General features: G+C 45.1%; 3 protein-coding genes across 6 annotated transcripts; 2 read left to right on the top strand and 1 right to left on the bottom strand.

The window, feature by feature from the left end:
• The first annotated feature begins 48098 nt into the window (after positions 1-48098).
• On the top strand, positions 48099-151971 carry APBB1IP (amyloid beta precursor protein binding family B member 1 interacting protein). 2 transcript variants are annotated; one of them, XM_083189233.1, is made up of 14 exons: positions 48099-48199; positions 85445-85516; positions 93679-93766; positions 94955-95232; positions 98340-98411; positions 101262-101421; positions 103103-103224; positions 122446-122520; positions 129686-129829; positions 136537-136647; positions 140412-140510; positions 142601-142703; positions 143798-143889; positions 149227-151971. In XM_083189233.1, exons 2-14 carry the CDS (start codon positions 85445-85447, stop codon positions 149770-149772), a joined length of 1962 nt encoding a protein of 653 aa, XP_083045359.1. In that variant the 5' UTR covers positions 48099-48199; the 3' UTR covers positions 149773-151971. The 2 variants fall into 2 exon arrangements, with proteins under 2 accessions (XP_083045359.1, XP_083045360.1); XM_083189234.1 differs by lacking the exons at positions 48099-48199; positions 85445-85516; positions 93679-93766 and having other exon boundaries at positions 94983-95037; positions 95141-95232.
• Positions 151972-154582: 2611 nt separating this feature from the next.
• Positions 154583-221676, bottom strand: LOC146081180 (protein nucleotidyltransferase YdiU-like). Of its 2 annotated transcripts, none has more exons than XM_083189228.1 (20): positions 221611-221676; positions 212297-212574; positions 210665-210783; positions 209628-209756; positions 208819-208883; positions 206228-206284; positions 205683-205781; positions 205034-205101; positions 202588-202675; positions 201600-201669; positions 200983-201055; positions 176713-176796; positions 173844-173973; positions 167598-167642; positions 167432-167513; positions 167254-167346; positions 165691-165770; positions 158828-158871; positions 156694-156773; positions 154583-155581 (listed from the first exon to the last, which is right to left on the bottom strand). In XM_083189228.1, the coding sequence occupies exons 2-20, from the start codon at positions 212502-212504 to the stop codon at positions 155459-155461; spliced, it is 1737 nt and encodes a 578-aa protein (XP_083045354.1). In that variant the 5' UTR covers positions 212505-212574; positions 221611-221676; the 3' UTR covers positions 154583-155458. The 2 variants fall into 2 exon arrangements, with proteins under 2 accessions (XP_083045354.1, XP_083045355.1); XM_083189229.1 differs by lacking the exon at positions 221611-221676 and adding an exon at positions 214154-214260.
• On the top strand, positions 221465-249667 carry PDSS1 (decaprenyl diphosphate synthase subunit 1). 2 transcript variants are annotated; one of them, XM_083189230.1, is made up of 11 exons: positions 221465-221874; positions 225540-225595; positions 225743-225878; positions 231770-231900; positions 232989-233130; positions 235274-235385; positions 235788-235897; positions 244345-244425; positions 244952-245065; positions 245995-246075; positions 246471-249667. In XM_083189230.1, exons 1-11 carry the CDS (start codon positions 221737-221739, stop codon positions 246609-246611), a joined length of 1242 nt encoding a protein of 413 aa, XP_083045356.1. In that variant the 5' UTR covers positions 221465-221736; the 3' UTR covers positions 246612-249667. The 2 variants fall into 2 exon arrangements, with proteins under 2 accessions (XP_083045356.1, XP_083045357.1); XM_083189231.1 differs by lacking the exons at positions 221465-221874; positions 225540-225595 and having other exon boundaries at positions 225747-225878; positions 231765-231900.
• The last annotated feature ends 2394 nt before the right edge of the window (positions 249668-252061 follow it).

Raw genomic sequence — 252061 nt, 5'->3', positions numbered from 1 at the left:
TGTCCTGACTGGTAATTATCACAGATAATGGATAAGGGAGGTGAACGGCTTCTTAGTTGTACAGTATTGTATGTGCGTCATGATGTGGAGCTAAAGGGGGCAAGTGCAGAGGAAGTGGCAACGCGTTTTATGTCATCACTCAGTGTAGGCGTGCCATTGGGACGTGATTGGCACTAGATCTTCTAATCAACGCTGAACTCGCCCACTTTGCAAGAACATCGGATGGGGTCCGGGACAGGGGCGTAACTAGATATTCGTAGGCCCCATAACAAAAGTTTTTAAGGGCCCCCTATTTAGCAACTGATGGTGATAAATGTATGTAAAACATATTACTTAGACAGTAAAGATGGGCCCCCTTCAGCTCTGGGCCCCATAGCAGCTGCACCCCTTGCACCTATGGTAGTTATGCCCTTGGTTTGGTATCATCTGCGAGATCCAGGAGTCCCTAGGACATTCCAGAGGAGCAAGCGAATATGCCCTTACAATACCCCCACCGCATACTGTATATATGCTGTCTTCTGATGAGAGCAGCCAGACCGTAAATCAACAGGACTACAGTGGGATGAGATCAGCAATGTTCTGCAGTACAGATGCAGCAAAGATTAATTGTATATATTGCCTTTGTATATTGCTAGCAGCATACGTAGTCTGCGGTACTTCTCAATTGGGAACAAACTCAATAAAAATAACAAGGAAGATTACTAACAGACAGAGAAGTGGTAGGAAGGCCCTGCTCAGAGGTCATCATAACGCAATAGACATGCTGTTTATGAATGAATTGTAGCATTTTAATGACACACTTGCATTACTTTGCTGAGGTTTCTTGTAGTGGGTTTTTTTTTTTGCATGAAAACACCCTTTTTCACATTATTTTTGTAAAAATAATAATTTTGTAAAACATTTTACGAAATATACCCCTTAGCATACCTCCCGCGGGTCACAGTGTACTGCAGGTGGGGGGACATTTGTGGGAAGCGGAGATAGCTGCTGCTCAGCTTGCAACCATGGTTCTTTTACTGAGATATCCCATGTAAGCCCCTCAGAGTGATCGGATGGAAATATGCTGCTCGCATTCAGCCTTGCGTTTTCAGCCACCATTGGGGCGCATTCAAATGATTATGCGCCTGCAGCCACTAGAGGCCGGCCAATAAAGATATTAAACTTGAGCTCCATTCAGGCGCATATGGCTGACGGCACTGTCATTTCAGCTCACACACCACTCTGGTGGCAAGTTGAAATACACGAAAACGTCATGGCACAATGAAACCTTTGAATCCATCCCTTTGAATCAGGCAGAATTTGTCAGTAAGTAAAAAAATCTATGGTTTCCCTCAGCTCACTGAATGGTATTAGTAACCAGTCTAGAACCAGGGGCGGGCTGGGCCAGGGGGCAGGGTGCCATGTGCCCCCCGTGCCGCTTACCTAGTTACTGGCTACGGGCCGCGCTGTATTGTCCACCTCCTCCGCTGGCCGCGGCTTCCAGAACACGGCCGCGGCTACAGGAAAGTGGCCGCCGGCCCCCTGCACTGAGGACATGTCCTCAGTGCAGGGGGCCGGCGGCCACTTTCCTGTAGCTGCAGCCGTGTTCTGGAAGCCGCGGCCAGCAAAGGAGGGCTGTCGGTAGCAGGGATGTGTTGGGTGACTGGCTCCAGTGCAGGAACCATGCATGGAGGACATGTCGCTAAATCCATCTACCCCTGTCTGACTTGTGGGGATTACTCGGGCGGGCAGAGGAAGGGCAGAGATAAGCAGGAGCGGCAGCAGCACAGACCCGGAGGAGAGGTGACACTCATTATCTAAATGATCTAATTATCTAAATTAACAAATATATAATATTTCTGCCATTTACAGCCTGTGGTGTCCTCCTGTTAATATGCAGGGGGAGCAGCTTGTAGTGTCCTCCTGTTTTTATAAATGGGGAGCAGCCTGTGGTGTCCTGTTCTTTTTATACAGGGGAGCAGCCTGTGTTGTCCTCCTGTTATTATGCAGGATGAGCAGCCTGTGGTGTCCTGTTATTATGCAGGATGAGCAGCCTGTGGTGTCCTGTTACTATGCAGGGGGAGTAGCCTGTGGTGTCCTGGTATTATGCAGGGGGAGTAGCCTGTGGTGTCCTGGTATTATGCAGGAGCACCCTGTGGTGTCCTATTATCATAATTATTTTTATAAAGGGGGTACAGGGAGTTTTCCCAGCCCTTAGCAGCCCCCGCCCCTCTCACCTCTGATTGAGAAATGTTTAAATTTTTTTTTAGTCTGATCATGCATATCGTAGCTCCACCCTCGCCCTCTTACTGGATTATTCTCTGCCCACTTGCGGCAGTATTTTATTTTTTCGGGGGGGGGGGGGGGGAGATTTTATGGGCCAGTGCTCTGGACTTGCACCCTAGGCTAAAAGTTGCCAGCCAGCCCCTGTCTAGAACACTACATGATAATAGAATTCAGAGATATTGGGTACTAAATTTGCGCAAATTTATGTGTAAGCCCCCAAGCCATTGTCAAGGCTTCTCTGTATATTGGGGTCCCTAGCACTAACAGCATAAGCTAGAAAGCCCAGAGCGGCACACCAGTGAAAATACTAATAAATATTAGCGAAAGGAAGCCGAAGCGGTATATACTGGATAGTACAGTAGAAAGTGAGAGAGAATTTGTCAGCAGTCTAATGCTGTGTACACACGGGGGCGATAGGGGCTGAAATCGCTGGGAATATGGTCGCTGAGCGACCATATTGCCAGTGATTGGAGTGTGCACCAGCGATAAATCGCTGGGTGCGCGCTCTCCCTTTTTCAGCCCCTGAATGGTCGCTGGTCGGAGGAACATGCTCCTCCGACCAGCGACATCCCCTGCCTCTTCACCCAGCAGTGTGTAAATTTTCATCTGTGACCATCTCTGGTCGCAGATGAAAACGGGACACGGGGCAATATGATTGCTGAGCAATATATTGCTAGCGATCATATTGCCCCGTGTGTACGCACCTTAAGCTACAGCTCTTCAACGTCGCCCTCAGGTACCCAGCATGCTTTTCAGTGAAACTCTGCACGGTGGATTATTTTCAACTTGTTCAGTTTTTAACAAAATAATTATTTCCGGATTGCTCATTTTAGAGGAGACAATGAACAGACGGGATCATTTCTTTATTTACAGTAATTACAGCAGATCCCATGGGAATATTTGCTGAGATGCAATTCCGAGAGATAATTCATTCTATATTTATCAACCAATCCCCTATATGAAACGATATGCTATTGATCCCCAGATCTGGTTTAGATTCATAACCTTTATTTGATTGTTAATGTTGATAAATTTTATGATGAAGACAAGCGTACAAATTTGCCTGCAGTTCAGTATGCATTCCATAGTACAAGGTTACATGTAGAGGCATACCAGCTGTGCAACATTCATAGGGCCCAATTCAGAACTGCTCACTGAGCTGCATGCGTTCGGAGCCCAGCGAGCAGGTTAACCCCCCCCCCGCTGAACAAGCCCATGGGCTGCGAACAGATGTGTATGCGTACACATCTATTTGCATGCAGCAGAGGAGAAATCATTACATTACTTACCATCAATAGTATTTCTCCTCCCCTGCTTAGCGCTCGCTGACCTAGGAGTCACTCTCGCAAGGGGACCGTGTACATGCACAGTTTATCAATGTTTGAATAACGGGTCTGAATTAGGCCTATAAGTCCCTGGTTCCTGAACAGGCTTTCTAAAAGATATCTTTCACCTAATCTTCTAGTGTGTATGGGCAGGGTCGCCTACTTTTAAAGTCTCCTCTCCTGGAGAAGCCGGTAGAGAAGACTGTCAGCAGCACTTCAGGGGGGGGCATGGTCTGATGTAGAGGACATCAAGCTCTGCCCCCAGTATGACAAATCCCCAATTTGCGGGTCTTCGAGGAGGGGTGGGGCTAAATAGCACGATTTGCATCTATCGCCCTGCCCCTTCCCCCCGAAAAGCTGCGAATTGTGGGGCCTGCCAGTATCCAGGAGGGTTGCCCATCTTTCTGCGAACCGGGAGGGGGACACGATTTTCGGGAGCCTCCTGGCCAGTTCGGGAGGGGGGGGGGGGATAGGCAACCCTGTGTATGATGCTTTACTTGTTTTGTAGCTATCAGGATTGTGATCTGCTTTGTATACTAGAAATCAAGATGAGAATATGTTGTGTAGGATAACCACCAGGATTAGGGCTGACATATGATAAAATCCCAATAGTGACCTGTTAGGTATATAGAGGCTCATCATTTAATATAGCGTGAATATTTGCCTTAGAACTGCTTTTTTTTTTTCATTTCAAATTTCATTCATGCGTCTTATTTGTGTGTCGGCAAATGTTGTGTCATCATAAAATTCCCTGAGCAGGTGGTTATTTCCTAAATGAACAGGTCTGCTGTATTGCTCTGGGATTAATAGTTGAGTAGCCAGTGTGGTGATGACAAGTAACACAATAGCAAGGCATACAAAGAGAGGGAGAGGAAGAAATGAGAGGCTGTTATATTAACTTTTACTCTGTCATTAACCATATCATTAGCCCAAAGCGGGAGGAATAAAGCATCATAGACTGGCAAAACATCAAAACATAAGAAAAACAGTCATTCAGTACAGTATCTCTCTTCATTTATTTGACCTTGCATTAAGGAATCTCTTCTCTTTGTGGGTCAGATGCACCAAGGCCCTTATTCTGGTTCCCTCGCAAAGGCAAATTCCTTCTCAAATGGGCAAAACCATGTGCACTGCAGGTGGGGCAGATGTAACATGTGCAGAGAGCGTTAGATTTGGGTGAGGTGTGTTCAAACGGAAATCTAAATTGCAGTGTAAAAATTATGCAGCCAGTATTTACCCTGCACAGAAACAAAATAAGTCACCCATAATCTAACTCTTTCTGCACATGTTACATCTGCCCCACCGGCAGTGCACATGGTTTTGCCCATTTTGAGATCAAATTTGTACTGCGGTCAGATCTGAATAAGGGCCTATGCTTCAAAGGTGATAAAATGGAGAGTGATAATCAGCCAGCCAATCAGTTCCTACCTGCCATGTTACAGACTATAATTGAAATATGACATTTTGGAGCTGATTGGTTGGTTTTTTATCACTCTCCATTTTATCACTTTTGAAGCTTAGTACACCTGGTCCTATATGTTTTACAGTTGAGCAGGATTCTTCATATAGTTATATACTATACTGTGCCTGCTGTATAAAGGTGGAATTCATACCTGTATACTGATGTCTCCCACTACACCTATGGCATACTTCCCTCCCTCCTGCATTCTGCAGGAGACTCCCTGAAAAAGCAGCAATCTCCCTGACTCCCTGAAGTAACTACAAATCTCCCTCATGGCACCTTACTCGCATTATGCTGCAGCTGTAACATTTTTGAGGGGAAAAAAAAGAAATCAAACATATATACTGTATATTCAAATGGAATCATCTGTGCCATTTCCCTGACTAAAAGGCACAATGATCCCTATGGCTACATGCATTTTAAAGTTAAGGTTTCCTGTGGTCACTTAGATGAAACCACTTGTAAACCACAATGGGGGGAATGTACTAAGATGGGAGTTCTGTTTCACATGGGATGTTGCTATGGGCAACCAATCAGAATTTACTAGTATCTGATTGGTTGCCCATAGCAACATCCAGGGGCTGGCTGGCAACTTTTAGCCTGGGGGGCAAGTCCAGAGCACTGGCCCATAACAGCGTATTGTTAAATGGGGAATGGTATAACACACTGACAGTCGGGATTCCGACAGTCATTAGTCCGACATCGGGAATCCCGACTGTGGGGATTCAGACAGCGTGGGGAGCGCAATGAAGCCCCTTGCGGGCACAGTATTTTATTCTCCCTCTATGGGGGTCGTGGACCCCCACGAGGGAGAATATCCGCTGCCCATGTGTTGGGCTTTTAGCAGTCGGGATTCCGACATCTGGGTAATGACTGTCGGAATCCCAACTGCCAGTGAGTCCTCTGGCACCCGTTAAAGGCCCTTATTCTGGTTGGTGCGGTCAGAGCCGCACACGGGGCTCCGACCGCACAAACCAAGGGCCGCCCACCAGACGGATCGCCACGGCCGTCCATACACGGACGGCTGGCGATCCGCTCAAAAATGGTGGAGGCTACGCCTCCACCATGGTGGGAGCTGCCCCCTGCCTTCGATGGTCGACGACCATCGAAGGCAGGCCCGCACGCCGCGGCAGCTCCCGCAAGCTAAGACCACACGGACAATCGTCCGTGTGGTAGCTTGTATGGGGGCTGAAAGCTGACATCCGGCGACGTCAGCTTTCCGCCCCCATGTCATGGTAATGAGGGCGTCATGCCCTCATTACCATGCATACGCCCCGCGTTTGCATGGGAACGCCCATGAAACGCGGGGCGTACACATAGGGAAATGAGGGCATGATGCCTCTCACGCCCCTATCCGCCCCCTTTGCGGCGGACGAAATCCGTCTGCGGCGAAGGGGGCTGCACATGCGCAGATTGACCTCTGCGCATGTGCAGTGCAAAAACATCGGCGGTACGGCCGCACGCGGGCCGTACCGCACGATCTAGAATAAGGGCCATAGTGAGGTTTTTTGTTTAAAAAATATTAATAAAAAAAAAAATTAGGCCTGGAGTTGATTATACCATAGATACTTTATTATTAGAACTTTGCTAAACCCTGAAACCCTGCTCCCCCAGTATTATAATAATAATAACAGAAGGACACCACAGGCTGCTTCACCTCTATAATAATAATACCAGGACGCCACATTCTGCTCCACTTGCATAACAACAGGAGGATGCCACAGGCTGCTCCGCTTGCATAACAACAGGAGGACACCACAGGCTGCTCCCCCTGCATAACAGGAGGATGCCACAGGCTGCTCCCCCTGCATAACAGGAGGATGCCACAAGCTGCTCCCCCTGCATAACAGGAGGATGCCACAGGCTGCTCCCCCTGCATAACAGGAGGACACCAACGGCTGCTCCTCCTGCATAACAGAAGGATGCCACAGGCTGCTCCCCCTGCATAACAGGAGGACACCAACGGCTGCTCCTCCTGCATAACAGGAGGATGCCACAGGCTGCTCCCCCTGCATAACAGGGGGACACCAACGGCTGCTCCTCCTGCATAACAGGAGGATGCCACAGGCTGCTCCCCCTGCATAACAGGAGGACGCCACAGGCTGCTCCCCCTGCATAACAGGAGGATGCCACAGGCTGCTCCCCCTGCATAACAGGAGGATGCCACAGGCTGCTCCCCCTGCATAACAACAGGAGGATGCCACAGGCTGCTCCCCCTGCATAACAGGAGGATGCCACAGGCTGCTCCCCCTGCATAACAGGAGGACACCAACGGCTGCTCCTCCTGCATAACAACAGGAGGACACCAACGGCTGCTCCTCCTGCATAACAACAGGAGGACACCAACGGCTGCTCCTCCTGCTTAACAATGGGAGGACACCGCAGGCTCCTCCTCCTGCATTACAATAGGACACCACGGGCTGCTCCCCCTGCATTACAACAGGAGGACACCACAGGCTGCTCCCCCTGCATTACAACAGGAGGACACCGCATGCTGCTCCTCCTGCATTACAACAGGAGGACACCGCAGGCTGCTCCTCCTGCATTACAACAGGAGGACATCACAGGCTGCTTCCAATTCATAAAAACAAAAGTACACTGCTGGTTGCTCCTCCTGCATAACATCAGGACACCACAGGCTGCTCCTAATGCATAAAAACGGGTGGAGCTTAACATCAGGACACCACAGGCTGCTCCCCCTGCATAACATCCCAACACCGAAGGCTGCACCCCTTGCATAATAACAGGACTGAGGAGTCAAGACTCCTCAGTCCGGTTCTCCCCCTGTGAAAAATACTGTGTACCTGAGGTAGTGAGGCTGCTCTCGCCGCCGCTTTGCCGCAGCCGGATGACCACAGAGGCTGGGGGAAGTACACAGCAGATGCACAGGCCGGCCGCCGGAAGAAGGGTTCCTTGTGACGATCGGCAGAGGCAGGATTCCTGATGTCTGCTCTGGCCTCTCGTCCCGCCTAGATCCATCCCACAGCCCTGCCCAGTGCCCTTTTGTAGCTGCCTCCTGCACTGTCCGTACATGTCCTCAGTGCAGGAGGATGTCGGCCATGTTCTTAGAGCTGCGGCCAGCACTGCTGAGTGCTCACAGTAGAAGCCTGGCGGCCCGGGGGGCATATGGCACCCTGCCCCCCGGCCCAGCCCGCCTCTGGCAACATCCCATGTGAAATAGAACTCCCATCTTAGTAAATTTCCCCCAATACAGTATACGAACAAGCCTTGACATGTATCAGTGTCTTCTTTAACAAGTAGATCTTACTAACCTCTTTGGGGCTCATCTACACGGATGCAAGTAGGAGCTGACAATTAAAACCACTGGGAAGGTCCCCAGTGGGCCGTTGCATCTGGGGTCAGGAGAGGGTGACAGACTGGTGATGTGTGTGTGTGTGTGTGTGTGTGTGTGTGTGTGTGTGTGTGTGTGTGTGTGTGTTAAGGGGAAGAGGGTGGCATGGTAGTGTGGCTGTGTTCTGGGGTTGAAGGTGGCAGGCTGGAGATGTGCACATTTAAGGGGGCTATTTTATGGAAAATTTTAAAGGGCCACTTTAAATTCCCCCTCTGGCAATAACATCAGGTAAGGGCATTGTAGTGGAAATAGCATAAAGTTGCAGGCACAACTGCAGGAAAAGATACAGGGATGTTTTCTTTTCACCAGTTTTTGGTGCATTACTAGTTATTAGGGACGTTCCAGACCAGTTCGGATGGGCTGTGAATTCATGCTCAGACAGGAGTTACATGCTCGCTGCCAGGGGTTTCATGTTTATTGACATGAGTTACATGCTTGTTGCTAGGGGTTTCAGAATCTGTAACTTCCAGGTAGTGAGATACACTACCCAGTTACTGTAGAACCTTTAGCATCTGTCCAGTAGGACGTCTAGCAACTGTCTCTTCCAAGGTGGAGGCCATATTTGGAGGGGCATTTTTGACAGATTCCATAAGTATGGCCAAGCCCATTGGAATCTGTAAAGACCATGCACCCCCACAGAGCCGGCTCCCCCGAACCACGGCTTGGGCTGCAGTGCAATTGTTACACCACTGGGCATTCAAACAGTACCAACCTACTGTTACCTTTTTTCAGATTGCAATTGTAGCCCCCATAGGTTCCTATCTAAGCATTCTGGAGCTTGGCACTGTTGGCTAACATCATCTGAAGATGGCATTATCCAGCTACATGTCACATCATTTCCCAGGAGAGGGATTGTTCCCAGTGGAACTATTGTATCGGAAGTATAGTGAGAATCAGAGACACCTCAATACAGTTTAACAATTATTTATTTACAAAATCATTAACAAACAAGAAATTATACTTATACCACGTTCCTCAAAGGCAGTTACAAGAGATAGCCAGTCCAAACAAGAGAGTCCAAACGGTGTATTTCCAGGGAGCCTCCTCTCACTGTGTAGTCCTGGATCTGTGGTCAGTCACAAGCACCCTGTCCTCAATCTTAGGTCCAATGGAAGCTCAAAATCAGTCTGTAGTGACCCTGTATTTAAACTTAATCCTGGGTGGTTGTCAAGGGATCATATCCACATATACATTAACTTGGATCCCTAGATTAGTGAATGCATATTGACAAACCCATTGTTGTATAGAATTTTAATTCAGGTCAACTATCCTGTGTACTTAGAATTGTAGTGAATCTTGTCAAATGCTTTGGTATATAAAGCATTTGACAAGATTCTACAGTACTTGAGCTTTGTAAACCTATATATGTTTACATCAAATAACGGTATTGTCTGGCTTCTCCTGTAACACAATGTGGCAGTCTAAATTCTGATTAACACACTATAGCTACTAGTCTATGTATGAACAATGGCCCCTACAAAGATAAAGATACATTCTTATAACACAGATATAGAGCTATCTAACACACATATACATAGAAGACAAACAGTTTACACTAGGCTAAAAGTCAACACGGTTACAATCCACCCTTGGCTTCTATGTATTATTGGGGGTTATTATCATATTGCCCCGTGAGTGGCAAATCTTCTTTGCATTATATAGCCTTACAATATTTACACAATAGACATACTAATGTAATCACAACATAAACAATAATTAGAACAAAAATTATTTTGATGTCACATTTTAGGGAAATTGCCATCCTCCTTTCCATTGGATCAATTTCTTCCCAGCTATGGAAAAGTCTTTGATGAACTTGGGGAGGGAATGCAAATCAAACATTCTGTTTCTCCCACTCTGGATCCAGTTCTTGTTATTATCTAATGGATCTAGTTAAAATTACTTCCAAAGTCACTGTTTGGCCCGTTCTGTGTTGCTGAAGCATAATCCAAAAGATTAATCGACTATCATAAATGGTGTGCCTTTCACACAGCATCATACACCTTGGCATGGTGGGATCCCATCAGGCCAGAATACATCTTGGCTCAACCTCCTGGGAAAAATAAACAAGTGTTAATTTGTATCAGCACTCTCTGGGGTATAAATCATTGGCATTAAAATACACTGAATAAGCATCACCATCAACCAAAACATAGTAGATTCCCCACCCTAATGCTAATATTTGTCCCTTCTTTTTCCCAACCTGGTTGCCACTTGGCTAAATCCACACCCTCCCACCAGGGAGCTGGTACGCAAAGTGTGACACAGTGGGGTGGTCTTGGTGGCAGGGACTCTGACAATCTCTGAAAAAGGTAATGGATCCAGAAAGCTCCTTTCATTCAAACAGCATAGTACCTCCTGTAGGACACTGTTCCAACCCTTCACATGGGTGTTCTCTTGCATATGTGTTGCTTAAGGAGGCCATTCATTCTATTAAACCAGATGCAATTAAATAACAGGATATGTGAAACACCCAATACACAGGGTACTCCTTTGCCCAGTCATATACCCCTTGATTGTCACATTGTTCATGTGCTCACTGTCCCAGATTGTATGAGAAATATTTAGATTCCTCCGCTGGAGATTCAGCGGCTGATTTAATTTTATATGCCATCAGCTGTATCATTCGTTGCAAAATCTGTGTGCGCATTTACATGTCCAATGGAGATAGACCTGGATGAGCTGTGGTTCCAGTTTTGATTCCATATTTCAGGTCCACACCATGTAGGCTTGGAATGGATTTTCCAATCTTACTTCTTCCATGAGGGCATCCAAATAGTCAGACCTTTGTACACGGCCCAACTGTCAGCGTAGATTAGCAAACGACCCCCTGGCTCTTGCGTCAGCATCAGTACAGCTTGCAGTTCGGCATGTTGGCTGGATCCTCCTTCTCCATTTCAATATATACTGTAATTTTCTTCCATTACAGGCTGAAATGCTGCAGCAGCCCAAGTCCTGCCCCTCTGTGTCAGGGTAGAGGAGACATCTGTAAACAAATCAATTATCTACTCCTCATCTGATAAATACCACTTTTATATAGAGTAGGCTTTTTTAATACAGCAGAATATAATTCAAGTCCTTCTCGCCTCACCCATCCTGCAATAAGGGAGGTCAGTGCGTATGGTGACTGGTTGCTGCTTGGTTGTGCTCTCCACATGCTGGAGAGAAGTATATGTGGTTAGGAAAGTCCTTTCAATGTAAGAGAGGTGCCTTGGTTTCATCTGGGATAATGTCTCTAGATGTGGTTAAGTTATAATGTGTTGGGGGCCACTCCACTTCATAGCCAGACATGTTACAGTCTCTGTGGGGCACTACATCTTGTCCATGTTCACTGCCCACCCCCTCTCTGTCATTGGGCCTGTGACAGTGGCCAGAGAGGATTCCAAGTGTTCCAATCCCCTTGGGTCACATCCCTTAGCATTTCTTGTGCCTCTGCATAAGGGCTTTTGGCTGTGTCGGCAAAGGGTTGTGTAAACTGTACCAGATCTCCCTCCCCCATTTCCTTATTTTGTCTAATAGCTGGTTCGATTTTAGGCTTAGACTGAATCTTTTCCCACATTTCAAACATAGCATCATTCGCAATACCATCAATCTTATATTTTGGTACCCCAGCATTCAACAGATCAGAAAACATTTGACTACGTTTACTTCTGTATCTATTGGGGGGTCTACCATGCAGCATCTTACTTTTGTACTGACTAGAAGGTGTGGCCAATGCCCTAGCTTGGAATACTTTGTCTGGGGCTATTCCCTTAGAGTGCAACAAACTCATCTGCTCTAGTACAGTAATTGTTTCAAAGACAGAAATCTGCTTAGTTGTGGCAGGGAAAAGAGTGAACAAAGGCATTCTCAAATTCAATGGGGCTGCTTGCAGAAAGAGAGTAATCATACGCTGTGTGACAGGAGTCATATCAGGACCTTCCCAATCCACTTCAACCTGATTCCTTTCCCCAATTTTCTGAAAAGCAGTCATACATGCCAGCACTCTCAACCGTTCAATCCCTGCACACAAATCTGGCCAATGGTCATTAGGAATGAGGTCAGAGGGATGGTCATACACAGAAGCTATTGCCTCTCTCACCCTATACAACAAAGAACGGACATGTAATCCAACTTTGGGACTTTGTAATTGCCGTCTGACTCGTGGGTCTGCACAGATAGAACCCAACCCCAATGCCTCAGTGGTGTTCAGCATTATGGAGTCTCCTCCATTATCCCATATTTGTAGAACCCATTGTAAAAGTCCCTGTCCCTTTTGCTGCCTGTATTTTGCAACTATCTCAGTTATTTCACTAGGGGAATAATTGCGGGTCTCTGTGGTGGTGTTATCGCCCTCTTCTGATTCCTCACCCTCACTCTCTGCTGGATCTGCACTGGTGGAAGCAGTATTACCTGACACATTTTCCTTTTTATCATTTTTATGCTTCTTACGGGAAATCACTTTGGAGGTGGTCACGGGGCGTAACTGTAAACCATTCTCAAACTCATTACCATCATGTGTGAACTCCTCTGGGTCTATTCTACACAAACCATCCCAATTGTTTCCTTCTACAACAGTTCTAATAAGTAAAGGATCAACTGCTTGCCTTCCTCTGCTCAATTGTTTGTGGTTCAATACATTTACAACATATTGTGTGGCATTATTTTTTACAGTTTCAATCTCTGTCCCCTGATCTCTAACACAAGTACGTAAGACCGCTAGTTGTTCTTTCAATGCAGTATTCTCATCAGTTAACTGTACCACTTCTTCCTCTGTTGCAAACAAAGCCTGTGCACACATAGATAACACATGGGCACATTGTACTTGTTCAGATTTTTTCATTTTGCTTAAATCAATATTTACAACAGCATTTCTGGGGTCTGCTAAACGGACCAAAGTTATATATTTACATGCTTCACGCATACATGGGATCCAGTGACCATATCTTGACACCCATGATGGTAAATTTACAGCCTTAACTTTTTCAATTTTAGCCTTAAACCAAGACATCATTTTTGATGATTGTTACAAGGAACAATATTCAAATAAGGCACACCTAGACACGGTGATCCAACAACTGATCACTCCTACAATATGATCCAGCAACTGATCAATGATATACTGTGAATTTTCCACTAAATCACAAAACCTTACTCATATCAATGAGTCACAGGGCAACAATGACAGACAAACATACACTATGATTTTTCAAATAACTCACATAAGCCTCTCTCATATAGCAATGAGTCAGAGGGCACTGTATTAAACTGTATTGGGTCTACTGAACACTATAAATCTTCCGATCCCACTTCTGACACCAAATTTTGTTCCCAGTGGAACTATTGTATCGGAAGTATAGTGAGAATCAGAGACACCTCAATACAGTTTAACAATTATTTATTTACAAAATCATTAACAAACAAGAAATTATACTTATACCACGTTCCTCAAAGGCAGTTACAAGAGATAGCCAGTCCAAACAAGAGAGTCCAAACGGTGTATTTCCAGGGAGCCTCCTCTCACTGTGTAGTCCTGGATCTGTGGTCAGTCACAAGCACCCTGTCCTCAATCTTAGGTCCAATGGAAGCTCAAAATCAGTCTGTAGTGACCCTGTATTTAAACTAAATCCTGGGTGGTTGTCAAGGGATCATATCCACATATACATTAACTTGGATCCCTAGATTAGTGAATGCATATTGACAAACCCATTGTTGTATAGAATTTTAATTCAGGTCAACTATCCTGTGTACTTAGAATTGTAGTGAATCTTGTCAAATGCTTTGGTATATAAAGCATTTGACAAGATTCTACAGTACTTGAGCTTTGTAAACCTATATATGTTTACATCAAATAACGGTATTGTCTGGCTTCTCCTGTAACACAATGTGGCAGTCTAAATTCTGATTAACACACTATAGCTACTAGTCTATGTATGAACAATGGCCCCTACAAAGATAAAGATACATTCTTATAACACAGATATAGAGCTATCTAACACACATATACATAGAAGACAAACAGTTTACACTAGGCTAAAAGTCAACACGGTTACAGGGATCCTCTGATAATAGCTCCTGCACAGTATATTGATCGCCCCACACTTTTGAATACTGTAAATTGTAGCTTTGCACAGTGTGGGAATAGCCATGATGGCGTAGTTATGGCACCTTGCCTATGCATATGCCACATAGCTGCCACCTTCTGACAGTAAGTATAATGCTATTCCATTACTTTTCCACACATATCACTAAACTCTCTAATGTGATTTTCACTGTGTCCCCCTATAGCAATGCTTATCATGGGTCGGTGTATCATAGCTCATGCCCCGGGTTACAGAGTCATGGAGCATATACCTGGCAAACCTCCCAAATATTTGCAAACATCTGGATAGTGCTCATAAATTGTCAGTTGTGGATCAGTCCCCTCAGTGCTTATTATTCATTTTATGGGGCTGATCTGCTTGCAAGCTTGAAGACTGCTGGTTCTACAGCTGACTGTTGGTTCTACAGCTGACTGCTGGTTCTACAGCTGACTGCTGGTTCTACAGCTGACTGCTAGTTTATTTATTTATTAACAGTCTCTTATATAGACATATTCCGCAGAACTTTACAGAGAGAATATTTGAACATTCACATCAGTCCCTGCCCCAGTGGAGCTTACAATCTATATTCCCTACTACATACAGTATACACACACACACACACATCCATTCATCCATCCACTCATCCATCCGTTCAAGGCTGCGAAATTCGCAGCCTTGCGAGTTAAGCAAAATAAGGTCCTGAGTGCATATATTGCAATGAGCAAGTGTTTTACTGTCTGATATGATTTATTGTTCTTATTTCTTTACCCACGGGAGGTGTATTTATCTTTTATTTTTTTATACATAAGTTTTTCATTTATTCTTTTAGTGTTTATGCATATATGTTGTTAATAATAAATTGTTTGTTATAATTTTATCGCTTCACTTAATTGTTTCTACTGTACTAATCAGCGCCCCTCGTCCTTTCATATCTCTTAATGATTTTTTTGATCTATTTTAAATTAATCCCGACCGAACCAAATTGTAACCAAAATATTTGAGGATGGTTTTGCCGAAACCAAAACACAATCATAAATAACTATAGAACCGAAACTAAAACACTGTATAACATGGCCATCTCATTGCTTTTGTTAGCTGCTCCAACTGTAGCTCCAACTGTTGACATAAAGTATACCGAGTATGGGGGAGATTCTCTAAGCGAAAAATGCGGTAAAAACCCGTTATCGGGGGTTTTACCGCATTTTGGGATGCTATAAGCATCCCCCGCCGGGTTACCGCGGCGGGGGGCATCGCCAGAAAAATCTGGCGATGCCCCATAGAAGCCAATGGGCTTCTACCGTAACCCTCCGCCGCCCCGCGCTGACCCGCATCGCCCCCTCACCTGTGTCCGGCCAGCACAGAGCTGTGCTGCCCAGACCTGTGACCTCCTCCCTGCACTGATCCTCTTCCGGGTGCAGGGAGGAGGAGAGCCCGGCGCAGCAGCAGCAGCGCCGGGTGTGGGAGGGAGGGGGAGCCGCCGGGACCTGCTGGGACTCGGCGACTCTCACCGCAAAGGACAGCTCTTAACGCAAGAGCTGTCCTTTGCCTTAATTATCGCATATGTTACAACAAGCTGCAGTCTCTGTCGTTGATGGGCTTGGTTTGTTAAACTGTGCATGTCCTTTTTAATAACCAAGATAAGGGAGGGTGTGAGGGCTCAAGGACAATCTTGCACCACCTTTCATTTATCCCACTGCTGAGTGGCAATGTTTCATAGATATGTATTAAACTGCATGTGTTGTGCTGTCGCGCACACTACAGACTTTGGCCGAAAGTGGATGGAAACTATTTTCTGAAAATTACTGGAAATGTATGTTATTAATTTCAATAATACTCTAGGGGCCAAAAATTATGTAATTTTAGATTTTTTTTAAATACATTTTTGATATTTATTTTTTTAAATCCAAAGCAAGTCATGGAAAGTTGCAAACCCCAAACTCAAATCCAAAGCCGGCCAACGAATCAGTACCAGATCCAACAAAAATGGTCTAGGCACAAATACAATTATAAGTACACAACACTAGCCCTTTATGGCATGAATCCAGAGCCTTTCTACAATATATTTTTTTTTATTTGAGAACTTTATTCATGTAATGTTTACATAGCGCTGTGCATTGTGAAACCTTTAAGACTTTATGTGTTTTATGTACATTTTAATAAATGTGTAATCTTAATGAAAGCATAAAGGGGGTTATTCTAGTTCATTCTTTCTGACAAAATCCTTCTTAGATGGACAAAACCATGTGCACTGCAGGTGGGGCAGATGTTAAATGTGCAGAGAGAATTAGATTTGGGTGGGGTTTTTCTTCAAAGTGAGATCTATATTGCAGTGTAAAATAAAGCAGTCAGTATTTACCCTGCACAGAAACAAAATAACTCAACCAAATCTAATTCTATCTACACATGTTACATCTGCCCCCCTGCAGTGCACATGGTTTTGTCCATCTAAGAAGGATTTTGTCAGAAAGAATGAACTAGATTAACCCCCAAAGTGTGGATATTTAAAGATAACACAAAATTGGAGGTTTCATCTATCAGGATTGTGTGATTCCACCCCATTCTTTTGCACAGATCATCCATGAGTCAGTCTAGTCTCCTACCAAGGGCCCACTAGGATCTGGGGGGCCCAGATCAACCTAATGCATTTTAATATTTTATGATTTTTTTTGTTTTATTTACAAAGCAGCATGTTGTCTACAGTCCCATGGAGCCTAAGGTGTTAATTTACTAAAGCTTCTAAAAATTAAAAAAGGTGATATTGCCCCTAGCAATCAATCAGATTCTGGGGGGTATGCAATGTGCCGCCGCTATTTCCGACGTGGGAAATAGCGGCGGCTCCCTATTTAATGCTGTCATTAACGACAGCATTGATGCGAGATCACGGCAGAACGGGCCCAACTTCAGAAGCTGTCGGGCCCGTTCTGCCGATAACGGCCGTGGATTGTCGTGATCCAGGCCGCAGTTCGACAATCCACGGCCGTTTTCGTGGCAACGACCCCTTTGCGCTCATCGGCAGGCGGGACATTGAATCCTGTCTGTCATTATGCTGTCGATCTGACCGCAAACGGGCCAGGATCACGGCTGTTGGTGGGGATCGTCAGCCGTGATCCCAGATTGCATACCCCCCTCTGTCTATCATTTTCTAGGACGCAAAAGAGAAATGATAGAAAAAATTTGATTGGGTGATATGGACAATATCAAGATTAGACGATTTAGGGCCTAAATCAAACTCATCGGAAGGGGCTGAATTCAGCCCCATTCCGATGGTGGGGGGGGGGGGTCTGAGCATGCGCATGCGCGATTAACCCCCGAACAGCTTTGGTGAGTTTCACATAGCGCAGAGCCGTTCCCTTCAGAGTGGGGCGGACGGGGGCAGACACCATGCTGGAGCAGGGGAATGCCCAGCATTTATGGGCATGCCCATTAAAACGCTGGGTGTTCCCCTGGGATCACAGGCGGGTTGATGCCTGCTCGGAGCCGACGGCTGACATCACATCAGCACCCACCCCGTATTCGGACATCTCCAGCTGAAATATCTTTGGTGACCATCTAATTATTTCTGTCTACTTTGGCAGCACGTGAGGGGGGGGCACATGCCCTTACATGTTACCTAGGGGATGCGGGCGGCACCGGTCGTCGGGGGGATGTTATTCGGCGGGGTAGTGCTCACCTGCTCGCTAGGCAGTGAATATACGGCCTAGCAAGCAGATCTGACTTAGACCCTTAGTAAATAGACCCCATAATCTTCTCTTATTTGATAACAGGTTCTATAGCGCACACACACTCCGCAGCGCTGTACAGAGAAAAGTTATCTGGCTGAAAGTACTGTCATAACAGAAATCACATTTTTTCCCCACTTTCCCTTGTGATTACCTGCAGCATACTAACTGTGACTAACATAACAACAGCATCCAAATTGCTCTCCCTACTTAAGCAGGCCACCCTTTAATTAGAAATAACCCTTTGATGTTCAGTATACTTGTCTATATTGCTCAGGTCTGGCAATTGTGGAAAATGTGTCATGTTTTTTCCTATTGATACATACGTCAAGGCACTGTGCGGGCATGTCTTAAAGGTCACTAAAATGACTTTTGGAATATTTCCTGCTGACTAGGGTGACTATCAGTTACGTTACTACGTTATAAAGCATTTCTGGTTTTCTTTCCCATTGCTTTCACTACAGAACATTCTGAGAACAAAATGAGAAAGTCACAATGATAAATAACTGAATTTTAGACTTTGGATTTATATTACAGGCACAACAATACAGTAATAAATTGGTAAAGATATACACACAGAGCCCAATATGGAGATAAGCCTAGGACACTCCATAAGAGAATAAGAGTAATTGATCATTCACGCAATTGCATTCGTTTTATGCTCATCTTAATAACATCTTAGTATAACTGCAAAGATTTGCAGACGGATTATGTAGGTACAAAATGTACGTTTCTTAAGATATTTCCAGACGACAAAATAATAGTCTGGCCAATCGCACTGTAGAGCACTTGAATGTTCCTGATCCGCGTTTCCAAGCTCTAGGGGCTGAAAATAAAAGGTGAGTGCAGATGGAAATATATCAAGCTTATTCACAGTACATCAATTTGGCCCCAGGGCTCATCATTATTATATCCCACATACGCACTTATATCCAATGGTAATTCTGGCTGTAGGGAAAAAGCTGTGGTAACATTATGTTTTTTGAGACATAACCAATGAGAACTTGATTTGATGTAAGTATTTTGGATGTAAGGTCTCTGTTTCAGGAATTGAACATTTCACACTTTTTTTTGCTGTTTACTGCATGTAATACCCTCTTGCAGGGTTTCTCAAACTTGAAACTCAGGACTCCACACAGTTCATGTTTTCCAGGTCACAGGTGCGTTATAAAACTCCACAGGCGGAGCTAATTACTTCACTTGTGATTCTGTGAGGAGACCTGCAAAACATGTACTGTGTGTGGCCCTGATTCTAATCAGTTCGCAGATGCAGAAGATCAGCACATGCATATAAGCGTATATGCTCATTTACAGGTCTTCTACTCAGCGGGTGTCCTTGGAGATTTGCATAGTCTGGTGGCTACCTTGCTTCTGTGGGCAGGCAGTTGACATCACAGTCAGCCCTATTTACAGAGCATGGCGCCGCTAATCTAAGTCCCCAGGGAGTGGCTTCGATTAGCCAGTGCTTCTGAAATCATTTGTGAAATCATTTGTGTTCGGGCGCACAGTGGGCATTACTACAAAGCTCGCAAAACAGTGAAATCACACTGCTCTGTGAGTCAACCAGAATGAGGGCCTGTGCTGGAGTCCTGCAGCCCATAGGTAAAATCCACTAGTGTGTACCCAGCTTTAGACAGGAGACTTAAGTGCTGCACTCTCCCACACACCCCTCCTCCGCTTCTAATGAATCTTGTCATAGACTATAACTGAGCAGTAAAACATCTCCCCAGTAATAGCCAATTCCGGTTATGGGGCTAGCTGACGTCATTCACTCAGTACATCTAACCTCACTTTATCTCAATAGCCTGCAGAATTAGGACAGATTTGTATACATTTTTACTACCATCATCAGACAAAACTGATAACCAGCTGTGAGCAGGCAGACATTTCTGGCGGAACTTGTTATAACACAGCTGTTCATATAGAACCAGCCACACATACAGCTATTATTAATGGAGGTACTACAATAAACTGTCCACAGGGAACCAGCCACACATACAGCTATAATTAATTGAGGTACTACAATAAACTGTCCACAGGGAACCAGCCACACATACAGCTATAATGAATGAGGTACCTCAATAAACTGTCCGTAAGGAGCCAGCTGCACATACAGCTATAATGAATGAGGTACCTCAATAAACTGTCCGTAAGGAACCAGCCACACATACAGCTATAATGAATGAGGTACCTCAATAAACTGTCCTTAAGGAACTAGCCACACATACAGCTAAAATTAATTGAGGTACCTCAATAAACTGTCCGTAAGGAGCCAGCTGCACATACAGCTATTGATAATTGAGGTACTGTAATAAACTGGCCGCAGGGAACCAGCCATATATACAACTATTATTAATTGAGGTACTGCAGTAAGTCGACCGCAGGGAACCCGCCGCACATAAAGTATGATATTTAAGGTGCTGCAATAAACTGTCCACAAGGAACCAGGCTATACATAATGTACATCTACTGTTAATTTAGGTAAAGCACAGTATTGTCCATAGGATGCCAGCCCTTACTCAATTTTTAACCCCTAACAGGGTTGACCTGGGCCATAGGGGTACAAAGGAACTCTGTTGTGGGCCCCAGCACTTGGAGCCCCGCCCAGAGGCGTTAATACGGTTGGTGTCACTCAGTGTAGTGACTCATGGTGTCACCCCCTCTCTATTGCAATTAGTAATGGCACAATGGGTGGCAGGTGTACCATGCTTGGTACATTCTGCCTACAAAGAGAGAGCAAGAGAAAATATGTTTTCTGCCCAGAAAACATGCTGCAAGGCTGTACAGTGTCATGATGATAGAGGCCACGCTGCTCAGCCACGCACCTGCCTGCAACCTCTGCAAGTGGCGTAGCTAGGACTCCACAGCCCTAGCAGTGGCGAGGGGGAGCCGGCCACATGGGGGCACTGAGTCGCGGTGCAGTGACCTGTGGGAGCCAGAGGCAGCAGGATGAATGTGGGGGGCTGTGGCTGCTCTCCGGCCGATCTTACAATGCTGTGCTCTGCTCCCCCCTGTACAGGCAGCCGCTGACAGCCGAGTGTCAGTACAGAGCTGGTGCTATGTGTCGGGAGACCTAACACTGAGACTGTGGAGACCAGGCTCTTTATTTGCAAGAGACTCGCGCTGTCCCCCAGGAGACCTGGCTCTGCATGTGCAGGAGAGACGCGACGCTGTGTGCAGAAGAATGCGCCGCTTCTCAAGGTAGTTGTACTGAATGGGAACTGGGGAGGGGGCGGAGCAAGGTTATTCAGTGCCACTTCTACTAGTACAAGGGCTATGCGATTAAGAAGTACAAAGTGATGCCTGTCAGGCAGTCACAACCCTATCAAACCCCTTGCTCTCCTTCCTCTCTCTCTCACCCTCCTTCCTCTGTCCCTTTCTTCCTGTCAGTGATGCCTGTCATGCTTTCATATCCATTTCAAACCCCTGCCCCCTCTCTCTCCCCCCAACCCTCTCTCCTCCTTTCTCTCTCTCCCCTACTCTCTCCCCCATCTCTCTCCTCACTCCTCTCTTTCTCTCCCCCTCTCTTCTTTTTCCTCTTGCCCTCTTTCTCTCAAACCTCTCTATCAATCCTCTCCATCTCTCAGTCACCCCTAGTCTCTCTTTTTCTCTCAGTGCGTACAGTGCCTGAAACCTATGGCAACGAGCATAGAAACCCCCGGCAAGGAGCATGTAGGGAAAAAATTGAATTAATGTATGGGGGGGCGCCAGAAACTTTTTTGGCAGGGGGTTGCAAAATTTCTATTTACGCCACTGCCCTCTGCTACATCCACTGGTCCTTTTCTCCCAGTCCCCACAAGGCTGTACATCCTCTCCACCACCTTCAGCCCCCTGCAACCTTGTCCCCCAGCCCCCGCACACCCTTGCCCAATGCATGTCTCCCACATCTTCATGCCCTCTCTGCCACCTCCCGCCTACTCCGCCGTCAGAAGGCCAATCCCGGGATCGACAGTTTTTCAATTCTGAATCACCCTAGTCTGGAATCCTAGAATTCCTGTGTTACATTTATATGATGATTTATATTTTAAAACTTTTCATTGGATGAAGACAAAGTTTTGCATTCTCAGCATCAGAGAGACCATAAGTCTGATCCAGTGCTGCAAATATGGGCGAAACATTTTTTAATAAATTGTTATCACCACCATCCACATGGGCTATAATTTACAATAGTAACGTTGCCCGGTGCGTGGTGAGCGAAGCAAGCTCACAAGGGGACACGTTTATACTAATGCCCTGTCAACCTTTTGAACCTGTCAACCTTTTAAACTGTCTCACATTTTCATGTCATCATTTTGACGCTGTCGACCTTGTGCATGTTAGGGGTCAACCTATTGACTGTCAATCTTTTTACTGTATATCTATTGAGAGACACCCGCGGGTCAGGAGCAGACCTTATATGTGTAGCAGGAAAAAATTAAAATGAATATATAAAGCACCCAGGAAAGAGGAAGAGTTCTAAGTACAGTACCTTAAAGGAGAACCGATTTAGATTATTTCTGATATGTTTTTCCAACACTAATTGACATTTTAAATTCCAACCACTAGGTGGCATATGCTTCAGCATAGGGAAATGTTCTTCATGGGGGAAATGTAATAGAGCGATTCAGAAAGTGAGAGATTTGGTAAGAAATCTCCAGTTTTTTTTAAAAGCAGCAATCACTTACACTGCAAAACCAGTGTGATTTTGCAGTGTAAATGATTGCCTCTATCAAAAAAAATTGTGATTTTTTTTTTACTAAATCTCTCACTTTGTGAATCTCTCATCCTATTACATTTCACCTCATGTATGAATGCAGGAAATGCGCCATCTAGTGTCTGTCAATCCCTTGGTACAAATATACATACAAATATAGCCTTGCTCATCTTCGCCGCGCCCCAGCTGCTCATAAAGATGGAGCAGGGCTTGTCTTTGTCCAGCGCTCGGACAAAGAGACTGGGACGCGCGTGCATCTCACACGCACGCGTGTCCCAGTATCGCGACGGCTGGGCAGCGTCTCCCTGCCCGTCTCCACTTTGGGGAGACGCTGCCCAGTTCGGGGGGGGGGGTCGGGGCGGCGAGGGGGACCGGTGGAGACGGCGGGGGAGGCATCGGTTGGTAGGTGCACATCGGATGTGAGTATAGTGGATGTGAGCAACAAGACGTTAAGTCCATACATTGATTCCAAACCAGAGTAGGTTTTATTAAATGTAAAAGGATAAATGCGATAGAAGACAAACAGCAGTCAATACAAAAAGATGTCCAAATTAGTGTAAAAGAATAAACAAAGCTGTGTTTCCTCCACCGGCAAACTGTAAAGGCTAAATACTAAACCTCCCTGTGAGGGATGGATGCCTCCTCTTCTCCGCCTCTTTAGACTATAGGGGGGAGGGGTCGAAGGACAAAGGTATATTCATCTAAGAGAGGACATAGGTGTATTCCGCTAAGAATAACTCCAAGGGGATACCGTGGTTATGGTCCCTTCACCAACAGTTAGAGAGGTAGTACCGTACATCCCTTTGTATGGTATCAACATCTCCTCTTCTCCGCCTCTCAAATTAGAAATTCATTGGTGTGATCATAGCAATGATATTCAGACGATATTTTTAATTCCAAATAACGGTGTTATCCATACATAAAATGCAAAAGAATAAACAGGAAATAGTGTAATACTATTTCATAAGATAAAATGACATTAAATAACTATGTACAAAATAGCCAGGTTCCAGATAAGGAGGGCGTAGTCCTGCAGCAGATAAGCACCATCACCGCTTAACCCGGTGATGTGTCTGCTGCTAGGCAGATGGCACCCGATAAGCAGCATCATGACAGTGGCGCCCCCACAGAAACGCCAGCGCTGGCTCCACCAAGCCATGGCGGGGTCTGCGGGACCATAGTTATGCCACTGTTTCAGAACAAGGGATAGAATGAAAAGTGTCCATTTTGCATGTCATTTTCCTCCGACTCCAATCTGAGGCACGTTCCCATGCTGCTCAGAGTGGAGTCGCAGATCGTCATGGCTGCCAGAAGGGTTTGTTGGATCCTGCAGCTATGACTGGGATCGCATATGATACATCGTGTGCAAAATGACCGCCTACGGTGTATTGTATGCAATACTGCCGCCCTGGAGCTGCACCTACTGTATTATAGACACGCTTTATCAAATACCACCCTTGTTATAACACCTAATTCCATCTGTGTTCTATTTTGCTATTATAAAAGTCTAATTCCCATTATTGTCACCATGTCAGCCACTGACCAGTTCACATATTCTAGCACTGAATTCTTCCACCATCCACTAGGTTCTTCACACAACAAATGTGAGCTGGTATTTTAATTATTTTCTAAAGAATGTCATAAAGAACACAAGGGAATCCGCTGGGCCCTTTGGGTTCACCAACCCAAAATAGCCTCATCAATATCCAGAAAAGACACAAAACCGAACTCTTTGTCCTAAGAAAACATCGTCTCCTATGGCTTTAAAATCAAGTAATGGAGCTTGACATGTTTGAGATGCCATTTATAATCTCCTGTTTGTTGGCTGACCTCAATCAGTTTGAAGCTTTCCTAACAAACATAAGCTTTGTCTGTGGGAAGTGTAAACGCCCAGTTTGTGTAACAGATTGTGTACACAAGACATTATAACATCACATAACCTAAGGTCGAGTTTCTGAATGCATACTGGTAAATATATATTCCGTTACACTCTGGTTTTAATTGTATTGAAAAAAAACAATAATATTTACATTTTTTGTTTTGCTCATGTATTGTTAGGCGCTGCGGAACCCTTGTGGCGCCATATATATAAAATATCACAATAATAAAATATCAAAATTTATATTACTGAGGATGTTTGTGTTTATAAAACATATTGGATTTTATTCTGGTCCGTTTGCTCCCCATGCGAACGGGCACGGCAAAATGGAAGTTCACTGTCCTATTCGCACCCAACAGTGTAGGCGTAGGGTGGCAGCGGATGGACGCGCCCATGGGAACGGTGTTTATGCAGCCCTGTGGACGAATTTGCAGCGCTGCGTGTGAACCAGAATAACCTCCATTATTTGTATTTAACACACACACACATACACGCGCACAGACACACACATACACGCGCGCACACACACACACTTGTCAGGATTCAACGTAGTTATTTTATCTTTGTTTACATTTACATAGTTACATAGTAGGTGAGGCTGAATAAATACTTGCGTCCATCTAGTTCAACCTATGTTTATACTACAGTAGCTTATCCCTTGTTGTACAGTATGTTATTATATTTTAAAGATAGATTATGTTACTTATTCGTACCCATGGATGTTTTTAACCAATAAATGTTTATCCATCCTTATTTTAAACGTATTTATAGTGTCTGCCTACACCACATCTCCAGGAAGAATTTTTTTCTTCTAGATGAACAAAATCTTTTTTCTTCTAATCTAAATTTGTGCCCTCGCGTCCTCGATTCCTGTCTAGCAGAAAAAAGGGTGTTTGACAGTTCCTTATATTGGCCCCTAATGTATTTATACATAGTGAGCATGTCCCCCCCTTAAACGTCTCTTCTCTAGTGTGAATAGTCCCAGATTGCTTAATCTTTCCTCGTAGCTTAAATTCTCCATTCCCCTAATAAGCTTTGTTGGATTTTTTCTAATTCTGGCCCTTATTCTGATCGGATCGGTACGGCCCGCGTGCGGCCGTACCGCCGATGTTTTTGTTCTGCACATGCGCAGAGGTCATTCTGCGCATGTGCAGCCCCCTTCGCCGCAGACGTCTTTCGTCCGCCGCAAAGGGGGCGTATAGGGGCGTGAGAGGCATCATGCCCTCATTTCCCTATGTGTACGCCCCGCGTTTCATGGGCGTTCCCATGCAAACGCGGGGCGTATGCATGGTAATGAGGGCATGACGCCACTCATGGGGGCGGAAAGCTGACGTCGCCGGATGTCAGCTTTCAGCCCCCATACAAGCTACCACACGGACAATCGTCCGTGTGGTCTCAGCTTGCGGGAGCTGCCGCGGCGTGCGGACCTGCCTTCGATGGTCGACGACCATCGAATGCAGGGGGCAGCTCCCAGCATGGTGGAGGCGTACGCCTCCACCATTTTTATGCGGATCGCCAGCCGTCCGTGTACGGACGGCCGTGGCGATCCGTAGGGTGGGCGGGGATTGGTTTGTGCGGTCAGAGCCCCGTGTGCGGCTCTGACCGCACCAACCAGAATAAGGGCCTTTATGATGTCCTTTTTATGGTGCGGGGCCCAGAATTGTACTCCGTATTCGAGGTGCGGTCTAACCAATGATTTGTACAGAGGCATAGGGGGAAATTTACTAAAGGAAATTTGTAAAAAAAATAGGTGTATTTTTATCCAGAAATACACTTATTTTTTACATTTACTATGTGCTATCAATACGAGTATGAATTGCCATATTTTCGGGTTAGTAAATGTCAAAAATAAGTGTGTTTCTGGATACAAATACACCTATTTTTTACAAATTTCCTTTAGTAAATTTCCCCCTTAATTACTTTTGAGTCCCTAGTTTCCATGCCCCTTTTAATACATGCTAGAGTTTTGTAGGCCTTTTTTGTTGCTATATTAAATTGAGCACTACACCCTAGTTCGTAGTCTATTTGGACTCCTAGATCCTTTTCGAGTACTGATTTACCCAATTCATCCACGCTTAGGTTATAACTAGCACACTGGTTATGTCTCCCAAGGTGCATGACCTTCCATTTGTCCACACTGAACCTCATCTTCCACTTTTTTGCAAACTCATCTAGATTGTGAAGATCATTTTGAAGCGTGGTGACATCTTCTGATGATTTTAAGGGGGTGGAGAAAAAGAAATCAGTTTGATTAGGACGCACTCCTCATCCACATAGTCTTTTTTTAAAGGTTTTTTCTTAAAAACATACCTACAATTAGGTGTATACTTTATTTATAACTCTATTAACTAGCAGGTCATAGTAGTGTTAACATCTCTGTTAAATTTTATTAATTATTTATGACCTCTTAGTGAAAGATTCCCTGTGCCAGGGATTGCACGTAGCGAAATTATTTAAAAACAAGCTTGTTTTTAAATAATTTCGCTACGTGCAATCCCTGGCACAGGGAATCTTTCACTAAGAGGTCATAAATAATTAATAAAATTTAACAGAGATATTAACACTACTATGACCTGCTAGTTAATAGAGTTATAAATAAAGTATACACCTAATTGTAGGTATGTTTTTAAGAAAAAAACTTTTAAAAAAGACTATGTGGATGAGGAGTGCGTCCTAATCAAACTGATTTCTTTTTCTCCACCCCTTATTGTACAAACCACAAATCAGGGGACAGCACCCCAACCAGCCAGGAAATATATTTGTATAAGATTCCTGTCAGGTGGAATTACATCCATCCACAGATATAGATCATTTGCATTTGATTTATGGTGCTGGTCTCCCAATCCCTTTCTTTCTTCTGATGATTTAATAACTCTGCTAACATGGATACATTGCTAAGTAACCCCATCCCAATATCGTTAATAAAATTTTTAAATAAAATGGGCCCTAGAACCGTACCCTGTCGCACTCCACTTAGTACTGGTATCATATTGAAATGGCATTGTTCACAACCACTCTTTGTTCTCTATTACACAGCCAGTTCCCTACCCATCTACAGATATTTGCCCCTAATCCCAGGTCCTCCATTTTATTAATCAACCTCTTGTGTGGTACTGTGTCAAAGGCTTTAGCAAAATCTAGAAAAATCACATCTACAGCGTTTCCATTATCAAGGTTTTTGCTAACCTCTTCATAGAAACCAAGTAGATTAGTTAGGCATGAACGATTTTTCTCAAACCCATTCTGGTTATTGCTAGTAAACTGTGAAGGTCTAAATATTCCTGGATACCATCTCTTAAAAATCCTTCAAATAGTTTACCCACTATTGATGTTAAACTAACAGGTCTGTAATTAGCGGGATCCTCCTTTTTTCCTTTTTTGAATAATGGCACTACCTCTGCTAATCTCCAGTCTTTTGGTACCTTTCCTGATGATAGTGAATTATCAAAGATATAGTGTAGAGGGGAAGCTAATTCGTCCCTTAATTCCATTAGTACCCTAGGATGAATCCCGTCTGGCCCAGGTGATTTATTTGTTTTGATTTTGCTGAGCCTCAATATTATTTCCTCAGTAGAGAAATCAATATTGAGGTTCAGCTTGTTCATAACATTTGTGGTATGTGTGCGTTCCACAGTCTGCTCTCCCTTAGTAAACACTGATGAGAACAACCCATTTTACAGTTCTGCTTTTCCCTTATCCTCCGTAAAACTTTTTCCAGTGATATCGGTTAGTGGGCCTATGTTGTCCTTAATTATACATTTACTATTTATGTATTTGAAAAACTTCTTGGGGTTAGTTTTGCTTTCAGTGGCTATGCGCTCTTCATAATCTCTTTTAGCTACTTTGATTGCCCCTTTGCAAATTTTGTTTGATTCTTTGTATTTGGTGAACGCCTCCTCATTTAAGTTATTTTTATAGAATTTAAATGATCTTGTTTTATTGTTGATTGCTGACCTAGCTGTTTTGTCCAACCATGGTGGCTTTTTTTTATTGAATTTACCCTTATTTACTTTAGGAATGTATTTATAGTTAATGACTTGAGTAAATTTTTTAGAGTATCCCACATTTCCTCAGCATTTTTCCCCCCAAAAACACAGTTCTTTTTAGTGCTTCTCTGAATAATTTGAAGTTCGCTTTTCTGAAGTTTAGCATTTATGCTGATCCTTTATGATTTACTGATTTAGTTGATTTAGTTGATTTCCAGTGAAACCAAATTGTGGTCACTGTTCCCTAGATGTTCAATTACTTATGTGTTTGAAACTAGATCTATGTTATTTGTTAATACCAAATCCAATAATGCCTTATTACGAGTTGGGGCTTCTACCGTTTGTGTGATAAACTGGTCTTTAAGTAAGCTTAGGAACCCACTGCTTCTTGCTGTTTTACATGTTTCGTTTTTCCATTCAATATCAGGTAAATTAAAATCCCCCATAATTAATATCTGACCCTGATCTGATGATTGTTTGATTTGCTTTAAAAGAGGAGACTTGTCCCTTTTGTTTATGTTCCGTGGTCTATAGCATACCCCTATTAAAATTTTATTAGGTTTTTTGTTATTGTCGGTTATCTCTGTCCACACGGCCTCCGTGTAATCTTCCGCTGTACCTGTGCCAGGGCCAGATTAAGGTATGTGGGTGCCCTGGACAACAAATTTGTGGGGGGCCCCGTCCGTGGGCGGTGGACACCTGCTTGATATGGTAAAATCACACAAAAAACATTGCTTTTTACAGATGAACTACAAGTCCCATCAGGCCTCCCCCGTATGCTGAGACTTGGCGAACCACAATTCCCAGCATGCAGGGCATTAATGGGCCCGCTGGGACTTGTAGTCCACCTGTAAAAAGAATGTTAAAAAAACACAGACACTGAGAACAGTACAAGTTTAATACACACACACACACATTAATTTTACACTTATACTTACACCACCAGGCTCCAGCACTGACTCCGTCCTCCACTGCAGGCTCACCTCGCACTGACAGCGGAGTGAGCCAGCTTCTCTGTCCCTGCTGACAGCTTCTATAGAAGCTCTGTGTGTGTGTGTGTGTGTGTGTGTGTGTGTGTGTGTGTGTGTGTGTGTGTGTGTTCTTACCAAATCTCTCACTTTCTGAATCTCTCATCCTATTAAATTTCACCCTTTGTCTCTTGTTACTGTATCTCACTCCAAGCCTTGATACATCTCCCCAAACAACATTTTTATTGAGCTAGTTGGAGAATGTGACTATTTTTAATGGGTTCTCTCTCTCTCTCTGATGTGTCTTATTATCCCTTTTTATCGCTAAAAATTCTGCCCTTTAAAGACTTTTTGCTATTTCGTTGCCATCACCTTTGTTCAAAACAGATTGAATTATCTGCTATTATTCAGCCTGCTAATACATAATGTCACTGTCTGTCTGTTCTGCTGAACTCTCTTATCACTGGAAGAGGATTATGTACCTTTCACTAAGGCCCTACAAGAGAGGAATACCAATGGGTTGGTAACAGCTGCTGGTGACAGAGCTATCGGGACTCCTGTGACTCCGCTGGATATTTGGCTTCAACTGCTGGACCCAAATTGTTATGTAAATGTTCAGATGTCATTGTAGAAAAGAGCACTGTAGTGACTAATCATTCTCATTATACTGGGCACCTATTAACATATATTGTTCATCTGTAACTTCTGACCAATGCACAAGAGGCCTCATGCAGATGTGGGCTGAGCTGCGGCTCCTGCTGTAATCCACACACATTCTGTGCTTTGTGCATGCGACGGACCAGTAATGCAAAGAGGAAAGTAAATCCGTTGCAGACATCCAGTGATTGACAGTCTGCTGATGTTTGGGGGTAGAGAGAGGGCGGTGAGAGTCGCCTTTTATCAAAACAGAGGTGCCAGTAGAAGACAGATTTCCTGGCCCTTTTTGTTGGCTCTGTAGTGGCAGGCTTGTGGGACCCCATGGGTCGTGCAGTTGACCAATGGTGTGGCCTGTGGGCTAGCACTGCATCAGCGGACACAGCAAGGGTCGCTATTACAAGACGTAGGCATCCAAATGTATCAGACACCCTCAGTCGGCGCCAGCCGGCCAGCATCTAACCCGGCGCAATACACTGACGTCACTGTGGAGTACCACGACACACATCACTACTCTGATCTAAAAACCATAGCAACACAAACATCACAGGTATTAGTATACACAGAACATCTTATATACAGACTCTATGTACAAAAAGGTATAAGAGGGAGTAATATACAAAGGACTACAAAGAACGACTAATTCACAGAGACACACTGTAGCGGAACAGAGCACACCAAAAGTTATTACTGTCCAAAATTAGAACTTGTAGAGAGATAAAGGGGGAGATTCTCTAAACTAAAAATGCGGTAAAAACCCCGTTATCTGGGTTTTTACCGCATTCGGGTTACCGCGGCAGGCAGCATCGCCAGAAAACTCTGCCGATGCCCCAAAGAAGCCTGTGGGCTTCTAATGCGACCCCTTGCCGTCCCGCACCGACCCCCCCTCACCTGTGTCCGGGCAGCACAGTGCTGTGCTGCCCGGACCTGAGAGCTCCTCCTCCCTGCACTGTACATCCTCTTCCGGGTGCGAGAAGGAGTAGAGCCAGCTCCCCCCCCCCCCCTGCAGCAGCAGCTCCAGGCCGGGTAAGAGAGGGAGGAGACAGCCGCCGGGACCCGCCGCTCATCGCCGGGTCAACGCAAAAGACAGCTCCTAACGCAAGAGCTGTCTTTTGTGATAATTATCGCATATGTTAGATCATATGCGATAATTATGTTTGCGGTAGCCGGCGATGGCCGGCGGTAAGGGGGCGCAGATCTAAGAGCATCCCCCCCAAAGTCTCATTTAGCCCTTTTGGTGTGATAACCTCAAGTCCGCTCAGCCTCACGCTAAAAAAGTAGCAAACCCTGATCACCAACCCGCGACAATGGTGGAATATGATCGATCATTCTATATTTTAAATTAGCCATAGAATGCTTAGGTTTTCCCTATGTAACTTTATCCGCAAGGAAATATAATTTGATCAATTACACATGGGTTGTCGCAAGTTAAATGGTGTTTAATTCTATATTTGTGTCCGGAATAAGGATGTTTAAAGGTGTCTCCAGCAATCATATAATTACATGTCGCGTAAGCACATTTAAAGCAACGAATTTTGTTGTGTTTTAGAACATTTCAGTCTGGTTCAATACCGAAACCAGAAATATCAGTCTTTACCAGTACGTTTTTCAAATTTCCTGCCCATGAATAGCAAGTCCTAATTGTGGTACCGGTAAGATTCAAATCCTTATCGGATTGGATAATGGGCCATCACTTCTTGGTGCTACCATTAACGGCATGTGAAGAGGTATTAAATTGGGTAACTCAAGGAAAAATTCTTTATTTTTTATTATTATTATAGTTGTTTTTATATAATAATGTTTTGCTGTCTATTTTCAATACTCTGTCCTTAGTCTCTAGTAATAAATGTGCATCATATCCTTAGTCAGATCATCAATCTGAATGGATGCCATAGTTCTATCACTGTTAATCCTATAAATCCGTAACTGCGGCCCCGTCCATAGGAGCAACAGGTCGTCTATGTACTTCGTGAAAATTTTAACGTGTCTGGCAATATCCGGTTTCTTGAAAATACCTGTGATGTTTGTGTGTTGCTATGGTTTTTAGATCACTGTAGTGACGTGCATCGTGGTTCTCCACGGTGACGTCATTGTATAGTCCCGGGTTGGATGCTGGCCGGCTGGCGCCGACTGAAGGTGCACGTGGTTGTGTGTGGGGCTATAAGGTAAGGACACATTTAATATTATGTTTGAATCCTGATGAAAATTCTAACGAAATTGAAACATTGAATTATATATAAAGAGAGAGAGAACAGCAGGAAGAAGCCGATCTCTGGGTCTTGTGATAGGCAAAACAGGTGCTTTAATGTAGTCAACTGCATTAAAGCACCTTTTGCATATCACAAGTCCCAGAGAGACATTTCTTCCTCCTGCTCTGCACTTGAGGACTTCACCCTCCCTTAAGCTGGCACTAGGGCAGGTACTCCTGACTTTATACATAGTGGAGTGCCAGACTTTTTCTTGGACATATATATATGTGTGGGGGGGGAGGTATATACACCTCTCAGTCCCTCCTTCCCTGCACTTCTCCATCACCTGGCATCCCTGCAACACTCACTACCTCCATCCCTCCACCCCCCTGTCACTCCTGCACTGCTCACTTCCCCCTTCCCTGCATATCTCCATTCCGATCACCTCTCACTACCTATTTTTCTGCACTTCTCTGTCCCCCATCACCCCTCCTCCCCTCCACTTTTCCATACCCCTGCACCTCTTAATTCTCCCTTCTCTGTACCTCTTCATCCCCCCTGCACCTCTCCATCCCTGTCCTCTCAATCCCTCCTTCCCCCCACTTATCCACACTCCATCACCCCTGCACCTATCTCCACTGCACTTCTCAATCCATTTCACCTTTCAGTCGCTCTTTATTTTTACCTCTCTGTCCCCCTGTCACCACTGCATCTCTCACTTCTCCCTTCCCTGCACCTCTCCTTCCCCTGTGCACCTTTCTGCCCCCTGCATCTGTTCATTCCAATGTCCCTCATGCACCTCTCTGTCCCTCTGTACCTCTACGTCTCCCTTGCACCTCTCCAACCCCCTGTCAGTCCTGCATCTCACCATCCCCCCTGCACCTCTCTGGGTGCAGGGGAATGGAGAGGTGCAGGGGAACATAGAGGTGCAGGGGGCACATCCCTCTGCACCTCTGTATTGTACTCAAATGAAATATACATACAGATAGAGCGGCTCCCAGCCAGCGCCCTCACTGGCGGAGAGGCACTCCATCTTACTGGGACACGCGAGCATTTCACACGCAGGTCCCAGGTTTCAGGCGTCAGGGGATGGGAACCCTGCCTGTCTCCACTTCAGGGAGACAGGAAGGGTTAGGGGAGGAGGCGGTGAAGACCATCCGACAGCGACGGGAAGGCGGCGGGGAACAACGGTGAGCTCTGTCAGGAAGGGGACACACAAGAGTCTCGTGCGCGTGCCCCCTTCCGGCATCTGGCGGTTGGCGATCCGACCACCAGACCCCCGCTGAATGTCTGTCTGCCACCTAGAGGTTTGAAAAGTGGTAGCATTTTTCTATGTGTTATACAGATGGAGCCCTTCTGTATAACACATAGAAAAATGCTACCACTTTTCAAACCTCTAGGTGGCAGACAGACAGCAGACTGGCGATGCGACAGGCAGTAGGTAGCAGGCAAGTGACAGGCAGCAGACAGATAGTAGGGTGGGTAGACGATGGACGTGAAGTCCTGCACCAGCAGCTGTGACCTGATCCCATCTCATTCATTGCAATCTGTGCATCAGACACTCCCGCACAGGCTGTTGCTTCAGAGTCAGCTGTCGCAGACCAGCAGGGCACTGCCACTGTGGGGAGCAGTTCCACGGCTGCTGGCGGGGAACTTTACCTCCGTCGATCTGATCTGTGGTGGCTGGCAGGTAGCACTTTCAGAGAGGGTAACCCAGGGGTACTGACCCCCAGAGCCCTCCCGACCATATAATGCAAGGGGGAATGCTACCATGTATGTAATATATAGGGAGGGGGGGTTACCCCTCAGACCAGTTGAGAGGGTGATTTTGGTTGGTTTGCAAAAGCAAACTCCTTCTTTAATGGACAAAAGAGAGTTACATTTGGGTTACATAGTTACATAGTAGATAAGGCTGAATAAAGACCTGCGTTCATCTAGTTCAACCTAGGTTTTTTTTTTGTTTGTTTGTTTGTTTGTTTGTTTTTTTATAGTTAATCCCTTGGTGTATAGTATGTTCTGAAAAATGTAAAGAACGATTTTGATTCTTATTTGTACCCATGGATGTTTTTAACCAATAAATGTTTATCCAACCTTATTTTAAACATAGTTATTGTGTCCGCCGACACCACTTCTCCAGGAAGAGAGTTCCAAAGTTTGACTGCTCTGACAGTAAATAATTTTTTTCTTCTAAGGGAACTAAAACTTTTTTCTTCTAATCTAAACTTGTGCCCTTGTGTCCTCGATTCCTTTCTAGCAGTAAAAAGGGTGTTTGACAGTTCCTTATAATGTTGAACATGTCCCCCCTTTAAAAGTCTCTTCTCTAGTGTAAATAGTCCCAAAATTGCTCAATCTCTCCTTGTAACTTAGATTCTCCTTACCCCTAATTAACTTCTTTGGATTTTTTCTAATTCTATGATGTCCTTTTTATAGTGCGGGGCCCAGTACTGCACTCCATATTCAAGGTGTGGTCTAACCAAAGCTTTGTACAGTGGCATAATTACTTTTGAGTCCCTAGTTTCCATGCCCCTTTTAATACATGCCAGAATTCTGTTGGCCTTTTTTGTTGCTATGTGACTTTGAGCACTACACCCTAGTTTGTCATCTATTTGGACTCCCAGATCCTTTTCCAGCACTGAATTATCCAATGTCTCCCCGCTTAGTTTATAACTAGCACACTGGTTATGTCTCCCAAGGTGCATAACCTTGCATTTATCCACATTGAACATCATTTTCCACATTTCTGCCCACTCATCTAGATTGTCAAATTCATTTTGAATTGCGGCGACATTTTCTGCAAAAATACTAAACTTCAGAAAAGCTAACTTCGAACTATTCAGGGAAGCCCTAAAAGAAATAGTTTGGGAAACAATTTCTTTTAGGGCTTCCCTGAATAATTTGAAGTTAAATTTTCTGAAGTTTAGTATTTTTGCCTGTCCTTTATGTTGCAGTTTACAGAAGTGGATTTTCAGTGAAACCATGTTGTGGTCACTGTTCCCTAGATGTTCAATCATATTGGTGTTTGAAACTAAGTCTATGTTATTTGTTAGTACTAAATCCAATATTGCCTAATTTCGACTGGGAGCCTCTACCATTTGTGTGATAAACTGGTCTTTAAGTAAGCTTAGGAACCCACTGCTTTTTGCTGTTTTAAATGTTTCGTTACTCCAATCAATATCCGGTAAATTAAAATCCCCCATAATTAATACCTGCCCCTGATCTGATGATTGTTTGATTTGGTTAAATAGCAGAGATTTGTCCCTATCGTTCACGTTCGGCGGTCTATATTATACCCCTATTAAAATTGTATTATTAGCTTTTTGTTGTTATCAGCTATCTCTGCCCACACGGCCTCCGTGTTATCCTCCTCTGTACCTGAGCTCATTTCTTTCTCACACGATGTTGTTATTTTTTACATAAAGGCACACACCCCCGCCCCTTCTATTTTCCCTGTCTTTTTTGTAGAGGGTATATTCCTTCATGTTTAATGCCAAGTTGTGCGACTCATTACACCATGTTTCAGTGATACCAATAATGTCATAATCGTCCCCAGGTACCACAGATTCTAGTTCCCCGATTTTTTACTGCCAAGCTTCTTGCATTAGCCAATAAGCATTTTAGTTTATGTTTATTTTTAGTTGCGTCCCTAACATTATATTTATTTTTCCCCTAGACTTATTTGTATTCCTTACTAACTTCCCTGTTTCTGTGCAGGGTAAAAACTGTCTGCTTTATTCTTACACTGCAATTTAGAGTTCAGTTTGAACACACCTCACCCAAATCAAACTCTCCCTGCACATCAGCCCCACCTGTAGTACACATGGTTCTGTCCATTAAAGAAATACTTTCCTACCTGACCCTCTCCATGAGGGAGAAAATACTCTGGGGCAGATGTATTTAGCCTGGCGAAGAGATAAACTGGAGATAAATTGGAAAGAGATAACGCACCAGCCAATCAACTCCCAACTGTCATATTTTAAACACAACTGATTGGCTTGTGCATTATCTCCTTCTACTCTATCTCCAATTTATCTCCAGTTTATCTCTTCTCCAAGCTTAATACATCTGCCCCAGAGTGTTCCTGGACTTCCCTGGTAATATATGATTGCCATCACCTGTGGTGAAACACCTTTCTTATCAATTAACTAGCTCCCCACAGGTGATGGTAATCATACATTACCAGGGAAGTCCAGGAACAGAGCATTTTCTCCCTCATGGAGAAGGTCAGGTAGACAAGTATGAGGAGTTTGCTTTTGCAAAACAACCAGAATCACCCCCTAAGTGTATCTGGAGCCAAGCATTCAGCTGAGAATTTGGACACACAATCACCTACTTGTCAACAAACATCTCTCTCGACCCTCTCTCATACCTCCCAACATTTCCCTCTCCAGGAGGGACAAAATGCTCTGTTCCTGGACTTCCCTCTTAATTATTGATTGCCCTCATCTGTAGTGAAACATCTTTCTCATCAATTACCCTCTTCACCACAGGTGAGGGCAATCATAATTTAGGAGGGAAGTCTGGGAACAGAGCATTTTGTCCCTCCTGGAGAGGGTAATGTTGGGAGGTATGCCTCTCTCAGCCCACCACCACCACTAATCACCTACGGGCCAGATGCACTAAGCTTCAAAAGTGATAAAATGGAGAGTGATAAAATGACAGCCAATCGACTCCTACCTGCCATGTCACAGACTGTGTTTGAAAAATGTCAGGCAGGAGCTGATTGGTTGGTTGTTTATCACTCTCCATTTTATCACTTTTGAAGCTTAGTGCATCTGGCCCCTATACTGTAGACTTACTATGTATAGGTTTAAGGTAGGAGATTCTGGAAATTTTTGAGGACATATCTTGGGAATGTATACCATATATGGAAATAGGGACTATAACACCACAGTTTCCCCAGCACTGAGTTGGATGTATAGTATATTATTGAATATTTTTAATAAATATAATATAATTAATAATATATTTGTAGACATTTTCTTTAATGAAAACTAACCTGGAGGCAATCTGACTAAAGGTCTCCCAGTTGTCCTCTTGTATCCCCCACTTTCTCTTCCCTGTGACCTGTGGACTGAATGAAGTAAAGGATACATTGTGAATTAGGTACATACACATTGTTTTTTTTTTAACCCAGTGGATTGAAGAGGACAGATCTACACTGGATTTAGAGGGAGTATTTTTTTCACATGTTCATAATGGCTTCTACATGGACAAATGGCCCACATGTCAACATAGGTAAGTGTGTGTGTGTGTGTGTGTGTGTGTGTGTGTGTGTGTGTGTGTGTGTGTGTGTGTGTGTGTGTGTGTGTGTGTGTGTGTGTGTGTGTGTGTGTGTTGGCATGTATTTTTAATAAAGTTATACTGACACTGTGGGTGAAATGTAATAGGACGAGAGATTCAGAAAGTGAGAGATTTGGTAAGAAATCTCCAGTTTTTTTAATGAGGCAATCATTTACACTGCAAAACCAGTCTGATTTTGCAGTGTAAATGATTGCCGCTTTAAAAAAAACTGGAAATTACATTTCACCCAATGGGCGGTATTCAATGAGAATACCTGCGAGGTGCAGCGAATCCTTTTTAGGATTCGCTGCACATTCGCCACGTTCCGGAGCCTTGCCGGCTCCGGTATTCAATGTGTCAGGGGCTCGCTGCCCCTGATTGGTGAATATGAGCTCCTGCGGCGAATGCCGCAGGGAGCCTGAGGACGGTGGCAGGCAGAGAGATGGAAGTCTCTCTGCCTGCCCCAGAACGTTTGTGGGGGGGAGGTGGGCTCCCCGGGTGCCAGGCAGCACAGGCTGCCCCCCGGGGGTGCCAGCAGGGGACCGTATATTCATTATACCCGATCATAACGATCGGGTGCAGTGAATATATGAATATGTAATGAGCGGCTCGGCTCCAGCGCCCCCTGCTGGCTGCTGTGTAAAAAAATATATATATTTTTTTTAAATTAAATATATATTCATGTGCTTACAGCACATGAATAAAAATATCATGCCCCTCTTTAGAATAAAATTCCTGATTTTTTGACACCAAATGTTAAAAACAAAACACTTTATTTTAAAAGTTCACATTCCACTTCTCCATAAAAAGATAGCGATTGCTACTCGGTGAATCGTGGCGAAAAAAACCTTCAAATGTATTCGCCATGTGATCATTGAATAGGGTGATTCACCGTTTTTGTCAAAAATTCGCCAAACAGCACAAATTCGCCATAAAAACATGGCGAATCAGGCTCATTGAATACCGCCCTGTGTGTAGAATAAGCGGGCCCCCATGCTGGTACTTGTGGTTATCCAGGTAACATGGGAGGTTTGCTGGGACTTTAAGTTCCACAGCCAAAGTGGAATGTTATTTCTATTTTTATACATTTTTAAAAAAAAGCCCTGGCTCTGCCCTGGAGAGGGACCCCTTTATTGTAGGGTCCCCACTCCCCTAGGGACCCTGGCTGGGGCTGACTAGTTGGGAGGTTAATGCCACAACTGGAGGGACTGGTATAGACGTGTCCCCTGCCTGTGGCATTACCTTATTTATTTTCATTTTCTTATATAGCGCATACATATTCCGCAGCGCTTTACAGAGTATAGTTGAACATTCACATCAGTCCCTGCCCCAGTGGAGCTTACAATCTATATTCCCTACCTATAGGGTTAATTTTGTTGGAAGCCAAATGACCTACCATTATATTTTTTGATTGTGGGAGGAAACCAGAGTACCCGGAGGAAACCCACGCAAGCATGGGGAGAATATACAAACTCCGCACAGTTAGGGCTATGGTGGGAATCGAACCCATGACCTCAGCACTGTTAATCAGTATTGCTAACCATTACACCATCCGTGATACCCACTAACTAGTGGAGTGCGGGGCTGGTTCTTTAAATACGAGGAACTCCTACATGATTTTTTTCCCCATATTTTTGGAACCAGCAACAAGTCAAAGAGCTTAGGGCTGGTTATGCTTAGGAAGGGGACCCACAGTGTTTTTGTTTTACATTTTTAACTCTTTATTCATTTTACATACAAAAGCACTGCACAGATCTCAGTGATCCAGGCATGCTTATGCAACCTAATTTGGCAAAAAGAGCTCAAATGGCAAAATTTGGCTGAATTAATCGCCAGCTTTGCTATACGAATGATAGTGAATTTGCCAGTGGCCGACAGTCTATTGGCTTGTACTTTTTTATTTCGACAATAATTTACGTTTGTAAATGAGCAAAATCGTCCGAATTTTATTTAGTAAATTTCCAGTGTGCGATTCCCGGCCATGAAAGGAACATTCGTAACCGTTCAAAGTCAATTTGTGCCCATTAGTAAATATCCCTAGCAATCTTCATTGACAGAGCCACAGGAAAGATTTGAGGAAAGACTTGAGCGTGCTTCACTGCAACTGTGAGAGGAATCAAGCAGTTCCACTAAACCTACTTTTACAGTTTCAATTCCCATGAAATCCAGTGGTTCTAATGTGTTTATAAGTGAAAGGGTAGACTGCTTGTGCTCTTAATATAAACCATGGAACATGTTGTTGTTGTAAGAGAAGCATTGCCCAAAATCACGTTTTCAGTTCTGAAAGTGTGACACAGTTGTATGGGGACCAGATGTAGCAAGGTGTATGCAGGGATTAAAGTGAGGGGGAACTGGGTGGAACTGAGTTCTAGCACCTCTAATGGTAGGGGGAACTGAGTTCCACCTCTACCACAACCCTGAACAGTAATTCAAACAGAAAAGCCTGTCCCAGGCTTCTTCTTCTGACATGGTGTATGTGATGTCATGCCATCACTGCTGCTGAAGTGAAGAAGATCCATTAAGACCAGCAGGCTCTGTGCTTGTTGAAGACAGGGTGAGAGGGGCGTTGGAGGGACACAGAGAGGTCGGGAAGCTGCTGGAGGGACACAAGGAATGGGGCTGCTGAAGGGCATGGACAGTGAGCTGCTGTATTGAAGAGACAGATGTGTATAAGCAGCACAACTGTAGACATTATGGGCGAGATTTATTGTGTTGACCGTTTTTCCTAAAATGCGATTTAAACTCAAATCGCTGTGTATCGCCATTTTTTATATCGCATTTTTTCCCAAAAATCGCGTATTGAATGGCTGGCGCAAAGCCGCCAGAAAAGTGCGATACATGGCGATAGACAGCGATAAGGTGCGAATTGAGTCGATGTAATACGCCATAAAAGTGCGATTTCCGGGTTAGGTCATGTGCGTATTTGCGGCCAACCGGAATGCGATTTACACCAATACACCTGAACAGCCCATACAACATGCTAACCTATTGGCCCACCTTAGTCCCTTGCAATACGCATCACACCCCCTATATAAAGGGGCGCAGACGCCATTTTACCCTTTGAAAGGGAGTAAGGCGTTTGAGATGGAGAGGAGAGGAGGAGGTTTTGTTAGGTGCAGAGGAGGTAGAGGGACAGCCAGCTTGGGCCCAAACACCCCAACCACTGGGAGAGGTAGGGGAGTGAGAGCCAGCACTGGCAGAGGCAGGACAGGGAGAGCCAGCATGCTCCCAGCAAGAGCTGCGCCAGGGAGAGGCCACATGGTGGAAGCTGAGCAGGTGGCTATGGAGGATGAGGAGGAAGCAGGCACAAGCCAGGTGTCCTCACAGGAGGAACAGAGTGCCAGGCACACAGAGGAGGAGCTGCAAGAGGGGAATTTCTCAGAGGTGGACTGGCCTGTGCAGGAGGCAGAGGAAGCTGACTTGGAGGTGCTGGGGGAAGAACCAGGACAGGAGGAGGAGGAGGAGGAGGAAGAGGGCGAGGCTGGAAATGTGGAGGAGGATGATGCAGCTCGTACAGCTAGTGGGAGGAAAGTCAGGTTCTCATATGAGGAGAATATGGCCCTGGTGCGTGCACTCCTGCCCCTGTATGACCGCCTACTTGGTCCTCACCATCATCGCACAAGTGTGGCAAGGAAGAAGGGGATGTGGGACAGTATCACCTCTGCGGTAAATGCAGTTAGCACACACAAGAGGAGTGTGCGCAACGTCAAAAAGCGATACAATGACATCAAGCACCTCCTCAAAGCCAAGCTTGCCCTGGAGAAGAAAGAGGCCTGTCGCACAGGAGGTGGCCCTAGGTCCGCTTTAAGGCCTATGAGAGGCTGCTACGCGGAATCATCCCACCGGAGGTGCTTCCCGGCATCCACATTGCCGACACAGACAGGCCCCCCCACTCCACCACCAACTGGTAAGTGTCCACACATGTCAATGTAACATTTTGCTATGTCATGTGCGCATGCTATTATGGTGCTATGCTTTATGTGTCCAAAAGATTGCTGTGTGTGGAACTACATATCCCAGCAAAATCACATTTTGCTACCTTGCATTGCTAAATAATGGACTCTGCATTTTGCTGGGTTATGTAGTTCCACAGATCCAATTAATGTGTGCTGTCCTAAACACTGTAGGCCTGCAGTGTACTTGATTGTTAATGGGTTGGGATCATTTGGTCTATTGCATTATGGTAGAAAGTCATTAGGTCGAATCCATTAGGTCGACATGCTAAAAGGTCGACATGATTCTAGGTCGACATGGGAAAAGGTCGACATGATTCTAGGTCGAAAGGTCATTAGTTCGACAGGTCATTAGTTCGACAAGGTCATTAGATCGACATTGTCTATGTCGACATTCACAAGGTCGACATGGGGTTTTTCACTGTTTTTTTACCTGAATGTCAACACAGTCGACATGGACACAGTTTAAAGTGCACTGCATCCCCTCGCATCGCTCGCTGCGCTCGCTATGCGTCGGGCACGGTGCCTCGCTACGCTCGGCACACTATTTTATTCTCCCACCACGCCCTAGTGGATGGTAGGGCATGAAATACCGCCTGTCGGCACATGTTGGCTCAAAAAACAGTGAAAAACTTCATGTCGACCTTGTGAATGTCGACATAGACAATGTCGAACTAATGACCTTGTCGAACTAATGACCTGTCGAACTAATGACCTTTCGAACTAGAATCATGTCGACCTTTTCCCATGTCGACCTAGAGTCATGTCGACCTTTTAGCATGTCGACCTAATGGATTCGACCTAATGACTTTCTACCATAATGCAGTAGACCAAATGACCGCATCCCGATTCAAAATATCGTTCACAGTCATAATACTCAAATAACCACTTCAGTTCAAAGTCTTCAAATTCCTTATGTAATCATATCAGGGTCAAAAAGTTTGATTGAGGTAAAGTTTTTATCTGCATATTTCGAAAAGTGCCAGTTAGGTGCAAATGATAATAATGGAAAATGTCTTCTTCTTTCAAACAGCTCCAGCTCTGGAGTCCCAGCCTGCTGTTGACCAACATCAGCCACATCCGATTGTTCACACTGTCCAGTCTGCAGGTGAGATATCATAGTGTTACACACACACATTGCACAATTCACACATGGCTGTCCCCACCACAGTAGCCTGTGCCAATGCAATGCATGAGCAACAATGCATAATGCATGAGCATGACCCACCATACACCAATCTGCATAGCATACTTACCACTCTTTTCTCATGTGTAGGTCCTTCACAACCGATGCCTGAACCAACGGATCCCATGCAAAATATGGACAACATGAGTGAAATCATCCTGGAGACGGTGCCATCGTTGGAACCTGCACAAAACCAAGCACACCCAGTCAATGACGCCCCCTATACGCAGTCACATAGGCAGCAGCCCCCAATCATTGCAGCCACCAACACCCCCACTAGTGCGGAGGAGTTGGCGCAATCCATCCACCTTTTTAAGGGGAAACAACTCGCTTTTATGGAGGTGCAGACCACCCAACTAGAATCGGTGAAGGGGTATGTGCGTAACATAGCTCTGCAAATGAGACAAATTTCTCAAAGTGTGCGGGCTAATGTAGGGACACAAATTCGTCTTGTCTCTACATTACACACGCTTAGCAGAAATTGGCCAAGCCATTCAGGGTCAAACTACAAATTTTAGAGGTCTAAATGCCAATATGGTTGAACAGACCCAAGCAAGTAATGGGCAAACAACTGCGTTGATGTCCCTACAAACGCAAATCAGCCTCAGTGCAACTACTTTGTTAGGTCAGCACCAAACCACATCTACCCAAAGCAGTAGTGTATCCTCCACACCCATGAGTGGTGCCACTACTGGTAAGGGTGCTAATACCCGGCCTGTATTTAAACATGAATAATCTTCTTTGCATTTACATGTGTATCATGTTCATTCTTTTTTTCATTCACACTTGCAGTGATTGTTCCTGCAAATGTTTCATATGCTATGGCCTATGGCTAAATTTTTCTGCAAGTAAAAATTATTTGCATCCAGCAAACTTGTTGTTATTCTTTACAAATGATTACCCACACTGTTCTATTATGTTTTGTCAACTAGTGACATTTTAGCAGACACGGGACTTTGGGTTGTGTGTGCTTATTTGTAATGGGATTTTAAGGAAATAGTCACATTTGAAGGGGATAAGCATTGGGAATTGCATACTGTATGTAGGCGCCACTTGTTTTGCAACATTTCAAGCACCTGAGATCAATGATCGATGTCACCTCCATCCATTAAGCCTATGTTAATTTGTATTTGCCAACATTTGTACACACACAAAACTACAGTACTTACTTGACATTGTTATAGGTGTTATCATGTTGCCAGGCATAAAGTATGCTGTGTTGTGGCAGCTTGCAGGGCTTGGCCATTATTGTTGGTCTGCTTCTGGGCAATTAACATGGACAGGGAAAAATGTAATGTTACCAATGTATGTGTGTTACAGGTTCCCCATTACTAATCATTGTACACACACTAATTACCTGTGAAATGCTGCAGGATCATCCGTGTACGAACCACATCCCCCCTCCGTGTACCTCGCACTACAACATCAGTAGTTTGAGCTTCCTGCACGACTGCTGCAGGGGCCACATCTACATAATTTGGTTGACCCAAAGCTATGTTATGCAGCATGCAGCAAGCCTGGACAACCAAAACCACTTTGGCAGGGTGGTATAGCAGTGTACCTGCTGACCTGTCCAAACACAGAAATCGGCTTTTCAGCACCCCAAAGGTGCGTTCCACTACATTGCGGGTAGCAATATGTGCAGCATTGTAGCGGTGCTGTGCAGGGCTTTGTGGGTTCCGCAGAGGTGTCATGAGCCACGAATGACACCCATATCCTGAGTCACCTAACATGTAAAGGGATTTGTGTGGTCACATATCATGTGGGTAATTGGTACATAATAGTAGCAGCCTATACTACATTGTTTGGCCTGGTATAAACAATTACAACAGAAATGACTCTTGATTAGAAGGTTCCACACATGGATGTGAAAGGTAAAGACATAGGTAAGCAAACAGCATGTAAACAGTGGTAAGTGACTTACCAAGTAGCCAGCCCTCTGGCATGGTGTTGTTGTGGAAACGGTCCCAGAGAGCTGAGTGCCGCAGGATATAGGCATCATGGCAGTTCCCGGGGTAGCCTGCAACCACACTGAGAATTGGCATCGCAGACCACCTGCAGGTCCTGCCACTCGGACACACAACGTGGGAATGTGATATATGTGCGCCACAGCTTCTTTAATGCATTTAACACTTGAGAAAAATGTTTAGAGAAAGTGGCTTGCGACACCCCCAAGGCCCATGAGCTCACAGACTGAGTGGAGCCTGTGGCAAACAAGTGGAGGGCGCACATTCATTTCTGCAGCCCAGACACTGCATAGTTGGCCTCCCCACAAGGGTCCAAATCATCTCTCACCTGCTCATATAAGTTCAACAGGTTCTGTCGGTTCAACCTAAACATGTCCACCACCTGTTGATTAGAGAGGGAGTCCAGGTACACCCTAGCACGGTACCGACGAGAAGCACGGAGTGGTCGGGGTACCTGGATCTGGTGGGCAGCAGCAGCATCCCTCCTGCGTAGCTCCTCCAAACGCCCCAGCTCACACACTAGCACCTCCAGTCCACTCTGCAAAATGTCCATCTCAAACAGCCTCACAGGTGTCCATAATCATGTGGGAGTATATGTAGGGGAGTTAGTAAGTGCTATGTGGGTCACCTGTGAGATATTTAACCGTTTCTACGCTCAAACGGTGGCGATTTTTTGCAAATCGCCACCCTGGACTTGGTCTGGGTTTTTTGGGGGCAAAAATCGCATTTTGCTGTCGATTTCCAAATGCGGCAGACATTAAATTAGCGATTTGTATCTTTTTCAATGGGAAAACATCTGGATGCGATGTTGGAAATCGGCACTTCAGAAAGTGCGAATTAGCGGCAAAAAGTGTGATTTATGCCACAAATCGCCACCCATTAAGTAGTCGATTTGGGAAAAAAAAAAAAACGTCCGTTTTTGCGATATTAATCGCCAAAAACCCAACAGCGATCTCTAATAAATGTCACCCTATGTGTATAAGGGGCACTACTGTGTGATTTAATATGAATCAAAAGCACTACGTGTGGTGAAATGTGTATACAATTGTGCTTTTGTGTGTCATAATTTTAATTGGCATTACTACTGTGTGACTATGCCCCTGCCTTATAGGACCATTATCCCTTTATGGAAGGTAGGGCACAAATTCCCTGGCACTGGTCTAGGCCCTGCCTAAAAGGAAGGGGGGTGTCGGTGTTAGGGGAAAGGAGTTCCACCACCTCTCTGGGACCACTTTAAGCCCTGGGTGTATGGATTATTAGAGCAACAATGTCTACGTAGACAATTATTAGGCACATAACAGATGCAATTGGTACCAAAGAAAAGAGTTTCTTACGTTCAGTACATGATCATTTCATGGAAAATGGACAATGAGATGATAGGGGATGTGGTATATTAAGGTCAGTGTCAGCATTGAGAATGTCAACAATCTGGTCTCGATGTAAGCATTCTGAATGTCGACATTCTGCCTAACATCATCATAATATAGTATGGTTGGGGAATGCACTGCAATGCTTTCTTCTACAGAGTGATACAATCAGGCTTGAGTCTTGAATCACATAGATTGTGCGGCATGAGATATGCACAGCCTTTGGGGTCAGGCATTGCACCATAATTTGAGTTGGATAGCTGTGGAAGAAGTGTACAATGGTTTTCATGCTTAAAAATCTACATGAGTTGGGAATCCTTTAGCCCAAGAAGTAAATCAGGTGGTATGTGGTCGATAGGTTGACAGTAATTATATCGACAGTCAATAGGCCAACGACTACTAGTCAACGTGGTCAAAAGGTCGACGCAAGCAATAGGCCGACATTGAAAAGGTTCACATGTTTTTTTCCCAAAAAAGTGGTTTTTCATACTTAACTATCCATGCCGACATAGAAGAATATATTAGTGTGCTGAGCATAGAGAGGAACCGTGCCCGAAGCATGGCGAGCGAAGCGGTACACTTATACGGTGTGTGTGTGTCGACTTATGTTGACATAGACACAAAAACATGAAAAACTAATGTCGACATTTTGCTTTTGTCAACCTTTTGACCATGACTAGCAAATGCACGTCAACCTTTTTATGTGTCTAAACTTTTGCCTGTCGACCAATAGTGATCGACCTAATTTCTGTCGACCCTATGACCCATTCCCCACATAGGTAGCAGCATATCTGGAACTGTCCAGGTGTAGAAAAGGGTAATTTACTCACGGTAATGCTTTGATAGCAGGGTGTCAGGAGCGCAACATTGCTTTCTACTAACAGAATGTCAGAAGTACAATGGGGCAGATCTGTATTAAGCCTGGCAAAGAGATAAACTGGAGATAAAGTGGAAAGTGATAAAGCACCAGCCAATCAGCTGTGTTTGAAATATGACAGTTAGGAGTAGATTGGCTGCTGCGTTGTCTCCTTCCACTCTATCTCCACTTTATCTCTTTGCCAGGCTTAATACATCTGCTGACCCAGTGACAGATAAATGTCTAGATCCGGTACTGACTGTAGTACTGTAGACTTCAAGCTTGGAGGTCAGGGCAGCAGATTTATACACAGTCCTGGAAGGCTTGATAGCAGGTTTGTCCATGAGCTCAGAGGCCAGGTCAGCATATCTGTAATCAGGCCCAGAGCCTAGGGCAGCAGGTATCGAAGCCTCCAATGTGACTGAAGAGACCGGTTGCTTGTGAGCAGAGGGTCCAAACGGCTGAATTAACAGCTGTATAAGAGACCCACCACTTTTAAATACAGACGTGAAATAGTTGACACACTGACTGGTCCATTATGAAGTGTTTTTACCCCGGGACGGGTGAATATAAAGAACACTCAGATTTCTCCTGCTTGATCATATATCATTTGTAGTAAATATTGTATATTGGGGAGGGAGGATAGAGAACAGAACAAATAGGTTTAGGATGGGAGGGGTATACAGTATAGAGCACATTCATCAGTAAGTAGAAATAGACATTAGAATATCAGAGGTATTGTACCACTATATAAAGTAGCTATGCCACCCTGTTACTCATTCAGTTTTATGTGTACTGTATATGTAGTGCAGATTTATACCACTACTTTTGCCATAGAATTTAATTTCAGCATTTCATCATAAAGACGTTTTCTCCTCCTATTGGTCAGATGTGCCACTTCCTCTTAAGGTGGAGGATATGTGTAACCGTGATGGGGAAGTCACACTGAGACTTCATTTGTGCAAGGTGAAACACATTTTATGTACAGTTGTGTCTGAAGTAAGCAACGACAACAAAGTACAACAACAGCTAAAAGGTAAGTCATTTTTTGTTTAACATTGTTTCCATCTAGAATTTACTAGAAATGTTAATTTTATTATAATAAATCAATATTACATTAGTTATAATTGCAATTTTAGCGCAAATATACATAAAAGGTTTGAAAACTGATTTATATCACGGAGAAAATGTAAATTAAAACAATGGAAACTTGTAATGTTAGCCAACTTGTGTTATTTGCTGTAAAATAATTCTGGTAATTCACAGTATGTTCTAGAAAGGGTTCAGTACAAGCACTACATCTGTGCAGTGCCCTATCCAGAGTGGTAGTGTTTGAAGGCACAGCAAATAGTATTAAGAAATACTTAAGCAGGACAGCCATCGGGGCGGTCTGTGAGGACTCCAGTCCTGAGCTCAGGCAGAAAGGGGGCCCAGGACTGGAGTCTATGAAGTATAATTTGTCATAAACAAAGTTCACATTTCCCTTGAAGCAATGTAGAGGTAAAGTAGTGTGGTCAGTGCTGTGGTCACTGGAGGTCTGACCAGGCCACAGGGGGGTTCAAGGAGGGGAAAGGGGGTCCTGCCCCACAATCCCAGGCCCCCACAATCCCAGGCCCCACAATTTCTGATGGCAGTCTTGTACTTTGGTATAGTTTTATTTTAAGCCCAGATTAGAGTGCTGGGAGAAAGATCACCCTGATTTCCTGTGTTAATAGAAAACAGCTTAAATTAGACGTTCCTTCTTCTTCTAAGTCAATACAACAGGGTTTCATAAATATGGACAGTTCTGAGCATTACTCTGTTAGTATTTTTTCATTTCATTTCAATAATGTACATTATTCTGTGATTTGCCAAGCAGCTAATTACTGCAGAGATTGCTAACGATGTGAAAGTTATGGATCTGACAATATAGCAGAATAATGTTGAAGGGTTCCCATCACCTACATTGTCCGCCATTTTCATGAGAATCTGTCTTATGAATGCACCAGCAATCAGAGATGTCATTCATGGGGCAACGGTACTTTCGCAGAACGCTCTCCCTGCTCTGCTGCCCTGCTGCTGTCTACTGTGATGTGTGGTGCTGGCGGCGGACATTGCACCTGACAAACTATAGGACAGGTAGCGTGAACCATAAGCGCAGCACTATTCTACAGCCCCCCTCTGCTCCTCTCTGCTACAACTGTGAAGCCATAGGTGGATCTGAGAGAGGGGTGGGGGAATTGCAAGAGGGAGCTTTTTTTTTTTTAAAGAAAAGCAGCAGCACCTCTTATAAACATAGTTCCCACAGTAGTAGTTCCCCAAATACACAAAATGCCGACAGTAGAAGTGCCCCATATACACATAATAGCTACAGTAGTAGTGCCTCATATACACGGGACACGGCTGTGGTGGGACATGGGAACACTCAGAATTTCATGGGAACACCCATGAAATGCTGAGTGTTCCCATGTACCGCCACAGCCCCCGCCCCCAACTGCCCCCCCCTATGGAGCTTACAATCTATATTCCCTACCACATGTACACACAGACATTCTAGGGTTAATTTTGTTAGCAGCCAATTAGCCTACCAGTATATTTTTGGATTGTGGGAGGAAACCGGAGACCCCAGGGTAAACCCACGCAAGCACGGGGAGAATATACAAACTCCCCACAGTTAGAGCCATGGTGGGTATCAAACCCTTGATCTCAGTGCTGTGAGGCAGTAATGCTAAACATTATAATAGCAGCGCTTATCCTGCCGCTATAACACTTCCTTAATGAGGCAAAGCAGGAAGGGACACCGACAAGATGTACTAACATTTGCCCTGCATATTGGCCTGCTATCATTTAGACAGCAGCGCCGATATGGGCACGGGCACATATCACCCCTGTCATTTAGCGCACACCAGCTCCTTCATACATGGGGGAGAAGCGGTATCAGCGCACATAACATATGCCGATACCGCTTCTCCCCCATAACGACCCTTCATCCATCTACCCCTTACTTCCTGTGAAGTAACACAAATTTGGTATAGCAGTGTTCTAAAACACTACATTATACAACACTTTTAAAAGAATAAGAAAATGGGGACACACACAGCAATTATATACAGTACTGGCTGCCGGGCAGATAACAGCAGATAGCTGGAGAAGTTGCCAAGTGTTTGTTGTGCTCTACTTTTGTATAAACAGGAGGCGCTGGGCTGTTGAGAACACAGGAAATGTGTAGTGTGATTTCTGAAAGATAACAGGAGTACTGGTATTTGTGGTTAAAACAAAGCAGAAACACCAGCCGGGCTTACAGATGTATTTCCTATATACAGAACATGTAAGAGATGGTTGTTAACACATGAACAAACTCCCACAATTTCTATCTGTATAAACGGTGAGCTGTGGTGTCATTGCTTATAAATAGCAAGTCCCGATTGCATCACGTTAATGCACATTAGGAATTATTATGAATATTAGATGTATAACTTTCGACATTGGTAAATTTGTAATCAGGGCACGGGGGCATCACAGTTGGCATGGTCATGCCCCTGGTTGGCACGGTTGCATGCAATGGAGGCACCTACAGGGAACATAGTTTTTAGTGGGATATACTGTATGAAATCTGAATGGTTAGGTGGAGACGAATAACCATGATTGTATGAACATAATTATGCAATAAGGATGTGCTTCTACAGTACAAAATGTATGCAAAAAATAAAGACTGACACACCCAGCTGATTGTTCAGTAACGCTGCAAACTGTTCTGTTATGTCAGGGAAGGCTCATGTATTCATCAGTTCTCAGAAAAGTAATGTGAGAGCATACCTCCCAACTTCTGTGCTGTGTGCCCGAAAAGGGGGCGGGGCGTATGCAAATGAGGGCGCGGCAAATGAGTCCCACAGCTTCTATTCTATTAGATTGGGGGGTCTCCCAACTGCCACCCCCGCAGCGGGACAATGCCTGCCGCGGGTGGGACAGCGGGACAGGACCCGAAAATCGGGACTGTCCCGCTGTAATCGTGACAGTTGGGAGGTATGTGAGAGGGCAAGCACAGGCTTTGTAGTGCGCACTGCGCCGAGTATGCGTTGCATCAGTGTCTGCGGTTGCAATATAGAGCTGGAGGGTTGCCCACCTTGTCGGTGGGCCAGGTGGGGGACCGATTTTCGGGAGCCTCTGGCCATTCCGGGAGGGCAGGGAACCCAGAGATAGACTATGGAGGGTAAGTATTTAAAAGAGGAGATGCATTGTGTGCAGTGTGGGCCCTCCTGGGACTCAGGGGCCTGTATGCACTGCTCACACTGCACCCATTAAAATATGCTACATTGATTGATTGATTGATTGATTGAATGATTGACAGATACATGCAATTAATGATGGGCATTTCAAACACATTTATTAGTCTTTTGTGCTTCAGATATTCATTATTGTCTAATTACTGTATGTCTCTCTGAAAAACACACACTCACCAAATATACTCTGTGAAAGATAGTTTCTGGGTACTCCTCCCCCCATCCTCTTCATACCATACCTCCCAACTCCCTACTGTCCCCATACCTCCAAACTGTTGCAGGACAGTTCCATTTTTGGGAAATGTCCTGCTGTCCCACCAGCAGTGTTCCACAGTGGGGGGTCCTTAGCAGAGCACCGGTGATTATGTGCTGTGTGCATGTGCATATCATTTAATCACAGTAGACACAAGGACTTGGTGCATGCCAGCAGCTTGTGCTTGGCATGTCTCCATAATGATCTTGCTGAGCATTCAAACTTCTGAGCGATCTACTGTTGCATGGCTCAGAATGCCCAGCACATCTCCACGTGTGTAGGCCCCTTTACAATTTGGTCACATAAAAAAGGCTTTAGCTAATAACGAGTGCACTGCAGCAACTTGTACGTGTCTGCGTATTTCCGAGCAATTCATAGTCAAACACGTCTCACTTTTCAATCCATTAAATGGCTCATAAGTGGGTGTCAAGTTGGCGTATGCATGGCCGGAAGGCTCTAGAAAATCGTGTCCACCTCCCAGCCCCCTGGGATCCATCTGACTTAAAGTGTCCATATACCAGGGCGATATCCATGCAATTTGTTCACTTTTTCATGTCATTGCGATCAATTGCCTAAAAAGCGTCCAAATCGCATGTAATTGGTAGCAGGTCCGATGTGATGCGCGGTCCCGTGCACAGGGCCGGATTAAGGGCCTAATGGGCCTTGGGCTGGAACAACTCCATGCACTATATGCCCCAACGTCTCGTCTGGTGTCTGTCTGGTGACCGTCATGATGGTGTGCCTATTTTTAAGTGGAGGCCTGGAGCTGCAGCCACCACATTATTTATCTGACCCTGCCCATGCTTATTGCATTGGAGCCTGTGAGTCGCACCGCCAGCAGGAGAGATATGTCGGATCCAAGCCAGGCCAGCTTGGCTAAGATCGTATACAATATAGCATATGCAAAAGGACCGTATGCGATATATCAATGGGTGGATTGCCGATGGCCAGCTTTAGTGTACTGATCACGATTCAGCATGAGACGTAAATTGCAAATCGTGATTTTTGCAGCTCTGCATGTGCGCAAAGCCTTAAAATTGCATTTGCGTCGCGATAAAAATGGGCTGTAGCCTACGGGACAATGGAAGAGGCAACAGGGCAGTGGCCAAGGGTTGCCGCAACTGAGCATTTCTGGGGAGGGCAGTCCAGACAATGCAGGCGTGTGTGGACTGTTATTGTGCAGACGCTTCGCTGTATAGGTAAGCGCTCGCACAATAGCAATGCAAACACAAAGGGGTGTATTCAATGCCGTGGGCGAGTGGCGACAGCGAGCGGGGCTTCCTGCTCGCCGTCACCACTCGCCCTGTCAGTATTCAGCTCACCACCCTTATACACCAATTCCCCCTCGCTCCGTTTTTTGAGCGAGGGGGAATTCACATATGTGGCTCCAGAAGCAGCGAGACAGCGGGTTTTCTGCATTAGCCGCGGGCCTAGCGGTTTTGGGGAATTCTCGCCGTCCTGTGACGGCGAGGATTTCCCCGGAGTGTTCAATAGGGCGAGCGGCTGGCGAGGGGGTTAAACAGCGAGGATAGCTGGTTTTCTGCAATCCTCACTGTTTAACCCCCTCGCCGGCCGCATTTAATACTACCCAAAATGTATAGTTTTCATCATGGTGAGGGACCCAGCGTGCGTGCGGCCCCCATCCCTCTGCTGCAAATTTTCGCAAAATTCCAACGCTTGCAGAATTAGGCCCACAGGCAAATATTCAAACCAAGCTTCTGGTGAGGCCACCTTGCGTGTGACTTAGAATAAGACTTATTCATAGCAGACAATGGATTACCTTGGCCTTCTACACTTACTGAAGGAAAATGCAGTATATATAAACACATTAGCTAGCTATTACGGTACTTGTTTCCTAGCATGGCCACAATCTTGTCCATCGTGTAACTTAAAGTTAAGGTACACGATGGACGCGATGGACCCGATTTCCTTTGAAATCAGGTCCATTTTCCCGGCAAAGGCAAAATCGGGGGCATCGCGTCGGTCGCGTGCATTAACATGGCCCCCGACACGACCGACGCAATGGACGCGATTTTGCCATAGGCTTTAATGTTAAAATAATCGGGAGCATCGCGTCGGTCTTGTGCCATTATAATGGCACAAGATGAGATGGACTTGATTAAGTCCATTTTACATAGGAAACAATGTGAAATGGGCCAATATGACCCATTTCACATTGTATATGGCCCCGTCATGGTTAAAAAGTTACGCAACCCCATTGTGAGCGTCACCCCACGATTGACGCCAACCCGAAGCGTGGCGAGCGCAGCGAGCCCGCGAGGGGTGGCGGTGGGTGTCCTCCGACCTTTTCATACCCCTACTATCCACGTCGGCGTGGAAGCCCCGCCTCTTCCCTCTGAAACCTGCCATTGAGAGCAGCCAATGACTGTTTTTGAGGGACAATCAGGAGGAATTTTAAAGCGTACATCCTTGAATTGTTGGAAGTGACCCCCTTTCTACGCGCTAATCCTTGGCCTGGTGATAGGCCAAAATACGGTACGGGCACAGCCTTTTAGAAAATCTCATTTTTTAAATTGCATTGGGAAATCTACACCATGAAATTTTGTTTGTTTTATCTTTGAGGTATTACGTTATGGACTGAATATTCTGAAGAAAAGGACATTCATATAAAGGAAAAACATCATTTTTTTAAGATCCCAATAGGAAGCGCAGGTTTACCCCCATTTTTCTTGTAGTAATATACAGTATACTGTACCTCAGTTATTTACCATGTGCATTGTAATATAAAGTGCAATTCGTCTGGTGAACTCAGCGACAACAGAACTTACTGGACATTAGCAAGGCATTTCTAGCTAATTGTACCCTGACATAGGTCTTCGGCTAGGTGTGCCTTGCTGTGACATATGACGATAAATAATGGGATAGAGCTGGGTGTCTATCTCCACTAGTATGCAATTTCTATTCGTCAATAACAATCAGGGTTCTAGACAGGATGGATTTAGTGAGGAATCTCACATGGGCTTACTGCATAGACAGTCGCGCTGTGCTAGAGTCTACTGCACATGTCATGTGCTGGTCTCTGTGAGGGAAATCGGGTGGCAGTTATGCCCCTCCCATCAGGGAAAGTAGGCAAGTCTCCTGCAACCCCCTTCATCCGCTCATCCCTGGCTGCACCCCTGGCCTCACATGCTCAGATGGTTGAACGAACGGGGTATTGATGTGATTAGCTATAGATTGTAAGCTTGCGAGCAGGGCCCTCCTACATTTTGACTGTCTGTCAATACCCTGTTTTGTTGTATCACTGTCTGCTATTGTAAAGCGCAACGGAATATGCTGCGCTATATAAGAAACTGTTAATAAATAAATAAATTAGCGCAAATGGGATCATCACCCCTCCCACTTCTTCCATCAAAGCACACACACACAAACAAACATACACACAAACACACACACACATACACACACACTTTACAATGCTGATAGTGCTCATTTAATATACGAATTTACCAGTATGCCGAATATTGGCTGATATTACCAGCAATGTGAGAGACATCTAATAGTCTGTCACATTATCATATCTGTATGATAAGTAGAGATGAGCGGGTCCGGATCCCCGAGATCCGACAGATCCGAATATCGGGGATCCGGGCCAGATCCGAGCCGGCTCGGGTGTTCCCGCCTGAATTCCGGACCAATAACGAGGCCGAACGTCATCATCGCGCTGTCGGATTCTCGCGGGAGCGGGATCTTATAAAAGACGCACGCGCGCCCGCCATCTTCACTCCAATCTTGGAGAGGGAAGAGGGTGGTTGGGAAGCTCCGTGTGCTCCGTGCTGTGCTCTGTGCCATGTGCTCCGTGACCTGACCTGTGCCCTCACTGCCCTGTGCTGTGCTCCGTGCCATGTGCTCCGTGCTGTGCTCCGTGACCTGCCCTCACTGCCCTGTGCTGTGCTCCGTGCCATGTGCTCCGTGCTGTGCTGTGCCCTGTGTTGTAGACTTGTGGCCTGAGCCCTGTAGTGTGATTTAACTAACTAGGTGCTGCAGTGCTCACACGCAGGGGCTGCAGTGTCCACTGTCCAGGGGCTGTCCTGTGGCCCGTGCCCTGATGTGATTTATTTAGCCCTAAGCCCTGTGTTGTGATTTATTTTATTTAGCCCTGAACCCTGTGTTTTTTTTTGTGATTTAACTAACTCAGTGCTGCAGTGCTCACACACAGGGGCTGCAGTGCTGCTGAGTAGTACACTGTGTACAGGGGCAGCATTAATACAAGGGGCTGTGTCCAGTGTGACGGCCTATATCTTATCCATTGTCACAAGTCACTCACAACATATATCCTGTGTCCTGTCCTGTGTGACGACTGACGACATATCCTGTGTCCAGTGTGACGACATATATCCTGTGTCGTGCTGCAGTGCTCACACGCAGGGGCTGCAGTGCTGCTGAGTAGTACACTGTGTACAGGGGCAGCATTAATACAAGTGGCTGTGTCCAGTGTGCGGCCTATATCTTATCCAGTGTCACAAGTCACTCACGACATATATCCTGTGTCCTGTCCTGTGTGACGACTGACGACATATCCTGTGTCCAGTGTGACGACATATATCCTGTGTCCAGTGTGAAGACATACTGTATATCCTGTGTCGTGCTGCAGTGCTCACACGCAGGGGCTGCAGTGTCCACTGTCCAGGGGCTGTCCTGTGGCCCGTGCCCTGATGTGATTTATTTAGCCCTAAGCCCTGTGTTTAGCCCTGAACCCTTTGTTTTTTTTGTGATTTAACTAACTAACTCAGTGCTGCAGTGCTCACACACAGGGGCTGCAGTGCTGCTGAGTAGTACACTGTGTACAGGGGCAGCATTAATACAAGGGGCTGTGTCCAGTGTGACGGACTATATCTTATCCATTGTCCAGTGTCACAAGTCACTCACGACATATATCCTGTGTCCTGTCCTGTGTGACGACTGACGACATATCCTGTGTCCAGTGTGACGACATATATCCTGTGTCCACTGTGACGACATATATCCATTGTCCAGTGTGACGACATATATCCTGTGTCCAGTGTGACGACATATATCCTGTGTCCAGTGTGACGACATATATCCTGTGTCCAGCGTGACATATATCCATTGTCCAGTGTGACGACATATATCCTGTATCCAGTGTGACGACATATATCCAGTGTCCAGTGTGACGACATATATCCTGTGTCCAGTGTGACGACATATATCCTGTGTCGTGCTGCAGTGCTCACACGCAGGGGCTGCAGTGCTGCTGAGTAGTACACTGTGTACAGGGGCAGCATTAATACAAGGGGCTGTGTCCAGTGTGACGGCCTATATCTTATCCAGTGTCACAAGTCACTCACGACATATATCCTGTGTCCTGTCCTGTGTGACGACTGACGACATATCCTGTGTCCAGTGTGACGACATATCCTGTGTCCAGTGTGACGACATATATCCTGTGTCCACTGTGACGACATATATCCATTGTCCAGTGTGACGAGTGACGACATATATCCTGTGTCCAGTGTGACGACATATATCCTGTGTCCAGCGTGACATATATCCATTGTCCAGTGTGACGACATATATCCTGTGTCCAGTGTGACGACATATATCCTGTGTCCAGTGTGACGACATATATCCTGTGTCCAGTGTGACGACATATATCCTGTGTCCAGTGTGACGACATATATCCTGTGTAAAGTGTGACGACATATATCCTGTGTCCAGCGTGACATATATCCATTGTCCAGTGTGACAACATATATCCTGTGTCTTTCTGCGTCATTTGTTGGCTCTTTGTAGCGTCCTAAATTTTTAAATCTTTGATGGATGAATGGTGGGGAGATGGGTGGTGTCTTTCTCCACATCATCCATTATGGATGAAAATATGTCCTCATGGACATCCATGGTCTTATCCCTTCCTATCATACTTTTTGGATGGGATGTGATGGATGGATGGCTGGGTGGCAGGGCCCCAGCAAATCTTTTTCTTGCACCTCTTTCTGCGTCATTTGTTGGCTCTTTGTAGCGTCATAAATTTTTAAATCTTTGATGGATGAATGGTGGGGAGATGGGTGGTGTCTTTCTCCACATCATCTATTATGGATGAAAATATGTCCTCATGGACATCCATGGTCTTATCCCTTCCTATCGTACTTTTTGGATAGGATGTCCCGGATGGATGGATGGCTGGGTGGCAGGGCCCCAGCAAATCTTTTTCTTGCACCTCTTTCTGCGTCATTTGTTGGCTCTTTGTAGCGTCATAAATTTTTAAATCTTTGATGGATGAATGGTGGGGAGATGGGTGATTCGCTCTCCACCCCATCCATAATGGATGAAAACATGTCCTCAGGGACATCCATGGTCTTATTCATTCCTAGACCGAGTGCGTGGCTTCGGGAGGAACACACGTGATTTGGTGAAGTGGTGAGGGAGGTAAGGGAAAACACACCTAGCCAGCCAGCTCAAACAAATTAACCTTAGCGGTGAATTGGGTGACAGATGTAGCAGACTAATTGACCCTACTACATAGATAGCGGTCTATAAGGGTAGACCTATATAGGGATCTCCTAACCTGGGGTCCTAGAGAGGTGGAGGCCACCAATTACCCCACCCCTGCCACCAATTACCCTACCCCCCTCCACCCATTAGGTGATGGATGAGGAGGCAACTGGTAATGCTCCCAGCGTTCAGAAACCACGTGACCTCACGCCAGATAGGGGTCTTGTTAGATATTAAACTGATATAATCAGATACTACCTTGCAGACTAAATAAGTGCTGCACGAAACGCCCACTGCTCCTTGGCTGAACATGAGGAAGAGTGCTCAATCAAGCCAAACAGGGGTTTTGGTACTTGATTGGATCTTCTACCAGAGGAGCGCAGCTACTAGTATAGCTTTGAACGAAGATCGGTCCTTCTCTATTGGGGAAGAATAGATGTCATCAGTGACATCCAGAGTATATCCTCCTTTTGGGATAGTATGGATGGATTGATAAATGTTTGGGAAGAAGTAGTCCCAACAGCTGCTGATGGTCAGTGTAGTAGACCAAGTGCGTGCCTTCGGGAGGAACACATGTAATGTGGTGAAGTGGTGAGGGAGGAAATGGAAAACGTACGCCTAGCCTGTCTGATCAAGTTTGATAAGGAGGTATCTTCACAAACCACGTGACCTCACGCCAGATAGGGGTCTTGTTAGATATTAAACTGATATAATCAGATACTACCTTGCAGACTAAATAAGTGCTGCACGAAACGCCCACTGCTCCTTGGCTGAACATGAGGAAGAGTGCTCAATCAAGCCAAACAGGGGTTTTGGTACTTGATTGGATCTTCTACCAGAGGAGCGCAGCTACTAGTATAGCTTTGAACGAAGATCGGTCCTTCTCTATTGGGGAAGAATAGATGTCATCAGTGACATCCAGAGTATATCCTCCTTTTGGGATAGTATGGATGGATTGATAAATGTTTGGGAAGAAGTAGTCCCAACAGCTGCTGATGGTCAGTGTAGTAGACCAAGTGCGTGCCTTCGGGAGGAACACATGTAATGTGGTGAAGTGGTGAGGGAGGAAATGGAAAACGTACGCCTAGCCTGTCTGATCAAGTTTGATAAGGAGGTATCTTCACAAACCACGTGACCTCACGCCAGATAGGGGTCTTTTTAGATATTAAACTAATCAAACGTTCTCTTCTCTTGCTAATGGTGTGGAGGTTCTAAAAGAGGAGTGCAGCTACAAGGGGGGGGGGGTTATTAAACTGCCACAATGTCTGCCCCTGTAGTGCTGCTCTGCTTCCGACATGTGCCAGGTTGGAAGTGTAAGGTCCACATGTATGTGATGCCCACTGCTGTCGCCTAGCTTAGTCATCCAGCTACATCGGGATAACCTTATGGCCCTACTACAGTAAATGAAAATGATTTTGTGAGCTGTGAAGTGATCAAAATTGTCTAGAAATGAGTGGAAACTAATGTTATTGAGCTTAATAACACTTTAGGGGCAAAAACAGGCCTGAAAACTATTATTTTAGCAATTTTTAGCATTTTTCCAAATAAATCCAGATCCAAAACCAAAACCCGCAAGGGTGGTTTTGCCAAAACCAATCCAGATCCAAAACACGAAGGGAGATCCAGATCCAAAACCAAAACCAAAACCCGAAAAAGTGGCCGCCGCACATCTCTAATGATAAGGTGTAGTGAGATGGGATTAGGGGCAAGGATGCATTTACTTTTATTGCACAGAAATATCATAGTGTTATAAAAGGGTGAGTCTTCTTCCTTTTACGTTTCCGGTTTATCTTCCTAAAATAGACCACAAATACATTTGTGTGTAATATGAATATTAATCTAGGATGCCAAGTGTGAGAATGTCATTATTTCAGGGACTGACGTGTGACCGGTACGTACTTAGCATTTCAGACCTAAAATGTCCTATTTGGCGGAGATACGATGTAGCACATTATGCAGCAGGTCACATGATCTATCAGGAGGTCTCACAAAGTCCTATGCTAAACACACAGACAGGGCCAGACTGGTCATGTGTCAATGCCAGAATGTGCCGGTCCAGCTAGGGCTGCCAGGGGGCGGCGGACCTGGGTGGCAGCCAGTCATGGGAGAGTCAGTGCTCCTGTCAGTTCAAATCTGGCCCTGTACCCAAGTGAATCAGAGCTTGTAGAGCACTATTTGGCTTACGACAAGCACTAGATTGTAAGGATGGCCATCGTTGCCATTGCTATCGATGGTTACCATCGATGGCAATTGTGGCCATCGATAGTGCTAAACTATGCAATGGATGACCATCGATTTTTTTTTACATATCGATGGTCTTCCACTGTGTTTGACTGATTGGCCTTTGGCCAATCAAAACACTGGGGCGGGGCTTCGCGGGTGTCGGGGGCAGAGCTATGCTCCATGTCCCGGCACTTTGGGAAAAAAAGCAAAACATCGTTTTGCTGTGCCATCGATGGAGGGAAACCATCTGGTTCTCCCCCATCGATGGCAAAAGTATTTGCCATTGGCCATAAACCATCGATGATTTTGAATCATCGTTGGTTAATGGCCATCCCTACCAGATTGTAAATGCCACCAGTGCGCTGTCTCTACTATCCCCATGCCCACCAGTTCAAACAGCTGGAGGTCCAACATCAAATCCACAGCTGCTTACAAGTGGACAAGTCTTATTATGAAGTATAAAGTATAGAACCTCAGTCCTTAAGGCACACTGACAGTCCAGGTTTTAGTGATAAGTGCACACACTAAATATTAAGCACTGCTAATCAGAACAATTACACTAAAGTCTGCAATATACAGTAACAGAGTAAATTTGACATTCTTAGCATAATTTTGTCCAAAAACATGGGTTAACCAAGTGCGACCAGGTGACCTAATCTGGTGGGTCCCAAACACTAGGGTTCTAATCCAGGAAACAATAGACCCCCAGGGCAGCACAAGCCAACCACCCCAAGGCATCACACTAGAGCAGTGTTTTTCAACCACTGTGCCGTGGCACACTAGTGTGCCTTGAGCTGTTCCCAAGTGTGCCCCCAGATCTAGAGATGCCCAAACCAATTTACAACCACCACCAGTTCAACTGTTATTTACTGGTATCTTATTTTCATGTAAAGGGCCAATTTATTTTATTTTTGTTACCTGTGGGGACCAGTGTGATTGTTTTTTATATGGAGGTTAATAGGTTTGTTTTTTTTCCTGTGGGGGCCAATATGATTTGCCCTGTGGGGATCTCATGGTGTGCCTTGGCAATTTTAAAATCTTATTTAGTGTGCCGCAAGGTAAAAAGGTTGAAAATCACTGCACTAGAGAGAGGTTAATGGGGCAGATGTATTAAACTTTAACAAGAGATACATGCAAGGGTGATAAGGAGAGATAAATGTCCAGCCAATCACATCCTAATTGCCATGTTACAGCCTGTGTTTGAAAAAAGTCAGTAAGGAGCTGATTGGCTGGATATTTATCTCTCCTTATCACCCCTGCATTTATCTCTTGTTAAGGCTTAATACATCTGCCCCTAAGTGTTAAATGCTGGGATGTATCAATTGTCGTTAGTGATGTGCTGTTTTTTTTGTTTTTTGGGGTTTGTTTCACACCCTTTCCTCTGCTATTTTCAGGTAATGTATCATTCTTTTGTTTCGCTTGCAGGGATTGCAGTCACTGCACGGTCCTGCATTACAACTTTTTTTTTTTTATTATTCTGCACATGCGATGGTCTCTCTTGACATGTGCAGATTTTTTTTTTGTATGTTTTTGGTCCCTGGCGGCTGTGTCCACTCTCCCTTAGGCACCTGGAGGCAGTCCCCCCACTCATCCAGCCGGTAGGAGATTTTGTGTCCCGACCCCTGTCTGACACCCGGCGCCGATCCCACACTCCCCGCCTCACTACCCGCTCAGGTTCCCAACAGCGTCTGAGCCCACGCCCCTGGTCAGACACCCAGCGGCATTCAAAGTAACTGTCCCCTGGCTCAGGCACCAGGTTGCTGTGTTTCACACACGCAGCCCACTTACACCCAGGGACTGTGTACCCCTCGTCCCTAGACAGGGGCTTTAAACCGCCAGTCAAGCTTGGCAAAACAATGCAGGACAAACAAAGGGGGTTATTCTGGTTCACTCGGAAAGGCACAATCACTCTCTAATTGACAAAACCATATGCACTGCAGGTGGGGCTGATGTAACATGTGCAGAGAAAGTTAGATTTTGGTGGGGGGTGTACTTCAAATTGATCTCTATATTGCAGTGTAAAAATAAAGCAGCCAGTATTTACCCTGCACAGAAATAATAAAACACCCTAATCTAACTCTCTGCACACGTTACATCAGCCCCACCTGCAGTGCATATGGTTTTGTCCATTAGAGAGTGATTGTGCCTTTCCAAGTGAATCAGAATAACCCCCTAAGAGTCATGAATGTTAATACATTCCACAGGACGTCAGCTTACATTCAGACCAATGTACTGTTAGTCTACTTCACGGCGGGAGTATTGCGCTACTTTTTAAATATGATGTTACTGTCTCGATCCAGCAGAAACGGTCCTGCCGCTGAGCTTAGGTCACCCGATTTGAACTGTTCTCCCTACTAGAACTTTCTGGTGAGGCAGCCTCAAAATACTTACTTTATATAGGTGTAAAACAGGGGTGGGGGGAGCCGGCGCTGGACGGATGCAGGGTTCTGCAGATTCCATGTGGTCTGGCTGTATGCATGGAAACTGATGAAAATGGCCGCAGCCTTGGAGGAGACTGATGCTAGCATCTGTCATGGAAGCACAGCGCATATAGCGTTAAGCTGGCCATACACCTGTAGATTTATTGTCCATCTGACTGTTTGGAACAAAAATCTGCTGATATCTGAATGACCGTTTTCTAGCATTCCGAAGCAAATGGTCTTTCATCCAGCTATTCTCTAGCTCAGGCATGTCCAAACGGTGGCCCTCCAGCTGTTGTGAAACTACAAGTCCCATCATGCCTTGCCACAGTTTTGCTATTGGGGAATGCTAAAACTTTGGCAAAGCATGCTGCGATGTGTAGATTCACAAAAGCTGGAGGGCCACAGTTTGGACATGCCTGGTCTAGCTGGATCCCCCCATGTATGTTTGACTATTCTGAACTCATCCTGGGGGAACAAACCATGTTATCCAAATAATATAATTTTCTATTTTTATTAACGTTGCTTTTTCAAGTATCTCAGTTAATTTTCACTTCTGTGTGGATTCAAACTAAACTATTATTATGTCACATGACGTCAGCGCCCCCCCCCCCCCCCACCCCACCCCCACACACACACACACACACTTTTTCGGCAATCTGCGGCCGGAATAAAAGTCAGTTTAGACTGACTTATTACTGAAGGGGAGAGAAATCATTCAAAGGTGAGCGACCATACAATGATTTCTACTCATTTCGGCCCAGCGAACATGTCTGAATCAGGCCCATAGATCTTATTTCACCATCTGCTGTCTCTCTTCCCATTCAGAATTCATTAAAGCCATACACCAGGGTTGCCTACCCTCCCAGAATGGCCGGGAGGTGCCCAAAAATCAGCTCCCCCTCCTGCCCCCCCCGAAAGGTGGGCAAGCCTCCCAGATACTCTCCAATCTCCCTGGCCGCAGCGGTAAATTACCATGATGCACTGCTTTTCGGGCGGAGGTGCGGGGCTAAAAATGTGAATCGTATCATTTAGGGGCTTGTTGACATCTACATCAGGCCCCGCCCCCCAAAGTGCTGCTGACAGTCTCCCCTCCGGGCATCTCCCGGAGAGGAGACTTTTTAAAAGTAGGCAACCCTGCCGTACACTCACCTAGAAAAGCCGTTACATAGTAAAATATCTTCCAATTTATTTTCCTTGTGCGGGGGAACAATAACAAATAGAGCATAATTTACAAAGGTGTCGTATTTTTTTACAACTTGTACTAGAATACACCTAGTATACACATCTGGTTTTGTGAAATACACATGCAAATTAAGGTGGATTTTTTGGGAGTATTTTTATACAACTTGTACTAGAATACGCCTAGTATATTGAAATACGACTTGATAGTAAATTTCAAAATTACATTGGAGTAATGTAAAATTCAAGGTGTATTCTTTTGATGGTGTTATCGTATTTTGTAAAAATACGAATACGGTAGGTTGTTGCGGTCGCGAAATACAAAATACTAATGTTAATTTACAAAAATACAAATACATGTGCAAATACAACTGAATACGAATACACCAAATCCTACCGTATTTTGCTTAGTAAATTTCTCCCATAATCTCAGAGTTGTACATGGAATTGTGGGTTAGATGTATGAAGCAGTGATAACGGAGAAGTGATCCAGAGGAGAAGTGGCCCATGGCAACCAATCAGCTGCTCTGTATAATTTTATATTCTGCAAATTATAAGTACCTACAGTAGATGTTACTTCAGTGCTGATTGGTTGCCATGGGCCACTTCTCTGGCTCACTTCTCCATTATCACTGTTTAATACATCTACCCCTCAGGTGCATCCACAAAGACACAAATGTAACATTTCCAGTGGTGGGAAGGGGGGTACTAATTACCTGTACCCAGAGTGCTGGAGGGTAATTACCTATTTTCCTCCCAAGAAGCTCCAGAGGCACCATACTAGACGAAAAATGCCCAGCCCGCACCTGCTCGAATTGTGGGGTCCTGGCTAGAAATCCAGTATGCTTATACATTAAGCTGGCCTTGTGAAACCAATTTCATGACTTGCGGCGAGATATACTAAGCCTTGAAAAGTGATAAAATGGAGAGTGATAAACCACCAGCCAATCAGCTCCTAGAATTTACATTTCAAACCCAGCCTGTAACATGGCAGATAGCTGCTGATTGGCTGGGGGTTTATCACTCTCCAATTTATCACAATTTTTGAGGGAGTTCCCCAGAACCCTGTAAAAATGTGGATCTCCCGCATCCTGCCCATTTCCTAATTAAGAGGGCAGGATGATGCCGTAATTCTGGGAATTGAGGCAGCGGCGTAGCTACGTTTTGGGCGCCCCCCCCCCCGCCCATGCAAACCCCCCCAATCCCCCGCAGCCTTACCTTTCGCGCTGGTCCCGGCGGCTCCGTTCTTCTGCTGAGGACCACCACAAAATGGCCGCCCCCATACAGCAGACAGTTTCTGTCTGCTGTATGGGGGCGGCCATTTTGTGGTGGTCCTCAGCAGAAGAACGGAGCCGCCGGGACCAGCGAAATAGGTAAGCCTGCGGGGGATTGGGGGGAGGTGTAACTATAGCACCGCAGCTCCCAGCGCCCCCATATGCACAGCGCCCCCCCCCCCCCCCCCCGCGGTGGCGGGGGCTGCGGTGCTATAGTTACGCCACTGAATTGAGGATTCGTAGAGAGGGGCGAGACCAGTAAGGCGTGAATGACGTAAGCAGCCCAGCAACTGTCCCCGGATAGGTCATCAACAAATCCTCTCCATGACTATTACAAGAAAGGTCATTTAAAAGAGTGGTTCTGAACCTCGGTCCTCAAGGAACCACAACAGTGCACGTTTTCCAGGTCACCCAGCAGGTGCACAGGTGCACTCATTATTCACTGACACATTTTAAAAGATCCACAGGTGGAGCTTCACTTGCAATTCTCTGCGGAGACCTGGAAAATGTGAACTGTTGGGGGTCCCTGAGGACCGAGGTTGAGAACCACTGATTTAAAACACCACTGAGTAGCAGAAAGTTCTGAATATGACATGCACGTAGTAGATTACCGTTTGCGGAGTCAGGGACTCAATGTAACAGAAAAGTGCTCTCATGAGTGAAGATTTTAAACTAGAAAAGACAAATATAATTTCTATTATAAAAAATGTAAAAATATAAATGACTGTATGTGAAGCAAAGAGTCACCAAGCAGTCCTGATTTTGTAATAATACAGTCCTGTTATAAAAAAAAAAGGGAGACTGACAGTCTAGAACATCCCCGCCTGTTTGTTTTTCAAAGTCACACAAAAACATCACCACCACCCATTTCATATCCCCTTGCACCACTACAACGGAGCTCTCAGTTTCCTTCTAGCACTATTGCATACATTGAGCAAGAAGAACATTCAGGATTTAACCCTTCTGTGGCTATCAGAACCTGCAACATCTCCGTTAGCTAGAATACTGCATTGTGTAGTTATTCTAAATATATATAGTTCCATATTACAACGGCAGCAGTTGTGCAGCAATTACATTCATGCAGGATCCCCCTGTCACTGGCCGCACGAATGCGGCCATGCAGAGAAGTGAAAATAGGAGCATTCTGCAATTAGATAATAGCGACGTCCCATCCTCCATTTTTTTAATAATGCAGAATTACACTTATTTAATAAAGAATTATTTGAAATATTTATATTTGAATACTTTTTTCATTTCCATTCACTGATTCTGCGTAGGATTTACTGTCTTTTGCCATAGCATCTGATCAACCACCACCCAGTTACCGCTCAATAAATTTCCCATGAATGCCAGGGGCAAACACAGGATGTGTGCGGTATGACCATGGTCTGGACCCCGACTGTCAGTATACCAACATAAGAATCCCAGCCACCGGTACTATAGGGAGGTGAGCGCAAAAAAAACCCTCTTGTGGGCTCGGGGGCTTGCTGCACTAGCCACATGTTGTATTCTCCCTCTATGGGGGTTGTGGACCCCCCCGCGAGTGAAAACATCCCCAGTTGGTTGGGTTTTCAATGGCAGTATATTGACTGTCAGTATCCCGACCGTCATCCGGCACCCCACAGGATTTTTCCAGAAAGGAAAGATGTGTGGGTCGCCATAGGGGGTGAGGCATAGTTATATCAGGCCTGGTCTTTCTTTTCTATCAGGGAGGTTTCTGGGTAGTTAGAACCCCCCCCATTCTCCGTGAACTACTGAATGTGCCTGAAACTGCTATTGTGGCGTTATACAAACACAATCAGGATGACTCCATGGTGCAACATCGATATAGCGTGAGAGCCAGACCCATAATTCTGTGAGCTGCTCCTCAGTTACCACATTCCTGATTATGGGAGATGCAAACAAAATATCCCACTGATCCTGTTTCCAATTATTACAATTAGAGACATATGATCCTAAACCGAGTGTTTTAACATTTAAAATAAAACCTTCAGTTATCACATTTACCGGCTTCCTCTTCATAAGAAATCTGGTTCTGTGACTGTCACTTTACAAACCGGGAGTTGGCCTTCAATTTCCCCATGGTTACAGACAGAAGCAGAATCAGACTAACAATGGGGCTGATGGAGCTACAGTTCCAGGACTCCACTTATCATAGGCCCGGCGTCATAAGTATTCATTTATATTCTAGCTTTCTCACAAATGTATACTATATATTCTTCCTTTACATGTTTAGTGAGACAGCATGGCTGATACTCTATGGGGGGGGATACTCTATATGCACTCCTGGCTCTGGCCACTAGGGTTGCCACCTCTCCCGGATTTCTGGGATTCTCTGTGATTTGGAGGCAACCCTCCACAAGGCTTTTCCAGTCAACCGGATTCTGGGATTCTCCCATGCCTGGACAGGCTCCCACTGCAGCGCTGCGCATCGGCCTTGTCATGGTGTGGGGACTCAGCGGCCGGCCGAGCAGACCTATGCAATTTTTCCCTGCATGGAAAGGAAGGGGAAAAAATGCCCAGTACACATTCGGAAAGGGAACATGACCACGCCCCCTTTACCTATGGCCACGCCTCCTTTACCAGTGGCCTCACCTGGGTGGCGGGGGGGACCAGGAATCGATGATGCATGAGGTGGCAACCTTCTGGCCACACCAACACAGCATGGTTTCTCTTTATCAGTATAGGTCTATTAACATGTAGCCCTTAATCTGGTCCTGGACAGGAGCCTTTCTAACAACTAGGGTATAACTAATACATTTTTATGGCCCTAACTACTCATAAGACTGGAACATACTTGCCTACCTGACCCTCTCCATGAGGGACACAATGCTCTGTTCCTAGACTTCCCTCTTAATGTATGGTTACCATCACCTGTTTTAAACAGGTTAATTGATAAGAAAGGTGTTTCACCACAGGTCATGGCAATCATACATTACCGGGGAAGTCCAGGAACAGAGCATTTTCTCCCTCATGGAGAGGGACAGGTAGGCAAGTATGGACTGGAAGCACACATGTTGGTTTGTGTAGGAGGGTAGACCATGGTAAGTGCAGCATTAGTAGTGCTCCTCCCAGCTATACATCTGCCCACAAGCCCAGCCACTGAAGAAAGACTTGAGAGTCAGCTGCACGGTGCAGAGTCACAGTATAAGCCTCCCACCAGCCCTCCATCTAGCTTTCCTTTTGCTGTTGGGTTGTTCTGTGGTGAGGAGCCACAGTACTGCATACACTGCCCATCACACTGCACCATTCAACATTTCCACCCCTAATGAGCAGCCATCCTGGTGAATCATGAGGAGGTTCTCAGCCCTAGGCACGAAATACATGACCACTTCCACCCAGCAGCCTTCTCGGGAATCTGAGTAATAATAGTGAATAATATAGAAGGCAAAAAGAAGACACTATAGAAAGAAAACCAAATACTCCAAGATTAAATAAACAGCACTGAGGGGCATTTGCGTTAACACTTGGGGACTTTTTCATGCTTTATGATTCAGGTGGACTACAATTGGGAATGGCAAAGTGGTAAAGCGCCCGTAGCATGGCAAGCAAAGAAAGCCATGAGAGGGTACGGGCTACTCTAATTGGGTATCCATGTCAACAGATGTCAACCTTGACATAAAAAACCTGAAAACTCGTGTCTACATTTTACTGTCAACATTTTGCTTGTGTCGACCTTTTGTCAATGTCTTAAATTTTTCATGTTGACTTTTTGTCAATGCTGACATTCTGCCTATTGACCCTTTGGTGTTAACCTAGACAATGTTGACCCTTTGATCCCGACCCCCCACAAAAGCAGCATGTGACATGGCAGCAAGAAGCTGATTGGTTGATATTTTATCTCTCTCCACTTTGGGGCCGATTCAGACCTGCACGCCCAGGCTAAAAATTGTGTGCTTGGGGGCAGGCTGCCAGCATTTTCTGGACACTTCCCCAAAAAAATAGCAGGTGTCCCAGGGGCTGGGGGGCGTGTGTTCGATAGGGAGGCAGCTACCTGCTAGCTGGTCTCCGAGCGCTCGCAGCCCAGTGAGTAGGACTGAATTGGGCCCTCTACTGCTCCAAGCATTAACGCATATGCCTCTGATCATTGAGGGACTCTCCACTGTAACCATGTGGGATGTCGAACGTACAGACTTTTTTTTAAAGCGCCAATCAATTACAACGCATGGTTTTCCCTTGTAAGTGATTGTCCCTTTAAAAAAGATCTGCATCTTGCACGGACGCTGAGCTCGGACACTGGGGGTTATTCTATTCGTTTGGTCCCACCGTGCATTTGCATGCACCCAAGATTGCGGGTGGGAGGCAGGGGGCATGGGCTGCAAATTCGCAGCCTTGTGAGTCAACCAGAATAAGGGCCACTATTATGTCCTGCCCATGGTCGTCATTCTAACAATATGGAATTCCCATGAATCTCTGACTCAGACCCTGTGTTCCTTGGTATTTTACAATAGAAATCTTCCGCACTGCAGGCTGTAAAGCATTAAACACAACTTTGTCCAGACTTTCCTCCTGCTACAATAACAAAGACTAGTTAGAATATTCTCCGCTATTCATGCTCTTGAACTGGACACAGTTTCAGCAGCAGAATCTTTTGAATTATTCCAGTTTTTCTTCTGTTTCTGACATGAGCAACATATGACTACATTTAGCTTCCGATGCACACATCCAGAGTTGCAATAACAACAGGGCGGCTGAGGCATAGTTACAACTACAGCATGGGGACACTTTGGCATATGTGATCTAATGTCACTGTGTGGCATAATGTGAATTGGGAACACTATAGTGTGTAGAGGAGGGAATGGGTTTAATCAGTGATGACACCAGAGGGGGAGGGGCTGCAGTACAGTTCAAACTTCAAATAGTGGAGAAACACCCACTGCTGTTCCAAACTAACTCCCTGGCAGTGGGTGTAGCCCCCAATTTGAATTTTTCTGGGAAAACCGGCAAAATGTCACAGAAGCAGGGCCATAATTATGCAATTCACAAAGCTCCACCTCTATCCCACCCACCTGCCTTCTAGTCCCCTCTGACCTCTGGTACCAAAGTCAGCAAGTATGCCCAATTTCATTATATATTTCTCTGAACATTCATTATGTAATGATAATTATAACTCAATATACTGTACTGTAAAGTCCTGCTGAAGGGATTCCGGCGGTCAGTATACAGATGCCAAAATCCCGACTGTTCAACTGCCCAACAGTCGCTATCCCGACCAACAGGGGTTGTTCTCCCTCAAGCGAGCCCACAAGGGGCTTTTTTGCGCCGCCCCTGTCAGAGTATCGGTGGCTAGGATTACGATGTTGGTATGGAATTCTACCTCAGCCCCGATGGTCAGAGTTTGCGCATGCGTATTTCTGAGCATGTGCAAACACCGTGTTTAATAAATTACACACTCACCCGGCCATTCGCTGCGTGGAGGAAGGGCCGGGGGGCATGCAGGCAGCAGCAGCAAGGAAATAATGCTTGGTCATTTTTATGTTCGTCCCAATAAAAACTCTGTGAGTTTCCCTGTAGAAGCAGGCTTGGTGATGCCTGCTTGGGGTGAGCGGTTAACATCACATGACATCATCGCCCACCCAGTCTTTGTGAATATCGACGGAGTGCAGTCCCAGAGGTTATGAGTGACGCCTGACGGAACTTGTGCCCGGCTATTCCCGGGTGGTGTCTCCGATCCCGGGAGCAGGCCGTCGCGGGGCCTGGACCAAAGTTCCGACAGGCGGCAGTTAGAAATCAAGGCCCCGGCTTCCGGATGGCAGGTAGGCCCCAACTGGCAGGAATGTGTTTAACATTCCCCGGCTCTGCGGCAGCGACCCGCCAGCTTTGGGGGGCTTGTGCTAGTGATGTCTCCAGTCCCGGGAGTGCCTGCTGCGGGGCACCGGCCCAATGTTCCGGCACCCGGCAGTGAAACATCGAGGCCCCGGCTTCCGGAGGACAGGTAGGCCGCAACCTGCAGGAGTGTGTTTAACACGCGCCGGCTCTGTGCCAGCGACCCGCCAGCTCCGGGGGGCTGGTGGCAGTGATGTGGGGAGGTTGTGAGGGCAGGACGGGCACAGAGGGCAGCAGAAGAGTTTGTGGGTTATTGGGGCAGGAGCTCCGGAAAGTTGCCCGGTGTCCTCTTCCACCACACCCGCAGCCTGCACAGTCGCGCTGGGAAGCCGCTTCTCAGCCAGGACATAGGGGAGGCAAAGCGCAGAGTACAGGAGTTGTATCTCCACCCGCACCCCCTCCCAGCAGCATCTTCGTCCCCCCACCACCGCCCCCTTTTCCCGGCAGGTTCTCTGCCCACACCCAACCCCAACACCCACCAGCATCTCTACCCACACCCCCTCCAGCCTCTCCCCCCACACTCCCTCCCATCACCATCTCCGCTGGCACACCACCCCCCCCCCCCCCATATCTCACGACATCATCTCCGCCCACACACTGTACCACACCCCCCATGCAAGCTCACAAGAGTATCCATGTCCGCACCCCCTGCAATCTCAAGCCAGCATAACCCACCCACTCCCACCCATCCCACATACAATTAAAATTAACATTAAAGTGCCTATCTCTCCCACCAGTGTCCCTAGCACCTCCTCAATAGGGATGCCCATCGACCAGTAATGATTTGCAATCATCAATGGTTTATGGCAAGCAGTGCTGGCATCTGCAATAATACCCATCCCTACTCCTCAATCCCCCACCCCCAAGCACCTACCCCCACACATTGCTCCCTACCCTCACCCACGCAATAAATGTCTTCACAGGTTAAAGGGGTACAGCCCCTTACGCCGGTGTGAAGAGCGCCCGTAGGGCACAATGAATCGCCTAGTTTCTATATAAATTGCTTGCACATCCATAATGTTGTAATGATGCCAGATGCACTCTGTTACCGTGCTTCCAGTTGATAAATAGCCCAGAGAGTATGACATTTGTAATTAGTAAGAGCACAGGTTCTCAAAGTTGTTCCTCAGGACCCCACACAGTGCAGTGTTTTGCAGGTCTCCTCACAGAATCACAAGTGAAATAATTAGCTCCACCTGTGGATCTTTTAAAATGTGTCAGTCAGTAATAAACGCATAAATGACCTGGAAAACGAGAATTGTGTGGGGTCTTGAGGAACGAGTTTGAGAACCAGTGTTATAGCTATTATTCTTTCAAAATATGAGAAGACATCATATGGCCATATCTCCAGGAAAGGTTATGGTATAGATGATAGACAGTGTCTAGTTCGACAGTCACTAGGTGGTCTGGTCGATATACCCTAGGTCAACATTGACAGAAGGTCAACCCAAGGTTTACATCGTCATAGGTTGACCATTAGTGGTCAACCTAGACATTGTCTATCTGTTATGCCGTAAATATTCTTACTCTATGCCAGGGCTTAAAGTGGTCCTGGAGAGGTGGTAGAACTCCTTTCCCCTAACACCGCCCCCCTTCCCCAGCCCCCTCATTAGGCAGAGCCTAATGAGGGGGCTGGGGAAGGAGGGCAGTGTTAGGGGAAAGGGGGGCGGTGTTTTTTAACCACTGTGCCGTGGCACACTAGTGTGCCTTGAGCTGTTCTTAAGTGTGCCCCCAGATCTAGAGATGCCCAAACCAGTTTACAGCTACCACCAGTTTAACTGTTATTTAATGGTCCCTTCTTTTTATGTAAAGGGCCAATGTATTTTATTTGTGTTACCTGTGGGGACCAGTGTGATTGTTTTTTGCATTGGGGACTATGTGTTTTGCACTGTGGGGATGTCATGGTGTGCCTTGGCAATTTTTAAATCTGATTTAGTGTGCCACAAGGTAAAAAGTTTTAAAATCACTGGCCTAGACCATTGCCAGGGAATTTGTGCCCTGCCTCCCATAAAGGGATAATGGTCCCAAAAGGAAGGGGGTGTAGTCACAAAATGGTAACGCCAATTAAAATGACAACACAGAGCAGCACAATCATATACACATTACACCACATGTAGTGCCCTTGATTCATCTTAAATCACACAGTAGTGCCCCTTATACATATATTGTCCACAGTTGTGCTGCTTATACACATCTGTCACTCCAGCAGCTCACTGTCCATGTCCCTCAGCAGCTCCATGCCCTGTGTCCCTCCAGCAGCTCCCCTACCACTAAGTTCCTCCAGCCCCCTCTCACCTTGTCTTCACAAAGCACAGTGCCTGCTCCTCTTAGTGGCTCTTCTTCACTACAGCGGCAATGATGGCATGACATCACATATGCCGTGCCAGAAGAAGAAGCCTCTGGGACAGGCTTTTCTGTTGTAATTACTGTTCAGGGCTGTGGTGGAGGTGGAACTCAATTCCACCCCGTTCCCCCTCACTTTAACCCCTGCTCTATGCCCACTTGGATAGTAAAGTATGGAAAAAAAACCTTAGTCATGTCGACATTTAGCTTGTGTCGACCTTCTGTCAATGTCGACCTAGGGTATGTTGAACGTTCTTAGGTGTCGACCTAGTCACTATCGACCATTAGTGGTTGACCTAGTGACTGTCGACCTAGACATTGTGGAACCAGGGACCGCATACCTCCAGGACAATGGTGCTGGTACCATTTTCATGGAGATTCCTTCAGCATCGAACATTGTGGACCCAGCTTAGATGCACCAACTCCACCAAGTGTCCTTCAGCATCAAACATTGTGGACCCAGCTTAGATGCACCAACTCCACCAAGTGTCCTTCAGTGCTAGGCTGACTGAATGAAAATATGGGGGGGGGGGGTGATTCAGACCTGATCGCATTGTAATGAATTTGAATGGAGGCTGATTATCAAAACACGGCACATGCATATGGCCCATAGGATGCATGCGCGAGGCAGTGCTGCAAATATTTCTATTCACAGCCTATTTGCAAGGTGATTGACAGGAAGTAGGCGTCTGGGGTTTGCTAACTGGCCGTTTAGTGGTAGTGCTAAGAAAAATGCTGGCGTGCCTAGGAAAATGCTGGCAGTGTCCGGGGAAACGCTAGGCGTGCCTGAGCATTTTAGGGGAGGGTGTGTGACGTCAGCTTCAGGCCGGATATGGCTTTTTCCATCACAAATGCCGAGTTAGTCCCTGGCTGCTCTGAGCCTGCGATGACTGGTGCCCAATGTAAAAATCAGTTGACGGTGAACCTGTTACCGTGGGTGTTGGACATATTCATATGGCTGCGAATAGATATGTATCCGTACACATTCATTCACACAGCGAGCACATTCATTTGCAAGGCGGGATTTCACTCTAGCGGGCGGCAGCTTAACTGAACACTTGCCGCTGCAAATTCGCGGCTGTAAGCTCAGGTCTGAATGTATCCCGTGCGTGTGTGGGTATCTCCGGGTACTCCGGTTTCCTCCCACAATCCAAAAATATACTGGTAGGCTAATTGGCTCCCAACAAATTTAACCCTAGAATGTCTGTGTGTGCGTGTATATGTGGTAGGGAATATAGATTGTAAGCTCCACTGGGGCAGGGACTGATGTGAGTGTTCAAATATTCTCTGTAAAGCGGAATATATATGCACTATATAAGTAATTTCCCATTAGGCACGTGAGGCACGTTCCTAGGGGCGGCACATGTTTGGGGGCAGCACTTGGATGCCTGTGATAGTATTGTCAGCCCAAAATGTACCAATACCAGCAAAATATCCACTGTACTGTACTATATTCCATCTTAGTGTAAATGGATGGGACATGCAGATACTGCCCCTGTAACTGTCCTACTTAGTAAATATGTATTTATTCATAATAAAAGAACATGTCACAGTTAGAGGCTTTTTTTATAAATCCATTATATCGGCTATTATCAAATGAGAGCTTATAAGTAATCAATAAAAATAATACAATTAGGTGGGGGTGCAAACATTATTGTTGTGCCTAGGGGCGCCCTCATCCCTAAATCCTCCCCCGCCCCCTATACATATTCCCATTGTAAATATTGGATGTCTGATAACTCCTAGGGGAAAAAGATGGTTTGAACAGATGTGTCATTTTTCTAGAAGATGTTTAAAAATGGTGTTCAGGATTAAAGTCAAATATTATCTTAAAATGAACGCGGTCACGTTGAACAGACAACTCTATAATAGAAAATGAGTCTAGCAACAAACTAGGGTCTACAGTATGAATTTGTCTGACCTTAGGATGCTTTCATCCATATGCAGAGTAACTACAGTATAACACTATTATTATTTTCCATACATTTGGAGGGGAATGCAATTCAGTGCAAGGTTTAGTGAGGTAAAAAAAAAAACTCACATAGCTCGGACCCAATTTTGGATTACTGGGGGTATGCGCACCCCCAATACCAACATTATCCAATTAAAAAATATGGATGCAGGGTTTTCCTAGCTCAAAAACGCTGCAGAGCGAGTAAAAAACAAAAATATATATATACAAAGGAAGTCCTGTTTTTCTGTGCGCAAAGGATCAAAACTGTGGCTGCTGTACTGAACACACAGAGCCTTCACCAAAAAGCTCCAAAGAAAGTCAAATATACATGCAGGGAAGAGTGTCTTTCCAAAAGCGCCACCAGTAGTTGTCTTTCACCAATACCCAAGTGGAAAAATGTATTTAATAAACTTTCCTGGAAATATAGGGCGGTATTCAATGTGAATACCGGCGACGTGCAGAGAATCCTGTTTAGGATTCGCTGCACATTCGCCACTGGTCACTGCGTTCCGGAGCCTCGCCGGCTCCGGTATTCAACGAGTCAGGGGCTCGCTGCCCCTGACCGGCGAATATGAGCTCCTGCGGCGCACGCCGCAGGGAGCCTGAGGACGGTGGCAGGCAGGGAGATGGAAGTCTCCCTGCCTGCCCCAGAACGTTTGTGGGGGGGAGGTGGGCTCCCCGGGAGCCAGGCAGCACAGGCTGCCCCCCGGGGGTGCCAGCAGGGGACCGGGTATATTCACTACACCCGATCATGAATACATAATTATCGGGTGAAGTGAATATATGAATATCTAATGAGCGGCTCGGCTCCGGCCCCCTGCTGGCTGGTCTGTGTAAAAAAAATATTTTTTTTTCATTAAATAAAATTAAATATATATTCATGTGCTTACAGCACAAGAATAAAAATAGCATGCCCCTCCTTAGAATAAAATTCCAGATTTTTGGACACCAATTGTAATAAACAAAACACTTTATTTTAAAAGTTCACCTTCCACTTCACCATAAAAAGATAGCGATTGCTACTCGGTGAATCATGGCGAAAAAAACCTTGAAATGTATTCACCATCTGGTCATTGAATTGGGTGATTCACCGTTTTAGTCAGAAATTCGCCTTACAGCACAAAATCGCCATAAAAACCTGGCGAATTAGCCTCATTGAATACCGCCCATATAGTATGAGTACTCTCCAATTTATATAGATCTGAAAATAACTTCAAAGAAAGAGATGATAGTGCAATATTGTTTTTACACCATTAATCTTTTTGTTTTTAATTTTCCACTCACATTTCCTCTAGAAAGGTAAAGCATATAAATCCACTTAGAAATGGATCACCTTGATTTGTCTTCCCCTTAGAGGCTCAACATATACGAAGGCACTGAAAAGAGCTCAAACATACAAGGACATAGTGCAATATTGTTTGAAAATATAAAACAAATTTATTCCATGAATGCACTCACATGAAATAAAACATTGAAAGCATATCACCAAAATCATTTGGTAGAGAAGGTCCCCAGAGATATCCACCACGCTAAACGAGTATCCTATGTTGTCGCCAAGGCAGTAGATCAGGTTCCAGTCCCGGAAACTATCACCTGTAGTTACTCCTTGTCAGGAATCCCCTACGTAGTTAGAGTCCTCTTTGGTTCTTAAAACGGACTAATAGCTTAAGCGCTTTCGGTCTTAAAAGACCTTCATCAGAAGCATAAAACCATGTGCACTGCAGGGGGGCAGATGTAAAATGTGCAAAGAGAATTCGATTTGGGTGAGTTATTTTGTTTCTGTGCAGGGTAAATACTGGCTGCTTTATTTTTACACTGCAATATAGATCTCACTTTGAAGTAAACCCCCACCCAAATCTAATTCTCTCTGCACAAGTAACATCTGCCCCACCTGCAGTGCACATGGTTTTGCCCATCTAAGAAGGATTTTGTCAGAACGAGTGAACTAGAATAAGGGCCATAGTGCCAAACATGAGGCCAAACCGGACAGCAGCGGGCGCAGTCCAAGGGTTTCACTGTTGCACTATTACTATGAGCATTAGGTGTAAGGGCACAACTACTGTGGCCATTAATTATAAGTGGCACAACTTACATTTAATGAGTCCCAGACTGTGATGTCTGGCAGTGCTTGGGTTGGCAGTTGGTGGGGCTTCCCTGTTTGAATTGTGGACAGTGCTGCAGCCACATCTCTGAAGCCACCACCTGAAAGGAAAGGAAGTCCAGGAAGACAACAAGTTCTACCTTATGGAATGGGTCATGTTGGAGGGTATGGGAAAATTCTCTACTGATATCCTTTTGCATTCTTTTGACTGCTTGATACACAAACCCCATAATGTTTTGATGCTGAAATGGTTAAAAACAAATCCATTGTTATCGTTCTGTTATCAGATTTGGTATTTACATATACCCAGTACTTTCAACTTTTTTTTATCTCATACAGATTTGACGCCATTACTTTCCTATGTATAAAGCCCTTATCAGTGTCCAACAAATGCCTCTGACTGTTGCATATGATGTGCATGATGACAATTTGACAAGCTGTCTTGCTAATAGGATTATTGGCTGATGAAGCCACATTTACACAAATGCTTAATGCTGTAAATACCGTGTCCCATACATGCAATGTCTTACCATATATTTATTTCAAAATTAGCACCATTGCAAGAGAAGGTGTTTTAGAAGCAAAACAGAAATCCTAATAGTAAGCACATGTGGAAAGCGAGGTCTGGAAGCCAACAACTTTCTTCTACAAACCAATACAGCATGTCTTTGATCACGGACATGGTTACAAATAAGCCTCAAACAGACAAATGAGTGATTGCTTTTAAAACCTATATATAAATAATCATTTCTTGCATCTTTAAGAGAAGATCAATATCTAGATTAACAAATGCAGGTGTCCATTAGTTTTCATGCTTTGCAGTACATAGAAAAATGACTGGGTGACCGCGATACCAGGTTCTCTAAGTTCAGTAACTATAACAAGCGCATCAGGTTTCATAACTTAAACATTTTCAAAGTGAAATCGGCAAAGAATATCCAAAAAAAAAAAGCCTGCGGCACCGTATGTAGATTAGCAGAAACACATGGCCTCACTCTTCAAGCTCATTTTGGATTTGCATGCGAATGAACAAAAATATGTATGAAGGACGACCACCTTTTCATTAACACCATACTTGCCTACTTTACACTCACGATTTTTCAGCATTCCACCGAAGAGCAGGCTACTCTCCTTGATCACGCCAAATTTCTATGATTAAGAGATATTACCAGAAATCCTGGCACTGTATTGAAGGGGTGGAACCTTATGTCAAGGTATAGTGCATAATGCAGTAAGAGTGCAGTACCGCCCCCACCACCTCCTCTCCAGGCTTTTCATGGAAGAGGAGATAAGTACCATTAACACAAATGAAGATGCAGGCCTTTATTGCACATTTTGTGACTATTTCTGAATTAAATGGCCTGTGCCAAAATTTTGCATGCAAATAGGCCAAAAGTCAATTTTAAACAGATTTGTAAACAAAAATACAATGCGCAATTCTAAATGAACAATTCTTCAGAAGCGGAGAGCTTAATCTTTAAAATGGGACCTCATTTATGGTTTTTGGTGAAGGGAGAAAAAGGGATCATAATATTCGCATGGGCCACCTTTTTTTTTTTTTCTTACATTTTAGACATACCTCAGGAGGAGCACTTTCGTTTTTATTATAGAAGTGGGGTCCAGGTCTCTGGGGGACCGGTCTGCAGAGACAGGGAAGGACATATCAGGACATGTGTATAGAGGCCTCTGCTGTGATCCCCACTGCTGGCTGAACCTGATGTGCAGCCGGGTAAGCGGGTGCCGGACAGTTTCCCGACAGTCATTACCCCAACTTTGGGATCCCGACTGCCAAACCCTGACACTCGGGGTCCCGACGGCCACCGGCTATTCTCCCTCTTGGGGGTCCACGAGCCCCATAGAGGGAGATTAGAATAGGTGGCGAGCGTAGCGAGCCACCGTGCCCGCAGCATGGCGAATGCAGCGAGCTCGCAAGGGGTTTTGTTGCACTTGCACTGTACTGAGGTCCGCACATGCTCGTCCTGCTCTAGCTTCATGGAGCTGCGGGTGGAAACAGAGACTTCGAAGCAGTCTGGTAGCAGCACTGGTGGTTTATGGTAAACGTTTATAAGTTAAAGAGAAACCTTAAAAGTTATATTACAATTTCTCCCATTGTTATGAGTAAGTTATGCTAAAGATTGTGAAATCTAAAACTTTTTCTAAATGTTATTATGATTCTATTGTTTCCTCATGTTATGCAAAGCATGGGGAGACGCATAATTCCGGCGGGGTATTTGTGGTACCCCAGCACAGTAATTAACTTTGATTTGAAAACAAACAATACAATGTGCAATTGTACATTAACAATTAGTCAGAAGGAAATAACTTAATCTTTCGAATGGTACCTCATCTATAGATTTTGGTTCAGCATGAATGGAGAAAAAGGGAGCGTCATGAAAAACCCTTCTAGAAATAATATCTATGATATGATGCGTTGCTGATGTTCATGTAATGTAACAATGTTTTGCAACTGCACATGCGCCAAAAAACCCTAAAAAGTTGTATTTATTTATTAACAGTTTATATACAGTAGTGCATCATATTCCGTTGCTCTTTACAATTGGACAGTGATACAACAAGCCGGGTATTTACAGATAATCAAATAGGTATGAGGGCCCTGCTCGCAAGCTTACAATCTATAGGAAAATAGGCATTGATACACAAGGATAGGTGTTCTTTATTGCATAAAGTCCACCAAATACAAAGGTTCTTGGTGGGCTGTATGATACGGTGACCCAGCAGTTTGTCCAGGGGTCAGGAGAAGGAAAAGTGTGAAAAAGAAAATGAGAGAGATGTGTGGACTGCACAGTGGGAATGTGATTGGATAGGAGAGGTTTATGCAGGTTATATGGTTAGTTGGAATCTGTTAAGGCTGCCTGAACAGGTGAGTTTTCAGGGAACGCTTGAGTGGCGCATGTGTCACATAGTCCCAGGACTGATTTAGCCACACGGGTGGAAATTTGCTAAGTTGGGAGTTCTATTTCACATGGGATGTTGCTATGGGCAACCAATCAGAATCTACTTCTTATTTATTTATCACCTTCTGGAAGATAATAGTATCTGAATAATTGCCCATAGCAACATCCCATGTGAAATAGAACTCGCATCTTAGTAAATTTCCCCAATTTCCCTCACAGTCTCTGGAATGTATTGGGCTCGCCAGAATGCCCCCCGCTGGTGAGCCGGCGCTCCATCTGACTGGGACCCTGTGGGCTGGGACGCGAACCCTGTCTGCCCCGGCTTCAGGGAGACAGGCAGGGTTAGGGGGGTTGCGGGGAGGTGGGGGATGGCATTGGGAACCAGCGCCGAGGTGGCGGGGATCAGGTGAGAGCTCCAGTTGAAGGGGATGCGCGTGCGTCTCATGCGTGCGCATCCCCTTTCGGCGGCTGGCTGGGGCTAGCGATTCGACCGCCAGCCCCCCCGCTGGATGGAGAGTGCTCCATCTGTATTTAGACATTTAATCCTATGCATACTCTGATGGAGATTCTGCATTCAGCATGGGCCTGGCATAAGTCCTAATGGTGCTTCTGATGATTGCAGCCACACAAAGTAGGCGCCCCAGCCCCTCCACATTCGGATGGTCGGCTGTACACTAGGAGAACAGCTGATACTAATATTAGCATAAAGTCACAAACACCACTATGTAAAAAAGACACTAACACAGTTCAACTCAGAGCCAAATGCTATGTATTGCCTAGGACCGGGTTTGCCACCCCGTCGCTCGCGAGCAACGGGTAGCTCGCCGGGTGTTCTGCGGTGGCTCGGCTAAACTCCGACGTGTGGAGGAGCATCACTTGGTGGCAGGAGGTAAAATGCGCAAGATAGTGACTTCTTGCCGCTACGCTGACGTGTATCGGTTCCTCGCTTGGCGGCAAGATGTCAGAAAGTGACCTCCTGCTGCTCCGCCGTCGTGTAGCGTTTCCTCGTTTGGCGGCAGGAGGTCAGAAAGTGACCTCCTGCCGCTCCGCCGTCATGTAGTGGTTCCTTGCTTGGCAGCCGGAGGTCACTTTCTTGCGGCGTGAGGTGACTTCCCCAGCGTGAGTTTTCGTGCCTTCCTCCTCATGCCGGGCACCTTTGTCACCGCTGCTGCTCCAATTAGGCCTCCCGGATCTTATAACTCTCACTTTGATTTTTTTTTTAACTATTTGTGTGTGTGCTGGCTATTTGTGCAGTGCGCATCGCTTTGTGCAGTGCGCATCCGAGTAGTTCAATTTGCCTGTGACTCCTGCCCGCATACTACTTTCACTGCTGTATAATGGGCATCATGTGTGTGGCATATGTATAATGCGCATCAAGGTGTGGGGCATATGTATAATGCGCATCAAGGTGTGGGGCATATGTATAATGGGCTTCATGTGTGTGGCATATGTATAAGGAGCATCAAGGTGTGGGGCATATGTATAATGGCCATCATGTGTGTGGGGAATATGTATAATGAGCATCACGGTGTGGGGTATATGTATAATGGGCTTCATGTGTGTGGCATATGTATAATGGAGCATCACGGTGTGGGGCATATGTATAATGGAGCATCACAGTGTGGGGCATATGTATAATGGGCATATGTATAATGGGCATCATGTGCTTGGCATATGTATAATGAGCATCAAGGTGTGGGGCATATGTATAATGGAGCACCATGGTGTGGGGCATATGTATAATGGAGAATCATGGTGTGGGGCATATGTATAATGGAGCATCACGGTGTGGGGCATATGTATAATGGGCATCACGAATTGCACTATTGGGGTCATATGTGTATCACACCCCCATTTTCATTGGACGCACCCCATGGCATAAATAATATAATATGTGTAAAGGGCATTATTTGTTTATTAGGCAGATTTTTTTTTTTTTTATGTTAGTAGCTCTTTGGGTGGTTTATATTGCCGCGAGTAGCTCACACTCCAACAAAGGTTGGAGACCACTGGCCTTGGATGTAAGGGCCATTTGTGCTAGGGAAAGGGGAAGGACCATTTCTGGTGGGGACAGAGGTAAGGACTACATTTCCAGTGGGGACAGGGGTAAGGACCATTGGTGGAAGGGAAAGGGGGGAAGGACCCCTACCGGTGGGGACAGGGGTAAGGACCACATTTATGGTGGGGACATGGGTAAGGACCACATTTCTAGTGGGGACAGGGGTAAGGACCACATTTCTGGTGTGGACAGGGGTAAAGACAACTTCTGGTGGGGACAGGGGTAAGGACCACTTCCGGTGGGGATAGGGGTAAGGACCACTTCCGGTGGGGACAGGGGTAAGGACCACATTTCCGGTGGGGACAGGGGTAAGGACCACATTTCCAGTGGGGACAGGGGCAAGGACCATATTTCTGGTGGGGACAGGGGTAAGGACCACATTTCCGGTGGGGACAGGGGTAAGGATCAATTCCGGTGAGGACAGGGATAAGCACCACTTCTGGTGGGGACAGGGGTAAGGACCACTTCTGGTGGTAAAAATCACTTTTGATGGGGACAGGGGTAAGGACCCCTTCTGATGGAAGCAGGGGTAAGGAACACTTCTGGTAGGGACAGTGGTTAAGAATCACTTTTGGTAGGGACACCCCTCCACTTCTGGTGGAGACAAGGGTAAGGAGTCAGACCTATTTGGATGGGATAAGGGGGTAAGAACTAAATTGTGTCACTACACATAAGTAATTGCTTGTCTGTATGCTGAACTTTGTATTACAACAAGTTATATCATTTTTCATGCGGTGTATAGTATATATAATAATCAGCTAGTATCTCCCTGATTAGCCAAACCTCACCCAGGTGGTATTGCAATATCATGACCCCCTGACAGACATTACAATGGTATGTTGTCATAAGGTCGACAGTCAAAAGGTCAACCCCTATTGGTTGACATGGTCAAAAGGTTGACATGGCCAAAAGGGTCGACATGAAAAGGGTTGACTGTTGACCTAGACACTATCAACCTAATGACCCATACCCCATCACAACGCTCCGCTCTATGACGCTCCTGTATAAATGGAAGCTTTGCACAAAAAAGTGTTTTCTTTAGTACATGATGAAATCTCATTGACCATGACCCTTTTTTTTTCAGTGGTACAAACTTAAAATGCCACGGCCTGTCCGTGACTAGTCAGTGACATAGGTGACTTCTAATTCTCCACTCATGTCTTATCCCCTGACCTTCTATTCTCCCCAGTTCATTGGATTAACCCTCCCTTAACATGTAATCTTCAAGAACCTTATTTCTCACACTTAGATGTATGAAGCAGTGATAAGGGAAAAGTGATAAAGTGTCCCCGGTATCACCGGCCAATCAACTCCTGGCTGTCCCTTTTTAAACCCAGCCTGTAACTTAACAGTCAGAAGCTGATTGGCCGGTGATAAAGTACCAGGCACTTTATCACTTCTCCTCCCTTATCACTTATACATCTACCCCTCAGTGCTCCTTGTCTTTTAGGGCCTTATTCTGATCGGTGCGGCCCGATCAGAATATGCGGCCACGACCGTGCAGGCGAATCCCCGCCTTCCATACGGATCGCCACCTCCGTCCGTACGCGGATATGTGGCGATCCGCATGAAAGTGGACGGGGATACGCCTCCTCCGTCTTGGGAGCAGCCCCTGCATTCGATGGTCGCCGAACATCGAATGCAGGGCCGCACGCTCCACTAGGTACCGCCACCCAAGACCACACGGACACTTGTCCGTGTGAAATCATGTATGGGGGCGGGCAGCTGACATCCGGCGATGTCAGATGCCCGCCCCCTACACACGCGTCACGGCTTCATTACCATGCATACGCCCCGCGTTTGCATGGGAACGCCCATGAAACGCGGGGCGTATGCATAGGGTAATGAGGCTTAGTAGCCCCTCACGCCCCTCTACGCCCCCTGTGCGGCATGTAAAGCATACGTGCAGCGAAATCGCCTGCACATGCGCAGAGTGACCTCTGCACATGCGCAGACGATAACCATCGGCGGGACGTCCACATGCGGAGAAATCCGCACCGATCAGAATAAGGCCCTTAATGCCCTTTAGTGGCTCTGATTCTATGTGCCCACCAGTCATTGGGTACAGTCTTAGTGAATGCTGAACTACTGTACTTTCCTCTATGTTGACTCACTGTCCAATGCCTATCAAGATATAGTTACTCTCCCCATCTGGGTCCTAGCCAGTCTCTCAGTTACTTACATTGTGTTATTCCAGTGTTCTGTCAGATTACATTTACGGTACTTATGTAGTATCTGGGCTGCCGATTTTTTGATTGTATGCCTTAAGTTAAGGCATACAATCAGATGCGATGCGATGCGATATCGCATCGCATCGCATACGACCATGCGATGCGATGCGATGACCCGATTTTTCCATAGGATTTAATGTTAAAATGGACTGAGTCCATTTTAACATGGAATTCAATGGGAAAAAGGGGTCCTTTTCATACCCCTACTATCCAAGTGGGCATGGAGTTGGATATAAACCTGTGGCGAGCGTAGCGAGCCACCGAGCCCGAAGCGTGGCGAGCGAAGCGAGCCCCGCGAGGGGACGGTATTCTGTGTCCCCTCGCGGGGCTCGCTACGCTCGCCACGCTTCGGGCTCGGTGGCTCGCTACGCTCGCCACAGGTTTATATCCAACTCCATGCCCACTTGGATAGTAGGGGTATGAAAAGGACCCCTTTTCCCATTGAATTCTATGTTAAAATGGACTCAGTCCATTTTAACATTGAATCCTATGGAAAAATCGGGTCCATCGCATCGCATCGCATCGCATGCGATATGGTGCGATGCGATGCGATGGACCCGATTTCAAAATCGGCAGCCCAGTTACTACATAAGTACCACATTTACTGTACCCTTGATATGCCTATTGCCACAGTTACCTTCATATTGCCTGTATAGCACTGTAAAAATCATTCTGCACATTAAAAATAAATGTCAATAAAAATAATACTAATAATTATAATGCCTGGTGGTTGTATGCACATATGTGACCAATCATTTTCTGTTTTACAGATGGAGCAGACTTGTGAAGAAATAGATGAAATGTTCAGTAATCTCCTTGGAGAAATGGACCTGTTAACACAGGTGAGATTACTCCATATAAAATCCCCACTCTATAAAAGACAGCCATTTAATACAAAGAGAAAAACATAGATTTCTTTCCCTTCCACACTGGCTGCTACACTCACATGTAGAGACTTTCCAGACTGAATAAATATTGACTAAGGAGGATTTCAAAGGGAAGAAATTGGTCCAGTCTGTTTGGCATCCTTTCCGAATTGTCAGAGGAACAGTCAGTGTAATATAGCAGAAAGCTGTAAGGAACAGCTGCATCTCTGTACCACAAAAAAAAAAGATTTACTGTAATCTCCGGCCAAGTTGTTTAAAGGCCTAATCCGAAAAATGTCAACACATTTTGTTGCCTTTGTGAACACATAAAAACGCTTGAAAATGAATTGTGTTTTGTAGCAAGAACTTGCATGTTTTAAACTCTTGGGCTCTTTTTCTGGTTCACTCGCAAAGACAAACTCTTTCTCAAATGGACAAAACCATGTGCACTGCAGGGGAGGGGGGCAGATGTAACATGTGCAGACAGAATTAGATTTGGGTGAGTTATTTTGATTCTGTGCAGGGAAAATACTGACTGCTTTATTTTAACACTGCAATATATACTGTATCTCGCTTTGAAGTAAAACTCCCACCCAATTCTAATTCTCTCTGCACAAGTTACATCTGGCCCACCTGCAGTGCACATGGTTTTGTCCATTTGAGAAGGAATTTGCCTTTGCGAGTGAACCAGAATAAGTGCCTAAGTTTCAACATATGGCTAATGAACAGTTTTGGTATAGGGTATGGGATACATACTGGTATCCGGCTCACCTTGATAAAGCATACAGCGAAACACGTGTAGGGATTCCTGCACACTTTTTAGACCAGCCTTATATAATGTTGTGATGTTTATACTACCTAATTAAATTTGTGTTAATAATCCTAAGAGTTGTCCCTCTTAGTACCCTTTTCTGACAGCAAACAGACTGCAAGATGGGCAGCAGCACAGAGTTCACACCACTGTATTCAGCAATGCTATTTACATCAGGGGATGATATTATCTAATTAAAAACAAAACTCTGACTTGATGCTTTGGATGTCTAAATATATGGGGTCTGTATTGAGAGATGATTTTGGTCCGATTTTGGGAAATGCTGGATTTTTATGCAAAAAAAAATTGAAATTTTACAAAAACGTCCAATGTAAGACCGTTCAAGTTCACTCAAACTCAGAGGGTTTCAAATAATGCCACGGTAAAAAATCTGATCCAGATAGAACTCGGCCAATATAATCGGACACAAAACAGGTCGATAAAGTCGGACGTATTTAGAGTAGGTTTGTTTAGGTTAGTGATAATCGGCAATGTTTAAAATTTAAGGACCCCTAAAGGGCCCTTACACTTGTGAGACTTTGACAGATTTGACCCAATTCAGGTGGATTGGGTCAATTTATCTGACAAAGTCTGATGTGCCTGTCTGACAAAATCTTATGTGCCTGATGTGTGGGACCAAATGCACAATCCTGTGCCATTGGGTATAACCATTGGGTATAACCAAGAGATTGATCCTCCTGCACATAGGATAAATCTCAAGTCAATCAGGTCCAATTGGCCTTTACACTTGTCCAACTTGTTGTCCAACAAGTTGGACCTGATTGACTTGAGATTTATCCTATGTGCAGGAGGATCAATCTCTTGCAATCTCTTGGTTATACCCAATGGCACGGGATTGTGCATTTGGTTCTACACATCAGGCACATAAGATTTTGTCAGGCAGGCGCATCAGACTTTGTCAGGAGGATCAACCTCTTGGTTAGACACAATGCGCACGGGATTGTGCATTGGGTCCTACACATCAGGCACATCAGATTTTGTCAGATAAATTGGCCCAATCCATCTGAATTGAAGTCGGACCTAATGATACTGACAACTCCCCGGGGGGGTCACTCCCGATTTGGCACTTGATGTGCCAAGTTTTGCATGTGATAAATCACATGCAGTCCCCTGGGAATGTGCATGTGTTCCATCTAATTTTAATAGCACACATGCAACCTCACAACAAAACACATACTCCCTCCCCTCATCCCCCTTGCCTTGCTTGTCTTAACCCCATCCCTCATAGGATTCTATAGGGTAACAACAGAAAAATCTACAACTGGCATTACCCTCTACAGCAAATTGTAAGAAATTTGGATTTTCTTCTTTAGTATATCCCGGCCTTTGTCTCCCACTCCCCACACTCTTTCTTCTGCCCCCCCTAAGGGACATTGTAGTAAGAATGGTGGGAGGGGGGGCCCTTTTCAAAATTTTGCTATGGGGCCCACAAAGTTCTAGTTATGCCCCTGAACCAAGCTATGAAGCTTGAAGCCTTTTTAATAACATCTCAATAATAGTAACAATTGGGGGGTGGGTATGTAGCAGGGAGACCCAGAACTGGGAACACCCTAAAACACACTTCCCGGCGCTAGGCAATATTGAAAAAGTTATAATATATAATATATAATCAGGTTAGTACAGCTGCAGCATACACTCCTGTGAGTCTGTCCTGACTCACACAGATAAAGAAATGGGGAGGGGGGGTGTTGGAGTAGATTGCGCTGCTGTTATTAAACAATTAATTTAAACAATAGACACATTAATGGGTGGCATAAGATGAATGAGTATTTGGACACACTGTTTATATTTAAATTATTTTATATGAAAAATAGAAAAAAGATATACATTTACAAACATACAATTAATAAAACAATTTCATAATTAGGTGTAATCATATGTATGAATGATTCACCATTAGTGGTATCCGATTAAAATAAAAATTAATAGAGATCGTTAGCAGCAGACACTTAGTAAATCACTAAGTTACGATAAATTTGTGGAATAATCGCTTAGTATAATGAAGAAATGTCCAGGACTGAAAGTCTTAATTAAGGACAGTAGAAATATTGATGATAGGAACACAGGTATTTGCACATATGCTCACCCTTGGATGTTTCGAGTTTTGGAATTGGAATTACTCCAGCACTTTAGTTGTCAGGATGTTACGTTAGAGCTCTTCACAAATGTAAGGCTTTAGGTGCTCCTCTCAGTATATGCCCGTAGATCCAGCCAGTGGTTAGGTATAGAATTTACCTTCGCTTTGCCACAGCGGAAAAGGGATAATATAAGGTATGGAAGTCCAGAATCTCTAGTGCAGAGTGGACACACTAGATGAGATAGCTGATGGCCGGCAGCGTGGGGGGGTCCGCTGCACTTCAGCTAATAGATGCAGATGAAAGGCGATGGTGCGGCTGCAGGTAATACCTGTGCTGGTGACGGAGCCGCTTGTCAGCGCCGCGTACCTGCGGCTGGAGGTGATGCCGGTGTATGGCTGCTAGACTGCCCGTGGTATATGCTGGCTGAGCGGGTGCTGTAATAGCAGCTAGCAGGGTCCGGTGGTGAGCGGGGACACCGCACTGGTGCCGGCTTAATGATGGGAGTGCACGGCAATATCGAGCTTCAAGGAGATGTTGAAAACAGCGTGTACCGGCAAAAGGTTAGCAGCGTGTGGAGAGCTGCACTTTAGTTTGTAGGTGAACAGGTGTCTGCTTGCGTGGATCAAGTGGGTATGACGTCAACGCGTTTCGTCCCCTTCAGTCAAGTGGGAACTTTTTCAAGACGGATGGTGTGTGTGTCTTTGGAAGCTTTATTTAAAGGAAGGTGATTGGCTTAATTGGCAAATTGCAATCACTTAAAACAGGTGGTATTTCACCTCATCGGATGTCTGTTTGTGCACAGTAGTTGTTACGATCGTGCTTTAATAATATAACCGCTTATAACATAAAAACAATAAACAGTGTGTCCCTTAACTTAAGTTCATTAATCATATATAATCAGGCACTCTACCTAACATCTATTGAATACAATACATTTATATGCATATGGAGAATCGAATCTTCTGTCATAATAAAAAGGAAGATATAGATGGAATATATAAGTTAAATTTATGCTGAATAAATTTATTTAGTCAAAAGAGCGTTGAAAAGACATCAATAAGTATTCATGATATTATAAATATATATTCTTATAAAGAGTTTTTACAGAAAAAATTATCATATCATTTATAGAGAGAGATTTAATACAGATAATCCATATGAGAGAGAGAACATTATATATAGTAGATATGTATTTCGAGAGAACAATTTTAATATATATATAAAGACTTTTTAATAGTTGGAGGGTACAACATTGTTCCTATAATAATCGATGAGTGCCTATTTGCACTAAGAAATATTATTGCAAAGAGAGAATATTCCTCAAATCTATTGAGAGAGAGAATAGTTATATACATAACAATTTATTTGGAATAATATTATGCTAAGTTGCAGAGATGGATGCTCTAATTTGATAGAATATGAATTGGGAAACAGTCAAGAGTAATTTAGGGGACAACCAAAGATATTTCACAGGAAGATAAATACATTTCTTTTATTTATATTTTCTTATTGTATAGTTTAAATTACACTTTTATATTGTGTTGATATATCAATTAAGATTTTAATTCAGAAATAACTAGTGGTCTCTCAGGGGGTGGGGCAAGTGGGGTCTAGCACACCCGGCATGTCACCCCAGAGGGAGCATGTCGGGTAGATCCCTATCACTCCGTCCCATGAGAGACAAATATTATAAGTATTTATAGAGGGTCCAATTGGGAAACAGTCAAAAGCAATTTGGGAGACAGCCAAAAATATTTCACAGGAAGATACAAATACTTCTTTTATTTGTATTTACTTATTATATAGTTTAAATTACATCTAATATAAAAGTGTAATTTAAACTATATAATAAGTAAATACAAATAAAAGAAGTATTTGTATCTTCCTGTGAAATATTTTTGGCTGTCTCCCAAATTGCTTTTGACTGTTTCCCAATTGGACCCTCTATAAATACTTATAATATTTGTCTCTCATGGGACGGAGTGATAGGGATCTACCCGACATGCTCCCTCTGGGGTGACATGCCGGGTGTGCTAGACCCCACTTGCCCCACCCCCTGAGAGACCACTAGTTATTTCTGAATTAAAATCTTAATTGATATATCAACACAATATAAAAGTGTAATTTAAACTATACAATAAGAAAATATAAATAAAAGAAATGTATTTATCTTCCTGTGAAATATCTTTGGTTGTCCCCTAAATTACTCTTGACTGTTTCCCAATTCATATTCTATCAAATTAGAGCATCCATCTCTGCAACTTAGCATAATATTATTCCAAATAAATTGTTATGTATATAACTATTCTCTCTCTCAATAGATTTGAGGAATATTCTCTCTTTGCAATAATATTTCTTAGTGCAAATAGGCACTCATCGATTATTATAGGAACAATGTTGTACCCTCCAACTATTAAAAAGTCTTTATATATATATTAAAATTGTTCTCTCGAAATACATATCTACTATATATAATGTTCTCTCTCTCATATGGATTATCTGTATTAAATCTCTCTCTATAAATGATATGATAATTTTTTCTGTAAAAACTCTTTATAAGAATATATATTTATAATATCATGAATACTTATTGATGTCTTTTCAACGCTCTTTTGACTAAATAAATTTATTCAGCATAAATTTAACTTATATATTCCATCTATATCTTCCTTTTTATTATGACAGAAGATTCGATTCTCCATATGCATATAAATGTATTGTATTCAATAGATGTTAGGTAGAGTGCCTGATTATATATGATTAATGAACTTAAGTTAAGGGACACACTGTTTATTGTTTTTATGTTATAAGCGGTTATATTATTAAAGCACGATCGTAACAACTACTGTGCACAAACAGACATCCGATGAGGTGAAATACCACCTGTTTTAAGTGATTGCAATTTGCCAATTAAGCCAATCACCTTCCTTTAAATAAAGCTTCCAAAGACACACACACCATCCGTCTTGAAAAAGTTCCCACTTGACTGAAGGGGACGAAACGCGTTGACGTCATACCCACTTGATCCACGCAAGCAGACACCTGTTCACCTACAAACTAAAGTGCAGCTCTCCACACGCTGCTAACCTTTTGCCGGTACACGCTGTTTTCAACATCTCCTTGAAGCTCGATATTGCCGTGCACTCCCATCATTAAGCCGGCACCAGTGCGGTGTCCCCGCTCACCACCGGACCCTGCTAGCTGCTATTACAGCACCCGCTCAGCCAGCATATACCACGGGCAGTCTAGCAGCCATACACCGGCATCACCTCCAGCCGCAGGTACGCGGCGCTGACAAGCGGCTCCGTCACCAGCACAGGTATTACCTGCAGCCGCACCATCGCCTTTCATCTGCATCTATTAGCTGAAGTGCAGCGGACCCCCCCACGCTGCCGGCCATCAGCTATCTCATCTAGTGTGTCCACTCTGCACTAGAGATTCTGGACTTCCATACCTTATATTATCCCTTTTCCGCTGTGGCAAAGCGAAGGTAAATTCTATACCTAACCACTGGCTGGATCTACGGGCATATACTGAGAGGAGCACCTAAAGCCTTACATTTGTGAAGAGCTCTAACGTAACATCCTGACAACTAAAGTGCTGGAGTAATTCCAATTCCAAAACTCGAAACATCCAAGGGTGAGCATATGTGCAAATACCTGTGTTCCTATCATCAATATTTCTACTGTCCTTAATTAAGACTTTCAGTCCTGGACATTTCTTCATTATACTAAGCGATTATTCCACAAATTTATCGTAACTTAGTGATTTACTAAGTGTCTGCTGCTAACGATCTCTATTAATTTTTATTTTAATCGGATACCACTAATGGTGAATCATTCATACATATGATTACACCTAATTATGAAATTGTTTTATTAATTGTATGTTTGTAAATGTATATCTTTTTTCTATTTTTCATATAAAATAATTTAAATATAAACAGTGTGTCCAAATACTCATTCATCTTATGCCACCCATTAATGTGTCTATTGTTTAAATTAATTGTTTAATAACAGCAGCGCAATCTACTCCAACACCCCCCCTCCCCATATCTCAATAATAGTAGCTCAGACTCAGAGTAACCAGCCAGACATAACGCAGCCTAATGAAAGCTGACATCTGAGTGGCTGCAGCAGATGAAAGCAAATGTGTTTTATTTACAGTAGTTTATCACATAATCCATATTGCTTTGAGCAATGACATTATGAATGTAGTTGAAATCTGCTTTACATTTGAGCAGCTTGAGATTACAGTAACTGATAAATTTTAATATGATTTAATATAGTAACTGAGGGGTAAGTCATGTAAGTGTAGAGCAATAATGCAGGCATGTGACGCTGGTGCCTTGGGGCTCTATGTGATCTTGCCCTTCAATACTTAAATTAAATTTGGCCAACTTTTCTAGATTGGCTTATGGCTGACATGATATTACAATGCGATAACCATAAGTCACGCATTGCATCTCATAGACCAAACATTCATTTTTTTTAAGTACAGTACATTATTAATAATATTGCTCATAACCAAACAGAAATATTGTAGATGTATTTCCCGATTACACCACTTCCCAATGCCAATCTGCATTTAAAGGGACACTCCCCAATGCAGATGATCAGGGGCGGATTGGGAACTAAAAGTGGCCCTGGAAACATTTCTAGAAGTGTCTTCACATGGCCGGCACCAAATCAAATGTAGGCGGAACAAACACAAAAATAGGCGGGGTTAATACATTATTAGACCTGTGTGGAAGCCACTGGTTTAAATTTAAATATATTTGCCAGTCTGGTGGCCCCAAGACCTTTTATTCCCTACCTCCCCTCACTGGGACTGACCACAGATCCCAAATCCTCCTTCAAGCAGACAAACAACTCATTACCATAATCCTGTGAATATCGTAAATATCCCCACAACTCCCGCAGTAGAGGTCAGGAACACCCCAGAAATTGTTGAACCCCCGATAGCACCTTTTATCACGATCGATATAGCTGAGCATTCCCCTTAGGTGACCATTTGTAGCATTAGGTGCTCTGTGAACTGGCAAAGGTTGTTTGTGTGAGAGACAGGAGTGGGATGGGGCCACTACGCTGGACAGGACCATATCTGGCTGACAGGTGGCCTCTTTCCACGGTCTACCGGGAATCTTCCCTGTAAGTTTGGTGGCAAATCCGCCCCTGCAGGTGATAGAGACAGGATACTGTACGTAATGTTGTTTCCTTTGCTTGCAGAGCCTGGTCATAGAAACCAACAAATCTACAGCAGTCACTGACGCAGAGACAGAGCACAATTTTTCATTTGGATTTAAAGATTTAAATGGTAAGTACAGGTAGTTCTATACATTATATATCATAGCGTCTCAATCCTTACGTCAAAACATGCATTTGCTATGTATGTTTTAACGTAAGGATTGAGATGCTATGTTAGCATGGGTCCTATATGATATGCCGGCGGTCGGAATCCCAGTGGTCAAAATACCGACGCCGGAATACCGACCGCCACAATGCCGACAAGGGGGTGGATCGCCTGGCACACTATTTTATTCTCCCTCCATGGGTGTTGTGGACACCCATAGAGGGACAAAGTGCCGGCATTGCGGCGGTCGGGATTCCGGCGTCGGTATTTCAACCACCGGGATTCCGACCGCCGGCAGATTGACCGCATCCCGTTAGCATATGTACACGTCAGCCGATAAAGTGAGCATGTGCATTTGCTATGAGACATGTAGTTATGATGTTGTTCTATTTATGACATTGGATAAAGGTAACTTATTAACTGCATAACACAGTACAGTATGTAACATTTCACATTGCACAAATGTACCTAACTAGGGATGGCCCACGGTGGGTTCGTCAATGATGACGAAACTGCGAGTGTCCATCGATGGTCACCAACTATGCTATAGAATGTTATCGATGGTTCTGTCCATCAATGGTCATTTCCATGTCCATGTCATGTCCATCAATGGTCATTCATTTCAGTGAAGACGCAAGAATCATGCTGTGCATATGCAAAACGGGTCTTACAATGTTGCTCCCTGGCCCCTGTCAGCTGCAGCATGACTGACATGCTGAGATGTTTGGAGGCAGAGCGGGGCTGGTGCCTTTCTTCAAAAGGGGGCATGTTGTCCCCAGTTTAAAGGCTGATGGATCCAGGGACTTTCTGGACTTGGGTGTCCATATCCGACGGCCCTAAACCATGGATGGTGATGGTGATCTCAGGCCGCGTCCTCAGATGCAGCATTAGATCCTCCCTAATGCTTCTATCTCCTACAGACTCCTCCTGCTGCATTAGAATTCTAATGACATAGAACTGCTCAGCTGATTCTTTGCAGCTGTGCGTTTCCTTACATACATGAATCAAGCTCAGAGTGACCAGAGCTGGAGTCATCTGTAACAATGTGCATGACATAGTCTTTCATCCTACTAAAATAGAAAAAAATTGTTGTTAACACAATATTGAGTGATATATGTGATTCACAGGCTGATATTTCTGATTTTTATGCAGAGTCCCTAAACGCTCTTGAAGACAATGATCTGGATGCTCTAATGGCTGATCTGGTGGCTGATTGCAAAGATGCTGAATTGAAAGTAAACAATAAGTACTACAATAGCTCCGCCTCCTTACCCTATGCAGATGATGAATCAAGTCATTACTCTAATTTTACGGACACTTTACCTACTGGTTCTACAGATGACCTGTCTTATCTGCCGCCACCGCCCCCTAGTGCATGGGAAATGGATCTTCCTCCTCCACCGCCTGACCCCATAGAGCCGGAGATTCAGGTAGTAAATAATATTTGGCAGCATCTCTGAAAGCTATTGTGCATGTAGAAAAATGCGATGTTGGGAATTTCGATAAATCATAGTCTGCCTTTCTAGATCAGTTTTGATAATAAAAGCAAACATCTGGTAGCTATCGGTAACAGCATCTTATACGCTCACGCCTTGACCATCTCTGCTTTGCTTACATCCTGCCATCAGGCCACCTCCCGCTTGCTTGCACCTCATGTATCTGTCTGTCCCTCTTTCCCACCAGATTGTAAGCTCCTCTGAGCAGGGCCCTCTTCCTTCTTGTTGTCATAGCCCTCTTCTCCTCACAATGCACTTACTGCGCTCTCCTACTCAGAGACCACCTTTGCCCGCATACTCTCCTGCTCCAGTAAATGCTCATCTCCGACCTATGGTCGCCAGTCCATAGTAATATGCTGACCACACCCTCTCTACATACCTCTAAGCTGGATTGTGTATTGTATTGGGGTGCTCTTTGTTACTTGTAGTTTTGTTGTTATTATTATTATTATAACTGTTTATTTATATGGCGCCACAAAGGTTCTGCAGCGCCTAACAATACACAAATGAGCAAAAACAGATAACGAATTACAGTACAAGACAATTTAGGACAGGTAAATGGTAAATATGGATAGTTGCTTTAGGGGACAGGACACTGCAGCAATCATCAGGGTGGCAGAGGTTTATATATTCTTTTTTTCCAAAATATTTTTTATTGAATCTCATACAATAAAGCAATAATACAGCACATCCAAGCTCGGATGATGATATTACAATAGTATCAATGAGAATCCAAAAACATTTTCTAACATTTTCTAGAATGGTTCACTATATAGGTAGGACAAGGAGTACTTCCCAGAGTCATTCAGAAAGACGTTAAGCAGTGTTGTTGATAATTTTTAACAGGTAATTTTTAGGATAAACTCCCCATTTATCAACCCGGCTATATCATTAAATTGACATAGTGATCAAAATGTCTGAAATCAGAAATAAAGTAAAAAAAAAACAAAAACAAATGAGCTATGAATAGCAGCAAGTAAAACTTACAAATGAACTTTCTGGTCCTACCCTAACATGGCAGGCGACCAAAAAATTTGAACCAAAGTACCTGCCCAGGTTTATATATTCTAATGCTGGGTACACACCAAAACGATTTGGATTGGATGCAACTCGTATGCAAATCGTATGCAAATCGCGCAATCCGATTTGCATACGATTTGCATACGATCCGATCCCATCTGTATTCAGATGAATGGATCTTTTACAGATCCTACCTGCAGCAGGTAGGATCGGATTCGGATCCAATTCAGATCTAACCAAACGATTTTGACCCAATCTGCATCCAATTGGTCTGAATTGGATCCAGATTGATGGGATTGTGCCCAAATCGTTTTTTGGGGTGTACACAGCATAAGAAAGGCACATGATAAGAGAGGGCCCTGCTCGTGAGAGCTTACATTCTAAAGGGGAGGGTTAGACAGACTGGGGTGACACAGAAGGGTTATAAGTGAGCATAAACAGGTTAGGATGAGAGATGGTCAGGTTTTATGCAGGAGGGTGGGAGGAGGTCAGCTTAGTCTTTGATATTTAAAAAAAGCGCTGGGTCAGCCAAGAGTAGACAGCAGAGAGACAGTTGGAGATATGAGTGAGGATAGAGGGAGAGAGATCAGGAAAGGAGCAGTAGATTTTAGTATTATCAGCATAGAGTTGATAGTGGAAGTCAAGTGAGCAAATGAGCTCACCCAGAGAGGACATGTAGAGATAGAGAAGAAGAGGGCCAAGAATAAAATGTTGGGGGACACCTACTATCAATGGAAGAGCAAGAGAGGTGAAGTCATTAGAGGTACAGCTGTGCATTCTCAAAACTGACAGTGCAAATACAAGCATAAACAGTGATATTCAAGGTTTTAGCAGATGTAGAAATGGTGATATGATGGCTGAATAACCAGAACAAGCAGTTATTTATTTACTATAATGTTAAGTTCTGTGTACCTATACTATTCCATTGTATGCCCTGTGTACGGTGCTGCGTAACACTTGTGGCGCCTTATAAATAAAATGTATTAATAATAGCCTCCTAAATAATGGACAAGTGGAGATGTTGCCCATAGCAACCAAATTTATTCTAACAAGCAGTTTTAACAAATTCTAAGAAGCTGATTGGTTTCTATGGGCAACATGCTATTTTTGCAATCTATGAGTAAAGTTGGGGGGGTGGATCAAGTTTTTAGTTTTTTTGGGGTGTCAATTTGTATGTTAAACCACGTGACCCCAATTGAAAATGATAAATGAGTAAAAAACAAAAATCCCAAAACTAATATATCAACCATGCGTGTTGACTAGGGGTGAGCAAGTTCGGTTTTACTTGGATTTATTCGGTTCTTTTTGCAATTTCGTATTTTTACGATTGGCTATTGGCTGTCGTGTTTTGGACAGCCAATAAGATCCCGCTTTAAGATCCGAGTAAATCCAAGTAAAACTGAACTCGCTCACCCCTAGTGTTGACTATTGTCATTTCGATCTTTTGAACCTTAGGCACTGTCAACCTTTTACATGCCAACCATTGTTGACCATATGGGGCCAACCTACAGTTGACCATATGGGGTCAACCTACAGTATCATCCGGAACCTCAAGTATGACCTAAAGCTGCCATTTAGGCTATGGTTACAATATATGCCACACTATAGTGTATGTTGGCTGCGTATCTGCCTTTGTAACTCAGTATGCACAGACCTATCCTTTCAAAAATGTTACTAATGTACTATTCTTTGCAAATATCACATTTATTTGCCCCTAGCCTATAGAAAAATAGGGAGAGAAGGACTTTTAATTTATTACATTTTAAACAGGATTTCTGATGAAATATCACAGGATATCACAGTACTGAAATACATTTTTTAAAAGAACTGAAAATAGCGAGTGTAGCAATCCGAAGGCTTAGGAGGAAGTTTTCAGTGCAATATTGTGATCAGGATTTTTCTGTGGGAGAACATTAAGTGATACGCACGTGATAGGGGCACATTTCTGCTGATTACATTTGGTTTGGAAGAGAATGCAATTGTTTACTGAGAGAGTAATTTCTTGCAATTATTTCTTACAGGAGGACTCCAGAGAAAAAGCTGACAAAATTAAGCATGCTCTGGGCAAAATGAAGGAAGCCAAAGTTAAAAAGGTGAGCGATGCAAAAATATCAGCACAACCAAAAACATCAGCAGGCATATAGGGTCCCATTTATCATTGATCACATTTACAATGCGATCTGGGCGGAATACTAACGACCGGGATCGCATTGTAAAATGTGATCCTAACGGTGGGTTGTATCCTCCCCGCTCGCAGGGGTTGTATCCTCCCCGGCGGCAGTGCGATCAGGAGCCCATGGGCTATCGCCATCTCAGAATGGTGATATCCTAGGGATGCGAAGCCGGGCTGCCCGATGTTGTCACATCGGGCAGCTTCACATCCCCCATAGAAAGCGCCGTAGGATGCGGCCGGCGGCTGTGCAGGGGAATCACAGCAGGGATCGGAGATTCCTGCTGTGGACGCCCTTTGGTATATTATAGTGATACTTAATATTTGCGTTGAACCCCCTGAAAACTGGTGTTTTGGGGGATTTAGCCGCAAATACTGTTTGATAAATGCCCCCCTTACTCTGCCTGCAAAAGAAGTCTGTAACAGTAGGCATGTGAGACTATGAAATACATGTACTAAAAAGTAAACCGTGTTAGGTAGCGGTGTCACACTGCCTTACATCAATGTCGGTTTGATGCATTTGCATAATTACACAGTAATTACACAGTAATTTGGAGCATGGTTCTCACACTGCTGAACATGTGTGGTGGTTTCTGAATGGATAATCTGTCAGGCCAATTAGAACATCAGAGTAGTCAAACACTTCTAAGAGGAGGAGCCGTTATTGATTATGCGGACAATCAGGGCAGTAGTTCCTCTCTCCTGGCCAGTAGAGTAGCTGGCAGTAACAAAAAGCCACCAGCTCGTAAAGGCCCCGATACACTACAACGCTTTCACCCGTTTCCAACAGATCGGTCCAAAAAATCAGCAGATATAGGATGTGTATGACATGCCATCGGGTCCGATGTGTGGTTCCGTGCGCATCAGACCAGAGTTGGGTCGGACCATCTGACCTTCGACTCGGAACCCCCTCCCGGCGGTGGGGAACAGGGGCCGCATACAATACATCCATGTGAAAGGACCGCATGCAATCCTGCCGTCCGGGTAGGTTCGTGCTTGCGGGTCCAGGGATCAGATGGCCATACACTGCTACAGTACTACTCCACAGTAGTGTATGGCCAGCTTAAGTCTGGCACTAGTGAGGGTCCACAGCGGTAAATGTACTAAAGCTTCTAAATATGAAAATAGGTGATGTTGCCTATAGCAATCAATCAGATTTTCATACCTACCAACAGTCCCGATTTTTGTAGTGGGGGTGGGCAGCTGTGAGTCCCCCCGGCCCAGAGGAGAACAGATGCCGTGTATATGCGCACAGGGTCTATTTCCAGAGACAGAGGGCCTGGGGGCATGGCCAGCAGCTCATAGAGCCGGCGGCCATGTCCCCACAGCAGCAAAATGAGGGCATCATGCCCCCAAATTCCGGGTTGTGTGTCTTCAATGTGTGCATGGGTCCCAACTCCCCTGTTTCTAAAGTTGGGAGGTATGAGAAATGATTGTTATGGGCTACATCATCTCTCTTCATTTTTAGAAGCTTTAGTAAATGTACCCCAACATTTCAGACCATTGACATACAGTATATAGAAGTGGCAACAGAATGTTGATGAATGAACCATGATGGAATGTTGTCAATCATGGATGGAAATATTTGCAAAGCAAGTAAGATGTTTTACACATCCTCATTCCATGACACAATAAATGAATGAAACTTCAGCACTTTCAAGCACACATTTGCAAATTCAGGCTGTGCTCACAGTGTGTGCTGGACACTTTATTGGAAACACATGGACACAATGTGCGCTTTTTCATGTTAGTGTTTGGTAAAATTCCTCTGGGTTGTATTTTTACAATTCACTCCTTATACTCCCCATTGTACAGATAATGCACGTTATCCCTATACTACAAAAACTACATTTTAAACTAGTCGTATTTGTGATGTACATTTCATGAATTAACTAACATATGAAAAGGCTGTTTACTGTGAAATGTTTCCCTTTTAAAGCTCAATTTTTATAGTGTATTACAATGGTAATAGTATTGTGTATACACTAAAAATAATTATAGCAAATACAAACTATATATATCCCACACACATACACATACACATACACACACACAACATTTTCTAATTTCCTGCAGGCCTGAGTAGTGGCAAACACATGACTTTTAGAGGGTGAGGGTGAGTTCCAAATGCAGTTTCCCACTCTACAGAACATTGGGGCAAGCACAGGAGTCTGGGGGAGACATAGAAGAACCTAGTAAGAACAACCCCAGGCATTAATATAAACATTAGCCTTTATGCACTGGATATTGTATGGAATACAATACAGTAATTATTTCTGGCTGTCAAAATAATTGGGGCCCTTGATAAGACTCCCCGGCCCTGGTTTCTGCAAGCAGTGCAGTCGGGATGCTTTGGTGAAGGTTGGAGCTGCATACACTACAGAGTTATCGAGAATTGATCCTGATAAATACATTTGCAGAATGTAGCCTATGGGTACCAAGGCAAATGCCATCTTAAGATGTTGTTGGCTACTGGGACCTTGTAAATATGACAATTTGGAAGCCCCATAGAAATCTATGGGAGCTGCTTTTGTGATCCCCCATACGTACACTCTGGGAATGCTTAATATTTGCAGATAGTAAATAGATTTGTTTCCATAAATGCACCACTAAGAGTTTAAATTGATTTGTTCCATACAATTCCGCTAAGCAATCTGTAAAAAAAAAATCTTTAATCTAGTTGTTGTTTTGCAACATAACTGGGCACGTTTATGAGTAAAAAATGGTCTATATGTAATGAGCAGAAATGATCAGTATTATGTGTTTTCTGCAGCTGATTATTAAGGTTCACATGACCGATGGCAGCACAAAGACCTTGATGGTAAATGAACTTCAGACTATTCGTGATGTCCTAGACAACTTGTTTGAGAAGAGTCACTGTGACTGTAGCATTGAGTGGTGTTTGTATGAAGAGAACCCAGAGTTACAGCTTGGTAAGTACAGTACATTTAGCAGACATATTTGGGGTAATTCAATTAGCCATGGGACTGGGATGTGGTCAGTCGCTGGCCAGAATACTGGCATTTAAACGCCAACATGGATCAGAATGCTGACGTCGGGACTTCAACATGGATCAGATTGCTGACGTTGGGACTCCTACATGGATCAGAATGCTGATGTCGGGACTTCTACATGGATCAGAATGCTGACGTTGGGACTCCTACATGGATCAGAATGCTGATGTCGGGACTTCTACATGGATCAGAATGCTGACGTTGGGACTCCTACATGGATCAGAATGCTGATGTCGGGACTTCAACATGGATCAGATTGCTGACGTTGGGACTCCTACATGGATCAGAATGCTGATGTCGGGACTTCTACATGGATCAGAATGCTGATGTCGGGACTTCTACATGGATCAGGTCGCTGATGTTGGGACTTCTACATGGATCAGGTCGCTGATGTTGGGACTTCTACATGGATCAGAATGCTGAAATCGGGACTTCATCATGGATCAGATTGCTGACGTTGGGACTTCTACATGGATCAGAATGCTGACGTCGGGACTTCTACATGGATCAGATCGCTGACGTTGGGACTTCTACATGGATCAGATTGCTGACGTTGGGAATTCTACATGGATCAGATTGCTAATGTTGGGACTTCTACATGGATCAGAATGCTGACGTCGGGACTCCTACATGGATCAGAATGCTGACATCTGGACTTCAACATGGATCAGAATGCTGATGTTGGGACTTCTACATGGATCAGAATACTGACATTGGGACTTCTACATGGATCAGAATGCTGATGTCGGGACTTCTACATGGATCAGATCGCTGACGTTGGGACTTTTACATGGATCAGATTGCTGACGTTGGGACTTCTACATGGATCAGAATGCTGACGTAGGGACTTCTACATGGATCAGGATGCTGACGTCGGGACTTCGACATGGATCAGACAGCCGGACTCCCAACAGCAGGCATCCTGATCCTAAGTATGCTGGGTCTGGATAGGGTTAGACCAGGGGGAAGGGGTTAGGGTTCAACTGTGGGGGTTAGGCACTAAGAGGGAAGAGGTACCTTTTGGCACTAAGGGTGGGGGGATAGGGCTAGACTGCATGGGGAGGGTTAGAGGAGTAGGGAGAGAGGGATAGGGTACTTACGAGGCACTTATAGCGATACTCAGCCACAGTCATCTGACCACCAGCATTCTGATTGTCGGACATGCATAGATATTCTGCAGGAGCTATTAGTATTCAGTTATATTCTGCAGGAAACCCCGCGACTAGCGCCCCAGTTCGGCGGGGAGGTGGGTGGCGCTGACCTGTTCGCTAGGCTGCTGGTATACACAGCTTAGCAAACAAGGCTGAATTGGGCATTATAGGCCACCCGGCATATTTACCGATCGGGATGTCCGCGTTTCATATATCGATGCTGGCATCTTCAGTGCTGGGATGCTGACCACATCCCCTCAGATAACCGTCATCAATATTTAAGGCAGGCAAACAATAACACTAATACTGTAGACCTTAAAATCCAGAAAGCATTTTCGTGTGTAAGTTGCTGTATACAGGTTCGTAAGCAAGATCATTATACAGAAAAACTGGGGTCATAACTGAAAACAGATTCATTTATTTTTAATAATTTGTTCCCCTTTCATTAGAGAGATTCTTTGAAGACCATGAAAATATAGTGGACATACTATCAGATTGGCCAAGAGACAGTGCAAACATCATTCACTTTCAAAAGAAAAATGAAAAATATGCTGTGTTTAAAAACCCTCAGGTGAGTTCACAAATGTGATTCTAATTATGGGAATGGTTATTAGATACAAGTGCTTAAGGGATGCATATGTCCGCAGGCAGCGCAGCTATGAGATAATATTATATGTTACAGTATTTGGCGTTGGATGAATTCATAAATTCATAATCCCTCATGACAATAACTCATAAGTATCAGTCAATGGTTGAAGTTGGCTAAGAGGTGATCTTACTTTATAAACGAAGCATTATGCTAACGGAAAATATTAGCGGAAAATAGCATTTACTTATTCAGGCAGAACGCCACATCCACAGAACATTAATAGTGTCTAACTATAAGGATAACTTCACTTTTTTGTTGCAAATATGATATGTATTCATTTCCTCGTCAACATATATAGGAGTTGATGTATTATGCTGTGAAAAGACTGAAGCAGGGGGCCATTGCAGAAGGTAACCATAGCAACTGTACAGCTTTGAGGTGCATTCTAGAAAACAATAGGCAGAGGCTGATTGGTTGCTATGGGCGACTTTTACACTGGTCCACTCCTCCATTTTTTCATTGCTTGATACATAAACCCCACAGGTTATGTGGGAAGTGAAGATGGCTTTAGCACTGCCAAATCACAGCACTGGGGCTAAAGGTGCTATTACTCCAACAGTGGTTATATGAGGAGTACTTGTGATTTCAGCTCAGGGTAGGGTGTATGAATGTATGCATACCCTCCAACATGACCCATTCCATTAGGTACAAAATGCTCTGTTCCTGGACTTCCCTGCCAGTGGCAGTTACAGAGGTTGGACTCCAGCACAGACCAAAATTCAAAGAGGGGGGTCGCATCAACTGCCAGTGAGTCCAGGACAGTGATGTTTGGTGTGGCATTAGGTGTGGCTCCCCTTTTTGAATATTGGACTGTGCTGCAGGCTCACATCTGTAACTGCCACTGGCAGGGGAGTCAAGGAACAGAGCATTTTGTACCTAATGGAATGGGTCATTTTGGAGGGTATGTGTATGTGTATGTATGTATGTATGTATGTATGTATGTATGTATGTATGTATGTATGTATGTATGTATGTATGTATGTATGTATGTATGTATGTATGTATGTATCATCTATATATGTCTAGTGTCTGTGAGTCTCTGAAACAATGCCATATACTGGCAGAGAGAAAAACGACATCACTTTCTCACACTTGCACAAACACAGAGGGTAGCAGACTAGCTTTCAAAGCTTTTGCTTCGAGCAGGCTTACTAATAAGATATGAAATAAAAGAATGGAATGCTTGTAGCTTCTTAATTTCTGGAATGATTTTCTGTTTATTTTCAAGGATTATGATCAATACCCAACGCATTTCATACCGGTTAGGAACTTCATCAGGGTTTTTTTTTTATCTTAGAGGTATTACTGCCTTTCTTAGGCTGGGAAAATTCATACGTTCTTCAGATATATGATGGTGTAAGGTGAATCCCTTTATTGGTAAAGTTCTATAAAGTTTTGACTTTTATTAATCAAAAGGAGATGGAACCTCTATAAAAGTAGTCTCGAAGGTTATCAATCTCCTCTATTGCAAATAGACTATACTACTGTGTGTGTCTCTGTGTGCTCCTTGGAGACCAGCCAGCAAGTGATGATATATATATATATATATATGGCTGAGTTGAAAAGTAATGCCTCCATGGCTATAAGTTTTTTTTATTTGTGAACACATCTGAACACTTTGTTTTGTACATGATAACCCAGTTTGTCCTCTATTTAATGCACTATTCACTTTTCAACATAATCCCCATCCCTTTCCACGCATGAGCGCCAATGCTTGATAAGTCGGGCAAACCCATTGGAGAAGAAAGCTGGTGGTTGTTGTTGACACCAGGACTGAACGGCAGCTTTCACCTCGTATCAGAGTTGAAGTGTTGACCCTTAAGGTGCTCTTTCATCTTTGAGAAGAGGTGAAAGTCGCAGGGCGCAAGGTCGGAGCTGTACGACGGGTGTGGCAGAACCTCCTTGAACTGCAGGCACTGCAACCCATGCTGTGTGGTATAGTTTAGCACAGATCGCCCAGCACTCATCGCTGACACACATGCTATTGCCAGCCATGTCTGCTAAGTGATCTGTGCTAACCAGTGTTCTCTGGTGCATGCTTGAATGAACTAGTCCGGCTTTAGCAATGCACGGCACCACGCATCACTGGCGGGAGCAATCTGTGCTTTAGTCAGATCACTTAGAAATAGGGCTGATGAAATTGCCCTGTGTGTAGGGGGATTAAGATTTGAGGAGTCGAGAGTGAGCTGGCATGCAGGGGAGGGGCTTCTGCGCCACCTCTTTGCCATAGCGCATACAGTATTTTCTTCAAAGAGCACTCAACAGAGGGTACCAATGCTTCCATTACTGTCAGTATGGGACTTGCCCGAGTTTTGGATGCCCTGTGTAATACATACAGACCAGTGGCGGCTCTTGCCTTTAGATTTAATGGGGGCTGCAATTGCCTGGGTACTGCTCGTTGCAAACGGAACACAACATACAGATAATTTACTTTAAAATCACCTTAAACTATGGAATAAAGTAACCTTGATTGTGATTGCTCTGTACCAGTGTTTTTGTGCATATACTGTAAACAAACGATGTACCCAAATGCACACAAAGGTACAGAGCAAAATACACACTTTGAATAACTTTAATATTAATTAAAGTACAGAAAAGTATAACATAGAAACATAGAAACATAGAATTTGACGGCAGATAAGAACCATTTGGTCCATCTAGGTAATCTCAACCCTTTTTAATCCTTATGTCTTTGTAAGTATACTCCTATTAAAGATCTACACACAAATAATAGTTTAAATAAATATTATTCACAGAGGCTCAAATATTTAAAAAAACTTCACTGAGTGACTCACTGAAGTCTGGGTAAGCTCAATGCAGAGGATTTGCTTCTGCTGGGCTGCACAGGCAGCAGCCCATGGAAGCACTGTAGCTCTGGTGATGTGCACAGATTGGCTTCCTGTTGGGAAGCTATTGTTGTCATCGCTCCATGTACTGGCAGCCCAAGTGGGGGATGAGTTTCAGTCCTCTGTATGATGGTCAGTAGCAGCTTCCAATAGGAAGCTACTACATGCTGAACTCCTCCCCATATGAGAGGAGGTCACACACACATGGAGCCTGGTGTTGTGACTCCTTACAGGAAAGATATGTGATCATGTGACACATGAGGACTGGGGGAGACACAGCCAGCCAGCCAGCAGAGAGCTCCAGAGGTAGATCCAACACACACACACCCCCACGGGTAGAATGTGCACCCACCTCTTGCTCGACCGCACACGCACATCCGCGCACACACCGGAGCTCTGCTGCTGGCTGTCTGTTTTACACTGGAAACCTCCTAGTTTTCACTGGAGGGGCTGCAGTCCTGGACTGATACAGACATATATCCATAAACACCTTTGGCGCACATGCGCAGTACGAAATGCTTATGTTACCCCCTAAAAGAATTGCAACCACTATGACTTTAAATTGCAAAGCTCCATAAATCCTCAGTATCTACTGCATGGATTCCTACAGAATGGTCTATTTTTAACAGGATGTAAAGCACTGGAACTTGTAATACACAATAGATGTTATACATAAATGCTAATTATTATACGATTTGCATCTGGCAGTTCATTGCATACATTTTGCTCACGATGAATCTCATTTACATAGAAATGTGACCTTTACTAAATACATACAAAGGAACGTGTCACAAAGACAGAGTCGAAGAAAAACACTGAAGCGCTGAGACAGATCTGTGATTAGAGACACATTTGCATGTTAATCTACTGCATAAATGACCACCAACCATGCGGCAGCAATGACAGCCCAACATTACTCTAACCTCTGGCGCTGCAAAATGCCTATAAACAGTTCCTCTAAACAGGCGAAATAAGTTAAACATAGAACCCTGTATGATTGTAATGGTAAGCAATGACTCCAGTGAACTTTCGTCATGTTGTAGTCAAACGTCTCATTAGTAAAGTAAATAACTTGAGATATAAGTACTTTCAATATATATTATCAATAGGCACGGCCTGGAAGACCAAATAAACAGTTGTCTGCTTATGATGGACTCCACCTGTGGTGTTTGAGAATGATATTTAGTCACTGAACTCAGACACGTGCAATGAATAACCATGTTCCACAATTCACATGCATCACACTATACCATAGATTATTGTTGGAAGGCTGGACAGTCGTTTGACATCGTGTAAAGGATTTAAGGATCTGCTGTAATTATTAAGACAGTTAGCCCGTAATCCTGAAGGGAAAGGGTAGTTTCTGAAGGATTTATGGCGTTTGCCTATTTATGAATCCCCGCAGGCATCAGTGGCTACTGTTGGTACTCTAGTGTGGTAGGGTAGGATTAAGGTTCGGCTGCAGGAGGGGAGGTTAGGCTTCAGGTGGGGGTTAGGGTTAGGCTGCAGGAGGGAAGGATGTGTTGGTTCACAGCGGGATACAAGTGTGACCACTGCTCTTACAATGGGCCCTGTGGCACACCTGGAGATAATTGGCTCTATACCAGGAGCCCCGCCTGCAATAGGGGACAGGAACCACTCAGCCTGCGCTGCAGCACGCAATGCTGCTGGACTCTGAGACGATACGCACAGGTGAATGTTGACACGGTATCCGGACTTATAATAGATTTACTCTAGGTCGACAGTCATAAGGTCGACCACTATTGGTCGACAGTCAAATGGTTGACCGGGTCAAAAGGTCAACAATCAAAAGGTCTACAGGGTCCAATGGTCGATAGTCAAAAGGTTAACAGATTCAAAAGGTCTACAGTCAAAATGTTGACAAAATTTTGAGCCAACATGTGCCGACAGGCGTATTTCATACCCTACTATACGAAGCATGGCGAGAGTAGCGTGCCATGAAAGGGGACGCGGTACACATAGACGGTGTCCATGTCGAACTATGTCAACATAGACGAAAAAACATGAAAAACTCATGTCAACCTTTTCCATGTCGACCTTTTGACCCTGCCGACCTTTGGACCTTGTCGACCTTTTGACCCTAATATACTGGTCAGTACAAATTCATTGTAATGTACTTGGGTATCCAGTCGATAGGTCAACAGTTTCTAGGTTGACACCATATGGCCGTCAACCGTTTGACTGTCGACCTTTGGACCCTGTCGACCTTTTCACTGTCAACCTAGACATTGTAGACCTACAGTAAAATACCATAACCCTTGACACACACCATATTTGGGGGGGGGGGCACCAAACTCCAACTTGCCTCTGGGTGACTGAAATGAATTTACGCTGCATTCTGGTGGAGGATATCACTAGCGACCGGCATGAGAACACACTAGACTATGGCCCTGATTCAGGACCACTCACTAAGCAGAAGTCGCTCGCTGCTTAACGAGCAGCTTAATACTGCTGGTCTAAACGCTGCCGAATCCCCTCGGTACCATGCACGCGGATTTCAACACTGGGCATTCCAATGCTTCAGCCCCTACCCGCCCACCACCCCTACCCGTGTGAACGCCTCTCCTTGAAGGCGTTCATACAGCATCCATGCACCTGTGCAAATATGCCCATGCACAGAGCCGCACAATCCCCAGAGCGAATACGCTGGGGACCAATCAGTAATTCATCAGGCCCCATGTATCCGATACGTCGCTCTGATCCGCGGCTTCGAGCGACATCTCGTCTAAAGTGTACCCAGCTTATGGCTCCTTTAATAAACAATTATTCCTATCCATCCTGTGGTTATTCCTATCCATTCCTGTGATTGTTAGATTCACACGAATCAGAATGATCACATCACAATATTCTATAATGTTACAAATCCACGCTCCTGTTTCACTAGCCACATGGTGGGGCTGGGAAATGATATAAATCAAATGTAAATTGTATCATTAAAAGTCATCAGACTGAACAGCCACAAACTAATGTGCCTTGAATTCTTGCTGTTGTCTTTATGTTTCGGGGTTTCTAACACTAGGCTCCGCTCCAGAACAATATAAACAGTAGAGACTAGAGCACAATAAGAGCATGACGGTATAATTGCAACTGTCTAAATATTTTCTTTCTGTACCCATAACACGTGGTTGGCCACTGCAGCTGATGGCTTCATGCACAGTACAGCGGCTACAGACATACTTATATACCACCCAGAAGCTGAGATGTTTGCAGAATATTAGCCCAAGTACTAAGGAGGACACTTCTATGGAAATACAGATTTTTTTTTTTTTTTTTTTTTTTAGATGAGATTATGCCCCCAAGATGGCTGCCTCACACTTTACATGCTCCTGAAGGTCTCTACAAAACAGCTTAAATTCTACACAGCTGACTTCAGAATCACCAAAAATATCCAAGGACTTACCTTTAACTTGTACTCCACTACATGGATGTCTCTTCAGAACAAACGGATTGCACTCCTGCACTGAGATGCACACTGGATTGGATTTAAACCTCTGCCCCTTCTGCTAGGACTGGCTTTACATCCTCAGGGAACATCACTGAACAAGGTACTGGAAAAACTAACTATCTCTATCAAGGTCCCCATTGACATCAGTTACCTATGCTTCCCGTCCAGTTACATATATTTCTCTGTTCAGAAAAGATTCTCTTAGATTCCCTTAAAATAATCTAAAATACAATATCCCCAGCCCCTGGATTCCACAATCACACAGGGCCCCAGTTTATTCCCAAGAGACATGTTATCTATACAAAGAATATACACTTCAAAAGCCTCACACTGGGATTTCACACCTACATGGGGAATGGCTTCTAACACCTTTCTACAAGCCTGCTTTGTTCCTGAATAACTTGTGTGACTAAATCACTAAATTAGCAACTGAAAAGGAAAGTTACTTGTAGTTTATTTAATGAATATCTGTCCAAAATACATCTTTGTACAAGAAAGAAGCAACCAAACACAGCAATAACCTGGAGCACTCACAGACTTGAGTAAAAGTGTTTTCATCATACTGGATACCACAAATATGGCGCCGCAGAAGGCTGCCTCGGAGCTGTGCAGCTCAACCAAACTACATGTCTCCCCTTGTCTCCCCCTGTCCTTGTCCTCAAGTGTGATGACCCTGCCAAGTGTGGTAACCAAGCACAGCAGAGAAGCCCTTCTGAAATGGAGCTCACCCCTGGTGCAGACCACCCATATGAGCCTGACGGAGCGGAACATGGGCAGATCGGCAGCCTTCAGAGTCCATACTGCCCTTGCTGCCCTGTGCAGAAAGGATGCAGCAAAGTTGAATGGCAGTTGCTGGAGAGTGGACCGGCGACCATGGAGAACCATTCACAGAGGTAGCAGAAAAGTAAACCCCCAGGGCCTACTTATGGGGGCCCAAAAAGGAAGTGGTGTGACTCAGTGCCCACCTGAGAAGATAGCCAGAACTGAGCCCCTGACAACAATGAGGGCAAACCCAGCCAGGGCGCTGGCTCCCTCCAGTAGGAACAGACATGCCCCTACCACCGCCAAGTGGCCTGGAGGGGCCTCCCACCTAACAGCTAGGCTGACAGGAAGATATGTGAGGCTCAGGACTCGCAAGAGGGGCCGCCGTGCTGGGGCCCTAGTTAAGTGGAGACGCAGAGGTCACAGATCTGCACTCCCAGCTATCCTACTCTCGAACACCCGATCCCTTGTAAACAAGATGGATGAGCTGTCCCTGCTCATAAATGATGCAAGATCAGGCACTGCTGGCTCATCTATCCTATGCTTTACTGAGACATGGCTAGATGAACTCATTGCCGACTCCTCGGTGATGCTGCCGGGCTACAGTCTCCTCAGGGCTGACCGCGACAAGGAGCTCACCGGAAAAACCAAGGGAGGAGGTATCTGCTTCTTCATAAATGAAGGGTGGTGCACCGATGTAAAAACTCTGAGTAAATCAAGCAGCCCTCAACTAGAGACACTCATCATTAAATGCAACCCATTCTACTCCCCCCGGGAATTTGCCTCAATAGTTCTGGTGGGGGTGTATATACCTCCCCAAGGAAATGCGAAAGAAGCCCAACTCCAACTGGCCACCAGGATAACAGACACAGAACTCAAACATCCGGAAGCACTGCTTATAGTGATGGGCGACTTCAACAGTGCCAACCTGTCCCAAGAGCTACCGAAGTACAGACAGCAAGTCAGATGCCACACCAGGGAAGGACGTACCTTAGACCACTGCTACACCACTATCAAGTCTACTTACCGGGCTATCCCCCGGGCAGCTCTGGGCCTCTCTGACCATTGCATAGTCCACCTTCTACCAACTTACACCCAGAAGCTAAGGTCAGCTAAACCAGTGGTCAGATCAGTCAAAAGCTGGACAAACGAGGCAAAAATGAAGCTTCAGGCCTGTCTCGAATGCACAGACTGGGGAGTCTTTGAATCCTCCGCTACAAACCTAGACGATCTGACCGACACAGTGACAGCCTACATCAGTTTCTGCGAGGACCTGTGCGTGCCAATCAAAACAGCACGCACCTTCAACAACAACAAGCCATGGTTCAGCGGTCAACTCAGGAAGCTCCGTCGGGCAAAGGAAGAAGCCTATCGCAGTGGTGATATTGTCCTGTACAAACAGGCCAGGAACTCCCTAACACGGGAAATCAAGCTGGCAAAAAAAAGATTCTCAGACAAGCTGGCGAACAACCTGTCTACCAACGACCCCGCGTCAGCTTGGAGAGGCATGCAAGCTATAACCAACTACAAGATCTCTCGAACCCCCTCCACCATGCACCAGAAACTAGTGAACGAGCTGAACGATTTCTACTGCAGGTTCGAGAAGGAAGCTACCTGCATCAGTCCTACCCCTGACCGGGGCAAAATGGCTTGCCCACCCTCCTTCCAAAACTGCCACCCCCAGACTCTCCAGGTGGACCAAACAGAGGTAGAAGGAATGTTCAAGAGGGTCAACCCTAGGAAAGCTGGAGGCCCAGACGGAGTGTCTCCATCTGCCCTCAAGACCTGTGCAACACAGCTCGCCCCTATCTTTACCAGGATTTTCAACACTTCACTAGAAATGTGCAAGGTCCCCACCTGCTTCAAAGCCTCAATTATCGTCCCGGTTCCCAAGAGCTCAACTGCGAAAGACCTCAATGACTACAGGCCGATTGCACTAACATCAGTGGTCATGAAAGTGCTTGAACGTATGGTGCTGAACCAACTGAGAGTTGTTACAAATGCTCACCTCGACCCCCTGCAGTTTGCCTACCGAGCAAACAGAAGTGTCGAGGATGCAGTCAACCTAGGGCTGCACCACATTCTACAGCACCTGGACAGTCCAGGCACCTATGCAAGGATACTATTTGTTGATTTCAGCTCGGCATTCAACACTATCATCCCTCACATCCTGGAGCCAAAACTCCGTTCACTAGGAGTCCCAGAACCTACATGCTCCTGGATCACTGACTTCCTGACTGAAAGGAAACAGGCGGTGAAAGCAGGCGCATTCATTTCAAACACATGCACAATTAGCACCGGTGCCCCTCAAGGATGTGTCCTCTCCCCCCTGCTCTTCTCCCTCTACACAAACGACTGCACCTCAGCAGAACAGTCAGTAAAAATTATAAAATTTGCAGACGACACAACGGTTATCGGCCTAATCATGGATGGAAACGAGTCGGCATACAGACGGGAGGTGGATCGGCTAACTAAATGGTGTAGCAGAAACAACCTTGACCTCAACCCCCTCAAAACGGTGGAGATGGTGGTGGACTTCAGAAGGAAACCAAATGCCATGCACCCACTCATAATATCTGACAGAGTAGTGTCGAGGGTCGACTCCTTCAAATTCCTAGGAACAAAGATTTCCTGCGACCTCAAATGGGGTCCCAACATCATTACAACTGTCAAGAAGGCTCAGCAGCGGTTGTTCTTCCTGAGGCAACTCAAGAAATTCAACATCCCGCAGGAGCTGCTGCTCATCTTCTACACTGCCATAGTAGAGTCTGTCCTTTGCTCCTCGATCACAATCTGGTTCGGAGGAGCAAACGAGAATGACAGACGAAAGTTGCAAAGAGTGGTGAGGATGGCAGAAAAGATCATTGGGGCGGAGCTCCCCACTGTCCAAGAACTATACCTAGCCAGGGTCAATAAGCGTGCAGGAAAGATCTTGGCGGACAAGCTACACCCTGGCCACAACCTGTTTGAACCCCTTCCGTCAGGCAGACGTTTTAGGTCCATCCCAGCAAAGACGACAAGAACTACAAAAGGCTTCTTCCCAATAGCTGTCCACCAACTAAACCGTATTGAACATACCAAATACTAACTGGAACTTTTCTAGATACATGTGAAATGTATGTGATGTATGTTTATGCCTCTCTTCCCACCCCCTTTGTGTTCCCTGATTGATGCTGCACTGTTACCACAAAAAATTCCAAGCATACGCAAGTATACCTGGCCAATAAAGATGATTCTGATTCTGATTCTGATTCTGATTTAATAATAAATAGTAGTTATAAATATGCAGCCAGTGGCGGATCTAGACTTCTCTTCTAGGAGGTGCGGTTTACTGTTTAAACTTGACCCTCCCCCTCCAGTCCTGACTCCTCCCCCTTCCCATTCCTGACTCCTCCCATTGTAAGACTGTCCCCCCCCTCAAATAATAATAATAATAATAATAAAACAATAATAAATGTAAAAGAATAAGCCCTGCATGGGGGGGGGTCTGTATTGCAAACACACTGTATGTGCAGCCGGACACGGCAGCAGCCGGACAGTGCACACACAAGGGAGCTCCAGGCTGTGGCTGCTCTCGCTCATCAGGCGACTTCATCCTGAAACCGGGCACACAATGGGCACACACCCACCGTGTGCCCACCGGGCAGTGCTGCAGGCACAGCCCACCCCACACTGTTTGTGAGCAATCAGGGTGGCAAACCACCTAATTTACAGCCCACCAGCCAATAGGACGGCAGGATGGGGAGAGAAAGCCACACTATATCAGCTACTGGGTGAGAGAGGCGGCGTCATCACCTCCCCATCATCACTACAATCATTACTTAGTAGGTGCGGGTGCAGATGTGGCCGGCAGCAGTCAGGAGTATACCGCTCCCCCCCCCCCGCAGTGATTCCACTGGCCTAGGGGGGGCGACCGCCCCGTTGGCCCCCCCTTAAATCCACCCCTGTATCCAGCCAGTGGCGGAACTTGTAGGTGGTGAGCCCAGGGGCTAAAATATCACCCCCCCCCCACACACACACACACTTTCCAACCCAACCAACCCATATTCAACAAAACAGTGGGTGACAGGAAAAGGATGACAGGGGCAGCAGTGGGCCCCTTAGTCCTCAGGACCCCCAGTGTGCTGCATCCTGATCAAATGTTTTGTGTTAACCGATGTTCAGAATATGAGGGAGAAATGTAATGAACAATTAGTAGTAGGATTTGGAGCAGTAATTATTTCACAAAGTTTTTCTGCCTTTATAAGAAATTTTAAACTTTAATCCTGAAGCAAAAACCCACCAAATATCCCAAAATTGTCGCTCTGCATTACATGTTAGTGACGTTCAACCAAACATCAGTAAATGCAAGCTGGACATCAAAGATAGTCCACAATGTACGGCCTAATCAGATGTTCGTTTCCTGGGAAATGGCTAATGTGTAATAAGCCCACGACTGACAAGCATATTGTAGCCGCTCTGTTACTGATTGCGGAATACAAAGTCTATGATCAAGGTTTCAATTGTCGATTTGCATGACCAAGCATGAGATTCATCTTTTCCACAGCTGTAAATCATTGGACATCATGGAAATGTAATTAGGTCACTTATGGAACAAGTGGAAGAAGGACAACTAAGGTTATGCAAGTAATGTCTTGTGACATTCGCCATCAAAATATATAATGCATGTTATAGTTATTCCCCAAACTTCTAAGCCCACCATACATAAAGGCTGATTACCTTCCTTCTATGCCCACCATACATAAAGGCTGATTACCTTCCTTCTATGCCCACCATACATAATGGCCGATTACCTTCCTTCTATGCCCAACATACATAATGGCTGACTACCTTCCTTCTATGCTCACCCTATATAAGGGCTGATTACCTTCCTTCTATGCCCACCATACATAAAGGCTGATTACCTTCCTTCTATGCCCACCATACATAATGGCTGACTACCTTCCGTCTATGCCCACCATACATAAAGGCTGACTACCTTCCTTCTATGCCCACCATAGATAAAGGCTGATTACCTTCCTTCTATGCCCACCATACATAAAGGCTGACTACCTTCCTTCTATGCCCACCATACATAATGGCTGACTACCTTCCTTCTATGCCCACCAAGTTAATAAAGGCTGCTATGCCCACCATATATAAAGGCTGACTACCTTCCTTCTATGCCCACCATACATAAAGGCTGATTACCTTCCGTCTATGCCCACCATACATAAAGGCTGACTACCTTCCTTCTATGCCCACCATATATAAAAGCTGATTACCTTCCTTTTATGCCCACCATATATATAAAGGCTGACTACCTTCCTTCTATGCCCACCATACATAAAGACTGACTACCTTCCGTCTATGCCCACCATACATAATGGCTGATTACCTTTCTATGCCCACCATATATAAGGGCTGATTACCTTCCTTCTATGCCCACCATACATAAAGGCTGATTACCTTTCTATGCCCACCATATATAAGGGCTGATAACCTTCCTTCTATGCCCAACAAGTATATAAAGGCTGATTACAATATGTAGAGTACCTTCTATGATCACCATATAGAAAGGCTGATAACAATATGTACCTTCTATGCCCACCATACATACAGATGTATCGGCCATTGACTGTGCTGCAGGGTTGACATATTGGGGGTATTCAATTGTTATTTTGTTCCCTTTTTCATGCCTATTATCCCTTCTTATCACAACTTGTATATGTCCTAATATTCAATTCCTCTCCCTCTTTTGAAAGTTGACAGTTTAGCCAAGCAGTTACTGTAGGCCACCTATTCCTAATACCAGTCTTGCTAATTACCAGCATTTTTTACTATTCCTACTAACTATAGTGTGGGCAATATGGGTGTTTTCTTCTCCTGCTCAGGTATGCATACCTCCCAACTGTCCTGCTAAACGCAGGAACGTTCCGGTTTTGGGGGGCAGTTGGGAGTCCCTCCCAATCTGACAGAATAGACGCTGTGCTATTCAGCAGAGCGGTGGCCGAAAGGGGGCGTGGCCTAATTTGCATAAATTGGGTGCCCTCATTTGCATACGCCACGCCCCCTATTCGGGCTTCGCCGCACGAGTGTCCCTATTCTTCAATTGTAAGAGTTGGGAGGTATGATTATGTACATTTTTGCACTGTGTCAGTAGCCGCAGCCTTCTAGCAGCCATGAAAGCATAACAAAATGTCAAGTTTATGTAGTGTTATACCCTTTTCACATTGCAAAAACCTGCTTTCAACACGTTTTTCTAAACGTGTCTTAAAACTGGTCAAAAGCCAGTTAAACCCCTTTCATATTGCATGATGTAAAGGTATATTGCAGTTTAAATACCGTGTTGTACCTTTCAGATTCAACCCGTTTCACCCATAGAAAGCCATACAATGTCATTTTAAATGTTTTTTTTCCTGCTTGTGGGCGGGGATCAAGTGTGGTTATCATTTATAGCAAATACCGTTTCTGAGCTGTTCACACTGCAGGTGAAACGGCTCCGAACCGTGTAGGATCCTCCTTTTAACACGTGTCAAAATGCCGGTTTTCTGTAACCGGTAAATTGACAATGTAGCTTTCACATTGCAGCTGGAAACGTTTTAAAGCACTAAAAAAACGGCAATATACCGTGTTACAGCTGCAATGTGAAAGGGGTATAACATGTACACTAATTAGCCTTTGCTTATATATTGGGGCACAAAATGACTCATGGTAAAGCACTGTGCTTGCATGAGCAACTAGTCATGTCATCCTCATCAGTCACTCTACTACACTCCATTACTTTTGTCTAAAATACGTTTACACAAAGGTAGAACTCCATATACAACATATTATTTCGATGGCTTGTAATACTTATCTCTTTAATCTGTATACACAGTATAAACCATTACAGGCTGAAGGCACGAGGGTTACATCAAAGGCTCTCTGCTTCTATTGCACAATTTCAGCTGCAGTAAATAACTCTTAAACCATACAGCACGGTATATGCATTCTTGGGGGCAAAACTTTTCTAAGACACTTGAGAGTTTATTAATAAATTGAGACAGAACAGATTCCAGTCAAATATGAAAAAATTCCTATGTTGCCTGAGCAGTTGAGCAATAACTGGGTTATGGGGCAATACAGAAGCAGTTTGACTAAAATAGCAAAACTGCAACTACAGACTACAGGCCGCCTAGCATGAAGCAAGGCCCACATTGCATTATGATTGCAATCTAATTGCAATTGATCGCAGCGTTTCGTGTTGACGCCTGTCTTCTCAGCCTGGCTGTGAAGACTGGTGTATTGGCACCATCTTTATTTCATAGCGGCCGCGTGTGATGTCATGCAACCTTCCCGAAAATGGTCCTGACCTGCATGCATTGCTTGGACCACTCCCGTAAAACGCTGGATCACCACTTTCCCGACGCCAGTTGCTGTCACTCAAACTCTCACTCAAACTGCGATCTAATAAATCTGGGAAGAGATCGCACTTTAAAGCATGCGTCTTATGGTGATTTCCGCACTTCTGCACCCATAGCTGAAGTGTGCCTCTTGTTTGTTATTTTTGCACCAAGCAGCCTAGAAGGAGAACATGATTCACAGTATGTATTATCTAATTTCCAGAATCCTAGATTGTGGGTTCTACAGTATTTACTAAGCCTTGGAAATAAATAAAGGGCCCCTGTATGGTCCCCATCGACGGTGACGCTATCGCCTGACTAGATATATACTGCAGTATATATCTAGTGATCGCCATGACAGACCGCTCAGCGCACATCACTGGTGCTGCACTGTGCGCTGAGCTAACTATGCTTAACTGCATCGCTAAGCAGCAATAGTTAGTAAATACATTGTAATAATGAAGGCAATATTTCTGTCCAATCAGAAGCCATGGTGAAACGCGTAAAGAAAATCCCCTCCACATGCAGCCTTCTATAGCTTTAGGACCACCTTCTTTATTCATTTTTTTTTTAATCCACTCATGTGCGATCTCAGCCACCTCTGATTATGGGGCTGATTCTGGATCACTTGTAGTGACCCCAATTCGGCCCCTGCCCCAATGGTCCGGCTTGCGTATTTCTGAGCATGTGCAAAGTCCGACAGTGAACAGTCGCGCTGAGTTACCCACTCACCGGGCCATTCGCAGTAGGGAGGGAGGGACAGGGGCGGTGGTGGTGCGTTTTTTGGTGTCCCCATGAAAACACTGTGGTTTCCATGGGTACGCGGGTGGGCCAATCCATGCTGGGGGTGGGTGTCTGACTTCAGATGATGTCCCCGTCGTCCCCCCCCCCCCCCCCCCCCCCCCAGGTGTATAAATTAAGTTGCAGGGCCAAATGTAATAGGGTGTGAGAATCAGAAAGAGATTTTGGGAAAGCTTTTTTTTTTTTAAGCAGCAATCATTTACAAAAACCAGGTTGATGTTGCCATGTACTTAATTGGTGCTTTAAAAAAATGGGAAAACTCTCCCACAATCTCTCACTTTCTGATTCTTTCACCCTATTACATTTGGCTCACGCTGTTGTAGGCAATAATGATGCGTTACCTCTCCTATGTACAAATTCATTACAGGACTTTCTCAGAAATATGACAATATACGGCAAGCAAATGCAGCAATATCTCATTGGCGTTGGCCCCATGTCTTGTAATTTCAGGCCACCATAGACTTGTAGGAAGAAATTCAGTAACTGGGAGACAGCAGACAAAGATGCAAGCTGTGAAGTCCTAATAAACAGGCCATGTTCAGACGTATGCCAATACACAGCCATCTGAAAGTTATAGGGAGAAATGTACTAAGATGGGCGTTCTGTTTCACATGGGATGCTGCTTATGGGCATACCTCCCAACTGCTTTAGCAGCCAAAGAGGGACACTCGCCGTGGCAGAGTCGCGCACGCGACCGACAAGGCGGTGTGCTTTAATCTAATGAGGGCGTGGCATATGCAAATGAGCCGTCATCGGGCCACGACCCTGTTTTTCGCCCTCTGCGACGCTGAATAGATGCTGTGTGCATGCGCACTGCAGGCCCCGGGCAGGACGCGGGACCATCCCAAAAAACAGGGACAGAAAAACTGGACAGTTGGGAGGCATGCATGGGCAACCAATAAGAATCTTATTTATTCAGGAACTTCTAGAAGATAATAGACAGCATCTGATTGGTTGCCCATAGCAACACCCCATCTGAAATAGAACTCAGATCTTAGTACATTTCCCCCATAGTGAGTGTCATGACTGCTGAAAACAGTTTTGCGCAATATGCACCACTGACCGTGACATAGGTCTAGGAATAGGAATCTTCAGCATTCAGGCGTCTACAAGTACCAGGTTCTAGGTGTGACGTCCACTGGAAACCACAGCGGCCACGTTTTTCCTTTCCTAAAACACCATGGCCAAGAGGCAGCCGCAAGTCTGATAATGAATTTTCCACTTTTGTGCAGAGACAATGGCCGACAGTTTACTGTAATGCTGGTTTTATTGTGAGGAAAGAATGTGCAATGCAATTATATGTCAGACAAGAAGTAAACATTTATACATCTACAGTTTCCTTCTAAGCAATTACATTGTCTTCAGATGCTGATTATAAGGGTTTAGAGGTTAATTGAACATATACAGTTATGCAGAATGGAATATAAATGAAAAGGATCTTGGGACCACCGTTGGAGGTTTCCTAAAATGACCTTCTGGAACTATGAATGAAAATAGGTACTTGTTTCCTAGCACGGCGCCAGCGATTTTAATTGCAGGCATCGGGACCAAAAAATCATGTCGATCGCATCGCATGCAACCAAATCGCATGCGATCAACACGATTTTTACATTGTAATCAATGTAGCGCAGCGAGCCCGCGAGGGGCGGCGGTACACGTCCTCTGACCTTTTCATACCCCCACTATCCACGTCGGCGCGGAGATGATTATATAAAGTGTGGCGAGCGCAGCGAGCCACCGAGCCCGAAGCGTGGCGAGCGCAGCGTGCCCCGCGAGGGGACGCGCATTACTTCACAGGTATTAAGCTGCGCTCGCCACGCTTCAGGCTCGCTGCACTCGCCACACTTTCTAAAATCAACTCCACGCCGACGTGGATAGTGGGGGTATGAAAAGGTCGGAGGACGCGTACCGCCGCCCCTTGCGGGCTTGCTGCGCTCGCCACGCGTCGGGTTGGCGTCAATAGTGGGGTGGCGTTAACAATGGGGGGGCATTTCACATACAAATTACCCATAAGGGTGGGTATACAATAAAAAATCTGGTCCATTGGGCCATTTAACATTGTACCCTATGTAAAATCACGTTGATTGCGTCAGTCGCATCGCATGCAATTATAATGGCATGCGATGGACGCGATCAACGCGATTTTCTCAAGTTAAGGTATGCGATGACCCACGACGGGCGCCGTGCTAGGAAAAGTACCGAAAATACAATGATTCACAGCTAACAGAATGCAGGGGACAAGCAAAAGCAGTACACAACTCTTCCAGTATAGCTGCGGTCACTTACACTAGTCTCTATATCAGCATGCAGTAAGTAAGGCACAATTAATAGATATGCTGTGGGTACGTGCTGGGGTTCTCACCACAGCATCCTTTCACCAAGTCAGCTCCTGGTCCATATGCCAGCTCTGCCTCCAGTCTGCTGGGAATCCCCTTTCCTTGCCAAACCGCACTGCAATCTTGGGGGTAAATTTACTAAAATGGGAGTTCTATTGAAGATGGGATGTTGCCCATAGCAACCAATCTGAGTCTATGTATTATCTTTTAGAAGGTGCTAAATAAATAAGTAGAGTCTGATTGGTCGCTATGGGCTACAACCCATCCGCACTCCAATCTTAGTAAATTTTCCTCTTGGTGGTTACAGTACATCGCTGAACGGCTCCCCAGCTATTGCCCCCATCAGTGTTCTTATTGGCTCCCTTGGTTGCCGCTCTTTATGCTTCTCCTGCTGAACCCTGTGCTGCTCAAAGCCCAGGTGTCTCACTAGTCCATGGTCCCGTAGAAATAGCCGGCCCTTGGAACCCTGGCCACCAATGCTTGGCAGGAACATTTCCCATTGTTTCTGTATTGTTGGCTGGTGGGGACAGATTTTTTACTATGAGGACGGCTCTGTGTCAGACTGGCTGACAGTCACATATAGGTCACACTTTCACTGATACAGGGCTTAATGTGGGACACGTAATAAAAAAAAAAATATACAGTAGAGTTTTTCTGTGTAATACCTCCGGGTGCCTGTTGACTGACCGACAGTCGGGATTCCGACAGTCATTACACCAATGTCGGAATCCCGACTGTTAAAACCCCATCAGTTGTGATTACATTGGACAGGGACCCCCATAGAGGGAGAATAGAATAGGTGATGAGCAAAGTGAGCCACTGTGCCCACAGCGTGGCGAGTGCAGCGAGCCCGCAAGGGGCTTCGTTGCGCTCCCCCCCCCCGCTGTCTGAGTCCTGGCAGTCGGGATTCCTCTATACCGCAACCCATACCTCAAAGCCTACAGTCAGTTTCCTAGCACCTAAGAACATGGGCTGAACCTTTTATGGGGCCCCATAACAGTATAAACTGTGCAAACCAAGGGCATATACTCATAGTACAGGGGCTAATCCATTCAACAAGTATGTTGCCCAACACAACACTTTCCACTGAGTCATGTGCGTATGTCAGTGTACACTTATGGGTCTAAAAGATGAGTAACCAATTTGTCATTGTCATTTAATTCTTCCTACTGTAAATGTCATGGTGGATTGGGAGCGCTTGTGTCTTCCCTATTAAGTACATGGGCTGGCTATTCAGCACATGGAAGTGCAGCGGTTCCATCCATCGTGCCTACATAAATCATACAGCATGAAATATAAAGTCTTTATAAAAAGGCGGCACGTTCAGTTTAATTCTAATTGCTTGGCTTTATATCAGACTCAAGTGTTACTTTTCAGATTTCATTAACAAGGGTCCGTCCGGGGTTCCGGACACTGTAACCTTTCCAATTACAGTAAAAAATAATATACAAACATTTAAAGTGTTTTTCTTTGCAATATGTTTTACAGCAAATGTCACTTATGCGGATTATGTAATCACAGCTCATATTCACTTCATGGGGTTTTTGTTTTTCTTATATTTGTTTTAGAATTTCTACCTGGCCAGAAAAGGAAGCTCAGATATGAAGGACATGAATGAGAAAAATAAAGTCTCTTTACTGGAAGTAAGCAGAAACAATAATACTAATAATAATACTAATAATACTAATAATAATAATACTACTAATAATACTAATAATACTTATAATAATAATACTAATAATAATAATAATAATAATAATATTAATAATAATACTAATAATACTAATAATAATACTAATAATGGTAATAATAATAATACTAATAATAATATTAATAATAATACTAATAATAATACTAATAATACTAATAATATTACTAATAATAATACTAATAATAATACTAATATTGGTACTAATAATGGTACTAATAATAATAATACTAATAATAATAATACTTATAATAATAATACTAATAATAATTGTAATACTAATTATAATAATATATTATTCATTCATTTATTTTCCCAATAAAGTTTGTATGTTTTATTGAATTTATGAACCTTTGCTGGTTACACACAATGGGCCTGATTCAGGATTGCTCACTAGGCAGTGTTTACTCGCTGCCTAACGAGTAGGTAAACGCCACCCCGCGGAACGCATGCCCCCCCAACGCCGAGGGAATCCCCACATTACCATGCGAGCGGATGTGCACACTTACACATCCGATTGCATGCTGCAGCATGGAGGAAAATTAATTCGATGGTCGCTCACATCGAATGATTTTTCCACCCTTTATAGATAATAGTAAGTCTATAGTTACTTTCATCCTAGACGGAGATGGCAGGGATTGGGTAGGGTGATGACATCACGTGATGTCAGCCGCCCACCCTGAGCATGCATACCCATAAACTGCTGGGTGGACCCCAACGACCGCCCCGTTTGCCTATTATTGAACGACTGTGAAACTCGCCAAAGGCGTTCACTCCGGGGATTTTACACATGTGCAAACCCTCACCATAGGCCCGGAGAGCAAATTGGGACCTCAGCAAACAGTCTGAATCACCCCCAAGCTACACACTAGAAGATTCATCGGCTGATATATAGCTAGCAAGTCAGGCGGTTTAGTTAAACAATATGTTTGTGAAGTACACCGCTCATAGACATATCGCATCGGACCTGCAGCACAGCCAATCTCCGATATATGTTCAGATATATTGGCGCATCCGTCTGTGTATGCGGATGGTCCACTCATTAACCACACTCTTTCTGCTGACATCACAACTGTAGGAGGGGGGTCTGGACATCACAACTATAACCAGAGCATCACATGACTACACCGTACAGTGCTCTCACCGCCAACACATTGTCAGGGTGAAATTTAATAGGGTGAGAGAATCAGAAAGTGAGAGATTCATTAAGAAATCTCCAGTTTTTTAAAGCTGCAATCATTTACACTGCAAAATCAAACAGTGTAAATGATTGCCGCTTTAATCTCTCATCCTATTAAATTTCCCCCTAAGTCTGTTTCTTGCCCTTTGCACAGCGTAGCATTGTCCCTGTCACATGCAGCTGTGTCATCCCTTACACAGTGTCATGTCAGGGCATACTTGGCAGCTACTGTACATATGGTCATTCTATCTATTGGTGTCAGTGCCTCTATTCCTCTTGTTACATCAGCCTGGTCCTTTGTAACATAATCACACAAGTGGCTAGGTCACTCCTGGGCACTGACCTCCTGTAATACTCTGTGCTTCAGTGAGTATTCAAATGATCTCATTGTTAATTGTCATTCTATGTACAAATACAATACATTTTAGAAGATCAAGGCTTAATCATTCAGAGGAGCTTATATATGTGGAAATTGTGCTCTAAAAGTAAAGGTATAGACCAAGTAAAGGTATAGACCAAATTAATAAGAAATATTTGAACTAAATACTGCTGCGTTAGATCAATTCAAGGAATAAAAGACAAACTGAATGGAGTTAAATCAGAAAGGGATTCTTGTCATAAGGAAAAAAGGAACTGAAATTTAATTTCAGAAATAAAAGGAGTATAACAAATGTATGTAGAGAGGGAAACAGCCTAGGAAGGTTTGATGATGAGAAATGAATTGCAGAAAATCACAAGTTGGATGTCAAAAGCCGCATAAACACTAAATCTAGGATATTGAGCCACTAAATTATAGAATAGGACAAAATAGCTTAATATATAGACAAAGCATAACTGTAAAACACCTTATTTCAGTCTCTATTTATAAAGGAGGTAAAAAGAAGAAAATATGTTCTGTTACCAATAAATCTCACTTGCCTAAGGAGGTGCAGTTAAGTTTGGTGCAGACTGAGTAACATACAGTATTGGATGCATAGCCTAGTAAGTACCCAGGTTCATAGCTGGCAGGGCAGTGATGGCATGGTGACAAAGCATTTGGGGGGGGGGGTTGGCGACGCAGCATTTTCTGGGAGCTGCTAGGACAACGGAGGCATGTCTAGACCACTCTGGGGAAGGCTGTGGCAGCTGCACGTCTACACAGCCGCTGCAGCCGGAAACATGGCCTGGCATCGTAGCCATGGGGCTGATGGAAATGTGCAGTATAGTTTAGCAATGTGCCCACAACATTTTGTGGGAAAATTGTGAGAAGGAACCTGGCGAGGGTGGCGGCTGTGTGTCTCCCCCATCGCATACACACACAGCCAATCGCCCAGGAGTTGCAGTGTGTGCTCCGGTGAGAACACTGGTCCTGACCGGCGATGGAACTAGATTTATCCAGCAAGCTAGATCTTAATCGCTGGACATAGGGACTTGCGGGGCCGCACATCTCTATGGCCCCTACACACATTGCGATGTGGGGGCATTTTCTAAGCGATCTAGAGAGATCGCTTAGAGAAGGCCTTGAAATTGCTGAGTGTGTAGGCCCCATTACAGTAACACTATGCACTATGGGTCCTTTTCTGCCACAAAGCTCCATTCTCACAGATTCCACCACAAATTTGCTCATCTCTAACTGCGGCTAAATAGCTCTTCCATTTATTATTCAAATCCTCCATTTATAAAAACCCCTTAGTCTTTTTTGTGACAACAAACACAGCTCTTTGAAAATCTCTACATATGTCTTCTTTCCTAAATTAGGTTTGCCGATCTCCTCTGTTCTTGTTCCAAGTATTCTGTTTCTTATAAAGCACAATGGCTCAAGCTGCAGCCTGTATCCGCCATATGTCTAATCAAAGCCTTGCAACATAGGAGAAGTGTTTGCTTTTCTAAAGTTGAGCATTTAGTGTGTCAATATTGCCACTGTGTTAAGTTTCTCTGTTATGCATATTTTTGTTACATTCCCCTTATACTGGTATGGTTATTGCACTACATTGTCATTATTTTATCATCAACCGTGGAAGACAGCTAAATGCGTCAATGCAAGTAGCTCAGTGGCGCTTCCAGAGGAGGGGCGGCAGCACAGTACCAAATTCAAAGAGGGGAGACACACCCACTGCAGTGAGTCAGTTTGGAATGGCAGTTGTGGAGGTTGCTGTGCCTCCCCTATATGAATTTTGAACTGTACTGCTGCCCCCCTCTCAGAATCCTCCCCTGTTACTTCTGTATCGTTCGGCCAAATATTTATATGACATAGAAGCCTTGCCTTCAGAAATTATAGTTCTTGTTTTGTTCTCATTACCTCTGTATATAGGCAGCGAGAAAAAAGATTTGTTATGTCCCAGAACAGTGGAATTAAAAATACTACCCATAGTATATAAAACATTGCTAATAAGAAAAGAGCTACTTACATGAGACTTTATACAGTACAAGATGATAAGTTAAATTCATTGATAGATGTATACCAGTGGTCAGGGAACAGGCCCTATTGGGGTTAAAATTAAATCACTGGGGGTAACGGACCATCGTGCTGCCGAGACACAGCCAGGCATACATATGAATCTTTATCCATGGCTGGCTGTGTCTCGGCAAAGCGACTGTCCATTACCCCCAGGAATGTCATTTCATTGCATATAAAATCTCTATATATATATATTCTATATGCATACCCAGCTGTGTGTGTTACAGTACTGTAGTGTACAAGGACCTGACAGTGCAGTGCGCCAGGCCATTGTGTATAACACACATCCCTGCGTGATGCGCTGGGCCCCGCATCCAAGTCTGCCCACTTCTTCAGTAGAGTTGACTAGTTGCTGTGCCATCGTTGCAGTGCGCAGTCTGTACTGCCGCAGCGATACTGAGTTTCTTTGCCTGGTTATAGGCTCCTGGCAAGGTATACCCATCTCTAGACTAAGGGGAAAACATTTGCACAGACTGTCACTATATCATCTTGGAATACCATATTAATGGCTATACCACACACAGCCTGGCAGCCATTGATGATAATGATGATGATTACCATGTATGGCTGTGGGTGGTACAAATTTTGTTCCACCCACAGCCATATATGTTAATTATTATCATCATCATCAATGGCTGCCAGGCTGTGTACCGTACTAGCAGGATATATCATCAATTTCTGGGGGTACAGTGTATTACAATTATAGGATTTCCTTCCTTTCAAATCAAGGGGGTAATGTCGGCGTATCTAAATATATTTTGGGATAAAAGGTTAAAAAGTTCCCTGACCCCTGGTGTAAACTCTGTATTTGAAATTATATAAAAAGTAAATTGTTTATAAAAGTAAACTACCTATACAGAATATTCATTCTATGGCACTTTAATTCTAGGCCAACTTTGATAAATTCATATTTCAGCTCAGCTCATCTGAAATGTAGGAGTGCTCACTCCACCTTTTTCCATAGTATGTGGGAGAGTGGCAAAACTAGACGGTTTTGGGACAAGGTAATGGGGTTAATCAATAGTATATGCGGCCTACGCCTGGAGAAGGTCCCCTTGGCTATGTTAGTGGCAAACTTCTCTAATTGGAATCTCGAGGGACGGAAGAGAGTTTTAAGCCCATTTTTAACAATAATAGTGAAGGTGGTGAAAAAGGTGGTACTTCTCTTTTGGACCTCACCCTCGGCACCAATATTGGCCTTGGTCAGAACGGAGCTAAATAATTGGTTTTATTTCGATAGACATGCCACGCTGCCAGAATTTGAGAAAGGCGTGAAACACTTCCATAAAAAATGGGGGGTCCATATTGACTCGTTAGACCAAGTCACGAAGACACCGATTTTTAGAATATTTGAAGGTACCACATGGTACTTCCTTAGGACGTTGTCATGAGACAAACTGGAACGTTTCTGCGGGGGGGGGGGGGGGGGGGGGTAAGGGGGAGGGGATAGCACTTAGCGGTAGGTTCAAAGGGAATTTGCAATATGTCATACCAAATTATACACACTTTATTTATTCTCATGTTATTTCATGTCTACTTCCCTGGAAAAACTTATCATAACTTTGTTTTGTACCATAAAACTATAAAATTAGCAATCTGTGAAATATGTTGTATTGTTACTTGACAGCTGGACTGTACCGGATGCTGTAAGCTTACAATTGCTCAATAATTGTTTTGGAAAAAAAATGTATTTTATTACGGCAATAAGGCAGAAACAGCAGAGTGGGTATTAATTGGGCAGGTTGGTGAATGGTGGTAGCACTTTCTGCCTTGACTTTCCTGTGCCATTGCCCTCAATCATCTATCCCCATTCTAATCCATCTTTAGTGCCACCACAGGACTGATCTTCCTCTAGTGTTGCTTCATATCAGCTGCACCAGTTTACAAATTTGTGCACTGGCTCCTGGAGAATTCATATAACGCACCCTCACTGAAGTACAAAGCCCTCAGCAACATGCAGTATACAGTATGTCAGATCCAATATCAGAATACTTTTTTCATGCCCTTTTAGAACTGCTTCATATTTACAATGCTGTCCATGCTTACTGACATCTCTTGGAAGAGGCGACCAGGCAAGAGAAGCAGAGTGTGGTCCAGCATTAACTCTATGCAAAGCTGTTATCCCCAGTCTTATAAAGAACCATAAAAATGCAATTTAGCAGGAATTATGTCATGAAACCACCAAGACCTCCCAATTTACTTGGTAATTGGGCTGTAATCAATAAATTGTGGCTAAAATCCGGAGTCTCCCAGATAACCTGGGACAATAACTAATACTATGTTAAGGCTGAAAAGTCTGAAAATACAGCTTTTTAAAGGGTCTGCCCAAACCCCATTCACACTGCAATGCAAATTACTGGGTCAACCACTTCCACCCAGTAATTTGCCTTTCAACATGTGTCCTTTTCTAGTGTGAAATGGTGTATCTTTGGAAATAAGACAGGGTTCTAAGACCCGGGTAATTTGCGTTGCAGGTTGAATCTACTTTATAGTATGATCTACTGAACTGAACCTCCACGCGTTTCTGCAAACCACCTCCTACTCTTCCCTTCTCCTCAACTGCTAGACACATGCCATTCCCTCACTTGTCTAAGCGTCCTTCAATATTTCAACTCTTTATAAAATCTCTTTATTATAGCATAACTTACTAAAACTTATAACCCCACACTAATGCCCCCTTGAAACTGTCTCTCAAGAGCAAGGAACTCCCTACTCTTTATTCCCATATCTGCATGTACTTTGTCTACCTAGTATGACAAGTACCCAGGCATCTGTTGGGCCAGCCCCAATATGCCTTCAGCGAGCAGATCACTTATTCAGATGTTGGTCCTGGTCCTCTGTTCATCCCCCATTCCAGATTTTGCTTTTAATCAAGCCTGATCTAAATAAAGTATTCTATATTACACTTATTACACTTATATACCTACACTCTCTGAGACAAATCATTTTAGCAGCTGGACAAAAGACAGATATGGTAAGAGGCAATTATAAAATACAGTGGAAAGGAAAAGAACTGCTTTACTGGAAAGCAGTAGGGCGCCTGTTGTATGAGGTGTTACTCCTAGCAGCTGCTGGGGTACAGGGGTAGTCACTCCCTGTGGGTTTTACAAAAGCTTGCTGAATAAATTTCAAAGAAGCAGCGCTGGTGTTACAATGAACAGATTGACCAATTTCAAGGTGGAAAAATCAATTTATATTACAGATTAAATAAAAACATTACATACATTTACACATATAACATTACACAATAAAAATGATAAAAAAGAAGGTCTCACTTTGATTGGATGTATATCCGGGAGGGCCACTGCCCTAATCTGTATCATAATCATAATTATAAAATACAGCATTGCTCAGTCTTTGGTTAAAAATAAATGGTACAGTATGTAGTTACGATCCAATTTATATGAAAGTTTCTTAATAACCACCAGGAAGCTGTGACTTGTCTCTGATATAATGTGTGCCTTTCCAATTCTTCGCTCGCAGCAAAGCTTCTGTGGAGCATCTGTCGTGGTGCCTGATCTTGAAGCTGCCTTCTACTTGAAAGAAGATGGCAAGAAGTCCTGGAAAAAGCGTTACTTTCTCCTGCGCGCTTCTGGAATCTATTATGTGCCTAAAGGAAAGACAAAGGTCAGTATACCAGAGTAAGCCACTGAGGAATAATGCAATCCAGAAAGGGGAGAATTCCCTGGGTGGATTCTTCTGGGCATGTGTGGTGCCACTTGTGTAAATATCATTTTTAGATTCTTTTGGGGTTCTGTGTGTTGTGTTTGCAAACATATGAGTATTAGGTTTAACCAAAATACTTTAAATGGAGACTAAACATTCTTCTGATAAATGAAGCTACATTATGGCCATTCCCCAGTGGATAGCTTACTTGATGTACTCCGCTTTTTCAGGAGGAATGTAGAATCACTGGAGGAACCGAGGCTCGCAGTGTTCATCAATAGGACTGTTTGTTGGCCAGAAATGCAAACTAGCCGTATGTTAGCACAGATATTCAGATGAGACATTTCAGATGCTGCTGATATGGTAACACATTCTATACCGACACGCAGATATTGACTTACATTTAATACGACACGAACATTCTCCAACTCTTGGCAAGAGATTTTGCTGATGCACCATTTCAAAAATATTGTGCTTCGTTCTATAAGTGGGGACATTGAACCGCTCCAAGAGATTAGACTTCTGATGCTATTATTTATATGTAAGTTAATGTTCCACTTACTGGGGTTTTACAGCACTACGAGGGCATGTCATGGACCTACAGACAGCCTGTTCTGGCCTTGTTTGGCCTCTTCAGTGCAGGGCAGGATACAAAGCGCCATGGAGGCAACCACACTATAGTATTTAATATTTTTATTATAATTCAAAGTTCATTATATTCTCAAAAAAGTACATACTGAAAGCGATAAATAAAAAAAGATAAAATCAAGCAAAACTTATCGGTGGCAGTACCTTACTGCTATGTGCCACCAATGGTGCTTGCTTCTTACAGCAGCCATGTAATTTCAGTAGGTGCACAATGCAAGTCCATGTAAGGTCTAAATGGGCCATCTCCTCATTCACACTACAGATAATTTAACCCACGGGTAGCCAACTCCAGTTCCCGAGAGCTACCAACAGTTCACATTTTCCAGCTCACCTCGCAGGAATACAGGTGCACTCATTACTAACAAATTTTAAAAGATCCACAGGTGGCGCTAAATACTTCACTTGTGATTCTGTGAGGAGACCTGGAAACCGTTAACTGTTGGTAGCTCTCGAGGACTGGAGTTGGCTACCCTTGATTTAACCAAACTGTCAGGTGGCTGAATTTCTTAGGGAAAGTCTTTTGCCTGCCTGGAATACTTCTGGTATTTGTACAGTTCTATGTTCTTATATCCTGTTTGCCATATCCAGTCCCTTGAACCTGGTGTCCTTCTGGTTCATCTCCAGTTCCTTATGCCTAGTGTTTCAGGAATCCCAGTAATGCCATCAGCAGCAATCTGCCAATACCTGCTAGTCACATCTACTGCATGGGCGAGCTAGAACTGGTGTGGTTTTTAGCAGTGAAAGTCTATAGCTTGTGGGCCTAGTAAACACCTGCATCCTGTTAGACTCCATAGTATGTAGTATCAAGCCAGAATAATCACATTGAATCCATCATATCCTAGTATGTTACTGATAATAATGGCATTGTGTGTGCTTTGTTCTCTGGACATTGGGCTAAAAAAATAGAGGTAGCTGTTAAAAGGGTAGCATGGGGGGGGGGGGGTAACCTATGCTTAAACTGAAAGGTAATCAATTGCATGATAGTGTACATGGGGGTAAACTGGAAAAGGGGTTCAAATAAGAATCCTTATGTGAATCCTTTTGCAAACTGTACAACTGAATACTACCTTGTACACTATAATACATACCCCATTTTGGCTTCAACAACATTGGAGTGTTCTAAGGCCAGTTGGGGTCACACTTACCTAATATAGTCCTAATTTATCATTGGACTGACCAATACCAGCTGGGGCTTCTCACCAGGAACCATACCAGGTGAGGCAGCTGCTGGTTTACATCAGGATTCTCACAAGGTAATTGCGAGATCCCTTGGGTTTTGCCCACATTCGGGTCTCCAGTCTGTGGCACCACAAGCTGTGGTTTCTTTTCAACAGAACATCATCAGTATTCACATGCTGAGAGATGGGGCAGATGCCAGGATCCCAACAGTCACAATCCCTACAGAGGTATCCAAATGGGCACAATTCTGACCGATCCAAGTGAGCATTCCATCCCTAACCTTAAGCACCCCCTTTGTCAGCTTAACCCTAACCATACCCCTAGGATCCAGCCCTAAAACAAACCCTAATACTCACCATCTGGATCCGTTGGCATTGCGACCATGTGTCGGGATTCTGACTACATCCCCCAACATCCACAGAACACATTTTCAAGTGGGGAGACTTAGGGTTAGGCACCAGAGGGAGTGTGTCCGTTAGGCTGCAGGATGATGGGTTAGGGTTAGGCACTCCGGGGAGGGTTAGAGATATATCCACCACTAGAAGCACTTTTGATGAGTCAGAAGTCATCAGGATTTCATTGACGGACGCAAAACACCTCTGAGATGCAAGACCGCTCGAACATGTCAGTGTCGATATGATAAAAATGAACATTCTCATGTTGACAAATTATACCACACCCTCCAGAAAGAGCATGCATTTCCTGCAGTAGAATAGGAAGTGACATCATGTACCAACTGCCACTCCTCACCATTAAGGACTTAAGGTGCCCATACACTGAGGCGATTTGGTCCAATTTTGGCCGTGTGCATCGGACCCGACCAGGTGGTCAGACCGGCTGCCCATCCGACCACACGTTCTGGGACCTCCCTCCAGGCGGCAAGGTGGGCGGGAAGCAGGGACGCATATGAGCCATCACAACGGATCACATGCATCCCTGCTGCCGTGAAGGTCCGGCTTGCAGGGAATCATGTGTCCGAACACTGCTACGAGACGTCGCAGCAGTGCATGGGCACCTTGACTGCCAAACATCGCCTTCTGGGACTCACTGACACTGGCAAATGTGACTCCTCTATTTGAATTTTGGACTGTGCAGCAGCGACTCATCTGCAACTGCCACTGGCCAGGAAGTCTAGGAACAGGGCATTTTGTACCAATGAAATGGGTCACGGTGGAGTGTATGGATTACATTTGTCAACGTCTAAAATCTACCATATAATATTACCATATATTGATTGATTCTCCTGGTTTAACACATAAAAAATACAGTGAAAATGTATATCATGGAACAATAACAGTGCAATACATTATCTACATCTCTGCATCCTAGCATTGGTTATTGTGTATATTGAGCAGGTAAACAATTGCGGAGAATGTGAGTAGGTGTGCGCTGTATATTGTATGTCAGTTATTCATCACGAGAATATTTAAAATAGTGAGATTGAGAGCAGCATGAAATGATTGTAACCCTGCAGCTCCTGGTGCCCGTTATCTCGGGTTGCCATAGCAACCACTCAGGAACGAAAAAGAGAGACTTCTAAATGGCAGGGAAAAGGTAGCGCACGCCAGCTAATATATTCTCACTTTGTAATTTTAAATACAAAGGGAAAAAAATGTGTTCTGTCTGCCAGAGGGAACATCAATTTTACCTAAAAAAAAAAAAGCAATTGGATTTTTTTTCTTTTCTCCTACATAATACCAGAATGCAGCAGTCACAGGAACACAATGAGAATCATTGTTGTGCTGTTTTATTGAAATCCAGGTGCGATGTCAACAATTGGCTGCCACCACCCAACCCCCCATCCCACCCCCAATCCTGTGTGTGCGTTCATATACTGTGGTACAGACCTGTCACAAATGCTTCAAATGACCCCAGAATGTATATAGAACACTGCATTTATCCGGGGTTTTTGTTTTTGTTTTTTTAAAGACACAGTGCACAAGGCAAATGACTGGACTGGTGCTTAAGTTGGCAACAGATATTAATTATAGTGTACCAGTGACCCACACGCAGTGGGATACGGTCATTGGGTCACCAGCAAGTGTTTAGACAGTCATTAGGTCTACACCATTAGGTCGACATGCATTTAGGTCGAGATGTGTCTAGGTCGACATGCAGGAAGGTCGACATGGGTTAGGTCAACATGGTCATTAGTTTGTCAGGGTCATTAGGTCGACATGGGTTAGGTCGACAGTCATAAGGTGGACAAGGGGTTTTTCACTGTTTTTTGAGCTGACATGCGCCGACAGGCGGAATTTCATTCCCTACCATCCACTAGAGCGAGGTGGGAGAATACAAATAGCACTTAATCCTGCGTCCATGTCGACGGTGTCGACATTCGGGTAAAAAAACAGTGAAAAACCCCTTGTCGACCTTTTGACTGTCGACCTAACCCATGTCGACCTAAATGACCCTGTCGACCTAACCCATGTCAACCTAGACTCATGTCGACCTTCTTGCATGTTGACCTAGACACATGTCGACCTAATGGTGTAGACCTAATGACTGTCTAACAACTTGCTGGTGACCAACTGATCCACACCCCACGCAGTGGCATAACTACCGCGGTTGCAGGTTGAGGAATATAACCCCAAAAGAGATATCATTGTGTATGTGCTGAACCCCAGAGCATTCTCATCAGAGCAGAGTGTGGGATCTGTGAGGGTGACTGGTCGGTGATCTGCACTAGTCATCAGACTATGGAGTTTATTTCACAACAACCATCATACTTGGTTCATTCTTAGGATCTAAGTTTTGCGGCCTTTATAATGGAGTATCCATGAGATTGCGGCCTTTATTTGGCACTACGCCTTACTATATACAACACTACTCATCAGAATGGGTCTGTCTTTATATTAGCTGTCACATAGGGGTCTGTGTTGTATAATAACCATTAGACTGGGGCCGGATTTGAATGCTAGCAGGTAGAACACACATACCGACTTTTCTTACCCCTGCTGTGGTAGGTGGAAGCCTGGACGGTGCATAGGGGGGCGTGGTCAGCTGGAAGGTGGGCTGATCAGGGGCCAGCCGAACTCGGATGTTTTTTTAACGGGGCAATCACTTACAAGACAAATCTATGCCTTGTAAGTGATTGCCCCTATAAAAAAAGTCAGAGTTTGCCCAGCATCCCGCATGGCCGCCAAACTCAGGTGACATTACATCCCGCGCTTATATCTTCTTTAACCTTGTCAGTGCCAACATCTCTTTGAGAGATGTGGAAAATATCCACTAAAAATGCCAGTGTCGCTCACATTCGTTATATAAATTCAAATAAAAAAGTGTTGTGTAAAAAAGATTATATTTCCTATATAAGGTAACATTACAGGTCATTATGGTGAATATAAATGTTTGCTTGGCAAGTTTCACACCTATTTTGACAAATTCCCGTGGCGCTCAGAGGGTTTAAATTCATTTGTTTTCAATGCATATTGATTTGTTTTATGGTGGTTTTCTTGAAGAGAAGAGTATGTAGCTTTCACATCACATAAAACATTTTGAAACGTTTTGAAAAACTGTAATTTTAAACGGGTCTAGTGTTCATATTGCAGCAGATTACCATTTAAAAATACCGTTTAAGTACCATTCACATCACCAGTCAAGCCGTTTAACCTCTGAACACGATTCTACCCACAGCTTATTTCCTGGTTCAGGGAAGGGTCACAAGACAAGGGACAGCCTATCACAGTGCTCTAACCTTTATTTTTTACTAAATACCATTTCAGTGCCATTCAGACAGCACAAAAAACGGCTCTGAATTGGCTTTAAAACGGGTACCAGTTAACTTTAATTGGTATTTCAACTATGACACTTTCACACTGCAGCCTTAAACGTTTTAAAAGGCAAAAAAACGGCAATATACCGTTTTAAAAGTGTGATGTGAAAAATACATTAGATTCCTATCAATATGAATAACATATAAAAACAGTTTTTACATTTTGTTTAATGAAGTTTTGAACAAAGAAAAAAAGTGACCACATTTTAGTTTTTACTTATATTTAATTATTATTTATTTATTAACAGTTGCTTATATAGCGCATACATATTCCGCATCGCTGTACAGAGAATATTCACATCAGTCCCTGCCCCAGTTGAGCATACAATCTATGTTGCCTACCACATGTACACACACACAGACATTCTAGGTTAATTTGTTGGAAGCTAATTAACCTATAATTTTGGATTGTGGGAGGAAACCAGAGTATCCGGAGAAAACCCACGCAAGCACAGGGAGAATATACAAACTCAACACAGTCAAGGTGCGTACACACGGGGCAATATGATCGCTGGCAATATATTGCTAGCAATATATTGCTCAGCAAACATATTGCCCCGTGTCCCGTTTTCATCTGCGACCAGAGATGGTCGCAGATGAAAATTTAAACACTGCTGGGTGAAGAGGCAGGGGATGTCGCTGGTCGGAGGAGCATGTTCCTCCGACCAGCGACCATTCAGGGGCTGAAAACGGGAGTGCGCACCCAGCGATTTATCGCTGATGCACACTCCAATCACTGGCAATATGGTCGCTCAGCGACCATATTCCCAGCGATTCCAGCCCCTATCGCCCCCGTGTGTTCACAGCATCAGAGCCATGGTGGGAATCGAGCCCATGACCTCAGTGCTGTGAGGCAGTAATTCATGTAAAACTGCAGCTTTATGACTTGAATCAGGAACAATATAAAAACACAAAGAACCATTGTACTATTGGTTTAGTTACTGTTTCATCGCACACGGACCCCAAAGTCAGTCTATTGAATGTTTATTTTCTCCAGATTGAGAGCTGTGTGAGTATATTCAGTCTCTCCTGTTCCTGAATTGCATGCATGTGTTTTATTTTGCAGACCTCTCGTGATTTGGCCTGTTTTGTACAGTTCGATAATGTCAATGTTTATTATGGCACCCAGTATAAAGTGAAATACAAAGCGCCGACTGATCACTGCTTTGTCCTGAAGGTATGTTCTCTGCATAAACTTAAGGTCGAAAAAAAATGATTTTTCTGATTATTAAAGACTTGAAGGTAATCAGTAGTTTATTTAGCTAATTATGAACGGTTTGTTATTTCAAAATGGGTTTACTTAGATTACTCATCTACTCAATTATTCCAGTGTGCTGATCACAGAGAAATACAGCAGTGAAATGTTCACAGACCATAAAATACTTTGCTGACTGGAGGACAACAGTAGGCGATAAGGAAGGTGCTTTTAAAAACCTTAATTAGGTTGGATATACCGGGCCATTTTTTTTTTTTTTTCAATCTCGGGATCGTGATTGAAAAACTGTCGATCTCGGGAAGGATAGCTGGCGGGTATATAGGGCAGACTGGGTGGTCGCAGCTGGGAGAGTGGGTAAGGGTGGCAGGGAGTGCGGGTGGGGGCCGGCAGACACAGCAGAAAGGGTGGGGGCCAGCATAGGCGGCGGTGGGGGTGACCGGTGCGTGGCTGCACAGTGTGACCTCTAACAGCACGATGTGCAACCCCACAACATGTTTTTGGGTAGCGTCTGAGCCAAGCGGTGCCTGGCAGAAAGGGAGGAAATGTGCATGCATTGAAATCAAATGCAAAAATTTGTTTTATTTAACTATTTGTTATGTTATAGAACTACAAGTACCAGTGGGCCCTTTAATGCCCCGTATGCTGGAACTTGTGGTTCTCCAAGTCCCTGCATGCGGTGCAGACTTGCAGAGACTTATAGTTCCATAACATACCACAATAGTTTTAGCTATCATTTCAAACTTAAATCATCAGCCCGGTGGCCACCACCCTGGGGCACCGGGGACTGCCCTGGGCTGATGAGGAGGTCCCCACTCCTCCAGCCCAGGCTGATCAGGGGGCATGCAGTTTAAAATATATATATTTTTTTTTTTTATACTGAGAAGCCTGCATGGATCTGACTGAGGCTTCCCTCAAATACCAATGGAAAACATGGTCTATTTGCCATTCGTATTTACTAATAATTCCTATTTACCAATACAAATCATTAGTAAATTTGGCTGAACCATTGAAAAGAAGAGGCTTTTATGGTTGTATTCTATCGAGGTGTATTCATTCGTATTTTTTTGAAATTCGAAAAAATATAAATGGCAAAAATACGAATTGTATGCATTCGTACGTTCGTAAGTTTGTCGGTAAGTGAAATCTGTAAGTATTTCACATCCAATGGTTATGAAATGAATACAACTATTTGTATCCATTCGATCTTTGTAAATGTCTGTCCGCCTAAGTATCAGGCACTATATGGAAAGAGAACAATTCAGCTCTGTAGAACTTTTAGTTTATCTTTATCCCATCTGACATTACTTGGCCTTCTCTAAACTCTAATGAATATTGTGCTGTGGGGCTGGCCTTGATTTGTGTGTGCCAAGTGGTATGTGCACTAGATTATCATAACTCTGTTTATTTTCTATCAGACAGGTGTTTGTCAAATGCACTGACAGTGACAAATACAGGGCAAGGTTTGCAATCGAGGCACTATCCGTGAGGCCATGCCCCCACCCGTTTTAGGTTGTGTCTCTTTCCCAGAGTGCGCAGGCCTATAATACAGGTCTCTAATGTCATTGTTCTGACAATCCTGTCCCGAGCACTCATTAGCATTCTCTCCTGTCCTTACCATTACTGATCTGGGATAATTTACTCTGGACAACAAATTGCCGACCCCATTGTTGTACTTTGTATTGATGCTCACTCAGAAAGTGATTCTGGAGATGCTCCTTGTAAAAGACCTTCCCAAATCCCGATGCAGTGACGTTAATCAATATTCTGTCATTAGCAGACTGTGCGCCTCAGCAGGCTCCTGTTATATTCATAAATGGTTTTACTCTATGTCACATTTTTTTAAAAAGAAAATGCAAGGCGAGCATCACACTTCCATTGTCATACGGAGTTAGCTGGCCCTTGGTATGATAAACACATATTCAGACACCTTCATCATCACTTTTATAATCTTCATCGCATTTGCCTGACTTTGCAGCTCATAGTATTGCTGTCTAAAATACTGGGTACTTATGTATTATCTGGGCTCCCATGTTAAATGCACCCCATTTTTTCATACCCCTACTATCCAACTACGCATGGAGTTGATTTTCTATAGTGCCCGAAGTGTGGCGAGCGCAGCGAGCCCCGCGAGGGGACGCGGTCTCATAAGAAAAACGGGAGGCCAGATATTACATAAGTACCAAATACTGTCAAAAGCACCAGTTAGTAAATAGAGGCCCGATTCAGACCTGAACGCTGGGCTGTGAGATTTCGGAGCCCATCGATCAGGGAAACGGCGCCACGTCCACATTCGTGCACTCATGTGCACATCTACAAATACGATTGTAGCCATGCACATGAGGAGGAAACCATTCAAATAAACGCCCCCAAACGTCCACAGGGTTCCAATCACCCTGCAATGTCTATCTATCCCAGGCTACCATCGCGCGGAGGGCTCGCACATGCGTACTATGGGCCATACGCATGCACCATCCTCTGATAATAGGCAGGGCTGTGTTTTTAGAGCCCTGCATCCAAACCTGAATCAGGCCCTAAGCCCCTTAGTTGACATACATGTCTAGGGTGTAGGATAGCTCACAGACAATGTCCAGGTCAACAGTCTTTGGTCGACCCCGAAGGGTCGACATTCACAATGTCAACGCTGGAAAAGTATTGACACATAAAACACATGAAAAGGTCGACACCGATTTTCGAGGTTTTTTGGTCTCAATGTCGACACCTGAGCGTGTGGCCGCTTCACTCACCATGCTTCAGGCCTATCTTGTTGTCGATCGCAGGCGACGTGGATGCTAAAGAGTGAAAAAGTCCAAAAAAAGTGAAAACTCATGTTGACCTTTTCATATGTCAACCATTGCCATGTCAACCTATTGCTTGTGTTGATATTTTGACCATGTGGACATATATATATATGTGTGTGTGTGTGTGTGTGTGTGTGTCAACCCTATTGAACGGTCAACCTAGACATTGTCTGTCAGCCATCCAGATACCGAGGGGTAATGAAGCCCAGGTTCAGCAACCGTGCGGGCATACTTGCCGACTTTGGCATACTCCTTTCCGGGAGAAGCCCGGAGAGGAGTGAAAGAGGCTTCGTTTTGGGGGCGGGGCATGGGTGATGTCATCAAGCCCCGCCCCCATGACGGGCAGAAGCCTCAATTTGCGGGTCCGTGGGTGGGGGGAGCGGCTAAAAATGATGCGAAATGCGTGATTTAGCCCCGCCCCCTCCCCGCGGACCCGCGAAAGTCATAGTTTTTAGACCGCGGGGAGAGGGGGAGCCAGGGCTGTAGGGAAATGCGGGAGACTTGCCCTCCTTCCCGGGGGACCGGGAGGGGGACCCGATTTGCGGGACCCTCCCGGCCATTCCGGGAGGGTAGGCAAGTATGGGTGCGGGATACCAGCTGAACTCAGACATTTTTTAAAGGGGTAATCACTTCCAAGGTATGGTCTGTACAGGCAGTATTGTGGTTCTATTATCTGTTCTCTCTAATAAGAATAAACCCTTAATGTAAGCAGACGTCTTGTGTTGGACTCGTATGTCACTTATGGTATATATGTTATAATAGCTGTACAGTATAACACCGCTATTTTCCTGGTGCACTGAAGCTATCGGCTGTCACATGTTTTGGACAGCCAATAAAATCCCGCTTTGCGATCCGAGTAAATCCAGGTAAAACCGAACCCGCACATCTCTATTTATAACCATAAATCATTCTTTATTTATTTTGCAGCACCCACAAATTCAAAAGGAATCACAATACATCAAATATTTGTGCTGTGATGATCCGTGGGTCCTCCACCAGTGGGTTACTGGGATTAGAATAGCCAAGGTAAGACAATGAGTAAACTTAAATGTAATGGAGCACTAACCCAAAATTAAGAGTTGCTGTATTTACAAATGTGATTTGTGTACAGCTTCCTGTTTGTATTTGCTTTACAGGGGAGTATAAGCTGTTTTCTCTGTTATCATCCCATTTGTGCTAAAGAGGGAACACTAATGTGGGGGGTATTCAATTGATGGCGGGACATTTAAAAAACCCTACCGCATAGGGTTATCCCCACAGCTGCAAGGTTTTGCTATTGAATTAAAGGATAGAATATTAAATGTGGTACCCAACCCCCCTATCCCTGGGAACTAACCAATTGGAAGTTTCCAATTATCTTAATTAGTCCGTAATTACTTACCTTGTGAAGCTTTGTCTTCTCGAGCATCGGGAACTGGACTCGTGCAGCAGCGGTGAGTATGTGAGCGTTTAAGAGAGCCTGTAATTATGTGTGTATGAACCCCCTTACTGTGTGTGCGTGTGACCCCCGAAACTACATCTCCCAGCAGCTTCTATCCCCAGTATAAAGATGGATGGGAGACCACCAGGAGCCACAGAGACCTCCTCCTCTCATGCAGCAGAGATTTCACAGATGAAAACAGAGAAACCATTTACATGTGGTGGGGGTGATTCAGCACCGCTCGCTAAGAAGTGAATGACTGCTGCTTAGTAAGTGATCCTGAATCACCCCTACATTTTAGAATACCACAGGTAGTGTGGCAGTGACTTCCTATTGAAAGACCTACCTGCCCATTCGCCCAAAGGGCAGGCAGTACCATTGGTACGTGATCCTTCCCTCCAGGACTGCCAGTCCAGACTGCGATAAGAAGAGATCAGGCTTCCTGTAGGAAGCCACTTTCTGCTTTCCTAGCCTGCTTCTATGGGCTGCAGTCAGTGCAGCCCATAGTAGCCAGGCGTTTGTGCACATGCGTTGGCCCCGGCGCCTGTTAGTTGATTCATACAGATGCCGGGACCCAACCGGCGACAGGCACAAGCAGAGACCAGGGAGTGCATCCGGCAGCAGCCCTCCTCCCATGCACACCATTGCTGATGGCCATTACATACAGGAGGGGGACAGCTGTGCCCAACATACATAGGAAACACTGAGAGCCATGACATGCAGGAGGGGGCAGCTTTGCCCAACACAAATACATACCTCCCAACTTTTGAAGTTGGGAGGTCGGGACGTTCGCGCTCCCGAAAAGGGGGCGTGGTCTCGAGAAAAGGGGCGTGGCCTCATGGGGTGACGCGAAATCCGGCCACGCCCTGTTTTCGCCGCTCGTCGTAATATTATCGACCCACAGAGAAAAAAAAACAATACTAAATATAACCACCCCATGATATTTACTCCCCCCACCCCCACCACCCAGCACATGACATTTATTTTACTTCCCCAATCACCCCCCACAACCCATCACCAGCACATCAGCGAGTGCCTGCAGAGTGAGGGCGTGACTGCAGGCACACCTACACCCGGCCGTGTCTCCTGAGGTACAGACGCTTCTTAACGAGGCTGAAGTTGGCTTCAATAAGAATAAGAAGCAGGCGGAATAAGAAGCCAACTTCAGCCTCGTCGCTTCTTAGGAGGCACTGGCAATCCCCCCCCACACACACATCAACCAACCCCCCCCCCCGCCCGCCTGTCTGTCCGTACTTACCGCTCGCTGGCTCTGCAGGACTTCAGGCTCCACTCAGACGCGTAGAGATGGCAGCTGCTGGATAGGAAGAGGACGTCACTGTGACCGCCCAGCAGCTTGCGCACATACGCTGGAGGCATAGTGACGTCCTAGAGAGCGTGGGGGCGTGGTTTATATCTCCCAACCGTCTCGGGAAGCCGGGACTGCGGTAAGCAGTACCGGGACGACGGGACATCGGCCGTAAATCGTGAATGTCCCGCCGAATCCGGGATGGTTGGGAGGTATGCAAATAGGGAATGCTGAGAGCCATAACACGTTCTCAGCTGTATCTGAAAGTCATTAGTGAGCTGAGTGGCAAGGAACCAAGCCGCTTTCAACTGATCCAAAAATACGAGAATAGGAGACATTGAAAGGACCTTACTGTCTCACTCTGAAATATCACCTTCTTTCTGTTTACAGTATGGAAAGACTTTATATGAAAACTACAAGATGGCTGTCCAGAAAGCAGGACTCGCTTCTCATTGGTCAACTCTGTGCAATTCATCTGTTTCAAGTGCAACAGGTAAAACAAACAAACCACAGAGCAGATGCAGGGTGAGAACCGCGCCAGTACCATAGCGTATCTTACTCTGCAGTGAAAGCACCTATGTAGAATTGCCCAATTCAGCTGCAGCACCTGAAGGGGTAACAGAGGGTTTGAACGAGTGTTCAGAGTACAGTAAAATCTTTAGTATCACTAAAGAAGATCAAAACATACACAGTCTGAATATATAATATCTATGTCCTTATTGTGGTTGTTTCAAGTGTTGGCAGCGTGGCTCCTTTCCACAGTCTGTATATTATAGGCAGATGTGAAAATAAAATGGAGACAGCACAGTTAAAAAGATATGTACATCTCACAGAAAATGGGTACGGGGATACCATCAGTATTCTGACCACCGGCATCCCGATTGCCATAATCCAGGCAGGGGCGAGAAACTAATCTAATTCTAACCCTCCGCCTAACAACGTTCCTTTCCTGAAGCCTAATTCTAACCCTTCCCCTAATCCTCCCCTCCCGCAGCCTTAAGGTGCCCATACACTAGTAAGATTTATCTTCAGATCTGGCTGGTTGGAACAAAAACATGGTTATGGATGAGTGACAGTTTGTCAGTTTTCCAGCTTTTCCAAGCAAATGGTCAACTGTCATTTGCTCTCATCCATAACCATGTTATTGTTCCAACCAGCCAGATCTGAAGATAAATCTGCGTGTTTATGGTCATCTTTACTCAAACTCCCCCCCCCTCCCTCTCCCCCCACAGCCAGCCTTAACATAACCCGTCCCCTAAAAAGAAGCACATGGATGTTACATGGTATGGGAGTCTTCCAGATACAGCACCGGTGTGTCACTGAAAGCATTAGCATATAAAGATGCTGTGATCTAATCACATAGGAGGCAATACTAAGACACAAAAACAGCACCTGCCATAGAGCTGTGATGGTGTGACAGATGATATATCTACATACAAGATGCACTAAGCGGTATTTCAGCATATGTGGACAACATACTGTATCATTTGGTATCCATAGGCTTTTAATGTACCTCAAAAAGGCATCAGCCTTTCTCCAAGACGAAAAATGTGTTTAATTCGTTAAATGTGTTTTTTTACTTTCAAGTGACAGCCCAAGGTAACGGACAGATATCCCAAACTGTACCAAACGTCAGTTCCAGCTTCACCGATGCCTGGAAGCGCGGAGAGGAAACTAAGGTAAGTGTGTCATAATGAGCATACAAGTACTGTAATTGCTGTTACTACAGGATTACACACAATGGGGCAGATGTATTAAGCCATAACAAGAGATAAATACAAGAGTGATAAAGAGAGATAAATGTCCAGCCAATCAGCTCCTTACTGACTTTTTTCAAACACAGCCTGTAACATGGCAGTTAGCAGGTGATTGGCTGAATGTTTATCTCTCTTTATCACCCTTGCATTTATCTCTTGTTAAGGCTTAATACATCTGCCCCAATGGCCCTTTCCAACATTCCACAAGTTCAGATACAGACACTGCCTTTTCTTAAGAGGTATATTTCCTTGCTTTCATTTGTACATTGCCAGATTTTAGGAAAGTGGTTCCCAAACAAAGATAGGTAGAGTCACAGACTTTCCTGCAGATATAGGTAGAGTCACAGACCTGCCTGCAGAGATAGGTAGAGTCACAGACCTGCCTGCAGAGATAGGTAGAGTCACAGACCTGCCTGCAGAGATAGGTAGTCACAGACCTGCCTGCAGAGATAGGTAGAGTCACAGACCTGCCTGCAGAGATAGGTAGAGTCACAGACCTGCCTGCAGAGATAGGTAGAGTCACAGACCTGCCTGCAGAGATAGGTAGAGTCACAGACCTGCCTGCAGATATAGGTAGAGTCACTGTCCTGCCTGCAGAGATAGGTAGTCACAGACCTGCCAGCAGAGATAGGTGGAGTCACAGACCTGCCTGCAGAGATAGGTAGTGTCACAGACCTGCCTGCAGAGATAGGTAGAGTCACAGACCTGCCTGCAGATATAGGTAGAGTCACTGTCCTGCCTGCAGAGATAGGTAGTCACAGACCTGCCAGCAGAGATAGGTAGAGTCACTGTCCTGCCTGCAGAGATAGGTAGAGTCACAGACCTGCCTGCAGAGATAGGTAGAGTCCCAGACCTGCCTGCAGAGATAGGTAGAGTCACTGTCCTGCCTGCAGAGATAGGTAGAGTCCCAGACCTGCCTGCAGAGATAGGTAAAACATCTAATGACCTCCTAAGGACGCACGCCCAGACAAAGTCATTAGCTCTTTTCCACTTGGCGGGACTCCTGAGAACTTCTCCTTAACCTCATGAACATGCCAGAAGCACTGTCCTGGAACACTGGGCAGGAGATGTATACAGTATATGACTCATGGCTGACAGCTTGTAATTGTTGTGTCCTTAGCAGTAACAGGGCCAGTGTTCTGTAGCATAGTTATATCAATTGTTCTTAGGTTATCTGTGTATAAATATTTTCCCGTCAACCTGTCGATGCACTCAGAAAAATTCTGCCTTACAGATAATTACCTACAGTACTACAGTACTACTAATTACCATTAATAGCTGTTAATCTGTTATTTAACTATTGTTAGGTTAATATTGTAACTAAAACCTACTATTACCTTTGGATCCCAAGCCAATACACCCTGTGAAATTACAAGGGACACATGTGAAAGAGAAACAAGTAATAAAGCTCAAATTTCCAGACTAGCTATAAAGGAGCCCATAGACGGTCCGTTCCCGGACCGCCCGTTCTGTACTATGAGATGTGCGGTCCCGCGCATCTCATCGTACGGTACAAAAAGTATGTGCTAGCTGTTCATCGCATCGCATTGCATGCACAAGGCAAGCAATGCGATGTGTACTATTTAAGTCCCGAACGGATCCGTTAAACGGACCGTGTATGGGCACCTTAACATATACTAAGTTTCTATCTAACCAAATATATGTTATAAATATATGGATACCCAAGTACACTATAAAACAAGAGAGGAAATAAATAACACACATCTAGCCGATTTGGACGCAGTTTATTTTAAATTAAGAATTTCTTCTTATTCCTTATCTACGAAAAGTTTTAAAAAATGTTGCTGTGGCAATAGACCATAATTTTTAACATAAATTAATAAAAGTAAAAGTTTTTAAAGAACTATCATCACTCTCAGTGCGCCACGAGCAGACTCTTTCTGCGTCTAACTCAACAGTCTGAGGCTGCACCCCCTATAAAAATATATCAAATCATAATAATAAAATAAAAAATATGGGGACATTTTCTGAAAAATAATAAACATCTTGAAAAAATAGTCCTAGTGCGGGTATTGTCTCTCCTAAACTTCGAAAGCTACCTTTGGTTCCCAGAAACCTTCTACCCTTCTAATCCACCACCAGAATTGGACTGGCCCAGAGGATATAAGGGAAAACCACAGTGGGTCCTACTCCCTGAGGGCCCATTCCCTCCTCTAGGGATCAGGTTCCAGACTGTGCACTTTAATTATACACGTTACCTTATACTGCACAGGACTACGGTGTATTTTCTACAGTGCATTGCTGTAAATATTCTGGTACATTATCATTCATGCACTAGCAGTATTTACTGTATCTATAAAGGGTCCCAGACCATGCACTTAACGGTTGGCTAATATTCTGTGGTTGCTGGCCACACCCCCAAGCATGCACCCTATCACTGCATTCCCCCGATGGGCCCTTTAATTCCCCCAGTCCAGCAATCTGTCCCCCAGTGCATGTTTTCTTTAGGCTTCCCTGTCCTGCAACATAGCAACACATTATAGTGTTTTACATATATTACTTTTCCTTTGAGTGACATGTATTAGTGGTGGGATCGGAAGTCACTGTTTGGACCGACAACCCCTCACCTGTCACTGACTTTTTTGTGGCGCTGTTTACAATCAGTACCACCAAGTGCGAGCCGGGTGTGAACTGAAAGATAGACGGTAATTAGGTTGACTGCTATTGGTCGACAGTGAAAAGGTCGACGCGTGAAAAAGGTCTATGTGTACTAGGTCAACAATGACAAAAGGTTGACACAAGGTCAACAAGGAAATGATCGACATGAGTTTTCAAACTTGATGTCTATGTCAACATGGACCGCCAATTAGTGTAAAGCGTACGCTCGCCATGCTTTGATCATGGTGACTCATTTTGCACGGTCCACTTCACTGTTCTCACTAGCAGTCGACATGGATCGTGAAGTATGTCGACCTTTTGTCAATATCAACCTAGTGCTTTGACCTATTGCCTGTCTAGGGGGTCAACCTATTGACTGTTGACCTAGACACTGTTAACCGAAAGCAGTGAGAACCAGTCTGTTTACATATGTACAGGATCCAACAGGCAGATTTCATTTACGGATATTTACAGTTTAAGATACTGTAAGTCATATTACAAAAAACATTCCCACCCCCGGAGGGTCATTCAGACGAGTTCGCCAGGCTGCAAATTCGCAGGCTAATGACCATGCATTCACACGATACCTTCACTCATTGCTCGCAGGATGACTGAGACCAGGGCCGCTGGAAGGGCCCGGGCAGCTCATTTTGCCCACCAAAACCCTCCCGACTGTCTCCGCTGCACTCAGTGCACTGAACAAAGCAGGTCTTCAACCCAGGACCCCGCGGCCAATTAAAATGCTGCACCGGCTTTTGAGCCAATCAGAGCTCACGTACCAGCAGCCAATCACAGCGGCTGCCGGTATGCAAGCTTTGGTTGGCTCACCAGCCGGTGCTGCATTTTAATTGTCCGCTGGCATCCTGAGTTGAAGCTGGCACTCTGGGACCTCCGGGCTGCAGCTCAGCGGAAGAGGAGATGGGGAGAAGGAGCCGGGTTACGATAATTCAAGTGAGGAGAGGGGGGCACGGGGCCCGGACTAGAAATGAGTCCCGGGCCCCAAAATTCCTGATGGCAGCCCTGATTGAGACCCTGTGGGTCTTTAGGGGCACGCCACCGGCATTTCCCCCCTTGTGCATGGCTGCGCATGCAGGGGGCGTGCGTTAGAATCGGCTACCTGCTCAATGGGCTCCCAAGACTCGCAGCCCGGTGAGCAGGTCTGAATTGGGCCTGAAATTTGGAGGTCTGCAAAACAGTGTTGTATGCTCACGTGCTTCGGGAGTTTTCCTACAACAGAATCCCCTTTATCTCTGCTGAGAGCCAGTATTGAGAAAATATATACACAAGAGTAATGTAAATGATGCTGTAAGTTTGTGTTTATAGGGAAGGGATAATGATGGCATAATCACTGCTAGACGTAATGATGAATTACCTAAAGACCTAAAGAAATGACCTGTATAGGAAACGTTACAAACATTCTTCAAATGTTCTCTGCTAGGTGAAAGCAATTAAGGGTCCTTAACAACTGCACATTCTAATAATATGTACACATTATCCTGGAGATAGTCCTGTCATTAACTAGGCCGCTTCCGTACATGCCACCTACGTGCAGACTTCATCCAGCTTTGCATGGTATCACGTTTATTGTTTTAAGAAATATCCCGATTGTTAACATAATATACACTTTCATTTACAGAAAATAGAAGATATTCAAATCTAATAACCAGCCGCGGCTGCAGCACCAACCATACAGTGCAGGGAAGAACCGCTTAGCACATGTAAACATACATGTTCTGATGTATGTAATATATGGGCTGGATTCTCTTCCTTTGATTGGCAGCTCTGTGTGCATCAGGCAAAGTGAGGCCCTGGGATTCCGCATAAGGCATCTGACTTCTTCTAAGCCTGCCGCCAGACTCCTGTGAAAGGAACCAATGGGAGTCTGGGGGCAGGCTTAGGAGGACTGTGATGACTTATAAAGAGTCCTAGGTGCTGCACTTCTTCTGATGCACACTGCGCTGCCGATCCCAGGGGGAACTATGCATGTTTACATTAGTAGTTCCCTCTGGCACTGGGCCAGATGCACTAAGCTTCAAAAGTGATAAAAGGGAGAGTGATAAACAGCCAGCCAATCAGCTCCTACCTGCCATGTCACAGACTGTGTTTGAAAAATGTCAGGTAGGAGCTGATTGGTTGGTTGTTTATCACTCTCCATTTTATCACTTTTGAAGCTTAGTGCATCTGGCCCATTATGTGGTCAGCACTGCAGCCCAGGGTTGCAGCCAACGCTGATAATGTAAGTGTATATTTCTTTTTGGGACTGTTACATTATTTGTAATGTATTGTAACAGATGATGTGTGAACATGGATGGGAGAAATCAGATCCCTATGAAGGCATCATATAGGTGGAGAGGCATGTGAAAAGATGCCGGTATACACATAACTTTCTTTGTTTCAGAAAGCCAATGCTGGAACCTTTATATCTGGCCTGTCCAACCCAGCTGTTGTGAAACTACAAGTCCCAACATGCCTTGCCACAGCTTTGGTATTAGGGAATGCTAAAACTGTGGCAAGGCATGCTGGGATGTGTAGTTTCACAACAGGTGAAAAGTCAAAGGTTGGTCAGGCCTGCTTTATATATCATTGATGGTCAAATAAAAAGTAAATATTCATGTATGGACTGTTTTGTTTTTTCTTTAGAGTACAAAATTAAATGAGATTCCCAAGTCTGAACATAAAAACCCTCCTGCTACATTAACAAAGAGGCCGCCACCGACACCTGCAAGAAAACCATCCCAAGTACATGTGGCTACACCACCACTGCCAATGAAATCCAAGTCAGTACACTCCGATATACTACCACCACCACTGGAGTATCCAGCAGCTGAAGAATCACTGTGGGGGGATGATGTCCTGCCCCCGCCTCCCCCTGACTTCTTTGACTCTCCGCCAGATTTTTTACCTCCACCGCCTCCATCCTTTATTTCTACCACTCAATATCCTCCTGCCCCTCCCCAATTCACAGAGGTAGCAAGTTTGGGTAGCCACAATGCACCCCCTGCTCCTCCACCGCCACCCCCTCCTGCAGCTACAGCCCCTCCGCAGCTTCCAGTGAAAAAGCACCCGCCAAACCCTCCGAAACGAAGAGACAGTAAAGGATCGATGTCAACCGCAAACGGTGGCCAAATAGACTTTATGTCCGACTTGGCGAAAGCTTTGCAGAAGAAGAGAGGCACCACATCCTAAACGGGACTTCGTGCTTCCTACTGAGAGTTTGCCGCTGTTAAGCAACTTACAGAGACAGTATAATTAAAAAATGCTATTAGGTATTAAGTCATCTTCCAGCTTTTTACTATGTATTCTACAATAGTGTATTGAGCACATGTGACTTCTGACCATCTTTGAGTGACTTGGAATTAGTTTATTTACAGTTGAATAGATGACACGACAAACTCACACAGTATTATAAAATTACTTTTGATGTCTTTATTTATATTCTACAAGGGCCAATGCGGAACAGGACAAATTGCAGCGGTAATGAATATTGTAGGAAGAAATCGATCCTATTCAGCCATTGGTTGCGTACATGAAAGCATCTTTTGGTTTTATTGTGGAATAATTCAGGTTGGATTGGTAACCTGTGAACATCGCTGATAACAAGCGCCTGAGGTGCCGCCTGGCTGAATCCTCCCTCCCTCACCGCCGAATCCCCTTGGTGCCTTAGCTAGCAGGAAAAATCATTCGATGGTCAACGACCATCGAATGATATCACCTGCCTTCACAAATAAAAGTCAGTCTCAACTGCACTAGGACTTGGCCATCATGGCTGTGGCTGAATGGGGATTGCTACGAACAATCCTGAATTGGCCCCTTAATGTCTTGAGTTGGGAAACTGCTTTTCCGTGGAACTTACACATTATTCTTGTCTGTAAGTGACATTAATAACTACCAATCTTTACGGAAGAGGAAATAATTGTATTAATTACTAAATCAGGCCAACTTCAACACCTGGCAATCCTATAATTTTCCTGGGTACAATAATTTAAGCAATATATCTTAGAGTGCTACTGTATATTACGCTATCCTACATGCTAACAATATTTTGATTGCACATGTTTCAGGGGGATGCAGTTATAATCCCGGCGGTCAGAATCCCGGCGTTCAAAATCCAGACGCTGGAATCCCGACTGCCGAAATCCCGACACTTTCTCCCTCCGTGGGTGTCCACGACAAATAATAAATGAGTGTGCCGAGCATAGCGAGGCACCAGGCCCGCTGTGTGGCGAGCGCAGCGAGCCCGCAACGAGGGACGATCCACGTCCCCTCCTTGTCGGGATTTCGGCGGTCGGGATTCCGGCATCGGGATTTTGAACATCAGGATTCCGACCGCCGGGATTTCGTATGTATTCCGTTTCAGGCAGCTAGGGTACTGAATGAAGAGTATGTAAAAGAAGACGATATCAAACCATCATCTGGCTCATCTGAATTTCAAATTCCTGATTTACCATTTACTGTATGTCTGTCCCATCATAGTGGTTACATTGAAAGCATCATTTCAGTTTACCAGGCACCTTCATTTAGTGGATATAAACATGAACCCAAAATACACTAAGGGGGAAATATACTAAAGGTCGACACTGGTCGGTTTCCCGATTTTTCTGTTAAAAAAAGACACAATTTTGTGAATGACAGATTTACAAAGGATTCATTTGCATGGAAGACGCAAGTCAAATGCAACTTCAAAACCAAAATAGTAACAAATCCCCATTGATTCAAACATTGGGCCTAATTCAGTATGCGTTGTTTCTTTGAGAATTTTCTGCTAAATTACAACTCCTAGTGGCAGGCTGCTGGGGCCTGGCATTCTGATACGTGCCCGCAATATTTTGCAGGCAATTCGGTATTGTGCGAGTGCTTTACTATACTTTGACGGATTGCCAAGTATCAATGGCAGTTGACTGGCAGTTCCGATTGGATCATGAAAACGGTGGTTAGATATATAGGGTCCAACAGATGACCGTCAGCTGGTGAGGTACTGCAGGTGTACAGCAAGTAGATGGCAGCATTGAGAGCACTATCAATGTGCGAGAATGCCCGCATTTGGTACAGATCTGTTCCTGTGAGTCCGGGTGTGGCTTTGAGCCTAATTTCAAAGGAGGTCCGTAGTGTTTAAACCATTATATCATTTATGAACTGTATTAATAAAATATACAGACTGTGATTGTACCATTCACATTATTATATTACTTTTCAAAGACAAAGTTAACTAAGGAGAAAAACAATTGAGGTATCAGAAATGCACACCTTAACCAGAAATGTAGGAAAACTCTTCAAAACTGTAATTTGTAGAATTTTAAATACAAAAAGGGATTGTTTTACCATTCTACACCTGTGTAAGATTTCATTGTGTCTGCTTATAATAAAGTTGGATTATTTTGAAGCGATTGTAATATGTGTGGGCCAGTTTCAGTCTCTGAAGAACAGTACAGATCCATTCAAATGGGACTGATAAGAACTAATTATGTTTTCCATGGCCTGAAGATAATTGGGATAAATGAACATCAGCTTAAGTTCTATCCAATGCCATGTATTATATAGAATAGATATAATGAACATAATATCTAAGCACCTATCAACATAAAGGTGTGTACACACACTTCAATTTGCTTTAGATTCGATGTCCGATTCGATTTGGCATTAGATCTTTGCATTCAATTTGGCATTAGATCTGTAGTTTTGCATTCGATATCACTTTCAATATCAAATTCGATTTACATTCAAGGCAAAGTGTCCACTTTCGATTTACGGGATCGAATTCTATATTTCCCTGCCTGCACAGTCTATTTTTCTTTTCGATATAGAGAAAACGGGAGCACGCATGGAATCGAATGCAGATCGAAAGCATCTAAAAACCATTCGATTTCGATGCAATAAGCAAAATCGAAGCAAAAACCTATCAAAATCGAAGTGTGTGTACACCCCTTTAGTGTGGACAATCAGAATGCTCATGTAGGGGCTGGGCTTATTCTACTGAGCAATGGAACTATTGGTACCAACCATACATGAGTCGGGGATGTGGCGATGCATACAGCATTCCGATTCCTGGACAGAAGACTGGTGCTGGAATGCACCCTGAACGTAAGATTGTGGGGTGGGCTAGCGTTAGGGTGGGGGGGTTTAGGCAGGCAACTTAGGGTTAGGTGGCGGGAGTGGAAAGGTTGGGAATGGGCTGCACGGAGGATTAGACAATTAGAACTGGGTGTTAGGGTTAGGCTGCGGGGGGGGGGGGGGTGTTAGGCACTTAGAAGAGAGTGTTTAGGGTTTGGCTGCAAAGGTACCGTGCCCGTGCGAGCCATGCGAGGGGACGCGGTACACTTTTGTGTCGACATTCGGAACCAAAAAAAAGTGAAAACCCAGTGTCAACCTTCCCATCGTCGACCTGAAGCTTGTGTCGACCTTAAGAACCTGTCGGCAATGAGTATGTCGACCATTCAGTGGTGTCGACCTACTGACTGTCGACCATAGGGTTTTCTACCAGCATCTGCTGCGATTAGTACTGATGAAAACAAATGAAATGCCGAACAGGTAAAATGAGCGTTACCTGAGGCTATAACCCAGAGTCTGGCCACAACGACATGCTGCGAGTGACGTTGTTTGTTGTGCTAGCACTAGAGGCAGGAGGGGACGTGACTTCTACAGCGACCACCTGCTCCACATTAACAGACCGGTCAGCCAGCTGCGCTGGGCTCCAGAATTGATGACAGTAATTATACAAAGTTTGTACTTCCAAAAAAAAAACAGATCTTTGGGGATAACGGATGTAGACTAGGTCTGATGATGTGCCCTGCATGTAATGAAAGCCACAGTGTACACAGTTCCTAGGATAAACATTATTTGTAGTTCTCCTGCTTTAGTACCAAACATGTATTTCTGCCATCAGATACGTTGTATTAACAAACGGATCTAGACACAAGAGAGGCACCAAAACAGTTTTGAATGCAGCATGAAGTGGATGCATCGTCACAATGCAACTTTTTGAAATGCTGTATAACGCTGTATAATGATTCAAATAATAAAACAGCAACCCAATGCATTGTCAGCCTAGACTTACTTCTCAAATGGCCGCTTTCCGCCAAATTGGGGTCGGGCTCTGTCATCGTGTGATGTCAGCTGCCGGTTCCGAGCAAGCATGGGCGCATCTGCATTTGCATGGTTACGCACAGCGTTTCTTTGTGCGCGCCCACCGTTTATGTGGGCACGACCATAAAATGCTCTCACCACGGGACCAAAACTGGACCTGTGCAAAAAGGACCGAATCAGCCCCATTATTTCTAATGCTCCTCCTTATATTTTTAGTTCAGAACCTTCTTTTGGCTGATATGGACAATACATCTATGGTCACAATCCGTTGCTCTTCGTTTAAAAGTTATTAAAATGGGAGTTCTATTTCACATGGGATGTTGCTATGGGCAACCAATCAAAATCTACTTATTTATTTAGCACCTTCTAGAAGATAATAGATAGTATCTGATTGGTTGCCCATAGCAATACCCATAAGAAAAAGAACTCCCACTTTAGTAAATTTGCCCCTTCCGATCTGATGCGCTGATCCAACATGCTAGTCTCCGATTATCAGACCCTAAATTGTAGAGGAACAGGTGTTTGTGTGATACAAAACATTCATAGCCTGTAACTTGGCTCCTGCTCCCCCATCTCCTCTTCCGCTGAGCTGCAGCCCGGACTCCCGGAGGTCCCGGAGCACAGACTTCTTCTATTCAGACGTCCTGCGATGAATAAGCCTGCGCTCAGGGACCTGCTTTGTTCAGCGCAGTGGAGGAAGTCGAGGAGGTTGCCGTGGGCAAAATGAGCTGCAGCAGGGCCGCCAATAGAGGGGTGCTGTGGGTACAGCTGTCTCCCGGGCCCCGGCCTCTGGAAGAGTCCAGAGCCCGGGACAGCTGAAGCCACAGCACTCCTCTATTGGCGCCCTGCTGATGTTGTTGGACTGCTTTGCACAGAGTAGTGTCGCTGGATCATGTGACAGATCACCGCTGCCAGGATCTGTTTGATGAGCTGTTGAAGAAGAACGGAGGAACCAGGAAAACTACACACAATGATCTCACACTGCACCTGGATGGCCCTTAAATGATTGAAATACAGACAGAACCAGACATGTTTATGGTAGTAGTCCTACTTTAATGAATAGGACTAGCCCAGTAAGAACGGGATACGGTCATATTGTCTACAGCATTTAGGTCTACAAGCATTAGGTCTAAACCACTAGGTCGACCTGCATTAAGGTCGACCTGCATTTAGGTAGACATGACTGAAGGTCGACATGACTTAGGTCGACAGGGTCATTAGGTCGACGTTTATAAGGTCGACAGGCAAAAGGTCGACATGGGGTAATTTGACTGTTATATGAGTCGACATGTGCCGACAGGCGGTATTTCATGCCCTACCATCCACTAGGGCGTGGTGGGAGAATAAAATAGTGTGCCTGAAGCATGGCGAGCGCAGCGAGCCATGCGAGGGGACGCGGTGCTATGTTGACTGTGTCGACGCTTCAAAAAATGAAAAGAAAAAAAACCGTTGACTTTTTCACTGTCGACCTAATGACCCTGTCGACCTTATGACCCTGTCGACCTAACACCTGTCGACCTAACATGTCGACCTAATGACCCTGTCGACCTAATGACCCTGTCCACCTAAACCATGTCGACCTTCATGCAGGTCGACCGAAATGCAAGTCAACCTAATGGTGTAGACCTTATGCTTGTAGATCTAAATGCAGTCTGACAAATGATCCCATTCCGTAAGAACATACGGTGCATATCATTTTGGTGTAGCTATAGAAAAATGTGCAAAATATTAAAAACTAAAGGCATCTGTTGTATCAATAAACGTTAACGTGAAGTCCAGAGTTTCTGCAGCGTCAGGAGGAACAGCTGACTTTTAAGTCTTTAGCCCATCCCGGAGTTTTCTGGGCATAACCGGCCAGTTCTGCCATATTCTGGGTTTGGAAGGGTTTACGCAAAACGTTCTGCAGAAGCCTCACCTGTAATACATTACATAACATTGTCAAAGGGATATATGGATACTTCTCAAAGCTTATCTACAGTATTATAGCTCAAGGCAAATATGTATATACCATACACTTATATATATTTCTTTTTTTCAAACAAAAACTGTGAAAATATTTATTTATGTATTTGTTTAGTTTGGCATAATCCATAATTGTGGGTTTATTTGGGAGATGGGCCAGTGGTATCCACATTCACTAGGCTGGGTACACACCTGACAAATGTCGGTGGATCTGCTATTGCAACGACCATGTGCCTGACCACATGACATCATGATGGTTATTCTAAACACTGGGGTTATTCTTGTTCACTCGCAAAGTCACAATCACTCTCTAATGGACAAAACCATGTGCACTGCAGGTGGGGCAGATGTAACATGTGCAGAGAGAGTTACATTTGGGTGGGGGGTGTACTTCAAACTGATATCTACATTGCAGTGTAAAAATAAAGCAGCCAGTAGTTACCCTGCACAGAAACATTAAAACACTCAAATCTAACTCTCTCTGCACATGTTACATCAGCCCCCCTGCAGTGCATATGGATTTGTCCATTAGAGAGTAATTGTGCCTTTGCGAGTGAACTGGAATAACCCCCACTGTCCGTAGGGTCCTTAGAACACTCTGAATGGCTGTACAGGCTGCATCGTGTGCCTACATAGACCATAGATGCTTACTAATTGAGACAGGCAGAACATGTAGGGTACAAGTTTGTAGAGGTACAAATAGCACCTGGATATTTGTACCTGGATATAGCGCCTGGTGATATGGTCATATTTTAAAGGAAAAACCAGGTGGAAAAAGCTGCTGTCATACATACTCATATCCTATTACATTTCCAACATAGGGCCAGATGTATCAAGCTTCAAAAAGTGATAAAATGGAGAGTGAAAAAACCACCAGCCAATCAGCTCCTAACTACCATGTTACAGGCTGGGTTTGAAAAATCACAGGTAGGAGCTGATTGGCTGGTTGTTTATCACTGTCCACTTTTATCACTTTTTGAAATTTGATATATCTGTCCCATAGTGTTCACACTGACTGTTCTGCATCGGCAACACTTCATATAAACATCATAAGCTCACACTGACCTCACTGAAGTCATTCTTCTCCACTTTGCGAACCGCAGACTCTGCCATCCAGTTGCGCAATATGTATCTAGGGTTGGTGGCTGCAAACAAGTTTGGTAATCGTTTTATACTGTGATACATAAAAATGTAAGTGACGTTGTTAATTTCTTTAAAGACTTTTTATCTCCCTATGCCATAGTATTTTGTCAATGTCATCTACATAACTATAATTGAACAATGGGCCTTATTCTAGTTCACTCTTAGAGGCAAATTCCTTCTTAGCTGGACAAAACCATGTGCACTGCAGGGGGGCAGATGTAACATGTGCACAGAGAATTAGCTTTGGGTGAGTTACTTTGTTTCTGTGCAGGGAAAATACTGACTGCTTTATTTTTACACTGCAATATAGATCTCACTTTGAAGAAAAACCCCACCCAAATCTAATTCTCTCTGCACATGTTACATCTGCCCCCCTGCAATGCACATGGTTTTGTCCAGCTAAGAAATTTCAATTATGTTATTAAAACAAATCACATAAAACAAATTCCTCCAATCTTAATACCTTATGAGAGTGTCCAGATGTACTCAAAAGCGGTATCTTTCTAGTGTAATGACACAATATTGTCTATTCAATTTTATTTTGTATCCAAATGAAATTGATTTATATGGTGAGAAACAACAGTCTCAATCCTGTAGCCTTATTTATATGGAATTAAATTATGCAACTTGTACTGTTCCGTTTGCATTAATGTACTTGTTCCACAAGCTTTAAAGGGCTGTCTCCCTTTCAATCGGACCACTAGGGCACAACATCGTTTAATGGCAGTATATATGGGGCTTACTGATTACAACCGTATCATAATTTGATGAGCCGTCCGACTCAGTGGCGTTAGTTCGCCCCAGTTGCCCGGAGGCAAGATAAATATTGGTGCCCAATCATGGACAATCTAACATCAATTCGAGCATTGGTATTCGATGTTTCGACTGTCTGAAGCATTCCAACAGCCAAAATACACATACAGATGTAGCGCCTGTCATGCTTGCAGGGGCTGGCGATAGTATCACCAGGTCCCGCCAGCCGTCGGAAGGTGGCGCGCATGCACAAGACGCCTGCGCACCACGTTCTGACAGAGCTCCCCGCTGCTGTCCACCGCCTCCCCGGTCCCCATCGCTGGTCCCCACAGCCTCCCCGAAGCCCCCCTCCCCCCCAAACCTACCCGTCTTCCTGAAACGGAGACGGGCAGCGTCCCGACACCCAGATGGCGACTGACTGGGGGGCGCATGCGTGTGAGGCGCTTGCGCGTCCCAATCTTATGGAGTCCCTCTTTGCCAGCGGGGACGTTCTGGCGAGTGCCGGCAATAAAAGAGAGGGGCTCCATCTGTGGGTTGTCAAAATCCACATGTATTTGGTCAAAAAACCACCACGGATTCAACAACCTATCGGCCGTTATTAACCATGCAGATTCGACTTTTTAGAAAAATGAAGCTGACAGGCTTCAACCTGACAGTCCGCATTTAATAGGTCTGTGCCGATATTTCAGACTGTAACAATGGCACAAATTAAATACCCCCCTTAGTATTTTGTTTGACACAAGGGGGTGAAGTGTCTCTAAATTACATAACTAACTGAGGGTTGCCGACCCTCCCGGAATTTCCGTGAGTCTCCCGAAAATAGGGTCCCCCTCCCGGCCCCCGAAAGGGTGGGCAACCCTCCCGGATTCAGGGGGGACCCCCGCTGTCCATCGGATCGCGGCATTAAAATGCCGCAATCCTCGGGTCTCAGAGGAGGGGGCGGAGCTAAAATGACACAATCGCGTCATTTTAGCCCCGCCCCCTCCATGGAGATCCGTGAATTCGCTGGTTTGACCTCATGGGGGCGGGGCTTAGTGATGCCACACTTAAGCCCCGCCCCCTGAGCGGCTGCTGAAACTCTCCTCTCCGGGCTTCTCCCGGAGAAGAGAATAATAAAGTCAGCAACCCTGAACTAACTGGGTATAAACTGAGAGTAATTCTACAGATCTGTGGACTCAGAACTAGGGAATGTCCTGCGCTTAGCAGCAATGCTATTTAGAATATTTCAACTCTTTTCAAAAATGTCAGTGGAAAGACTAAACAATGCATCGGTGTGTTGTACTCTGTCAGCGGCTAGTCCTACCTGCCATACGCTGTCTTCTTCCACAATCTGAATCGTCTGGATTGCTAGATTTGAAAAAAAAAACAGTTATTAACTGAATTCAATTAAAACATACTGCATGTTGTTGGTTGGTGTTATGCTGGGTACACACCAGGACGACTAGGACCCGATCCCCTCAATCTAGATCCAATTCCGACCAATTGGATGTAGATTGTGTGCTGATTGGGCCCTTTTCTGTCCTGGTGTGGACCGATACCGATCCGATGCGCGGTCCCGCGGGTCGGTCGGTCGTTATTGAGATCCTACCTGCTGCAGGTAGGATCTCAATGACGACCATACAGCCGGGTGCGGGTCGCCATCGGATCGGACCCACTCACGGTGCACATCGTGAGCGGGTCGTGCCCCCCCGCGTCACCGTGAGCGGGTCGGACGAGCCACTGACGACCCGCTCACGATGTGCATCGTGAGCGGGTCGTCCTGGTGTGTACCCTACATAAGATGCTAGCAGGTGCTCTGCGCATCTGAGCTGCAACCAGGAACACAAGCGCAGGCTGAAAGGTTCCCAGACTCAGAAGACTGAGAGGAACGCAGGAAGCTGCCTTCCGTCACCTTAGAAAGTCTCCCATTGCTCTACACTCATTCATAGTCTGGATTGCATTAAAAACTGCAGCAAAGGGTGGCACATGTCTTACTCGTACCACGGCGTGCTGGAAGTAAAGCTACCAGTGATTACTCAAAGATTTAGGGAGCTATTCAATCCCCCCACCCCCCACCCACCCCATTTCCGATGGGGGAAATAGCGGCGGGCGCCTAATTAATGCTGTCTTTCCTGACAGCATTGAACAGTCATCTCGGCTAAAAAAGCAGTTGGGCTCATTTTTCCGAGATCGGCCGTGAATCATAGTTACATATAGTTACATAGTAGGTGAGGCTGAATAAAGACTTGCATCCATCAAGTTCAACCTACAGTATGTTTATAGTAGCTTATCCATTGTTGTACTGTATGTTCTGATATTTTTAAGACAGATTATGTTACTTATTCGTACCCATGGATGTTTTTAACCAATAAATGTTTATCCAACCTTATTTTAAACGTATTTATAGTGTCTGCCGACACCACTTCTCCAGGAAGAGAGTTCCAAAGTTTGACTGCTCTGACTGTAAAGAAATTTTTTCTTCTAGATGAACAAAATCTTTTTTTCTTCTAATCTAAACTCGTGCCCTCGCGTCCTAGATTCCTTTCTAGTAGAAAAAAGGGTGTTTGACAGGTCCTTATATTGGCCCCTAATATATTTATATATGTTGAGCATATCCCCCCTTAAACATCTTTTCTCTAGTGTAAATAATCCCAAATTGTTTAATCTTTCCTCGTAGCTTAAATTCTCCATTCCCCTAATAAGCTTTGTTGCTCTTCTTTGGATTTTTTTCTAATTCTATGATGTCCTTTTTATAGTGTTGAGCTCACGGCCGGATCTTGATGATCCACGGCCGTTTCTCGCGGCCACGCCCCCTTTTGGGCACTCGGCAGGCGGGACATTGAATCGCCTGCCAAGATGCAGTCGAGCGGGCCGAGAACGGGACCGGGGATTGAATACTGCCCTTAAACTAACCCAAAGGATAGACAAATTGTATGCATGATACTCAGGTATCCCAATTGTACATACTATTGTTATATCATACCTGGCTGTGTTTGCAGATATTATATTACAGGAGATGACATATGGGATAATGGATACCCTGAATAAGATCTGCTCATTAATGACCTTTTTGTTGTAAGAACTCTGTGCTCACTGATCAGTGACTGTTCCAGAACAGCGCCGAGGATGTTCCAGGACGTGTGCGGCTAAGCGGATAACATTATATTTAGTTATCACCGATGAGCAGACACAAGCAAAATGTGAAATGATCGATATTCACATTATAATGGTCATTTTATGTCGGCAAATGAAAAATATATATAATACAGAAACTACAACTTTTTGACTAAATCAGTTGTTTCTTATGCAGGTAGGGGTGTGTTTGACCTCTCCTACATTAGATTCACCGGAACACCAATTACTGGCCCTTATTCAGATCTGATCGCAGTACAAATTTGTTCTCAAAATGGGCAAAACCATGTGCACTGCAGGTGGGGCAGATGTAACATGTATAGAGAGATCTGAATAAGGGCCACTGTCCCGTGCTGTTAGAGGATCTTGCACCTTCCAACATGTAACTTCCAGGCAGTGGCTTCCAATCTGCATCTGATCCCCTCCTCATATCATGACATTCATCCTTAAAAATGTAGCCTTGCCTTCACCTACCCAGTCACACATGATGACATTTCATTGCCTGCCTCCAAATTAGCAACCCATCACCTGAAATACAGATGTATCCATGTACATCTAGCCTCCTTTCACATTGAACAGCCCTTCTAGTTGCACAACTCAGTAGCGCTGTTAAATAACGATTTATCTCATTATTTGCCAAATTAAGTGAATAGGCTGCAACACGGCTTCTGCTGATTAAAATGATATGCGGCATGTCTCTGCATACAGAATGCTACGTTACAGTTTTTTCCAGCTAAACTGTAACATTCCATTTGTTATGCAGCTACAGTGGCAGTCATACATATCATTTTAATCAGCAGAAGCTGCTTGTGTGCATATTCACTCCATTTTGCAAATAAGATGCTATTTAACAAAAAGATGCCCGTCGCTACAGGGTCACACAGAACTCGGTGTATATGGACACATCTGTACTGAATGCTACCGATGCTCATATTGTCTACATGTTATTTTATCAACAGATACAGTTATTTATATATTCTATTCTGCCATACTTCCCTTCCACATGGAAACATACATACTGGGGATAATGCTCAGCAGGAACCACTATAGCTACCAGTATATTTTTGGATTGTGGGGGGAAACTGGTTTACCTACAGGAAAGAAATGCAAACATTGGAGAACATATAAACTCCACACAATGTTGCCTTGCTTGATATAGAACCGAAGACCTCGGTGCCATGAGCGAACTAACCATTGTGCCACCATGCCGCCCACATCAGGGAGAGGAGATTAATTCTAGTAGCAAAAGTACAATAACTAATAAATGCACCCTAATTTTCAGGCCTTCACAAATAATGTTGTGTACTAATTGCTCCAAGAGTAATGTGCACTGACATCGACAGAGCCTTAATCCATAGACCTTGTGTATAATTCTTACAGCAGCAGCTTCTGTTACCTCATCCTTCATACTTCGCTAGGCTGCCTTCTGTGTATGTTCCATGGAGGCAGCATATAAACATAACCATCATTAGAGAACACTCCTGTTAAAGGATCGCGATCCTTGTGTTGGCTACTGAAGGGTAGAAAATTGGTGAACATATGTATGTATACTTCCGTCTCACATCATTAACTTAATACCAATGTAGCGGAGGCAAATATCTGCTTAATACTAAAAGTAATTTAAATGCCATCATTTTGCAATATCTCCTCAGAGAGCCCTCTGTCATGGCTCTCAGCCAATCAGCGGTTTGCCATTGAAATCAATGGGATTTTAAAAAATCCTCCTGCCCACCGCTGTCTGTTCCTAACCGGTGCCGCTCCTCTGCTCCTCAGCACCGGCCTATCTCACCACAGCAGCAGGGCAGCAGCAGGAGGCAGAGTGTGGAGAGCTCCTGTCCTGCCTGTCCTCTCCCCACTCTGCGGACTAGGTGGGTGCCAGCGGTGCGCTCACAGTGCAGATCCGCTGTGGCCAGCACCGCTTGCACACACCTAGTTACGGCCCTGGTCTGCCATACCGAACATAATGTACCATAGGTATGTATCATATCTAAATCACACAGTGTTCTGCATCTATAATAACCAGCGGTGTAGCTAGGTGCCATGGTACCCGGAGCAAGGGCATATTTCGCGCCCCCCTCCCCCGGTAATGAATTGGGGGCATGGCTAGCATGTGTTGCCATGTTACATTTGAAAATATATATATTTTTTTAAATAAAACACTGTAATGGAATCTGCTGCGCTATATAAGACACTGTAACGGAATCTGCTGCGCTATATAAGACGCTGTAACGGAATCTGCTGCGCTATATAAGACCCTGTAACGGAATCTGCTGCGCTATATAAGACACTGTAACGGAATCTGCTGCGCTATATAAGACACTGTAACGGAATCTGCTGCGCTATATAAGACACTGTAACGGAATATGCTGCGCTATATAAGACGCTGTAACGGAATCTGCTGCGCTATATAAGACACTGTAATGGAATCTGCTGCGCTATATAAGACGCTGTAACGGAATCTGTTGCGCTATAAAAGACACTGTAACGGAATGACAGCTGTAAATAAATATATATACAGATAAAGAATAAAGATATATACAGCACATAGCAGGGCCGGGGCGGCAGCAGAAGCCAGAGATTTTCCCCTGAATATATATTATATATAAAAGCACACATAGACTGGCTCTCTACAAACCCAAAAATATATTCACCTGGGTGCCCTCATGGAAATGATACAGGTACAGTCCCCAAAGATACTGGCAATATAAGCGACAGATAGATAGAAATAAGAGCCCAGACACAGGTCGCTTAGTTCCTGATGAAAATGGTATGTTTGCAACTGAAACGTTGAACTAAGCGACCCGTGTCTGGGCTATTATTTCTAACAGTGGAGTGTCGCTTATATTTCCAGTATATATATATATATATATATATATATATATATATATGGCAGAATGGAGGCATGACAGAGGTAAGTAAGGCCAGGAATTGACTTAGGTAGGGTGGGAAGGACATGATGGGTGTATTGGCAGAACATACACAGAGGGAATTGATGCTGAGCATGGTGCAGCATAGGTGACCCGGCAGTTAAACTGTAGTATATATAACTTTCTTGTCCGGAGTGCCGAGTGACCAAAAACCTATATATATATATATATATATCGAAAAGGACCACACTATGCGCACAATGATACTTGAGGGAGCTGCTACCATGATAGGGTCCCCTGTTAGATGGGACCCGGTACAGAAATGGGAAAGAAAGGGGGGTTTCAGGGTGCGCTTAACCTTTCCTGATTGAACAGAATCTTTCAGGTAAGTAAAACAATTTAATATAAAACTGCCCTAAGGGCATAGCAGTGTACAATAAAGGTTTGGTACAATTACAGTGAATCACAATAAAAATGATATCTTTTTATACAAATGATGTACAATCACAACAAGTGTTTCAATACGCCCATAAGCCCAACGCGTTTCGTCATTTGCATGACTTCATCAGGGGCACGATGCGATAGTTGAACAAGATGATCACACAATTGTAAACTGAGACAAAATTCTCCCAGGCGGTAAAAAAGCGAAGGTGATTCTTAGGTAATGTTAATACAAACGACCATAAATCCACTGGTTGCTGTATATAATATATGGAATGATAGCACCTCAGGCTCTTTTAAGCGAAAGAAACGGCCTTCAAATATTATACGTATAGTTTTTTGCTTGACAAGTCCACAGTTGGTATTTGTGATCCAAAAGATGGGTGTACACTGCTCAGCTCCAAACATGAGAATGTTTGGAGCTGAGCAGTGTACACCCATCTTTTGGATCACAAATACCAACTGTGGACTTGTCAAGCAAAAAACTATACGTATAATATTTGAAGGCCGTTTCTTTCGCTTAAAAGAGCCTGAGGTGCTATCATTCCATATATTATATACAGCAACCAGTGGATTTATGGTCGTTTGTATTAACATTACCTAAGAATCACCTTCGCTTTTTTACCGCCTGGGAGAATTTTGTCTCAGTTTACAATTGTGTGATCATCTTGTTCAACTATCGCATCGTGCCCCTGATGAAGTCATGCAAATGACGAAACGCGTTGGGCTTATGGGCGTATTGAAACACTTGTTGTGATTGTACATCATTTGTATAAAAAGATATCATTTTTATTGTGATTCACTGTAATTGTACCAAACCTTTATTGTACACTGCTATGCCCTTAGGGCAGTTTTATATTAAATTGTTTTACTTACCTGAAAGATTCTGTTCAATCAGGAAAGGTTAAGCGCACCCTGAAACCCCCCTTTCTTTCCCATATATATATATATATATATATATATATATATATATATATTATTTTTATGATAATATTTAACTTCTTTTTTCAAACAGTACCTGATAGAAGCCATCTCTAGGCAGCAGTCCTGGAGAGAACATAATGCTTGGGGGTGCAGTCAGTGGTTGTAGCAGGGACCTGCGCTGCTACTCTGTGTGAAGTCTTCCCCGAATCCCTGTTTGCGGTGTCGCGCTGCAGGGGGGGGGGGGGAAGGTTGCCTGTCCTTAACTTCCCAGTGTGCGGCCGTGCGAGGCAGGGGGTGAGGGGGAGAGTCCACCGCGTGCGGAGCGGGCGCTGTCGGTGCCGGGTGCAGCTGCCTGCTTCTGGCTGAGCTGCCTGATATACGGTGGAAGCCAGCCAGCGAGCTCTCCTGTTCCCACAAACTTCTGCTCTGCTGCTGGGCTGCCCGGAAGCCGGACCGACCGAGCAGCAGCAGGGACCGGGTGAGCAGGGAAGGACAGAGGCAGGTGCCGGGTAGGGCAGGGCAGCCGCCGGCGCACGCTGTCCGTTATTATACCTGAACTTGTGCAGGTATCATTTGCGTAGGGGGGGCGGGCTGGCGGCGCCATTCGACCAATCGGCGCCTGGAGCATGAGCTCCGGTGGCTCCGCCCTCCCTACGCCTCTGATAATAACACTATGCATAGTACAACAATTACACAAACTCCATGGGGCGTATGCAACAGGGTCCAAGTTTGCCGGAAGTCAGGGATGCTGGAAGTTCTAACACACAACTCGGACCCTAATACAAATGCCCCAAATAAGAGAATAAAATAAAGGTTTTGTTACCTTTTAAGCCTTTGAAGATATGCTCTGACCCATGCTGGGAAGTCCATATGTTGGCTGATACTATAAAGGGCCCAGTGCTCCTTAAACAATACAAAAACATAAAACAGCTTGAGAGTATGATACAAGAGCAAACGAACGACAGCACTTACCCTAACATGTAATACAGAATTGTTATTACTTGCAGCAGCAGCACATTGCATTAATAGCACCAATACACTAAAGGGTAATAATCAACAGAGTTTGTAGCATGATATTTACCAAATACTCCATGTGTTTCAGATCTTAGTTAATTGTATTTATTTAACGAACTAGCAGTGCACACAAGTGAAATACAAATGTAAAATACGTTTAAACTAAATGTTGACCACCTGTACTGCTGACTGTGTGCGGGTGTGGCAGTCACTTTATGGCGTGCACTAATTTTGGTGAACAGCAGCGGAAATGCAAAATCAGTTTTCACTGACTTTTATTTCCAAAGGGGAGAGAAATCATTCGATGTTGACCATCGAATTGTTTTTTTTCCATTAGCCGCATGCGAGGGGATGTGTTCTCGGACACATCCCCTCGCATGTTACTGTTGGGGGGGGGGAGTTGTCGTTCGGCAGGGTGGCATTTACCTGCTCGCTAAAGCGAAAAATGCTGCTTATCAAGCGAGTCACAATCAGGAACATTGGGGCAGATGTATTAAGCCTTAACAAGAGATAAATGCAAGGGTGATAAAGGCCCTTATTCTGGTTGGTGCGGCCGGAGCCGCACACGGTGCTCCGGCCGCACAAACCAATCCCCGCCCACGAGACGGATCGCCACGGCCGTCCGTACACGGACGGCTGGCGATCCGCATAAAAATGGTGGGGCGTACGCCTCCACCATGGTGGGAGCTGCCCCCTGCATTCGATGGTCGTCGACCATCGAAGGCAGGGCCGCACGCCACAGCAGCTCCCGCAAGCTGAGACCACACGGACAATCGTCCGTGTGATAGCTTGTATGGGGGCTGAGAGCTGACATCCGGCGACGTCAGCTTTCCGCCCCCATCAGTGGCGTCATACCCTGATTAGCATGCATACGCCCCGCGTTTGCATGGGAACGCCCATGAAACGCGGGGCGTATACATAGGGAAATGAGGGTATGAAGCCCCTCACGCCCCTATACGCCCCCTTTGCGGCGGACGAAATACGTCTGCGGCGAATGGGGCTGCACATGCGCAGATTGACCTCTGCGCATGTGCAGACTAAAAACATCGGCGGTACGGCCGCACGCGGGCCGTACCGCACGATGCAGAATAAGGGCCAAAGAGAGATAACCGTCCAGCCAATCAGCTCCTTACTTTTTTCAAACACAGCTTGTAACATGTCAGTTAGCAGGTGATTGGCTGGACAGTTATCTCTCTTTATCACCCTGGCATTTATCTCTTGTTAAGGCTTAATACATCTGCCCCACTGTTTCTTATATATATTTCTAGTATTTTGCTGTTGTATTTGGAAAAGGCATTGTACATTCTAACATTATGGGCATCAGTGTATAACATTTTCCATCTGATCACTGGTCATACACATCCTCAGATACCTGCGGAACTGTGAGACTCTCAAGCTGCCGCTGTGTAACCTCGCTGAGCTGACGAAATGACATGGTAAAATCAGCTTTTGTGTCCTCCATCAACTGCAATTCAGAACACAAATGACAATGTGATAGCTGTTGATCTGAGCAATGATTCTGAGTCTTTTGTCTGCCAAGTGTGACGTACATTGAGAAATGATGCAGCCAGAGTCAGGTCTTCCTCACTTGCACCTAGAAGGCCCAGTTTAGCCCTATAGAGCTCTGTGAATCTGCAAACAAGCAGGGATCGGTCATATTGCACCGTACATCAACAAGGCAGCGATGATTGGCGGTTATCGGGAATTATGGCATACCTCTGGTAATACAGATTTGGGAAGTCGGACAGTATTTTCAAAGCTCTGAAACAGAATGACAAAGCCAATGTAGATAGGACAGATAAGTCAGCCGCAATGTAATTAAATGGTGAATAGGAAAAATGAGTATGGAAATTTAATTTCAAGACATTCAGTATGAATCCCCTGCTTACTGCACAATGGGGTTTATTCTAGTTCATTCTTTCTGACAAAATCCTTCTTAGATGGCCAAAACCATGTGCACTGCAGGGGGGCAGATGTAACGTGCAGAGAGAATTAGATTTGGGTGAGTTATTTTGTTTAAAAAATATGCATCTTTCACTGTCTTAGAGCGCCATCTGCTGGTGAATCAGATAATGACTACACATAGTAAGAGACATGCAGAATATACAGTACTAGGTGATTCATCGCGCCCTACGGGCGCTCTTCACACCGTCGTAAGGGGCAGCGCCCCCTTAATTTGTGAACGTTTTGTGAGAAATATGGTTAGAATTTTATGAAAGATGGCCTGTATTGCAACTTGAGTTATAGGCGAAATGTGTTAAATAGAGAGCATATGATTTGGAAGGGGGTGTGCATTGTTTTGTTTAATTAAAAAGCGGTTGTTTATGTGTGTGTGTGTGTGTGTGTGTGTGTGTGTGTGTGTGTGTGCGCAAACATATAGTAGGGTGTTCTTGGGTCAGCGGGTCCCCACTGGCGGAGTCAGTGTCTCCTCCTACTGGGTGGGAGTTAGGGTGCATGATAGCAGGAGGCTGGGTGGTAAAGCATGATAGGGGAATGTGGGCAACACAGGGTGAGCAGGTCCCCACTGGCAGAAGTTACGGGGCAGAAGAAGGAGGCAGGGCAGTGATAGAGGTGTGTGGGCATGGGGGGTTAGTAAAGGTTTTTGGCTGTTGCAGAGTAGGGATGGGCATTGGTGCAGACGCCATTGATGGTTGGCATTGATGGCCATTTTGCACCCTGCCGATAGTAACATATTACTTGGATAACCATCGATTGTTGCAGCTATCGATGGTCATCCATTATATCTGACTGAATAAGCCGTGGGTCAATCAGAACTCGGTAGCGGGACTTTCGGGTGTGGGGGGGGGGTGGAGCTATGTTCCGTGTCCCGGCACCTTACATTTTTTTTAAACTTGATCGGTTCTCCTTTGCCATTGATGTAGGGAAACCATCTGGTCCTCCCATGAATCGCGGGAGTGGGGCGCGGGGGGGTCATGAATCATGGGAGGGGGGGTGCCGTGAATCGCGGGAGGGGGGGGGGGGGCGTGAATCGTGGGGGGCGAGAATCGCGGGAGGGGGGTTGTAAATCGCGCGGGGGGTCACGAATCACAGGAGGGGGGGCGCGGGAGGTGCCATGGGGGTCCGTGAATTGGGGGAGGGGGGGTCGCAAATCGCAGGAGGGGGGTGCCATGAATCGCGGGAGGGGGCAGGGGTTCGTAAATCGCGGGAGGGGGTGCGGCGAATCGTGGGGGGGGGGCGTGGCGAATCGCGGGAGGGGGGGCGCGGGGGTGCCGTGAATCACGGGGGGCCCGCGAATCGCGGGAGGAGGTCCGCGGGTGGTGCCGTGAATCGCGGGAGGGGGCTTGGGTCTGCAAATTGCGGGAGGGGGGCGTGGAGGGCGCAAATCGCGGGAGGGGGGTGCGGGGGTGCTGTGAATCAAGGGAGGGAGCGAAGGGGGTTGGCGGCGGGCCGTGTATCGCGGGAGGCGGGCTCGGGGGGTAATGAATCATGGGGGGGTCGTGAGGGGCCGCAAATCGCGGAAGGGGGGTGCGGGGGGTGCCATGAATCGCGGGAGGGGGCGTGAATCATGGGGGGGTTGTGAATCGGGGGCGTGAATCGCGGGAGGGGTGTGAATCATGGGGGGTCACGAATCGCAGGAGGGGGGCGCTGGAGGTGCCGTGGGGGTCCGTGAATCGCGGGAGGGGGTCCGCAAACCACGGGAGTGCTGCGAATCGCTGGAGGGGGCGGGGGTCCGCAAATCGCAGGAGGGGGGGTGCTGTGAATTGCGGGAGGGGGCTGGGGTTCGTAAATCGCAGGAGGGGGGTGCGGCAAATCGTGGGAGGGGGCGTGGCGAATCACGGGAGGGGGGGCGCAGGGGTGCCGTGAATCGCGGGGGGTCCGCGAATCGCGGGAGGGGGGGTTGCGGGGGGCATGAATCGCGGGAGGTCGCCGGTGTCTGGGGGGGGGGGTTCTGGCAGAGGGGGGGGGGTGCGGGAGTAATGGTGGATGGTGGCTGTGGAGAAATGGTGGATGGTGGGCGTGTACTGTAGCCCTGGCTGGGCGGGGGAGGTGATGTCAAGGGCGGCGCTATGATACTTCCTGCTTCGCCTCAATAGCGAGGCGAAGCAGGAAGGGACATCGACAAGATGTATTAACATCTTGTCTGCCGAAGCGGGGGAGCGTTAACTTCCCCCTTCGGCGATGTCCCTTTCTGGAGATAGCGCATCAGTTAATACTGATGCGCTATCTCCTGTCTCCTGGCCGGCCGCACTGGGCATGCGAGGGATCTCGCTGTTCACGCGAGATCCCCAGCGCAGCCCAGACCTAACAGCAGGAACAGTGCTGTCCCTGCTGTTTAGATAGGGCTTCGCCAGCCTGATGCTGGCGAAGCCAAACCCGGCTTCGTGCGGAACGGTCAGCGATGCTGACCGTTCATACATTCGGCCTGCTATCATTTTGATAGCAGCGCCGATATGGACAGGGGCGCATAGCGCCCCTGTCCATTACCGCATCCCGGCCGCTTCATACATGGGGGAGAAGCGGTATCAGTGCACATAACGTGCGCTGATACCCTTCTCCCCCATATCGACACATCATACATCTGCCCCATAAAGCCTTGTTTTCATCTAACAAATGCAGAAAAGTACTTCTGCCCTGTGTAAGTGTGTGCAATTATCTATCTTGGGGCTATTCCACAACTGGAGTGTGCACTCTGGGATATCTGCACCGAGGGTCATGTCTAGCCCTACAGGGGTGTGTCTCGCACTATAATCATCTTGTCATTACAATCCATCTATACAACATCCCACACATTCTTCCCCGTATCAGAAAATCCACCATTGATCCTTCCAAATCCAACCTCTCAGTTACCTATGTCCATGTTATGTCACACAGTGGTGCACCCTTATTCATAATTACCCCCAGCTAACATGGGGGTTAATGGCTGCTGCAAGCCTATAAGCGCATGACAGCGTGAAGATTTTACAGATTCTGGGCCAGATGCATTGAGCTTCAAAAGTGAAAAAATGGAGAGTGATAAACAACCAACCAATCAGCTCCTTCCTGACATTTTTCAAACACAGTCTGTGACATGGCAGGTAGGAGCTGATTGGCTGGCTGTTTATCACTGTCCATTTTATCCCTTTTGAAGCTTAGTGCATCTGGCCCACTGTGTTTAACACCCGTTACCCACAGTTACCAACAGTTAACAAACAACTTTAATGAGTGTTATGAAGACTATCAGGACTATAGAGGCTACCTTCTGTTTCCCCCCACAGTAACTTATCAGGAGTTCTTCTGTTGTTTCTCTTCTAAAATTTCCTAATTGTTATACATCTGGAAAATATGGGCATTATTCTGGTTCACTCTCAGAGGCAAATTTCTTCTCAAATAGACAAAACCATGTGCACTGCAGGTGGGGCAGATGTAACATGTGCAGAGAGAATTAGATTTGGGTGAGTTATTTTGTTTCTGTGCAGGGAAAATACTGACTGCTTTATTTTTACACTGCAATATAGATCTCACTTTGAAGCAAACCCCACCCACATCCAGGGTGCACTCATTACTGACTGACATTTTAAAAGATCCACAGGTGGAGCTAATTATTTCACTTAATTCTGTGAGTGGAGACCTGCAAAACATGCACTGTGTGGGGTCCTGAGGACCGACTTTGAGAACATGTGCTCTAAGGGACTGGTTGATATGCCACCTATGGGGCACAATGGATTTTAAAGGTTTAAAGCAGTGGTCAGGGAGCTCGGTCCTCATTACCCCACACAGTGCATGTTTTGCTGGTCTCCTCACAGAATCACAAGTGAAATAATTAACTCCACCTGCGGACCTTATAATTAGGGATGTGCACCGGCCACTTTTCGGGGTTTGGATTTGTGTTTTGTGTTTGGATTTTTTGGGTTTTGGGTTCTGATTTGTTAAAAAGGCATAAAAACTGCTAAAATCTCAGAATTTTGTTGTTTTTTTGCTCCTACGCTATATTAACCTCAATAATATTAATTTCCACTCATTTCCAGTGTATTCTGAACACCTCACACCTCACAATATTGTTTTTAGGGCAAAAGGTTGCACTGAGGTAGCTGGATAACTATGATAAGCCACACAAGAGTGCGGCACAAACACATGGCTCATGTAAGAGTGGCACTGCAGCGGTAGATACGGCAGTATAAGGCACCAGACAGGTAGATACGTCAGAAATACTAGTATGTGCACCAGCAGAATTTATAATAATTCATTTTATTATTAGGTACTGCTTGGCAGTGGCACCCAGTGGCACACGTCAGTGCACCAGCAGCATGGAATTATTTTTTACAGTCCCACACAGCACTAGTATTATTTTTTTTATTAAATTATATATATCAGCCTAGTATGTACTAGGTAGGTACACTAGGTAGGCAGTAGCACTGCCAGTGGCAACAGTGGACTGAGTAACTAAATAATACTGGCAGATTCAGTGCAGGCAGCACCAGTGGACTATATATAATATAATTAATTGTTCATATAATATATATTACAGCACAGCACCAGAGGTAGGCCCCAGCACAGAGGAGACAGTAGTACTACAGGTACACAGTTAGACTGTCCTCCTTGCTAGGGAGAGCCCACCCTAAGCAGAGAGGAGAACAGAGTACACAGCAGCACTGAGGGAGACAGCCCCTGCGAATAAAATAATTACAGCACAGCACACCAGAGTTAGACCGCACAGAGGAGACAGTAGTACTACAAGTACACAGTTAGACTACACAGCAGCACTGAGGGAGACAGCCCCAGCGAATAAAAAATATTGCGTTCAAGGTCAAGCTCAAGTTTAAGCCCCAGCAGCAGCACCAACACACCCTCTCCCAACCCACTACTAGACTGGAGTGAAGATGGCGGGCGCAGCAGCCGCTTTTAAAGCCTTGCGAAATCCGGCGCCGGGAGATGACGTTCTGACCACGCGGACGGACCCGAGTCAGGCGGGAATCTCCGAGCGCTGCTCGGAACCGGGCTCGGAATGATGACGTTCGTGGGGGCTCGGATCTCTGGAATCCGAGTCTGCACATCTCTACTTATAATATGTGTCTGTGAGTAATTAGTACACCTGTGCACCTGCTGGGTTACCAGCAAAACATGCACTGTGTGGTGTAATGAGGGGATGCAGTTAATATCCCGGCGGTCGGGATCCCGGCGTTCAAAATCCCGACGCCGGAATCCCGACCGCCGAAATGCCGACACATTCTCCCTCCGTGGGTGTCCACGACACCCCTGGAGGGAGAATAAATTAGCACGCCGAGCGTAGCGAGGCACCGGGCCCGCTGCGTGGCGAGTGCAGCGAGCCCGCAAGGGGGGGCGATCCACGTCCCCCCCTTGTCGGCATTTCGGCTGTCGGGATTCCGGCGTCGGGATTCTGAACACCGGGATCCCGACCGCCGGGATTCAGTACTGAATCCGTAATGAGGACTGAGTTCCCTGACCACTGCTGTAGGTGTATGGCCACCTTTAGATTTGGGTGTTTTGTTGTTTCTGTGCAGGGTAAATACTGGCTGCTTTATTTTTTACACTGCAGAATACAGTAGATATCAGTTTGAAGTACACCCCCACCCAAATCTATCTCTCCGTGCACATGTTACATCAGCCCCACCTGCACTGCACTTGGTTTTGTCCATTAGAGAGTGATTGTGCCTTTCCAGGTGAATCAGAATAACCCCCTATCTCCGGTTGCATTCCTCAGCTTGTATACTGGTGCTGCTGCTCTGCTGCCCCTGCGCCCAGCGAGGGGAGCCGGTTTGCGATATTGCCAATATGGATCAGTCGTTCTTTACAACTATAAACAGCGTTTTCCATCTGTCAATGGTCATTTATCAACTTAACATTTTCTAAATTGTCATAACCCTCCCAAGGATTCATTATAAACATGTTTAAAGAACACACACACACACCAGTGACCCACAATGCCGCAGTGCCCATGTCTGAGGACTGAAGAGGTAGACAGCATCAGGGTGTTACTGACATACTGTAGGGTGAATTACTCACAGCTGTCTTTGCCTGTTGTCCATAAGGGGTTTCAAAGCTAAAAGCAGCTTGTTCAGATTAAACATTCCAACATCGGCCTGCGCTCCGATCCTGTACCTCCCTTCATCGTCAGATGTGTTTGGAACATAATCTATTTAAAGCAAACAGGCCGTGTATCAGCGAGGTAAAAGGAAAAGTAACGGTAATTCAAATAAATAGTCCAGACAGCCTTCTCTACAATGGACATTATTTCTGACTTGATAACCAAATGGATAACTGAGATGGAATTTCAACCTTCCCTGTCGGAGCACTGCAGTCTGCACTGTATTTATTTGCACAGGACGGGCTACAGAACTCCAGATGGTCTTCACCACTGTCCGACTTCCAGTCACAAGCTGTTAAGCAATTGATTGCTAGTGGTACATACAGTAATAAACGTTTCTTGTTATGCTAAACAGAGTATTATGTGTGTAAGTTGTTGCAGGAACATGATGCTCATCTATCATCTAAAACATTTGTTTTCTTTTCAAAATATGTTAAACCCTTCTGTGCCAGAGGCGCAGTATCCGGCATTCTTGTGCCTCGCAGACAACTGGAAATAGGATTAAAAAAACAAAACTTTTTCTACTCTTCAGGAAAAGACTTTTGTTGCGTTAACTAACAAATAAGCAGGGCCTCCTATCTGCAAACAGATAGCAATAATATTCAGTTCTGATACAGAGACAGAACAGGTAAATGCAAGTTATAAATGGGTATTAAAAAAAAAACGACATATAAATAGAATACTAATGTGCCATTTCAAAATTGTACGAAATATGAAATTAGTGCGATAGGACATGATTTATTTGTGTGTTTAAAATAAGAGAATAACAACAATGACAGGTCCATTGTGCTACTCGGGGAAGACATTAGCTACAGCCAAGGTGTTTCCAACATGCAGCATTCCATCGCAACGGGTAACCTATCTCATAGTATGCTGCACCCCTTCAGTGGAACGCACTGCCTCGCCCCATTAGACTCTCCCCGACCTTGCAAAGCTTCAAACGGGCACTGAAAACTCACCTATTCATCACAGCGTACCCTTCCACTGCATAACCTAGCTGGTTCTCCGACCCCTTGCCTGTTTACATCCTGCTATCTAACCACCACCCACTTGCTTGCACCTCTTGTAATCTGTCTGTCTCCCCTTCCTACTAGATTGTAAGCTCCTCCGAGCAGGGCCCTCTTCCATCCTGTTGTCAAAGCCCTCTTCTCTTCACACTTCACTCACAGCTCTCCCATACTCAAACACTCAGTGACCATCTTCGTCTGCATACTCATCTCCATCATTGGCATCAAGCCTCTAGTAGTATGTTGATTGAGTCCTCACTACTTATACTTAAGCTGTAATGTGTATTGAACTGTGGCGCTCTTTATTTGTACTCTATTTTTGTTATTTATTCTATGTTATGCCAAGTTTTGTCTCCCTGTATTGCTCCTTTGTACGGCGCTGAGAAACACTTGAGGCGCCTTATAAATAAAATGATAATAATAATAATCCCCAACAGGTAGTGTCGCCGCAGAGACCACAGATGATGACTGCTGCAATTTACAGGAATGATCTGATATACAGACCTAGCGATACCAACATAACTCAAGGAGAGTAAGCAGAAACTAGGGGAGATTGGGAAGGAGACGGCAGTCTAGCACAGGCAAGGACTCTGGCAACTGGATGATGATAATCATGGAGAGAATCTCAGCTGTGAGCATTTGCTATGAGAAGAAATGTACACGTGTCGGCATGTTCTATACTATTAATGGGACTGATTTAGTCCTGCTGCTTCCATGACATACAGTACAGCGGCGCTCAATCTCTGTCTTCTCCCTAACTTTCATTAGGTAACCCTGTTAGATACAAGATACAGATGGAGCAGGATTTGTTGCAGAGCATTGCGCAGTGCCAGCATGGTTAAACGCCAAGGGGATAATCAGGGCAATCTTTTGACAGATCTCTAATTACAGCAGCTTTCCATGGCATAAGATATATAAGATACCAGCACGGATGGTGTAATGGTTAGCATTACTGCCTCACAGCGCTGAGGTTATGGGTTCCATTCCCACCATGGCTCTAACTGTGTGGAGTTTGTATATTCTCCCCGTACTTCCGTGGGTTTCCTCCGGGTACTCTGGTTTCCTCCCACAATACAAAAACATACTGTTAGGTTAATTGGCTCCCAACAAAATTGGTAGGGAATATAGATTGTAAGCTCCACTGGGGCAGGGACTGATGTGAATGTGCAAATGTTCTCTGTAAAGCGCTGCGGAATATGTGTAACTATTAATAAATAAATAAATATGTAGACATAGTGCTATCACTTCAGTAGATTCCACTCTGCAATGTGAAGGTTACAGATTTCTTAGAAAGACATAAGCCTCACAGATTTTCAGTATTTGCTGTCATTTATGTTCTAGAGCAGGGGTTCCCAATCTTTTTCGAATCACGGCACCCTAGAGTATCAGAATTTTTCCACAGCACCCCTAGACCCAAATAAATATATATAAAATTAAGTAGATTGTGTTTATATGTGCTTCTTAAGTTCAGTTATGTGGTACTACTACTACTACTACTAATACTACTACTACTACTACTAAAGGGCAGGATTTGCTTCTGTTTGTCCATATATTTTATGATTGAAGCCACCAGCACTGGTTTTGTCCAGAAATAATTGATCATAAATAATTTGAATTGGTCCTGGTCCACCAACCCGTGGCACCCCTGCAAGTGTCCCGAGGCACCCCAGGGAGCCATGGCACACAGTTTGGGAACCACTGTTCTAGAGAAATGTTTTTAAAAACGTATGAAAGAAGTCGTAAGTAAATAACACCAGGAAATAACTGTACCGTATCTTACCAGCATCATAATTTTCCATGAATCCAAATGGACCATAATCGATAGTGATTGACAGCAAGCTGAAGTTATCAGTGTTGCACACACCTGCATTTAAAAGGATGTATATGTTAAATATTTCAACTTTATTTTATTTTTCACTTACATTCTTAAAAACAGCATATGCCTTCAGGGCATTGCCCAAACTGTTGTTTCCGGGGGTTTTGAGGGGTGAATTTATGAAGCTTGGAGAAGTGTTATCTATCCCCATAAAGAACGTTATGAGCAAGGTAATAATGGTTCAGCCAATCAGCTCTTACCTGTCAATTTACATATTGTAGCTGATTGGCTGAACCATTATCACCTTGCTCATAACGTTCTTTATGGGGATAGATAACACTTCTCCAAGCTTCATAAATTCACCCCACAGTCTCTTCAATACATTTTCACAATTAACGTGGTTTACACGTTTCTCACGTATCGGGGGATGAACTCCACTCTATCCCATTTCAAAATATTCTTATTCAAATCAAATGTTTAATTGTATCTTATTTAATAATTAGTTGTGCCTATGGGTTGTACCTTTTAACGTGATAAGTGCTCTAGTTCTATCTCCATAATCATCGTGCTTCATTCTACATATTTTAATTGTGTTCTATTAATCTGAACTCAGACTTTATACTTATTCTCTATATATTGACCCTTCTTTTGGTCTTGCTCCAGTGTAAATAAACTTTATACAATAAATACAATAAATTCTATACAACAATATTAATAACTATATGTGATTTAATTGTGTCCCCTTATTAATCTACTTTTATCCTCGGGAATCGTGGAGCTCACCCCTCAATTTACATATGTGTTACCCAGGTGATCCTCTCCACATCGTTCTGGGAGAACTGTTTTATTTTCTTAATTTAAATCGTTTCTTACTATTTCCCCTGCTTATTTTAGGCTACCCGATCCCGTCTTCAACAGTTTTAGGCATGCTTTCAGGCATACATTACCCTCATTTGTTCTTGTCGTTTCCCAAGAGGCTTAGAAAGAACTCAAGAAAAAAGAAAAAGAAAACGAGCTAATTTCTACCTTCCTTCCCCCCACCCTCCCCATTAGGTTAATTTCAGTCTTCTAACATTCCCCTTCCAGCCTCATGTTATCCATCTAGTTGCTTTAATCCTCATCTTAATAAAGACAAAACCTCACTTTACGTTGTCCAGTTATTCCATACTTTATAAAAGGTAGATATTTCGAGACCATGACCCGCTGCTCCACGAGCTTAGAGGTGGTGGAGACGCAGTACAAGCTATTCACCAGGTGGTATCGCTGCCCACCCCTACTACATAAGATCTTCCCATCAGTCTCCCCCCTCTGTTGGCGCTGTGATAGTGACAGGGGCACACTGGTACACATTTGGTGGGACTGCCCCCGAATAGCGGTCTTCTGGAAAATGGTCATCCAGCTCTCCTCGGAAATAATAGGTTACCCGGCCCCCGACAACATTGATTTTTGGCTGTTATCCCACAGCACCATTCCCATAGCAAAATACAAACAATCCCTGCTCAGACACCTTAACAATGCAGCGAGAGCAATAGTACCAGTACATTGGAGGTCAGTAGACCCCCCGGGGATTTGGGAATGGTTTCAGAGGATAGAATTTTATAGGTCCATGGAAGACATATATTACTCAGCTTTGGAAAGGTATTCCGACTATCAAGCCACTTGGCTAGCCTGGATTAATTTTAAATCCTCAGAATCATATAGAAGCTATATGCCCCGGGACTCGGCATCCCCCTGACAGAGTGCACCATTCGGCCGCACAGACAAAGTAGCCGAAAACCCCAAGTACAACCAACTCTTCTGTATGCATGTAAGACGACAGCCCGCCCTGCTGCCCTCTCCCCTAACCTTTCAGTCCTTCCCCCTCATACCCTTCCCCTTATGTCATGTATGTACCAATGTTCATGAAGACACAAAGCAAGGAGCTTGCAAATACCCAGCGCAATTCCTTTCTTGCACCAGTCAGAAGAAACCAGAGTAGTTGTCTTCCTTTTTCTCTACCGATTTTATTGTTTGTTAAAGACATATTACAGCACTTTTATATGTTGTTATACTGTTTGAAGAAAAGATGTCACTCCTTGCCAAATATATGTTTCAAATGCCAAAATGACATGTATTGCCTGTAATTATTCTGAAAAATCTAAATAAAGAATATATAAAAAAAAAAAAGGTAGATATTTTCCCCCTTGCCATATAGGTACATTTTTCATGTAACATTGTAGCGGTCACCAGGGCCTTCCATGTTTCCAGATCAGGGCCCTCTTCAGCAAGCCATCTCCGGGCTATACATGTCTTGGCCAGGGTGAACGCTATAATGACAAACAATCTTAAATACTTTTCCATTGATCCTTTCTTAATATTAGATAATACACAAGCGGAAGGTGTACATATTTCCCTAGGCACTCCTCTGTCTACCAATTCTTTAATTACCCCTTCCCAAAACTCAGCCACCTGTGGGCAAGCCCAAAGCAAATGCCAGAAAGTTCCTACGTTGTTTGTGCACTTAGGGCAGTTAGTATTATCCCTTCCTCCTATCCTGTATAATAATTCTGATGTCATATACGTCCTGTGTACAATAAACAGCTGGATTTGCTGCTGGCTCACTTGATTAGTTGCCAGTCGTATGTCCGCAAGGATTTCCTGCCATTCCTGTGCGGATATAGGGCCCAAATCTGCCTCCCATTTAGCTTTTAATTCCACTAGGTTACCCTTGTGGGTTTCTTGGCTGAGGGCCCGGTAGAGAAAGGATATCTCATGTCTCCCAGGGCACTTCCTCAACAACCTTTTGGTTGCCGCATGTTCTAGTTTCGGGCTAACCCTCCCAAATTGGGTATTGCAAGCATGCCGTAACTGCATGTAACTATACAGGTACTTATTGGGAAGGGAGAATTCAAGTTTAAGGGACTGGAAGGATTTTAGTTCCTCATTCTCATATAATTGTCCCAGAGCATTAACCCCTTTCTGTCCCCATAGCCTCCCCACTTGTAGTTTCCCCAATTCTATCAGTGCTCTAGAGTTGTTCAGCGGTGTTTCCGGGTCTATTCCCTGACTACCCAACAGTCCCTCAGCCTGTTTCCACACCAGAACCATCTGCTTGATAATTGGTGGCCATTTCCGTCTCATGTTGCCGCTCAATAGCATCTGTAGAGGTGTATGTCCTGGGGATACAATACTTATTATTTCTTTAAAACTATCATCTTCTGTTCCACTATGGATGATTGCTTTTAGATGGGTCATTTGTACGGCTAGATAATACAGCCAAAAGTCCGGCAGCGCCAGCCCTCCCTCACTTTTTGGCCGGGTCAACGTCTCTAATTTTAATCTCGGCCTTTTATTGGACCATATTAATGATGATATTGATCCCTCTATCATGCGAAAAATTCGTCTTGGGAGATATATTGGGGAGTGCTGTAGCACATAAAGGACCTTTGGCTGTACTATCATTTTGACTAGATTGATCTTCCCCGTCACTGTCAGTGGGAGTCGCCCCCAAAGTCTTATTTTAGATTTTATATATTCGATTTGTGGGATTAAATTTAACACCTCAAATTTTGAGGTATCTCTATTGACCCGTATCCCGAGATACTGAAATTCCTCGACCCATTTTAACGGGGCTGGGGCTATCTCTGGTGGAGGACACGGTCCCTCCAAGGGTAGGATGCAAGACTTGCTCCAATTGATGCTAAGGCCCGAATATCTCCCGAATCTCTCGACCATCCCCACCACCCCCGGCACTGCCTCAAGGTGGTTATGCACAAACAGTAAAATATCATCGGCGTACAACGCTACTCGGTCTTCCTTTGTTCCAATATTTATTCCCCTAATTTTGTACTATCTCTTATGAGGCATGCCAGGGGCTCGATGGCCATGGCGAAGAGTCCCGGGGACAACGGGCAACCCTGCCGTGTTCCCCTTTTGATCTCAAACCTAGGGGATATATAGTTGTTAACTAAGACTCTTGCAGCGGGGCAATGATATAATAATTTCGTCCAGTTAATGAACACTGGGCCGATCCCCAACCACTCCATAGTCTCCCATAAAAAGCTCCATTCGACGGTATCAAAGGCTTTGGCCGCGTCAAGTGAGATAACGGCCGCGTCCTGCCTCCCTTCCTGCTGGGTTTGTAAATGCAGGAACAATCTTCTCAGGTTGGAGGTTGTAGATCTCCCCGGCATGAATCCGGCCTGGTCAGTATGTATCACCTCACTTAACACCTGATTCAGCCTTTTTGAGAGGACCTTAGCTAAAATTTTCACATCATTTGTTAATAGTGAAATTGGCCTAAAGGATTCTACCTCTTTAGGATCTTTATCCTTTTTTAAGATTACTGTTATTAAGGCTTCTGACATTGATTCAGGGAGCTTTTTATGTAAGTAGAGTTCATTAAACAAGGTCAGGAACCTAGGGGAAAAAACCTGCTATGCTTTTTGTATAGTTCCTGGGGTATCCCATCCATTCCTGGCGCTTTTCCTCCCGGGATCGACGTTATTGCGGCGTCGATCTCCTCTAGGGTTATAGGTGCATCCAAGATTTCCCTGGAAGTTGGGGACAGAGTCGGGTGCTCTATATTGGCTAAGTAACCTCGAATTTCTGCTGGGGTATATGTCTGACTAGATTGATATAATTGACAGTAGAATTTCCTGAATTCCTCTACTATCTCTGATGTCCGATAGACTGGATCTCCTTCTTTTATATTTAATTCTATTACGGTATTTGCGACCCTGTCCTGTCTTATAATACCCGCTAAAAAGCTCCCAGGTCTGTCCCCTTCAATATACCTAAGATGCCCTAAGTATAATTCCCGTATTTTCCCCTTTTCTACTAGGCACTGTCGCCAGGCCTCTTGGGCTTCCCTCCATCTTACTTTATTTTCATCCGTACAATTCTGCAGGTATATTAATTCCAGGGTGCGACAATTCGCCTCCAATTCCTCTTCTTTAGTTCGAAATGAGGCCTTACGGCCCGATATCTCTCTTATTAAGTTTCCCCTTACGCTGGCTTTAAACGCATCCCATATTACTTCTATTGGTGCTGTACCATTATTAGTTGCGAAAAAATCCGCCCACATAGCTTCAAATTTCTCCCCTGGTTCAAGTTGTGTTAGCCAAAATGTATTTAATTTCCAGAATGTGTACCCCCTTTTTTCCCCCAAATCTACCTTAAGCTTTATTGGGGAATGGTCTGATATGCCCCTTGTCAGATAAGCGACCTCCTGGGTGTTCGGGCTCAGCTCTTCGGACACCAGCACAAGATCAATTCTCGAGAAGGTGTCAAAAGAGCTTGAAAAACAGGAGTACTGTTGTATCCCCGGGGATTTTTCCCTCCAGACATCTCGTAGCCCCATTTCTTTTATCATTTCCGAGAATCCTGTTTTCCGGGGTACCCTTCCGCCACCCCTTGCACTCTTTCTATCCAACATAGGATCAATTACATTATTAAAATCGCCCATCATAACAATAGGAACGCTAGGATATAGTGCCGAGAACTCTGCCACTGCTTTTAGTACGTCGTAGCTAAATGGTGGTGGTATATACACCGATATTAGCAGCATAGTCCTGGGGCCAATCCGACATTTAATAAAAATATATCTTCCCCATTGATCAATTATGATTTTGTCCGCAGCGAACGGCACACCTCTGCGTACCAACACGGAGACCCCCCTGGAGGTGGAGGTATGAGTCGAGTGGTAGGCCCAGCCTATCCAAGGTTTCTTTAAAGCTAACACCTTACTCCCTACCAGGTGGGTCTCCTGTAGGCATATTATGTCTGCTGCCTGTTGGCGTATATACCTCATGACAAGGGATCGTTTTATTTTATTATTCATTCCCCTCACATTCCATGAGAGGAAACTATGGTTAACTGACATCCACTTTTCCTATAGGCAAACAATGAGGAATTATCAATATTATATCAGCAGTTTTTCCGTTATAACATAGGGCTCCCTTTCTCCATAATTTTATCAACCTAATCTTTTCCCCTCCATACCTTCCCTCCCCCCCCACACCCTGCATGCCCACCTTCCCCCTTGACATGCTTAATCCTTCTCCCTCCCTCCCATTCCCATCCCCAGTAATATGAAAAAACAACAATAACATCAAATACCCCAAAATAGGGAACACACATTTCTCTCTCTCTCCCCTGTGTGGTCCTATATAGCATCATTTACCTTGAGGCAATCTATTTAATGACTACTGGCAAGGAGGTGCTCTCCTGCGCCTACCCCTTTCCATATACATTCCCCCCTGTGATTATTTAACCTTGACTAACCAGTACTTAATATATCGCAGCTTAAAACCATATTTGCAATAGCATCCATCGGATGTATATGTTACATGTAATATATATATATATATACTGTATACACCATTTCTTACTGTAAAGCGCATGTATGTGTGTATGTTTTATATTTAATTTCCGAAGTCATAATTGACATCAATATATACAAAGGAGAATATTAACCCTTTGAATGCCAACATCTCTGTGAGAGATGTGTAAAATATCCACTAAAAATGCCAGCGTCGCTCACATTTGTTATATAAATTCAAATAAAAAAATGTGTAAAAAAAAATTATATTTCCTATATTAGGTAAATGTATGAATAAAAATGTTTGCTTGGTCATTTTCACACCAATTTTGACAAATTCACTTGGCACTTAAAGGGTTAAACTGGCTGCAGAAGTAATTCTGGTAGGCCATACTGTAGCAACAAAGACATTTCTTTACTTATTTAAACTGTATCAGAAAAATAAAAGATGAATCGAAGACTCTTCCTTAACAATCATTTATACACTGATAGCTCCAAAATGCTCATTTAGCCATTAGTAAAGTCATGAAAAAGAGATATATCTTCATTGGGCATCAGGTCTGAAGTGTTCAGGAGAAGGGGGGAGGGTATATGCTTCTTTGTCAACCAGGTTTTGCTGACAGCATAGTTGTCTGGCCCTCAGAATTTCCATGAGACTTGTGTATTATAACCCTTTTACACCGCCGCAAAAGTCAGGGTCACGCCGTGTCCCTTTACACAGGACTTCTACCCAGGTCCTGACCTGGGTAGAACACAGCTAGGACCTGGGTAAAAGACAGTATAAACGGTTACGCAGGGTCATCAGACCCAGCTCCCGTTTAAGTGAATGGGGGACGTCCAAACTGCAGACCGCAGCGTCCGCAGGTTGGACGAGGGTACACACCGCCTCTGCTGCTGTCTGCTATATTCTGCAGACAGCACCAGCGGCAGGGGAGGAGGTGAATGGATGCCTGTGTGCGGCATCCATTCACCTCCCAGATGACGGCTGGGGGGTGCACTGGGGCTGGGGGCAGCCCGGCAGCTTACCTTGGTGCTGGGCTGCCCCCAGCACGGCGATCAGCGGTCCCGGTGGGGATGACCACGGTCCCGGCGCTTGGAGATGATGTCATCTCCAAGCGCCGCCTCCATCTACACTGCGGGTAAATCCCGGATCCGACTTGGCTTGGGTCTTTGTTCCACATGCCGGGTCGGATCTGGGATTTTTGGTGTAAAAGGGTAAAACTGGTAGCATGCTATACTCCAGACAGTTGTGCCTTTTTATCTCCATTAAAAATCTGCTTAAAATCTGTCTTAATAGATAATGGGTGTCATCAGAGGGGAGATAATTTCCTAAGTATAGTAGCCATCTTTTTTGTAATCTCGTTAAAGGACGCTAGAGTTGGCCACGTTTTGTCCCCTTTTGCCAAAAACAGACACATCCCAAGTAGTGTCAAGGTATAGGACCATGGGCCTGATTCAGCTTCAGTTTAGTTTTGCAAAAACAAAATGCAAAACTACAACTGGTTACTCTAACATGCTAATTGATTGCAGAGCTAGATCACCCTCCATACTCTCCAGACGTAGGGAAAATGTACTAAGATCGAATGGCTACATGTCCGACCTGTCGACCTAACCCATGTTGACCTAACGCTATGTCGACCTAAACCCATGGCGACCTTGTCCTATGTCAACCTAGACACCTGTCGACCTTCACCTATGTTGACCTAGACACCTTCCCACCTGTCGACCCAACGGTGTCGACCTAATGACTGTTGACCTAAGTGGTGTTGACAATACTCACCAGCTCCTCCATCGTAGATCGCGTCCTCTTCGTTCCATGTAGGCATTCACGGGTGTAAAATAAAAAAAAAAGAAACAAGCTGACCCGAATCCAAACTAAAATGAGGAGCCGCAAGTATGTTTATACTTGCAGCTCCTCCCCAAGGTGGAGGAATTCCCCGGTGATGTCATTCACCGGGTCCTCCCTCAGCCAATCAGGAGCGGGCATAGACGCCCATGTTATGAGTTTAACATGGGCGTCTGTAGGTAGTTCCCACCATAGACGCCCATGTTAAACTTTAACATAGGTGTCTATGGAGCCTACTACCCTACCTCACCTTCAACAAATAGTAGTTGTTAAGCGCTCACCTAGGTTGTGTATTTATATGCAAGTACTTTGACAAAATGCTGGTGTTTATGAGGAAAATTACTTTTTGTGCAACAGAAGTTAAATGTTCTCCCGTGTATGTGAGAATGAGTGACAAAATAGCTGATAGTGTGAAATCAAAGGTGTTTTTATTTAAAGTTGCAAACAAGTGTACATAGAAAATAACTGCAATCAGGGTGGGTGATGTGAGCCTTGAATGAGCCCCTTTGGGGGAATTTGGGTGCCAGCAGGTCCCTTTTTACCATAAGCCTGGAAGGTTTATGTCTCATACAGGTGGGGGTGGTGTGTGGGCTGCCAGTAATAAGCCCTTGCGGGTGTAAGGGGTCAGCAGAACCCTTTAACCATAAGCCGGTGGGCTTATGTCTTATGTCGGCAGATGTGATAGTGGTGGGGCAGGGGGGTACAGGTACAGTCCAAGGTGACAACACTGGTAGTGGCTGGAGGCAAAGTCAATGGATACTTGGTGGGTTGCGCTGGGTAGCGGCGTCCCGCTCCCAGGAGTCTTACCCACGTGATCCTCTTGCAGAGTGGTACGCAGCGGTGCTGTGCTGTGATCCCTGTCTGCCAACGCCAGTCCGAGGTGAGGGATGCTCACCCGGCTGGCTGAGTTGTGCGTGGCCGCTTGGCTGGGGATGCGGCCTGCTCGGACGCGACTTCCGGGTTGGAAGGGGACGCGACGCGACTTCCTGGTTAGTCGTGATGACGTCACTGCGGGAACGAACGCTCGACTCCGGCTAGGAGGAGACTTTTTGTAGTATAACACTGGATGCTTTGAAGTGCTGTGTGATGATGTCCAACGCGTTTCAGCCACTGAGGGCCTTTATCAATCCTTGATAAAGGCCCTCAGTGGCTGAAACGCGTTGGACATCATCACACAGCACTTCAAAGCATCCAGTGTTATACTACAAAAAGTCTCCTCCTAGCCGGAGTCGAGCGTTCGTTCCCGCAGTGACGTCATCACGACTAACCAGGAAGTCGCGTCGCGTCCCCTTCCAACCCGGAAGTCGCGTCCGAGCAGGCCGCATCCCCAGCCAAGCGGCCACGCACATCTCAGCCAGCCGGGTGAGCATCCCTCACCTCGGACTGGCGTTGGCAGACAGGGATCACAGCACAGCACCGCTGCGTACCACTCTGCAAGAGGATCACGTGGGTAAGACTCCTGGGAGCGGGACGCCGCTACCCAGCGCAACCCACCAAGTATCCATTGACTTTGCCTCCAGCCACTACCAGTGTTGTCACCTTGGACTGTACCTGTACCCCCCTGCCCCACCACTATCACATCTGCCGACATAAGACATAAGCCCACCGGCTTATGGTTAAAGGGTTCTGCTGACCCCTTACACCCGCAAGGGCTTATTACTGGCAGCCCACACACCACCCCCACCTGTATGAGACATAAACCTTCCAGGCTTATGGTAAAAAGGGACCTGCTGGCACCCAAATTCCCCCAAAGGGGCTCATTCAAGGCTCACATCACCCACCCTGATTGCAGTTATTTTCTATGTACACTTGTTTGCAACTTTAAATAAAAACACCTTTGATTTCACACTATCAGCTATTTTGTCACTCATTCTCACATACACGGGAGAACATTTAACTTCTGTTGCACAAAAAGTAATTTTCCTCATAAACACCAGCATTTTGTCAAAGTACTTGCATATAAATACACAACCTAGGTGCGCGCTTAACAACTACTATTTGTTTAACCCATAATTTGAGCACGGACCACTCAGTTAAGCTGCCCCACATACAGAGGGATAAGCGCAGTAACCGCCACCAAATTTACCTACCTCACCTTCAGGCTTTCAGTAACAAGAGGACTGTTGGAGTAGTGCTTCTCAAATTTGGGGTCAGATGTATCAAGCTTCAAAAAAGTGATAAACAATCAGCTCCTTACGGTCATTTTTCAAACCCAGCCTGTAACCTGGCAGTTAGGAGCTGATTGGCTGGCTGTTTTAATGATGTTTAATGATATTCATGATTGAGCACGGATAATTAAATCAAACATATCAATCAATTAAGTCACCTATGCTCAAGCATCGATTTTCTTAAAATCTGAAATTTAAACTTGGACTTAAACTCCATCTTGAGGACAGAGATTAAGGCTACCTTTCTCTACCAGTGCAGAATAAGGCTGTCCCTGTTACTGCGGGAACAGCGTCTATTCATGCCCCACAGCGGTGAAAACGGGGCCTCGCGGGAGCATAGTGAGTACAGGCCACACCCTTTTAGTTAGGCCACGCCCCAAAGTTTTCCCTGTGCGTCCCAGCGTCCCTCCTCCGTCTGCCTCAAAGTTGGAAGGTATGTTGGTCTTTGTTCCTCATTTCTCCCCACACCTCTACCAGGAGACAGCATGGTTTTCTGGATGGAAGAACTTCTTTAATAAAGGCAACTTTTTTTTTTTGTTTTGTTTTTCAGCTTATGGCGTTTCTGTGGTTACTGACATGTTGTGTAGAACAAGGAAGTAAACATGTTTCTCTACGGGTGATTAACTCTTTTTTTTTTGAAGATTGCAATTAAAATGTGTTTACTTTCTTCTTTTAAATGATCTGTCCGCATCCTGCGTTTGAAGAATAAGGTCTCGGAATATCTGCAGCAGTGGTAAGTTTATATATATTTAGATAAATGAACAACTATACTACCATTTCCACTCTGTGATATGTTTACTTGATTGCCCTATGGCGGTGTTTCCCTGGGAGTGAACGAAATCTCTGTAGAAAACATGAGTCACATAATAACTTTTGTGCCTTCTGCAAAACACGAGTCTTTTAGAAATATCACGAGTGAACTTTATACTACAGCTCATGTGGTTTATCTCTATTAAGGGATGACGGACAGAAAGTGCAATCTTTACAAGGTCAACAGATTTCCCTGAATTCGGGATCACTTGTTTTGTTGGAGCTTGGAAAGCATAGGTTACATCAATCTGTGATGCTCACAAAAACTAACTTATTAATGTGATTTCATCTATACTAATATTATAAAAACGATGGGCAGGATGTAATGTTCCCAGAGCCGGGCGGCCGTGTGGGATGCCGGACGAACTCGGATATTTAAAGAGGCAATCACTTACAAGGCATGGTTTTGCCTTGTTAGTGATTGCCCTTTTAAAAAAAAAAAATCAAAGTTCGGCCAGCATCCTGCCTGGCATTACATCCCACCCGTTGTCTGTATGTTCCAAATTGGAGCAAAGAACTTCTGAACCGATTTTCATGAAAACGGCATCATTTTGTAGAGGAAATAGCCGAAAAATTCCCTCTAACGCTTATCTCATTTCAGAAATCTCTACCAGTAAATTGAAGCCTTGTTACTCCCACAGCGGCATTAGTGCGCCTCCTCCGCACTGTGCAGGATCGTTGTCACTGAACTTAATTCCACAGAATGGCAGATACAGTAGGAAAGTCTGTTCTTCCATTAATGTCGCCATTTTGCTCTGTAAACCAATGCCAGTAACGTGCATCTTCACAAATATCTAAATAAACAAGTTGGTTTAATTACCATGCATTCCCAAGAGAGAACCCAAGGGCCTAATTCATAGATGTGCACTAATGCATTCGCAGATCATGATAATGGCCCTTATTCTGATCGGTGCGGCCCGATCAGAATATGCGGCCGCGACCGTGCAGGCGAATCCCCGCCTTCCATACGGATCGCCACCTGTCGTCCGTACACGGATATGTGGCGATCCGCATGAAATTGGACGGGGATACGCCTCCTCCATGGTGGGAGCAGCCCCTGCATTCGATGGTCGCCGAACATCGAATGCAGGGCCGCACGCTCCACCAGGTCCCGCAACACAAGACCACACGGACACTTGTCCGTGTGAAATCTTGTATGGGGGCGGGCAGCTGACATCCGGCGATGTCAGATGCCCGCCCCGTACCCACGCGTCACGGCCTCATTACCATGCATACGTCCCGCGTTTGCATGGGAACGCCCATGAAACGCGGGGCGTATGCATAGGGTAATGAGGATAAGTAGCCCCTCACGCCCCTCTACGCCCCCTGTGCGGCGTATAGAGAATCCTTGCGACGAAATCGCCTGCACATGCGCAGAGTGACCTCTGCACATGCGCAGAAGATAAACATCGGCGGCCCGTACGCAAGCGGGAATATCCGCATCGATCAGAATAAGGGCCAATATACTAATTCTGTAACTGCGTCTAAATATATCTAGGCGCCCACCGGACCAACGTCAAAGACAGCATCTGCAAACGTCAGGTTTACTGCGCACAAGATCACAGATGTAGGCTGAGTAACACCCCGAAAATGGGCTGTGACACGTCTACGTGTTTGCCACCGCTCCCCATAACTGACTCAATAACTTTGCAAATAAATCCTCAATGTAAGTAATTTCATAGAGGTACTGTGGAGTGTGCGCAGTGTGACTGCATTCCGATATGCATGGTTAATGATATTTCCGTGCATATCATCTAGTGTATATGCACCATGGGCCTGATTCAGACCTGACTGCTGTTCTGCAGATGACTGCAAGTAGATAGCCATCGCCGAGACAGAAAAAAAGTCTTGTGAAAATCTGAGAATGGATTTCTAAATGATCCCAGATCGATATCCAACGCAATTCCCGAACCATCAAATGACTTTCCAGTCTGTGCAAATGTGAGTAGCTCCGACCCTTCCACAAATCTGCAACAGAGACTGGCTGATCAAGACCCGCAATGACGTCACAGACGCTCCCTTAAAAGCTTGGACATGCCTGCACTATTTCTGACACCTGAAACTACGTCCGGTTTCCACCCCCAAACGCCGGCTTCCTGTCAGCCAACCTACGCCCACATTGGGTTTATGATCCATACTCGTTTTCTGTCGCTATTACGATCTGCACACATGCGCAGTCATTGCTTCATCTGCAAATTCACTGATCGTGATCAATCAGGCTCTATATCGTTAACAATAGGAAAGAAAAAAAACAAATGTGGGGTGCGCTATTATCAGCAGCTGGCTGGGGGGTTGTCAATACCCTGATTATCAAAAGGAGAAATAAATATGGTAAGCCAGCGCTGGCTGAATAATTATTCCAGATGGTATAAAATGATAAACATCTATTAACTCTAATCATACAAAATGTAAAAATCAATAGAACAACTGAAGTAATGAATAAATTAAAAATAAAAATGAAAATAAAGGATGGGGGAATGGGTCACAAAGTGACTTTGAGTGGTATTTTCATGGGTTGATAAAAAGTCAGTTGTCACAGAGTAGCCCAGATATATAGGTATTGTATATTACCAATTGGGAAATCCTTCCACTGATGTCCGTTGTATGAATCAAGATTGTGTCCTTTCCAGAGTTGGAAGAAATGTGGAGCTGGAGATGTTATGCTTAATGTGTTGGAAGCAAATTTGATCCTGATGGCGACCATTGGCTTCTCTGGTGTGTCTCTTTAGGGAACTGGCTTAGTATCCCAAATTATGTTAGAAACTTGATCCAGGTTCAGGTGGTGCTCTATATTTCTCAGGAATGGAGGTGGAAAATCAGTCGGTATGGGGGTCTCAATTTAATTGACTCAACGCGTTTCCCCGGATAAGTAACTTCCGGCTTCCTCAGGAGTGAACAATGCACACTGCCACGGGTCATTAGTGATGTCCCGTGTTGTCTGTACATACAGGACAGCGGTCCCTACTACCAAGAAATCAATGAGGAAATTGGTGCAATGTGCTAAATTCTAGACCATAACTTACAGCGTGGAAACATATCTTCATATATGCACTGTAGTGAGTGCTAGAATATAAGAATGTATACATGTTGCTTACATGCTAGTAACAAAGCAATCACAAGCTACTCATGCACCAGATGATAGGCTCCAATATTTTGATATTGACAATGTAGTGAATGCATGTAAAACAGAATGAATGGAGTCAGAGGCGGACTCACATGTGGCGGTGATTGGGTCTTTTGACAGTTTTCCATCTGTGACTTTACACAGAAGCTACTACAATGCCTTTCGCTGGTCTTCATCTGTGCATCTGACTGTTCGAGGACTGTCTGCATCTGTAAACTGTAATGTTGCCTGTTGCATATTTAGATGCCACAATCAGTAGCAACATCAAAACTTGCACCAGCCCTGTTGCAGGTGCTGAATTGCAGTCTGATTATGGCTCCAGTGTGACTGATTGAGTGTCTGACTATACAAACACCTCAGTGACACTAACACGTCCATAAGACAAGTAATCTTGAAAGTCCAGATTTTCTTTATAACCATGTTGCAGTACAGGATGTTCCTTTAATGAATGTACTTACTGATGTGACTTTGCAACCTACAGCAAGTTGAAAGGTCACATATAAATGGGGGTTTTCAATCCCAGGTAATGACTGTCGGGACGTCCCAACAGTCGGGACCCTTGCCCATTCTCGGGCCGCTCGACTCATATTCGGCAGGCGGGATTCAAAGTCCCGCCTGCCAAACGAAGAAAAGGGGGCGTGTCCACGATAAATGTCCATGGATCGTCGAGATACTGCCGTGATCTTGACAATCCACGGCCATTCTCGGCAAAATGGACCCGACTGCTTTTATAAACTCGGGCTTGTTTTGCCGAGATGCCTGTTCAATGCTCGGGAAAGACAGCATTGAACAGGCGCCCGCTGCTATTTCCCACGTCGGAAATAGCGAAGTGAGATTAAATACCCACCCACAGTAGCTGCTATGAATGATAATTGCTGTGCTACATTACCAACAACAGCATGAAGACTTATGGGGCTCATACCTCTGGTATGAGTATCGGAACAATTTCCCATTTTGCTAATGCCTGTTTCGAGGAGTCAGGAAAATCCAACATGTTGGAAATCTTCAATTATGCAATCACAACCCATCCCACCCCCAAATCTGGATTTTGATGATCCACTCAATGATCTCAGTCATTTTTGATTGGAATTGTTGAATCAAGAATTTCCAGCATGTTACATTTCCATGATCGAGTATATCAAAAGACAGGGTAAGGATTGTCAAAGGTGTGGTGCACCAAAAGAGAAAAAATAATTTTTACACATAAAACATACTTTTTATTGGTTTCTTTTAAAACTGCGAAATATACAGACTAACATGTAACATAAAACGGTGAGTACAGTGATTTTAAAAACTGCACGTGCGGTGTCAACATGCAATGCCCTCTACTGTGAAGATACACTCTCTTATTATTTATTTTTTACACATATATCCCTTGCGGTATCCGATGACTTATATTAGTCTTATTACAGATATCCACGGGTAGGTGTATTGATACAAAGAAAAGTTGAGTGATCTATATGAGTGTCACTGATGTCTCTTATTTAAATGGATTGATATCCCTGGATCCGTGTATGATAATGGGTGTTACCAGGTTGGGCCAATCCCCAAATCCCTTGGTATGTATGATATGTACACTCAAATTGGGAGATCTGGTGTTGGTCTTAGGTAGGTATTGTAGGCCTGATCACCTTAATCCTTTTCCCACAATTTAAAGATTTATGCACTATCTCAATTCACTGATACTAGTGCTATACACAGATAGTGGGGATACTTTTATGTATAGGTGTTTGTTAGATTTAAGCCAAACTCAGAATCTTCTGATGTGTATAGTATTCCCAATCCCTGCGGTGTTTGGTGCACACTTATATTGGATATCCAATAATGGTCTTTATTGGGTATGGTGGATTAATTGATTGTGGGGGAAGAATATCCCTGTTGGGTCCCCTTTATATTTTGCCACATTTTCAAAGGATTATTGCATTCACCGATGGGGGTTCTATACATATAGTTCACGGATAAAGTTTTACCAGGATATATAAATGTCTGCTGGTGACCTAATTAGATTAATCCCCTAATAATAGGTCTGTAGCTGTATCATTTATTAGGTGATTTCTACGGGTTTTAACAGCAAGAAAACAGTATTAATCTCTTATTGGTATTAGTCCTGTTGTTAATAATCCTCGTAGATAGCGTTTTAGCATATAAATCAAGGCAACATATGATTATCTCCCACGGGGTTTGACAGCAGAATTAAGGACAGAGACACTGTTTGTCTATAATGATTAGCTGTCCTGTTGTCAATTGCCCTCTTCAGAGACGTTGCATTTAATTATCACAGCATATAATATGATCCGCTGTATCAGATTAGATCAAAAAGTATGATCATAGGATGAATGATTTATTGTATCAGCGGAAAACAGCCTTGTGGGAACGGAGCGGTCAGGTCTCATATGTAAGGCTGGAGACCAGGTACTGTAACCCTCACGGGTGCTCAACGGAGTCCCAGAGGCTGTGGGGTTCACCTTATGCAGACAAGTATTATAACAATTTCAACATTAGAGTCCTAAAAAGGACTAGTATAAGAGACAAAGTGATTGTATATCGATAGGAGTCCTTACAAGGACTATATCAGGACACAAGTAGAGGCATGCAAGTGAAGCGACCGCACGGCTAAGGTGGCCGGCGTACGCTTCGCAGATCTTCCTCAGGGCAACCTGCGCTGTTGTCCTGAGTGGGTTTAAGTAGCAGTGTATCATTTGAATTCTCCAATCAGCAGCTTCCATCGCCGCGTCATGCCCTTAGCGTCATCCACATGACGTGGGTTCTGACAGTAATTCTGGATGTCCGTATTCAGCAACATTATCTCTGCTGCTGTGTTTATTGTGAGTGGATACATTTATTTTCACGTATATCGCATATCATTGCTATTGTGAGGGTTAATCCTATACCCGCATGCTTCCCATATTGTATTTTTCGTTGTAATTAATGACATCGCCAGACATCGTAAAGCCATCAATGCTCCGCATTTTAATTGATAAGTATGATTATTATAGTGGTGTAGTCTGTTCTACACTCAGATTCTTTTACAGCGCTTGTTTCTGTAAGTTATTGATGCTTGGCTCTGATACATTGTGTATCGTATCTGTGTGGTCACTCGTAAGCTGTGAGCAGGAGGCTCTATTCATTAGTGGGTTAATTGTCGGATTAAGTGTCCTATGTTACTTAGCGTATTCATTCTGATGTCATAGGAATTGATTATTTATGAATAATTATATTAATAGACTGTTGGGTATTGTAGATTGGTTTTTAATTTTATGTTGATTTTTATATTTATGTTTTATTTTTTATTTTTTATTTTATTTTATTTCGTGTTTTCGCAGGGTCATCCCCGAGAGTATCCCGGATTCCGACACATGTAAGTAAGTAATCGTCTTCACAAATATTTATTCTTCACGTTGTTGAGGTGCAGTGTAATACACTGATTTGGAGTATTGGGACCAGGTTGTCCCTTTCTTCAGTTTGGATTTATGTTCAATTCATTAATCTTGACATTCTGCTCTAAGCAAACTCCTAGTTTTAAATATTACGCTATAATATGACTCATAGTGCTGTTGGTGTACTCATTATAATATCCCAGTGTTAAGGGTGGGTGTACAGTGTTGTATAAGGGAGGGAGGAAGGAACTAATTTAAAGGGGGCGGTGAAGAGCACTAGTATTCCGTGCCGTCGACACTACGGTGTGTCGATTAATTAAATCTTCAAAATCTGCGAAAACACGAAATAAAAACAAAAAATAAATATAAAAATCAACATAAAATTAAAAACCAATCTGCAATACCCAACAGTCTATGAATATAATTATTAATAAATAATCAATTCCTATGACATCATAATGAATACGCTAAGTAACATAGGACACTTAATCCGACAATTAACCCACTAATGAACAGAGCCTTCTGCTCACAGCTCACGAGTGACCACACAGATACGATACACAATGTATCAGAGCCAAGCACCAATAACTTACAGAAACAAGCGCTGTAAAAGAATCTGAGTGTAGAACAGACTACACCACTATAATAATCATACTTATCAATTAAAATGCGGAGCATTGATGGCCTTACGATGTCTGGCGATGTCATTAATTACAACGAAAAATATAATATGGGAAGCATGCTGGTATAGGATTAACCCTCACAATAGCAATGATATATGCGATATACGTGAAAATAAATGTATCCACTCACAATAAACACAGCAGCAGAGATAATGTTGCTGAGAATGCCTGATAACTCTGCTCCCAATGACATCATTTTTTCATAGAGATCTTACTCTTTCATGTTTCAATCTCCTAATGTCTTATCTTTACTTTATACACTGATATACCAATCCAGAGACCTATGGGACTCACATATCACTTCACTTGAATGTCACCACCCCCATCAATACTTATACCCAATAAACCATAACACACCACCAATGCATATTGTCATGTATGAAAATAGATATACTGAATCACTACACCCTGGCAGTTTATCACAGTTTGTTTTTGAATTTTTACAGCAGTTGCACTTAATGTTTTTCGCAGTTATCACGACTCTTTCACCTAATACTGCCAGGATCCAATTGGACCTGGCATCCTATCTTCACCCTCCAGACCTAACTTTATGCTAATATTAGCTTTTCACAGGATTAATTTTGAAGATTTAATTAATCGACACACCGTAGTGTCGACGGCACGGAATACTAGTGCTCTTCACCGCCCCCTTTAAATTAGTTCCTTCCTCCCTCCCTTATACAACACTGTACACCCACCCTTAACACTGGGATATTATAATGAGTACACCAACAGCACTATGAGTCATATTATAGCGTAATATTTAAAACTAGGAGTTTGCTTAGAGCAGAATGTCAAGATTAATGAATTGAACATAAATCCAAACTGAAGAAAGGGACAACCTGGTCCCAATACTCCAAATCAGTGTATTACACTGCACCTCAACAACGTGAAGAATAAATATTTGTGAAGACGATTACTTACTTACATGTGTCGGAATCCGGGATACTCTCGGGGATGACCCTGCGAAAACACGAAATAAAATAAAATAAAAAATAAAAAATAAAACATAAATATAAAAATCAACATAAAATTAAAAACCAATCTACAATACCCAACAGTCTATTAATATAATTATTCATAAATAATCAATTCCTATGACATCAGAATGAATACGCTAAGTAACATAGGACACTTAATCCGACAATTAACCCACTAATGAATAGAGCCTCCTGCTCACAGCTTACGAGTGACCACACAGATACGATACACAATGTATCAGAGCCAAGCATCAATAACTTACAGAAACAAGCGCTGTAAAAGAATCTGAGTGTAGAACAGACTACACCACTATAATAATCATACTTATCAATTAAAATGCGGAGCATTGATGGCTTTACGATGTCTGGCGATGTCATTAATTACAACGAAAAATACAATAGCAATGATATGCGATATACGTGAAAATAAATGTATCCACTCACAATAAACACAGCAGCAGAGATAATGTTGCTGAATACGGACATCCAGAATTACTGTCAGAACCCACGTCATGTGGATGACGCTAAGGGCATGACGCGGCGATGGAAGCTGCTGATTGGAGAATTCAAATGATACACTGCTACTTAAACCCACTCAGGACAACAGCGCAGGTTGCCCTGAGGAAGATCTGCGAAGCGTACGCCGGCCACCTTAGCCGTGTGATCGCTTCACTTGCATGCCTCTACTTGTGTCCTGATATAGTCCTTGTAAGGACTCCTATCGATATATTATTATAATTATTATTATAATTTTATTTATAAGGCGCCACAAGTGTTTCGCAGCGCCGTACAAAGGAACAATACAGGGAAACAAAACTTGGCATAACATTGAATAAATAACAAAAATACAGTACAAATAAAGAGCGCCACAGATCAATACACATTACAGCTTGGATATAAGTAGTGAGGACTCAATCAACAAACAACTAGAGGCTTGAGGCCAATGATGGAGAGGAGTATGCAGATGAAGATGGTCACTGAGTGTTGGAGTAAAGGAGAGCTGTGAGTGAAATGTGAAGAGAAGTGGGCTTTGACAACAGGAGGGAAGAGGGCCCTGCTCAGAGGAGCTTACAATCTAGTAGGAAGGGGAGACAGACAGATTACAAGAGGTGCAAGCGAGGGGGTGGTGGTTAGATAGCAGGATGTAAACAGGCAAGGGGTCGGAGAACCAGCTGGTTTATGCAGTGGAAGGGTACGCTTTGATGAATAGGTGAGTTTTCAGTGCCCGTTTGAAGCTTTGCAAGGTCGGGGAGAGTCTAATGGAGCGAGGGAGTGCGTTCCACTGAAGGGGTGCAGCACGGGCAAAGTCCTGTACTCTAGCATGGGAAGCAGTGATCAGGGTGGAGGAGAGACGACAGTCGTCAGCTGACCGTAGAGGGCGGGAGGGTGTATGAATGGAGATGAGGTTAGAGATATATGGAGCAATGGAATTAGAGATGGCCCTGTATGTGAGTGTGAGGTGTTTGAAGAGGATTCTGTAGGGGAATGGAAGCCAGTGCAGATTTTGTTGAAGGGGAGTAGCAGAATTAGAGCGGCGGGAGAGGAAGATAAGCCTGGCTGCAGCATTGAGGACAGATTGGAGAGGAGCTAGTTGGGATTGAGCAAGGCCGGTGAGAAGAGCATTACAGTAGTCAAGCCGTGAGATGACCAATGAGTGGATGATCAGCTTAGTTGCACTCTGTGAGAGAAAGGGCCTGATGCGAGCAATGTTGCGTAACTGGAACCGGCAAGAATGGGCCAGCGTTTGGATGTGGGGTGCAAAGGAGAGGGAGGAGTCAAGAGTGACACCCAGACAGCGGAGTTGGGGAACAGGGGAGATGATGGTGTTGTTAACAGTGATAGAGATATTAGTAGGGGGCATAGCTCTGGGTGGGGGAAAGATAATAAGTTCGGTTTTGTCCATATTCAGCTTCAGAAATCGCTCAGACATCCAGGTAGAGATGGCAGCGAGGCAGTTGGAAACTTGAGAGAAAACAGTGGGGGACAGATCAGGAGAGGAGAGGTAGATTTGGGTGTCATCTGCATAGAGGTGATATTGGAAGCCAAAGGAGTTAATGAGTGCACCCAGAGAGGAGGTGTACAGAGAGAACAGAATGGGGCCAAGGACTGGGGCCAAGTCCTTTTTAGGACTCTAATGTTGAAATTGTTATAATACTTGTCTGCATAAGGTGAACCCCACAGCCTCTGGGACTCCGTTGAGCACCCGTGAGGGTTACAGTACCTGGTCTCCAGCCTTACATATGAGACCTGACCGCTCCGTTCCCACAAGGCTGTTTTCCGCTGATACAATAAATCATTCATCCTATGATCATACTTTTTGATCTAATCTGATACAGCGGATCATATTATATGCTGTGATAATTAAATGCAACGTCTCTGAAGAGGGCAATTGACAACAGGACAGCTAATCATTATAGACAAACAGTGTCTCTGTCCTTAATTCTGCTGTCAAACCCCGTGGGAGATAATCATATGTTGCCTTGATTTATATGCTAAAACGCTATCTACGAGGATTATTAACAACAGGACTAATACCAATAAGAGATTAATACTGTTTTCTTGCTGTTAAAACCCGTAGAAATCACCTAATAAATGATACAGCTACAGACCTATTATTAGGGGATTAATCTAATTAGGTCACCAGCAGACATTTATATATCCTGGTAAAACTTTATCCGTGAACTATATGTATAGAACCCCCATCGGTGAATGAGATAGTGCAATAATCCTTTGAAAATGTGGCAAAATATAAAGGGGACCCAACAGGGATATTCTTCCCCCACAATCAATTAATCCACCATACCCAATAAAGACCATTATTGGATATCCAATATAAGTGTGCACCAAACACCGCAGGGATTGGAAATACTATACACATCAGGAGATTCTGAGTTTGGCTTAAATCTAACAAACACCTATACATAAAAGTATCCCCACTATCTGTGTATAGCACTAGTATCAGTGAATTGAGATAGTGCATAAATCTTTAAATTGTGGGAAAAGGATTAAGGTGATCAGGCCTACAATACCTACCTAAGACCAACACCAGATCTCCCACCTACCCGTGGATATCTGTAATAAGACTAATATAAGTCATCGGATACCGCAAGGGATATATGTGTAAAAAATAAATAATAAGAGAGTGTATCTTCACAGTAGAGGGCATTGCATGTTGACACCGCACGTGCAGTTTTTAAAATCACTGTACTCACCGTTTTATGTTACATGTTAGTCTGTATATTTCGCAGTTTTAAAAGAAACCAATAAAAAGTATGTTTTATGTGTAAAAATTATTTTTTCTCTTTTGGTGCACCACACCTTTGACAATCCTTACCCTGTCTTTTGATATACTCTGTCTACAAATTGTCTGTGGTGGCACACCTCTGCAACCACAAATGTTATTTAAACACACACCAATACCTGCAGAGGGCCTATATTAAAGACCTGTATAGCTTTAAATGTGATAATCTTGTGCGATTGAACCCACCAAAAACCCCATTTCGACATTTCCATGATCACCAGGCATTTGGAGAATGGATAATTGCCCCAATACCACCGAACTATATGGGCCCTAATGGCAAGTATTAAACAAGTCATTCTAAAGGTATAAGTGGTTTATTAGTTTATGGGCATATTGATTCCAATCAGCGTACACATGTAAATAAAGCTCCTTTTCTTTTTTTTAAATTAGCAACTACATATGTGGAGATTTTCTGATTCATTGGAGGGTATCCAATTAGCCCAGAAGAAACACTGAGAGCGAAAAACGTTTTTTTGTTTTTTTTTCCCTGATGTTTCTCCATTTTTTTTTAGTTTTCTTTTTTGAAGGGGAGGTGGAGGGGAGAGTGGGGGCTATCTAATTAGATTGCCTGGAAAAAATTCTCCTGAAAGCACACAGGTTCAGTGAAATCTGTGTGTTTTTGGCCACGCTGGCTTATTAGGGCTAGCGGGATAGCTTTGTGTGAAGCAATTACCACAATTAACTGGATAATGCCAACTGTATGAATTTAAGTCAGGCTTACACAAGTGTGGCCCAACAACCAATCAAATTGTAGCAATGATTTTTTTAGATAGTCCCAGAGAAATGATGGCCGGAATCTGATGGACACATCTGAAATGTATGCCCCGCTGTTACAAAAAATATCAGGCGTCAACCTTCTAAATGCAGAATATTGATGAATATATTATATTCAACAGGCAATGCGCTATCCATACAAGGCTGTTTTATGTATGTTATCATACATTATGACAAGCAGTGAAGCTATTTGAAGGCAGAGATAAGGATTCTGTCTTATACTTTAGAGGAAAGGTCACATTGCCCGTCCCATACAATGCTTGTGTTAGACAAGACATCCATAGATCACAGAGAAGTATGCAGTGACCTTGGAACGATTTTAATGGAGCAATAAGAGATAGTTTCTGTCCTCATAGGGCTGCTGGAAGCCATCCCGAGTGACTGATTACACTGACATGTGACTTCAGTGTCCAAGCACCAATATATCTCTGTATGCTAACAAATGTGTCATCTGTATGTAAACTAAAAATACATCAGTGGCTGCGACACTTTATTCACAAGAAACACAATTCTGAGTAATGTTTATTTCAGTAAATAAAAATGAGTTGCTTTTTGGGAGCAAATAGTCTGATTCAGCACAGATTGCTAATTAGCGAAAAGTGCTAATTAGAGCAAAGAAAGAATAAAAATAAAAATGTGCAAAATTGCGATAGCCTCGAAAACCTGGAACATTCTGCTGTGATCCCTCTTCAAAGCAGTCAGTAAAGACAGCATAGAATAGGACCCCGCCACTATCGGTGGCACATTGAATACCCCCCTAAGTGTTAACAACCATTAACATGTTAACACACAAATTTAATGGTCGTCAACACGGCTATTATTTATTTATCTTATCCCCTTTTGGCTGTAGAGAATGTTATATGAACTTACCATGTGCAAACCCTACGGACATCCACCGTGCAATCATATCTGCAGTCTGAGAAACCACCTTGGAGAAGAACACCTGCAAGGACAAGTCCTGTTATACAGATAAAGATAAAGTGGGCACACATAAAGGACTGACCAATCAGCTGCCATTATGCAGGCAACGTTAGGAGCTGTTTGTTTGGTTCTTTATCTCTTTCCAAACCTTGATACATCTCCCCTAGATAAATCTAATGCTAACATGCTTATAATCATTACAATGAAACATACACAATGACCTATTGAAAATGTTCAAAGTTTTACCTGAAAGCAGCTGCACTCTATCAGACAACCTCCTCTTAATATAAAATTTCCCCGAAAAACAAAGCCCCATGTTACCTGGAACTAGTGGCATGTAACAAGAAGCATACCACAGAGCAACTATATGTATTAAATACAGCTTGGCCGTGGAGCTACTGGTGGATTACAAAGCTCCCAAGAACAAACTGACAGAAAGGAAATAAGGGGCCTGCCTTGGGCCCATCATTTACTATAGACAGAAATGCAGCTATAAGCAGGGGTTCATTGATAGACAATAAATACTTATCTGAGCTGGGAAATGTAGCTCATTCTTTAGAACTCACCAATACTTTGTTAGGATCTGTTGTGCTAATAGATGGAAAATGTTCCTTTATGATAAAGTCAACTAATTTCCTGCAAAAGAGAATATATAATACATTACTTGTAATGTATTCTTCTAGCATCTTTTCACATTAGTTGCAAAATAGAGATCAAATGTAGCGCTCATTGGTGAATACTGTATAGAATACATCTATTTTTTTTGTATAAGTGGATTAAATGTTTAACCCCTTCAGTGGCACTCCTGAGAATTTTCTGTGTTGTACTCCAGTGCGCAGACTGGCAAATTTGGAAAATTCTCAGCTTCAGCGGCTGCCCAGCTCCTGCTGCCTCCCTCCCCCGGCTGTGTACAGCATGACCTTGTGACGTCACACCACACACAGCCAGGTTGCTGGGGGGCAGGGACGGGCAGCGGCTGATATACTGTTCAGCGGCGCTGCCCGGACCCAGGGTTGCAGTGGTACATATTATATCAGCGACGGCTTCTATCTGGGCGTAGGAGGGGGGCTGCTGCTGTTTTTTTCCATCCAGGGTCCCCACCAAATTGCCGGTTCTCTGCCGCCCAAGTTCCCATGAAACAATAGGGGTTATTCTGGTTCACTCGCAAAGGCAAATTCACTCTCAGATGGACAAAACCATATGCCATGCAGGTGGGGCTGATGTACCATGTGCAGAGATTACATTTGGGTGGGGGTTTACTTCGAACTGACATCTTTATTGCAGTGCAAAAACAAAGCAGTCAGTATTTACCCTGCACAGAAACAAAATAACTCACCCAAATCTAACTCTCTCTGCACATGTTGCATCAGCCCCTCCTGCAGTGCACATGGTTTTGTCCATCTGAAAGTGAATTTGCCTTTGCGAGTGAACCAGAATAACCCCCAATTTGTACACAAGTATAGGACATGTATGGCATGTTCTTCCCAGTAATTGCTTGATTGGTTACTGTAACAAAAATAATGGCTGGTTATCTATGTAAGACTATGGACTTACCGTAGTAAGTCAAATTCACCAGAATTAGTCAAAACCTCAAGTGAACCAATTCGAAACCATGATTTTGCAACCCGTAGAACCACTGCACCTGCATAAAAAGTTTATATATTTCATATTTTAGTTATATAAAAAAGTCTAAAATACCATGATCAAAATAGGATGTATTAGTGACCTCCACAAGGTCTTTGTTGAGGCTACCAGAGAACATATAAGGGTGGCCGATAGTTCTATAGCGATAGCATATACTATAGAAGCAGGAAGGGCCCATCTGGTGCCCATCTGGTGGGCCCATTTCTTTTTGCAAGGTAGAGGCTCCGCCTCCCGATCGGCTCACAGAGAGAGATAGAGAGAGACGCTGGACTCGCGGCGGGTCCGGTGGCTCTCTCTGTGTGCCACTGAGGTCCAGGAGAGAGGGGGGCAACACACGCTGCTATTCCCCTCTCTCCTGCAAGCCGGGAGAGGCAGTGCATACAGGACCTGTGTCGTGTGCGTGCACAAATGCCAGGGCCAATTCGGCGGCCCAGTTCGTCGCTGGTGGCAGGCATTGCTAGTGAGGACAGCACACATGGGCCACGTGGCAGAGAAGGAAATTTACTATGGTCGAATTTTCTGTTCTTTAAATTTAATAAACTGAAAAATCAGCCGATTTTGCTCATTTACTAATGAAAATCACGGTAGTAAATACAAGTACAAATCGTTTCTGGGGGAGTGGGAACCAGGGAACCCAAGGGCCAGGTCTGAAGCCCGGGGCTAACCCCAGCATGCCTGGTGTCAACATAGGTAAGTATGTGTGTAAGTGTGTGCATATTAAAGTTATACAATCACGGTGTGCGTGTTTGTGTTTTTATTTTAACATTTGTTTGATTGTAGAACTACAAGCGCCAGGGGGCCCTTTAATGTCCCACATACTGGTACTTGTGGTTCTCCAAATACCAGCATGTGGGTAAGGTTTGCCGGGACCTGTAGTTCCACATCCAAACACAATATTTAATCAACACCCAGGGGTGCCTGGGATAGCCCTGGGTTTCAGCCCTTGGGTTGGACCCCTTTATTGGGTGGGTCCCCACTCACCCAGGGACGCCAGCCAGGGCTGACTATTTGGAGGAAGAGCCGGGCTGGTTATGCTTAAAAGGGGAGACCCCATACCATTTTGTTTTTAATTTTTAACTCTGGGCGGTATGTACAAAGCAGTTGCGGTACATGCTGCCGCACATCGCAATCATATTAATTGCATATGTATTAACATATGTGATTAGTATCGCAAAGGACAGCGCTTGCGATAAGAACTGCCCTTTGTGAAGCGGTAGGCCCGGGAGTGAGCGGGTCTCCGCAGGGCCTCCCCCCTCCTGCTGTGCCTGGTAGCCCCTGCTAGAATGCTGCCCGGACAGAAGTGAGGCTTCTATGAGCTAGAGCTGGTGTAACCCCCTACGGCAAAGCCCCGGCAGTGGAGCTTTACTGCATATGAAATTGCAGTAAAACCCCCAAAAATTGGGTTTTTACCGCATTTTTTTGTTTAGTGCATCTCGCTTTCTTTCTTTCTTTTATGTTTATACATAGAAGCAATGCGCGGATCTGAGGGATCATGAGATGCTTCAGGGTTGGCAGTGTTTGGCTGCCAGTAAACCCATGCAAACACAGGAAGAATGAACAAACTCTACACAGATAGGGCTCTAGAATCATGAATCAGTAAAGCTGACAATAATGACACATTGCTGTCCAACAACACTAATAATAATAATAATAATAATAATAATAAAGTAAATCAGTGACCTGAAGGCTATGTACTCCTGATTACTGGAAGTATTTGTGTGAAGTGGCAGATTCAGTTTAAGTTACACAATAATGTAACCCTTTGGGGGGTATGCAATCGCCGTCGAGCATCTCCCGTAGGGGAGATGCTCGACGGGCCCTATTCAATGCTGTCTTCCCCGACAGCATTGAACAGGGTTTCCCGGCAGAACGAGCCCGACATCTCTAGCTGTCGGGCTCGTTCTGATGAGAACAGCCGGGAAGTGACAAGCTGCCGGCTGCAGCTCGTCACTTCCCGGCTGCAACTCGCGGTCACACCCCCTTCTCGTCCCGCTGCAGGCGAGACATTGAATCCCGCCTGCATGTTCTCGGTCGAGCTGACCGAGAACGGGACCGGGTCACGGCGGGCGAGCAAGCTTGCCTGCCGTGACCTGAAGATTGAATACCCCCCTTTGAGAGAGATGCGCAAAATATTGTCTAAAAATGTAAGCGTCACTCACATTTGTTATATAAATTCATATTTCCTATATAAGGTAACATTACAGGTCATTATGATGAATAAAAATGTTTGTTTGGCAATTTTCACACCTATTTTGACAAATTCCCTTGGACTCAAAGGGTTCAAATAAAATACCAGGGTCATGTGTATACGTTCTGAGTCATACAGCAAAATGCAATCAGTTAGGATATCACTGACCTCTTTCTTTCTTAACATTTCCATTATAGAATGGATCCCTCCAGACAGCATCATTGCTCACCACAAGACTGGGTTATAAAACAGAACATGATACATTTTAGCACTTTATAGCCAAGTCTGAAAGCCGCTGCAAATGTGACAATCTTAGGTAAAGGTGTAAGCTTAACATAAAGTATTGAACCTTTTGCAGTCCATTTTCTTTTGAAATTCAAAAAGTCTGGTTTAAATGTTTAAATTAATTGTAATTTTTATTTATTTTTTATCCAAAAATGGTCTACGTTGAATGTTGAAAGATGTTAATGTTCTTATTTTAAAGTGGCTCACCATTGGATCTGCCACTAGCGCTAGGGCTGTTGAGCCTGACTAGACGTTGGACCTAAAAGGTTAATTTGTCAGTAATATATTTATATTGATTGATTCTATCTAGTATTCTATCAATAAACCACATAGATCATATGTTTATTTTCCCCACAAGATCTCAAAAGTAAAATCTGCTGCAAAAACTGATGTTGGTGTTAAAAGTGTAGGTGAGCTTTAGTAATAAAAAGAGATACTTCATTTAACAAGAAATTACACTGTGAATGGAAAACTGATTATCGCTGATTAAACAACATCTACTTAAGGAGGGAATGGTGTACTGTGTTTGTACCTGGCAGCTCTGCTGGTGGGGATCCCCAGGTAATGCATGGCCTCACTACACAGGAACTCCCTTACAGAGGAGCGGAGCACAGCTCTTCCATCACCATTCCTGCGGAACCAATAACAGAACAACAATCATTACACAGCTCAAGGGAATATTGTGCCCATTACTATACAGTAGCAGACCCACACATCCCTGCTGCCCTGTGGGCTAAGGACTAGCAGCAATCTGTAAGAGGTCTTAGCTGCGCCCTTCATCCATACAGTAACCCACACTGTAACCTCCTTTCTCCACCAATCATTTCTAGCTATGTGATATTCCCAGTAACCATCACAGAGCACCGATAGTATAATAATAATCTGGCTATGTTATACATAGTGTAGTCACTGGCTCTTTTACATGCACCCCAAGTGGTAGGCTGTTTATGTTATACCCACATGGTAAGACAGACAAATAGTGAGCTCGCTGAGTAAACCTCACAATTTAGAGGATGTCACATAAGAAAACCCGTCTTTTTTTTTTTTTTTTATATACAAACGATTAAACAATATTACCTTGAATATGGTGTTTTTCCAGAGCCTTTTAACTGAAGTTCCCATCGCTCTCCATACCTACAGGATTAATTTACATTGCATCAAAAGGAGCAAATGAAACATTTACACATATATATATATATATATATATATATATATATATATATATATATATGTAGAAACTAAATAAGAGGAGCGCACCAATAATGAGCAATAATGTATTCATCTTTTACTAAGAATGTATAAAAGCTCACATACATCAAAGAAAGAAAGTATCAGCGTAAATCGTGGAGCACCGTCACCGCATAAAGCCGTCCGACTTCAGCGAAGTACCAGGGAAAGCGGCAAGATGTCAGCACAGCGTCTCACTCCACAAGATAACCACGGACCAGGACCAGACTCAGTACGTCGGATAACCACACCCCAACGCGTTTCGTCAGTACGTATGGGGGCATGTCATACACCTGCGCAGGTATATGTAACCAATATCTCTGAATTCTATTATCATGTAGTGTTCAAGATTGGTTACTATTACTATTCAGTGTGCCGGGGGAACCAATGTCTTGTTACTGACAAAGTATTAACCCCTCCCTTTTCATGCACCTGAAAATTAGTACTGAACTAATTTGAGCATCTACCACTATCTGTATGTATAGTGTGTACCCAGCCTTATTCTCCATATTTCATTTTGAGACAAGGATTCAAATAATGTAAACCAAGTAGTTCTGAGTATGCCACTGTTATATTGGTAGGCAAGGCATTATACTTGCTGCTTCCTTGGTAGCTAATTTAGGTCTAGGACTAAAAGCATACACTAGTCTGACTTGTCCTGAGGAAAAGTCAGGCCACTTTGCCCTTGAGCACTTTGCCCCGGGAGGCTCGCTTATGATTTGGAACTTGATGTGGCAAATTACATTTAATAAATCGCATGTGATTTATTGCATGTACAGTATATCCCCAGGGAGCTGGCAGCAGCGGGGAGCAGGGTCCGTGCAGTGCGGGGCAGCCAGTGAGGTCCCTGCAGCGCTGGGCAGTCAGTCAGCGGGGTCCGTGTTGCGGCTGGGAACTAAGTAGCGCTCTTTGCCGGGCGGGACGGGAAGCAAAGCTCTGCTGAATTTGAAAACATTTTTAAAAGACTGGCTGGACGCTGATTGGCTTAATGTCTTAGCCAATCAGCCTCCGGCAAATAGCACAACAGGCTCCCAGCTGCCGCTGCCCGAATGTCCGCTGCCTGGACGCCGCTTCCCATCTACCGCTGCCCGGATCACCGTTGCCTGGACCTGCTGCTGCACATAGGTGTGTGACTGCAGTGCTTCACCGCTGGCACACACCTACGGATCGGACCAACACATCATGGGTGCTTAAAAGCACCCGCGATGTGACGCTGATGGGTCCGAACTGACAGATTGAACCTGCAGCAGGTTCAATCTGTACGGTGCGACCCGATACGCACGGGATTGCGCAACAGGTCAGATGAGGTGTCTAACACATACGATTTCTCGGCCCGATCCGTCTGGATCTGGCGAAATCGTCCCAAATCAGACAAGTGTATGGGCAACTTAAGGGTGGTTTGGGTGCACCTGACTGATTTGGATCGACATGCCTGTCTCCTGGTGAATTTAATTATTTGTCTAGCTTTAATTGCATAAGATGTTTTGTGCCTAGAAATATCATTACATAAATACTGTAAACTATTTTTATAAGAGCATGCACTGTATTTATTGGTGATAGCCATATCTCTGTGTACTCTTACCATCATATTTATTATATATATTTATAAGTCTCTTTTTATTTACTACACCAGTCGCAGCGATGTATTTATGCCCGCAGATTGCAGCATGAAGTCACGCAGTATGTGCTGCAGCCTGTCATTATCTACTCTTGGAAATTAATTCTATGGGCTTTAATAAAAAAAATTAAAAAAAAATCTATAAAGTTTTCTAATATTGGGCCTTATTCTGGTCTGTGCGGCCGGAGCCGAATATGCGGCCAGGACCGTGCGTCCTAAACCCCGCCTTCCGTACGGATCGCTCACTCCGTCCGAATGCGGTAAGCCGCTGACCGCATGGAGCACGAGTGGTTTTCTCATGTATACACCTCCTCCATCTCTAGGAACCTCCCCCATCATTCGATGGTCGCATACCATCGAATGCAGGACCGAGCGGTCAGGCAGCTCCCGCGAGCTCAGACCACTCGGGCATTTCTCCGTGCAAAAGCAGGGATCTGGGGGGGCAGCTGACATCGGGCAATGTCATATGTCCGCCCCCTACACGTGCGTCACGGCCGCATTACCATACGTACGCCCAGCGTTTGCATGGGAACGCCCATGAAACGCGGGGCATATGCATATGTTAATGAGGCCAAACAGCCCTTCACGCCCCTCTCCTCCCCCTGTTCGTAGTGTAAACAATTCATGCGGAATTTGGACGTATGTCCCTTTCGCACATGCGCAGATATGCCTCTGCACATGCGCAGACACAAAACATCGGCGGAACGAACGCACGCGGACATATCTGCACCAACCAGTATAAGGGCCATTATTATTTTATTAAATAAAAAAGATTAGATATAATCAGATAGAGATATATAATAGAGATATATTTGTAAATTACCTGTTTATATACGTAGAAATTAAATGTGCTCTGCCATCCCCCAGCTGGCCGGCCCATATACCAAACTAATGACAGAAAAACAGAGTGAAGGTGAATGGATTAATTTGGTAAACAAAATTCCTGGGGAGCTGCGGGGGCAGTGTCTGGGAAGCGCTGAGTGAGTGGACACTGCGGACAGCTGCGACAGAATTTGAAAATTTAAAAAATAGGCCGGTCGCGGATTGGCTGAGAGAGAGAGAGAGAGAGAGAGCACTCTCAGCCAATCAACGACTGGCCTATCTTTTGAACTTTCAAATTCTGCCGCCACTGTCCACAGTTTCCGCTCACTCAGCGCTTTATGGACACTGCGGACTGCCCGCTTCGTCGCTGCACCCACAGCCCCCAGGCGCTTCACGAAGCCCGAGCCCCACACTGCCCAGGTTGGACTGCCCACCCCGCCGCCCCTGCACCCACAGCCTCCAGGCGTTTTTGTGTTGCCCACCCCCTTTACATAGGTGTGTGCTAGCAGTGCTTCACCGCTGGCACACACCTACGGATCGGACCAACACATCATGGGTACTAAACAGCACCCACGATGTGCAGCTGATGTGTCCGATCTGACAGATTTAACCTGCAGGAGGTTCAATCTGTAGGGTCCGACCTGATGTGCTCGGGACCACGCATCGGGTCGGATGGGAGGTCACACGCATCCAATTTGGGCCAATTTCTTGGTCCGATCGATCGGAATCGTGCGAAATCGTCGGTTATGTATGGGCACCTTTACTTAGATATTCCTATAACCACATGAAGTGATGGGTACTTATAGTTACCTGGTGGCCGCCGTATCTGTGAGCTAGAGGATCAAATCCAGAAATCCATTTACTACCGCTTACAAAGTGGAGAAAGTCAATTGTGTCTACAACAGAGGAATCCAGATCCAGCAGATTCTCCAATACATCCTATAAGATAGGACAATGCAACATTACATCATTATATATAGTATTTATTGCACAGTACTGGGGTATCCATAATGAGTCTGTTGCACAGGGGTCTATGAGTTACTAGGATGTTTTGGGAAAGATGTAGCAGGCACAGGGGTAAGCAAAGATCCTGGCACTTAGCCACAGTCTTCTGAGCAGGCGCCATTTTAGAGAAGACAGGTGGTATTCCCAGCAGTCAGGTAACTTGCGGGGGATGGGACTGATATGGCTCAGCAAAACGGATGGTGGTGGGATGGAATGTCTTATGTAAATGCCACGGTTATACAGTGCATGCAATTGTATTCAGCTCTGCACACTTACTGACTACAGGCAATCTCCCAGGTCAGATGGTGACTGGGATGGCAATGGGATTTAAACCTGGCATATAGGTTCAATTTCAGAAATGTATTTTCTTCAATGGCAAGACTAATAATGCTTCTACCGTGTGGCTGGCAGCGCTGGCCCGTGGGTGCCCACATGCAGTCACGGGTATCCAGCTGGTAAATAATGTCGATCTCTATGGTAGCTACTGCAGCATGTGTCACATTCCTACAGCCCAGACATGCCATCCCAAGTCATATACACCCATGTGACCTAGCCTTATGACATAAGGAGCGGATAATAATTCTTATGTACTTCCCATGAGTTATCTAATGGATACAGTCTGTGGCTATCTTAAGGAGTACAACATTAGGACAGTAGATGTCAACTCATTCCATTTACTGGTGCTTGGGTAACTCCAATCATTTATTTGACAATTGAAAGACCAATGGGTAAAGACCAGGAATGCTAAACTATAACAGTGTATCTCCGCGTCACAAGTGGGCATTGTGGATTACTATTAGTCTCGCCGATTACTATACGTTTACTACATTGATGAAGCTTACCCCCGACACAGCGACGAGCCGCACATCAGAAGTGAATGGAGTTGGGTAGACATGGGAGAAGATACAGCCTTTCACTCTTCTTACATAGTTGTCTCTGATTGGGTCAATGGGCAGGTCAGCTGGGAGTTTACAACAGACATTTTTGTTTAATGAGTTTAAAAGGTGTAGCAATAAAAAGGGAGGAAATTGCTGTAACATTATTATGGTACAGCGTATTATGACACAATAAATATAAATGGACCGAATCCAGTAGCTGAAAAAACATTCCCAGCATTAATACGCACAACACATGCATGTTACGTTTTGAGCTTTCAGACTTATGGGTCTACTTATGTAAACACTCTACCATCTGCACACCATCATATGTACTATATACACCTGCACCAGCCTACACAAAGCACTGCTTCATTTCTACTTTAAATATGGCCCCAGTGTCTGCGGATCTACATTTAGGAACATATCCAAGTTCACTGAGATACCCGTGAATCGGGCCTTCTTAACAGCGTAATAGGCCCAGAGCAAAGTACTGCACTGAGGCGACCTGCACACTCATTCATGGAAACCATTTATAACAAATCATAACATGCTGCTCCTGCACATTCTCTTCCCATGCTTCCATAGAGTGAATAGGTGTAAGCAGTCTGATTGGTAGATAGCTGCAGCCATCCACCAATCAGCATGATGACAGCCATTCACTGTCTGGCTGCAGGCTGGGGGCAGGTAGAGAATTGTGTGACCACCACCCACCCCGGCTTGGAGGACCCTAGAATTGTGGGGCTCGGGACAGCTGTCCAGTGTGCCCATACAGTTGTGATGGTGAAGTCACATTTTTGGTTTCACTTCAAGCCACCTCCCAGAGGTACTCTCCCAGAGATGGAAAGCGGTCCGATCAACGCGTTTCGGATATTGGGTATATCCTTGTTCAAGATGTACCCTTGAAAAAATGATATACCAAATATCTGAAACGCGTTGATCTGGACCGCTTTCCGTCTCTGGGAGAGAACCACCGGTATTCATATACACGGACACTGACGCTGACACGCAACCCCGGTCCGGCCTTATCTGCTGCACGCCTCACCGGCAATCAGCTTGGAGCCATCTTAAAGCCAGTATACCTGTGTGATCTCTCTCTACGTACTGAGAACTTTTAAACTACATGTCGTTTTATCTGTGTTTTATGCTGGAATAAATTGTGCAAGCTTTTCTCATCATCTGGCTGCCGTTTATGGGAAAAAGATACCTTTATGAGAACGCGTGAGAGAACTATAATGTAGGTTAAGCTCATGTCATTGAAGTTGAAAGTCGTGGTAAAGAAACCATTTATATGTACACCTGAATAGAACGCTAATGTGAGTTCACTTCTATCTGCAAGCGCAATGGGATTACATCTATGTTGATGTGGCACTCCGTGGGAAACTTAAAGGGAACAGATACCCTTTTTTTTACAGATAGCATTTATTGCCATCTGTTATCAGCGCTGGTTACCCATTTATGTTGTCTGTATTTATGTGTTATTAGGTTGGGCGTTTACCTTTTTTTGGGAGACCAGCTGCTAATTTGAGCTCAAGGTCTGGGCAAACATTATCTGTATCCAAACAATATATGATGTGAATAAAATAAATATCAGTATACCTAGAGCATCGTCCAGTGAGGCACTCCATACATCCAGAGAAGACACCTTCGCTCTCCTTTCACAAGATGCACTTGTATTGAGCGTATGTAGTAAAAACGTATGTTTGCCGTTCTCGGTGTCCTTCGGGCTGTTAGGTCTCCAGGCCAGGCAGTAAGTTCCACACGCTGCCACAAGATACACCAGAGCCAAGCCTCTGCCCAGAACCATGCTGGCCTTTTTCCATTTACTCAATGTTTGATTTTTACATCAATTTTTCACAGAAAAGTCATTGATTTTTCTAAGGAGGGATTAAGGCAAGAAAGTAGCATGTATTAGACCAGTTGTAAATAGTACTTACAGTAATTATCACCATGGCTGTAGTCGGTGATCTCACTATATTATTACAGGACTAGTAACATTTTGATAAATGAAGGCTTGGTAATTAGTGCAGCAGGTTAGAACCGAGGGCCTGATTGTGATTTGTATTCTATACACTATGCAACTGCATTCATTTCCGCCCATGGGACTTAGTAAACCACGCATGTGAAGCAGCTGTAATGGATAGAGGTGCCCAATAGACCCAACTGCAACTGTGTACACATACACAGCATCAACACGGAAATAAGGAACAAACCCCAAGCCGGCGAGTCTATGGTCCGGAACTGAGATGCTGGCGCCATGTTTTCTGCATACGGGATTGCAGATGCAGGTTGAGAAAGGCCCCAAAAACAGTCGCAACACCCCAATGTTTCTGCCACCATTCCCAGTAATCTCCCCCGAATTGACCCTTCCTGTCAAAAAATCTGCAAATGAATCTGTGGCTGCAATCTACTGATTATCGCTCACTTGCATAGGCGTGCGCACCACATTTTATTAAGGGGTGCACTGTCAAAGGGGTGTGCCTAGCTCCACCTATTGGGTCCGTCTGGGGTTTCTACCATCATCTATTAGCACTCTCTACAATATAAACTAGAGATGTGCGGCGGCCACTTTTTCGGGTTTTAGTTTTGGATCTGGATCTCCCTTCGTGTTTTGGATCTGGATTGGTTTTGGCAAAACCACCCTTGTGGGTTTTGGTTTTGGATCTGGATTTTTATGAAAAAAATGCTAAAAATGGCTAAAATAACAGAATTTGGGCCTGTTTTTGCCCCTAAAGTATTATTAACCTCAATAACATTAGTTTCCACTCATTTCTAGTCAATTTTGATCACTTCACAGCTTACAAAATTGTTTTCATTTACTGTAGTTGGGACAAAAGGGTATACCGAGGTAGCAGGATGACTAAGCTAAGCGACAGCAGTGGGCATTACATCAGGGTTGCCTACCTCTGAAAATTCATTTCAGGGAGAAAAGTAAAATGCATGGGTCGGGCCTTGTGTTGTCAAGGGGCGGACCTTGCTTTACCAGGGGGGCGGTCCTTGCATCACCAGGGGGTGGGCTGGGAGTAATCAGGGGGCAGGTCGTGCATCATAAGGGGGCAGGCCATGCATCACAAGCGGGTGGGCCATGCATTGCCAGCTGCTCATTTTAGTGTGTGTGTGTGAGTGCAGTACAAAATTTACTGATCAGAAGTTTGGATGCATGTTACACGGTTTGTCATCAGCACTGTCCAGTGTCTCACACTAGGGACAAGAGTGCATCAGCCAGTGGTAGCAGTGTGGCTGGGAGACACCTCCCCCCTCCTCCTTCCCTGCTCTGGACGGAGCAGCCAGCCAGGCACTAGTGAATGAGTGTGCTGGGCTGGCTGAGTGAGTGTCATTCCTGCACATACTGTATCTGAGGGAGTGTGCCCTGCACTCACAGGGAGAGATGCAGGGACAACAAATTCCTTGCCCTGGCTCCTGTGTGTGATGGCGGGTGAGAGAAGTACATCTTACCCTGGTCCTCGGTAAATACATGAAGTTCTTCTTGCCCTGTCCAGGGTCTCACACTAGGGACAAGAGTGCAGCAGCCAGTGGTAGCAGGGTGGCTGGGAGACATCTCCTCCTCCCCCCTCCTCCTTCCCTGCGCTGGACGGAGCAGCCAGCCAGGCACTAGTGAATGACTGGCTGGTTGAGTGACGTTCCGTGCATACTGTATCTGTGGGAGTGTGCCCTGCACCTGACTCCCATCTCACAGGGAGAGATGCAGGGACGGAGTGAATTCCTTGCCCTGGCTCCTGTGTGTGACGGCGGGTGAGAGAACTAGTACATCTTACCCTGGTCCCGGCCGGTAAATACATGAAGTTGTTTTTGCCCTGCAGTCCCGTTGGCGGTGTCACCGCGCCGTCAGCGTGATCTAGCACATGCACAGTATGCATAGCGGAAGATCACGCTGCAGCTGAGGGAGAAAAGGGTCCTCTTCCGGGAGTCCGTGAGATGTCCCAGGATTTCGGGAGTCTCACGGACAATCCGGGAGAGTCGGCAACCCTGCATTACATACATGTGGACCTTACACTTCCAACCTGGCACATCTTGGAAGCAGAGCGGCACTGCAGGGGCAGACAGGGTGGCAGTTTAATAAACTATCCCAAAAAAAGAGAAAGAGCAAAAAATACAAAGAGGTATCGGCCTTGTCATGACTGGTGGTAGCAGCTTCAGCACTTCTATCAGGTTGCTGATCTCCCACTATTTCCACCTCCATCATCCTCCAAAAATGTGTTTTTATTTTATTTATTACTTTTATTTATTTTCCTTACTTTACACTGGACACAGCCTGTTACACTGGACACAGCCCCTTGGACACTGGACACTGCCCCTGGACACTGCCCTTAGACACTTGCCACAGCCCGTCACCCTGGACACAGCCCCTGGACAATGGACACAGCCTCTGGACACAGCTCCTGTACACTGGACACAGCCCCTGTCACACTGGACACAGGCCCTGTCACACTGGACACAACCCCTGTACACAGCTCCTGTACACTGGACACAACCTCTGTACACTGGACACAGCCCCTGTCACACTGGACACAGGCCCTGTTACACTGGACACAACCCCTGTACACAGCCCCTGTTCACTGGACACTGCCCCTGGATACATCCCCTGTACACTGGACACAGCCCCTGTACACAGCCCCTGTACACTGGACACAGCCCCTGTACACTGGACACAGCCCCTGTACACTGGACACAGCCCCTGTACACTGGAGACAACCCCTGTACACTGGACACAGACCCTGTCACACTGTACACAGGCCCTGTCACACTGACACAAGCCCTGTCACACTGAACACAGCCCCTGTACAGCCCTTGTACACTGGCCACTGCAGCCCCTGTACACTGGACTTGTGTACAGCAGCCCCTGCAGACCCTAATCGAGTGAGCAGCAGCAAAATAATATATTATTATTATAGCACAGCACAGAGCACAGAGCACAACCACCCTCTTCACTCTCCTATGCTGGAGTAAAGATGGCGGGGCGAGCGTGCGTCTTATATAGAATCCAGATCCCGCGAGAATCCGACAGCGCGATGATGACATTTTGCCTCGTTTTCGGTCCAGAATTTAGGCGGGACCTCCCGAGCCGGCTCGGATCCAGACTCGGATTGCGATATTCGGATCTGTCGGATCCCGGAGATCCGGACCCGCTCATCTCTAATATAAACGTCTCTTAGCAACACCATAATCTCCTGCCTATTTCAGTTTTAATCTTCTAATTACTCTGTGCAACTTTACATGCAAATAAAGTCAAAAACATATATTATATCAGGGGTGGCCAGACTTTTCTAACCCGGGATCTACTTTTTGAACACTTACTTACCGGTGATCTACCGGCGTTTCCCCATGTGCAAAAAATATTCCCTTCCCAGTGCAAAACGCCCCTTACACATTAGCCACACAGAATATGCCAAAATTCACATTAGGACACAGGATATGAGCCAAAATTCACATTAATACACCCGGTATGAGCCAAAATTCACATTAATACACCCGGTATGAGCCAAAATTCACATTAATACACCCGGTATGAGCCAAAATTCACATTAGGACACAGGGAATGAGTCAAAAATTCACATTCGGACACACAAGGAATGAGCCAGAAATTCACATTCGGATACACAGGGAATGAGCCCGATATTCCCATTCAGACACAGGGGATGAGCCAGAAATTCACATACACAGGGAATGTGCCCGAAATTCACATTCTGACACAGGGAATGAGCCAGAAATTCACATTCTAATGCTGTGCTCTCCCTTATGAACACCTTCCTGCCAATTTTACAAAAGTCATTTGCTTTTTAGAACTGTATTCCATTCAAGAAGCACCCAACAATCAATTATGTGTAACCGGGAGTGAAAAGGGGTGGATCGGGGGCTGAGCCACATGAGTGGATACTTGTTTGGGGGTGTGGCCAGAGAGATTGCAAAGTTTTAGCCATGCCCCCTGATGTGCAATGCTGTTTTTAAGGCATTGCACTGCGGTGGGCGGGGCTAAATCAGCGCAATTTGCATCATTTGACCCGCACATCCCCCTGGCGAGGGAGCACTAATTATTTTGCACCATAAACTGTACACCCATTTATTAATTTGTACTTACTCTATGGGGTCGATTTACAAATACTCCTAAAAAATACCTATTGCAACTTAAACTAGCCATGATTTATCTAGTACCATGTTTTCCAACCACTGTGTTGTAGCAAACTAGTGTGCCATGACCGGTTCTTAAAGGTGCGTACACACGGGGAGATATATTGCCCAGTGTCTCCTTTTCATCAGCGAACAGAGATGGTCGCTGATGAAAGGGAACCTCTGCCGGGGGAGCCGCAGAGGTAATCAGCTGGTCGCAGGAGCAAGCTCCTGCGACCAGCGATTAGAATGGGGCTGAAAACGGGAGCGCGCACCCGGCGATGTATCACTGGTCCGCACTCCAATCGCTGGCAATATGGTCACCAGCGACCATATTTCCAGTGATTATAGCCCATATCGCTGCCGTGTGTACATGGCTTAAGTGTGCAACCAGAGATGCCTGCACTTGTATACAACTGTTGCAACCAGTTTAACCCTTTGAGTGCCAACATCTCTGTGAGAGATGTGCAAAATATGAGTGACAACATCTCTGTGAGAGGTATGCAAAGTATCGGCTAAAAATAGCAGCGTTACTCACATTTGTTATATGAATTCAAATAAAAAATGTGTAAAAAACAGGGACGTGCGGTGACGTTTGTGGTTGGTGAGGCACTGGCTTGGTGGGGCCAGCGCCGACAGGCTCTGTGGGGAGCTCTGGGTCCAGGTTGCTTCTGCGCTGACAGGCAGGTGCGGTAGCTGCCCCCTGCATAAGCAGCAGTGGCCATAAAGAACAGCTCCTGCCTGTCAGCGCTGAAAGAAGCAACCTGTACCCAGCCGCCATGGCGCCTGCCCACATACATTTTTCAATAAAAAAAAAAAATGCGGCCAAATGTAATACCTTATTAAGGGGCAGACTTGTCTGTGTATGTGTTGTGACAGTGTTGTGTATCTGTGTATTTGTGTAAAGTGACAGAGGTGTGTACTGTTTCTGTATGATTGTGTAAAATAAGTGTGATTTTAAATTAAGTATATTGGCCCAATACTCTTTAAAAAATCCTGAGGCTAGTACGTTGGGCAAATATACTTCATTTAAAAACACTTATTTTACACAAACACACAGAAACAGTACACACCTCCACCTCTGTCACTTTACACAAACACACACCCCTGGCACTTTACACAAATAAAAAGATACACACCTCTGTCACAACACAAACACACACAAACACCTGTGCCACTTAAAAAAAACCAGCCCCCAGACACACATTACCACAAATAATCGCAGCATCAGCACCTTGACACAGCGGGGATCAGGGGCGTAACTAGACCTTTCTGGGCCCCATCGCAAAATCTAGAAAGGGCCCCCCTCCCCCCCCCTGCTATTGTCACTACAATGCAAAAGAGAGGGAGGGGTATGAGCAGGAGTTAGTGTCAGAGAGGGAGGGAGAAAGAAAGAGGGGCACAAGAGAGTGTTAAGGTGCGTACACACAGGGGCGATTTTGTGTAAAATCGCGGGAAATATGGTCGCTGAGCGACCATATTGCCCGCAATGGGAGTGTGCACCGGCGATATATCGCCGGGTGCGCGCTCCCGTTTTTGCCCCTGTGGTGATCGCTGGTCGCAGGAACATGCTCCTGCGACCAGCTGATTACCACTGCCTGGCTCCCCCCGGCAGTTTCTTTTTCATCAGCGACCATCTCTGGTCGCTGATGTAAAGTAGAAACTGAGCAATATATCTCCCCCGTGTGTACACAGCATTAGGGAGAGAAAGAGGAAAATACAGATTGAAAGTGAGGGTGTCAAGGGGATATAGTGTGTACCAGGGAGATAGAGGTAGACAATCAGTGTCAGAGGGTGCGAGCAGGAGAGGTGCTACTGGCTACATTACATGATGGGGTGGCAACTCACTGCTTATGGCCACCATTCACCCCCTACTGAAGTCTTCCTCTCTAACCCTAAGTCCTGTGGGTTTTTTTTCACCCACTGCTGACTGCAGCCCTTTCTCTTGAATTGAGGTGCAGAGCCAGGACAGACACACACTGCGCTATAAAATGTACAAACACCCAGTGTCACACACACAGCATGCACCCACTGTTAGGCACACACACACACTGTTACACATATAAATGACTGTCACACACAGAATGCATCCACTGTCACATACAGATACACACACATCGCACACTGCGGGTCCAGGTGTCGGACATCTACTGCTACACCCCATTCCCAGTCTAACCTGCTGCAGCTGTCAAGCGCCGGGCGGAGGGGGTCTCCGAGTGCGGCTCCTGCGTGCAGCTTCTTGTTACACTCCCGTTGGCTGACAGCGGTAGAGACATCACTACAGCAGCCTCCTTCCAGAGCCCCCCACAGCAGAGTATGCAGTGTCAGTCAGACAGCAGCACAGTGAGACAAGCGGAAGCTGCTGCTGAGGCTGCCAGTGCCGAATACTCGGACATTGTACAGCCTGGGACAGACAGTCCCCACTCCAGTGTGCAGGGTCACGAGCGAACACTGTGCAATCTGTGCAATCAGGGCCGTAACTGGGGGGGGGCTGGGGGGTCACGCGCACCGGGCGCTGGAGGTGAGGGGCGCTGTGAGGTCCGGTGACAGGTGTAGACGCTGTAGTGGCATGTTACTTTGACTCCGTCCATCTCCTACTAGCGCGGCTGCAGGAAGCGCTGATGACTTCGAAAAGACTTGCCGGACGCTGATTGGCTGAATTCAGCCAATCAGCGTCCGGCAAGTCTTTTTGAAGTCATCAGCGCTTCCCGCCGCAGCGCTAGTAGGAGACGGACGAAGTCAAAGTAAGATGCGGCTACACCATTCTTGCCTCACATGCTGCGGCTTCAACGGAGGAGAGGAGGCTGAGTTAGGAAGCCCGGAGAGCCACACCCAGCTGTCCGCCGCCGCCCCACGTGACCCAGCCCGGACAGCAGCAGCATGGGATGAGGAGGAGAAGGGCAGCAGCCGTGGCAGTGAGAGGACTGTGCGGGGAGGGGGGGGTCTCCGGCGCCAGGGACAAGGCGTCATTTGGTCCGGTCCCCCCTGTCAGCTGCTAAGCAGCAGGGAATAAACGCTGTGCGCATGCGCACAGCGTCTATTCCCGCAGCCAGGGGGCTGGGGGCATGGCTAGAGGCTCACAGAGCCTCTGGGTCATGCCCCCATAGCGACAAAATGGGTGCGTGGCCTCGCGGGAGAGCCGCGATTATAGGCCACGCCCCAAATTAGGCCACACCCCCCCACCGGAAATTTCGGCGCGCAGCAGCATCACTACTATGAAGCTTCAAAAGTTGGGAGGTATGCTTTCACAAAAGGGGGGGGGGCACCAAATGACTGCCTTGCCCCGGGCGCCGGAAACCCTAGTTTCGGCCCTGGTGCAATACACGGCGGGCACATCACCAATAGCAGTGCCACGGTGACGGTCAGGGACGTGCTTTCTGCCTATATGAAAGCACGCCCTTGTCACTGTGACAGCACCAATGTGCCCAATCATTTCTGCCTCAGTGACAGGGGTGTGCTTTCATATAGGCAGAAAGCACATCCCTGTCACTGAGGCACTGCCACAGGTGCCGTATCTACAGCTTTTTTTAATGGGCTTTTACAGCCCGGAGCTCAGCCCTGCCCACTGCCCGCCCCTGTGTCTGCTGCTTTAATATAGACAGCGGGAGGCATCGCTCTTGATGCCTCCTTAGCTAATTAAAAAAAGAAAAAGTAAAAATGATTATAATAATACAAAGCAAATACTTATGACACATATATGTGTCATAAGTATTTTCTTTGACTTGTATTATTATATTAATCATTAATGACAGGGGAGGCTCTGCAGGGAACGGCCACCTGCTACAGTATTTTCCCTCGTGGGGGTCCACGACCCCCATAGAGGGAGAATAGAATAGGTGGCGAGCGTAGCGAGCCACCGTGCCCGCAGCGTGGCAAGCGCGCAAGGGGCTTTGTTGCCATCGACATGCTGTCTGAGTCCGGGCAGTCGGGATCCCGACGTCTGGCTAATGACTGTCGGAACCCTATACCACACCCGTATTTATATCCCAATATGTTTTAGTGGAGGATGTTAATGGAGCACATAAAGACGTAATGGACCAAGTAAAGAAAAAGCCTTAAATGCATTTTACACTAACACATTGTTTAATTCGTATGCCTCAAAGGGGTATACAATAGCCATCTTACACTGGCTGTGCCAATTTATGAATGTTTTGGCCACTGTGATCTATATATAACTGCGCTGTGCTGCAGACACCGCTGTTCTGTTGGGTGGGGGGGTTAGTGCTGGGTAGAGACTAGATGGTAGTGTCTAGATCACCTTCAGTTTTGACAATTTTCCCATCATGCCCTGCGTCCACGTATACCTGGAGGGGGAATATAAATCTGTGGCGAGCGAAGCGAGCCACTGTGCCAGAAACGCGCAAGTTAAGTGAGCCTGCGAGGGTACAATGCGGCTAAATTAAAACAAAATAACCTACACCTAGGTGAATTACATCTAAAATAATAAACGTTGTGAGGGAATCTAACAACTTCCGCCCTCAATGAACATCACATCCTGTAATCAAAACTGAAGGGGATCTAGTCTTGCTAGATCCGCCACAGATTTATATTCCACCTCCAGGTATACGTGGATGGGAAAATTGTCAAAACTGAAGGGGATCTAGACACTACCGTTAGTGGGTGCTGGCCTACAGGGGGGCATGAGATCACACATACAGACAGAAACAGAAAGACGGTATGCACCTGGTTACACATAGTAGAGCATACTGTACATGTACTATGCCCAGACACAACGTACATACAACCCCAGAACAAAACGACATCGTACGCGTTACTTTATCTCTTACCCTTATCAAAGATGGCGGCGTCGCCCCTCCCGTCACCTCTGAAGCGCACATCCGGGTCAGGAGGCGTGGCCTGGCCGGGGTTGACCCTGTGCAACTGGAGGTGGCAGCAGAGCTGGGACTGGGGCAATGATGGCCTGGGGCAGGGGCTGGAGGTTGCGGTGCTGTGGGCACCATGTCGCCTCCCTGGCCAGGGCTCGGGCTCTGCACTCCGGCCTAGGGGTCTGGGCTGGGCCGCTCGGAGGAGGGAGAGCAGCTGCAGGGAAGGTGAGGACGGGGAGGGAAGGTCACAGTGTCATAGGCGTATGCCATGTGCTCTGTGCTGCTCTGCTTACCGGTGTCAGTGCTGCTGTGTGCTCTGCACTGCTTATAAGTGTCACTGCGGCTGTATACTCTGCACGGTTGACCGGTATAACTACTGCCTTGTGCTCAGCACTGTACTGCTTAGGTGTCACTCCTGTTGTGTGCTCTGTATTGCTTACAGGTGTCACTCCTACTGTATGCTGTGCACTGTACCGTTTACAGTTGTCACTCCTACTGTATGCTGTGCACTGTACCGTTTACAGGTGTCACTCCTACTGTATGCTGTGCACTGTACTGTTTACAGGTGTCACTCCTGCTGTATGCTGTGTACTGTACTCCTTCAAGGGTCCCTCCTGCTGTGTGCTCTGCACTGTACTGCTAGCCGGTGTGTGTTCTCTGCACTGTACTGCTTGCTGGTGTTTCTGCTTGTTGTGTGTGCTCTGCACTGTGCTGCTTGCCGGTGTGTACTCTGCACTGTACTGCTTGCCGGTGTGGTATGAATGAATGATGGCATGTCGAGTATATAATTATTAGATGTTTACATGGGATATCTGACCTCTGTCTTTACCTGTATATGGCTGACAGACCAGCCACCTGTTACATTTATTACCTGCATATCCTGCCATAATTACTCATCATCGCTTAGTTACTGTGCATGCTCATAGCCTTCATTCATCTCACTGGGGCCCTTATTCTGATCGGTGCGGATATATCCGCGTGCGTTCGGCCCGCCGATGTTTTGTGTCTGCGCATGTGCAGAGGCGTCTCTGCGCATGTGCGAGCGGGGCGTACGGCCAAATTCCGCATGATATGTGAACACTCCGAACAGGGGGTGGAGAGGGGCGTGAAGGGCTATTTGGGCTCATTACCATATGCATACGCCCCGCGTTTCATGGGAGTTCCCATGAAAACGCTGGGCGTACGTATGGTAATGCGGCCGTGACGCACGTGTAGGGGGCGGACATATGACATCGCCGGATGTCAGCTGCCCGCCCAGATCCCTGCTTTTGCACGGAAAAATGTCCGTGTGGTCTGAAGTTGCGGGTGCTGGTGGAGCACTCGGTCCTGCATTCGATGGTCTGCGACCATCGAATGATGGGGGAGGTTCCCTTAGATGGAGGAGGCGTATTCCGTGAAAAATACACGTGCGGTCAGTTCGGACAGCTTCTTACCGCATACGGACGGAGTTGGCGATCCGTATGGAAGGCGGGGTTTCGCGCGCACGGTCCTGGCCGCATAATCGGCTCCGGCCGCACCAATCAGAATAAGGGCCTCGGTAACACTGCCAGCCTTATACTCCTTACAGGCGCCCAATGCATAGAATTCTGGGATTAAGTCCGTGGGATGACATTTATCTGTGTGTGCTGATTGCATGTTTTATGCTGTTGTACTTTTATATGTGATAAACTGGAAGCATTCTTGTGGCTGTTTAGTTTGGCAATATTAGCACCCCAAATGATTTCTTTGTGGGTAAATAAAATTTAATTTCTTAAATGTCCCCTGCAGTTTTTATATTGGGGGTCATAGTGTTTTCTACAACTTGTTCCTTTCAAAATACCAGTGATCAGGGAACTCAGGGGCAGATTTATTAAGCTTGGAGAAGAGATAAACTGGAGATAAAGCGGAGAAAAGGTAAAAGGAGATAAAGCACAGCCAATCAGCTGTGTTTGAAAAAGACAGTTGGAAGCTGATTGGATGGTGCTTTATCTCCTTTTACATTTTCTCCGCTTTATCTCCTGTTTATCTCTTCTCCAAGCTTAATAAATCTGCTCCTCAGTCCTCATAACCCCACACAGTGCATGTTTTGCTGGTAACCCAGCAGGTGCACAGGTGTACTAATTACTCACACACACATTTTATAAGGTCCGCAGGTGGAGTTAATTATTTCACTTGTGATTCTTTGAGGAGACCTGCAAAACATGCACTGTGTGGGGTAATGAGGACCGAGCTCCCTGATCACTGCACTATACTGTCCTCTGTATTATGAAAGATTTCCCTGTGACTCTCCTATCTGAACTTGCACAATTGGCAATAGCTTCCTACTATGTTTTATTTACATAAGGTGGGGCTGTATATAGCTGTGTCAAGCCATTGTCTTCTCCATCATGCACATACTGTATACAGATGTTGTGGGGGGTTTTTTTTCCGGTTAGTGCCTACATGGTGACCTATTGCAGAGCCCTTAGCACCTGCAGTTTATTGTACACGACCTGTAGCGTGCTCTGCCCTTGACTAAGGGTACAGTGTATACCCATAGGTTACCCAGTGACCTAAATGGTCTATAATGGTATTAGGGGGCCTTTTACTTTGTCATGTGATATTCTGATCATCTTTATTGCACATTGTTGATGGGTATTGGCTTCTATCCTTGGTTTATGTTGAATCCGCAATCTCTAGTATTGTAGTTCGGAAAATGTCTAAAGCCAGGTATGCACTGAGTTATATGCTGGTCAGACAGATAAAGACCAGCAAATTGCTCAGTAGGCCCGATTCAGATCTGCAGGATTATCGGATGACCGTGCATGCACACAGTACTGCTAGACTTTGCTGTCTGTGTGCCGCATGATTGACACTCTACGACCGTTTATTGGTGGTAACACAGCATTTTCTGGGAGTGCCAAGGCCATTCGGAGGGAGGGTCACTGACCTCAGCGGCCTCCTCTCCTCATGGCGTTTGCAGCGCTGGCTAAGTCTCGACTTATTCGGTGCTTGCACACAGGGGAGAGTCCATTCGATGGTGAGTGATTCCGATTGGATTTCCCCATGTGTGAATGGCTGCGAATGCACTTGGGGGGATTTCATTTGATCGGGGCAGTCTATCGGAATCACTCACCATCGAACCGAATCGGGCCCAGTATGTAACATGATTTGCGTGCTCCTGTGGTTTCTTGCGATGATAGGTTGGATGTGCAGCGCATTTAAACTTAACAACAGCATAAATGTTTGTCTCATCCCTATAGAGCAGTGGTTCTAAACCTCGGTCCTCAGAAGCCCCCAATAGTGCACGGTTTCCACGTCATTATTTACTGACACATTTTAAAAGATCACAGGGGGAGCTAAATATTTAACCTGTGATTCTGTGAGGAGATCTGGAAAACATGCACTGTTGGGGGTCCTGAGGACCGAGGTTGAGAACCACTGCTAAAGGGTGTAGGGTGATCTGGGATGGTGGAACGACTTCCCATCCCTCCAGTGTGTACCCAGATTATGGAGCCTATGTAATAAGCGTTGGAGAGAGATAAAGTACCAGCCAACCAGCTCCTGTCATTTTTCAAACACACCCTGTAACATGGTTAGCTTGTGCTTTATTGCTCTCCAAGGCTTGGTACATAGACCCCCTAAATCCTTGTGGTGTATTTTGTGCCTTCGCCGTTGCTTGTCCGGCAGTGTTGCCATTACTCCGTACTCCTCAGTATTAAGCTTAATGCATTACTAGCCAACAATTGCTTCATGAGGTATCCGGAAGGTAGCTGCGGTTACTCTGCTGTTGCAATGCCTGTGTCCTGACAGAAGGGTGCACAAGCTTCATCCTGTAGCAGTGAATGCGTTGTATAACATGCCCATTGCACAGTAGTAGTAGTGTATTCCCTTCTCTAGCTGCTCATGCTGCCTTGTGTCTTTTGTTACAGGTACTCAGCTCTCCTATACCATCTTTGCTGCTTACCAACCCAGTGAGGGCCCTATGGTGAGTGCTGTATATATATTAAAAAGTAATCTCACCCAAACAGTCTTTTTGTTTACTCTGTCTGTCTAATCGATCTCAATTCTGTATTGAAACTCCACAGCCTTGCATCTTCTTATACAGTATGTCTTTGCTTCTATGTCTCTTCAGCCGGCCACAATCCAGACTCCTCCACTCGTCGCGTGTGGCGTGCTGCTGCAGTAAGACCAATACAGAAGCCAAATACAGAGATCCATTTAAACTTGGGAGCAGGGACCTGAAGAATCTTTATGATGATATCAAGAAGGTAATTGCTTGTACTCTACTATCTTTTCTCTTTCAATGGTCCTGGTGACACAGCTCAACACTGGGATGTAGGAGGGTCCGAAGGAGCCAGGCACCTATCCTAAAGCTTTAGAGGGTAGGCTCCTTCCCTACTGCATCCCTGGACTCTTCAGTTCGTGTTAGGTGCCCACTGGAGTGGGTGCTATTCTAAAGGGCTGCAGGAGCAGCCGAAGAATTAGAGTAGTTAGGGAATTTTTATTGTTTTATTAACTTTTACCCTAGCTAGGTAGGCACAGTGTGAGGATTCTCATAGTGAATCCTCACACTGCTAGCGCAGCAGGAGCTGACAGAAGCGCGTCCTGTCAGCTCACTGTGCACAGGGGAGACGCTGTCTGGTCTCCCTGTGCAGCGCTTACAGTCTCTTCTAAGAGGCTGCCTGGGCTCCGGAGTACCCTGAAACCGGCTCCACATTTAGGTGGGGATCATGGGGGACAGGCGCTCCGTGATGGCGGCGGCCATTTTATGCGGAGCTTACACGCTGAGCTCCTATATGAGAGGACAGCAGCGTTGTGACAGGCATGTTCCAAGTGATCCCCAGTCGAGGGGGAGACACTGGAACTAGGAAATCCTAACTAAGGAGCGGCTGGCTGGGGGTGGTTGGCGCCAAAAGGTCACGGACCCCGCAGCAGCAGGGACTTGTGGTCTCTTCCTTCACTCTGACTTTGGCGCCTTTCAGAACGCTTGCAGCGGAGCTGAGCTGGCTTACTGATCCTGGCAGAGTGACTTGGATTTCCTGGGCATCGCTTCCCCGCAGTTGAAACCAACAGACAGCTAAGTGACTGGGTGCATTGCCTCTGTATAAACGCTTGTACATTGTTTGCACTGTGTATACTGATAGATATACATTTATCACTTACATCATGTCTGTGCATCAGGCTGTGGTTTTGGGGGAGGGAGCCCTTAGTGCACTGAGCGCGTGCAATGTTTGCACACAAAAGTTTGTCCCTGAGCAGATGGCCAAGGGGGGCTTATGTATTACTTGCGCTGATGTGAGACCCATGGGCAGTGAACCCCATAGGGCAGAGCAGATGGAACCTGCGTGGGCCAGGGCCCTAAGCAGGTCAGTAAACGCTTTGGTGCAGCTTTTGGACAGGCAGAGTGATGGGCTGGTAGAATCACAGAGACCTATGCCATCATCTCAGCAGTCGTCTGGCTCCTTGCCTCTTACCCAGGCAGATCCTGCGCTGATTTAGGTAATGCAGGATACTGCTAAGGGGATGATGTTGCAGGGACCCCTAGAAGGTCTTATGCTATGCCTACTGTGGTAGATGAGGAGGAGGGAGAGTATACTGACATCCCCTGGGATCAGGGTGATGATTTGGAAGAGACCTCTGCTGCTGGTATAGAGGATCTCATTGTAGCTGTGAAGCAGGCTTTAAAGCTGTCTGTGGAGGATAAGACTCCTGTTAAAGGTGTTTTTAAGCGACAGCGGAAGGAGGCTGTTACTTTTCCTTCAGATGAGGGGTTACAGGAATTGTTAGAAGGGGCTTGGAAAACTCCTGATAAGAGGCTACAGATGCCTAAGCGATTCCTTAGTCTGTACCCCATGCCAGAGTCTCATGCGGAGCTCTGGGAAAAGGTCCCAGTTGTGGACGCTTCAGTGGCACGTTTGTCCAAGGCTACTGTATTACCAGTACAGGGCGGTGCAGCTTTCAAAGATTCTGTGGATAAAAAGCTGGAGGGTAATCTCAAGGCTATCTTTGAAGGGGTGGGGTTTACCTTACGGCCCCTTATTGCTTCAGCCTGGGTCTCTAAGGCCATGATAGAGTGGGCTGGTGATTTATGCACCATGCTGCAGGCTGATCCTGGTGCGTTACTGCTTGCAGAAAAGATTAAGGCTGCTGCAGAATATGCAGTGGAAGCAGAGGAGGAAGCTATTAAAATGGCGACCAGAGGGTCCACAGTCTCCATTAATGCCAGGAGAGTGCTTTGGCTTAAAGCCTGGGAAGCAGACAATGAGTCCAAGAAGGCTTTGGAAACATTAGCCTTCAAAGGAAAGGTACTCTTTGGTACTGAATTAGAGGAGATTATAAAACAGGCCACGGGCGGCAAAAGTACATTCCTGCCGGCCTCCTCAGCAAAACAGACGTCCAGATTTTCTGCCTTTAGGCCGTCCTTTCGGCCCTCCCCTAGAGGTGGTGCGTCCTTTCGAGGACAGTCTTTCAGGGGAAGGTTTCAGTCCTCTAGAGGAAAGACACAAAAGTCCAAATTTGGCTCTTTTCACAAGAAGCCTGCTGCAAAAGGAGAGGACAAACCCTCCGCATGACTGTCAGGGGATATGCCCGACAGTGATAAAAGTGGGGGGGCGTCTCACACTCTTCAGGGACGCTTGGGCTTCTCTAGGCCAGGATGCCTGGGTGTTAGATATTATAACACAGGGTTACAAAATCCCTTTCAGAGGGCCGCCTCCGAAGAGGTTCATCCCCACATCCTTGCCAAAGCTGGCGCTTCTTCGCACAGCTCTTATGAGAGCGGCTCATTCCCTGTTGGAAAAAGGGGTGGTTACTCCAGTCCCCAGGGCAGAGTGGAAAAAAGGCTTTTACTCCACGCTGTTCCTGGTGCCCAAACCAGACGGGTCTTTCAGACCTATACTAAATTTGAAATCCCTAAATGTTCATCTTTGGGTAGACCACTTCAAAATGGAGTCCTTACGGTCAGTACTCCTGAGTCTGGACCAGGGGGAATTTTTGGCGTCCATGGATGTCCAGGACGCATATCTGCACGTTCCTATACACCCGGAACATCAGACCTTGCTGAGGTTTGCCATAGGAGACCTGCATTTACAATTCCGGGCGTTACCCTTTGGGCTAGCAACCGCGCCAAGGGTATTCACAAAGATAATGTCAGTAATGGCGGCGGGGCTGAGGCTCAGGGGAATCACAGTAATACCCTATTTGGACGATCTCCTGTTCAAAGCAGAGTCAGCTGCCATGCTTCAGAGGCACTTGACAGAGGCCATCAGTTTTTTGCAGGCTCACGGCTGGATTTTGAACTTGCAAAAATCTCAGTTAGTACCATCACAGAGGCTCCAATTCTTGGGAGTCATACTGGATACCCATCTACATCGGGTATTTCTCCCGGAGGAAAAGGCCAGGGACCTGGTCACCTTAGTCCACGAGATTCTCAGGGCTCGGAGCATTTCGGTTTGGAGGTGCCTCAAACTCCTGGGGAAGATGGTGGCGTCATTCGAGACGCTTCAATTTGCCAGGTTCCACTCTCGGAAGTTCCAATGGAACATTTTGTCAGCATGGTCAGGAAACACTCTGACCATGAAGTCCGAGATGATAGTGCTGTCTTCGGACGCTCGAGACTCCTTGAAATGGTGGACAGAAGTAGACTCTCTTCAGTGGGGTCGGTCATTACAGACCTGGGACTGGTTGGTAGTAACTACCGATGCCAGCCTCAGGGGATGGGGAGCAGTAGTCCTGGATCTCAGGCTACAGGGCCTGTGGACGGCAGAGGAATCAGCGTTACCAATCAACATCTTGGAGCTGAGAGCTGTCTGGAAAGTGATTTCCTTGGCAGGAGACAGATTAAGGAACCTCCCTTTGAGGATTCAGACCGACAATGCCACAGCTGTGGCGTATCTGAATCACCAGGGAGGTACGCGCAGCAAATTGGCCATGTGGGAGGTCTCCAGAATCTTCCTATGGGCGGAACAGAATGTTCCAGCTGTATCGGCTATTTTCATTCCAGGAGTAGAGAATATAGAAGCCGACTTCCTGAGCAGGGAGGAGCTCAAGGAAGGGGAATGGAGCCTACACCCGCAGGTGTTTCAACAGATCACTTGGAAATGGGGAACCCCGGATGTGGACCTGATGGCATCCAGGTTCAATCATCAGGTGCCCAGGTTCTATTCCAGAATGAGGGATCCACTAGCGGAGGCAGTGGATGCCATGACTTCTCAATGGCAGGGGGATCTTCTTTATGCATTTCCTCCAGTACCAATGTTAGCAAGGCTTTTGAAAAGAATACAGGACCAGAAGGCTCCGGTGATTCTTGTGGCCCCAGATTGGCCAAGGAGGTCCTGGTACTCCAGGCTTCTGAGGTTGTCTGTGGACTCGTGGCGTCTGCCTCTGAGACCAGATCTGCTAAGACAGGGCCCATTCAATCACCTGGATTCCGATCGATTGATTTTGACGGCCTGGCTATTGAAGCCGCCATTTTGAAAAGAAAAGGATTTTCTGAGGCGGTAGTACAGACTATGATTAAAGCCAGGAAGGCTGTATCCTCGGCAAATTATTATAGAGTCTGGAAAACGTACATCAGATGGTGTGAGAGGCGAAAGGTTCACACATCTCACTTCAAGTTAGCAAGAATGTTGGAGTTCTTACAAGATGGTTTTTCATCAGGCCTAAGCCTTCAATCATTGAAGGTACAGATTTCGGCCTTTTCCATCTATTTCCAAAAAAGGATAGCCATTTTGCCGGAGATTCAAACCTTTTTACAAGGGGTATCTAAATTGAAACCCCCTTACAAGCAACCAGTAGCGCCTTGGGACCTGTCACTGGTTTTGGATTGCCTTCAGAAGGCACCTTTTGAACCTTTAAGGTCGGCGGACTTTAAGTTTCTCACGTGGAAGCTAGTGTTTTTGTTAGCAGTAGCATCTGCTAAAAGAGTATCAGAGTTGGGAGCCTTGTCATGTAAATCTCCCTTCTTAATTTTTCATGGTGACAGGGCTGTTCTGAGAACAGTGCCTCAATTTTTACCGAAGGTAGTCTCTGCCTTCCATTTAAATCAGGAGATAGTTCTACCTGTGTTTCAACCCTCAGAGGGTTCTAAGAAAAGGGACAAGTTGAAGACTTTGGATGTTGTGTGTGCCTTACGCATATATGTGGACAGAGTGAAGAGTGTCAGAAAGACTGACACATTGTTGGTATTGTATGACGTACATAAAATTGGTTGGCCTGCATCTAAGCAGACTATTGCTAGGTGGTTGCGATCTGTGATAGCATTTGCATACACCAAAGCGGGTAGGCCTGTACCGGCCAGAATTAATGCGCATACCACCAGGTCTGTTGCCACCTCTTGGGCGGTTCGACATGGGGCCACAGCTGAGCAGGTTTGCAGAGCTGCCACTTGGTCATCTGTTCACACATTTGCCAAATTCTATAGATTCCATGAGTTCGCGTCGGAGGACGCATCATTTGGGCGAGCAGTGCTGAGAGCTGCAGACCTGAGCGTACCCTCCCAAAGGACCGGCTCTGGAACGTCCCAGTGTTGAGCTGTGTCACCAGGACCATTGAAAGAGAAAAAGGGATTTTTGTAAGAACTTACCGTTCGAATCCCTTTCTCTGATATGGTCCTGGTGACACAGCGATCCCTCCCTTACGCTCAGTAAGTATGCCAGAATTTTCATGATGTTCATGTTAAAATGGTTAAAAGTTAACAGTTACTGTTATAAGATGTGCATTTAATATGTGCAGGCGTTTGTACTGAGTTAATGTATTCCAGTGGCTTTGAAAGATTGAACTGAAGAGTCCAGGGATGCAGTAGGGGAGGAGCCTACCCTCTAAAGCTTTAGGATAGGTGCCTGGCTCCTTCGGACCCTCCTACATCCCAGTGTTGAGCTGTGTCACCAGGACCATATCAGAGAAAGGGATTCGAACGGTAAGTTCTTACAAAAATCCCTTTATTGTGGGTCTTGGCCACTTGGTTACTTAAAGTGCATACACACTGGGTGACATATGGAACAATATCGCAAATTTTGGCCCCTTTTGAGCGATGTTGTTCATTATATCGCCCAGTGTGTATGCTATGTCCACTATCTCTCTGTCTTGTCACTGTTGCTCTATCACCTGGATACCTGATCTGCACGTCTCCAATCATTGTACTTTCTGTATGGAAGTGTAGGAGCTGTTCGTAACCACGCAGGAGCTGAAGGACATGTGCGATTATTATTTTGATGGCAGAGGGAAAGCATTCAGACCAATGCTGGTTGTGCTAATGGCACGGGCATGCAACACCCACTATAATAATTTCCGGTAAGTGCCTTGCCATTTTTCATAATAAATTATTTTGTTTTACTGTTTACTTGCCTGTGTATATAGGGCTTACAGGGAGCTACTTACATTGGCTTCTTAAATGCGTGTCATCAGGTTACCAGAGCATTTGAAGAGAGCTACAATGTACCAGGATACATGTACATTCCTTGCACCATATTAGCCTCTTCATCTCTCCCCTCCTGCAACCCTCCGGCTCTTACAGTCAGATAGAAGTGGACTTTTAGTTACAGCCACTTGTGAGCACCTGGGATTCTGCTGTAGACAAGATATAAGGCATTTACAAGGGGATGACACAAAACCTGATTCTGATATGGAGGTAAAGCAAAAAAGAAGTAACTTTTGTAACATCCGTTTATATATTTCTTTTTTGTGTGTAGGGTAAATACTGTCTGCTTCTGCATGTTTCCAACATGCTAGACAGCTTTGTTTTTAGACTGCCATTTAGATTTCAGTTTGGACACAGCTTACCCAAATCTAAAGCCCAGTACACACGGGGCGACCTGGCTTTTTGGCTGAGCGACATGCTTCTGCACGATCGCTCAGCACACATCGCTGTGCACCCGCGAAGCTGAGCGATCATGCTGAGCTTTACCTATTTTTAATGGGCAATGTCCCTCGATCTAGGGAAGGGCAGTGCAAGCATTGGCTTTCCTTGCTGGTGATAAAGACATGTGAGACCACTCATCCAGAAAAGGGGCTGAAATCGGCCCGTGTATTTGCCCCTTAACTCTATTACATCTGCATCACCTGCTGTGCAGCACGGTTTTGCCCATGTGTAATTGCTTACTTTGTTTCTTCTGCTTTACTTCCAAATCAGAAGCGGCCCATTGTACTGTTATACAGAAAGGTGTCCATTAAAAAAAGAATAAATTACTAAAAATTCAGTGCTGAAACTCTTTTTAGACAGAAGGTCTGGTTATAAGACTATGTATAGAATTTGTTTTCAGTTTAGGCACTAGTATACGGTATACAAGTAGCATTAGTGCTGTCTGTAAATGAAATGAGCTTTAAATTTGGGGTCACATGACACTGCTGTCTTGAGAGGTAATCCAACCATGTCTCTGCAGGGAAGTGCACCCCGCCCAGCGCTCCATTGCCGTGATTGCTGAGATGATCCACACGGCTAGCCTGGTGCACGATGATGTCATCGATGGGTCCCATTCTCGGAGGGGAAAGAAGACTGTCAATCAGATATGGGGTGAAAGAAAGGTAAACCGGGTTTTACTTTGCTATTATGATTAAATCTAAAATATACCATGAAGAAGCCAAACTAAAAGGAATAAGGTAATTTAATTTTAACCAGGTTCCGCTAGTCTATGTAATTTTTATGAGAGGAAAACATAAAGATGTCTAAAATTGGGCCAAGGAACAGAACAATAATGCTAAGTGAGTGATGGAACTAGCAATATTCAGTGCTGTGGAGTGGCTGAGTCAAAGAGCGGTATTCAATGCGGCCGGCGAGGGGGTTTGTATGGCTTTTCCTCGCCAAAACAGCAAGGTTTTCCGCAAATGTAGCATTTTGTGGCAAGCCCCGCCGTGTTAATGGCCACACTCGCAGTTTCCACCTCGCCGCATCGAACAGGCCAGGTGGAAGCAGGGAGTTAAATACTGATGGCGAGCTATCAGCACTTCTTGCCGGCGATAGCTCGCCCTCAGGGGCATTGAATTACCCCTCAAAGTCCAGGCCTCAGAGTTACGGAGAACTCTGGCATCAGAGAGTTGGGACAAAACTTAAAGATGATTATTCATATATTGTCACTAGTTCAGCTGTGGCTCAATAGATACAGTAAAAGATAGACAGTCAGCAGGTTCACCCCAAATGGTTGACAGGGTCAAAAAGTAAAATATGGAAAAAGTAGACGGGTGTCTTTGTTTCACCAAATCTAGTTAAAATTAAAATGATTGAAAATGTGACCGTCACAGGCTTCCGTCGCCCGCCATGGTTCGGGCTAGGTTCCTCATTGTGCTCCGTACATGTTACTATTCCCAGTCATAGTCCATGTGGGTGGTAAATGATAAAGTGGAACTAGTATCAACCTTTTGAAAATGTTGACTTTCCACCTGTCAGCCTTTTTACCCTGCGGACCTATTGACGTCGTATCGTTTTACTGTAGATCTATCGCACATGGCTTATACATGCTTGCTTTTAATTGATGAAATAATAGTCAAGTTACGTGTTATTTGTCCTATAGTTTTTGTTGGGTTTTTTGTTTTGTTTTTTAGTAAGGTTTATCTTTCCTGTAGTAAGCTATTCTGGTGTAGCTCTACATTTACAGTTACAATGCTTTTGATTGCGGGTGAAATTCAATGCCTCAAGGCAAAATATAGAGTTTTGCTAACCTCTGCTCCAATCTACCTATTTACCTAGGGTCCCTGTAGCAGTACAATGCCCGTCCCTTGTACACAGTATATGCCATCCTCATTGAACACGTTTCTGCATTAAGAAGGTTACAGTGTATGACCATGAACAACCCAGCTGCGCCTTTGAATCAGAGCAGTGTAGAACGGTGTACAGACGATCAGCACTGGGATATTCCGGACAGTGGTTCCCAGACTTTTTGAAATCACTGTTTGTTTGTTTTTGTTTTTATTTACACAATTCTTAGGCAAAATATTTTCTTATTGAGGAATTCTGTAAACAGTATGAAACAATGTAGACTGAGATTCTATGTCAAGCCGTGCCCCTGTCCCGTTCTCGCTTGGCTCGACTGGAGCTCGGCGGTCGGGATTCAATGTCCCGGCCGCCGAGCGGCGAGAAGGGGGCGTGGCCGCGAGTTGATGACGGAAATAGACGAGCTCCGGCCAGGAGCTCGCCTATTTCCGGCTTTTCTCGGCAGAACGAGCCCGACAGCTTATGCTGTCGAGCTCGTTCTGCGGTGAAACCCTGTTCAATGCTGTCGGGGAAGACAGCATTGAATAGGGCCCCGCAGCCTTCTCCCCCGTCGGGAGATGGCTGCGGGAGCACGACTGTGTTTGAATACCCCCCTTAGTTTGGGAACCATTGCTTTAGTGGTTTGGGGGAGCTGCACACCCAGGTTGATGATTACAGGTTTTATGAGTAAACTCTATTCAATAGTAATCAAATGTTAGGTAGCTTTTTAAATGAAAAGCAGCAATTCACATGTTGCAGGGTTGCGGATACCCTGTGTCACACTCCTGCATCTCTTGTGGAGTATTAGGGATGATGTTATTCACTTAGTAGGCTAAAGGACTCCATATTGAAATCTGGTTTTCTTCTTGCTAGCACGGCTTGCTTGTGTTGCTTTTCAAACCATGAATACAAACCTTGCAGTTTAGACATGATTATTATTATTTTCATTACTAATTTTTGTTCTAATTTATTTTTTTAAAGGCTGTCCTCTGTGGCGATTTTATACTGTCTGCATCATCCGTAGCCTTGGCGAGGATAGGCAATGCCACTATAATCCCGGTGTTATCTCAGGTCATTGAAGATTTAGTACGTGGTGAGTGAATGTTTTGCTCCTTTTCTATGGCTGTGATCACTGTTACATACGCACATGTTATCTTGGAAAATGTTAGGAATAGAATAAGTGCCACTAACATGCAAAACAACAATATAGTATACAATCACCGACAGCAGGCGCTGTTTGAGTAATTTGTTCATCCGGTTTCAATGTGGCTCCTCTTCATCAATGGATATGGTCACTTAAATGCAAATGAGTTGTGACCTCCTTATAGCTATAAAAAAATAATAATAAATGCGTTAATTTATCAGCATTGGAGTCTGAAACCAATGGTGTTATCTGAAAGGGTCTAGGGAGCCATGCACAGCAATTGTTACATTATATGTGCATGTCTGACCATGAACTAAGCCTGGTCCTTCTATTCATGTTACCGCCATCCAGGTGAATTTCTCCAGCTGGGCTCCAAAGAGAACGAAAATGAAAGATTTGCTCATTATCTGGAGAAGACGTTTAAGAAGACAGCAAGTCTCATAGCCAACAGCTGTAAAGCAGTATGTACGTTCCGCTATTTCTATAGTTAAATGGAACCAAAAGCTTTGGATTGTTTTGCTTCTGGAAAGCCTAAAAACATTTCATATTTCGGTACTTGTGCGCCCATCGCATCGCAGACCATATCGCATGCGATGCGATATCGGCCGATGTTCTACAATGGCATACAATTTTAAAATTGTATGCCATTGTATATGGCATACAATGCCATACAATGCGATGGGATGCGATTATAAATTGTATAATCACCCTAATGGGTGCTTACAATGCTTAAATGCACCCCCACGCCACCCCCCAAGTATAAATGTGAACCCGAAGCGTGGCGAGCGCAGCGGTATGCGTCCTACGACCTTTTCATACCCCCACTATCCACGTCGGCGTGGAGTTGATTTTATAAAGTGTGGCGAGGTATCCGCGTCCCCTCGCGGGCTTCACAGGTATCTGCGTCGCTCGCCACACTTTATAAAATCATATATGGGTCAAAATCGCATGCCATCAGGTGTATGGCATGCGATGCGAAAAAAAATCAGGTGACTAATTATCGTGGGCGCCGTGCTAGTACACAAGTACCCATATTTCTAGGTTCATGCAGCATTTGGTACTGCTATGATTACATAGGGCTCCTTGCAGAACCTTCTTTCCAGACGTAAAGGCAAAAAACTGGCTGCTTTCATTGGGGTCCACCCAGAACTTAATTAAATGTGCTGGGTGTAGTTTTGATTGGCAGTATCACTTTTTTATTAGTTATTGTTTATTTTATCTAGATACGATTCAGATTGATAGAGAATGTGCAGATGGAGTGAGTGTGCTGCTGCCTTTGCATATAACTGAGAGGAGGCATGAATCAGCTTGAGGGCAGTATTCAACATGCTGCTGCCCACCACAGTGGGTGGGAGATAAAGTCCACTAGATGTTGGCTAGATGAGAGAGCAGGTACAGAGGCGAGTGGGATATGTGAGCTAGATGAGAGAGCGGGTACAGAGGCGAGTGGGATATGTGAGCTAGATGAGGGAGCAGGTACAGAGGCGAGTGGGATATGTGAGCTAGATGAGGGAGCAGGTACAGAGGAGAGTGGGATATGAGCTAGATGAGAGAGCAGGTATAGAGGAGAGTGGGATATGTGAGCTAGATGAGGGAGCAGATACAGAGGAGAGTGGGATATGTGAGCTAGATGAGGGAGCAGGTACAGAGGCGAGTGGGATATGTGAGCTAGATGAGGGAGCAGGTACAGAGGCGAGTGGGATATGTGAGCTAGATGAGAGACCATGTACAGAGGAGAGTGGGATTGTCACACGTAGCCGCGACGGAGCGCGGCGGGTACAGTACTCACCCGTCCGCGCCCGCCGCCGGCTAGCGTGTGCAGGCTCCGGTCTGCGGTGTGCGGGTAGCGGCAGCTCTGGGTAGGGATGGCAGCAGTAGTGGTGCCGGGAGGCCGGCGTCGCCATCTTGGTTGAGGGCAGGAGACAGATTGGCCCAGAGTGGAGGTTCCCTCCTCATCCTGTGCTGACAGCCAATGGCAGCCATCCCCTGGGGATATAGGGGATCTGCCTAGGCTGTTCAGTGTCAGTGCAATGAGTCTTTGGAGTCATTCACAACTCCTAGCTGATTCCCGGATCCTGGCTCTTTCTCTCCTGACTCTGGTGCCTTGCTCCCTGCATCTTGCTACAAGGAAGTTTTCTCCTGACACCAATGCTGCAAGTCCTACCTAGTGCTTGTTCCTGCTTGTGTCCCAGAATTACCCTGCACAGCTTCCCGCTGTCCTCCTTCATACAACTCATTCATTCCATCATCTTTCAGTCATCCGGATCCATTTCTTCTGTCATCAAATCAACCTCCTTCCGGATCCTCATCTATGTACTCTGGCTCACCAAGTATACGTTTCCAGATTTCCCTGCCCGTTATTAGTATTGTGCTGGACTCTATTTAATTTATTCCAACTGTCACTTAAAGAAGTATTTGAGTGAAGTTTATCATTTATGAAATCCGTTATTAAACCTGCACGTTTCAATCCTACTCCTCCTGGTCCGTCTCCGGTTCCTGTGCACCACACGACTCCATCCAGCCCTTTAGCCGTGACAGTTTGCACTGACCCGATGGAATCGGGTGAAGCACAGGCCTCCATGACGGATGTTCTTCAAGGCATCATGGCTCGATTGGAACAAGTAGAGACTACCCAGCGTCAAGTGGCTCAATTTCTCCAGACCTTGTCATCACCTCAGGCGGCTCCCTCAGTTTCAGCAGCACCAACCTCCGGAGCTTCGGCCCCTGCTGCTCCCCCTGGGCCAGCTGCTCCTCACCAGCTACACCTGTCAACCCCCAGTAAATATGACGGGTCCCCGAGGGGGTGTCGAGGATTCCTGAATCAATGTGACGTCCATTTTACCCTCCAGCCTTCCAATTTCCCCTCTCCCAAGACTCGGGTGGCTTACATCGTGTCCCTACTGGCGGGTCCAGCCCTGGAGTGGGTGTCCCCCCTTTGGGAGCGTGCGGATCCCATCCTCAATAACTATGAAGAATTTGTGGCCTCCTTCCGTCGCATCTTCGACGAGCCTGGCAGAGTGTCCTCCGCAGCCACGGAGATCCTAAGGATTCGTCAGGGCAGTCGCCCAGTGGGACAATATGTCGTACAATTTCAAACCCTGGCTTCCGAACTCAGATGGAACGAAGAGGCTCTCGTTTCTGCCTTCTGGAACGGCCTAGCCGGGCGCATCAAGGACGAGTTAGCAACTCGCGATTCTCCTTCCACCCTGGCTGAACTCATTTCATTATGTAACAAAGTCGATCTGCGACTCCAAGAACGCCAACTTGAGAGGAATCGCTCTGATCGCCTTCGCCCTCGATTTCCTTCCAATGTCGCACCAGCCTCCAAACCAACCCCGCCTCCTGCGGTGTCAACAGATGAGCCCATGCAAATCAACCGCTCCCGTCTCTCTCTCGAAGAGAAGTCCCGAAGACGGCGAGAGAATCTATGCATGTACTGTGGCTCCTCAGCTCACTTATTGGCTTCCTGCCCGCTGCGGCCGGGAAACGACCGCTCCTAATCTCCCCGAGGGAGGTCCGATTAGGAGTCTTGCTTCCATCTCCCTCTTCTTCTGATTCCACCATTCCGGTTACCCTTGTGTGTCCCCAAGGGAGAAAAAGAGTTCAGGCCCTATTGGACTCTGGAGCAGCGGGAAACTTCCTTTCTTCTTCTTTTGTTACCCAACATGCCCTGCCTGTGCAACCCCTGGATCACTCGCTGGTCCTCTCTGCAGTGGATGGGAGTCGAATTCGTAGTGGACAAATCACCCATCAGACCACCCCGGTGACACTGCTCATAGGAGCTCTACATCAAGAGACCCTCGAATTCTTCATTCTTCCACAGTCCTCACACCAAATGGTCCTGGGCCTTCCCTGGCTCTCCAAACATAACCCACACATCGATTGGACCAATATGGAGGTCAAGGCCTGGGGAACAGATTGCCAGTCTACTTGCATTCCTCAGATCCTTCCGGTCTACCAGACCCATCCACAACGTGAGGGTAACTGTCCTTCATCCTCTTCAGCTCCACCCTTGTCGATACCCGCACCATATCGTTCATTTACAGATGTATTCAGTAAAGGTGGTGCCGACACCCTGCCTCCTCACCGTCCTTGGGACTGCCCGATAGAGCTGGTGGCCGGGAAATTCCCTCCTCGTGGCCGCATCTATCCCCTGTCGCTACCTGAGACTGAGGCCATGTCCTCATACATTCAAGAGAACTTAAACAAAGGTTTCATTCGACCATCTACTTCTCCGGCCGGGGCCGGGTTTTTCTTTGTGAAAAAGAAAGATGGCGGTCTTCGGCCATGTATCGACTATAGGGGCCTGAACGACATCACCATTAAAAACCGCTATCCCTTACCCCTTATCGCAGAACTATTCGACAAGATCAGAGGGGCAGCAATCTTTACTAAATTGGACCTGCGAGGGGCCTACAATTTGATCCGGATCCGTCCAGGTGACGAGTGGAAGACGGCTTTTAACACGCGCGACGGCCACTATGAATACCTGGTGATGCCCTTCGGCCTTTGTAACGCCCCCGCTGTCTTCCAACAGTTTGTAAATGATATCTTTCGGGACTTGCTGTACCACTCCATCGTAGTCTATCTAGACGATATACTCATCTTCTCTCCAAATCTCCAACTTCACAGACAGACAGTGTCCGAAGTCCTACGACGTCTTCGCCAAAATCAACTGTTCTGCAAGTTGGAAAAGTGCGTTTTTGAGGTCACGTCCATTCCATTCTTGGGTCACATTCTCTCCGCCACTGGGATAGAAATGGACCCAGAGAAGGTGAGAGCCATCCAAGACTGGGCAGCCCCCACAACACTCAAAGGAATTCAGAGATTCCTAGGGTTCTCAAACTATTACCGGCGATTTATCCGGAACTTCTCTACTATCGCTGCTCCCCTCACTGCTCTCACTTGCAAGGGAGCTGATCCAAGCCGATGGTCGCCAGAAGCATCCTCTGCCTTCCAGCAGTTAAAGAGAGCATTCATGACGGCACCAATCCTCCTCCAACCAGACCTCGACAGGCCCTTCATTCTCGAGGTGGACGCATCCTCGGAAGGGATCGGGGCCATCTTGTCACAAAAAGGTGAGGATCAAGAATTACACCCTTGTGCCTTCCTCTCCAAAAAATTCCTCCCAGCAGAGAAGAATTACCCCATCGGGGAACAGGAGTTGCTTGCAGTCAAAACTGCGTTAGAGGAGTGGCGATACCTTCTGGAGGGGGCACGACATAAGATCACCGTGTATTCAGACCACAAAAATCTGTCCTTTCTTAAACAGGCTCAGTGCCTTACTGCCCGCCAAGCCCGTTGGGCCATGTTTTTTGAACGCTTTGATTTCCAAATTAAATTCCGACCTGGAACCACGAATACTAAGGCAGACGCTCTATCCCGCTCCTTTGAGACGACCTCTGACCTAGAGACACCTCCTCGTCCAATCCTCGATCCGCTGGTCTTCGCCCAAGTAACCGTACAGCCATCTCCTCCTCCAGGTAAAACGTTCGTTCCTCCCGAACTTCGCAAGAAAATATTGTCATGGGCACATTCTTCCCGCTTCGCAGGGCACGCAGGAGCACAAAAGACCTTGATGTTCCTGTCACGTTCTTATTGGTGGCCAACCATCCGCCACGACGTAACCAACTTCGTTGCCTCTTGTGTAAGATGTGCTCAGCATAAAGTGCCCAGAACAACTCCCGCTGGTCCTCTCCGCCCTCTAACCATACCCACAGAACCATGGACCCATCTGTCAATGGACTTCATTTGCGAACTACCTCCCTCAAAAGGTCATACCGCAATCTGGGTAGTGGTCGACCGATTCTCGAAAATGGTCCATTTTTTCCCACTAAAAGGTCTCCCCTCTGCTCCAGTACTGGCTCAGCTATTCATCTCAACCATTTTTAAACTTCACGGACTGCCCAAAGAGATTGTATCCGACCGCGGAGTACAGTTCGTTGCAAAGTTCTGGAGAGCTCTCTGTGCCGCGGTACAGGTCAAACTCAAGTTTTCCACTGCCTTTCATCCCCAAACCAACGGCCAGACAGAACGGGTGAATCAAGACTTGGAGGCCTTTATCCGACTGTTTGTCTCGTCTTCCCAAGATGACTGGGTGGATCTTCTCCCGTGGGCAGAATATATGCATAACAACTCCTATCACTCTTCCTCCGGAACCACCCCCTTCTTTACAGTATTCGGCAAACATCCACGATCTCCGGATTTCTCAGAATTATCCTCTTCCGAAGTTCCTGCAGCAACCACTTCATTACAACGCTTTGCTAAAATCTGGTCGGATGTCCACACCGCTCTTCTTAAATCTTCCGCCCGATACAAGAGGATGGCAGACAGGAAAAGAAGGGCAGCGCCCAGATTGAAAGTCGGAGACCGGGTATGGCTGTCGACCCGCCATATACGCCTCCGTCTGCCCTCTATGAAGCTGGCTCCCCGGTTCATTGGGCCATACCCTATCATCCAAGTCATTAATCCTGTCGCTTATAGACTTCAACTTCCTCCTTCCCTAAGGATTTCGAATTCCTTCCATGTGTCCCTCCTCAAGCCTTTAAGGTTGAACTCTTATCAAAAGAAGATTCCCAAACCGCCCAAGATTAACTCCGAAAGTGGGGCTGAATTCGAGGTAAGACGCATTATAGACTCTCGTTGCCGCAATTCTCGTACCCAGTATCTGGTGGAATGGGTTGGGTTTGGTCCCGAAGAGAACTCTTGGGTGGATTCCATTGATTTGCACGCTCCAAAACTGGTAAAGCAATTTCTCCAGAGAAATCCGCACAAGGCCCATAGGCGCCCTGGGGTCACCCTGAAAAGGGGGGGTACTGTCACACGTAGCCGCGACGGAGCGCGGCGGGTACAGTACTCGCCCATCCGCGCCCGCCGCCGGCTAGCGTGTGCAGGCTCCGGTCTGCGGTGTGCGGGTAGCGGCAGCTCTGGGTAGGGATGGCAGCAGTAGTGGTGCCGGGAGGCCGGCGTCGCCATCTTGGTTGAGGGCAGGAGACAGATTGGCCCAGAGTGGAGGTTCCCTCCTCATCCTGTGCTGACAGCCAATGGCAGCCATCCCCTGGGGATATAGGGGATCTGCCTAGGCTGTTCAGTGTCAGTGCAATGAGTCTTTGGAGTCATTCACAACTCCTAGCTGATTCCCGGATCCTGGCTCTTTCTCTCCTGACTCTGGTGCCTTGCTCCCTGCATCTTGCTACAAGGAAGTTTTCTCCTGACACCAATGCTGCAAGTCCTACCTAGTGCTTGTTCCTGCTTGTGTCCCAGAATTACCCTGCACAGCTTCCCGCTGTCCTCCTTCATACAACTCATTCATTCCATCATCTTTCAGTCATCCGGATCCATTTCTTCTGTCATCAAATCAACCTCCTTCCGGATCCTCATCTATGTACTCTGGCTCACCAAGTATACGTTTCCAGATTTCCCTGCCCGTTATTAGTATTGTGCTGGACTCTATTTAATTTATTCCAACTGTCACTTAAAGAAGTATTTGAGTGAAGTTTATCATTTATGAAATCCGTTATTAAACCTGCACGTTTCAATCCTACTCCTCCTGGTCCGTCTCCGGTTCCTGTGCACCACACGACTCCATCCAGCCCTTTAGCCGTGACAGGGATATGAGCGAGCAGATACAGAAGAGAGTGGGATATGAGCTAGATGAGAGAGCAGGTATAGAGGAGAGTGGGATATGTGAGCTAGATGAGGGAGCAGATACAGAGGAGAGTGGGATATGTGAGCTAGATGAGGGAGCAGGTACAGAGGCGAGTGGGATATGTGAGCTAGATGAGGGAGCAGGTACAGAGGCGAGTGGGATATGTGAGCTAGATGAGGGAGCAGATACAGAGGCGAGTGGGATATGTGAGCTAGATGAGGGAGCAGATACAGAGGAGAGTGGGATATGTGAGCTAGATGAGGGAGCAGATACAGAGGAGAGTGGGATATGTGCGCTAGATGAGGGAGCAGATACAGAGGAGAGTGGGATATGTGAGCTAGATGAGGGAGCAGATACAGAGGAGAGTGGGATAGGTGCGCTAGATGAGGGAGCAGATACAGAGGAGAGTGGGATATGTGAGCTAGATGAGGGAGCAGATACAGAGGCGAGTGGGATATGTGAGCTAGATGAGGGAGCAGATACAGAGGAGAGTGGGATATGTGAGCTAGATGAGGGAGCAGATACAGAGGAGAGTGGGATATGTGCGCTAGATGAGGGAGCAGATACAGAGGCGAGTGGGATATGTGAGCTAGATGAGGGAGCAGGTACAGAGGCGAGTGGGATATGTGAGCTAGATGAGAGAGCAGGTACAGAGGCGAGTGGGATATGTGAGCTAGATGAGGGAGCAGGTACAGAGGCGAGTGGGATATGTGAGCTAGATGAGGGAGCAGGTACAGAGGCGAGTGGGATATGTAAGCTAGATGAGGGAGCAGGTACAGAGGCGAGTGGGATATGTGAGCTAGATGAGGGAGCAGGTACAGAGGAGAGTGGGATATGTGAGCTAGATGAGGGAGCAGGTACAGAGGAGAGTGGGATATGTGAGCTAGATGAGGGAGCAGGTACAGAGGAGAGTGGGATATGTGAGCTAGATGAGGGAGCAGATACAGAGGAGAGTGGGATATGTGAGCTAGATGAGGGAGCAGGTACAGAGGAGAGTGGGATATGAGCTAGATGAGGGAGCAGATACAGAGGAGAGTGGGATATGTGAGCTAGATGAGGGAGCAGGTACAGAGGAGAGTGGGATATGTGAGCTACAGTAGATGAGAGCAGATACAGAGGAGATGAGTGCTAGGCAGTGAAGTGTTACGGTGTTCTCCTGGCTGGACAATATAGGCCAGGTGCATATTAATCTCTTATGTACACCATTGCTTTTAATGATTAGAGTACTGTATATTAGTGTGGTGTTTATGTGCTCGTCAGGTGTCCATCTTAGGCTGTCCTGATCCCAAGGTCCATGAGATTGCCTACCAGTATGGCAAGAATGTGGGAATAGCCTTCCAGGTAAGCAGTGACTTGGGCTTTATGTGCCTATATGACAGTGTTTGCATTCCCGGCTTCCATAAACCAATAGCTACTTCTGTGCAGAATGACTTATACATTTATAATTGAACACCTGTTAAAGAAATATGAATTTTTTTACCTAATAATTTAAGAGTTCTCCCTATAATAGCATAGACACTTCCCCAGTCTGAATAATGGTATAGGCACACACTGCATCTGCTAAAGCTGTGCAGCCTTCTATCACATGACCGTGCACAGGGACGTAGGAGCTTGACAGGTAAGTGCGGCCTATCTGATGGTTACTAGGCAGGAAGGCTGCTAATGGCTGCATACTGTTTCTGTAGGTTGATCAGTCATTGCTGAGATTACTGGCTAGGCTAGTAGCAATGATGCAGATATTGCAGTTTATGTGAATGATAAAGCTGCTTAGAAGTATGGGAAAGGCGGTATTAAGCTACTTCTTTCACACCCTGTAACACCTTGGAAATACAGTAAATACTTACATCAGTTCTGTTCCTTCTCTTAGCTGATCGACGATGTGTTAGATTTTACAGCTTGCGCTGACCGATTGGGGAAACCAACAGCCGCAGATCTGCGATTAGGATTGGCCACTGGTCCAGTGCTATTTGCTTGTCAACAGGTAAAATGAGAGACTCCTATGCTATTGGCCATTACCTGCAGCCTCTCTGGTTTTTTACTGTTTAATGTGTGTTTACTGTCAGAGGTTGAATCTCAGGAGTGGGGTGATAGGGAACATGGGGACTATCAGCTCCACAACGGGGGTCACGAATTCGCAGCCTTGCGAGTCCACCAAACCCCACCTTACAAATGGTGGCTGGCCACCACCCATTTGCAAGGCAAATTCGCACACACGGCATCCATTCGCAGCCTGATGGGATCCGCCCCATCATTCGATGGTTGCCGACCATTGAATGATGGCGAAGGCTCACGCATATGTAAGGTTGCCTTAGAGCAACCTTACAATCCGGTGATGTCAGCTGCCCGCCCCCCCGCCTCTCCATCATGCCTCATTAGCATGAGAACACCCAGCATTCTCATGGGAATGCCCAGGAAATGCTGGGCTTTCCCATATGGTAATGGGGTAGCCCGCCCCACCCACCAGGTTGCTTGCATGCACATCGAAAAAACATCGGTCCCCGTGCAAACAGACCTGAAAAAGGGCCAACATCTATTTATTTATGACGAAGTATGAACCAAGGTATTGCAATGCCTTTCTCTGTCCCATAGCCATATCATATCTGCAGTTTTGACACGGATTACCTCAAAAATAGAGTTTACTTTCTGTTCCATTTTTGGTTTTAAGCACCTACATCTTGGTTTGTTAATGCACAAAACCATTGTACGGAACTATAAAGGCAGTCAATTGGCGCCAACCCACTATCATCTGCTGTCTGTACTAAAATCTATGAGAGGTCTGCTAACCAAGCTGTGGAAGTAGACTCTAGCAGTGAGACAGGATGCAGTGCCTGGTCACGCTATGCTGTACTACTTCCTGTTCCCTCCCTGGAACATTTCATTAATGTCACCCAATGCTTCCTGTGACTGCAGTTTCCTGAATTGAATGCTATGATCATGAGGCGGTTCAGCTCGCCAGGGGATGTGGAACAAGCATGGAAGTACGTGTGCCAGGTAAGAGACACCGAACCAATGACAATTTCCATAAGATCGTGATGCCGAAACGTTTATGCCACCAATATTTACAGCATTCTTAATTGCTGCGTGATCATTGTGTATTTATTTTATATACTGTATGCTGGCAATAGTTCCCAATACTGGTAATCTTTGAAACAAATAAAATACTCAATGGCTTTTGATATATTGAATTTTTTATTTACACTAGATTTTTCCTCAATTGTGTGTCTTGCGATTTGAGCCGCTAAGTGTCATACTGGCCTGCGAAACAAGCCTAATTGGCACAGTCCGTGTATATGTGGCAAGTCTCTGCATTTTCCATATGCCAAGTAGTCCCATATATGGGCAGTATTCTGTGTTATGTATTAACTTACCTCCTTTTTACCCACCAGAGTGACGGTGTACACGAAACCACCTACCTCGCCCAGCGTTACTGTAACGCAGCAATCCAAGAAATCAGCAAGCTCCAGCCGTCCCCGGAGAGAGATGCTCTTATCCAGCTGACAGAGACCGTGCTCACAAGGGACAAATAAGTCAGGACTGGGAACTGTCCGGGCAGCTACCACCAAACAGTGCCTACTGCAAAACTTGTAGAAACACAGCCGGTTTTACTTCCTGTGCGGGCCACTAAAAATGACTTTTAAGAGTAAATCTGTTTATTATGCCTTTCATTCACCATTACAGTACTGTATTTTTTTATTATTTTTTTTGTTAAGATTTTAACAGAGGAAGCCATATCATGTTCAGCGCTAGGGTTGTGGGCGAGACTTCAAAGGGTATATTTTGGAACAAATAGAATGCCAAGGTTTTTTCGCTTTAAATTTTGTTTATGGCTGATTAAAAGACAATCTGACATGTACTTGTTGTAGTACCTCAAAGCCAACAGCAGGTGGTTTGGAATGTATATAGATCTAGAAACTTAAGGGCTACATTTAATAAAGACTCTAAAGAAAAAGTGATATTGCCCATAGCAACCAATCAGATTCTATATCTCTATTGCATCCTAAAAAATGATGGATGGAATTTGATTGGTTGCTATGGGCAACATTACCTCTTTAAATTTTTGAAACAGAGGAGGAAAGGGATTTTATTATTTCATTCAAAAGTAAGAGGGTAGAGTCCCTGCAGCCCTTTACTGTATCCGGCTGTGGGGGAAAGCCCCTCCTAGTTTGAGGTGAAATGTTTAGGGGTAAAAAAAAGTTTTGGACAATTACAACACATAGGGGGAAATTTACTAAGATGTGTATTCTACTTCATATGTGATGTTGCTTTGGGCAACCAATCAGATCCTGTCTACTATCTTCTAGAGCAGGGGTGGCCAAACCTGTCCTCAAGATCTACCAACGGTGCATGTTTTCCAGGCAACCTGTGGATCTATAGTAGGAATGAATGCAGCAGGTTTTAAAATGTGACAGTTAGTAATGACTGCAGCTGTGCACCAGCTAGGTGATCTGGAAAACGTGGGCCGTTGGTAGATCTCGAGAACCGGTTTGGCCACCCCTGTTCTAGAGTGTGCTAAATAAATAAGAAGTAGATTCTGATTGGTTGCCCATAGTAATATCACATGTGAAGTAGAATACACATCTTAGTAAATTTCTCCCGTAGACATTTTAACCTATGATCTAAGTCCTCGAGAGCTACCAACAGTGCATGTCTTCCAGGTCTCCTTATCGTATCATAAATGACATAATTAGCTCCACCTGTGGATCATTTATAATGTGTCAATCAGTAATGAGTGCACCTGTGCCCCATCTAGGTGATTTATACCCCTTTTACACCGCCAAAAAATCTGGGTCAGCGATGGGTCAGACCTGGATCATCGGCGGTGTAAATGGGACAGGCCGTGTCCTTTTACACGGGACTTCTACCCTTGTCCTGACCTGGGTAGAACACGGCCAGGACCTGGGTAGAGGGCGGTGTAAATGGGTACGCCGGGTCATCCGACTCGGCTCCCATTTACATCAATGGGGGACGTGCAACCTGCGGACCGGTGAATGGATGCCTGTGTGCAGCATCCATTCACTTCCCGGACAAGGGCTGGGGGGTGCATGGGGACTGGGGGCAGCCCAGCAGATTACCTTAGTGCTGGGCTTGCCCCCAGCGCAGCGGTCTGGGTCCCGGCGGTGGCGATCGGCCTGCGCCGGTGTAAAAGGGACAAAGCGCTGGGTCGCACCCGGCTTGATCCTAGGTCCAAAAAGCCGGGTGCGACCCAACGTTTTGGTGTAATAGGGGTATTACAAAATGTGAACTGATGGTAGCTCTCGAGGACTGGAGTTGGCTACGACTGCTCTAAGCATAGATCCCAGGTATCAATATTCTCCTATGGCAAAGTGTAACAAAGCTACAATACAGAAACACTTCACAGCCAACTCAATCATTTTAACTCTTTACACAATTTCCAACTACTCTGAGCACAACGTTAAATGTCTACATGTCGTAATTGTCCAAAACTTTAACCCCTTTTAATGAAATAATAAAAGTTTATGTTTTAAAAAACCTATTGTGTAACTCCTTTCCTCCTGTGTCAACTTAGTACCCTAGTTGCCAGGACAGCACCCCCGATACAACAATAGAACAAAGGCGGTTTAAACCTGCTCTGCAATTAGCTGGATTATATATTTGTGTGCAGATATCTTTCCTTTCTGTCTCTTTTCACTTTTAGAAGCTTTAAATCTATATGCCCCTAAGGCTGGGTACACCACTGGCAGATCTATCTGCCGACTCACCATGTGGGCAATTCAGGTAAGCATTTACCAATCGGCCACTTGCTTAGTTAGCTCTGACACTACAGCTGGGCGGGTGTTTTCTGTAGGAGAATAAATATGCATTCTAAAAGATATTGTAACAACTAATAAATATCTGTCATAGCATTACAGTATAGGACACGTCCTTGTAAATTTAGGCTTTCGGTACTTTACTAAACAGAATATAATGAGCAGAATTGCTTAAAATATGCCCATAATTCTGTTTACTATTGCAGATGTATAAACCACAAACTTAGGCTAAAGATACTTGCTTGGTCCAAGTGGGAAAGGAATGCGTGTGCATATATTATTACCCATAAATCAGTGTATGTTATGCGTGCATAATAAGACAGGCAAATGTTCTCATTATACAATATAACTTTTGTAAGAGTCTCCCTCATCCGTATATCCAAAAAACTAAATATTCTGAAAATCGTACAGTGGGGCAAAAACAGTATTTGGACAGCCATCGATTGTGCAAGTTGACCTACTTTAAAAAGATGAGAGGCCTGTATTTCCCATCATAGGTACACTTCAACTGTGCGAGACAGAAGCCTAGCCAGTCTCCAGACCTCAACCCAATCAAAAATCTATGGAGGGAGTTGAAAGTCCGTGTTGCCCAGCGACAGCCCCAAACCATGAGAGATCTAGAGGAGAGCTGAATGGAAGAGTGGTCCAAAATACCTGCTACAGTCTGTGCAAAGCTGGTCAAAAACGGGAAATGTTTGACCTCTGTAATTGCCAACCGAGGTTATATTACAAAGTATTGCGTTTAACTGTTTTATTGTCCAAATATTTATTTTCCGCAAGAATATACAAATAAATTGATTTTTTTAAACATACAATGTGATTACGTTTTTTTTTTTTCCTCTACGTTCTGTCTGTCGAAATGTACCTATGATGGAAATAACAGACCTCTCATCTTTTTAAGTGGGTCAACTTGCACAATCGGTGGCTGTCAAATTTTTTGTGCCCCACTGTAGTTTTTAAAAAAAAAAAAATAGAGATAGATATATTCTTTTTTTTCTTTTTTTTTTTTAACACCCCCGCCCCTGTACAGTCTTTCATACTTGCGTGCTTTACCGGTGTCTATCTTCAGAGACATTCCTGGTACCAATGATGCATTGCGCAGTTGTGCCAGTGATGTCACCCGCACAATGCATCAATGGGACCGGGGAGGCCTCTAAGGATGAATGCCAGGGGACCAGGTATTAGTACAAAAAAAAAAAAAAAATTGCCATATCTGAAATATTCCCTATTCCCTTATCCAAAATGCTCCTGAGCATTTCAGATAAGGGATACTTAACATGTATAATACCCCTTTCAGACATACAACCCTTGGATTTTAAACCTGGTACAATCCCTTTTTTTTTTTTTTTTAAATTATGGATTATGGTATTAAGCGCGTAAACTTGAGAAATCCGGGGATTTTTGCGTATGTCTAAAAGGGGTATAAATTGTCAGGTTATCTCCAGGTTTGCTCTTTGCAGTGTATTGAATTTGCAGACATTATGGGGGAAATTTGTAAAAAAAATAGGTGTATTTGTATCCAGAAATACACTTATTTTTGACATTTACTATCCTGAAAATACGGCAATTCGTATTGATGTGCTATCAATACGAATTGCCATATTTTCGGGATAGTAAATGTAAAAAATAAGTGTATTTCTGGATACAAATACACCTATTTTTTTACAAATTTCCTTTAGTAAATTTCCCCCTATATAACAGGACATTTGCCCCTTTGCTATGAATTATAAGAGTGCAGGTATAACAGTTATAAAAGAGTGCTACATGACTGACTGACATCCTGGTCCACCTTATGCAGCCATTTATACCCACTGCTGCTGTATATATTAGCTAATACTGTAGCATATAATCTGGTCTGGAACCTTCCGTAGGACAGAGTTCTCGGCCCTGGTAGTCATTAGGGTAGGGAGCTTGGGCAAAGTAATCATATAGCACAATATGCTGGCTTTGAGCATGTACTACAACCCCTGATGTCATTTCAGCCATGACCATCATTAATAGCACGTACCATTTTAAATACTACAAAACAAGGCTAATAGAAAAATAACATTTGGTTCCTGAGCTTGTTTGCCTCGTGTTGTAGGGGGATATGGTCATTTGGTCTACAGCATGATGGTCGACATGGGTTTAACAGATCTTTAGATCAACACAAGCATAAGGTCAACATGGGGTTGTCAGTTTTTTGAGCCGACAGGTGGTATTTCATGCCCTACCATCCACTAGGGCGTGGTGGGAGAATAAAATAGTGTGCCGCCGAGTGAAGGGAGGGGATGCGGTGCATGTGAAACTGTGTCCACGTCGTCTGTGTCATCTTTTGGGTAAAAAAAAAAAGTGAAAAACCCCATTTCGACATTTTGACTGTCGACCTAATGCTTGTGTCAACCAACATGCTGTAGACAAAGCGATCCCAACCCGTTGTAGGTACAGCAATAAGCAAGCAGTGCATAATTACTGTTTTCTAGTTCCATTGTTCTTGCTGTTCAGAAAGTATTCATTGTAAAGCTGCTATGGCGATCTCTGCATTCAGCATATCGGGTCTCCTGCTACTGTACACCAGGACAGCATGTCAGTGCATCAGGGCAGAACAAACCAATGTATGTCATTGTAACTGCTGTATATACAGTCTGTCTGTACACTTGGCTCCTGTTCACACAGGATTCTATCCACTTGTAAACTCCTCCTCCGTGTCATTTTCTATCACATCAGACAGCCCTGGAGGCTCCAATGCATTTATACTGCTTCAATTGTGTTCTATTACAGCAGTGGTTCCCAACCTTGGTCCTCAAGTACTCCCAACAGTGCATGTTTTCCAGGCCACCCGGCAGGTGCACTCATTATTCCGACACATTTTAAAAGATCACAGGTGGAGCTAATTATACCACTTGTGATTCTGTGTGGAGACTTGGAAAATGTGCACTGTTGGGGGTTCCTGAAGACCAGGATTGGGAACCACTGTATTACAGGGATAAGAAACCTGTGGCATTAATAGCCCTAACAGTGAGAGAGGCATGCTGGGATCTGTAGTGCCACGTTACCTGTCCCTGTTCTACTAAAGCACAGTAGACCCCACACAGTGCACGTTTTGCAGGTCTCCACACAGAATCAAGTGAAATCATTTGCTCCACCTTTGGATCTTTTAAAATGTGTCAGTCAGTAATGAATACACCAGTCAGGTGACCTGGAAAACATGTACTATGTGGGGTCCTGAG

This window comes from Crinia signifera, chromosome 5 (assembly GCF_055691185.1).
Source record: "Crinia signifera chromosome 5, ASM5569118v1, whole genome shotgun sequence".
In the NCBI taxonomy this organism is placed as follows: Eukaryota; Metazoa; Chordata; class Amphibia; order Anura; family Myobatrachidae; genus Crinia; species Crinia signifera.
This window is presented reverse-complemented; position numbering and strand designations above follow the sequence as displayed.

Coding starts and splice junctions, on each gene's coding strand:
- APBB1IP (XM_083189233.1), top strand. CDS start 85,445: ATGGAGCAGACTTGTGAAGAAATAGATGAAATGTTCAGTAATCTCCTT. Junction 85,517..93,678: donor AAATGGACCTGTTAACACAG/GTGAGATTACTC, acceptor CTTTGCTTGCAG/AGCCTGGTCATAGAAACCAA. Junction 136,648..140,411: donor ATCACTGCTTTGTCCTGAAG/GTATGTTCTCTG, acceptor TTTATTTTGCAG/CACCCACAAATTCAAAAGGA.
- LOC146081180 (XM_083189228.1), bottom strand. CDS start 212,504: ATGGTTCTGGGCAGAGGCTTGGCTCTGGTGTATCTTGTGGCAGCGTGT. Junction 208,884..209,627: donor ACAGATACGGCGGCCACCAG/GTAACTATAAGT, acceptor TTCTGTCATTAG/TTTGGTATATGGGCCGGCCA. Junction 156,774..158,827: donor AAGAAGACAGCGTATGGCAG/GTAGGACTAGCC, acceptor ACTTGTTTGCAG/CCACCAACCCTAGATACATA.
- PDSS1 (XM_083189230.1), top strand. CDS start 221,737: ATGATGGCCTGGGGCAGGGGCTGGAGGTTGCGGTGCTGTGGGCACCAT. Junction 225,879..231,769: donor TTTATGATGATATCAAGAAG/GTAATTGCTTGT, acceptor ATGGAAGTGTAG/GAGCTGTTCGTAACCACGCA. Junction 245,066..245,994: donor TGCTATTTGCTTGTCAACAG/GTAAAATGAGAG, acceptor CTGTGACTGCAG/TTTCCTGAATTGAATGCTAT.